The 288358-nt window shown below is 49.7% G+C and overlaps 3 protein-coding genes and 1 pseudogene across 6 annotated transcripts; all 4 read left to right on the top strand.

Moving 5' to 3' along the window:
- Positions 1-64338: 64338 nt before the first annotated feature.
- LOC119975658 (succinate receptor 1-like) lies at positions 64339-119206 on the top strand. Its single transcript, XM_038815440.1, has 5 exons — positions 64339-64419; positions 73083-73209; positions 90937-91070; positions 103168-103344; positions 118256-119206. Exons 4-5 carry the CDS (start codon positions 103342-103344, stop codon positions 119204-119206), a joined length of 954 nt encoding a protein of 317 aa, XP_038671368.1. The 5' UTR covers positions 64339-64419; positions 73083-73209; positions 90937-91070; positions 103168-103341.
- Positions 119207-143564: 24358 nt separating this feature from the next.
- On the top strand, positions 143565-185780 carry LOC119976406 (succinate receptor 1-like). Of its 3 annotated transcripts, none has more exons than XM_038816931.1 (3): positions 143565-143649; positions 178636-178805; positions 184736-185780. In XM_038816931.1, exons 2-3 carry the CDS (start codon positions 178803-178805, stop codon positions 185750-185752), a joined length of 1020 nt encoding a protein of 339 aa, XP_038672859.1. In that variant the 5' UTR covers positions 143565-143649; positions 178636-178802; the 3' UTR covers positions 185753-185780. The 3 variants fall into 3 exon arrangements, with proteins under 3 accessions (XP_038672859.1, XP_038672861.1, XP_038672860.1); XM_038816933.1 differs by lacking the exon at positions 143565-143649 and adding an exon at positions 154099-154256; XM_038816932.1 differs by lacking the exon at positions 143565-143649 and adding an exon at positions 164618-164631.
- A 26911-nt stretch (positions 185781-212691) lies between these two features.
- LOC119976725 lies at positions 212692-227972 on the top strand (annotated as a pseudogene).
- A 42536-nt stretch (positions 227973-270508) lies between these two features.
- Positions 270509-279359, top strand: LOC119976726 (succinate receptor 1-like). 2 transcript variants are annotated; one of them, XM_038817455.1, is made up of 2 exons: positions 270509-270579; positions 278367-279359. In XM_038817455.1, exons 1-2 carry the CDS (start codon positions 270577-270579, stop codon positions 279327-279329), a joined length of 966 nt encoding a protein of 321 aa, XP_038673383.1. In that variant the 5' UTR covers positions 270509-270576; the 3' UTR covers positions 279330-279359. The 2 variants fall into 2 exon arrangements, with proteins under 2 accessions (XP_038673383.1, XP_038673384.1); XM_038817456.1 differs by lacking the exon at positions 270509-270579 and adding an exon at positions 272895-272923.
- The last annotated feature ends 8999 nt before the right edge of the window (positions 279360-288358 follow it).

The raw sequence follows: 288358 nt of genomic DNA, 5'->3' as shown, positions 1-288358 counted from the left end.
GCCCAGTCTGATCGCCCAGGTAATCAGGGGGAGGATTTTTTCTCGACTCAACGCCAATATTTCTGACAACAAGTCTACATTCAAGATTGAAGTCGGCCTGTGGAACGCACGTTCCTCAGGGTTCTTGCCTGCCTTCAAAATGAAGGAGATATTCATTTCTCAAAGTGACTGAGGCACCAGGCCTTCATGGAATGAATGATTATGCAGACCAATCAGAGGATCTATCTGCAAGCTTTTAAATTCTACATTAAATTCACTTCCAAAACCATCAGGCCGCGGAGCCTGAGCAGACTGAAGATCCCTCAAGCAAAATACCACTTCCCCCTTAGAAGTGGGAGGGAGCTTTTAAGGCCAGAGTTTAAAGAAGGAGAAAAGACACTACCTGGGCAGGATTTACCCACCAACCCGCCTTGTGATTTTCGCCTCATCTGGACCAGCACATTCCCCAACTGACCTGTTTTGCATAAATCGGCATAGAAGCTTTTAAATGCCCTATTGATATCCTCCATCTTAATCATTCTATTACCCTTGGAATCGAGCACAAAATAACCCAAGTGACCACCTTCTTAGTAAGGAAAGCCAAATACGTACCGGGTTTATTTCCAAACGCATGTAGCTTTCGTTTGGCAAACTTTCTACTCCTCCCAGCACATAGAGTCAGTAAGGAGTCCATTCCCGTTCAGATTGCGATCATTTCCTTCAGTTGTGAACAGTTAGGATTCTTACCATACTCCTCCTCGATTCCGGCCTCGATTCAAGCTGGTTCTGTTATTCCAGACTTTTATGCTTTTCGCTGATCATACGCAGAAAGACAAGCCCCTTGCAAAGTCCTCAAAGGTTTTCCACAGGATTGAAGGGCTTAGTTCTGGGAGAGAGAATTTACGGAGTAGAGGAGCATTTGACCTTAAAGTACAAGATAAAGTCACGAACTTTAAGCTGAGATGCATTCAATCTCCAAGATTTAGACCGAGGATCAATCTCCCTGAATAAAAGTTCCAAGAAGACTGGGGCATGATCGGAGACGACAATGCTACCTGGGTGAGGGTAAGGCGTCCGAGATTTATGAGGAGTTAATGGACTGGGAAGGAGCCCGGTCGGAGAAGTCAAACAGAAATGGGAGGAGGAACTGAGGGGTGGGGGCGGGGGGGGGGGGGGGGGGGGGGGGGGGGGGTGGAAATGGAGACCGGGATGTAGGAGGAGGCCCTGAGAGCGTGAATGCGTCCTCCTCTTGTGAGAGGCTTAGCCTTATCCAGTTCAAGGTAATTCATAGGGTGCACATAGGGCAGAACAGTAGCACAGTGGTTAGCACTGTTGCCTCACAATACCAGGGTCCCAGGTTCGAATCCCGGCTGTGCGGAGTCTGCATGCTCTCTCCGTGCCATCGTGAGTTTACTCCGGGTTCTCCGGTTTCCTACCACAAGTCCCGAAAGTCGTGCAGGTTAGGTGAATTGGGCATTCTGAATTCTCCCTCTGTGTTCCTGAACAGGTGCCGAACTGTGGCGACTCGGGGCTTTTCACAGTAACTTAATTGCAGTGTTAATGTGAGCCTATTTGTGAACCAGTAAAGATTATTATTATTATTATTGCACTGGCGAGGATGAGTAAATTTTTTGAGGGGGCGGAGGAGAGGTGCGGGCTGGCCCGCGAACCATGTTCACATGTTCTCGGAATGTCCAAAACTGAAGGGGTTCTGGCAGGGCTTTGCAGACGGAATGTCCGAGATGTTGAGGGTGAGGGTGCTCCCGAGTCCAGAAGTGGCGATATTTGGAGTGTCGGAAGACCCAGGAGGACAGGGGGCGAGAGAGGCCGATGTCTTGACCTTTGCCCCCCTGATAGCCCGGAGATGGATTTTGCTTGTGTCACAGAGCCACCGAAGTGGGGGGTCAGGGTCTGTGACCTGCCAGAGTTCCTGAGGTTGGGAAAAAATCTAATTTGTCTCGAGAGGGTCAGTCGAGGGGATTGGCAGGAGTTGGAAGCCGTTCATCGACTTCTTCAAGGAGGATTGAGGTGTCGGGGGTGGCTGGGGGGGGGCGGGGGGCGGGGGGGGGGAAGGGGGGGCGGGGGGGTGGGGAGGGGAGCGGGGGGGCGGATGGTGGAAGGGGTTTATTAAGGGGTTAAAACAGGAAGGCAGGACGGGAGGAAGGGTAGGACAGAGAGGGGGGTTTGGGTGTTGATTAGCTCTTTATTTATTATGATGTTCCTGTTTGATTTTGCTTTTGTTTTTGTATTTACTGTTTATATAAATGCCTCAATAAAAATATATTTTTTAAAAAGAACAGAGGAGACCATAGAACATGTGCCTCCAATATAAAAGTACAGATGAAAAGAAAGAGGGGAGGATATTATTCACACAGCCCTAGTGTCATATAACCAGCACAGAATATTCCTTAACTAGAAGGAGCACGTTGAGGAGTAATTTTCATTAAAGACAGATGGAAGTCCCTACCATTCTTAATAATACAAACTCACTGTGGTGCTCAATTGCTAAATCATCCCCGTTAGAATGAAAAACACCATCACAGGATCAGGAAGATGTTATAATGATGAGGGATAAGGTCTGGATTGTACAGTGAACTGCAGTCTGTTACTCCAAATGGTTGCATTCCAGGGAGTTCACAAAAGCAAAGGCTTTAGTTGAATTGTTAAATGTCTTTAAGGTGTTGTTGGATATCGCCCGCAGTGCAGCAGGGTGCAGTCGGGCAAATTGCACTGCAATGGCCAACAAGCGTCTCCCAGCTTCACCAAACCCCATGCGTCTCTGATATTTTGCCGCTGAAAACTCTTTGAAAAAAGACCTTTGCTCCCCCGTAGAGTGAAGCCCCATTGCGGCGAGCTGCCTCCAATACTCTTTGGCGATCCATGAAGTTATGAAAAAAGATAATTACAGGCGGCCTCAGAGACAGGATACAATGTGCCCTTTCTAATTTAATGTGCCCACCTTTCACTTCTAATTTTTTTTTAAATTTCCAATTTAAGGGCAATTTAGCGTGGCCAATCCACCTACACTGGGCAGCACGGTAGCATAGTGGTTCGCACAGTTGCTTAACAGATCCAGGGTCCAGGTTCAATTCCCGGCTGGGTTACTGTCTGCGTGGAGTCTGCACATCCTCCCCGTGTGTGCGTGGGTTTCCTCCCGGTGCTCCGGTTTTCTCCCACAATCCAAAGATGTGCGGGTTAGGTGGATTGGCCATGATAAATTGCCCTTGGTGCCCAAAATATGTTAAGTGGAGTTTACTGGGTTACGGGGATAGGGTAGATACGTGGGCTTCAGTAGGGTGCTCTTTGTAAGGGCCGGTGTAGAATCGATGGGCTGAATGGCCTCCTTCTGCACTGTAAATTCTATGATATCTATGATTCTATGATATCTACTCTGCACATCTTTGATTTGTACGAGCGAGACCCATGCAGGCATGAGGAGAAAGTGCAAACTCCGCACGGACACCTTTTCTTTCTAAATTAAAAAGGCATGGTAGCCAGCTCTCAAAGAATTTAACTGGGAGCTTATCCTCAGCTCCTTCTGGCAAACCAACAATTTGGACAATCTTCCTCTGGCCTTGGTTTTCCAGATTGTCAAGGAATTCTGACCTACCACGCATCTGCTTGTCAAAGGATTGTATGCGAGCCTCCACAGAGGAAGTTCCAGTTTCAACAGTACTAATTCTCCCCTCCGCTCCATCAAGCCGTTTACCCGGATTCTGCAGGGCAAAAGCATGAGCACTGATATTTTGTGCTCACAGACCGAGTTTCTTGTCAATGACCTTAATAATATTCGCATTTATCAGATTCAATACCTTTGAGCGTGCCGGAACGAGAGCCTGTTCGTTCACTAAGTCGCTGTGTTGAGGAGCCACTTCCCCCCCAGTCACCTCTGACTGCTCTTTCTTGTCCAACTATTTCCTTAATATTTCTCGGCATTTTGTCACCAACGTTCAGTTAGAAATTGTCCAGGGACATAGAATGGAATGCTCACTCCCAGATTAGTTAAGCACACGTTGTGTGAATGCGATAAATTCAAGGATTATAAATTGAGTAGTGCCAGAGTTCACGGAAACACAGCTATTCCCACGGTCACATCACGTGGCCCCTCGCTATAATATCTTTAACGGTGGATTCTAACATTTCCCCTATGACAGGTGTTAGGCTAACTGGCCCCTAGTTTCCTGCTATCTTTCTACCTCACTTTTTGATTTGATTTATTGTCACGTGTACAGAAGTACGGTGTAAAATATTGTTGTGCATGCAGTCCAGACAGATCATTCCATACATGAAAAAAAACATAGATAAATACACAATGTAAGTAGATAGGCACAGGCATCAGGGGAAGGAATAACTGGAAGACAGAGTACTGGGCTAATGGCAAGATTCTTGGTAGTGTGGATGAGCAGAGGGATCTCGGTGTCCATGTCCATAGATCCCTGAAAGTTGCCACCCAGGTTGAGAGGGTTGTTAAGAAGGCGCACGGTGTGTTAGCTTTTATTGGTAGAGGGATTGAGTTTCAGAGCCATGAGGTCATGTTGCAGCTGTACAAAACTCTGGTGCGGCCGCATTTGGGGTATTGCATGCAGTTCTGGTCGCCGCATTGTAGGAAGGATGTGGAAGCATTGGAAAGGGTGCAGAGGAGATTTACCAGAATGTTGCCTGGTATGGAGGGAAGATCTTATGATGGAAGGCTGAGGGACTTGAGGCTGTTTTCGTTAGAGAGAAGAAGGTTAAGAGGTGACTTAATTGAGGCATACAAGATGATCAGAGGATTAGATAGGGTGGACAGTGAGAGCCTTTTTCCTTGGATGGTGATGTCTAGCACGAGGGGACATAGCTTTAAATTGAGGGGAGATAGATATAGGACAGATGTCAGAGGTAGGTTCTTTACTCAGAGAGTAGTAGGGGCATGGAATGCCCTGCCTGCAACAGTAGTGGACTCTCCAACACTAAGGGCATTCAAATGGTCATTGGATAGACATATGGACGATAAGGGAATAGTGTAGATGGGCTTTAGAGTGGTTTCACAGGTTGGTGCAACATCGAGTGCCGAAGGGCCTGTACTGCGCTGTAATGTTCTATGTCTATAAGCATACAGGAGGGTAGTTCTACTCAGTAGATAAGATGTGTGGAGAGATCAGTTCAGATATAAGAGGGTCATTTAGTTTTGAAGAAAGAAGTTACATTTTCTATTCCAATTTAACGGAACCGTCCCACAATCTAGGGAATTTTGGATAATTAAAACCAATGCAGCAACTATCTCACTAATCATTTCTTTCAAGATCTTCGGGTGAAATCCATCCAGATCAATGGATTTGTCATCCTGCAGACCCAACAATTTGCTCAAACCATTTCCCATGTGATTGTAATTCTCCTGTGTTCCTCCAACTCTTCCATTTCCCGATTTACCGCTATTTCTGGAATGTTACTTATAGTGAAGGTAGATGCAAAATACCTGTTTAATTAGTCCACCATTGCCCTACTTTCCATTATCAATTACCCAGACATAATTCTATTGGATGAATGCTCACTTTATTAACTCTTTTCTTATTTAAATATCAAACTCTTACTGTCCGCCTTTCTATTACTAGATAGCTTTCACTCGCACACTAGTTTTCACCTCCTTGTCAATCATTTTGTCATTGTTTGCAGTTCTTTAAATTCTTCCAACCTTCGCCTTTGCAACCTGTGAGTTACCTTATGGTCACCAAGGGAAGGTCAGGACCACTATGGAGCCCTTGGCCCAACAGGTCTTGCCAGATTTGCACTCGGCCCTGGGCACACACCCTGGTTGGCTCCATCAAGATTTGGGCGACATGAAGACAAAGCACCTTGGCATCGCTAGGTGCACCATCTCCTGCAGGAGTCAGCGCAAGGTCCTCAGGCACCCACTGGGAGGATGAGTGTCAGTCGGACACCCTGGGGACCTCCACTCCAAGGGTTTGCAGCACCATTTGCCTGTGACCGTGACCACTCCAGCTACTCAGGCTGCCGAGGGTCACTGGGGCCTCCGAGGCCTTGGGCCACCAGGGGGCGAACACCAAGGTCATTGCAGGCATCAGGATGTACCAGTCAACAGCCTGCATCCAACACTGCTGCAGAGGTCATAGCTGCACCCAAACATAGCGGTAGGGTTAGGAAAATATATCATTGTAAAGAAATTGCACGTTTGTGAATAAAAACGTTTTATGGTTTTGTCAGCTGAAAGTGTTGTGAATTTGTAGATAGGAATCCTCTTATGTCAAGGTTTAGCTCTCGTCGCACTGAGTGAGAACGTCCCACTCTAAGGTGATCATAAATGTCATGTCAGCCTCAGTTGAACTACTCTCCACACCCTTGTGCGACATCAGGGAGATGTGTTTAAATCTTTATTTTAGGGGTATTATCTCCCTTCTTCCTCACAAATTAACATTGAATGAGGATAACTCATCAGCATTGATACTGTAGCAGCATTTGTGTCCCCTAGGAGGCAGTGCCAGAACACACACGATGTATGGACGGAGGAGACCCCTAGAAAGGCCCTCATCCCTGTCGTGGCGGTGTTTGCATCATTAGATGGTGGCCAAGCGGCAAGTCTTCTCTTGCATTGCTCTTTTTCCTCAGGGACTCTCAGTTCCCAGAGTGAGCGCAGGGCATCGCAAACCAAAGCCATGGCCTTGCAGTTCATAAAGCCCGAAGACGCAAGTGTGAATGCTGGACTTGTTCTCGCATGGTTGGGCTTGTCCTGAGATAAAAGAAAGTGACACTGAGGGCTAGGAGAGATATGACGATATGTTCTTGCCCTTCCTGGAACCTGGCAGCAATTAAAGTATCACGGGCACGTCTCCCATGTCTTCCTTCGTCCGTAGCGTCATAGTGCCCATACTAACGCTGAGCAGCCTCCTGAGCCTTCCAATGAGCTCGCAACCTCCTTCACTTCCTTTCTCCACTGCCGTCCATAGTGCCCTCATGCCCTCCCCCCCCCCCCCCCCCCCCCCCCCACCACCACTGCCCTCGTACAGCCCATCTTTTCATAGCCCCCCCCCTCCCATGAGTTCTTCACCGACCCCCCCACCATCAAAATGCTTGTCTGTCAAAGTGCGATTCGGCATGGGTACTGCAGCATCGTGCTGTTCCTGCGGAAAAGGCTGGCCAGGAGCAGGAACAGTCCAACTCAACAGCTGCAGCAGTGTGGCGTTCAACATAACGAGAACAGCACAGTGCTTTGCCAGATAGCCTCTATATGTGTTATGGGCCAGGGTTTAGAGAACCCCAAAGTCTATCATGGAGTTCACCTAACCCACAACTTTTATTAGATTGTGGTATGGGGAGCACACGGCCCACTCTACAGGTGTGGTACAGCAAAAATGGAAAAGTATTTTTTTTAAAGCCAAACAATGTTTATTCTATGAACTCAAGTTAACCTTTTTAAAACATACAGTGAACATCTTAGCAACCATTAATGCAAATGCCACCCCCTTAAGAATACAACACTAAGTAATCCTTAATAAATTCCCAAACAACATCCAGAAGACAAAAGACCCTTTTAACACAAAGATCAGGTTTAAATTCATTATTGAGAACAGTTATAAATCTGAATTCACTAAATGATCAAGAGATAGTCTTTACATGGCAGAGAGATCAACATTACACCTTCTCTGGCTGGCTGCAGCTCCAACACTGAAACGAAACCAAAAAAACCCAGACATACCCAAGCTTTTCTCAAAGTGAAACTAAAAGCTGACAGACAGCCCAGCTCCACCCACACTCTGACATCATTGCAGTAATAAACACCCATTTTTTAAAGCTACACCTACTACAGTTATTCTATAAAAACACCCATTTCTTAAAGGTTACTCTCACATAACATATGTCACACTCCCCTCAAAGTGGCAAGAGAATTGAGGTCCAGCTTGTGCATGCCACTCATTTCCAAACGGGGTTTGACGCTGACGTAATTTCCCACTGGAGTGACACAAGATTGGAAGGCGTGAGGAAATTGCGGAGAGCAGCTGTTTTAATGAGCAGTCACGAGAGTTAAATGAATGCAAAGGGTGTTCACGCCAGTCAGCAGCGGGAGAATTGGGAGCATTGCAAACTGATTTTATGCCTGTAGGTGTTTTTTTGCCTGCGCTCCGTTCTCCCACTCCCACCTGCCATGAATCTCACCATGGATGGGATGGGAAATTTCTGTGCAAAGTATTTGAAACAGTCCGACTGGTCGATTCTGGTGGCCAAGCTCCATATGAGCATCCCCCCACCCTGTTTCATCTAAACGGCATCAACATATCCTTCCACTCCTTTGTTCCATGTGTGCAGATTTCCCCCAAATTCAACTTTGCTCTTCATCTCTGTCGTCAAAAGCTCGACATCCCCACCAATCTGAGTTCCTTTGGAATTCGCTAACGGATTTGTTGGCCACTATATTATAGTTGGGCGGCACGGTGGCACAGTGGTTAGCACTGCTGCCTCACAGCTCCAGGCCCCAGGTTCAATTCTGGCCTTGGGTGACTGTCTGTGTGGACTTTGCACTTTCCAAGAATCATAGATTCCCTACAGTGCAGAAGGAGGCCACTCAGCCCATCAAGTCTGTACCGATCCTTGCTCCGACAGAACACCCTACCTAAGCCCAATGCCTCACCCCTATCACCGTAACCCCACCTTAGCTTTCGACAATATTAGCATGGCCGGTACACCTAATCTGCACATCTTTAGACTATGGGAGGAAAGCTGAGCACCCGGAGGAAACCCACGCAGACACGGGAGAAAGTGCAAACTCCACAGAGTCACCTGATGTCGGAATTGAACCCGGGTACCTCCCACAGTCCAAAGATGTGCAGGTTAGGTGGATTAGCCATGCTAATTTGCCCCTTAGCATCCAAAAGGTTAGGTGAGGGTTACTGGATTACGGGCATAGGGTGGAAGCATGGGCTTAAATAGTGTGCTCTTTCCAAAGGTCATTTCAGACTAGATGGGCTGAATGGCCTCATTCTGCATTGTAGGGATTCTATTCTATTCTCTCTATGGACCATCGTCCTGGCCTCCGCCGCAAGTGAAACATTTTCTTTGGGTTTATCCTGTCAAGCTATTCATAATCGTAAAATCCTATCAGAGTCTTCCCTTTTCGAGAGAAAACGGCCCCAATTACAATTCGAGGCAACTTTGGCAAATGAGCTGCAAGAGGAATGTAAATTTAGAGCATGCCCTCAGCAAAATCAATTATTCACAGGACTGATATAGAAAAGTGCTGATTTGTATTCCTTGAAGACTTTGAGTCTGAATCTGGAATCGCATTTAGGAATTGCTAGGTTCAAATTGGATGGGACCCCACGAATGAACTTTTAGATTTAAATCAGCAGAGCATGTAGTCAAGGGATAAATAATTGAGACAGACTAAATGTTGCAAAATTAGATCTCCAGAACAAGCACTGGATAATGTGTAATTGTTTCTCCTTTTGCCTTCCCCTAACCCATAAAGAAATCTACTGGCGAGTGATGTCTTGGGTTTATGTTACAGGATGACTAATATCATTATTGTAAACTAACTTTATTAAGAGCCGTGATGTGGAGATGCTGGCGTTGGACTGGGGTGAGCACAGTAAGAAGTCTTACAACACCAGGTTAAAGTCCAACAGGTTTGTTTCAAACAGGAGCTTTCGGAGCACTGCTCCTTCCTCAGGTGAATGAAGAGGTGGGTTCCAGAAACATATATAGACAAAGTCAAAGATACAAGACGATACTTTGAATGCGAGCATTTGCAGGTAATTTGGATCTCGGGATCTGTAAAGACTTAATAACCTGCAAATGCTCGCATTCAAAGTATTGTCTTATATCTTTGACTTTGTCTATATATATGTTTCTGGAACGAAAGGGAAAATGCTGGAAAATCTCAGCAAGTCTGGCAGCATCTGTAGGGAGAGAAAAGAGCTAACGTTTCGAGTCTGATTACTCTTTGTCAAAGCCAATATGTTTCTATATGTTTCTGGAACCTACCTCTTCATTCAGCTGAGGAAGGAGCAGTGCTCAGAAAGCTAGTGATTTGAAACAAACCTGTTGGACTTTAACCTGGTGTTGTAAGACTTCTTATTTTATTAAGAGCAGAACATGGACACACATTTCAGGCCTACAGGCTGGTTTCAACTTACATTTTGATGTACTATTTGACCCTGAGGCCATGACCCTGCGAAACACTAAGTAACACTGGAATCCACTACTCAAGCCAATATATCAAAATTGAGTCCTGTGACCCTGTTAAGGTTATCTTTTTACACAGATCTGATTTCTTGCCTATCGCCGGTATAGCTCCGTACATGCCAATCAAGGGAATTTTCAAAAGCTCACCAGAGTGCTGGAGGAAAGGCAGCTGTGACGGAGTCATGGGGCCAGTCTGGAAATTCCAGGTGAGGTAGGGGGCAGGAAGGGGTTGGTTAAAGTGCAGTTGGGTCTTCATCCATGCGTGTCTCTTTTCCTCATTTTGTCTTATGAAGAGAGATTGAGCAGTTTACATCTATACTCATTGGAGTTTAAAAGAACAAAGAACAAAGAAAATTACAGCACAGGAACAGGCACTTCGACCCTCCCAGCCTGCGCCGATCAAGATCCTGCATCTAAACCTGTCAGCTATTTTCCAAGGATCTACTTCCCTCTGTTCCCCACCTGTTCATATATCTGTCCAGATGCATCTTAAATGCTGCTATCGTGCCCGACTCTACCATCTCCGCTGGCAAAGCGTTCCAGGCACCCACCACCCTCTGCGTAAAAAACTTTCCATGCACATCTCCCTTAAACTTTCCCTCTCTCACCTTGAAATTGTGACCCCATGTAATTGACACCCCCACTCTTGGAAAAAGCTTGTTGCTATCCACCCTGTCCATACATCTCATAATTTTGTAGACCTCAATCAGGTCCCCCCTCAACCTCCGTCTTTCCAACGAAAACAATCCTAATCTACTCAACCTTTCTTCATAGCTAGCAACCTCCATACCAGGCAACATCCTGGTGAACCTCCTCTGCACGCTCTCTAAAGCAACCACATCCTTCTGGTAATGTGGCGACCAGAACTGCATGCAGTATTCCAAATGTGGCCTAACCAAAGTCCTATACAACTGTAACATGACCTGCCGACTCTTGTACTCAATACCCCGTCCGATGAAGGCAAGCATGCTGTATGCCTTCTTGACCACTCTATCGACCTGCGTTGCCACCTTCAGGGTACAATGGTCCTGAACTCCCAGATCTCACTGTACATCAATTTTCCCCAGGACTCTTCTGAGGAAATGAATAAATGAATATGATAAAATTAGAATTATTAGTTAAGATAGGATAGATGGTAGGGCCGGTCCGATGTTAGTAGGGCCGGTCTGATGGTCGTGAACTCACAGACAAAGGACAAAGAGATTTAGCCAAAGCCTGTTTGAAACTATCGGGGGATGGGAACCTCATGGTGAGCAAGGTGAAAAGGATGCTGGGGTTACAATGCAAAGTGACCAATTAGGATATAGGGCCAGGTCAGGAGGTGTATAGAATGACCAATGGGAAGCTTATATGTGAATCTTACTGTGATTTTGAATATATCAGCAGAAGTTTCTTTGTATACTTTCTCTTTAGTCCTGGTGTCTACAGAAGACAGTATGTGTGTCCTGTAGCTCTATGGATTGATGCAGCCTTGCAAGTTAGTTATTATTAAATGATATGATACCTGCAAATCCATCTCAGATTTTATTGAATCTAGACTGACAGCAAATTAACCAGGAATCTACACTTCCATTGACCATATAGACCGCTCTTGAATTAGATCTTCCAAAATGCATCACCTAGCATTTGCCTGGATTGAACTCCATCTTCCATTTCTCTGCCCAACTCTCCAATCTATCTATATTTTGCTGTATTCTCTGACAGTCCTCCTCGTTATCTGCAACTCCACCAATCTTAGTATCATCTGCAAACTTGCTAATCAGACCACCTATACCTTCGTCCAGATCATTTATGTATATCACAAACAACAGTGGTCCGAGCACGGATCCCTGTGGAACACCACTAGTCACCTTTCTCCATTTTGAGACACTCCCTTCCACCACTGCTCTCTGTCTCCTGTTGCCCAGCCAGCTCTTTATCTATCTAGCTAGTACACCCTGAACCCCATACAACTTCACTTTTTCCATCAACCTGCCATGGGAAACTTTATCAAACGCAAGGCAAATGAGAGGAGATCAAATGGAAAGCTTGAATAGATTGGGCCTGTACTCATTGGAGTTTAGAAAATGAGAAATGATCTGATTGAAATATGAATGGCTTTGAGGAGGTTTTACAGGTTAAGTGTTGAGAGGATGTTTCGCCTTGCAGGAGGTGTCTAAGTATCCCCAAATACACAACCTCAATTCCCTTATCTGGAATGAGGCGAGCATGTCAGGAGATCTCAGAATCAAGTGACAAGTCTGACTGCAGTAACTACAGACGGGTTTCCCTGCTGCTGGCCGTCATGAGTCCTCCCTAATTACCCGTCTCCCTGTCGCTGACCCTGTAGGAGGCTGAGTATCCTTACCTTCCCAGAGTCCTCCCAGAGTCGGAATGTGGATTCACCCACTAAGGGGATCAATGGACATTATCTTCACCGCTTGGCAACTTGAATAGAAATGCAGGGATCAGCGCCAATCCTTGTACATGGCCTTCTTTGACCTCATAAAGGTCTTCAACTCTGTCAATCTCGAGAGAGTATGGCGCGTCCCCCCTTCATTTCGGCTGCCTCCACGGTGACAAGCAATCTATAATGCTGACCAACGGCCTCACCACAGACCCATTGGGGTCAAACAAGACTGTGTCTTCACACTGACGCTCTTCTCGATCTTCCTGACTGCAATGATCCATCTCACCCTCAGTAAGCTCCTTGCTGGAGTTGACTTAAATTACAGAACAAAGGCAATCTGTTCAACCTTCACCATCTGCAGGCCAGATCCAAAGTCACCCATCCTCTTCCGTTGAACTATAGCATGCAAACGCTGCTTCTGTCTGTGCACAGACTCAGAGCGCCAAGCCAACATCAACACCTTCACCGAGGCAATATGAGAGCATGGGCCTCACCCTAATAACCCATAAGACAAAGGTCCTCTACCAACCTGCTCACCACAAAGCACAGCTATCAAAATCCACGATGAGGCTTTGGACAACTTTTGAATCCTTGGGAGCCCACTGTCAATAAAGATTACATCGAGGACGAGTACTCTTCAGTGTGCCAACACAGCCTTTGGTCACCTGAGAATGAAAGTGTTTGAAGACCAGCACTTCAAACCCAGGATCAAGCTCATGATCTACAGAGCAATAGTGATGCTCACCCTCCGACAGGGTTCAGGGATGTAGACTATGTACAGCGGACACCTCAGTGCTGCCAGAGCAAGATCCTGCAAAGACATTGGCAAGGTAGGTAAACTGACATCAGTGTTCTAACTCAGGCCCATATCCCCAGCTTCAAATCATTGGCCATGCTCCATCAGATCCGCAGGGCGGGTCACATTGCACATGGCCTGACATGAGACTCCTGAAACAAGCACTCTACAAAGTTTTGACATAGCAATTAAACCCCAGGAGGGCAGAGGAGACGCCCGCAAAGTCTCCTTGAAAAAGTACAACATCCCCAGCAACACTTAGGAATCCCTGGCCCTCTAAGTGGAGGAAAAGCATTCAGGAAGGAGCTGAACACCTCAGGGTGAATTCTCCGCTGGTGGGATTCTCCAGTCCGCCAGCAGCGCAGCTCCGCCCGCGGGTTTCTGGCACCGTGGGCTGGCCGCAATGGGAAATCCCATTGGCTGGCTCCAGGAACAGAGAACCCATTGCCGACGATGGCACATCACCGAGGAACGCGCGGCTGGGGAGGCAGAGAATTCATCCCCTCAAGTTTCATCGCCGAGAGCAAGCCGATGCCAAGTATGACAACCAGGATACCCCACCCATCCACTCCTCCAACGACCTGTGACAGAAGCTGTACATCGCGCGTTGGACTCCTCTGTCACCTAAGAACTCAATTTTAATGGGAAGCAAGTCATCCTCCACCCGGAGGGACTGCCTGAGAAGGAGAGAAGGCCTCACACATTTAAGATGGAGATGAGAAGGAATTTCTTCTCTCAGAGGGTTGTTAGTCTTTGGAAATCTCCACTCAAGCGACTAGAAGAGGCTGGATCATTGAATATATTCAAGGTTGAATTAAACGATTTTTGATCGACAAAGAGAAAATGATTATGGGCAGTAGGAAGGAAAGTGCAGATGAGGGGATTGTCAACCATGATCTTATTGAATGGCAGAGCAGATGTGATGGGCCAAATGGCCTACTCCAGCTCTTTTTCCTTATTAAAATATCTTCTAAATCATGGGGCTTCCAAAGAAAGTAACCCCCTCAGTAGCACAATACAGTCAGCCTTGAATTCTGTGCTCAAAACTCAAGAGTATTATTTGAACCCAGAACGTTCTGAACCAAGATGAGTATGCTGCCAAGTGAGCCACAGCTGACACCTGCAGCCCAACAAGGATCAGGAACGAGAGGGCACAGATTTTAGGTGATTTGCAAAAGAAGCAACTGTGATGTGAGAAAAAAAAAACATTATCACCCAGCGTGTGGTTTGGGTCTGGAATGCACTGCCAGGAAGTGTGGTGAAGAATGGTTCAATCGAGGCATTTAAGAGGTCATGAGATGGTTAGTTAAATATAAACAATTTGTAAGGCGGGAGAATGACACTAGGACGTGATGCTCATTCGGAGAGCTGGTGCAGACACAATGGGCTGAATGGCCTCCTTCTGTGCCTTAACAATTCTGTGACCCTGTGACAATAACTACTTATATTCACGCGGGGCTGGTTTAGCACACTGGGCTAACTCGCTGGCTTTTAAAGCAGACCAAGGCAGATCAGCAGCACGGTTCAATTCCTGTACCAGCCTCCCCAAACAGGTGCCAGAATGCGGCGACTAGGGGCTTTTCACAGTAACTTCATTGAAGCCAATAAGCCATTGAAGACAATAAGCGATTTTCATTTCATTTCATTTTTTTCACAGCAGCTTTTGTACAATGTCCAAAGGAGCTACCGAGGAGTATTCCCAGAAAATATCTGACACAATGCCTGGTAAGAGATATTAGCGCAGATGCCCGAAAGCTTAGTCAAAGTACTTGGTTTTAAGGAATGTCGTAATGGAGGAGAGAGAAGAAGGGGAAACGTTTCGCGAGATCATTCCAGAGATTAAAGTTTAAGAAACTGAAGGCAGAGAAACCCGGGAATGCACAAGAGGCCAGAATTGGAGATTCCCGAGATCGGATGACTGGAGCGCTGGAGAACGTTACATCGGGTGGGTTGAGGTTCGAACACAAAATTGAGGGAGAGGATTCTCCGTCGGCCGAAGTGGAAATGGGGAAAGGCGATTGGGCCGTGAACCGGTTTGGACGCCGAAATCGTGGCGGACGGCAGGTTCACGCCAAACCGCGACTTTCTGTCGCCTCGACAGTGGCGTCAGTGTGTTCCACTCCACATGTCCAGTCAATCCCATTTTCATATCATTACCGGGCTTGACCCGCTATTCTCCGGGGCCTCCTCGATTCCTGACAGTGAGGTTCGCCTGTGCTTTTAAAATCGGGTGACAGTCGCCGTGGCTGCGGATGGGGAGAGAGGGGGTGTGAGATATGTCCAACATCGCCATAGTGTGCTGACAGCTGTGCTACTGACTGGGGGGTTTTGTGCCAGGGCCGGGGAGAGTAGCGAGGTGGGGGGGGGGGGCCAGGAGGTGGGTCGTGAGGTTGGGGTGGACAGAGATTGAATACCATTGCCGCAGGCGGCAAGGCAGCCATGCAGTTGCTCACGCTGCCGACTGCCCAGTGCGAACTTAGCGCCACGGGATGTATGGGCACCACCCAGGCCACCCCCCCAGGTGACTTCTGGCCCCAGCCGACCCATCAATGGGATGGGTGCGCACCTGCGCAACCAGTGCCATCTTGTTGGCTGGGATGATGTGTGTGGGGAGTGAAGTGTGTATACACGCTGCAGGCTGTGAGCCTCCCGAGCGTCAATCACGAACTCTGCGAATCCCGTACCATTTTCCATTGGAATCGCTTGTGTTTGACATGGCGTCTGTGCAAACCCCTCACTGGTTAGTGAATGGGTCCAGGTGTGACACAAGTTTTATGTCGGAGACGTCCACCAACCTGCCCTTGCCTCAACACTGAGGGCAAGATTTTCCGATTTTGAGGCTATATCTGGAGACTGTGTCCAGTCTTACGCTGAAAAAGTCAGCGCCGCCCCTGCAGCGATGCTCCGCCCCATGATAGTCCTCCATGGGGGACTAGCAGCCGCACCATGTAAAACCCCAGGCATTCCCGCCAGAAACGTACGGATAATTACCGGGTCCATAGCCGCGCATGTGCATGGCGACGCCCTGCAGCGGGTGCACCGTACAACATGGCGCCAGCCGCTGTGGACCAGGCCTACCAATCCCCCCAGCCCCCTCCGAACCCCCACCCGGACAGCGGAACGGCTCCCCCCGCCCCCGACTGTGGTGGCGCTGGACACAGTCCGCAGCCGCCACGCGAGGTTGACGAAAACTCAGAGCACAAGCGATCCACGCCGCCGGGTAGTCGGCCCATCGGGGGCGGAGCATCCGGGGAGGGCCTTCAGGCGCAGCCCCCGATTTCACCGTCGAAAGGGATTCTCCGCCCAATCGCCGAATGCGGTTTGGGCGTCGGCAAGGGGTGAATCCCGCCCAATGTCTCAGGAACGGAGGAGTATCCTGCCCGAGAACTTTAGAATGGAGAATTTCCCAGTCCTGAAACGAATATGAAAGTTGCCATAGTCATCATGGACCAAAGGCTGCTTTCCTCTTTTGAGAGAGAGCTGACTGGTGAGTGATTTAACTGGAGGGTCACCACACTTCAGTCAAGGGGAAAGGTTCAGGAGATAACCTCAGGGATATCCTCAGCCAGGACAGGAACTGAACCACCATTGTTAACAATTGTCTACATCACAAAGCAGCTATCCAGCCAAGTGAGCTAACAGTTTAGTGCGATGATGCCACCTACAGTAATAAAGTGCACTGGCACAATGCAGTATCTACGGCAGGAATGTGCTGTTAAAATATAACATTCAGACTTCCGGTTGCGGCTATGACCAGCTAAGTCGCACGTTTGGCTGCTCCTGCTACAAAGGTGTTTTCGGGCCGATTGGAGGGCCCCAACGGCGCTGTAAGGACAAATCCCGGTGGGGGAAGGCTCCCTGAAGAGAACCAGACCAACTTTATGGTCGGTACCCGGAGTGGGGTGGTAAAGAGAGCAACAGCAGCTCCCAAAAAAAAGCGGGGGAAGAAGACCAAAATGGCGGCCGGTGGTGCACCCGAGGAATGGAGGAAATGGGCGGAGGAGCAGCAGGCCGCTCTCCTGCGCTTCTTTACGGAGCTGAAAATGGAGCTCTTGGAGTCAATGAATGCGACGACCACCAGGCTGATGGGAGCCCAGGCGACCCAAGAGGCGTCGATTCGGGAGCTGCAACAGGAGATGACTGCGAGGGAGGAGGAGGCCACGGTCCTCGTGGGAAAGGTAGAGGTGCACGAGGCACTCCACCTGAAATGGCAGAGCCGTTTTGAGGAGCTGGATACCCGAATGAGGCGGAAGAACCTGAGGATCTTGGGCCTGGCAGAAGGCCTGGAGGGGTCAGACCTCCCGGGATATGTAGCAGAAATGCTGAGCTCCCTGATGGGGGCAGGGGCCGTCCCTTCGCCCCTGGAGCTGGAAGAGGCCTACAGGGTCATGGCTAGGAGGCCAAGAGCAAATGAGCCCCCGAGGGCGGTGCTGGTGCGGTTCCAGCGACTCAGCGACCGTGAGAGAGTGCTGGAGTGGGCCAAGAGGGAAAGGAGCAGCAAGTGGGAGAATTCGACGGTGAGGGTCTACCAGGACTGGAGTGCGGAGGTGGCAAAGCGGCGGGCCCGGTACAACCGGACGAAGGCGGTGCTACATGCAAAACGGGTCAGGTTCGGAATGCTGCAGCCAGCGCGCTTGTGGGTCACCTACAGGAACCAACACCACTATTTTGAGTCCCCAGAGGAGGCGTGGGCCTTTGTACAGGAAGAGAAACTGGACTCGAATTAGACCCAGGGGATACTTGGCGGCCGCAGCCGCTCGGGTACTTTCAGCTGAATTCTCTGTTTGGATTTTGAACTCTTGCTGTGGTTTTTCTTCTGATGTTTTTTCCCCCTTTGCCAACTTCCCTTAGTTATTGTTATTGTGGTTATTCATGGTTATTTATGGTTATTTATGCTGTTTGGTAGAGGGCGACTGTTATGTACATTGTTATTTGTTATTTATCTGTTATTTATAATGTTAAGTTGGGGAGGCGGGACGGGGGGGGAGAGCAGATCGGGGATATGGGCTCCTAGGGGGGGTTCTTACAGGCATGGACGGGGACGGGGGTGGAACTGAAGATGGCGGGGTGGGGTGTGGCAGGGCGAAAGCGCGGGCTTTCCTCTGTTTTCCCGCGCGCGGGGCAGAGGAGGGGGAGGGGAGGAGTGCGGGGCGTGGCTAGCAATGGCGACCTTTCCCGCGCTGGAGCGGGGCCAGGGAGGAGTGGCAAGGGGGGGGAGGCCCCCCCCCCCCCCCCCGAGCCGGGGGGAGTCGGAGTGTGGCAGGAGCAGCCGGGTCAGCGTGAACCAGCTGACTTACGGGAGTACAATGGAGGGTACATCGCGGCTAGGAGGGGTCCTAGCCTGGGGGGGAGGGGGGTTAGGGAGGGACACCGGGTTGCTGCTGAAAAGACCAGAAACGAGAAGTGGAGGACTGGAGAGGTGGGGGGAGGGGGACATCGCCATGGGGAGCGGGTCAGAAGGGGAGGGTCGACCCGGGGCGAGCAGGGAACAGGACATGGCTAATCGGCAGGGGAGGGGGGCGGGTCGTCCCGCGACCCGGCTGATCACTTGGAACGTGAGGGGGTTGAATGGGCCGGTCAAGAGTTCAAGGGTATTCTCACACCTGAAGGGACTGAAGGCTGATGTAGCAATGTTACAGGAGACCCATTTGAAGGTAGGGGACCAGGTTCGCCTGAGAAGGGGGTGGGTGGGACAGGTGTTCCACTCTGGATTGGACGCAAAGAACCGGGGGGTGGCGATTCTGGTGGGAAAGAGGGTGTCGTTCGTGGCGGAGGAGGTGGTGGCGGATAAGGAGGGTAGGTATGTGATGGTGAAGGGTAAGCTGCAGGGGGAGAAAGTGGTGATGGTCAACGTATATGCCCCGAACTGGGATGACGCGGGTTTTATGAGGCGCCTATTGGGCCTCATTCCGGGACTGGAGGCAGGGGGCTTGATCATGGGGGGGGACTTTAACACAGTGCTGGACCCCGGGCTAGACAGATCGAGCTCAAGGACCAATAGGAGGCCGGCAGCGGCAGAAGTGCTGAGGGGGTACATGGAGCAGATGGGAGGAGTAGACCCATGGAGGTTTGGTAGGCCGAGGGCGAGGGAGTATTCCTTTTTCTCCCACGTCCATAGAGTGTACTCCAGAATCGATTTCTTCGTGTTGAGCAGGGGGCTGATCCCGAGGGTACGGGAAGCTGAGTACTCGGCCATTGCGATCTCTGATCATGCACCACATTGGGTGGATGTGGAAATGGGGGAGGCGCGGGACCAGCGCCCGCTGTGGCGGCTGGATGTGGGGCTGTTAGCGGACGACGAGGTGTGTAAAAGGGTCCGGAAGAGCATTGAGAGCTATCTGGACTTGAATGACACGGGTGAGGTGCAGGTGGGGATGGTCTGGGAGGCCCTGAAGGCAGTGATCAGGGGAGAGCTGATCTCCATAAGGGCGCACAGAGAAAGAAAGGAGAGGCAGGAGAGGGAGAGGCTGGTGGGGGAGCTATTGGAAGTGGATAGGAGATATGCGGAGGCACCAGAGGAGGGGCTGCTGGGAGAACGGCGCAGCCTGCAGGTCAAGTTCGACCTGCTGACCACCAGGAAGGCAGAGACGCAGTGGAGAAGGGCATAGGGCGCGGTTTATGAGTATGGGGAAAAGGCGAGCAGGATGCTGGCACACCAGCTTCGCAAACGAGATGCGGCTAGGGAGATTGGGGGAGTGAAGGAGAGGGGCGGGAAGGTAGTGCAGAAGGGGCAAGAAGTGAACGGGGTCTTCAGGGATTTTTACAAGGAGTTGTATCGGTCTGAGCCGCCGACGAGGAGAGGGGGAATGGAGGACTTCCTAAACAAATTGAGGTTCCCAAGGTCCAGGAGGGGCTGGTAGAAGGGCTGGGGGCGCCAATAGGGCTAGAGGAGCTAGTCAAGGGAATAGGTCAGATGCAGGCGGGGAAGGCGCCGGGGCCAGATGGGTTCCCGGTGGAATTCTATAAGAAAAATGTGGACTTGGTGGGACCGGTACTGGTACGAGCCTTTAATGAGGCGCGAGAGGGGGGGGTTCTGCCCCCGACAATGTCGCAGGCTCTGATCTCCCTGATATTGAAGCGGGATAAAGACCCCGTGCAGTGCGGGTCCTACAGGCCTATCTCGCTTCTGAACGTGGATGCCAAGTTGCTGGCAAAGATCCTGGCAGCTAGAATAGAGGATTGTGTGCCAGGGGTAATCCATGAGGACCAGACGGGGTTCGTGAAGGGGCGGCAGCTCAACACGAACGTGCGGAGATTGCTGAATGTAATTATGATGCCGGCAGTGGAGGGGGAGGCTGAGATAGTGGTAGCGCTGGACGCGGAGAAGGCATTCGATAGGGTGGAGTGGGAGTACCTGTGGGAGACGTTGGAACGGTTTGGGTTTGGGGAAGGCTTTATTAAGTGGGTGAAGCTGCTCTACTCGGCCCCCGACGGCGAGTGTAGTGACAAACGGGAGGAGGTCGGAGTATTTCGGGCTCCACCGAGGGACCAGGCAGGGATGTCCCCTATCCCCCCTACTTTTCGCACTGGCGATTGAACCGTTGGCGATGGCACTGAGGGGTTCAGGGGGGTGGAGAGGACTGACTAGGGGAGGGGGAGGAACATCGAGTATCGCTGTATGCGGATGATCTACTGCTGTACGTGGCAGACCCAGAAGGGGGAATGCCGGAGATAATGGAACTATTAGCAGAGTTTGGGGACTTTTCGGGGTACAAACTAAATTTGGGCAAAAGCGAGGTTTTTGTGATACACCCGGGGGACCAGGGAGAGGGTATTGGGAGACTCCCCTTCAAGCGAGCAGGAAAGAGCTTTAGGTACTTAGGGGTGCAGGTGGCAAGGAACTGGGGGACCCTCCACAAGTTGAACTTTTCCAGGCTGGTGGAACAGATGGAGGAGGAATTTAAGAGGTGGGACATGGTACCGTTGTCGCTGGCGGGGAGGGTGCAGTCAATCAAAATGACGGTCCTCCCAAGGTTCTTGTTTTTATTTCAGTGCTTGCCCATCTTCCTCCCTAGGGCCTTCTTCAAAAGGTGACGAGTAGCATCATGAGCTACGTGTGGGCGCATGGCACCCCAAGGGTGAGGAGGGTCTTTTTGGAGCGGAGTAGGGACAGTGGAGGGCTGGCACTACCCAATCTTTCGGGGTACTACTGGGCGGCAAATGTGTCAATGGTGCGCAAGTGGATGATGGAAGGGGAGGGGGCAGCTTGGAAACGAATGGAGAGGGCGTCCTGTGGCAACACAAGCCTGGGGGCCCTAGTAACGGCACCATGGCCGCTCCCCCCCACGAGGTACACCACGAGCCCGGTGGTGGCGGCCACCCTCAAGATATGGGGGCAGTGGAGGCGACATAGGGGGGAAATGGGAGGTCTGTTGGCGGCGCCAATAAGAGGGAACCATAGATTCATCCCGGGGAACATCGACGGGGGATTTCAGAGCTGGTACAGGGTGGGCATACGGCAGCTGAAGGACCTGTTTATAGAGGGGAGGTTTGCGAGCCTGGGAGGGCTGGAGGAGAAGTTTGAGCTCCCCCCGGGAAACATGTTCAGATATTTACAAGTGAAGGCATTTGCTAGACGGCAGGTGGAGGGGTTCCCCCTGCTCCCCAGTAAGGGGGCGAGTGATAGGGTGCTCTCGGGGGTCTGGGTCGGAGGGGGGAAGATATCAGACATCTACAAGATAATGCAGGAGGCGGAAGAAGCATCAGGGGAGGAGCTGAAAGCCAAGTGGGAAGGGGAGCTGGGAGAGCAGATAGAAGACGGGACGTGGGCGGATGCACTGGAGAAGGTCAATTCTTCCTCCTCGTGTGCGAGGCTGAGCCTCATTCAATTTAAGGTGCTGCATAGAGCTCACATGACGGGGACAAGGATGAGCCGGTTCTTTGGGGGTGAGGACAGGTGTGTCAGATGTCTGGGAAGCCCAGCGAACCATGTGCATATGTTCTGGGCATGTCCGGTGCTGGAAGGGTTCTGGAAGGGGGTGGCAAGGACGGTGTCGAAGGTGGTGGGGTCCAGGGTCAAACCAGGATGGGGGCTTGCGATCTTTGGGGTCGGGGTAGAACCGGGGGTACAGGAGGCTAGGGAGGCCGGAATACTGGCCTTTGCATCCCTAGTGGCTCGACGAAGGATATTAATTCAATGGAAGGACGTGAGGCCTCCAAGCGTTGAAACTTGGATTAACGATATGGCTAGCTATATTCAGCTAGAAAGGATCAAATTTGCCCTGAGAGGGTCGGTACAGGGATTCTCCAGGCGGTGGCAACCTTTCCTTGACTTTTTAGATCAGAGATAGACGTTCGGGGTCGTGGCAGCAGCAACCCGGGGGGGGGGGGGAGGGGGGGGGAGGGGGGGAGGGAGGGAGGGGGGGGGGGGGAGGGAGGGGGGGGAGGGGGGGGCAGCAAGGGTCGTGGGGGGACATGTACGACTGTAACGCGGGCAAGTCTGCTCGCTGCTCAGGTCTGAAACTGTAGGCTGCCTTGTTTGTTAAGGTTGCCTGGGGGGGGGGGGGGGGAGGACTGGTGCGCGCGATGAGGGCGGGCGAGGGAGGGACATTTGCCTAGAGGGATTGTGTTGTAAATAATTTAAAAATTAGTAGGGGTAAATGTTTGTATGGAAAAACTCTTTCAATAAAAATTATTTTTAAAAAAAAAATATAACATTCATGTCACGGCTGTGTGGGGAATCATGCTGAATCATGCGCTCACTTAACAAGCTGCTGGATTCTCTAATCTGTTGAATGTAAACAATTCGAGAATTTCAAATATGACAAAGGCGAGGGCGGTGACCTTGGACAGCGTTTGTCGTGGGCGAAAGCAGCGACGCGGTGGAAAATCCCGCGGGACCGCAGGAACGGGAATCTCGGCGAAGTGATCCCACACTCATATTTTCCCCGGTGATGCAATGAGGCTCCGTCTCAGATAGGTCAGGAGCCTCGCTTAAATTAATTTAAATTAATCAAAATGTATTTGTAGCGCATCCCCGCCATATAGAACATAGAACATAGAACAGTGCAGCACAGAACAGGCCCTTCGGCCCTCGATGTTGTGCCGAGCAATGATCACCCTACTCAAACCCACGTATCCACCCTATACCCGTAACCCAACAATCCCCCCATTAACCTTACTTTTTTTTAGGACATGTGTAGTCTTCAGTGACATTGGTTCTCAGATATCCGCAGGTTTATCAAGTGCCGGTGTGGTCCATGGGTCGGGAGATGCACCTCTGAGTGACGACTCTCTGGGATTCACCCTCTGCGTCTGGAGCAGGCCCTGTCACCCCTTCCTCTTGATAGTTCTGCTCCTGCCTTTGGCGAGCCATGTGCCGTTATTGATGTCTTCTTCTGCTTTCCTGTCTATGAGCGAGAAGTATGATAGTGAGATCACCACGCTCCATGTTCCTGACAGTCTCCTCACTGCAATATCAAAAAGGGAGATGTGACAGTTCGCATCAGTCTGCTATAAGGAGCAGTATTGATCCAGTCATCATATGAAACGGCCTTTCAAAGCCCACTGACTCATGTCCAAACTACAACATTGATACCTGGTTCATAATTCACATGCTGGTTGAGCAAGACCCCATACCACTCCCGCCCCACACCATGGCCGGGATTCTCTCGTACCCGGCGGGGCGGGGGGTCCCGGCGTGTTGGAGTGGCGTGAACCACTCTGGCGTTGGGTCGCCACAAAGGTGCGGACGTCTCCGCACCTTTAGGGGCCAAGCCTTCACATTGAGGGGCTAGGCCCGCGCCGGAGTGGTTCCCTCTCCGCCGGCTGGCATGAACGGCCTTTGGCACCACGCCAGCCGGGGCCAAAAGGACTTCGCCGGCCGGCGTAAGTCCGCGCATGCGCCGGAGCGTCAGCAGCTGCTGACGTCATCCCGGCATATGCGCAGGGGAGGGGGTCTCTTCCGCCTCTGCCATGGTGAAGACCATGGCGAAGGCGGAAGAAAAAGAGTGCCCCCATGGCACAGGCCCGCCTGCCGATCGGTGGGCCCCGATCGCGGGCCAGGCCACCGTGGGGGCACCCCCTGGGGTCAGATCGCCCCATGCCCCCCCCCCAGGACCCCGGCGACCGCCCACGCCGCCAATCCCACCGGTCAGGTAGGTGTTTTGATTCCCACCGGTGGGAGAGGCTTGAGAGCGGCGGGACTTCAGCCCATCGCGGGCCGGAGAATCGTTGCTGGGGGCCCGCCAACCGACGCAGCGCGATTCCCGCCCCCGCTGAATCTCGGGGGCCGGAGAATCCGGGACACGGCAGGGGCGGGATTGACGCCTGCCCCGGGCGATTCTCCGACCCGGCCGGGGGGGGGGGGGGGTCGGAGAATCCCGCCCCATATGTCGCTGGGTCACTCTGTGTGGAGTGTGCACATTTGCCCCGTCTTTGTGTGGATTTCGCCCCCACAGCCTAAAGATGTGCAGGGTAGGTGGATTGGCCACGTTAAATTGCCCCTTAATTGGAAAAAATGAATTGGGTACACTAAATTTGTTTTAAAAAAGGATTGTATTCGCTGGAGATCAGAAGAATGAGGGGGGAATCGCATAGAAACTTATAATATTCTAACAGGACTTGACTGGATCGAAGCGGGATGGATGTTCCCGATGGTGGGAGTGTCCAGAACCAGGGGACACGGGGTAGCCTATTTAGGACAGAGATGAGGAGAATTTCTTCACCCAGAGATTTCTGAACCTGTGAATTAGTTACCACAGGAAATAGTTGAGTCCAAAACATTGAATGGGTTTCAATAAGCAGTTGGATATAGCACTTTGGGCAATGGGGATCAAAGGCTATGGAGGAAAGGGGGATGAGGCTATTGAGTTGGATGATCAGCCATGATCATAATAAATGGCGGAGAGGGCTTGAAAGGCCAAACGCTGCTCCTATTTTTTTCTATGTTTCAATGAAAGGCGCTAAGACAATCCTGGGGAATTAAAGTCAGTGTGTGTATTTTGTTAATGGCAGACGAAGGAACTTGACGTTGCTTTCATGTGTTTATAACTAACAACACACGATGCTATTTCACAAGGAACACTCTCAAGGAGACCAGCGCTGCTTAATTGTTCTTCAATATTCATTATTCACAATTTAAAGTCGGGAGTGCAGTGAAGCAAGATTAACAAGTATTGAACAGAGTGTGTGAAATTTCTACGGTTAAATATATAGTTAAATCTCGAAGGGGTTCTCGACGAAAAGGAACTTTCGGTTGTTCCATTTCAAGATGAAGAAAATTCTGATCTCATTAATTAGAAGAAGCAAGAACCTTGACAGAACATGGGGAATTAAATTATTTACGCTTGCTAAAATAATGGAAACAGCTTATTAAAAAACAAGAACAGAGATCTGTCTCCCGACCCCAGGATCCTTGAGTTTCATTCCCCCAATGATATTTTGTTTTTCTGGCTATTCCGAGATGAAAGAGAAACATTGAAACATAGAAAATAGGGGCAAGAGGAGGCCATTCAGCCCTTCGAGCCTGCTACAACATTTATTATGATCACAGCTGATGTTCCCACTTTCCCTCGCCCCCCCCCCCCCCCCCCCCCCCGCAATATCCTTTGATCCCTTCAGCCCCAAGAGCGACATCTAAATCCTTCTTGAAAACATACAGGGCGAGATTCTCCGCACTCCCGACGGTGCGGAGAATAGCGTGGCTCGTAAAATTTTACGGCCACCTGTTCCGACACCCTCCCGCTATTCTCCGCCCCTCCCCCCCCCCCACGTCCAACTCCCGACACGAATCGCTGCCGCCGTTTTTTTACGGCCGGCAGCGATTCACAGCTGATAGATGGGCCGAGTTCCCAGCCCTTTACGGCTGTTTTTACGAACGGCAAACACACCTGGTCTGGCCGTTCGTAAAAACGGCCGTAAACACTCGCATTTTATAACCATGGCACCGATTGGCACGGCAGTACCACGGCCGTGCCAAGGGTGCTATGGGCCCGCAATCGGTGGGCACCGATCGCGGGCAGCGGGCCCGATGCCCGCGCACTATTTCTCCTTCCGCCGCCCCGCAGTATCCATTCGCGGGGCGGCTGAGGGGCAACCCGGCCCGCGCATGCGCGGGTTTCGCGCAAATGCACGATGACATCTTCCGCGCATGCGCGGGTTGGAGTCTTCCAATCCGCGCATGCGCGGCTGACGTCATATGACGCATCAGCCGGCGCTAACTCGGGCAAGCGGGCTTAACGAAATTCGTTTTGCCCGTGATGCCGGAGCTTACGGCGTCGGGCTGCTAGCCCCGACCGGGGACCAGAATCGGTTCCCGGTCGGGAAGGGGGGGGCTGGCGTCAAACCCGCCCGGGTTTGACGTCAGCCTTACGATTTCTCCCCATATGGGAGAATCTCGCCCACAATGCTTTGGCCTCAACTTTTATTTTTGTGGGAGAGGATTCCACTGGCTCACCACTCTCTTAGACTACGGCACCTAGTTCTGGACTCGCTGCCATCAGGCAGATTCTTCCCTGTCTACTCCTTTTAGAATTTGATTGGTTTCTATGAGATTCCTCCAAACTGTAGCGAATATAATCGTAACTGGCTCAAACTATCCTCATACATCAGTCCTGCCATGCCAGGAACCAGTCTGGTAAGCCTTCACTGCACTCCCTCCATAGCAAGAACATCCTTCCTCAGGGGGCGTGGCGGAGTGTTATTGTTGCTGGACAGGTAATGATCTGGGGGCCCTGGTTCAATTCCTATCACTGCAGGTGGTGGAATTTACAACTCACAAAATATCTGGAATTAAAAATCGAATGACCATGGCCGGGATTCTCCCCTACCCGGCGGGGTGGGGGTGTCGGAGTGGCGTGGTGGAATTCTCTGCCCCACTCCGCCGGCTGGCGTGAACGGCCTTTGGCACCATGCCAGCCGGGGCTGAAAGGACTTCGCCGGCCGGCGTACGTCTGTGCATGTGCCCAAGTGCCAGCAGCTGCTGACAACATATCGCAGCATGCGCAAGGGAGGGGGTCTCTTCTGCCCCGCCACGGTGAAGGCCATGGGGGGGGGGTCGGAAGAAAAAGATTGCCCCCCGGGTACAGGTCCGCCCGCCGATCGGTGGGCCCCAATCGCACGCCAGGACACCGTGGGGGCACCCACCAGGGCCAGATTGCCCCGCACCCCCCTCCCCCCAGGACCCCGGAGCCCACCCGTGCTGCCAATCCCGCCGGTACCAGAGGTGGTTTAAACTATGCCGGCGGGAAAGGCCTGTCAGTGGTGGGACTTCGGCCCATCGCGGGGCGAAGAATTGCCGCGGGGGGCCCGCCGACCGGTGCGGTGCAATTCCTGCACCCGCCAAATCTGTGGGGGGGGGGGGGGAATTCGGGAAATGGCGGGGGGGGGGGGGGGGGGGGGGGGGGCGGGGGCGGGATTGACGCCGGAGAATTCCGCCTCCTGATGCCATTGTTGTAAAAATATCCATCCAGATCACCCTTTAGGGAAGGATATCTGCCATCCTTACCTGTGGGTCTGGCCTTCATGTCACCCCAGAGCCACAGCTAACTCTGAAATGCCCTCTGAAATGGCCAACCAGCTGCTCAGTTGCATTCAACCACAACAAAAACACAGAAGAGGAATGAAACTAGACGGACCACCTGGCATCGACCCAGGCACCAGGATCGACAAATGGCAAACCCAGCCTGTCGACCCTGAAAACTCCTCCTTACTAACATGTGCCAAAGATGGGAGAGCTGTCTCACAGGCTAGTGAAGCAACAGCCTGACGTAGTCATACTCACAGAAGCAAACCTTACAGACAAATGTCCCAGACACCACTATCACCATCCCTGGGTATGTCCTGTCTCACCGGCAGGACAGACCCAGCATGGGTGGCGGCACAGTGGTATACAGTCGGGAAGGAGTTGTCCTGGGAGTCCAACATCGACTCTGGACCCCATGAAGTCTCATGGCTTCAGGTTAAACATGGGCAAGGAAATCTCTTGCTGATTACCACATACCGGCCACCATCAGCTGATGAATCAGGACTCCTCCATGTTGAACACCACTTGGAGGGAGCACTGGGCGTGGCAAGGGTGCAAAATATATTCTGGGTTGGGATCTTCAATGTCCATCCCCAAGAGTGGCTCAGTAATACCACCACAGGCAAAGCTGGCCGGGTCCTAAAGGACATAGCTACTAGACTGGGACTGCAGCAGGTAGCGAAGGAACCAACAAGGGGGAAAAACATACTTGACCTCTTCCTCACCAAGCTACCTGCTGCAGATGCATCTGTCCATGACAGTATCGGTAGATGTGACCACTGCACAGTCCTTGTGGAGACAACGATATCCTCCATGTTGTGTGGCACTACCACCATGATAAATGGAATAGACTTTGAACAGGTCCAGCAACTCAAGACTGAGGATTCATGAGGCCATCAGCAGCAGCAGAATTGTATTCAACTACAATCTGCAACCTCAAGGCCCAGCATATCCACCACTCTACCATTACCACCAAGCCAGGGATTAACCCTGGTTCAAGTGCAGGAGAGTATGCCAGGAGCAACACCAGGCATACCTAATAATGAGGTGTCGGCCTGGTGCATCTACAAGACAGGACTACCTGTGTGCCAAACAGCATACGCAGCAAATAATTGACAGAGCTGTGATTCCACAACAAATGCACCAGTCCTACCACATCCGACCGTGAATGGTGGAGGACAATTAAACAACCCACTGGAGGAGGAGGTTCCTCAAATATCCTCACCCTCAATGTTGGAGGAGCCCAGAACATCTGTGAAAAAGACAAGACTGAAGAATTCACAACAATCCTTACCAGAAGTGCAAAGTGCATGATCCATCTTGGTCTCCTCCAGAGGTCCCGAGTTTCATAGATGTCAGCCTTCAACCAAAATGATTCACTCTACGTGGGCTGCACGGTAGCCCAGTGGTTAGCACAGTCACTTCACAGCTCCAGGGTCCCAAATTCGATTCCCGGCTTGGGTTAATGTCTGTGTGGAGTCTGCATGTTCTCCCCGTGTCTGCGTGGGTTTCCTCCGGGCGCTCCGGTTTCCTCCCACAGTTCAAAGATGTGCAGGTTAGGTGGATTGGCCATCATATATTGCCCTTAGTGACCAAAAAGGTTAGGTGGTGTTACTGGGTTGCAGCAATGGGGTGGGGGGTGGGCTTAAGTAGGGTGCTCTTTCCAAGGGCCAGTGCAGACTTGATGGGCCAAATGGCCTCCTTCTCCACTGTAAATTCTATGATTCTATGATATCAAGAAACAGCTGAAGATACTGGATACTGCAAAGGCTATGGGCCCTGACAATATTCCGGTAATAGTACTGAAGGCTTGTGTTCCATAACTTGCCAGATCCCTAGCCAAGCTTTTCCAATACAGCTCCAACACTGGCATCTACCCGGCAATATGGAAACAGGCCAAAGTATGTCTTATACGCAAGAAACAGGACCATTCCAACCCAGCCAATTACCGCCCTATCAGTCTACAATCCGTCATCTGCAAAGTGATGGAAGGAGTCATCAACAGTGCTATCAAGCGGCACTTACTCAGCAATAACTTGCTTGCAGATGCTCAGTTTGGGTTCCGCCAGCGTCCCTCAGCTCCTGACCTGTTGGAGTGCAGCTCCAATAACACTTAAGACGCTCGACACCATCCAGCACAAAGCAGCCCACTGATTACTCCCCCAACGAGAAACATTCAATCCCTCTACCCCGACGAACAGTGGCTGCCATGTGTACCATCTTCAAATCACTCACCATTCCAACTTGGGAATATATCGCTGATCCTTCAGTGTCGCTGGGTCAAAATTCTGGAACTCCCTCCCCAACAGCACAGTGGGTGTACTTACACCTCAGACTGCAACGGTTGAAGAAGGAAGCTCACCACCACCTTCTGATGGGCAACTAGGGATGGACAATAAATGCTGGCCTAACCAGCGACGCCCACATCCCGTAATTGAATAAATAAATCAATGAATTTAACAAAATGAGATACTTGCCTTTATAAGAGCAGGAAGGTTATGATGGAACTTTATAAATTGGTTGTTCGGCCACGGCTAGAGCACTGTGTGCAGCTGTCGTCACTACGCCACAGGAAGGATGTGATTGCATTGGAAAGGGTGCAGAGGAGAGTCACTGGGATATTGTCAGGGTTGGAGCGTTTCAGCTATGAAGAGAGGCTGGTTAGGCTGGGGCTGTTTCCCTTAAAGCAGGGAAGGCTGAGAGGGGACCAGACCAAGGTGTATAAATTCATGAGGGACGTAGATAGGAAGGAACTTTAACCCTTGGTTGAGGGGTCAGTAACCAAGGGACAGAGTTAAGGTAAGGGGCAAACGATTTAGAGGGGATTTGATAAAAATTATTTTCATCCTGAGTGTGGTGGGAATCTGGAACTCACTGCCTGAATGTATGGAAGAGGCAGGAGTCCTCAAGATTTAAGAAGCATTTAGATGAGTATTTGAAATGCTACAACAGACTTGGCTTGATGGCTGACACATGGTGGATCGAAGGGCCTCCTTTGTACTGTAAAACTCTTAGGTTCTATAACTACAATCTGCTTTATAAAATTCATCATGAGATGTGGGCATCACTGTTTGTCCAGCAGTTATCCATCCCCAAGGACAACCACATTGCTGTGGGTCTGGAGTCACATGTAGGCCAGACCAGGTAAGGACGGCAGATTTCCTTTCCGAAAGGACATTAGTGAGCCAGATGGGTTTTTACGACAATTGCTCCATGGTCATCATTAGACTTTTAATTCCAGTTTTTAAAAACTGAATTCAAATTTTCCTATCAAATCCCAAACGGCGGAGCAATTGAATCATAGAATCACTACAGTGCAGGAGGAAGCCATTTGGCCCATCGTGTATGCACCGACCCTTTGGAATGGTACCCTACCTAAGGTCAGGCCCTCAACCTATCAACCTATCACCTTAACCCAGCAACCCCACCTATTTGTTCACTTTTCCATTTCATGACAGTGGTGTCAATGTACCTCCCTGTAACTCTTCATTTGCAACATTTGCATTGGGCTCAGTTGCACAATCCAGGGATAAATAGACTGCAAAATACATATATCCGCTTGTTTAACCCAATGGTCCATTTTACTTCCCACACACCATTTAAAATGAAGTGTTGCTGTGTAATACAGATGTCTGCATGCCCCATCAACAGCACTCTCATCTCTCAAAATTAATACTTATCCCATTACCCCCATCACTAAAGCAGGTTACATGGTCATTATCAAGTTGCTGATGGTAAGAGCTGAACATGAACAAACTGGTTGCCATAGTTCTCACATTACAAATTGGCTACTCTTTAAAAAATACTATACTGGTTATAAGGGGCGCCTTCTACCAGTTGCATCCCTCCGGAACAGGGGCGTGAGCGGCTGGTGGATCATGGGAGACGAGTTTCCCTGGATTCCCAACGGTCGTTGTGCCTCGCCAGGTCTAACCACGATGGGTGGGACCCAGACTCGCATGGCTAAGTGAGTTTAAGACCCCACCACTACAAGCACTGGGAACGACACCGCTAATCCCACCCAGAACGGGCTCTATTTTGTTTTTTAGTTAGATCATGCCCAAGATGTCTTGTGATGCCCTGAAACCATGAAAGTCTTTATGTCAATTTTTATTCTAGCCAACATATAAGAACCTCTTAGGAACATCTTAAGAATAATTGAAGGAACTGAGTAGCATTATGCCTGTCAAACCAGAGAGAGTATAAATTTAATTTCACAATCAGTTCCACTGAAGTGCAATGGCAATAAATGCCTCCCCACCTTGCAGAATGAACATAAAAGCTGACATTTGCTGGGGGTGTAAAATCGATAGGCCCATAATTAAATAATGGCTACTTGGTCTGGTAATTGAAACATGCATCATTTGAAGCTTAGACAGAAAACATTCACATTATTTATGCAAAAGGAGTCATTTAAATCTGTTTGCTTTTTCCAAAAAGTACTTAATTTGTTTGCAGAGAATGAGTCATTAAGCACTTTGAACATTATTCACCATGCAAAATTAGATAATGTTCCTTATGTAACATGAGGAACTTGGACCCAAGATGTAGACAACAAATCTCTCAACCAATATTCCAGCCCGGAAATGAAAGATCCACCTTTACTGCTGTTTATTTAAATCAGTATTGATTAATAAATTACATTAAAAATCTAGACCGTTCCATGTCTGCGTGGGTTTCAATCCCAAAACCCAATGATGGTTAGATGGATTGGCCATGCTAAATTGCCCCGTTAATTTGAGAAAGAAAAATAATTGGCTCCTCTAAATTTTTTTTTTAAAATCTAGACCGTAGGAACAGCAGCAGGCCATTCAGCCCCTCAAGAAGAAATAATTCCTCTACTAGATCAATCCTTTTGATTATCTGAAACAAGCCAATTAAATCATCCCTTAATCTTCTTTTAGATTTAAATGTAGGAGGCACAATAAACATGTTAGCAGATGATTAAAGAGTTGGCATAGCATTGACAGAGAAAGAATCATGGAATCATAAAATTTACAGTGCAGAAGGAGGCCATTCGGCCCATCGGTTCTGCACCGGCCCTTGGAGAGTAGCCACCTGGGGTGGCCACTGCCCAACACAAAATGGAAGATTGCAAGGAATGCAGGGAAAATGGACATGTTGTAAAGCAAGCAGCTTGCAAAGCGCTTGTATATTGGGACGACTGCAGACCAGTTTTGACTGCTGCAGAAACCAGACAGCACTGTGAAAAGAAACCAGTTAACATACTAATGAGGCGATACCGGTCGATCCCCAGATACAATGGAAACAAGTTAAACACAGATCGATACATTGAATGGAAGGCCAGACTTTTCGGCGCCAGAGAAGCCCAAAACAATAAGTCCCAAGAACCGCCCCAGTGACCGAGGAACTGCCCCATGATTGGGGGGTTCAAACATATCGATTGGGAAGAGACCCAATCCATTCCAAGCAGGTAAGGGAGTCCGCCCAAAGGGGCGCGGATCCCCTGGGACCTATAAAAGACAGGTCCCACACATGGTTCAGTCTTCTGATCCAGCCCTCCAGCCCTTCTCTCTCTTTGACCAACACTCCTCCGTGGACCAGCTTTTGCCAAGAAGATCTTGAACGAGAGAGAGGAGAGGGTTCGAACAGCAGCCGCCAACAAGTAAGTGCCTCACAACGATCGCTACCAGGGATAGGCACTCCTGACCCCTTTTAACTGATACCAACCTGAAGTCTGCAGACCAGAGCAGAGCAAGAGGCCTTGTTCCCTGACCCAGCAGTTCCTTCGAGATAAGTATTAGTTTATTTAGTGGTAGGAATAAGTTTAATCCTTTTAGCGTGTGCATGGGTAGTTATTATAATTGTATTATAATAAACTCAGTTGTTTGGACTTACTAATTGGTGTACAGTTTTATTGCTTTGAACTTCACCTTTAAGCTTGTGGCGGTGTCTTAACGACACCTGGCGACTCCAGAGCTAAGTAAGAAACAGAGCCAAATTGAATGTTCAGCACACTCACACAGAATGACCAACAGGAAAGAGCATCCTACTTAAGACCACAGCTCCACCCTATCCCCGTAACCCAATAACCCCACCTAACATTTATTTGGGCACCAAGTGCAATTTAGCATGGCCAATTCACCTAACCTGCACATCTTTGGACTGTGGGAGGGAACCGGAGCACCCGGAGGAAACCCACAAATGCATGGGGAGAACATGCAGACTCCGCACAGGCAGTGACCCAAGCCGGGAATTGAACCTAAGACTCTGGAGCTGTGAAGTACCTGTGCTAACCACTGTGCTACCCAACAGGACACCATAAAGTACAAAAGGACTGGTCTGTTGGGCAGAAAGACTGTGAATGGAATTCAATCTGGAGATTGGCGAGATAATGCATTTGGGGAGGGTAAATGGGGCAAGGAAATTCAAACAGGTGTTCGGATTTGAGAAAGGCAAAGGAACAGGGGGATCTCGGAGTGCATGTCCATCTACAGGTCTCTCAAGATAACAGGATAGTTATAAACGGTGGGGTAACAATGTGTGCGGAATATTTTCCTTTATTAGCCCAGCAGGAGAATCAAGAAGTAAGGAAGTTCTGCTCAGACTGCATGAAGCACCAATTAAGTGATAACTAGATCGCTATGCACAGTTCCTGATCCCAGGCAAGGCCTACCACTGGGTAGTTACGTGACTGAGGAACACTTCCCGAATAGAGGTGTCTCGAGGCTCTCGCCAGCTCTCCAGTTGGCAGGCGAAATCTCGGAGGCTCTATCACATCCCTCCCTATGATTCTATTCTTAAGAAAATACAATCCTGTCTCTTCCACCTGGCCTCTTTCACCCTGCTTTCCCCGACAGCAGACTGCTGAACCTGGCTGAGCCGACCTCTGAGGTCGATATGTCCTAACGAGAGTTTAATATAACTGTAACCTAGCAACCACCCCTTTGTATCCCAGGCCCCTTAAGGTTCTATTTATTTTGTATATATCCATTGCCACCAGTGCTTTGTGTATTTGAAATCCTCCACAGTTCCTCGTCATTTAGAAAATACCCTGCCGCTGACGTCACTGCCAGCGCATACGCCGACCGGCGAAAGCCTTTCGGCCAGCCCCGCTGCCGGGGGCGCCGGTTGTTCGCGCCAGTCTTCTGGTGCCAACCGCTCCGGCGCGGGGCTGGCCCGATCCCCGAGTGGTCGGCGTCACTCCCCTACGCCGGGACCCTCCGTCACGCCGGGTAGGGGAGAATCCCGCCCATAGTCTCTCATAAAAGTCCCTGAAGACCCCATTAATGTCTACCCCCCTCTGCACCACATTTCCTCCCCGGTCCTTAACTCCACCAATCTCCCTAGCCGCATCCCGCTTATGGAGCTGGTGTGCCAGCATCCTACTCGCCTTCTCCCCATACTCGTACACCGCACCCTGAGCCTTTCTCCATTGAGCCTCCGCCTTTCTGGTGGTCAACAAATCGAACTCAGCATGAAAGCTGCGCCGCTCCCTCAGCAATCCCTCCTCCGGGGCCTCCGCGTGCCTCCTGTCCACCCTCACCATCTCCCCCACCAATCTCTCCCTTTCTCTCTGCTCCCCTCTCTCCCTGTGGGCCCGAATAGAGATCAACTCCCCCCGAACCGCCGCCTTCAGCGCCTCCCAGACCGTCCCCACTCAGACCGCCCCATTGTCGTTGGCCTCCAGGTACCTCTTGATACATCCTCGAACCCGCCCCCTCAGATCATCGTCCGCCATCAGCCCCGCCTCCAAGCGCCACAACGGCCGCTGGTCCCACTCCTCCCCCAGCTCGAGGTCCACCCAATGCGGGGCACGGTCAGAAATGGCTATCGCCGAGTACTCAGCGTCTACTACCCCCCGCAATCAGCGCCCTACTCAAAACAAAGAAGTCTCTCCGGGAGTAGGCGTTATGCACATGGGAGAAGTATGAAAATTCCCTGGCCCTCGGCCTCGCGAACCTCCAAGGATCCACCCCTCCCATCTGGTCCATAAACCCCCTCAGCACTTTAGCCGCCGCAGGCCTCCTACCCGTCCTGGAACTGGATCGATCCAGTGGCCGATCCAGCACCGTGTTGAAATCCCCCCCCCATTATCAGGACCCCACCTCCAGATCTGGAATCCGGCCCAACATGCACCGCATGAAACCCGCATCATCCCAATTCGGGGCGTATACATTGACCAGCACCACCCGCTCCCCTTGCAGCTTGCCGCTCACCATCACGTACCTCCCGCCGCTGTCTGCCACCACACTCGACGCCTCAAACAACACCCTCTTTCCCACCAGGATCGCCACCCCTCGGTTTTTTGCATCCAGCCCTGAATGAAACATTTGGCCCACCCACCCCTTCCTCAACCTACCCTGATCCGCCACCTTCAGGTGCGTCTCCTGAAGCATAGCCACGTCCGCCTTCAGCCCCCTCAGGTGCGCGAACACGCGGGACCGTTTGACCGGCCCATTCAGTCCCCTCACATTCCAGGTGATCAGCTGGATCGGAGGGCCACCTGCCCCCCTCCCCCGTCGACTAGCCATCACCCTTCCGGAGTCCGCCACATACCCGCGCCCCCCCGCTCAGCCCGTTCCCCACAGCGACAGACCGCCATCTTGATCCCGTCTGCACGCTGCAGCTCCTTCTTGGCCATTCCAGCAGCAACCCAGTATCCCCCCCCTCCCCCCTCTCTCCCCCCCCCCACCCCCAACCCTCCCCTCCCCCCCCCCCCAACCCTCCCCATCCATCCCCCCCCCCCCCCTAGCTGCGTAACTCCGGTCATTGTACTTCCTTAAGTCAGCCGACTCCTGCTGACCCCAGCTGCTCCCACCACCCCAATTACCCTCCCCAGTGTCCCCCAACCATTCCCCCAATGCCGACTCCGCCCCCTAGCTTCTCCAGCGCGGGAGAGAGGCCCGCGCCCCCCATCCCAAGCCCCGCCCCCCCGACCCAAAATGCGGGAAGACAGGCACATGACCCAACAGGGCCGCGAACCCCACCCAAACCCGCAACCAGTGAAATAATAAAAATCCCAACATGATATGATAAAACACCCAAGTAAACAGATAACAGTCCCGAAAAGCAGAAAAGAAAAGGCAAGACAGCAAAAAACAAAAAAAAACATCGTCCAATAGAACCAAAACGAGCGAAAGGATATCAAGGAGGACAAAGCCTCCGGGCTGCGTACAACATTCCCCAGCCCCCAGTCCTCAGTTCAAGTCCAGTTTCTCTGCCTGGACAAAAGTCCAGGCCTCCTCCAGGGAGTCTAAATAAAGTTGGCGATCTTTATAAGTGACCCACAGGTGTGCCGGCTGTAACAGGCCAAACGTGACCCCCTTCTTTTGGAGCACTGCCTTCGCCCGGTTAAACTTAGCCCTTCTCTTCGCCACCTCCGCACTCCAGTCCTGGTAAATCCTGATCTCCGTATTCTCCCACCCACTACTCCTCTCCTTCTTCGCCCAACGAAGCACACACTCACGGTCGACCAAGCGTTGAAAACGGACCAGCACCGCCCTGGGTGGCTCGTTCGGCCCGGGCTTCCGCAGCAGCACCCGATGGGCACCCTCCAGCTCCAGGGGTCCCCGGAACGACCCCGCGCCCATCAGCGAGTTCAGCATCAGAACCACGTAGGCCCCCAAATCCGAACCTTCCAGCCCTTCCGGGAGGCCCAAAATCCGCAGATTCTTCCGGCGGGAGCGGTTCTCCATCTCCTCCATCCTTGCCAGCCATTTCTTGTGAAGCACCTCGTGCGACTCCACCTTCACCGCCAGGCCAAGGAGTTCATCCTCGTTCTCCAAAGCCTTTTGCTGCAGCTTCCGAATCTCCGCCGCCTGAGCCATCTGAGTCACCCCGAGCCTGTCCAGCGATGCCCTCAATGGCTCCAGGATCTCAGCTTTTAGTTCCTGGAAGGAGCGCAGCAGCAGCTCCTGCTGCTCCCTCGCCCACTGCTGCCACGCTGCCGGTTCCCCGCCGGCCGCCATCTTGTCCTTTTTGCCTCGCACCTTCTTCTGCTGCAAAGTTGATTTTCTGGTCGCTCCACTTCTAGTCCAGCCCATCCACCGGCCGCCAAGCGCTTTGGCTGCGTTCCCACCTGGGGAAAAGTCAAATCAGCACCGTTGCGGGCCCTTAAAAGAGTCCTTGGTGAGATCTTTTCCAGTTGTTCCCTTTGCTGCTAGAATCCAGCTTTCACAAGGGCCCTCAGGTCAGCTTGAGGCCTCTAACACAGCCCTTCCCCCGCCTGCCTGCTGAATAGGCTTCTGTCTCTCTGCTGCAGCCCCAGCCAAATCCTACACTGTTTCTGCGGGACTGGAAACCAAGAAACATATCATTCCTGGGGGGAAAAACTCCTTCTACATTCACCTATACTTTTTCATAAAAATTCCACTCCATATTGCTTAAAAAAGAGCTCTTTTCTGTGATCTTTGCAGGAGCTGCTGTGTGTGTGTGTGACCACTGACTCCATGGTGCACACCAGAAGTCCAACAAAACCCTGGTTAGACCACATCTGGACTATTGTGAATAATTGTGGGCATCACATCTTGCAAAATACTTTGAATGGAGTGAACAAAGAACAAAGAACAAAGAAAAGTACAGCACTGGAACAGGCCCTTCGGCCCTCCAAGCCCATGCCGACCATGTTGCCCGACTAAACTCAATCTTCTACACTTCCTGGGTCCGTATCCCTCTATTCCCATCCTATTCATGTATTTGTCAAGTGCCCCTTAATCGCCACTATCGTCCCTGCTTACACCACCTCCTCCAGCAGCCAGTTCCAGGCACCCACTACCCTCTGTGTAAAAAACCTGCCTCGTACACCTACTCTAAACCTTGCCCCTCGCACCTGAAACCTATGCCCTCTAGTAATTGACCCCTCTACCCTGGGGAAAAGCCTCTGACTATCCACTCTGCCTATGCCCCTCATTATTTTGTAGACCTCTATCAGGTTGCTCCTCAACCTTCGTTGTTCCAGTGAGAACAAACCGAGTTTATTCAACCTCTCCTCATAGCTAATGCCCTCCATACCAGGCAACATTCTGGTAAATCTCTTCTGCACCCTCTCTAAAGCCTCCACATCCTTCTGGTAGTGTGGTGACCAGAATTGAACACTATACTCCAAGTGTGGCCTAACTAAGGTTCTATACAACTGCAACATGGGTGGGGCACAAATTTACCAGAATAATACCAGAGTGGCTCCCAAGATTTGATTATACGATGATAGTACATAAGCTGGTCCGGTACTCCATGAAATATAAAAGGTCAAGGCGAGTCTTGCCTGGGATTTTTAGGATTCTGAACAAAACTGATAAGGTAGATCGAGAGATTTATTTTCCACTGGTGGCGGGGGGTGAGGACAAAAAGACAAAACCAGATACTCAGAGGCAGGCCATTAAGGAGAGAAATTCAGTCACACTTCTTCATTCTTTTCGGATAGAAGCAGGGAGGTTGTTTCCACTGGCGGGTGAAACGAGAACTGGGGGAGTAGCCTCAAAATAAGGGGGAGCAGATTTAGGGCTGAGTTGAGGAGGATATTCTTCATCCAAAGGGTTGTGAATATGTGGAATTCCCTGCTCAGTGAGGCAGTTGAGGCTTCCTCGTTAAATGTTTTTAAGGCAACGAGATAGATTTTTGAACCGTAAAGGAATAAAAGGTTCCGATGAGCAGGTGGGTACGTGGAGCTGACTCCACAGATGAACGGCGGAGCAGGCTCGAGGGGCCAGATGACTGACTCCTGTTCTATGTTCTTGTGGTAGAATGTGGAACTCATTCCTACAAATTCCTTTCAATCACACGGGCTGACCAGGAATCTCTCCAGCTCTTACGACCTGCCAGGTTGACAGTCTTTTGCAGGCCAAGGATATGGACAACGTGAGGTGGATAGAGTTAGGAAACAGATTGACTATGATCTAATTGAATGGGAGAACAGGTTGAATGGCCAACGTCTGGACCTATGTCCATTTGTGTCACCGGGATTGATCACATCATCAGCATCATGAGGAAATCAATCAATAATCGGGGGGGGGGGGGGGGGGGGGGGGGGGGTAACAACAGACTTGGACCAGGGGTTAACTTGAGATTACTTGCATGATGATGATGACTTAGTCCAAAGTGTAACAGCCAGCCTACCCCCAGAAGGGGAAGAATCTGCCTGACTAACCTTCTTGAGGAAGTAACATGACCTGAGGAATACTGTGAGGCATGGGGTACTTTGAATACAAAAGAGTTTTGAGAACGATTCCCACAAAATCCCAATCCTTAAGGTGAGCAGTAAGAAAGAAAAGACTTGCATTTGTATAGCACCTTTCAGGATCTCAGGACTTCTCAGAGGGTTTTGCAGCCAAAAGGGTAATTTTGAACTATACTGTTGTAATGTGGCTCAAAGCAAACTTGGCACTATGGAGGAAGTAGACGGTGGAGCAGTAAGGAGTGTGTGCTGGGTTAATGAAGCAACATTGATGTGGGGGAAAGTACAATCTGAAGGGATAATCTGAAGGGTGGTGGGCCTGTGATGATATGAATCGAAAATGCAAGTATGGAGACCAGTGACAGTTGAAATTCACACAAATATATGAAGTATTGTACATGGGAAATAAAGCTACAGACTCTTGTGAGGTTGATTAACTTTTGACAGATGCTATCAACATTGACCTGAAATAATAACCCTCTTCCTCTCTGTACAGCTGCTACCAGGCGTGCTGAGTGTTTCCATCATTTTCTGATTCTATTTCAAATTTCCAGCATCCAAAGTATTTTGCTTACGTGTTACCGCCATTTGAACATTAACGACAACAAATTCATCAAGGAAGTCTCCTACATATTAACTTATAATTGGTAGCCGTTCCTGGTTTTGAAAGATTCTACTCCTCATACATCTCAAAACATCTTGCATCCGTTTGCTGGTGCAACTGCCCGACACTTGAGAGACTTGGGAGATTTAAAAACACTCCGTGAGCTGTGGCATTGCTTCAGGTCCTTGCGCACTCTGACCTTTTTTACAAAATATTCGCCCTTCAGAATGGTTAACGTGTGTGCAAGTCATGGTGCGTGTGCGATCCACCGGGCGTGATTTTCCACACCTTCCCCGCGGCGCGGTTTGCGATGGTTGGGGCGGCCCACCCATTGACCGCTGGCAGAATCTTCAGGGTAGATTGATTTGATTGATTGATTGTCGCATCTTCCGAAGTACAGTGAAAAGTATTTTTCTGCGGCCAAGGGAACGTGCATAGTACGTACATAGGAGACAAAAGAATAATCAATAGGGTACATTGACAAATGACATGTCAACAAATAGTGATTGGTTACAGTGTGGAACAAGGGCCAAACAAGCAATACATGAGCCAGAGCAGCATAGGGCGTCATGAATAGTGTTCTTGCAGGGAACAGATCAGTCCGAGGGGGAGTCGTTGAGGAGTCTAATAGCTGTGGGGATGAAGCTGTTCCTAAGTCTGGATGTGCGGGTCTATAGACTTCTGTATCTTCTGCCTGATGGAAGGGTCTGGAAGAGGGCAAAACCTGGGTGTGAGGTGTCTCTGACAATGCTGTCTGCCTTCCTGAGGCAGCGTGAGGTATAGACTGAATCAATGTGGGAGTGGCAAGCTTGTGTGATACGTTGGGCTGAGTTCACCACATTCTGAGGTTTCTTGCGATCTGGGCCGAGCAGTTGCCATACCAAGCTGTGATGCAGCCGGATAGGATGCTCTCTATGGCATATCTGTGGAAGTTTGTAAGAGTTGATGCAGACATGCCAACTTTCTTTAGCTTCCATAGGAAGTAGGGACGTTGTTGGGCTTTCTTGACTGTTGCATCAATGTGAGTGTACCAGGACAGACTTTTGGTGATGGTGACCCCCAGCTAGATATCTTATTTTTAGTCTTGACCGTAAAAGGAAGCTTCCCTTGGTTTCCCTATCAAGTCACCTCAAGATCGGTTTTATTTGAATAAGGTCACATCTCATTCGTCTAAACTCAATGGGTATAGGACAAACCTATTTAATCTTTCTTCAAAGGAGAAGCACTTCACCACAGAGTCAAGTGGATGTTCTCTGAACTGCTTTTAATGCAATTGCAGTTTGTTTTCAAATGGGAGTGTGGAAGGAACTTCTTTTAAATCCTTGTCTGATCCCTGTGTCCTTAAATAGAACATAGAACATACAGTGCTGAAGGAGGCCATTCGGCCCATCGAGTCTGCACCGACCCACTTAAGCCCTCACTTTCACCCTATCCCCGTAACCCAATAACCCCATCTAATCTTTTTGGACACTAAGGGCAATTTATCATGGCCAATCCACCTAACCTGCACATCTTTGGACTGTGGGGGGAAACCAGAGCACCCGGAGGAAACCCACGGACACACGGGGAGGATGTGCAGACTCCGCACAGACAGTAACCCAGTGGGGAATTGAACCTGGGACCCTGGCACTGTGAAGCCACAGTGCTATCCACTTGTGCTACTGTGGTGCCCTTACTAGCTGCATCAACTTTGCAGATTTTGGGTTTAAACTACAGACTTTTGAAATCCCTGCCGCAAGCTGCTATTTGAACCTGCCCAAGGAGATTCCCCTTCAGACAGTGAGCTCTGTGGTGGGGTCCTATGGTGTCACTTTGATGGACTTGGCCGGTAGCAAGTCGGCTCTTCTGAAATTCCAGGACATATCCTGTTTTCAATTGTGATTGGTAGAGCTCTTCAGAAGACAGATTCCATCTTGGCTCCCCGTTCTATGAAAGCCTAGGAAGCAGCACGTTCTACCAGCTAAGGCTGGTGATTAAAGCACTTTTCAGCCCGGTCTATGAAAGTTTCACTTCGTATTAAAAGTCCAAAGATGTGCGGGTTAGGTGGATTGGCCATGCTAAATTGCCCGTAGTGTCCTAAAAAGTAAGGTTAAGGGGGTGGTTGTTGAGTTACGGGTATAGGGTGGATACGTGGGTTTGAGTAGGATGATCAATGCTCGGCACAACATCGAGGGCCGAAGGGCCTGTTCTGTGCTGTACTGTTCTATGTTCTATATGCTAGGGAGCCGAATCAGATTTTTCTCAACTGATAGCCTGTGTTCAAAGAACTTTCTCTCTGCAGTCAGTTAAAACTGAGGGAGGATCCATTCCAGCACCATGTGCAAGAACAGGGGGCTCTTTGAAAACCCACTTAGAATCCTCAGGTGAAGAATTCTAATATCTCAGTGAGGCTAAGAGCCAGTCCGGTGGAGGTCATTCAAATGAGAGTGATTCCGCGGACAGAATTGTACAGCCTGTATGTTATATTTGGAGACAAAGATTAGAAGATCCAAACCAACTGATGATATCAACATTTCATGCCCTTAGTAGATCACCGACTGCAAAGACTATAACCTCAGCAGCAAAAATTCACCTTATGCCCTTTTAATCCCTGTTGCTTTTGATCCTTTCTGTACCCCCTCCATGTGTCTGGGTTGTGTGCATCTGGGTGGAGGGTGGGATGGGGTTAGGGGAATAATTAGATGAACAGATCATTGTTCTTTTATTATCAATACATGTTTATCTCTTGTTATAAATAAACAGTTTTTAAAAAGGTTTCAACAACCCAACAAGCACCAGGGTAAGCTCCCCCCCCCCCCCCCCCCCCCACCCCCGAGGACCTGTTCCTTGCAGTGCCTGGATGGCACTGCCAGGGTGGCATTGCCAAGGTGCGCTGCCAGGGTTCTGGGGGAATGTCCTTCTTCCCTTACCTGTGCTTCCCCCAGCTGATTCCCCTCTACCACTTCACATCTTTCAAAAGCAGTTGTCAACCTCGGCAACGTAATGTTACTTTAGTTACTGGAGAATTTCTAATGTGGAGGGAACATATGGCCAGGAACCCCGGTAATTACCGTATATACTCGTGTATCCTACGATCTCACGTATCATGCGACCCCTAAATTTTCGTCCCCAAAACATGATTTTATCATATATCTTATGTATCATGCGAGTCACTTTTTTGAGATACCAGATGACACTAGGCTAGCCTTTCAAACAAGTTTAATAAGTACCCAACACGTAACAAGTACCCTAACACATAACAACGATCGAATACAGACCTTAACAACAGAATCATGAAACGACTCTTCCGCCGTAAACAACCGAATGAGAAACAGCTGTTTTGCTGTTTCTAATTACGATAATAAACAGTTACCTAATACGTGACAAGTACCCTAACACATAACAATGATCGAATACATTCTACCCTTAGCCACTATGGAGAAAAGATCTGCGAAGAAATATACTGCCAAATTTAAGCTGCAAGTTGTTGCCGAAGCAGAACAAAACAACAACGTTAAAGCTGCAAAGCTGTTTGGTGTCGGAGAAAGCTGTGTCCGAAACTGGAGAAAACAAAAAGAAAAATTGAAGGAAACTCCTTCCTATAAATGCGCAAATCGCGGGTCGAAATGTCATTGGCCGCATTTAGAAGATAAAGTATCAAAGTGGGTGTCCGAAAATTGAGAAAATGGTTATATTATAACATGATCAGTATGACGACTGCCTCGATGAAGAAGAATTCCAAGCTTTATTTGATGATGACACTGATAACAATGAAAGCAAATTTGAAGGATTTTAGTTTACCTGTAATAGTTTGTTTTAATAGTGTTTTCATTTTATTAAATGTTAATTAACCTACATATGTATTCCTGTTTTATATTTCATTATGTCCAAAAATAAATATAATAGTTTCATTAAGAATCGTTTCTGTTTTCCTTTGGTAGTTAGCCTCTCAGCTGATTTGGAAAGCGTAAACATTACGTGTGTATCAGTTGCCAGATTGCATTTAGGATATATTATTTGACTTACCGTAAATGGATACGGTCTGCTTAACAGCCTAATCTTGGCCAGCACTTCACACCCGCAAATTTTGTATCTCGCATATCATGCTACCCCCCAAATTTAGGTTACAATTTAGGTTTTCAAAAGTCGCATGATACGCGAGTATATACGGTATATTAAAATTGATAAAAATCCATTTAAATAAGCCTCCCGCTGGAACCTTATGGCGAGGAGCTGGAAAAATCAGAAAATGAGATCTGACCGTCGAGAATCCAATTCTCTTGGTATCTTGCGACGGCGAGGGCAACATCACCAAGCCCTAGACAACCGCAGTAAAACCTCCCAACTTTATATTCCATTCCCCTTGCAATAAACAACAACATTCGATTTGCTTTCCTAATTGCTTGTTGTGCCTACAAACTAATTTTTTGTGATTCACGTACCAGGGCACCCAAATCCCTCTATACTGCAGAGTCACACAATCTCTCCCTATTTAAACAGTTTATACTGCCTTGCTATTCTTCCTGTCAAAGTGGGACAAGTTCACATTTTCCCACATTAAAATCCATCTGCCAATTTTTTTGCCTACTCACTCAACCTGTCTATATCCCTGAGCAGACTCTCTGCCTCCTCTTGACAACTTATCTTTCGACCTATCCTGATGTCATTGGCAAATTTAGCTATCATATATTTGGTCCCTCCAACCAAGATATTGATATAGATTGTAAATATATGAGAACCAGGAGCAATTTATCACACAGTATTTTTTTTATATGGCAGGTATGATTCATGGCACACAGTACAATTCATGTCACCATTTGAATTACAGCACAGTTATTAACCACAACTGAATATTATAAATAACAATGTATGGTTCACAATACAGCAGGATTCATCACACAGGTACAGTTCATGGCACTGTAGAGTCACCATAGTCCCAGATGTTTTCCCCCCTTTGAAGGGGAGGGCAGACTGATTTTAAGCTGGAGATCACCACACCTCAAGCAAGGGGCATGAATAACCTCAACCCCTATACGGGAATTGAACCTACATGGTTGGCCTTGCTCTGGTATCGCAAACCAGCTATTCAGCGAAATGAGCTAAACCAGCCCTATGGCTCAAACTCTTGCTATATTTTTCTCTCTCTGGCCACACTCTGCCCACGGCCACTCTTGATGAGATCTGTTAACTCAACTCGGAGCCGAGGCTGGATCCTGCAGATCTGAATGGTTCAGAGTCTCACTGAGAAATTTCCCTTTAATCACTTGGTCGCAAGGGGCACTCACGTCTTATTTTTAAAGAGCCCTGATTTTGTTAAGGAAAACTATTTTGAAAAATCAAGATTTAGTGACTTTTGTAACCTCAGGATATCCCGAACTGCTATACAGCCCACACAGCCTCGGTTTAATGGAGCAAACCTGGCAGTCAATATGCACAATGCAAGGTCCAACAAACTGTATTGTAACAAAGACTGGATAAACTATTTTTAATAACGCCGGTGTGATCATAATATGATCGAATTTCATGTTCAGTTCGAGAAGGAAAGATTTGGGTCTCGAGGAAGATGAAGAGCAGGCAGAGGAGGCCCTTCTGAACTTGACACGGAGGAGGATGAGGATAACCACTGTGGACCAGCTGATGGGAAGGCCCATTAGCCAAGGCTGCCTTTGTTGTTCTTTCAAGAGATATGGGCATCACTGCCTGGCAATTTATGTCAATCACTAATTGCCCTTGAGAAGGTGAGCCACTTTCCTGAACCATTGCAGTCCATGAGTGTAGGTATACCCATAGTGCTTTTAGGGAGGGGGTTCCCTAATTCTGACCCAATGACACCAGAGGGACAGCGGTATTTTACCAAGTCAGGATGGTGTGTGCCTTGGAGGGGAGCTTGGAGGTGATGGTGGTCCCATGTCACAGATTGGATGGTGCTGATAAAGGTGTCTTGGTGAGTTGCCGCAGTGAATCTTGTAGATGGCACACAAGGCTGCCACTTTGTGCCGGTGGTGGGTGGAATTAATGTTCAGGTGGTGGTTGGGGTCCAGAGTGGATGTTGAGGACTCCCAGTACAACTCTCTCCTGACTGTATACCACTGGGCTGTCACCTCTCAAACGTCTGTCCTGCTGGAGACACAGGAAATGTCCTGGGATGGCGATGGTGATATCTGGGATATTCTCTGTAAGGGATGATTCAATGAAAAGACAATATCAGGCTGTTGCTTGATGAGTCCTTGGGACAAATCTCTCAATTTTGACACAAGACCCCAGATGTTACTAAGGAGGACTGTTCAGAGTCAATAGGGCTGAGGCTGCTGTTGGCGTTAGCAGTGCTAAGGTTGATGTGGGGTGATCCACCCAGTTTCATTGCTTGGTGACTTTTCTGAAGCAGATTGATAAAATTGCAGGAGGTGGATTCCCATGAGCATGCTGCCCTTGTCCTTCGAGGTGGTGTTCCAGCAACTCATTTAACTACCTTCCAAAATTATCCATCAATCGTGGGCATCTAGTTCCAAGAGTGTGTGCAATATGGAATGCTGCCAAACACAATGGAGTGAGGAGACAACACACGCCAGCTTCCCTGGAGTATGCATGACATCTTGACATGCTGAAAATCGACTGAAGTGACCAGGTAATACTCCTGTGTGGATGACTGCCTTTCACACAGCATTCAGGAGCAGCTTGAATCACAAGCTTCCATGCTATAAGAGCGTTATGTGCCAGGTCTCTCTGACATGCATCAGTCAGATGCGAACCATCACGGGGCAGCACGGTAGCATAGTGGTTAGCACAGTTGCTTCACAGCTCCAGGGACCCAGGTCCAATTCCCGGCTTGGGTCACTGTCTGTGTGGAGTCTGCACATCCTCTGGGTGCTCCGGTTTCCTCCCACAGTCTAAAGATGTGCGGGTCAGGTGGATTGGTCATGCTAATTTGCCAAAAGTGTCCAAAAAGGTTAATTGGTGTTACTGGGTTCAGGGGATGGGGTGGAGGAGGTGTGTGCTTGAGTGGGGTGCTCTTTCCATGGGCCGGTGCAGACTCGATGGGCTGAATGGCCTCCTTCTGCATTGTAAATTCTATGACTCTATCACGTGGACCTCAGTGTGCTTATAGAACATAGAACATAGAACAGTACAGCACAGAACAGGCCCTTCGGCCCTCGATGTTGTGCCGAGCAATGATCACCCTACTCAAACCCACGTATCCACCCTATACCCGTAACCCAACAACCCCCCCCCCCCTTAACCTTACTTTTTAGGACACTACGGGCAATTTAGCATGGCCAATCCACCTAACCCGCACATCTTTGGACTGTGGGAGGAAACCGGAGCACCCGGAGGAAACCCACGCACACACGGGGAGGACATGCAGACTCCGCACAGACCCAGCCGGGAATCGAACCTGGGACCCTGGAACTGTGAAGCATTTATGCTAACCACCATGCTACCGTGCTGAAGAGTTCTGAAGAGTTCAACAACTCTTCATACCAGAGTACACAGGTCATATAACCTCTTCCTGTATTGAATCCAAGGTCTTCTTTGGTCCCCTGATAAACTCATGAGGGAACCTGGCATATAAGGCTTCCAGCTTCGAATGGTCTCATGTACACATGTCTGCTTGTGAACCATGCTCTCTATCTCCTCAGTGGTGTTGGGAGCAGGAGGACAGCACAGTGGCACAGTGAGTTAGCACTGCTGCCTCGCAGCGTCGAGGTCCCAGGTTTAATCCCGGCTCTGGGTCACTGTCCGTGTGGAGTTTGCACATTCTCCCCATGGTTGCGTGGGTTTCGCCCCCACAATCCAAAAGATGTGCAGGGTAGGTGGATTGGCCACGCTAAATTGCCCCTTAATTGGAAAAAAATGAATTGGGTACTCTAAATTTAGAAAACAAATGTTGGGAGCAGGAAGGGCAAAATGGGTTTGGAGAAATGCAGCTTGCCTGGAATTTGTTCCTGTCATCCCCAGATGGAATGTTGTGCTCCTGTTCGCGAACTACCCTGCTGACCTGATCTCCCTGAGTCACGCTGTTCTCCGTGACAGTGAGATCCTGGCCAAGGCTCAACTGTATGCCTGAGAAATGGGTGAAAAGAGGGTAGAGGATAGGACAAAAGGGCCGTGGCAAATGTGGTGTGTATCAGACATGCCCTGAGGTATTATGGTCAGGTCAATATAGAATACTGCGAACAGATGATGGTCCGTGTCGTGATATTCAGATATCAATATACATGATCAATCTCTGTAAATGTAGTACAGTAATTTCAACATTAGACAGTGTGGTGCTATGCCTCACTGTAAATACATAAGGGGTCAATGTAAATACACTACAACTAAGTAAACACTAGAGGGAGCACCGGAGATGTCATGACATGCAGACATACAGCTAATGAACATTTAGAATAGGACACAACCAATGAGCAGTCAAGACATCCAGAGGTGCCGCTACCACAAGGGGGCAATCCATATACAAGGACAGGGCACACATGCTCTTTCTCTTTCCACAGGCGACACTTAGAGGGTAGGACAGGGGCAGATCAGAAGCATCACACCCACCACGTGGCTTAGAGCAGACTGGTTAGTTAGACTGAGTTACGATAGCAAGATTAGCAGGAGAGCCAAACTCATAGAGAACTGTGCTAATGGTTCAATAAATAACATTAAACTTACCTCAAAGTCTGGAGTATCTTTTGGTCAAAGCTGCATCGAGTTGCAACCTGTATTATCCCAGAGTACATAACACATCAGACGGCTCACAGCCAGATACTATAAGAACTGGTTTCCCGCCTTTTCTAAGTCAGATGATGATGTGATTCAGAACAGTGAACAAGCAAGACATAGAATAGCTAGAGTGAGGGAAGTTAGAACTAGTTTGTTATAACAGTGTATAGTTATATAGTTATCTGTATTGTACTTTAATTCTTTATTGTTAGTTTAGTATTGAGTAAAATGACTCACAGTTTATTATTTTATTACTCATTAAATAGTTCATCTTTCAACAAGAAAACTATTGGTCATTTTATCATCTTGGTGGATTCAAGAGTAATAGATATATTTTAGATAAGTCATAATTTAAAACATAACAGTCCCATCTTCATTTGTGTTGTGTAGCTTTTCCAGGTTGTATGCTCCTCCGTTACAATGGGAAGTCAGCAGCAGGACAATTCTCCTCTGGAAAGCCCATGATGGGTCATCCCTTTCAGTGTCAGTAATCAGTTGGACAACTTTTACAGTTAGTATTTACCTGACTGGTGACTGACGTTTCCTCCGAGCAACAGTAACACTTGTATCTACTTTGCAGGAACTGCTTATCGGGCCTCCGTTTAAACTGCGACTGAGTCACTTGACCCACACTGGGTCTGCCTCCAAACCTCTCCTGCTTCCGACACCAGCACCCTCCCGCCAACAACCACTCCCCCCCTCCCCTCCGCCAAGAGCGAAAAACTGGCCATTTGGAGCAGTTTCTCCTCAGTCAGGTTTGGGAAGTGAGGAATTTTCACCTGACTTCAGGAGCCAAAGTTCAAGAAAAGAGTTTGCAAAAAGGATATGGATATTTCGGCTGAGAAGCCATGACTTCCTCAGCCAATCGGCTGAGAGGCACATGACTTCCTCAGCCAATCGGCTGAGAGGCACATGACTTACCCGGGCCAATGGGCAGTGAGTCCTCTGCACCAATAGCAGCTCACTTCCAAGGTACCGTAATACCCCTAGTCATACTACCACACCCCATCACCAATGGAAGTCAAAGGCAAGGATCTTGGTGCAGATCTTTTGCCACTGGACTTATAATAATCTTTTATTATTGTCACAAGTAGGCTTACATTAACACTGCAATGAAGTTACTGTGATAATCCCATAATCGCCACACTCTGGCGCCTGTTCAGGCACACAGAGGGAGAATTCAGAATGTCCAATTCACCAAACAAGCACATCTTTCGGGACTTGTGGAAGGAAACCGGAGCCACCACAGGAAGCCCACGCAGACTTAGGGAGAACGTGCAGACTCCTCACAAACAGTGATTCAAGCCGGGAATCGAACCTGGGATCCAGCCGCTGTGAAGCAACAGTGCTAACCACTGGGTTAATGTGCCACCCACTAGATCCCAGAGCTAGTGCATTGTGAAAGATCCTGGGCTGGATTCTCTGGTCGCCGATGGCGAAACGGGTTCGGCGACAGGCCGGAGAATCAAACTTCCCGTCAGAATCGGGGGCGGCCATTGCCTGAAGCCCGCCCCCCTGATGCTCCGCCCTCGACCGGCCGAGTTCCCGACGGTGCGGGACACGTGTGGTCTCATCCGTTGGGAACTCGATGTGGCGGCTGCGGACTCAGTCCAGTGTGGCCACAGTCGGGGAAGGGATGATCTGCGGGTCGGGGGGCCAGTATTCAGGGCTGGGGGCACTGTGGTGGGGTGGCGAACCGGCCGAAGGGGGGGAATATTTTGCGGGCCAAGTCTGCGAGCGGCATCCACCATGAAGCACGCCGCGGCCGCTGCAGGCCGCCGCCGTGCGCATGTGCGGCCACAGACCTGGCAATTCTCCATGCCGTATCGGCTGTTGGCCCGGATGTTCTACGCTGCCTTCCTGCTAACTCCCAACCAAATGGGGAATTGGTGGCCGCTTTGCGCTGGTTTTCCACCATTCCCACTCCCGGGGACATAGAATCCAAATCGGAGAATCCAGCCCTCTGTGTAAACACTGATTGCAAATAAACCATTATCATTTGTTATACATACTGACGGGTGGTCGCCAATCCTTCCTCAACTACACTCACAATTTCCTGAGCAGTGAAGAATTCAAAGAAAGTGTCGTTGAAAAATGCAAAGTGAATCAGAGGCCTGAGGAAGAGAGAACAAGAATACCTCTCTTCAGGAGGCTAGAAGCCTTGAACCCGACTGCTGAGAATTGGGTGCACGAGATCGAACGGTTGGGTTAATGCAATATAGGGTGAGGATAGACAGAAAGTCATTTTATTTACCGTCTGCGGGACCCAGAGTTGTAATCTAATTCAAAGTTTAACATCTCCAGAGGCTCCTTATACTAAGCAGTTTCTTCTTCGGCAATCACTCGTTAACGAATGTGATTATCCACCTAAGAAACGCCATTTTATCATGGGCTCCGTGGGTCCTTGTGTGGCTGATGAGCCTGATCCTAGAGCCGCATCTTCACCCGCACACTTGGCAGATGTTTCCGGGAGGTGGAATCAGTCCTTCGATTCTCCATCACTGGTATTCCTTTCTGTGGCTCCTTTTCCGGGCTTCCTCTTGCCGTTGAGTGTCCTTCAAGAATTGCGTCCCTTCAATCTGGAGGTTCCTCCAAGTCAGTCACCTCTGATCAAGGGTTTCCCAGGCATTGCCGTTGATGTTTTATTTCTTGAGGTGAGCCTTCAGGGTGTCTTTGAAGCGCCTCCTTTGTCCTGCTCTTGCTCGGAAACCTTCCTGAGCTTGGGCAAGGAAAATTTGCTTTGGAGGTCGGGACTCTGGCAACCTAAGCGCATGACTGGCCCGGCGGAGTTGGTTTCAGATGACAATGGCCTTGATGCTGGTGCCCTTGGCTCCTTCAAGGAAGCTGATGTTAGTCCGCCTGTCCTCCCAGCTGATGTGGGGAATCTATCTCAGGCAGCATTGATTGTACCTCGCCAGGGCTTTTAGGTTGTGCGTGCACGTAATCCAAGTTTCCGAGCCATACAGACGAGTTGGGAGGTCGACCGCATTGTCCATGAAGATCTTGGTGTCAGCATGGATGTCACAATCATCAAAGGGTCTCATCCTTAGGCGTCCAAAGGAGGTGTTCGTAGATTGGATACAATGTTGGATCTCCGCATCAATGTCAGCCTTCGAAGAGAGGTGGCTACCCTGGTGTGAGAAATGAAATGAAATGAAAATCGCTTATTGTCACGAGTAGGCTTCAAATGAAGTTACTGTGAAAAGCCCCTAGTCGCCACATTCCGGCGCCTGTCCGGGGAGGCTGTTACGGGAATCGAACCGTGCTGCTGGCTTGCCTTGGTCTACTTTCAAAGCCAGCGATTAGCCCAGTGAGCTAAACAGCCCCTATGATCCACATTTGGAAGGGTTTCTCCATTGATCTTGTTGGAGGGAGAGACTTGATCTTGCACAGATTCCAGAGTAGAGTCTGCGTGAGATAATTGCAGCATTATCTTCCTCGACAGTCAGGCCATAGCCAGTTGAGCTACGTCACTCCCAGAGGAAAAAGAGGTCCCCTGACAGATTGAGTTTTTAATGGACTGCGTACAAGAAGTGTTTCTCTGTACTGGTGTTTTGTTAATGGTATAACTATTTCATGTATTGTATAACAAGGACTTAAAGGGGGAGGGGTGCAGTAGCTGGCCGCTTTAAGAGGTGTACATCGGGAGGGTCATGTGACCCCCGTCACCCAATGGGTTCAAGCGCGGGGTTATTGATGCAGAGCGCGGTCTTTCGCAGCCAGAATTGATCCTCGACGTGGTTGTGATAGCATCGTGAATGACTCTGTGTGAATGCAACTTGTAAATAAACCGTTATAATTTATAATACATACTGACCGGTGATCGGCAATCCTTTATTACAGTGAACAAATAAATTGGCAGGGGGAGTCTTATGTGTTCAAATGTGAAGGATTGACTTTGGGAAGAAGTGTAAAAAAGGAAAATAATATTCAAATTGAGAGACGACAGGAGGCTGTGGTACAGGGGGACCTGGGTGTCCTCATATATGAAGCATGAAATGTCAGCATGGAGGTACAGCAAGTAATTGGAAAGGCAATTGGGATGTTGATCGTTATGGCAAGCAGTATAAAAATAGGGAAGTCTTGCTAGAATTACACAGGGCATTGGTGAGACCATATCTAGAGTACTCAACACAGTTTGGTATCCCTATTTAAAGAGGTATCTGCTTAATTTGGAGGTAGCTCCAAGAGAGTCACAGGGACGAAGGTGTTGTAGTGTGAGGAAAGATTGAGCTGATTGGGCCGATACTCATCGGAGGTTCGAAGATTAAAACATATGATGAGATTCTGAGGAGGCTGGAGAGCAGATTGGGGAAAGACGTGGGGGAGAGGTAATGTAAGAGTAACTGGCATAGCAAGGGTTATTGTGGGACCGATAACAATTAAACCCACACAGTGATGTAAAGAGACACATGGCATGAGGTTAGAATCATTTGTGGACTGGACAGAGACCTGCATTGAAGCAGGCATGGAGTTATCTTGGCTCTTGGGCTATATGTGTACATAGTTTATATGTAATCAATAGAACCTCTTTGCAAGACCGACTGAACGTAAACATTGGCTACCAGCAGGAAAATGAGCTTGAGGCCATGATCAAATCAGCTGTGATCTTGTTGAAGGGTGGAGCAGGATTGAGGTACTGCATGGTCTACTTCTAGTCCTACTATGTTCTCATGGATGACGAATAAATATCGGCTCAAGGAACATGAGAAATTCAGATTGAGGTGGTTAGGATCTGTAAAACTGAAGATGGATTCATGCCTCATCATATCTGGCTAGATCAGGCTGGAGAAGCTAAGGCTGGACTTTGCATGTGGAAAGGGGACATGTAATATGTCAGGTGGCAACATTAGAGGTCAATCCAACATCCCCCCCCCCCCCCATGACCGCCATCCCCCATACCAATTCCCCCTCCCTGGGCTCTCAGATCTCACCTCACTATAAAGGCCTGGGACTTACCATGTGCGGCAGCCGTCACTCTCCTTCGCCCTCCTACTGGCAGTCACTGCGGTGCCCTCTTCTGAACAGTGGCACTGCTGTGACTGCTCGGGCTGCTGCATGGGCAGGGCTCATGGGCAGGGCTCCCTCCTACTGCAGAATGATAGCCTCAATCTCAGCTCGGTTAGGCCAGCCAAAGCATGTCATGGCTTCGGGGCGTGCTTCTCTCCGACTTATCAGCTTTCGACCGACTCTCCTCCTGCATCCCACTTCTCTCCCCCCCCCCGCTTTAAAATCCAACCCTTCCTGTTGTAGGAGCCTACAAAGGGCCCAGGAGTTGAAGCAAGACATCACAGACAAAGTGTTTTATTAAATGTGTTCCAAAATGCTGGAATATCCTATGCACCACATCATTACTGCCTCATCAGTCCCTATATTCCTCTTTGAGGTATTCTGATACAGTCCAGTCCCTGCAAACCAATGAAACTTTAAAAACTGGGCAGCACTGTAGCACAGTGGTTAGCACAGTTGCTTTGCAGCTCCAGGGTTCCAGGTTTGATTCCTGGCTTGGGTCACTGTCTGTGCAGGGTCTGCACGTTCTCCCCGTGTTTGCGTGGGTTTCCTCCGGGCGCTCCGGTTTCCTCCCACGGTCCAAAGACGGGCACGTTAGGTGGATTGGCCATGATAAATTGCCCTTCGGTTACAGAAAAGGTTAGGTGGGGTTACCGGGATAGGGTGGAGGTGTGAGGATAGGGTGGAGGTTTAGGCTTAGGTAGGGTGCTCTTTCTGAGGGGTGGCGCAGACTCGATGGGCCGAGTGGCCTCCTTCTGCACTGTAAATTCTATGATTCTATGATTCTAGTACACAGCAAGTTCAGCCCAGACTCTGGGTGCTAATGGAAAATGAACGATAGTGAGGTTCCAGCATGTTTGACATCTCTTTCAATATCTTATTCCCATTAATTTTAATCAGCTTGCACGGAAGATGCAGAAGTCTCCTTGTACGGCTAGAATTTAAACAAGCTCACATTATTCCATAGCAACGTCTGATATAGATTAGTATGAAGTAAGTGATAAGGTGTGCGTGGAGATTACGCAACGAGAGGATAAAAGGTCATGCCATTTGGAAATATCAGGAGGATGTATAAATTCTAATCGGAGGGGATGCAGCTTAACAGTTGGAAAGCTTTGTAAACGTGGACGTGCTCACGGCAGAGAATGGGATTTGTGAATAAGACATCACACTGAGAACTGGACTTATGTTGCATTTGGAAGTTTAAGCAGGCCATAGAAGGCTGAGAACATCATTGGTAAAAGCAAAGGTATGAATTCAAAATGTGTTGCTTTGTTGATATTGTTTCCTTCCATCCTCCTCAATCAGAAACAAACTAAAAGTTGCTGTGAAATTTAGTGTGTTCGCTTTTTCATTCCTCTCACCCATCTCCTGACCTCTTTGAAGCTCAATGTTAGCTGTGGACATATTGAGAAAGAAAGTTAGGATGAGTGTAATGGGGTTGTGTTAACAGCTCTCACTGTGCTTGAAGGGCTTTGGTGAAAAGACATGTGAGTCCCTCAGATTAAGCCATTTTAAACGGAAAAGAATCACATAATCCTTCCCAATGGGCCATTCAGCAGCAACTCAGGTTGGATTGGCCGTAAATCAAGATCCCATTTTAAAGCAATCACACATAAATCACATGAATTGATGAAAAATACATAATCTTGTTGTCATAATATACATCCAGGTATATGATGGTGCACAGACAGGCAGAGATTGACTCACAGGATGACCAGTGAACACACAGAACCCAGCAGCCAATCACCAGACAGGACACGACCACTATAAAGCCAGAGGGCACCAGTTTTCCCGCTCTCTCGGGATCCAGCCTCTGAGACAGTCAGAGCTCGTGAGCAGCAGCTAGTGCAAACACCATGTGGTAGTCAGTAAGTCTGGTCAGGTTAGCCTCAGGTCTCCAGTCAACTCAGCAGAGTGTCAACCCACAGTTAAAGTATGTTTAATAGTTAAGAGTTCAATAAAATCGAGTCGCATTCTTTGCGTGTTGGATGCCTGTCTCTCTCACTGCTGCAGTAAACGCAGTCCTCGCAGACCCAGCTTACCCAACACATCACTTGTCAACAAGGAGATGTAGTTAGACCGGCATTTTTTTTGTCTTCATGTTTATCAGGGCAATCTCTTGAAACATTTTCCTTCCACTTCCTGTACATATTTTTAAAGATTATATCAGCAGAGTAAAAACAAGTTGGTTGAATTAAGTTTGAAAAAAAAATGATAGCACACCAGTAACCTAAAACTGGTCTTAAACATGCCCAGGGTGATAAAGAACAAAGAAAAGTTCAGCACAGGTACAGGCCCTTCTGCCCTCCAAGCCTGTGCCGAACATGAGACCCTAACTAAACAAAAATCCTCCTGCCCTTACTCGGTCTGTATCCCTCTATTTCCTCCCTATTCATCTGTCCATCCAAATGCCTCTTAAATGTTGCTGATGTGCCCACTTCCACCACATCCTCTGGCAGGGGGCTCCAGGCACCCACCACTCTCAGTGTGAAAAACTGACCCCGCACATCTCCCTTAAACTTTCTCCCTCTCATCTTGAATGTGTGCCAGCTTGTAATTGAAACTTCCACCCTTGGAAAAAGCCTGTGACTATCCACCCTGATGATGCCTCTCATAATTTTGGAGACCTGTATCAGGTCTCATCTCAGCCTCCATTTATCCAGTGAAAACAATCCTAGTTTATTCAACTCTCCTCATAACCAACACCCTCGAGACCAGGCGACATCTAGTGAACCTACTTTGCACTTTCTCCAAAGCTTCCACGTCCTTCTGATAATGTGGTGACCAGAAGCAATACTCCAAGTGCGGCCTAACCAAGGTTTTATATAGCTGCAACATGATTTCCCAACTCCTGTACTCAATGCCCCGGCTGATGAAGGCAAGCGCGCCATATGCCTTCTTAATCACCTTGGCCACCTGTGTTGCCACTTTTAGGGAACTGTGGACCTGTAGGCTCCCAGGTGATCTGCCTGGAAATTCTCCAGCGCCTCCCTTGGCAGACTCTTCACTGCTGTTGAGGCCCACCCATGACATCATCAGCCTGCGCTCAGGGTGGAAATCCAGCAGAAAGTTCACTGACCCAGCATGGGGGGGGGGGGGGGGGGGGGGGGGGGGGGCAGTGGCAGCGGCCATGAGCGCCAAATGCCTGCAGAAGAGGACATCTATCCATTGTCGCAGGAGGATGAATAATCTCTTTGAGCTGTCAGGGTGAATCACTCTTCTCGTCACTACGCAATCACAGGGATCTCACTCCGTGCCAATTCAAGGGATGCCACCACTCGCTCGCCCACACACTTCCTCATCTCCCCTGCAGGCCTTATCCTCATCACTTCTCTGGTCCCACTCACCATCCACACATGCCAGGCATCCGTATCATCAGCCCACGCACGCGTCCTGCTTACACTCTCTCCATCTGTTTTCATGCAGAACAAGCTGGCACACAGCAAGAGGGAGAGATACCAGATGAACAGAGGGATGCCAGAACCCAAGGCCTTCAACCGTTTCGAGGACAGAGCCAGCCTGCTGGCCGGCGAAGACATTGACCGTTCCTGTGCTGAAGGTGACGTCGACGGCAATAAACCAAGTGAGGATCCAGCACAATATCACCCATCGGACAACCATGCTGTGAGTCATGTGACCTGGTTCAAAAGGCCCCCGTCATACACTAATGACAACCTTTCTATCGCAGGCACATTTGTGAAGTAGTCCGGGATGTCCGCCAGACAGGTCCTCGACTCCAGCCCCAACAGCAGCACAGAGGAGGGATCCATGTACCTGATACAGCAGAACCGACTCTGCGCTTCCCCACACCCTCCACCAGTACAGGGCAACACATCTTGGCCTCCCTATCTGGTCCGGTCACCACACTCACAAAGCCACAGCAGCTCGAGCCAGGGACCTCCCAGGGTGCTGGACCTCGGCGGATGGCTGGAACCTGCTGTGTCTCAGCCAGATGATCACCCTCTATATTTTATCATGCCTCAGTTGCTGGAATTCCAAAGGCAAGGGAGGGATAATTGGGAAGAGATGTCTGGGAAACCCTTTGGATTGAAAGGCTGCATAGACGAGTCTGTCTGCCTTATGTCTGAGATGATTGTGCCGACACCGCAACGCAACAAGGGCGGCGGCTGCCTTCTTGACCTTGGTGCAAGGTTTTTACCCCACACTGCTGCAGCACACGCACTCCATGGTGCTAGAACTTGCTGGGATCCATGAGTGCCAACAACAGAGGAGTGTGGGGCTTCCATCCTCACTCCAGCTACGCCTCTATCCCACTGAGGAAGGCATGGGCCCTCGGGCACCCAGAAGGAGGAGGATCAGCTGCTGCACATCCCAGGACCATCCGCCCAGGTGATTCCAAGAGTATCCCTCTCATCTGAACCCTCTTCTCCTGTGGCTGCTTCAGACTCCAGCCCCACAGGCCAAGGAGGGTGGCACTGCCACACAGCCGGACCCCAAAGGCCCTTTAGGTCTCAGCCCCCCAGAGGGCAGCTTCCAAGATCATCATAGGCAACAGGGTGTGGCAGACAGCAGGCTGCCCCCACCTCGCTGTGCATGTTGGGGATGCACCAAGGTCTAGCGTCGGGGTTAAAAAGGTTAAGAAGCTCTCGTTGAACAGCGTGGGACGTTAAGTGAAGAATGTTAAGCACTTGTACATAACATTCATCTTTGTAAATGAACTCTCACTAATTGCGCACTTTCTACGGCTCCTTGTTTTGATAAGCTGTGATCCTGCTATATCCTGAAAACTGGATTCCTGCACCAGGAAAAGGCAGGGCACTCAGGCCAGGGCTTCCTCCGTGTGCTTTGTGCAACTTTCCAGCACATTGGTGGTGTCCTGTCACAGCGACGGAGGACATCAATCATGTCTGTTTCTCATCGGGAGTGAGGATGTTTCCCACAATGCACAGGGCTAGTGTCACTTATTCCCATCATTGTCAATGACTGATCTCTGCACCTTTGAGCTGCAGCTGCCCCCCCCCCCCACCTCTTCCCCCATCCCACCTACCTCTGCCTCCAATGATACTGAATATCGAGGGTGAATTCACGAAGGATAACGTAAGATCAGGAGAGGTGAAGCTTTGCCCGCTGCATCACCATGATACGACCTTAGTCATTGCCTCATGCCATTGGCTAGACACGAGTCAGACATTTACAGAGGCTCTGTGAGGATCTATGCACTGCGCCCACTGCAAGTCGTCACCATGCCCCTGGAATGTAGGGACCATCGGCAACCGTGGGTCCCCATCATAGGAGACTTATCACTGAGTGTGTGCACTGCCACCTATCAAATAGGAGAGCAATGTGCACAGAATCCATGTGAAGATAATGGGGTCTCCTCACTGGATCTCCTCATCACCCTCCAGCAGCAATGAGCGTGTCCTCAGCTTGTCTGCCTTGCCTAGACAGCGACATTGCCTCATGGCCAACATCTTCTCGCTCACATATTCCTCAGCCTTGTCCCATTCGACATCCTCCTCATCAGAGGACAGGTGTCGCTCCTCCACCTCCTCCTCAGGCAGTTATTCCCCCTGTTGCAGCAAACGAACCTCTCCAGATATGTGCAGGCACCGGAACCTCAACCTCAGCATCCCTATGGTCTGCTTGACCAAAGTGCTAGTTGCAACATGAGCCTCATTGTACCTTCTCTCAGCTGCCCTCTGTGCCCTCCGAACGGGCATCATCAGCCAGCTCCTCAGTGGGTATCCCTTCTCCCTGAGGAGCGAACGCTGTAGCCACTGTGAAGCATGGAAAGATGTCAGGAATCTAGAAGTGGTTCAGAATGTATGCATTGCACACACTCCCTGGGAATCGAGGACACATCTGGAGGATGGGTTTGGTGTGGTCGCAAAGTGGCAGACTCCGCACAGACAGTGACCCGCCGGGAATCGAACCTGGGACCCTGGAGCTGTGAAGCATTTATGCTAACCACCATGCTACCGTGCTGCCCCAAAGGTTGCCACTTTATATGCTTTTTCCTTCAATTTGATACTCTCCCTTATTTCCTTAGATACCCACGGTCGATTTTCCCTATTTCTTCCGTCCTTCCTTTTTGTTGGTATAAACCTTTGCTGAGCACTGTGAAAAATCGCTTGGAAGGTTCTCCACCCTTGTAGGTCACATAGTTCACTACCTTATGTCCTGGAAATCTGAATGCCAAGCGAGTGCAATCAATGGCACCCTGCATCTATGGAAAGCCAGAGATTTGCACAAAGCCCATTGCTCTTGCATCCTGGCTTGCCTGGATCCTGGTTGAAATGGATGAAGTTGTGTGCCCTCATAAAGGTCATGGCCTGGATTGTCTGATCCCGTGCCGGGTCGGAGAATCGCCGGGGGGGGCGCGAATTCAGCCACGCCGCTCCGACACCGGGCCGATGATTCTCCGGCGACTGGAGAATAGGCGCAAACCGCGTCCGTGGGGTCCCACATCCCCCAGCCATTCTCCGCGCCTCGATGGGCCGAGTGCCCGTTGAGTTCGGCCGAGTCCCGCCGACGTGGGTTAAGTATGGTCCTACCCAGCGGGACCTCAGAGTTCTAGCTGCGGTGGCCATCATGGTGGGGGGGGGGGGGGGGGGGGGGGTATCCGACTCCAGGGGAGGGCCTCCACGGTGGCCAGGCCTGCAATCAGGGCCTACTGATTGGCAGGCAGGCTAATTCCGGTGAGGGCCTATGTTCCTCCGTGCCGGGCCCCTCTAGGGCTCTGCCATATTGCCCGGGGGCTGGCGCGGAGACGGCAACCCACACGCATGCACAGAGCATGCGCGGACCCGTGCCGGCCGTGGCGTGCTGGCTTTCGAGCACCGGAGCAGCGGACATCACTCCAGCGCCATAGTAGCCCCCTTGGAAGAGGTGAATGCCTGGGCCTGGAGGCCCGTCGACGCCGGAGTCGCTCGCGCCGGTTTTGACTTCGGCCTCAACACTTGGCTGGGATTTCAGAGAATCCCGGCCCATATCTGTCACCTCCTGGGTGCACTTGTGTCCAGAGGCATGTGGAGCCCTGGAAGGGCCCACTGGCGTAAAAATTGAGTGCCCAAGTCACTTTCAGCAACACAGGCAGTGGATGCCCTCATGGGGACAAGTCCTGTAGAAGATGGCCGATGTGGCCAACCAGTTCCCTGGACATGTGTAGTCTTTGATGACACAGGTTCTCGCACATCTGCAGGTATATTCACTGCTGCCTCTAGACCCTGGGTTTATCGAGGTGCCTACAAGCGATGGCACACTAGGGTTCAACCTCTATGTATGGAGCAGGACCTGCCAATCTTTCCTCCTCCTTGTTCTGCTCCTGCCTTTGGCGATTCAGGTGCTTCTGTTAGCATTTTCGTCTCTCCTACCTATCAGCGAGTAGAATGGCGGTGAGTTCACCAGGCTTCATCTTTCATATGTTCTCCTCACTGCAATGATGAAGAAAGGGAATTGGCGGTAAGCTTCTGTCTCCCAAGGACCATCCTTTTCCCTTTCATCATCTGAATCTGCCTCTCAAAGCCCACTGACCCATGTCCCAGCTGCCACATTGATGACCAGTACTTAGTTTGCATTCTGCTTTGGCAAGGCCCCACACCTTTCCCCTTAGTACATGATCAAGTCATAGATTTGGCCACTCTGCCGCATCTTGAGCTCTCATCTCTTTTGCAGGCACTGTCCCAAGCTTCAAATACAAATGTATTATAATGATGTTCTGGTTGTTGACCCGTGGGAAATGCAGCCCTTCACAGACGGGCTGCAGGAGACAATCGCAGCAAACTTTCACGCCAACGTAAAATGTGACTTTACCAACTCATGCTAACGGGAGTGAAAATTTTCAGCCAATTAGATTTAATTATAATTAATTCCTTGCTATTGTTCCAGTTCCTGGCAGGGGGGTCAGCTCATCCATTAGTAATCTAATATCACGATTATAATGTGGCCGGACAATGGGGAGTGAGATTCTGCAATGATGAGACTGGGAACCCTTTGTTCTTGTAATCTCTGTTGGAAGCTTCCAGAATCTTGGGGATCATGTGACTTGTTGCAGCCATCTTGAGGTCCAACAGAAGTCGTTTTTCAAGCAGCAAGAAGAAATAAAGTTTTGACACATACAGTTTCGATTTCCTTTCACTTCTTATTGCCAAACAAATCCGCGTCTGTCTGATTGACTTTTAATTTTGCCCAAAATTATTTTAAAAATCTTTCCTGACCAGCATGGTTGAACTGACTGCTCTGTGGTCGCTGGTTTTTGAACAAAGGTATGAAATTTGCAATTCTCCAGTCTGCTGGCACCATCCCTCTACCTAAGGAGGTTTGGAAGATTATAGCCAGGGCTCCCAGAAGTTCCAACCTTACCTCCCTAAGTATCCTTGGATGCATCTCAACCAGTCTTGGTGACTGACCGACTTTAAGTAGAGCCAGCCTACCTGAAACCTCCTCTTGAACAATTCTCAGGCAATCCAGTGTCTCAAATATCTCCTCTTTCGCATATCCTGTTTTTATTCCTCGGCCATTGGAGTTCCTGCCCTCGGCTGCCTGGAAAGAACTAAATAATTCATAGAATTTATAGTTCAGAAGGAGCCCATTCAGCCCATCGAGTCTGAACCGGCCCTTACAAAGAGCACCCGACTGAAGCCCACGTATCTACCCTATCCCCGTAACCCAGTAATCCCCACTTAACATTTTTTGGGCACTAAGGGCAATTTAGCATGGCCAATCCACCTAACCCGCACATCTTTGGACTGTGGGAGAAAACTGGAGCATCCGCAGGAAACCCACGCAGACTGCGCACAGTGACCCAGCCGAGAATTGAACCTGGGACCCTGGAGCTATGAAGCAACTGTGCTAACCACTATGCTGTCGTGCTGCCCAAATATATCCAGCAACTTTTACAACCTCAGGATGTCCTCAGTCAATGAAATAATTTGTGAAGTGCTGTTGTAACATCGGGAAATCCCGCTGCTTATTAAACCTGTTGCTGGTAAAATGTAGGCCCATGAATGTGGGAAAGTATCTCAACTGTGCACTCAATGGTGTGCGTTCTCCCCCTATGCTCCACACTTAAACTGCAGCACTATTAATGTACTTCATAACAGAACGATACAAAATTAGGTACATTTGAGAAAAAAACTTTTGTCAGGGTTCGTACTTCCAACAAATGCCCTCCGCACCGGATTCCAGTTCTCACGCACGGGTAAAACAAACAGTTCCTTTCTCAGCCGCCTCCAAACCTGCAGCCCTCATTGCTTCTCCAAGGTGTGACTGTCAGTTCCATAAAAGGGTTGCCCTGTTTTGTGGGACATGTCCCATGCCTCTCCAAACCTACTTTTATTAATCGGTGATATCTTGTTGCAACTGATTGCAGCAGCCACACTCCTCTCTTTCCGAAAGAAGCGGGCAGCTTTAGAAATAGCCAGCACTTCTTTCCGAGCTGCTGGTGTCGTTGGATCATCTGCTCCCTGAATGGAAAATGTTCTACGGTCCTCGTACACCATGTGCTATGTGGTTTTGCAGATTGTGGTAAAGGGAAGCTCGCTGTGTAGTACAGTGGCAATTCTCTTCACTTCATGCTATACTTGGTGTCACTGCATAGGGACAGCTCCTAGACAATGATGTGTTGGGTAAGCTGGGTCTATGTGGACTGCGTTTGATGCAGTGTAGAGAGAGACAGGCTTCCAACACTTGATAAGATGCAACACGATTTTATTTAACATCTAACTATATTACATGCTTAACTGTGGGTTGACACTATGCTGACTTGACTGGAGACCTGACCAGACTAACTGACTACCACATGGTGTTTGCACTGGCTGCTGCTCACGAGCTCAGACTGTCTCAGAGGCTGGATCCCGAGAGAGAGCGGGAAAACTGGTGCCCTCTGGCTTTATAGTGGCCGTGTCCTGTCTGGTGATTGGCTGCTGTGCTCTGTGTGCTCACTGGTCATCCTGTGTGTGTCAATCACTGCCTGTCTGCACTCCATCATACACATGGATGTATATTCTGACAGACAACAGCACAGAATGGGTTACAGACAAAGCTGTCCCCAGACGCATCACATTCATTTCCTCTTGTCTCTACATTTGTATTCTTTTCGCTTCCTCTGTCGTTCAGACGCACTCTGAAGACTGAACTCAAACACAACGGGACTGAAACAGGAGCTGGTCAATAGTGATGCTGGAGTAACCTGCTTGATCCTTCTGGAATCTGTTCTGGTCCGGTGAGTAATCCTTTGCTGCAGTTTCTGCTTTGCTGATTTTATCTTTAAAGTACTAGAGGGGTGGAAAATAAACAAATGAACGATAATTCTGCTGGAAGCCAGCAGCACGATTTCTCCACATGAGTGCGCTTCACGTGGAGACCTTTGACACCTGCTTGACACAAAGATAGGGCTCGCATCTTCCATAACCTATAGATACCCCAAGTGTTCGGTGGCAAATTAAGTACTTTTGAAACCAAGTCACTGTTTAACACGTGGCAGCCAATCTGCACAAACCTGTGATGCAGAACAAGGCCAGCAGCGTGGGTTCAATTCCCGTACCAGCTGAGAATTCTGAATTCTCCCTCCGTGTACCTGAACAGGTGCTGGAATGTGGTGACTAGGGGCTTTTCACAGTAACTTCATTGTAATGTTAATGTAAGCCTATTTGTGACAATAATAAAGATTATTATTAGTATTATTACCAAAGTCTGTCAAACAGCAATGCAATAAAGACCAAATGCAATAAAATTTCTGTTTCCCCTCACTGTACTAATCAGAACTCTCTACGAACTGGAATTTGCACCATTAGTCTATTCTCTCCCCCGCAGGTCACGTTGGGATTGATATGGGGCCAATATCAAACACGACTGTCCAAAGCCACATCAAGATCCCCATAAGTCTCACTCTCCACGGAATTTGGTGCTGTAAGGGCCACTGCTGCCATCCCAGTGTTGCAGAGTCGGAACTCAATGTGGAGGGAATGCTGCAACCCAGAAATAGTGGTTGACGTAGCAGGATACATCTCCTGGTATAAGGTGCAGCAGACTAACTCATCTCACACGCTGATGTGATGAATATGAGAAATTTCCACATTTTAAGATTTGCATTTAGTATTTTTGCTGTGATTACAAAGGGAGAGAATCATTGAATATTTTTTCAGGGGCAATGTTACCTTTTGCAACAGGACACAGGAATGTGGCAGTGTTTCTGGATCGTGGGTGGCATAGTTAATAGGTTTTTAAGTTGCTTATGGTGCCCCAAGCTGGATAGACATGGTTCAGTTTGCTCTTAAAGGACTCTTTCGCTCTAAAAGTCTTTAAACCAGTATAAGCAAGAAAACCCCTGGTTGATTAACTTTATCCATGAGTGGGATTCAAGATATGTTGTTTTGCTTCATTGTAAGTAAGATGTTATAACTGTTGTTCCAACACCTTGGGCTGATGCATGGTCAACTCCAGCCCCACTTGACCCAGAGTCACAAAATAGTTGAATTAACAAGTAATTCTTGTAAAAAAGTCTTTGACCCTTAGCTGCTCAATATTTACAGTCACCAGGTGTAAAGTTTAAACACAATTACTTTTTATTTATCACAAAGACGATAATGAAATAGGCAGCAAATACTGCTCATTAATTATCTCCCACTTTAACTTGACCCCACCCTCTACACGCACAGACACATGAGAGAGAGAGACAGAGAGAGTGAGGCCAGGTCTCAACTCTCTGGACATCATCCCGCTCAGGCAGAATCCAATCATCACCGATTACTGGGCAGAATGCAGCCTTTTGGCCAGTTCATTGGTCGCCAGTCAACCAATCAAACTGAGTCCCAACCCATCTCTCATGTGCCACAGAGTCAGGGTTCTGGTGTCCAAAGTGAGCAGCACCATATACTATGTTGCAACGTCATGAATCCCTCATTCTCCTTGATGCTTGACATAAAGATACCTGTCTATTAAGCATCCATGGATCGAAAGTAATAACGGCAAAAATAAAGAAAGATTCCAATACCTTTCTCTCTTGGAGTCCTGAGCTCCACAGCATATAAACTCAGAGTGTATCCAGGTCTCTACTGACACATTCCAACCAACATCAGATACCATCATCCCTTCACTTCTGTTTGAGGTGATTCTTTGGAAGTGTCTACACCCGAGGGCTGTGGAAGCTTAGTCATTGAGTATATTAAAGATGGAGATCAAGAAATGACTATGCATTAAAAATATCAGGGCATATGGGAAAATGGCATCGAAATAGAGGATCAGTCATGATGTAGTTAAATGGCAGAGCAGGCTCAAGGAGCCAAAACATTTGCTATGTTCCTACATCATGGGAAATGACTGTGGCCTGCTATCCAACCAGGATGTTTATGTTTTTTATAAACAGCAGCTTGATTTGTCATTAGTCCAATGGAGATTAACATCTTAACAACCAGAGACTGAGATAATTGACCCTACAGGAAGGTAAGATCATTTTAATCCAGCTATATTGACTGGGGAGAAAATGATTATGACAGAGAAAGAAAGGAAGGACATCAAAGAGGAACATGATCTTGGTTAAGAAGCAGAGATACTGAACAATGGACATAGCAGCCATAACGTCACGCTGTGATCAAGCCAGGAAAAGACAAGGGGCAGGATTCTCTGACCCCGGGCCGGGTTGGAGAATCACCGGGCCGGGCGCGATTCACACGACGCAGCCCCGACGCCTGTCCGCCAATTCACCGGTGACCAGAGAATCGTCGCTATTGGCATCGGCGCAGCCGGCGTGGCGCTGGTCGGGGGCCGCTCTACACGGTCCCCCCCGGCGATTCTCCATGCGGGATAGGCCGAGTGGCCGCCGAGATAGGCCGAGTTCCGCCGGCGCCGTTCACATGTGGTCTTACCCGGCAGGACCTCGCCGTCCATCCTGCGGGGGGCGGCCTGGTGGGGGGGGGGGGGGGGGGGGATCCGACCCTGGGAGAGGGCCTCCACCATGGCCTGGCCCGCGATTTCAGCCAATGTGTATTTTGATGGAGGTTTTTAAACAAGGCACAATGTGGAAAAACACCCAAACAGCTGTCTTGACATTGGAAGCAGGGTAGGCGCGTGTCAGTGGCCTAGTTGCGCCCGATGTGGTGTTGGGATGTTTCAGGACACGTTTCAGGATGAACTGGGAAAAATCAAAGGTTTAAAGGCAAAAGTTCAGTAGCCACCCCAAAATGTTTCAGAGATAATGCCTGAGCAAGTTGAGTCTGAGCCAGAAAGTCTTGAAGAATTGGACATCATCCAGCCATGTCCAGCTCGCCAAATGAGCAGCCCCCATTGTGCCTGTTGTTAAACCAGTTAAGACAGTCGGAGTATGCGGTGACTATAAATTAACAGTAAACTAATCAACAAAGCTGGACAGATATCCTATCCTTATATGCAAGACTGGCTGGGGGGGCATTCAAATACAACATTTGAGGACAAAATAAGGGCAGGAAAAGAGGCCTGTCCTATATGTGTCAAGAACCCGTTCAGTAGCTGGGGAAGGTTATTCACAGACAGGAAAAGAGGGTCTATCTGTTGTGCATGCAATGAGGAAGTTCCACCAGTATGGAAGACATTTTAATGTTGTGACAGACCACAAGCCAATTCTGTGACTTTTGAAGGAGGACAAGGCTGTTCTGCCGATGCATCGGCCAGGATTCAGTGCTGGGCATTGATCTGATCAGATTATGAATATACATTTGACCAGGGACACAGACAGCCAATGCTGATGCCCTCAGTCGACTTTCACTGCCAGAGAGCACACCACCAACCCTCTCTACCACCCAGTGCCGCAAGAGATCATGATGGTAATGAATTTTCTCGACATGTTGCCAGTGTCAGCGCAGCAAATAAAATTGTGAGCCGCAAAGACCCGTTGTTGCGAAAGATAAAACCCGAGGTTGGCAGAATGAGAGGATTTCTGAAGGCCGCAAAGCCATACCATGGAGGGAAAGACCAGCTAAGCTGTGAGGACGGCATCATCCTATGGGGAACGAGGGTAATTGTCCCTGTGCAGCATTGCATAGTGCCAATCCGGGCGTGTCAAAAATGGAACCGCTTGCCAGGAGCTATGATGCCCATATTGAGAGATCAGTAAAACACTGTGTTCAGTGCTAGTTACAGCACCAGTTGCCTGCTCCAGCCCCTTTGCACCCTTGGGAATGGCCAGGTCGGCTATTGGTGCGGGCACGCATAGATTATGTAGGACCATTCTTTGGCAAGATTAATACTACTGGTAGATGCCCGCATTAAATGGCTAAAAGTTTTTGAAATGAGTTCCACAACTGCACATGCGAGAAGCTTCACTTATGCTTCACCATGGGTTACCTGAAGCACTTGTGCTTTTTAAATTCATTTAAGGGATGTGGGTGTCGCTGGTTAGGCCAGCATTTATTGCCCATCCCTAGTTGCCCTCCAGAACATAGAACATAGAACAGTACAGCACAGAACTCCACACTCCACACAGACAGTGACCCAGCCGGGAATCGAACCTGGGACCCTGGAGCTGTGAAGCATTTATGCTAACCATCATGCTACCCTGCTGCCCCTAAGTTCGTGGTAAGCTGCATTCTTGGACCACTGCAGTCCCTGATGTGTATGTACATCCACAGTGCTGTTAGTGAGTGAGTTCCAGGATTTTTACCCAGCGACTGTGAACGGGCGGTGATATATTTACAAGTCAGGCTGGTTGAGTGACTTTGGGGGGAACCTCTAGGTGGTGGGGTTCCCAGGTATCTGCTATCTGTGTCCTTCTAGATCAGGGGTGGGCAAACTTTTCCGTGCAAGGGCCACATTCAGAAATTCACAATTTTAAAGGGCCGCATAGTATATTAAGTAAAATAATTAGTTCACCCGGTTATGATTCTGGCCGCCTCATATAGAACATAGAACAGTGCAGCACAGAACAGGCCCTTCGGCCCTCGACGTTGTGCCAAGCAATGATCACACTACTCAAGTCAACATATCCACCCTATACCAGTAAGTAACCCAACAGCCCCCCCCCCCCCCCCCCCATTAACCTTAAAAAAATAATTTAAAAATTAAAAAAAAAAAAAGACTTTTAAGAAATTTTTTTATTTTTTTTTAATGACTTGGTGGGCCGCATAAAGACCTTTGGCGGGCCGCATGCGGCCCGCGGGCCGTAGTTTGCCCACCCCTGTTCTAGATGGTAGTCATGGTTTCAGTCCAAACTTTTAAGGCTGGCTTAAAGAAACGGCCAGCACCTTTGAAAACAAAAACAGCCCAGTCCCCTTAGCGTACAGGACTATCCCTTATTTGACGACAGGCATATCTCCAGAAGAGCTATTGATGGTTTGACATTTAAGGAGCAGGCTTAGCCTGGCATTGCCCAATTTAGTGGAGAAGACAGGGACGAGAGGAGCCATGATTCGACTAAAGATGCAAGCTGTGGGATTCTCCTTCGATGGGATCCTCCTCTTCGGGCCGGCAGCTCACCCATGCCCGTGGGTTTCCCGACTTCGTGGGGTGGCCACAATGGGAAACCCCATTGGCCGGCTGCTGGAACGGAGAATCCCGCTGCCGGCAGTGGTGCGCTACGCCAGAAAACGGGACTGTCGGGACGGAGAATCCCGCCCAAGATATTTCAAAACGGATGAACCAATGTACGTGAGAAATTTCGGGAGTGGCCCAAGTTGGCTACCAGGAATTGTTGTGGCCAAGACGGGATCATCTTCTTATGGAGTAAATGTACAGGGCAGGAGTTTGAGGAAACCTGTGGACCACCTGCGTAAACGGGACTCGGCCCAGGAGCCAGTATTACAGCCTGATTCGTTGTTGCCAGCTGGAGCTGGTGTTGGCTGCTCATTTCCAATCAACCTGTGACAGGCGAGAGTATTGTTCTGACTGAACGTTGAAACCTCAGTTCCAGAACAGAGACCCGTGACAGTTTCTACAGAAAGTGCACCAAAAGAAGCACCCCAGTCAGGGGAGTTATGCTGCTATCCGAGGAAGCAGAAGCCACCAAAGTGACTGAACTTTTGATGGACTGCTCAAACTGTCCACTGTTGTAAAGTATGGGGAACTGTAAAAGGGAACAATTATCCTATGTATTCGGGTGCAAAGAGGGAGAGGGATGCAGTAGCTGTCCCCTTTAAGGGGGCGATCTTCTGAAGGGTCATGTGACCCGTCTATCCAATTGGTAATTAGCTTGCGGAATCGCTGAGCAGATCTTGGATTTTTGCTCAATCTGATCCAGGGGGCAGACTGGCAGCCTTGCGGCTGCACTACTCATGTTGCATAAATAAATGGTTGCTGTTTGCGTCTAACTGGTGGAGTCACCTTGCTACATCAAGTTATGCTGCACTTCAACAGAAAACAAGCTACACTATCAGCTAAATTGCAACATTGCAACATAAAAGAAATTGGAACAGAAGTGGGCCGTGTCACCCAACAAGGCTACTCTATCATTCAGCTACAGCATCACTGATTACTAAACAACTCCACTTCCCACTATACCCACATATTTGGATTCCCAGTGTCTTTATCAATCTATGTGTACGCGAACGGTGTATTTTATTAGACACAAAGACTTCACGCAGGGTTTACTGAATAGAACTACTGCTACTTAGTCACAGTCAAGTCAGACATATATGGATTTTTACTCCATTCAGTATTCACAGTAAAATCATAAATATGTGTGCAGGGCAGCATGGTGGCACAGTGATTAGCATTGCTGCCTACGGCGCTGAGGACCTGGGTTCAATCCTGGCCCCGGGTCACTGTCCGTGTGGAGTTTGCACATTCTCCCCGTGTCTGCATGGGTTTCACCCCCAAAACCCAAAGATGTGCAGGATAGGTGGATTGGCCACGCTAAATTGCCCCGTAATTGGAAAAAATAATTGGGAACTCTAAATTTGTTAAAAAAAATATATGTGTGCAAAGAACACTATGATATAGTCATTATTGGCAATTCAAATTTATATCCGCCTGATGTGTATGGATCTGCACTACATCGTGCAATGTTGCTCATTAAACCACCAGTGGAAACATATCCATCATAAATAAATTAGGTGTCAATGCAATATAAATCATAAAAGTGCAAAAATCACTTGGTGGTCCAGAACGTGAGTATTGTTGAAAGGAGAAACATTTTGTCGAAGTTTTTCGTCTTGTACTCATCAGGGCAAATGCAAGAATTCCAAATTACAGACAATCACAAAACTTTATGCTACAGGAGAATAGGGCTCTGATTGACCGAGGCGTTGCCATGGAGAAAGCAACAGTGATTATAGGCTCTCCAAGCCCCTGGCAAATTAAAAAAACCTGCAAGACCTGAGCACATTATTTTTATTTGTGGAACATATTACTTTTGTTTGTAGAGAACAGCTCACTGCATATGAATGAATATCGCCTCTGGCATCAATCAATGAACCATGTTGCGGGCTCGACTGATTATCTTTAATTGGTTATTAGTGTAGTTATTAGAGCACTCAGGATTGTTCAGCAATTGGAATTGAATATAAAGTAGATAGTTTGTTTTGGGTTTTGCAAGCATGGGTCGGTTGAGTAGGAACCGTACTCTAAACAACCAAAGGCACTATCATAGAACATAGAACATAGAACAGTACAGCACAGAACAGGCCCTTCGGCCCTCGATGTTGTGCCGAGCCATGATCACCCTACTCAAACCCACGTATCCACCCTATACCCGTAACCCAACAACCCCCTCCTTAACCTTACTTTTTAGGACACTACGGGCAATTTATCATGGCCAATCCACCTAACCCGCACATCTTTGGACTGTGGGAGGAAACCGGAGCACCCGGAGGAAACCCACGCACACACGGGGAGGACGTGCAGACTCCGCACAGACAGTGACCCAGCCGGGAATCGAACCTGGGACCCTGGAGCTGTGAAGCATTTATGCTAACCACCATGCTACCGTGCTACTGTTAGTTTTGACCAAGTTTACCCAGCTGAGCCACACAGCGAACAACCATGGCTGGGTGGTAGCACTCTTGCCTCTGCAGCATGGTACTGAGGGAGTGTTACATGGACTGAGATATTGGGCGGGATTCTCTGTTTGAGAGACTAAGTGCTGATGCCGGGACTGAAAGGGGGGGTGTTCCACGGTCCAAATGCGTGTGCCAGTCCTGGAACAATTCAGGACATGTTAGTGGGCCAGCACTCGCGCCACGTGGAACTAGTGCAATTCCAACTCTTACCAGCGTCGGATTCGTTGAGGTCGGGATTAGCACTGGACAGCCTGACAGGCTGGAGCTGCTTATAAGCACTCAACACACACTCTCATTCCAGCCAAGAAGATGGCACCGTGACGAGCGCCCTCACCGTTCTCCAACGCAGAGCTAGAGATAATGTTGGGTGCATGGAGGAGAGGCACGACACCTTCTTCCCTGGGGTGGGAAGTAGGCTGCCATCTGTTGATGTCAACTGGGCCAGGATACAGGTGGCAGAAGCCGTGAGCATGTGCGCCCCATAATCCCATCACAAGCATCGGCCAACAGTGCCAAAAGAAGCTAGACGACCTCCTCAGGGCGACTGGGTGAGTCACCACCTCCGTTCCACTGGCACCACCCCCGTCCCACACACCCCTCACCCCTGCCCATGCGACCCCCACCAGGCGGGCCGATAGGCAGTGCTGGGCAAGGATCGACAATCTCCAAGGACAGTCAAGATTAGCTGCCACCACCATGCTCTTATCACCATTCCCACCCACACTCTCACAGCCCATTCTGTTCCCCCACAGAGGGCAACCGAACCCCAGGCACTGCAACCCCTGCACCTCGCCCCATACCACATGCCAACCCCCATACCGCCGGCCATGACCGAGTGCGCCACACACACAGGCTGCCAGCTGCAGACCTTCTACGCTGCTGTGTCCGAGTGTCTCACATTGTGCATTGTCTGTTCCACTAGGAGGAGACCTGAGGGAGCCGAATGAACCTGTGGTTTCTCATCGTAATGGAGCAGAGGGTGCTGGACCTGGTCTACGGCGTGGCAGAGCAGGCATTTGCCGAGGCGGAGTTCAGCATTGGACAATCAAGTAAGCCCCCAATGTGTTACGATGTCCCTATGGTATGTGACTCACACTTCCCCACCCCACACCATGCATACCTGAGATCTCACCATGCGTCTTGTCTTGTGATTTGCAGGGTCACCTCCTGATCATGCGGGACCGGCTGGTGTCCCTTGCCCTCCGTGACTCACCTGGGCGGTGTGGCGGGAGGGTCTAAGATCCCCCCCCCCCCTTGCTCGCTCCTCTTGTACTCGCATCTCTGTGGGACATGGTTGATCTGACAAATTCAGATGTTCTTCAATTCTATGTATTGTAAAGATCATTGTCCAAAATCACTCTCAGTGGAATAATTGTAATGTTGTGTGCCAGTGTACTGCTCTTCAGGGGCTGGTTTAGCTCACTGGGCTAAATCGCTGGCTTTTAAAGCAGACCAAGCAGGCCAGCAGCATGGTTGATTCCCGTACCAGCCTCCCCGGACAGGCGCCGGAATGTGGCGACAAGGGGCTTTTAACAGTAACTTCATTGAAGCCTACTCGTGACAATAAGCAATTTTCATTTTTTTTTCATGTGCGGTGCACCAACGATCGCTGACAGGAGAGGAAGTTGTTTTAACTGATGAAACTACACCAACTTTCTGTTAACTAATGAAGCTTTATTGCATAAAAGAAATAACAAAACTATCGCTATTAATTTAACAACATAGTTCCCAACTACACAGGTTGTTCACTCAAGTTTAATTTCTACTTACCCAAGAATTCTCTCATAAGACGTATCAATATTAACATCAACATCTTCAGCTCACAACTATCCATGCCCACCTGCTGTTTTGTGACCTTACCTTTTTCTATCTGTTCACCTCTTAAATCAACATGGCCCACACCCTTTTGAGTGTCATCGACTCCAAGCTTGATTTAATTGCATCTGTCCCATTTTCTGCAGTTAAACTTCAATTCGCAAACAAATCGAAACATAGAATCGCAGAAGGTGGTCATTTTAGCAAATTGTGTGTGCACCGGCTCTCCAAATGAGCATTATTATTTAGTCCCAATTCCCTGCCTTTTCCCCGCACTCCCTGCACATTGTTTCCATTCAAATAATCATCTAATGCCCTCTAGAATGCCTCGACTGAACCTGCCTCCACCACGTTTCCAGACTGCATTCCAGACCTGAACCTCTCGCTGTGTGAAAATGTTTTTCTCACATCACATTTTCTTCTTTTGCAAATCACATTAAATCTTGTTCTCAATCATTTTAGTAGCAGGAACAGTTTCTCCCCGTCTAGTCTGTCCAGCCTTCTCATGATCTTGAACATCACTGTCAAATCTCCTCTGAGCCTTCTCCTCTCCAAGGGGAACAGACCCAACCTCTCCAATCCATCCTCATAACTGAAGTTTAGAATTCCTGGAACCATTCTTGTAAACGTCTTTGGCACTCTCTCCAATGCATTCACTGCTATATTCACTGTACTGAGTAGTATTGTTTAAGAGGTAATTCTAAACTATTTTCTGGGGGGACGTTAAAGATATTAATACTGTGTTGGTAATAAAGTTTGGTTTAATATACCATATCCCTATTTCTTTGTGCAATCACTTCTGGAGCGAAGTATCCTTTCTTCAAAGTCTTCTGTCCAGTATCCTAGCAACTGTTGGTGTCTGGGATCGTAATAAATGTTCATGTTCATGTGCAGTCTTGTACTCGCATCTCTGTGGGACATGGTTGATCTGACAAATTCAGATGTTCTTCAATTCTATGTATTGTAAAGATCATTGTCCAAAATCACTCTCAGTGAATAATTGTAATCTTGCAGATGAACCTGAAGCTCCATATTGACTCTGCCAGCAAATACCTTGAGGTGCACCAATATGCAGGCAGTACTGACGCTACCCTTAAGCCCATAATTTTCCTATCTTGACCAATTGTTCCCACACCATGCACTATTTTTGTTGTACCGGCCCCTGATCCAATCCCCTCCATTCCTTTTCCACTCCTCCATTCCACCGATCCCACTCTTTGTCCTAACTCAATCCTTCTTCCACTCCTTCATGCTCCCAACCGCACTCCACCACCACTGAGTCAGCCTTGCCAGTCCTGAGCTTGCAACGAAGCTGCCATTCTCCTGCTCCCCTCCCTCGTGCAGGAGAGTTCAACAAGGGAAACCGCTGACTTTGCACACCACTGCACAAAGCCTATTGCTGCAGGCCACTTTTGAACTATCGTGAACGGGAGGACACCTCGAGATCCCAATGCAGAGCTGACTTTATCCCGAGGAGATTGGACTTTATTTCTAAACATTTTCTGCCAATGACTATTCATGTTTGCAAAAGTATCACCAGTACGAATCTACCACATCTGGTGTAATGTGCAACACACTACAAACATGTTCCTGACCGTGTTGCCTCTGTTTCTCTCCTCCATGGCTGCTGCCCTGACCTGTGGCGTATTTCCAAGAATTTCTGTTTTTATTTCAAGCATTCTGGTTTTGCTTCAATTTTATTTGTATCTTGTTTTCAACATTAATTACAGAAAATTGAACAGGGAAGTCTCTGAAATATGTAAACTGACCATTAGTTTCAGTTCTTGATTTTGATATGATCAAACGTCAAAGAAAACATTTACACAAGATTGCTTGTGGAACTGCCCGGCACTTGAACAACATGTGAGGTTTTAGAATATTCCACAAGCTGAGACGACGGTCGGAATTCTCCAACTGGGAGACTAGTATTCCCACCGGGACTGAATAGTGTACGATTAGCCATTGGGGGTGCTATTCAGTAAGCGAGTCAGGACATAAATATGGGCCAGCACGCTAGCAGCGCGAATTGAGAGCAATTCCTGGCCCAGCAGGCATTGTAACCACTGGGGCTTTAGTTAGTGCCGAAGAGCCTGGCAGCTGGAGCTACTTTTAAGCGCTCCACTTACCACGCACTCACTGCGGCCCTGAAAATGGCTCACAGAAGACCTGCCCCCACCACCCCCCCCCCCCCCCCCCCCCCCCCCCCCTCCCCGAGTTCAGGAGTCCAGGAGATTACGAGGAGAGGTTGAGTAGACTGGGACTGTACACGCTGGAATTTAGAAGGATGCGCGGGGGGATCTTATAGAAACAAAAAATTATGAAGGCAATAGATAGGATAGATGCGGGCAGGTTGTTTCCACTGGCGGGTGAAAACAGAACTAGGGGGCATAGCCTCAAAATAAGGGGAAGTAGATTTAGGACTGAGCTTAGGAGGAACTTTTTCACCCAAAGGGTTGTGAATCCATGGAATTCCTTGCCCAGTGAAGCAGTTGAGGCTCCTTCATTACATGTTTTTAAGATAAAGATAGATCGTTTTTTGAAGAATAAAGGCATTAAGGGTTCTGGTGTTCGGGCCGGAAAGTGGAGCTGAGTCCACAAAAGATCAGCCAGGATCTCATTGAATGGCGGAGTTGGCTCGAGTTGGCTAGATGGCCTACTCCCGCTCCTAGTTCTTATGTTCTTATGTCCAAAGTGGACCCACAGCTCCATGCCAATGAGGAGCAGAGTGACGCCCTCTTCCCCAGTGTGGGCCGCAGACTCAAGCCTGCCCTCCTGAACAGCGCCTGGGAGTGGGTGGCAGAGGAGGTGTGTGCCACCATTTTCACCAGGTGGGGGTCACTGGCGTACCATATCTGTCCCATGAGAGGGGCAGAGAACAAGAGAGAGTTCCAAAGGCCGCAGTGTAGGTGTCCTTTGGTTGGGGTGAGCTCTGCTGATTCCCTGTTTCCTCAGCAGCGGGATAGTGCTTCTGAAGAGTTCCAACACCTGTTGTGTCCCTGATTGAGCTTGGCCATGCCCATCTCCTTGATGAAACAGCTGGGCTGTGAGGGTGTCTAGAGGAGGGTGGGGGCTGGTGGGCTCCCAGATGACCATAGGCTCTCTAAGCATTCAAAGGATACAGGCAGAACTCAGCAGAGCGAGCAGCCAGGAGTCTGTAAGTAGCACCAAAGGGATGTGTTTAAACATATACTGCAGCAATGGGGCCCTCAGCCAGGCCACCCTGATCCCCAAGGGGGACACCCTGATTCCTTGGACTTCTCACCAAGTTATTCCCCGGTACTGCCTCTGGCCAGAGCAGCCCCCCCCCCCCCCCCACCCCCCCTCCCCCCACCCCCCACCCCAGCAGATTCTGAGGCTCATTTCAGAGTTTTTTTAGCCTCCCGCTCAGCCTCCGTTACTATGGCACCCAGGCTCAGCTTGTAAATACTTGCACTAATTTGTGTCCGCGAGACATCCGCCTAAGAGGGGTGGAGCATAGTGGAGGGTTGGAGCATCATGGAGGGGCGGAGCATTGTGGAGGGGCGGAGCATCATGGGGGGGTGGAGCATCGTGGAGGGGTGGAGCATCGTGGAGGGGTGGAGCATCGTGGCGGGGTGGAGCATCGTGGAGGGGTGGAGCATCGTGGAGGGGTGGAGCACCGTGGAGGGGTGGAGCATCGTGGAGGGATGGAGCATCGTGGAGGGGTGGAGCATCGTGGAGGGATGGAGCATCGTGGAGGGGTGGAGCATCGTGGAGGGGTGGAGCATCGTGGAGGGGTGGAGCATCGTGGAGGGGTGGAGCATCGTGGAGGGGTGGAGCATCATGGAGGGGTGGAGCACCGTGGAGGGGTGGAGCATCATGGAGGGGTGGAGCATCATGGAGGGGTGGAGCATCATGGAGGGGTGGAGCATCGTGGAGGGGTGGAGCATCGTGGGGGGGTGGAGCATGAAGTGTCCAAGCCGTTAATGAGATTTAAATCCGTGCAAATGGCGGTTTTGCATGGATCCGCCAGCGCGGGCCAGAAACGTCGATGTTGCCGCCAACAAAGGACCGGAGCGTGGCGTTGGAATCGGTGCCGAGCGCAAAACTGCAGGACCAATCAACATGCATAACACCGCAGCCAATCACAAGTTAGAGCACACTCACTATAAAGACAGAGGGCATCAGTTTTCCCGCTCATTCGGGATGCATAGAATTTTCACATAATTCTCTGCCCGATCGTGATTCTCGCTCCCGGGGTCGTGGAGCAGAGAGACCAGCCCATTGCTTCAACTCATTGCGAATTCTGAGCCTTTTCCCTCACTTTCAGCATGCTGTGTTGAGGTCACAGGGGAGTAGGGGATGATGTGTTGGGTGCTCTGGATCCGTGGAACACATACAGGCCACCAACACTTAAAATAGTACAACACTATTTTATTAAACTATAAACTGTTGAACATACACTTACTGTGGGTTGACACGATGTTAGATTAACTAAAGACCTGTGCCTATCCTAACCAGTCTAATCACTCAGCACATGGTGAGAATCTGTGCTGTAAGCTGTAAGCTCCGTCCTTCTGAAAGGCTGCATCCGGAATGAGCGGGAAAACTGATGCCCTCTGTCTTTATAGTGAGTGTGCTCTAACTGGTGATTGGCTGCGGTGTTATGCATGTTGATTGGTCCTACTGTGTGTCCATCAGTGTGTGTGTGTCTGCACCATGATATACTGCTGTATATTATGACAGGGGATATTCAATTTATTGTGCAAGAAACAACGTTGTGTTTTTCTGTTCACTCGAAATTCAATGTTCATGTTAGTTCATGCTCTGCGTATGATTCACAGCACTGGTACAATTCACAGCACAGTGTGATTCGCAGCACAGTTTGATTTACAACATGGGTATGATCCACAACAAAGGACAATTTGTAACAGTTTGATTTACAAGACAGGGTCAATTCGCAGCAATGTACAATTGCAATGCTCCAGTTCAATTTATAACATGGGCACTATCCACAATCGAATATTATTGACGACACAGTATGGTTCACAACACAGTCAGATTCACAGCATGGGTACAGTTAATAGCACAGTAAAAATGAAGACATAGTGTCATTTACAACAGGCTCAATCCATGACAGAGGGTGGTTTACAGCATGGGGGTGTTTCACAACACTACAGTTTTGGAGAGACAATGGTTTATTCGATGGATATGGTGCAGGCACAGTACAATTGACGACATAATTATGGTTTATGATACACTTAAAGTTTTGACAAAGTATGCTTCGAAAGTTGCACCCAGGTGACCATTTCTTGCACTTCAAGCTAGGTGATGAATAATGGTGGACATCTCAAAGGAGCCTGATCTTGCTCTCAAGATAAGTGACTAAACTCTCTTCTAAGGATTACTGGATAGTAATCAGTAGAGTGAAAACCAGGGTCATATTTTTCCCTCTCTATATCCAAACGCATTGAGAGCAACCACACTCCCGACGGCCATTTTGGATGACATCAGTTGACTCAATCTAGGAACTGAGTCTGGATTCTGCAGATCTGGATGCTTCAGTGTCTCACTGAGAGATTTCCCTTTAAGCATTTTGTCACAAGAGACACTGCCATCTTAATCTTTGTAAAGAGAAACTATTTGATAAAAAGCATGTAACTCCAGGACATCCCAACGTGCTTTGCAGCCCATCCAGCTGTGGTTGGAATGGAGGAAACCTGGCAGTCAATATGCCCAATGCAAGCTCCAACAAACTGCATTGTAACAATGACTGAGTTGCATTATAAAAATGACTGAGTAATCTGTTTTAGTAATGCTGGTGTGATCATAACATGATAGAATGTTATCTTTGGTTTGAGAGTGAGAAACCTGGGTCAGAAACAAATGCCCCAAACTTAAATAAAGATAATTACAAATGTATAAAAATAGAGTTGACTTTATTCGACTGATAGAATGGGTTCAAAGGTAAGAAAGTAGATAGGCAACGACAGACAATAGAGGAGACATTTCAAAATTCTCAACAAAGATGTAGTCCATTGAGAAATAAAGACATTGTAAGAAGGCTGAATCAGCTGCGGATAACTTAAGGGATGACATCAAATTGAAAAAAACGGAATCCTGATTAGTGGGAGGCCAGAAATAGGTTCAGAGAGTCATCCAAACTCAAAACGTTAGCTCCATTCTCTCTCCACAGATGCTGGAAGATCTGCTGAAATTGTCCAACATTTTCTGTTTTTGTTTCAGATTCCAGCATCCGCAGTCATTTCCTTTTGGTTTAGTAATCCAGGGGTCCTGGCTATTGCTCTGGGTGCATGGAATGAAATCCTCCAGGGCAGTTGGAGGAATTCAGATTCAATTAATAAATCTGGAATTGCAAGATTGCCCCAGTAACAGTGACCATGAAACTATCGCTGATTGTTGTAAAAATACATTTGTTTCACGACTGTCCTTTAGGAAAGGAAATTTAGTATGCATGCCTGATCTAGTGAATCTGGACCTGCAGCAATGTGATAATAAGGGGTGTGCAGACATGAGATACACATGAGTGATATGTAGAGAGAGTTGTGAATGTGGTTCATGTGGCAAGTTCTGGTAAGCTTTTCTTAAGATCCAGTTTTTTGGGAGGACAAACAGAAAGGAAAAGGTGGTGGAGTTGGTCATTCCCTTTCATCTCAGAGAATGTCCAACGACTCTCAAGCCAGAACACGTCCAGCATTCACACTTGCACATTCTGGCCTCACGAATCGCCAGACCATGATCTCTGCTTCGATCCAGTGCACCCTTGGACTCTGGGAACTGAGAGTCCCGAGGAACAAGTGCGATGGAAGTAGGAATTTAAGACGTATTGTGTTATAGGTATTTGGTGCTGGCCAGTGTGTGTGACTGCTGCAATCATATTTTAAAAGATATCCTAGTTTGAAAGGCAAGCATATTTTCAGAGCTGGGGCAATTAAAGCATCATAAAAAGCTTGGGCTAATGGAAAGCTGTTTGATTCAGGGGATTCCCTTAGTTTTCAGCTTGTTAAATGATGTTGTTGCTCAGTGGAACTAAGGCATCAGGCATTTTGCAGAAAGTAGTTCAGTGGTGAGCTGAATGTAGCTGTGACCAGAAGTGAAGCAGTTTGCTCTAACAGTAGTTCAGTTGGAAGAGATTAACAGTCTTTAAAGTAGTGCAGACTTGTCTGAGAACAAGGGGAGCTGAAATCAGCTCAAAAGCTTCTGAAGAAATACAACCAGAGTTTCTGCATGGTTCTGACGGGAGTCAGATCGTGTTTTAAAGCGGTGCTGGTAGATCTCTATTTTTCAAAGAGCACCTCTGTAAAGCAAATATTCCTGAGTGTCAATGGTTAAATAGTGGATTGAGAGCAGAGATGTTTTTTCTTGTTGTTTGAGTGGGAATAAGGATAGCAGTTTAAGGGTATTGTATTCACTGTATTGAGTAGCATTGTTTAAGGGGTAATTGTAAGTCATTCTCTGGTATGATGCTAAAGATATTTTAATACCGTGTTGGTAATAACATTTGTTTAATACATTATATCTTTTTTCTTTCTGGAAAGTGCAGTACCGTAGCACAGTGGGTAGCACTGTTGCTTCACAGATCCAAGGACCTGGGTTCGATTCCCAGCTTGGGTCACTGTCTGTGCGGAGTCTGCATATTCTCCCCGTGTCTGTGTGGGTTCCCTCTGGGTGCTCCGGTTTCCTCCCACCAGTCCCAAAAGACGTGCTGTTAGGTGAATTGGACATTCTGAAGTCTCCCTCTGTGTACCCGAACAGGCGCCGGAATGTGGCGACTAGGGGCTTTTCACAGTAACCTCATTGCAGTGTTAATGTAAGCCTACATGTGACAATAAAGATCATTATTATAATCACTCCTGGAGCGAGGTGTCCTTTTCTCACAGTCCTACAAATGTAAATAAAATATTGTGGTTTCTGTCCAGTCCTAGCCACTGTTGGGGTATGTTCTGGAATCGTAATACAAGAGCATAATGCAAGACGATACCTGAAGCTCTCAGCGCCATCTAATGATGCAAACACTGATGGAACTAAGGTGGGGATATGCCTAGAGATCTCATCCTAAAGTGTATATGCCACCAACATTGAGGAGACACAAATGCCACTGGACAGTCAATGCTGATGAGCTTCCCTCACTCAGTTGGTGTTCCTTGGGGAAGAAATGTTAGAAATGCATAAATCACACACTTCAAAGAAAGATTGAAACACATCTCTCTGACATCACAAAAGGATGCAGAGTGTTTGACGAGTGGGCGGCACGGTAGCACAGTGGCTAGCACTGTTGCTTCACAGCTCCAGGGCCCCAGGTTTGATCCCCGGCTTGGGTCACTGTCAGTGCGGAGTCTGCCGCTCTCCCCGTGTCTACGTGGGTTTTCCTCCGGGTGCTCCAGTTTCCTCCCACAAGTCCTGAAAGGCATTCTCCGCTGGCGGGGTGCTCCGTTTTGCCGGCAGCCCGGGGGATTCCCGACAGCATTGACCAGCCAGCAAAACGGAGCATCCCGCCAGCGTGCTGAACCAGAAATCTGGCACGGCGGGGTGGAGAATCGCGCCCATGCTGTTGGGTAAGTTGGACATTCTAAATTCTCCCTCTGTGAACCTGAACAGGCGCCGGAATGTGGCGACTCGGGGCTTTTCACAGTAACTTCATTGCAGTGTTATTGTAAGCCTACTTGTGTCAATAATAAAGATTATTATTATTATTAGCTGAATGTTAATCTCACAGTGAGACATTACCACTGAGTGGGAGGAAATTGGAGAATTCCAATGTACAAATTTGAAACACCTTCAATTCACCAAAGTCGCATAGCCAGCAAATGTATTCACAAAAGTGCAATCTCTTTTGATAGCACGTCCGTCACCCAATGATGACATCAAAATTCTTAACTTTCCTAAACCAGTCTCCTGGGTACAGCCCCAGCATCCAGAATAGGAGGCAGCATGTTGACGTCTACATCCTGATGTCTGGCATGACCTTGGCGGATGTCCCCTGGTGACATGAGGCCTGGAGGGACCCGGCCTGATAAGGGTGTCCTGCTCTGGGACAGACGTGCCCTCAGCAGCCTGAGCAACTGGAGTGCATGGGGTCACAAACAGAGGTGAGTGTGAGGGGCTGTAAACACTTTGAATGTGCTGAGATAGGCCCCAGAGCTATCTGGCTGATGCTTCCTGTGGGTGCCAGCGAGCAACCACCATAACTCCTGCCGGATTAGTGCACCTGGAAAGAGGGAAAGATACTTATTCCCCATGATGCCTACATCTTGCTGGTGCCCCCTAGAGTGTGTGGTAGTGAAGTGCAGGGCCGAGCTGAAATCCGGCAAGATCTGCTAGATAAAGGTCTCCATGGTGGTCACCGACCTCCCAATGGTGACCTTGAGGCATTCGCATGTCAGTGTTACAACATCTGACAGAACGTGAATGGATTCCTCCATCGTTCCCTCTCATCTGCTGAATGACTGCTGAATCTCTGGCTGATGCTCCGTCGCCTGTTGCATCTCCAGCATTGGGTTAGAGGGTGCCTCCAGAGGCTCATCATCTAACTTGGCCTGACCGACTGTCTGGACTCTAGCAGCACTCCGAGTGTCCGAGACCTGGGCTGTCCCTGCCACTGACTGCTGCGGGGATGTGCCGGTGTGGCGTTCTCCAGAAAGTGAACCCAGGTCTAATCTGGAGCTGTGTCCCAGTGAGGTTTGTGTCTGCACTGGTGGAGGGTGCAGGTGAACACTGACGGTTCTTCCTGAGCCACCTACCTGGGCGAGGATTGTCGGGCCCAATCAAATAGACATGTTGTGATGGACAGCACTTTCCAGAATTCTCGAGTCTATTTTGCAATCTATCTGATGAACATTTCAGCTGCCATACGGTTAGCTTGCCTTAAGTCCTTGCCATGATCAGAGATTGATATTGGAGGGAGCTGAAGTTACCCTGCCGGCTCGGATGAGATCATTCATCTTCTTCCTGCGCTGGATGGTATTTTGGGCACGGTTACCAGCCGCACTGAACTGCTCTGTGAGGTTGGTATGCTTCCTGGTTGGTACCATCCCTGGGATACAGGACTATGACTGTGCACCCACACCCCTCAAATCAAATCCTCGACGGCCTGGTGGGCGAACCCGGCACCTTCTCCCTGAGACGGAAAGCCATGTTCCCCTGGTTACCAGGCATCCGTGATTGTCTCCAGAAGACAGACTGGCTGGAAAGAGTGAGATGTCTGGTACTTAAATATGGCGCCTTGGCCCCATACGCATCTGCCCATAACGAATGAGCTCTGAAGCAGGGGGTCAGGTGCGTGTTCCTGCCATTCCAGCCAGCAGAGTTGGAGCTACCGTCACTGCACTTAGCCTCAGGGATGGCGAATTTCATCCAATGTTTCTGGTGAGGCCTGTCGTCAGGTCTGGCAAGATCAAGCTGCAGGAGCTCCTGTCACAGGATCCCACAGAGAGCCCAGGAGTTGAAGCAAGCTAACGACATGACAGATAAAATGTTTAGTAGACAGGTTCCAAAATAGATTCCAAAATTCTGGAATATCCTAAGTACCACAACGTAACTGTCTCATCAGGCCCTATATTCCTTGAGGTATTCTGAAGCAGACCTGTCCCAACTAATGAAACCTTAAAAAACAGTACACAGCGAGACTCTGGGTGCTAATGGAAAATGAACGATAGTGAGCTGCCAGCATGTTTGACATCTCTTTCAATATCTTATTCCCATTAACTTTAATCAGCTTGCACGGAATTGTGCAGAAGTCTCCTTGTATGGCGAGAAGTTAAACAAGCTTACATTATTCCATAGCAACGTCTGATATAGATTAGTATGAAGTAAGTGATAAGGTGTGCGTGGAGATTATGCAACGAGAGGATAAAAGGTCATGCCATTTGGAAATATCAGGAGGATGTATAAATTCTAATCGGAGGGGATGCAGCTTAACAGTTGGAAAGCTTTGTAAACGTGGACGTGCTCACGGCAGAGAATGGGATTTGTGAATTAGACATCACACTGAGAACTGGACTTATGTTGCATTTGGAAGTTTAAGCAGGCCATAGAAGGCTGAGAACATCATTGGTAAAAGCAAAGGTATGAATTCAAAATGTGTGGCTTTGTTGATATTGTTTCTTTCATCCTCCTCAATCAGAAACGAACTAAATGTTGCTGTGAAATTTAGTGTGTTCGCTTTTTCATTCCTCTCACCCGTCTCCTGACCTCTTTGAAGCTCAATGTAACCTGTGGACATATTGAGAAAGCAAGTTAGGATGAGTGTAACGGGGTTGTGTTAACAGCTCTCATTGTGCTTGAAGGGCTTTGGTGAAAAGACATGTGAGTCCCTCAGATTAAACTATTTTGAACAGAATAGAATCACATAATCCTTCCCAATGGGCCATTCAGCAGCAACTCAGGTTGATAAAGGTCGGCGGCTAATCAAGATCATATTTTAAAGCAGGCACCCATAAATCACATGAGTTGAGCAAAATACATATTCTTGTTAGCAAATGGATATTGTTGCACTGTCATTTTTTTATCTTTATATTCATCGGCTGAATCTCTTGAGATGTTCTTTTCGCTTTCTGTAATTTGTTTAAGATTATATCGCCTTATAGGGTAACGCCACCTACAATGGTCTGGCAAACCCCCAACCCGTGAAATAAAGCTGAAAAAATAAGTACCGTTGACTGAATTAAGTCTGAAAAAAAGGGTCATTTGAATATACGATAGCACAGCAGTGATATTGAATTAGCGGATAGGAATGCTGTGGCCATTTTGGAGACATGGCTAGAGCAGGGACAGGAATGGTTGTTGCAGGTACCGGGATTTAGATATTTCAGTGAGCTCAGGGAAGATGGTAAAAGAGGGGGAGGGGTGGCATTGTTAGTCAAGGACAGTATTACAGTAGTGGACAGGACGTTTGATGAGGACTCGTCTACTCAGCGCCGGCCCTACGGTTGCTGGCGCCCCGGGCAAGCTGAACTTCAGCGCCCTTCGGGGAGGGGGGGGGGGCGAGGGGGGGAGGCGGGGCCGATGGGGGGAGGTGATGGGGGCGGGGCCGATGGGGGGGGCGATGGGGACAGAGGGGGGGCCGAGGAGGGGGGGGCGTGGCCGAGGCGGGGGGCGGGGCCGAGGCGGGGGCGGGGCCGAGGCGGGGGGGCCGAAGCGGGGGGCGGGGCCAAGGGGGGGCGGGGCTGGGGGTACAGAGGGGGGGGCGGCCAGAGGGGGGGGGGGGGGGCCGGGGGGGGGGGGCGGGAGGGGGCCGCCCTGGGGGAGGGCGGCCACCGCGCATGCGCTGGTTGGCACCGGCCCAACTGCGCATGCGCGGGACCTGAGTCTCTGGCGCCCCCTAGCACATGGCGCCCCGGGCGACTGCCCGAGTTGCCGGTACCTTGGGCCGGCCCTGCGTCTACTGAGGTAGTATGGGCTGAGGTTAGAAACAGGAAAGGAGAGGTCACCCTGTTAGGAGTTTTCTATAAGCCGCCGAAAAGTTCCAGAGATGTAGAAGAAGGGATTGCAACGACGATTCTCGATAGGAGTGAAAGTAACAGGCTAGTTGTTATGGGGGACTTTAACTTTCCAAATATTGACCGGAAACGCTATAGTTCGAGTACTTTAGATGGGTCCATTTTTGTCCAATGTGGGCAGGAGGGTTCCCTGACACAGTATGTAGATAGGCCAACGAGAGGCGAGGCCGTATTGGATTTGGTACTGGGTAATGAGCCAGGACAGGTGTTAGATTTGGAGGTAGGTGAGCACTTTGGTGATAGTGACCACAATTCGATTACGTTTACTTTAGCGATGGAAAGGGATAGGTATACACCACAGGGCAAGAGTTATAGATAGGGGAAAGGCAATTATGATGCAATGAGGCAAGACTTAGGATGCATCAGATGGGGGCAGGGAACTGCAGGGGATGGGCACAATTGAAATGTGGAGCTTGTTCAAGGAACAGCTACTGCGTGTCCTTGATAAGTATGTACCTGTCAGGCAGGGAGGAAGTGGTCGAGCGAGGGAACCGAGGTTTACTAAAGTAGTTGAATCACTTGTCAAGAGGAAGAAGGAGGCTTATGTAAAGATGAGATGTTAGGGCGCTCGAGAGTTACAAGTTAGCAAGGAAGGACCTAAAGAGAGAGCTAAGAAGAGCCAAGAGGTGACATGAGAAGTCTTTGGCAGGTAGGATCAAGGATAACCCTAAAGCTTTCTATCAGTATGTCAGGAATAAAAGAATGACTAGAGTACGAGTAGGGCCAGTCAAGGACAGTAGTGGGAAGTTGTGCGTGGAGTCCGAGGAGATAGAAGAGGTGCTAAATGAATATTTTTCATCAGTAGTCGCACAGGAAAAAGACAATGTTGTCATTTTTATAAATGACCTAGAGGAGGGTGTAGAAGGATAGGTGAGTAAATTTGCAGATGACACTAAAGTTGGTGGAGTTGTGGACAGTGCGGAAGGATGTTACAAGTTACAGAGGGACATAGATAAGCTGCAGAGCTGGGCTGCGAGGTGGCAAATGGAGTTTAATGCAGAAAAGTGTGAGGTGATTCATTTTGGAAGGAATAACAGGAAGATAGAGTACTGGGCTAATGGTAAGTGTGGATGAGCAGAGAGATCTCGTTGTCCATGTACATAGATCGGAGACGTGAGGTCATGTTGCAGTAGTACAAAACTCTGGTGCGGCCGCATTTGGAGTATTGCGTGCAATTCTGGTTGCCGCATTATAGGAAGGATGTGGAAGCATTGGAAAGGGTGCAGAGGAGATTTACCAGGGTGGTGCCTAGTATGGAGGGAAGATCTTATGAGGGAAGGCTGAGGGACTTGAGGCTGTTTTCGTTATAGAAAAGAAGATTAAGAGGTGACACTTGAGGCATACAAGATGATCAGAGGATTAGATAAGGTGGACAGTGAGAGCCTTTTTCCTCGGATGGTAATGTCTAGCACGAGGGGACATAGCTTTAAATTGAGGGGAGATAGATATAGGACAGATGTCAGAGGTAGGTTCTTTACTCAGAGAGTAGTAAAGGCGTGGAATTTCCTGTCTGCAACAGTAGTGGACTCGCCAACATTAAGGGCATTTAAATGGTCATTGGATAGACATATGGATGATAAGGGAATAATGTAGATGGGCTTCAGAGTAGTTTCACAGGTCGGCGCAACATCGAGGGCCGAAGGGCCTGTACTGCGCTGTAATGTTCTATAAATTCTATAAATCTATAAACGCAGGAATGGGGCAGGCCATTCAGCCCTCGGAGTCTGTTCCACAATTCCTTTAGATCATCCGTATCTTAACTCCATCTACCCACCTTCCTTCTGAAACGCTTAGTGGTCTTGTCTCACAGAAATTTATCAATCCTAGTATTGTAGTCAATGAGGAGTCCCAAAAAGGAGATTCAAAAGTAGTTTATTTCCTCCTCACAGTTAGGAAATGCTGCAACTAAGCAACTGCCCAAGTCCCAGCCGGGACCATTCTGAGATTCCGGGAGGCCCTTCTTGGGCCGGCTTTTATATCACGGAATTAACGAGCCAGCTGTTGGGCATCCACCTCTCAGCAGGGGGAGCTCTTACTCCACAACACCAGGGGGAGATAAATCGGATTGCCCCCTTGAGTCTTGTGGAGGTTGTGATATCTAGGTTTGAAATTTACAATCAAATCCCAGATTTGGCAGCATTTTGGAGTAAGATTTTCACCATTTCCTGGTTGCACCTCTGAACAGCCTAACTTTAATTTTAAAATTAGGCCTCATTGTTCTGCATTACTCGCCCAGATAAGTGGAGCTCCCCAGTGCAGGGTGCCATCTCTCGACCATCTGACACAACCTCAGGACCCCCCTACACCCCAACTCACCTGCTGGGTGGACCTTGGCCCCCTCCATCCCACCGTTCCCCGGTAGGGCAAAATGCCACCTGGGGACCTTGATTAAAACAAGGCCCCATCTGACCACTTGAATGGATGGACAAGATCCCAGGGCATTGTTTTGAATAAGAGCAGGGGAGTTATTACTAGTGCCCTGGCCAATATTTATCCCCAAACAACATGACAAAAACTGGTTTACTAGTCATTGTCACGCTGCTGTTTGTGGAAGTTTATTGAATATAAATTAGCTGCTGTGTTTCCTGCATTTCAACAGTGACGTGCCCGTCAAACGGACTTAATTGGTTCAAGGGGATTGTGAAAGCACCATCAAAGCTAGCCTTTTTTTTAACTTCTTAATCCCATGATCTACATTTGAAGAAGTGCAAGCCTAGACCATGGAAACAGCCCTTAAAGTAGTTGAAAGCATCAGAATGAATTTGTAAAGAGGCTTCTTTAAAAATGTTATTGATTTATAGAATCAGACGGCAGAACTTTGCAGTTCCTTGCCAGTGGGTATGAATGTGTATGCATGGGGAGGGGGGAATGAATGAAAAAATGAATGAAAATCGCTTATTGTCACGAGTAGGCTTCAAATTAAGTTACTGTGAAAAGCCCCTAGTCGCCATATTCCGCCGCCTGTTCGGGGAGGCTGTTACGGGAATTGAACCGTGCTGCTGGCTTGCCTTGGTCTGCTTTCAAAGCCAGCGATTTAGCCTAGTGAGCTACCCCCAGGCAGGGGACCATGTAACGGGTGCAGCATGTGTCCTCACTGCCACTTACCTGCACACCACTCCCCCTCCCTGTCTCCAGTTTTATGGGATTGGTGGAGGTGTTGTGAGGTCCACTCGTCCTTGGCCCTGTTGAGGAACTTAAGTAGCAAGTACCTCATCCTGCCCCTGTCGCTATTTTACCGGTGCCAGGGGGAGGCCCAGACCAAATTTTAGGTTCTCATGCTGATGTTGGGCAAGGGTGGGAGTACTTCCTTTCGGGGTCCCCTCTTTCCATCAGAGGCACACCCCGTCACGGTCATAGCCCCCTTTAATCCTCATTCTCCAGCCTCTCAATACTTAGCCTCCCAAAGCCCTTACTCCTTGCTGCTGCCTGCCAGCCCTGATGCCCCCCTCCCCCACCCCCAATTACCTTAAATCCGGCTTCCAGTCACTCTTTACTGGCTGAAGTCCCAGTCCCAGCAGTGGGCACCACTCAAACCTGGTACAACTGGCACTACAAAGTGGTCATCAACCTGACTGGTGTGTTGGGTGTGGGTGGGTGCAGCTCTCTAAGGTGGGACACTGTCCAGGGATAAGAGCGAACATCACGCCGTTCGCCAATTACGGCCCTGCCACATGTTAAATGGCTACGGTGCAGCCAGATTGAGAAGAAGGGTGGAAAAATCCACCATCCAATTAATCCCACCCATAGAATCATAGAATTGTTCGAGCCTAGAATGAGACCAGTCGCCCATCAAGTTCCGGCTCAGTTCCCGACTTGCCCTCTCTTTTTCACTAACCCTGCAATACTTATTTTTCTGGTGTGGATTCCATAGTTATATAAGCTGCAAGAATCTGTCATCATTCAAGGCAATACGTTAAAGAATATAACCATTCAAAGCATGGAAACCTTTCTGTCACCTTTGGTGCTTTCGCCAAGTACTTTACATCCCTGCCCTCTGGTTCCCAACCTTTCTGCCAATGGGAACACTTCCTCCCTGTCTATTCTGTCCAACTCCCTCATGATTTTGAACACCTCTATCAATCTTCTCTGAACCTTCTCGTCGCAAAGGAGAAGAGCGTTAGCTTCTCCAATTTATCCACATAACTGAGGTCTCACATTCCGGGAAATCCGCTCCGCAGTCTCTCCAATTCCTTCATTTTCTCCCTGGATTCCCAGAATTGAACAGAATGCTCCAGTTGTCCAAACAATTGTGTTGATTTTTTTTATAAAACAGTGGTCTGATTACCATTCCTTCAGGCACCATGTACTGTTTCGCTCTGCAACTTGAGGCAAAGGAACTGATCTGCAGAATAGTACAGCAGCACCTCTCTCCACTTCAGGGCCCAGAGAGCACGGGGCCTTGGTGTCACTGCACAGGGACAGCTCCTAGACAACAGCACATAAGGGTTACAGACAGAGCTCTCATGCATTTAATCTTTTCTCTAGATTTCTCTTCGCTTACTGTATCGTTCAGACGCACTCTGAAGACTGAACTCAAACACAACGGGACTGAAACAGGAGCTGGTCAATAGTGATGCTGGAGTAACCTGCTTGATCCTTCTGGAATCTGTTCTGGTCCGGTGAGTAATCCTTTGCTGCAGTTTCTGATTTGCTGATTTTACGTTTAAAGTACTAGAGGGGTGGAAAATAAACAAATGAACGATAATTCTGTTGGAAGCCAGCAGCACGATTTCGCCACATGTTTACACTTCACGCCCGGTTGTCTGCGCTGACCAGGGCGGGCATCCTCTGGAGGGTTGAGACCTGGAGGGCCCTGGCCTGCCTTTGGGGTGATGCTGTGAGGCAGTACCACCCCCCTCGGCCTGTAGGGCTTGAGCTGCAATGGAGCCAGGAAGAGAAGGGATTTGAATGGGCTGGACACTCCTGGAGTCACCTGGGTGGTTGGCCCCCGGCTGTACTCCAGCTTCTTCTCGTCGCTGTGTGTGCCCAAGAGCCGTGGCTTCCTCCTGGGAATAAAGGGGCAGATGGAGTGAGGTCAAGAAGCCCTGCCATCCTCTGGCATTGGCACTTATAGATGCCCAGAAGTATGGAGTGCGTGTCCCGCACCATGGGGTCCGTGTCCTGCACCATGGAGTGTATGTCCTGTAGCATGGAGTGCATGTTCCGCACCATGGAGTGCATGTCCTACACCATGGAGTGCATGTCCTACACCATGGAGTGCATGTCCTGCAGCAGAGTGCATGTCCTGCACCATGGAGTGCATGTCCTACACCATGGAGTGCATGTCCTGCAGCAGAGTGCATGTCCTGCACCATGGAGTGCATGTCCTGCACCATGGAGTGCATGTCCTACACCATGGAGTGCATGTCCTGTAGCAGAGTGCATGTCCTGCACCATGGAGTGCATGTCCTGCACCATGGAGTGCATGTCCTGCACCATGGAGTGCATGACCTGTACCATGGAGTGCATGTCCTGCACCATGGAGTGCATGTCCTGCAGCAGAGTGCATGTCCTGCACCATGGAGTGCATGTCCTACACCATGGAGTGCATGTCCTACACCATGGAGTGCATGTCCTGCAGCAGAGTGCATGTCCTACACCATGGAGTGCATGTCCTGCAGCAGAGTGCATGTCCTGCACCATGGAGTGCATGTCCTACACCATGGAGTGCATGTCCTACACCATGGAGTGCATGTCCTGCACCATGGAGTGCATGTCCTACACCATGGAGTGCATGTCCTACACCATGGAGTGCATGTCCTACACCATGGAGTGCATGTCCTGCAGCAGAGTGCATGTCCTACACCATGGAGTGCATGTCCTGCAGCAGAGTGCATGTCCTGCACCATGGAGTGCATGTCCTACACCATGGAGTGCATGTCCTGCACGATGGAGTGCATGTCCTACACCATGGAGTGCATGTTCCGCACCATGGAGTGCATGTCGTGCACGATGGAGTGCATGTCCTGCACCATGGAGTGCATGTCCTGCACCATGGAGTGCATGTCCTGCACGATGGAGTGCATGTCCTACACCATGGAGTGCATGTTCCGCACCATGGAGTGCATGTCGTGCACCATGGAGTGCATGTCCTACACCATGGAGTGCATGTCCTGCACCATGGAGTGCATGTCCTGCAGCAGAGTGCATGTCCTGCACCATGGAGTGCATTTCCTGCACCATGGAGTGCATGTCCTGCAGCAGAGTGCATGTCCTACACCATGGAGTGCATGTCCTGCAGCAGAGTGCATGTCCTGCACCATGGAGTGCATGTTCCGCACCATGGAGTGCATGTCCTACACCATGGAGTGCATGTCCTGCACCATGGAGTGCATGTCCTGCACCATGGAGTGCATTTCCTGCAGCAGAGTGCATGTCCTACACCATGGAGTGCATGTTCCGCACCATGGAGTGCATGTCCTGCACCATGGAGTGCATGTCCTGCACCATGGAGTGCATGTTCTGCAGCAGAGTGCATGTCCTACACCATGGAGTGCATGTCCTGCAGCAGAATGCATGTCCTGCACCATGGAGTGCATGTCCTGCACCATGGAGTGCATGTTCCGCACCATGGAGTGCTTGTCCTGCACCATGGAGTGCATGTCCTACGCCATGGAGTGCATGTTCCGCACCATGGAGTGCATGTCCTACACCATGGAGTGCATGTCCTACGCCATGGAGTGCATGTCCTGCAGCAGAGTGCATGTCCTGCACCATGGAGTGCATGTCCTGCAGCAGAGTGCATGTCCTGCACCATGGAGTGCATGTCCTGCAGCAGAGTGCATGTCGTACACCATGGAGCACATGTCCTGCAGCAGAGTGCATGTCTTGCACCATGGAGTGCATGTCCTACACCATGGAGTGCATGTCCTGCAGCAGAGTGCATGTCCTGCACCATGGAGTGCATGTCCTGTACTATGGAGTGCATGTCCTGCAGCAGAGTGCATGTCCTACACCATGGAGTGCATGTCCTGCGCAGAGTGCATGTCCTGCACCATGGAGTGCATGTCCTACACCATGGAGTGCATGTCCTGCAGCAGAGTGCATGTCCTGCATCATGGTGTGCATGTCCTGCAGCAGAGTGCATGTCCTACACCATGGAGTGCATGTCCTGCAGCAGAGTGCATGTCCTGCACCATGGAGTGCATGTTCTGCGCAGAGTGCATGTCCTGCACCATGGAGTGCATGTCCTACACCATGGAGTGCATGTCCTGCAGCAGAGTGCATGTCCTGCATCATGGAGTGCATGTCCTGCAGCAGAGTGCATGTCCTACACCATGGAGTGCATGTCCTGCAGCAGAGTGCATGTCCTGCATCATGGAGTGTATGTCCTACATCATGGAGTGCATGTCCTACATCATGGAGTGCATGTCCTGCACCATGAAGTGCATGTCCTGCAGCAGAGTGCATGTCCTGTACCATGGAGTGCATGTCCTGCACCATGGAGTGCATGTCCTGCAGCAGAGTGCATGTCCTGCACCATGGAGTGCATGTCCTGCAGCAGAGTGCATGTCCTGCAGCAGAATGCATGTCCTACACCATGGAGTGCATGTCCTGCACCATGGAGTGCATGTCCTGCACCATGGAGTGCATGTCCTGCAGCAGAGTGCATGTCCTGCACCATGGAGTACATGTCCTGCAGCAGAGTGCATGTCCTGCACCATGGAGTGCATGTCCTGCAGCAGAGTGCATGTCCTGCACCATGGAGTGCATGTCCTGCAGCAGAGTGCATGTCCTGCACCATGGAGTAAATGTCCTGCAGCAGTGCGGGATAGAAGACTTGCACCAAGGTCTCCACTGTGACCACCGCCCTCACTTTATCGACCTGATTGCTTTGAAGTGTCGGCACTACCTTGTTAGACAGAAGGCAGTAGGAGATCTCCAATCCGAGGAATGTAGCTGACATCCAGATTTTTCCTTTATCGCTCCAGCAACTGAGGCACGACCAAGTCCAGAGGTACCTCATCTGACTGGGCCTCAGCAGGGGCCTGCCTTCTAGTAATCCCGTGAGCGCCGGCACACTTGCATATCCTTGCCTCTGTCTGCTGTAGATCAAAGAGTGAGGTGCTCACCAGCTTGTGACTCTCCAGGACTAGGTCGCACCGAGGTGAGTGGCTTTGCACTGACAGGAGGTGTGGGTGATAGCTGTGACGGCTCTTCTGTCCCCACGATAGAGAAATCTTCATCGATGATCTGTCAGCTGGAGTCTTGTGCTTGTCTAGTGGCGGTCATGGGCTTCTTCCCTGATGTGCCTGTAAGAGAAAGAAGATGTCATTAGTGCATAGTACGGACCTTCAGATCAGGAGACATGACTCCTGTCAGCTTGGTGTGCTGGACGATGCTGAACTGGATCCTCACCTGGCTGGTCACTGCCCACTTCACCTTGGCAGTCGAGTTCCTCCCCAGTGAGCTGGAGGGCTCTTTCTTCAAACTCCGTGAGGACCCTTAACTTGGACATCTCTCCGCCCATCTGGGATCTTTCCCTTTTATGATATGCCAACTTGTCCCGCATGAAAACAGATGGAGAGGGTGTAAATAGGACACATGCCAGGGCAGATGGTAAGGATGTCAGGCAAGTACGTATGGGGAGTGGGAGATGGGAGGTGATAAAGAAATGACCCGCAGGGGAGAGTAAGCTGTGTGTGTGGGAGAGTAAGTGATGCTGGCAGGAAGTGAGCACCCTGTAGGTGTGTAGTGGATTTGCGAATGTGTGAGCTGAGAGTTATGCGAAGAGTTACCCACCCTAGCAGGTCACAGATCATTCATCCTTTTGCAACACTGGATACCTGTCCTCCTGTGCAGGGCTTTGCTGCTGAGCAGCTCTCCCATGGTGTGTTAGGGTCCCTGCTAGCTGCTTCCTGTGCATGGGTACAGGATGTCATGACACACCCCTACTGCATTGAGCAGTCTTGTGAGGGCGGCTTCAAAGAATCTGGGTGCAGACGTCTTAGCAGCCATGCGTTGTTATTGATGAAGAAGTAGTGGCTGGGGAATGCTGTGTTGGCCGTTAACACAAAAATCCATATGAACATATTGAACCTAATGGGCTGATTCTGCGCTGTAATTACATTGCAATTTTATTCCACCACGCTCATTGTTTATCGACAGAGGATCTGTTCTGGGGCCGTTGCTGTTTGTCATTTTTATAAATGACCTAGAGGAGGGCGCAGAAGGATGGGTGAGTAAATTTGCAGACGACACTAAAGTCGGTGGAGTTGTAGACAGTGCGGAAGGATGTTGCAGGTTACAGAGGGACATAGATAAGCTGCAGAGCTGGGCTGAGAGGTGGCAAATGGAGTTTAATGTGGAGAAGTGTGAGGTGATTCACTTTGGAAAGAATAACAGGAATGCGGAATATTTGGCTAATGGTAAAATTCTTGGTAGTGTGGATGAGCAGAGGGATCTCGGTGTCCATGTACATAGATCCCTGAAAGTTGCCACCCAGGTTGATAGGGTTGTGAAGAAGGCCTATGGTGTGTTGGCCTTTATTGGTAGAGGGATTGAGTTCCGGAGCCATGAGGTCATGATGCAGCTGTACCAAACTCTAGTACGGCCGCATTTGGAGTATTGCGTACAGTTCTGGTCGCCTCATTATAGGAAGGACGTGGAAGCTTTGGAACGGGTGCAGAGGAGATTTACCAGGATGTTGCCTGGTATGGAGGGAAAATCTTATGAGGAAAGGCTGATGGACTTGAGGTTGTTTTCGTTAGAGAGAAGAAGGTTAAGAGGTGACTTAATAGAGGCATACAAAATGATCAGAGGGTTAGATAGGGTGGACAGCGAGAGCCTTCTCCCGCGGATGGAGGTGGCTAGCACGAGGGGACATAGCCTTAAATTGAGGGGTAATAGATATAGGACAGAGGTCAGAGGTGGGTTTTTTACGCAAAGAGTGGTGAGGCCGTGGAATGCCCTACCTGCAACAGTAGTGAACTCGCCAACATTGAGGGCATTTAAAAATTTATTGGATAAGCATATGGATGATAAGGGCATAGTGTAGGTTAGATGGCCTTTAGTTTTTTTTTTCCATGTCGGTGCAACATCGAGGGCCGAAGGGCCTGTACTGCACTGTATCGTTCTATGTTCTATGTTCTATGTTCTAAGGTGAATAAGCTAGAATATCTGCAACCTGACATCAATATTCAAATCCTCCTAAAGCCTGGTCATCCTATCCCCAATTTCAACCCCACCAGTTAATCGCTTACGTTGTATCTAATGATACACATGGGTTCTGGGTTTTACTTGAACTCACATTCAATTTTGTTCATTTGGGACCTCAACCAAAAAAGGCAACAGGAGACAGTCCAGCTACGTAACTCAGGGAACTTCATTCAAGTTATGACTTCATACTTAACAAAGCAGGGCAGCAAACTGATTGGCGTATTCCAGCTCTTGCTTTCCGGTTTGGCTTCGGGAGCGAAGCGACACTTGGCTTCCCTTATCTACCTGTAATCTCAATGGATCTTCTGCTTTCCTATGGATAGCAGGCTCTGCAAACTGCACTTGCAAACCTAGCGAGAGCCTTGTTCACCGATAACTGCTGTTTCCAAGCCACCCTTTCAAAGCCACAACCCCCAGCGAGATCAATCTGCGATTGGTCTAGGCGGGCATGATCAGATCCTAATTGGTTTCTCGAGGGCTATGTTTATTTATTGATGTCCTTTCCCATCGTCCTCTGGCTGGTCCTCTCAGGTGTCGATTATTTGTGGGAGCATCCCTCGCATTAAAGTTTGTTTCTGTTACCTCTTGGTGAGATCAAAGGATGTTTCATGGTATCTTCCTTGCCCATTCGTTTAGGATGGAGGATGTATTATCCTTATGAATGATGCCTTGAGTGCGCCATCTCGGGATTTGTTTAATTGATGAAAGCTCCACATTATTTTTTTTAAATAAATTTAGAGTTCCCAATTCCTTTTTTTCCAATTAAGGGGCAATTTAGCGTGGCCAATCCACCTACTCTGCACATCTTTGGGTAGTGGGGGCACAACCCACACAAACACAGGGGGGAATGTGCAAACTCCACACAGACAGTGACCCAGAGCCAGGATCGAACCTGGGACCTCGGCGCTGTGAAGCAGCAGTGCTAACCCACTGCACCACCGTGCTGCCCTGAAGCTCCTCATTAAATCAAATCTTTTCAGTGACTGTTTTACGGGCACTGTCCTTCACTCTGTGAATAAAGTGAAAATGTTGCTTACAATTTAATACAATGTATATCCTAATTCAGAATACTACAAAGTATGAATACAGAAAGTTACAATGCAGGTTGTTCTTGAATAGTGAGTATAAAATATTGAAGTAATAGTCACTTTAAAATGTGACATTCTAAACCAGTCTCCTTATACATTAAGTTAATACATTGTGTTGAATAATAACGATCTAAAGGATTGTAGTGTTACAGCTAATTACATGCTGTCACAAAGTTTAGATCGAATACAAAGTTAAAGGTAATTGTTTCTTCTTAAAACCTATGAGCTAAGCTAATGTCTTTTTTTAAATTTAGAGTACCTATTTAATTTTTTACAATTGAGGGGCAATTTAGCGTGGCCAATTCACCTACTCTAAACATCTTTGAATTGTGGGGATGAAACCCACGAAAACACGGGGAGATTGTGCAAACTTTTCCCAGAGCCTAGATTGAACCTGGGATCTTGGCACCGTGAGACAGCAGTGCTAACCACTGCGTCACTGTCCTGCCCAAACTAAACTAATGTAAGGAACATCTGCTGTTACACTTCCCTTCCTTGTACCCATAAATTCCTGCAAACCTCCCTTTTGCGGATAACAAATGTGAGCTGCCCATTCAACCTTGATAGCTACAAGGCCCTACAGTTATTTACAACAGGAGTTATCTGTGATTAACTCAACCATAGTTAGCTTTATTCTGTCTAAAATCCCGAGATTCAACATTCTATCAAGTGAAGCTAAAAACAGTCACATGATACTAAGACTAAAATTCCCTGAAGTTTAATCAGAATCGTATGTTGATAGGGCAGAACGGTGGCGCAGTGGTTAGCACTGCCGTCTCACGGCGCCGAGGTCCCAGGTTCGATCCTGGCTCTGGGTCACTGTCAGTGTGGATTTTGCACATTCTCCCCGTGATTGCGTGGGTTTCGCCCCCACAACCCAAAGATGTGCAGAGTAGGTGGATTGACCATGCTAAAAATTGCTAGAACACTCTCTCTCCGCAAATATATCTCTGTAAATAAATTTCTTTAAATCGAACCTCGAAGAATTTGTCTTTATTATGATTTCAACGGCATCATGATCGGCGCAGGCTTGGAGGGCCAATGGGCTTGTTCTGTGCTGTACGTTCCTTTGTTCTTTGGTTATCTCGAGATGGTATCATTTCACCTGTTATTCTGATGAATCCCAATCCAATGCCCCAGTCCTTATTTGTCTTTTATCCAACAGCTCCCCATATGATGTTGCACTGCCCAGCATCTCCTGTTAGTTCCTCTCTGCTGAGGACATCAAACACAACCACCTTGTCTTCTCCCGGCTGGAGCACAATGTGACAACATGACTATGATGTCCATTGTTTAGTATCTCTGCCATCTTATCATTGCTTCCTCTGCTTCTTAAGCAACCTTGTGATCCTCACAACAGTTCCTTCTTGTCTTTTTCTTTATTTTTCTTCATCAGTACAGCTAAATCAATAAGGTCCTGCCTTCATGTAGGATCAATTATCACATTTTTTTCTGCTTCTTAAGATGCTAATTTCCATTAAATTGATAGCAAATCAAGCTGCTATTTATCAGAAATAGCAACCTTTGTAGTTGATGGCTACCTTAGAACATAGAACATAGAACATTACAGCGCAGTACAGGTCCTTCGGCCCACGATGTTGCACCGTCCTGTGAAACCCTTCTAACCTTGGGTGGTAGCCACTGTCATTTACCATGACATAACTATCAAATCCTAGGGGTTAATAATAATAACCCTTATTGTCACAAGTAGGTTCACATTAACACTGCAATGAAGTTACTGTGACGAGCCCCAAGTCGCCACATTCTGGCACCTGTTCGGGTACACAGAGGGAGAATTCAGAACGTCCAATTCACCTAACAAGCATGTCTTTCGGGACTTATGGGCGGAAACCGGAGCGCCCGGAGGAAACCCACGCAGACACAGGGAGAACGTGCAGACTCCGCACAGACAGTGACCCAAGCTGGGAATCGAACCAGGGACCCTGGCGCTGTGAAGTAATACTGCTAATCACTGTGCTACTGTGCAGCTGCGGAACTGGTCAAACTTATAAGTACTGTCGTTGCAAGAGCAGGTCAGAGGCTGGAATTCTGCATCGCGTAACTCACCTGACTCCCGAAAACATGTCCACCATCTGCAAAGCACAAGGGGTGTGATGGAAAGCATGCCAAACACCTGATTAGTGCAGCTCCAACAACACTCAGAATGCTCAACTGTAGACTTGGTGTCATACAAATGACCACACCAGACTTTAATACAATTTAATTTCATTATATTTGGATGTTCTTATCAGACAGTTAAATTGATTCAGTATGTGTGCAAAGTCTCACTTTTGATCCTGCATTAAACACACAGCCGTACCAGCCTCCCCGGACAGGCGCCGGAATGTGGCGACTAGGGGCTTTTCACAGTAACTTCATTGAAGCCAACTCATGACAATAAGCCATTTTCATTTCATTTCATTTCATTTCAACTTGAGTATACTAAATACTAGCCTCTTGGCATAGTTGATGCAAGTCCCTGACTTGTCACAAACAATTCAAACTAAAAGCTCAAATGTTACCCGTTACTGGAAATGGCTAGCCTGATTTCCATTAGGCGATGTTCCTTCGATCCCTTTGCTCGAACCCTGTAGTTCTTGTGTGACGGTCAGTCTGTACAGTTGTCATTGACCGTATCCTCCACTTTTACATGTTCTGCTTTGGTATCTAAAATGAGAAGAGGGTGCAGAAGAGGTTTACCAGAATGTCGCCTGGTATGGAGCGCATTAACCATGAGGAGAGGTTGGATAAACTCAGTTTGTTCTCACTGGAACGACAGAGGTTGAGGGGCGACCTGATAGAAGTCTACAAAATCATGAGAGGCATAGACAGAGTGGATAGTCAGAAGATTTTTCCCAGGGTGGAAGAGTCAATTACTAGGGGACATAGGCTTAAGGTGCGAGGCGCAAAGTTCAGAGGAGATGTGCGAGGGAAAGTTTTTACACAGAGGGTAGTGAGTGCCTAGAACTTGCTGCTGGTAGAGGTGGTGGAAACAGATACGATATTGACGTTTAAGTGGCATTTTAGCAAATACATGAATAGGTTGGGAATAGAGGGACACGGACCCCGGAAGTGTAGAAGATTTTAGGTTAGGTGGGCAGCATAGTCGGTGCAGGCTTGGAGGGCCGAAGGGCCTGTTCCTGTGCTGTACTTTTCTTTGTTCTTTGTTCTTTGTTCAGATGTTTGCCCTCTAGTTATAAGGTCACCAATGGGGCTCATTCACTGTTCTTTGTCACTTAAGTCTTTCTTTGAGCAATTGAACGATGTGCTTTCACATGATATGAGTTCTGTGCAAGACAGGACAAACTGTTTAACACAATCATTCTCTTAGTACCTCTCGAGTGTCTTTGCTGAACTTGTCATACTTTGGCTGCAGATTTGATTTGAATCACCCATATCAGGTATCTGCAGGCATCAACTGACTGGTCCACACAGAGTTCTATTGTTCCCATCACAGAACTAGTTCAAACTCGTTTCAATAGTTTGGATTCGCTTCACTTGACCTTTCTCCTTCCCAGCATACTTCAGGGGCTTCCCTGACCAGCCATTTCAGGTTACATAACGCAATCCAGGATACACATCCCACTATCACCTTGAACACTCACTTCCACCTTTCACTGGCGCACAGTGGCTGCAGTGTGTACCATCGACAAGATGCATTGAAGCAACTCACCAAACAGCCTTTGACAGCTCCTTCCGAACCCGGGAGGACAAGGGCAGCGGATACATGGGAACACCACCAACTCCCAGCCACATACCACCCTGACTTGGAAAGATACCGCTGTTCCTTCACAAACGGCGGGCCATGGTTCTAGATTTCCCTCCCTAACATCACCTGATCTGCAGCAATTCACGAAGGCAGCTCACCACCTCCTTCTCAAGGGCAATTAGGAATGGGAAATATATGCTGGTCTATCCAGCAAAGCCCACATTTACAAGTGTAAACATCACCTTATGCTACATTTTTAAATCAGTAATTTCATGTGTGCTTATTTGGAAACCATCAATTGCCTACATTATTTTATTATTTCAGGATGTCTTCGCTGCCTATCTGGTGATATTGTGATCAACAAAGTTATCTCTGTGATATGGAATCATAGAATTTACAGTGCAGGAGGCCATTTGGCCCATCGCGTCTGCACCGGCCCTTGGAAACCCATGCCTCCACCCTACCCCTGTAACCCAATAACCCAATTTAACATTAAAGACACTGTGCCAATTTTAGCATGGCCAATCCACTTAACCTGCACATCTTTGGACTGTAGTAGGAAACCGGAGTACCTGGAGGAAACTCTTCCAGTCACAGGGAGAAAGTGCAAACTCCATACAGACAGTGAACCATACGGCCGATGGCACTCTGCAGAACCAGGGGCCAAGGTGGGTGGTCAGTGGGGTGCGCAGCACGATGGCTGCATTGTCGGCCACGGCAAAGGCAGTCTGTGCCTGGACACCGCCCCAGTCCCTTGTGGGGTCACCGGGATGCAAGGCCCATCACCTGTCACCCCCATCACCAACACCGCACCCCCCCCCAGTCAGCCTGGCCAGTGCCCGGCCCGGTACCCCACAGTCGTGCCTCTCCGTCTCCTACCTCCTCTCTCTCCCTCATACAGCACCTGCTTTCCTGATTTTTAAAAGTGCAGGTCAACCTCGCCATCGGGAATACCCCCCCCCCCCCCCCGGTGTGGCTGGAGCATCGCGGAGGCCCCAGAGAATACTGGGTCAGCATTTACTGTCACTGCGGAGTGGAACGCATTGACACCTCTGTCAAGGTGCCGGAGAATTGCGTTTTGATATGAACCCGGCACCCACCACGATTTTGGCGTAAAAACCAATTCTCCGCCCAATCGCCTTTCCTGATTTCGGATTCAGCCAATGAAGAATCACGCCCAGGATGTTTGCTCTTTTACTATTAACTAGACAGTCAATCATTGGCACATTATATAGTTTCCTATCTCAAGACTTTCTTGACTATCTTAATGTATTCGCCAAGCCATCAGATACAAACCATATATTGGACAGGATTGAACGGCGACGCTCCCACTGAAAAGCAGCGCGACATGGCCGATAGACGCCGGGAGACCCAGCTCCCGGGATCTACCCGGCTTGCAACGCATCACGAGATCTAACTCCCCTTCTCCGCGGAGACCTCGGGCATGTGCCGTTCAGTACTGATCTCCACAAGCGGGGAGCAGACGGAACGGCACTCATGAGGGTCTCCCTGGGGATCGGAGTTTTGACGGCAAAATCGCTGTGGGTGCCGGGTTCATATCAAAACGCAATTCTCCGGCACCTTGACAGAGGCGTCAATGCGTTAGTCCGTTGAAATAAACGTGCAAAAGGTAAACCTAAGCAGTAACTGGCAACAACAAGCGATTCAACTCTCAATCCCTTTGTACAACGTTTGCCACGTTATTGTCGATAAAAAGCTGTTATTTCACTTCACTGAATTTGCGTCCCTTCTTTTTTTCAGAAGGCGAAACCTATGCCACATGTGAATCCGCTTATGAATCCGGGAGATCGTGAATAGCGAAGACAAGAATCTCTTCCTAAGATCGGGCCGAGTAGGCAAGGTGCGGGCTTCCCACCGCACAATATATCTTCCACCTCACAGCCCCTGCCTTGGTGGGCAAAATTACATTCCAACATGGTAATATAACACATTTAGTCTGTTCCAACTTCAGCTCCGTGTTAATAATTGACAAACTTCTGTTACAATTATACGGTTCATAAGATTATTTTCTCACAGAATTGTTATGGCATGGAGGGACGTCATTTGGCCCAAATGTGTCAGCACCAACCCTCCAGATGAGCAACTCACCTCGTGTCATTTCCCTGCCTTCTCCCCATAACCTTGCATATTCTTCCTTTTCAGATAACACCCGAATTACCTCTTGATTACTTCCGATGAACCTGCTTCCACCACACTCTCAGACAGTGCCTTCCAAACTCTCCCCACTCGCTGCATAAAAAGGTTTTGCCTCACATCACTTCTGTTTCGTTCACCAATTACTTCAGATATGTGCGCTCCCGTTATGGAGTCTTTCACGAATGGGAACAATTACTCCCTGTCTACTCTGTCCGGAGTTTGGGACTCTATTTTTGGGTCTGCATTTTAGGGTAAATTACAGGGTTAGTTAACTTGTTCTGAAGGTTGTCGGCCGGCAAGCCTGGGTGGTTCGTTTATTCGAGATCAATGGAAGGCTTAGGTTATTTTACTGAGAAGAAGTTGCAAGGTATTTACGCTTGGAAACAATGGCCACAGCCTCTGAGTTTACAATAAATCTCCCAAAGTCTCAGAAGGTGTTGTTGGTATCAGGTTGTATGTAGACTGTTGTGCTGTAAAATGGATAGCCAATAAGCGTTTCTATCTGGCTACAAGGTTAATATGGTTCACCTTGCAATTAGTAAGAATAATTACAGGGCAGGGTCAGCCATTTTTGAGATCAGATTGCAGGTTTGCTACAAATCAATGACTATAACAGGAAGACAACCGGGGATGGATTCTCCGTTTTTGGGACTATGTCCCCACAGTGGAAACTGGTCTTTTATGCCAGGAAAACTGGTGTCACAAGGGCACCGATTAACCATCTTGCTGGGGGCTAGCAGGCAGCTGCCGTAGCTGCCGATACACCACCCCCCCCGGACCCTGGGCCGTTCGCCCACCCCAGAACGCCTACACACATAGCCCCCAGTCCCAAATGAAGCCCGCACTGCCCTCCGATCGGCCCTCCTCCGACTTTGGCAGCCCTCGACTGAGTCCGCAGCCGCGACATGAGGTTCCTGAGTGGCAGGATTCATGGTTAGTGGTTAGATCCATGCCTGAGACACTGGATAGCCGGCGTGGTGTACTCCACAAGTACGCCGATTTTCGGGAGGGGCCAGAGAATAGTGAAACCGCCGCCATTCCCGATTTTGTGCGTGAAAACGGATTTTCCGCCCTGTCGCTGATTTTGGCATGGGGTGCGGAGAATCCAGCCCCAGATCATCTCTGTGCTGAGCGAAGAGAATGGGCTACTTGGTGTTGCAAACTACCATAACTAGATTCAGAAAGAAGACGGTTTATTAGTCAAAGCGATTCACCTTGCGGCCATCCAAGGGTTGCGCGAGATGCTTCCTGGAATGGTGAGAGTGACAAATCATCATCTAGAACAGGCTTTACCGCTCATGATGGATTGAAGAAACTTTCTGAAAAATGAGGAAAGCACCTGGAGATGCTCATTGAAAGTTCCCACTCAGTGAAACAAGAAAATGAGTTCCCATTGGAAGCTGGGGGTAACGATGACCATTTGCAAAAGGGACTTTTGAGGAAAAAGGAAGTGTATGTAAGGATGAGAAAACAAGGTTCAGTTGGGTCGCTTGAGGGTTACAAGGTAGCAAGGAATGAGCTAAAAAAAAGGGCTTAGTAGAGCTAGGAGGGGGCATGAGAAGTCCTTGGCGGGTCGGATCAAGGAAAACCCCAAGGCTTTTTACTCTTATGTGAGAAATAAAAGAATGACCAGGGTGACGGTAGGGCCGATCAAGGACAGTAGTGGGAACTTGTACATGGAGTCAGAAGAAATAGGAGAGGAGTTGAATGAATACTTTCCTTTAATGTTCACCAAGGAAAGGGGCCATGTTTTTGAGGTTGAGAGTGTGATACAGGCGGGTAGGTTGGAGGAGGTAGATGTTCTGTGGAAGGATGTATTAGCAATTTTGAAAAACCTGAGGGTCGACAAGTCCCCTGGGCCAGATGGAATATATCCAAGGATTCTTAGGAGGCAAGGGATGAGATTGCTGAGCCTTTGGCTTTGATCTTTGGGTCCTCACTATCCACGGGGATAGTGCCAGAGGACTGGAGAGTGGCGAATGTTGTTCCTCTGTTCAAGAAAGGGAATAGGAATGACCCTGGTAATTATAGGCCGTTTAGTCTTACTTCGGTGGTCGGTAAGTTAATGGAAAAGGTCCTGAAGGATAGGATTTATGACCATTTGGAAAGAGACAGCTTAATCTGGGATAGTCAACACGGATTTGTGAATGGTAAGTCTTGCCTCACAAATTTGATTGAATTCTTTGAGGAGGTAGCTAAGTGTGTAGCTGAAGGTAGAGCAGCTGATGTCATATACATGGATTTTAGTAAGGCGTTTGATAAGGTTCCCCATGGTCGGCTCATGAAGAAAGTAAGGAGGTGTGGGATAGAGGGAAATTTGGCCAATTGGATAAGTAACTGGCTATCACATAGAAGACAGAGGGTAGTGGTGGATGGAAAATTTTCAGACTGGAGACCAGTTACCAGCGGTGTACCACAGGGATCAGTGCTGGGTCCTCTGCTATTTGTAATTTTTATCAATGACTTGGAGGAGGGGGCTGAAGGGTGGGTCAGTAAATTTGCTGATCACACCAAGATTGGTGGAGTAGTGGATGAGATGGAGGGCTGTTGTAGGCTGCAAATAAACATTGATAGGATGCAGAGCTGGGCCGAAAAATGGCAGATGGAGTTTAACACACGGCAGCACGGTAGCATGGTGGTTAGCACAATTGCTTCACAGCTCCAGAGTCCCAGGTTCGATTCCCGGCTTGGGTCACTGTCTGTGTGGAGTCTGCACATTCTCCCCGTGTGTGCGTGGGTTTCCTCCGGGTGCTCCGGTTTCCTCCCACAGTCCAAAGATATGCAGGTAAGGTGGATTGGTCATGCCAAATTGCCCTTAGTGTGCAAAATTGCCCTTAGTGTTGGGCTGTGTTACTGGGTTATGGGGATAGGGTGGAGGTGTGGTTTTGGGTAGGGTGCTCTTTCAAAGAGCCAGTGCAGACTCGATGGGCCGAATGGCCTCCTTCTGCACTGTAAATTCTATGAAAAAGTGGGAGGTGTTTCATTTTGGGAGAAAAAATGTGAATGCGGATTACTGGGCCAACAGCAGGGTTCTGAGGAATGTGGAGGGACAGAGAGATCTTGGGGTTCATGTCCACAGATCTCTGAAGGTTGCCCATCAAGTGGATAGAGCCGTGAAGAAGGCTTATAGTGTGTTAGAGTTTATTAACAGGGGGCTTGAGTTTAAGAGCCGCTGGGTTATGCTGCAACTATACATGACCCTGGTGAGACCACATTTGGAGTATTGTGTACAGTTCTGGGGCGAAATTCTCCGACCCCCAGCAGGGTCGGAGAATCGCCTGGGGGCGCCTAAAATCCCGCCCCCGCCGTGGCAGAGATTCTCCGCCACCCGGGAAGTGGCGGGGGCAGGAATCTCGCCCCGCCGATCAAAGTGGCCCCTGCGGCGATTCTCCGGCCCGGATGGGCCGAGGTCCCGCAGCTGGGGGGCCTCTCCCGCCGCCGAGGTTTAAACCACCTCTGGAACGGCGGGCTCAGTGGCGCGAGCAGGCCCCCGGGGTCCTGGGGGGGCGGGGGGGCGATCGGACCCCGGGGGGTGCCCCCACGGTGGCCCGGCCCGCGATCGGGGCCCCCCGATCAGGGGCCGGGCCAGTGCCCTGGCTGCACTAGTTTCCTCCGCGTCCGCCACGGCATCCGCCATTTTGGAGGCGGAAGGGAACACCACATCGCGCATGCGCCGACCGGCAAAAGCCTTTCGGCCAGCCCTGCTTGCGGGGGCGCCGGGTGTTCGCGCCAGTCTTCTGGTGCAAACCGCTCCGGCGCGGGGCTGGCCCCCAAAGGTGGGGAGAATTCCCTACCTTTGGGGAGGCACGACCCCTGAGTGGTTCGCGCCACTCCCCTACTCTGGCACCCTCCATCACGCCGGGTAGGGGAGAATGCCGCCCCTGGTCACCTCATTATAGGAAGGATGTGGAAGCATTGGAAAGGGTGCAAAGGAGATTTGCCAGGATGCTGCCTGGTTTGCAGGATAGATCTTATGAGGAAAGGTTGAGGGAGCTAGGGCTTTTCTCTTTGGAGCGGAGGAGGATGAGAAGTGACTTAATAGAGGAGTATAAGATGATGAGAGGGATAGATAGAGTGGGCGTTCAGAGACTATTTCCTCGGGTGGATGTAGCTGTTACAAGGGGGCATAACTATAAGATTCAGGGTGGGAGATATAGGAGGGATGTCCGAGGTAGGTTCTTTACTCAGAGAGTGGTTAGGGTGTGGAATGGATAGCCTGCTGTGATAGTGGAGTCGGACACTTTAGGAACTTTCAGGCGGTTATTGGATAGGCACATGGAGCACATCAGAATGACAGGGAGTGGGATAGCTTGATCTTGGTTTCGGACAATGCTCGGCTCAACATCGAGGCCGAAGGGTCTGTTCTGTGCTGTACTGTTCTATGTTCTATGTTCTATGGACTGTAATTTCACGGAGACTGCAATGAGTATCAAAGGGGAAGGTCACTTCTATACCTTAAAGTATAAGTTGACTTCAGTTTGGAGTGCTTTTTGCCATTTGTTGTAGGAAAGTATCTAAGATATGAAATCACGACATATCTTTTTTTCAGCTAGTAACTAAAAGTTCAAGTTTCTTTTTTCAAAACATCGCTCTCTGCAGAGATGAAAATCCTTCACCAAACAAAGGAATCAAATCTTTCAAAGGACATTTTTCCAATTTAATAAAGGTTTAAAGATGAACGGGGATACAGAAAGCCATTCAGCCTCACCTATCTCACCAATTTATCTTCACTGCAAAAGCATTAAAGTGTCCTCTACATCATTGAAATCGCGTCATTCTCTCCTCCTAATTTTTACCAATATTTTTCGATATCCCTTCTGCCCTCTCATGTGAATGTGAAAGGTCCTATGGAATTATTTTGAATTAAGAACATGTGTTTGCAGCAAGATAGATTGTCTGGTCAATTATCACTACTTATTGGACCTTGGTTGCCATGTTTCACTACATTGAAACTGATTTGTTATGAACTCAACATACCTCCACATTGAGAGCCAAGGTCGGGAACTCAGAATCCTGGCAGATCTCAGAGTTTCCTCGTGTTCACAGTGCACGAGTGGGCTGCACATGTGCAGTTCAGCATTTGCCGTTCTTCATGCCAAGGACAGCCCAGCACGCATGATCAGTAAGGAAAAAAAGCACGGAAACGCAGATCATATGACCAGGCATCGTTGAAGACAACTGTTCCAGTCAGGGAACAGAGAAAGAGGACAGGGAGAGGTCCAAAATAATAATCCCAGATAAGGAAAAGCAATAGGAAAAGGATCAAGTTAACTTAAAAGGCGAGGAACAGAGAAAGAGACCCCATACAGGAAAATAGCTGCTGTTGGGAGACTTTAAGTGAAGAGGGCTCAGGAGGATCCCTGGGAATTGAAGAGGCAGCAGAAGGTTGGTGACTCCATGCTGTGTGTCGCTGGTGGCCTTTGGTGCCGTAATATCCTGCTCGATAAGAGCTAAAGGTTTGCTTGTGAGTTGGTTCTTGAAAGCTGGTTCGGGAATCCAGGGAAATAGAATCTCACGACATGAGAAGGGCAATTGTTATTGTCACCAAGTTGGAACGACATATGGAGAGAATTCGAAGGCAAGATTCTTGAAGGTGAAGACTGGAATCACTTGTAAGAGAGACAGAGTTTAAGCTGGATTGGTTGACTCATGTGTTTACTGACGTCTGGGTAGGTTATTGAGAAATCCATGAAGTCCACCATGGTCACATCTGCCATTTAGTGTGAGGTGTCACGTGTCCACCCACAGTTTACTTGCTAATACACGTATACCTCTGTATAAAAGCAAATTTGGTCTTTATCCTTTATGAAGATTGGTGTCAGCTTCCTGGGGAATCAGGAGTCTTGATTCTTCTGAGACAATAGGCAGAAAAGGCTGTTGGGAAAGAATCAGGATCTTACTTCAGTTTTATGCTTAACGTTCAACTTTAAACTTTCACCTCAGGTGAAAGCCAAGCCAATATTCGGAGCCCAGGTTGACACACGATCAACAGCAACTACTTGAAGTCGAAGGCAACAACAAAGGGACTGCACTTAGTCACACCTTTCTTCAAAGAGAAACAGAGAGAACTGTGAAGATTGGGTGTGGAAGATATTTGGGGGTGGCGAAAATATGTAAAGCAACCATTGAAGTGACTTCAAGGAGAATGAAGCTAAAAGGGGGTGGCACGGTGGCACAGTGGTTACCATTGCTGCCTCACAGTGCCAAGGACCAGAGTTCAATTCCGGCTTTGGTTAACTGTCTGTGTGGACTTTGCACATTCTCCTTGTGTCTGCATGGATTTCCTCTGGGTGCTCTGGTTTCCTCCCACAGTCCAAAGATGTGCAGGTTAGATGGATTGGCCATGATAAACTGCCCCTTAGTGTCCAAAAGGTGAGGTGGGGTGACTGGGATAGAGTGGACAAGTGGGCCTGGGTAGGGTGTTCTTTCAGTGGGTCGGTGCAGACCTGATGGATCGAATGGCCTCCTTCTGTACTGTATGTATTCTATGATTCTATGAAAAACTGAATGAAGAGTCAGTTTCAGTTCAAAGTTACGAGGGGCATTGGAAATAACATGGGGATAGGAGGAGGCTGTTCAATATTTTGAGTTTGATGTGCCATCCAACAACATCCTGGCTGGTCTGTAACTTATCTCCAAAACTTTAACACGCTTACTTAGTAAAAACTAACAATCTCAGTTTTGGCAGTTCCAGTTGAACTCCAACCTCAACATTTTTAATTGGCGGAGAGAATTATAAATAATGACTGCCCTTAAGTGCTTTCTGATAGCATCTCCAATTGGTCCAGTTCTAAAATTAAGATTATGGCTGTATTACAGGCCAGGGTTTAGAGACCCCCCAAAGTGTATCATGGAGTTCACTTGACCCACAGCTTTAAATAGATTTTGGTTATGGGGAGCCCACTTTACAGGTGTGATGCAACAGAGATCTAAAGTATTTTTAAACCAAAACAGTGTTTATTCTATGAATCCAGTTAACATTTTAAACACACACAGTAAACATCTTAGCAACTATCAACTCAAATACGCCCCCAATGAATACAGTACTCTATAAGTAACCCTTAATCTTTCCTTGCAACATCCATAAGATAAATACTCCCTTCAACACAGACATCAGGTTTAAATTCTCTACTGAGAGCAGTTATCACTTTTAAATGAGCAAGTGATTTGAAGGCATTCCTTTCATGCAGAAAGAGACCAGAATTACACCTTGTTTCTCTGGATGCAGCTTCCAATCTGCAAAACAAAACTAAACACACCTTGTAGCTGCTAGCTCAAAGCGAAAGTAGAACAGACAGACAGCCCAGCTTCACCCACACTCTGACATCACTGCAACTATTTGATAAACACACCATTTCTTAAAGATACACCCACTACAGCTATTTGATAAACACTCATTTCTTAAAGGTACTCTCACATGACAGCTGGTCCTTTCCAGCCATTCACGCCGATGGGATTTTCTGGTCCCATTGACGGCTCATCCCTGCCATGGGTTTCCCGGTGGTGAAGGATGCATTCAACAGGAAACCCCGCCCACAACAGCAGGAACATAAAAGAGAATGCAAAGCCAGTCTGTGCAATCTGACCTCATAATTTAATCAATTTGTCAGGTACATCTGTCCAGCCAACCCCATACACCACCCCACCCCCCCACCCCCATCCCTCCTCCCCATCCCCACCCATCCCCACCCTCCACCAGAACTTTCAATGATTGAGTATCCAGTGGGGGACACAAGTACAAACATTCGCAATTTCTGGCGTCAAGAAACTTCTTCTCATTCAATCCAAAATGAAACGGAAGTGAATGGGCAAAAAGATGGAACATAATGTAGGAAAATGTGAAGTTATACACTTTTGTCAGCAGAATAAAGAAGCCGAATATAATTCAAATGGAGAAAGACTTCAGAAAGCCGCAGCATAGAGAGGTTTGCGGATCCTCAAATATAATTCACAAAAAGCTAACATGCAAGTTCAGCAAGTAATAGGAAAAGCAAATGGAAGAAAAGCAAATTACTGTGGATGCTGGAATCTGAAATGAAAGAGAAAATGCTGGAAAATCTCAGCAGGTCTGGCAGCATCTGTAGGGAGAGAAAAGAGCGAACGTTTCGAATCTGATGACTCGTTGTCAAAGGCAACAGACAGAGAGAGTGGGAAATATTTATACTGTGGAGTGAGAATGAAAGATGAGTCATAGCCACAGAAACCCAGAGAAACCGGGTTGCTAATGGCCACAGAAACCAAGTGAAGAGAGTGCTAATGGTAGTCCCCAGAGAGAAAAAAAGGTGTGAAAGGACAAACAGCATAGAAACTAAGATCAGAGCAACTATAATCTAACTATCAAACTATCATCAAAGCAATTGGAATGTTGGTCTTCATTTCAAAGAGAATAGAATATAAAGATAGGAAAGTCGTACTAAAATATACAAGACACTAGTTACTGTACCTGATATACTGTAAACAATTTTGCACCACTTATCTAAGGAAAGATATATTGGCATTGGAGGCAGTCCAGAGATGGTTGACAAGGTTTATCATGGGTATAGTGCAATGAGGAGAGGTTGAGTAGGTTGGGACTGTACTTATTGGAGTTTAGAAGAATGCGAGGCAAACTTATTGAGACATATCAGATTCTCAAGGACTTGGACAGGGGAGAAGCTGAAAGGATGTTTCCCCTTGTGGGAGAGTCTAGGACCAGAGGGTATAATCTCAGATCAAGGAGTCATCCGTTTAAGACGGAGATGAGGAGGAACATATTCTCTCAGAGGGTAGTGGATCTGGGGAATTCTCTAATGCAGAGGGTTGTAGAGATTGGGTTAAGTATGTTTAAGCCTGCAATAGATGGATTTCTAATCAGTAAGGGAATCAAGGGTTATGGAGATAAGGAGGGAAATTGGAGTTGGGGATTATCACAGCAGATCAGCCATGATCTCATTGAATGGCGGAGCAGAATCAATTGGCCGAAAGGCCTATTTCTACTCATACATCTAATACTCTTAAGGAACTAGTTCTGGAATCTACAACCAGGGAATCAACTTCTCAACAACTATTGTGTGAAATCTTCAAAAAACGTTTCAGTGAGCTCACCTCTCATTCTGCTAAACTTCAACGTTATGGGCCCATTCTTGCAAATCTCTCCTCATAGAGCAAACCATTCATCCCAGAAATCAATCTAGTGAATCTAGATGTGTCACCTCATTCCAAACCCACGACCACTACCATCCAGAAGGACCTGGGCAGCAGATTTCTGGGAACGCCACCACCTGGAGGTTCCCCTCCAAGCCACTCACAATCCTGACTTGGAAATATATCGCCGGCGCTGGGTCAAAACCCTGGAACTCCCTCCCTAACAGCACAGTAGGTGTTTCTGCAACACATGGACTGCAGCGGTTCAAGAAGGCAGCTCACCACCACCTTATCAAGGGCAATTAGGGATGGGCAATAAATGCTGGCCGAGTTAGCCATGCCCACATCTCATGAATCAATTTTAAAAGGACAAGGCAATCAAAAGAATACAGCATGTGTGGCCTCAGCAAGGTCAATATAATTGCAGCAAGATATCTTTGCCGAATTCTCCCCTACCCGGCGGGGCGGGGGGTCCCGGCGTAGTGGAGTGGCGACAACCACTCCGGCGTAGGGCCTCCCCAAAGGTGCGGAATTCTCCGGAATTCCTACCCAACGACCGGCGTCGGGGCTGGCCGAAGGCCTTCGCCGGTCGGCGTGAGTCCGCGCATGAGCCGGAGCGTCAGCGGCCGCTGACGTCACCACCGGCGCATGCGCGGTGGAGGGGGTCTCTTCCGCCTCCGCCATGGTAGAGGCCGTGGCGGCGGCGGAAGAAAAAGAGTGCCCCCACGGCACTGGCCCACCCGGCGATCGATGGGCCCCGATCGCAGGCCATGCCACCGTGGGGGCACCCCCCTGGGTCAGATCGCCCTGCGCCCACCCCCCCCAGGACCCCGGGGCCCGCTCGCGCCACATGCTCCCATCGGCACCAGAGGCGGGAGAGGACTGACAGCGGCGGGACTTCAGCCCATCGGGGGCCGGAGAATCACCGCGGGTGGCCCGCCGACTGGTGCGGGGGACCCGCCGACCAGCGGGACGCGATTCCCACCCCCGCCGATTCCCGGGTGGCAGAGAATTCCGGTCACGGCGGGGGCGGGATTTACGAAGACCCTGGGCGATTCCCCGACCCTGCGGGGGGTCAGAGAAGTCCGCCCCTTACTTTTAAATTTATATTTTGAATGTTTTAACAGAAAATCATAGAATTTACAGGGCAGAGGGAGGCCATTCGGCCCATCAAGTCTTCATCTGCCATTGGAAAGTGCACCCTACTTAAGCCCACGTCCATCCTATCCTGTAACCTAGTAACCCCACCTAACCGTTTGGACACCAAAGGGCAATTTAGCATGGCCAATCCACCTAACCTGCACATCTTTGGATTGTGGGAGGAAACCGGAGCACCCGGAGGAAACCCACACAGACACGGGGAGAACATGCAGACTCCGCACAGACTGTGACCCAAGGCCAGAATTGAACTCAGGACCCTGGAGCTGTGAGGCAGAAGTGCTAACCACTGTGCCACCCAAAAAGACCAACACATCTTATATTTTCTGATTGATCGCCTGTCCATCGAAGGTTTCCTGCATGCCTTGAAACACGAACGAGCTAAATAGTGGGATCATGTCACGTTTCTGACAAGCCAATTTTTCTTCCGTATTTAACCCTTTGACACACACTTCCCACCCTCCCATTAATCCCATTTCCCAGTCCACGCTCTGTAGATTAGAATTTTATCCCTAACTGTCTACATCCCTTTACCTTTCCACTTGGGTAATCGCACCATCGCAAATTTGAATACGCACCACTTGATTTCCTCAACACTGTCACTGAAGATATATTATAAATAGCTGAGGTCCGACGTCCGGTTGTGGCCATGGAGTAAACGGTCGCACATTCAGCAGCTCTCGCCTTAGTGTATTTTTTAATGGTGTTTCAGCCGGATTTTTCAGACAATTTCTCAACGTAAATTGATCGAAGGCAGAGGAAAAGGAGGTGACCCTCAATTTATGGAATCGTGTCCAAATAAAGGAGAAACCAAAAGTGAAAGCAAGAATCTGAGGTCATCGAGCTCAATGGTAACGATTCAAAGCGTGTCCACGCCAGCTCACTGGTCGATGGAGCAATGGGTCGAGTACCTGGATGAGAAGTTCACCCGGCATCGCAAGGAGTGTACAGAAGATCTAACCCAGGTGATAGCCTCGATTAAGGAGGTGGTTGACCGGGTGGAGGAGAAAATGACGACCCAGGGACAGGGGATTCTAAAGCTGCAGCAGCAGGCGACTGAACGGGAGGAGGAGTCCACTGCAATGGCTTTGGAAATTAGCTTACTGCAGGACAGCCAGAAACAATTGCTTGATAAAGTGGAGGACTTGGAGAACTGGTTTCGCAGGCAAAATATCCGAATCGTCGGGCTGCCAGAGGGGAAGGAGGGAGCGGCTGCGGGAGCACATGTGGGGAAGATGTTGCGGGTGTTGGTCGGGGCCGATGTGTTTGACAAGGCACTTGAGGTGGACCGGGCGCACAGGGTACTCGTATGTAAGCCCCATGGCTGTGAGCCCCCGAGGGCCATGGTGCTGAAGCTACATCGATTCCTCGACAAGGAGCGTATCATGAAGTAGGCTGGGCAGACAAAACGGTACATGTGGGAAGAATGTGGGAAGAATCAGAGATCTGTGTGTACCATGACTGGGGACCAGAACTCGCAAAGAGGAGAGCAAGTTTCAACAAAGTTAAGGGAGCTGTACTTCAATTCTCCGGAAGAGGTGGCTACTTTCATGAAAGGCAATAATCTGGCTTAAGGACTCTTAAATTGAGGACTCTTAAATTCTAACTGTGGTGGGCTGAGTTTGATGGATGGGATGGAGTGGCGGGGAGGAGAGAAACATGGTTCTGCTTTCTGCCTTGTCTTGTTTAAAATTTCAGTCTTTTAATTCTGTGAGTTAAATTGCGATGTTCGGGAAGAAAAGGTCTTGGGTGTTTTTTTTAAATGTTTTTCTCTGCACATCTAGATGGGGCTTGGGGAGGTGATAGATGGACTGGGGGCGATGCAATCGTGTAAAGCCCCGAGTCCTGATGGGTTCCCAGTGGAATTTTATAAGAAGTTCTCTGGGTTACTGGGGCCGCTCCTGGTTAATGCTTTCAACAAGTCCAAGGAGCTGGGAGAACTCCCCCCACCGTTATCGCAGGCATCAATTTCTCTCATCCTGAAGCGGGATAAGGATCCAGGGAGCTGTGGATCGTACAGGCCAATCTCCCTCTTGAATGTAGATGCCAAATTATTGGCAAAGATCCTGGCCACTCAAATAGAGGATTGTGTCCCGGAGATAATTGGGGAGGATCAGACGGGATTTGTAAAGGGCAAGCACCTGATATCCAACATTAGACGGCTTCTTAATGTAATTATTTTTTATTATTTTTTATAAATTTAGATTACCCAATTATTTTTTCCAATTAAGGGGCAATTTAGTGTGGCCAATCCACCTACTCTGCACATTTTTGGGTTGTGGGGGCGAAACCCACGCAGACACGGGGAGAATGTGCAAACTCCACATGGACAGTGACCCAGAGCCGGGATCGAACCTGGGACCTCAGCGCCGTGAGGCAGCTGTGCTAACCACTAGGCCACCGTGCTGCCCTCTTAATGTAATTATGATGCCAGCGGAGGGGCGCGAGACTGAGGTGGTAGTTGCCATGGACGCGGAGAAGGCTTTCGACTGAGTGGAGTGGAAGTATCTATGGGATATTTTAGGCAGGTTTGGGTTTGGGCAGGGATTTGTGGAGTGGGCCCGGCTACTGTACCTGGCCCCGGTGGCAAATGTAAGAACTAACCGTGTTCGGTCAGAATACTTTAGTCTTTGTCGGGGGACAAGGAAGGGATGCCCGCTCTCCCCATTGCTGTTTGCCTTGGCCATAGAACCCTTAGCAATGGCTCTGAGGGCAGCGAATACCTGGAGGGGATTAGCAAAGGGGGGGGGGGGGGGGGGCGGGAGGGGGGGGGGGGAGGGGGTGGAGCACAGGGTCTCTCTCTATGTGGACGATTTGCTGCTTTATATCACGGACCCGGTGGGGGGGATGGTCGAAATCATGGAGGTATTAGGAGAATTTGGGCGATTTTAAGGCTATAAGTTAAACATGGGAAAAAGCGAGATGTTCGTGATTCAGGCACGGGGGCAGGAAAGGAGGCTGAAGGAACTACCTTTTAAAGTGTTTGGGAAGAGTTTTAGATATCTGGGGATTCAAGTGGCCAAGGATTGGGGGCAGCTTCACAAGTTAAAATTGGGCAAAGCAGTGGATCAAATGAGAAGGGATTTTTGGAGATGGGATATGCTCCCACTGATGCTGGCGGGGAGGGTTCAGACGGTGAAGATACTGTCCTTCCGAGACGGCTTTTCTTTTTTCAGTGTCAGCCGATTTTTGTCCCAAAGGCTTTTTTCAGAAGTATTAATGTGGCGATATCGAGATTTATATGGGTGGGTAAAACCCTGTGAGTAAAGAGGGTACTCATGCAACGGGCCCGCGGGGAAGGGGGATTGGCTCCCCCGAGCTTTATTAACTATTACTGGGCTGCCACCATATCGATGGTCAGGAAGTGGGTAGTGGGAGAGGGATCAGTCTGGGAGCGAATGGAGGCAGCATCCTGCAAAGGTACGAGTCTGGAGACTTTACTGACGGCGCCCCTGCCATTCTCGCCGGCTCGGTACTACACAAGTCCTGTGGTGGTGGCTGCCCTGAGGGTGTGGGGGCAATGGAGGCAGCATATGAGACTGGAGCGTGGTCAGTGTGGTCACCGATCTGTGACAATCACCAGTTTGGGGGGGGGGGGGGGTTGCGGGAGGGGGCGGGGGCGGTCTGGATGGGGGCTTTAGGGTATGACAGCGGGCAGGGATTGAGAGGTTTTGGGGTCTATTCATCCAGGAGGACTTTCCAACCTTGGAGACATTGGAGGAGGAGTTTGATTTGCCAGGAGGGAACGGGTTTCGGTACCTTCAAGTGTGGGACTTTGCACGGAGACAGGTCCCAAGCTTTCCTCACCTCCCCCTGAGGGGACTACAGGATAAAGTGCTGTCAAAAACAGGGGTTGGAGGTGGGAAGGTTTTGTAATTGTCAATTATTGCCACAATCCTATTGCCGCAATACACACACAATTAGGTGTGTGGGGAGTGGAGTACCTACATGTAGTTCCAGCTTGTCAGGCTCTCCAGTACCAACCTCGACCCCAGCGAATCACACGTTGGCGTTCATTAGAATTGCACTAGTTCCAAATGTGCTAGCCCATTAGGAAGTCCTGAAAACTCCGGGACAAGCGCAGCTTTCAGGGCCGGAGAACTCCGTCGATTGAGTCCCTGCGTCCTCTCTTAGTCTCTGAAATGGCGATTCCGCCCCTTAAGTATTAAAAAGCAGGCGGATAGCCTTATACTCTAACATATGAATCTGTTAATTGATTAATGATAAACCAATTATCTCCTGGTACAAATTAAACTATTGTACCACTAAAAAATTGAAATGGAAAACACAGTTCAACATAATTCTGTCTATAATAATACAACTGTTACACAAAAATTGTAAGTTTTTTTGTAATTTATTAATTTTCCACACCCATATTGTGTTATGACTTATATTTATTTTTAATTTCTAGGAAATGAATAACACATGTTTGGACATCAATCCTCAGCTGGAGAAGTATTACCTTCCAACCATGTACGGAATAGAGTTCATCTTGGGACTCATAGGCAACCTCTCTGTGATTTGGGGCTATATATTCTGCCTGAAGGATTGGAGTTGCAGCAATATTTACCTTTTCAATCTTTCCCTCACTGACCTGACTTTCATTTTCACCCTCCCCATGCTGGTAGTCTATTATGGCAAAGGCAACGTGTGGATGTCTGGTCAGGTAATGTGCGTCGTCAATAGATACATCCTTCATGCCAACATGTATACCAGCATCCTCTTTCTTTGTTGCATCAGTTTTGACCGGTACCTGCTGGTGATGAGGCCACTGAAGTCTCACTTTTTTCAGAAAAAGTGGAACGCCATTGTCATCTGTCTTGGTATTTGGATGTTTGTGACACTGGAGTTGGTACCGATATTCGTGTTCATCAAGGACAATGATACCAATGGAACAGACATGGCGGACTGCTTAGATTATGCAAGCTCAGGGCATGCCTTCCGCAATCTGATGTACAGCCTGTTCCTCACGGCTTTTGGTTTTCTCATACCTCTCGGTATCATGCTTTTCTTCTGTATTCAAACTGCACACGGCCTTAAGAAAATACAGGAACAGCGCACCAAGATTCAGGTGGAAAAGCCCCTGACACTGGTCATTTTGGCCATTGTCATTTTCTTGATATTCTTCACCCCTTATCACCTAATGCGCAATGTCCGCATCGCTTCCAGAATGAAGAACAACGGTCTGTCCGAATGTAGCAAACTCGGTGTCAAGGCTGCTTACGCTATCACCAGGCCCATAGCTTTCCTCAACTCCATCACCAACCCCATTTTCTACTTCCTGTTGGGGGACAAGTTCAGGGAGCTTTTTTTCAACAAACTGAAAAGCATCTTCTTGAGAAAGGCGGCAGTGCAGGAGTGACAGGCGGAGAAACGTGAATTAGTGTGGTGCTCAATTGTCTGGTGTTTGATTCTGTGTGAATCTCTATTCTCTATTCCCTGTGTTGTTATTCCGTAAAGAGAAATTAATCTGTCGTCAAGCAGCTGAACACATGAGAGGGGACATTTTAATGCCCACACAAAACCTGGCGTGTCATCTCTGGAAATCTCCGAGGCATAAAAGCAACAACTGACAAGGAGGATAATATGCAGTAATTTAAACTTACCGGCTCGTTCAACTTTTCTTTCTTCACTGGGAGATCCAGCCACGCTGTGGGATCTAACGGTTTTGAGGTTCAAGCCTACTTGATGCTATGCGGAGAGTCCTGATGTAGTAGCGATCTATAAGAAGATGTTACTTGTACATTGTCTCAAAGCAGAAGGACCAATGGCTATTTGAGGATCTCACAGGTTTGAAACAGCAGTTCGTGCTCAATATATACTTTGGTCCAAAGGAAAGTGTAATGCTCAAACTATATGCATTCTGCCAGAGGTATCAAGGACATTCTGTACCCAACAAATATGTGGCAGTGTTGCAGCAATTGGCACCTATGTGTACAGTTAGCATGATAACTAATTAGCTCATTTGTGACAAATTAATTAAAATACTTCAATTCCATGAATTCAGGAACTCCTGCTCATGGAGGAAGATGATTTAACTTTGGAGAAATCCATGGCTTTGGCAGTCCAAATTGAATCTGCCATGTTCAACTGCAGAGCTTGCACGGAAATGTTCAAATGTGGGTCGCGGACACAACTTGCCCAACCAGCTCAAGTAGAAAGGTCAGGGACAAAGAGGCCTTAGCAGTCTCATCAATACATGTTCCATCGCGGACAGGTACCCTAAAAACTGTGCCCAACTTGCAGAAATGCTCAGCGATTCACAACACTATGTCCAGCTTGCCGGGGAAAGTTAAACTCATGCTTAAAGAGGAATCAATTTGCAAAGGGGTGCAGTCCGAAGAAGTGGACTTTATTGGCCTGGTGGAGTTTCTCGCTGAGAGTGATATATGACATAAATGTAACATCAAAAAGGTAAATCACTGGGTCATTTTAAGGGTTGCTCAAATGCTCAGGGTGGCACGGTGGTACAGTGGTTAGCACTGCTGCCTCACAGCGCCAGGGACCCGGGTTCAATTCCGCCCTTAGAGTGTGTGGAGTTTGCACGTTCTCTCCGTGTCGGCGTGGATTTCCCCAGGGTGCTCAGGTTTCCTCTCACAGTCCAAAGATGGATTTGCCATGTTAAATTGCACATTAGTGTCTAAAGGTGACGTGAGGTTACGGGGATAGGGTGGGGAGCATGAACCTCGGTACGGTGCTCTTTCGGCAGTTGGTGCAGACTCGATAGGCTGAATGGCCTCCTTTTGCACTGTAGGGATTCTATGAAAAAAAGATTGTGGGAGCTCTGTGTCACGTCTTATCAATGTTGACATGTAAGTGTCCATACTGAGCAACAAACTGGACCATTGGTATTTTTTGCAAAATTCTCTCACTCCTGCGACAGAGCCTCTTCAAAGGGTTATGTTGGTATTGAGAACATTTACAGCCCCAGTAAACTACAAAAGAATCACTCCAGACAGGTTTGTGTTCAAGGGAGCCGAAGGTGGAGGCTTTGTGGGGGTTAACCTATTTGATATTGTGAGTTTCAAAATTGCAGGTTCCACGTGAGCACATATTAACATGATCAATGACGCCGCTTACACATCTTATCCTTCCTGATTGACCAGATTTGGGGAGATTAATGGGCAGTGCATGCTCCTGACATCAATCATCAAGTCTGTCAGTTTCACAACTTGTGAGATGGTTGCCTTTTTTAATCCATGCCAAAGTAACACAGGATCTGAAATAACTTGAAGTTGATGGTAAACTTGAGCAAACTGTTAGCATGGTCATGCTCAATGCAAAAATGGCAAACTTAGTCTATGTGTCAACTTTAAGAAAGTTAACAAAAAGTATCATACCATATATGTATCTACTTCCTCCAATTCACAAACTGTGAAGCAGAATTTCATGACTCCAGTCTTCACAAAATTTGACATGTGGTGGAGCAATCTCCAGATACCACGAGTGGGGAAAAGCCAATACCTTACAGCGTTTATTACTCATGAAAGGATGGATCAATATCGCAGTTGCCCTACGGACTAAGCTCAACACCTAATGCATTCCGGAAGATAATTTATTCAGTCTTGCCAGATGATGAAGGCACACTCAGCCTAATTGATGACATTGCTGCCAATGGAAAGGACAAGGCAAAGCACATTCAGCAGTTATCAGCAGGACTCACTTGACTTACGCAGCACAGTTTGATGCTCAAGAAGGAAAAATGCACATTCTGGCATCCGAGATTGACTTCCTAGGGTGCAGGGTGGCAGCAACTGAAAGAAAACCTACACATGACAACACAAAAACATCAAAATCATTCATGTGCTTAATGGTTGGCTGACAACACAAAGTGGAACACATCGGGCGGGATTCTGAGTGTGCTGCCGGCGAAGCGGAGGATCCCGCTGACGGAGAATCCAGCCCATGATACTTGACAATGAGCAGACCAGGCTATCTCGAGGACACTGATTATGAGGTTATATTTCCTTTTCCAATGAGTGACTGTAGTCTTCATCATGTGACTCATCAAATTGATCACATTGTAAGGATCCTCCTGTACAAACCTTGTTTTCTCTATTAATTTCTGCTATTTTGCCTATTATAATTTTTGTACCTGGAGAAAAATTTGTCTTCACCCTTAAGGTTGGACTTCACCTTTAATTAAAAAAAAAAGAATCCAGCAGGATATGCCCTGTCATCGGCGATGTCGCTTCTTGATGGTCTTTACTTTGCCGGGATCTCAGCTGGTCACCTGTGCTGATTTGTAGTGACTGTTCTAGATTTTTATTTTCTTTGTGAGGCAATTTCCAAGTTAATTTTGGTTTGAGCTCAGAGTTTAAGAAAGCGCTTTTGAATGTCTCTCCCATAGGGGTGGCACGGTAGCACAGTGATTAGCACAGTTACTTCACAGCTCCAGGGTCTCAGGTTCGATTCCCGGCTTGGGTCACTGTCTGTGCAGAGTTTGCACATTCTCTCCCGTGCCTGCGTGGGTTTCTTCCGGGTGTCCCAGTTTTCTCCCACAAGTCCCGAAAGATGTGCAGGTTAGGTGAATTGGCTGTGCTAAACTGCCCTCCGTGTCCAAAAAAAGGTTTGGTGGGGTTACGGGAATAGGGTGGAGGTATGGGGAGGTGTGGAAATAGGGTGGAGGTGTGGGCTTAGGTAGGGTGCTCTTTCCAAGGGCTGTGCAGACCTGATGGGCTGAATGGCCTCCGTCTGCACTGTAAATTCTATGATTCAACGATAAAGGATGGAACACTCTTCAAGATATGGTTGGGACCCGCTCCAGGTAAATGGAGCAGCCAGATTTCCTCTCTACCCAACCTGTGAGTGTTTAAAGCCTGAATTAGAAGCTGTTCACCTAACAGTTTCGCACTGAGGTCCAGGGTAACGACCTTTCCCTCTCTACAGTCAGGTTGAACTGCAAGGAAGTTCAGTCCAGCAGCAGCTGCAGGCAGGGACAGTTTCTTGCAGAACCCTCTTTAAAATCTTATTCAGTCAAGCTAGGGGGCATTCTGGTGGAGTTGGAAACAAATAATAATTACACGAGCCTGAGGTGGATCTTCTGAGCGAAGGCCCAGGTTATTAAAAGTGAAAGTGACTCCCCAGAGGGAATCCCACAGTCTCGGGGATTCGGATTGAATGTTACAGTCAGACGATGCTCTTTAGTCATCCAACCAATGTTCTCAATCATTCTGCACCTTGGAAGGAAAGTAAGCTGAAAAACAACTTCAACATCTGAAACAAGGACATTCATCTTCCATCTCTTTTATTTTGCCCCTCCCTCTGTGTATGTGTTTTTAGGTCAATATAGGGATGGTAAAGGGTGGGGGGGGGGGAGTAGTAGATTATCTGGACTGTTATTCTATCATAATTGTTGCATGTCTTATGTATATTGTTGTTATAAATAAACAGCTGTTGTGTTTCACTTACAAATCTGGGAATCTGCAGGTGCCTGTAAGTCAAGGGCCAAAGATCTCGGAAACTTTGCAGGAATTATTGGTTGATTCACTTGTGTGGGGCCTGTGGGGATGGAATTGACCGCGCACTAGCCCAGGGTGTCAACACCAAGCCACATTCTCCAATTGGTAGATCTCTGCGACATCATCCGGGATCTTAATATCTCAAAGTTCCTTTCAGTAAAGGGAAGGAGCAGTGCTCTGAGAGCTAGTGATTCGAAACAAACCTGTTGGACTTTAACCTGGCGTTGTGAGACTTTTTACTGAATGCTTATTGTTTAGGATGGTTTAATTTGAAATAATTTCTATAGTCTGACACGGAGGTAACGATGTGAAGATGTGGTGTTCGATTATTTTATTGTTTATTATTTGATGATGTGTATCTGATGTCAGTCCTCTATTCTCTACGTGTGGTCAGTTAAGCCTGGGTGTGTTTTTATTGATTAAACAGAAAATAAACTGTAGGAAAGCAGCGGCAGCAGAGCGGACATTTTAAAGCTTTGAGTAAAACTATTGGACACACTTAAAAAAGACGTATCATCTTTGCATACCTCCAAGGTATAAACCACAACACGATTTGGTGGCAAACTTAGGCCTTGGGCCTCTTGCTTGCCCTGGAAGTGGGTGCCTATAGAATTGCCACTACTTTTCCCTCTCAATTGTTACTTGCCACAGGGGAATACATGCTTATTGTCAGCTCCCGATCATCTTCCTCTTGTCAGATGTCAGCTGGTCCACTGTGTCTTTCTAACATTTTCTCCACAACAAATCATCAATTACGGCTGAGATGAATCTTGCACCAAGATGAGGAGGCTTCACATACCTATTGCTCATCTCTAACAGGCCTAAGGTCGTAGGGGATGGCATCTCTGACCATTCGCTGTGAGAGTTGCATGAATCAAGCATTACAGCTGATGTTACTCTGTAATTAGTCCTGTGCTGGGACATCTGAATCACAGTCCAGTTGCTCACATGCTATTACAAAGAAAGGACTGTGGAATTTTCCCTTAGACCTATTTGATTTAACCCCCTATCAACCATGTCAGGTCTTTGTGGGGAATTATTAAAACCAGGTTTGTAGGTGAAATACAAGCTTTTATTGCTCTGAGTCAAGGTCAGATTATACATTAGCAATTTGCCTGTGATAAAAGTGAAATGTTACACCAGCCTTTCAGGGTCCGGACTGCAAATGTGCACAGCCAGTAAATTAGATACCAGAGTGAGTGCTGGTATGGAGCACCATTCAGGAGTCACAATTCCAAACTTGTAAGCCAATTAGGGTCAGAGGGCGGGGGCAATATCAAAACGTGCAGGTATAAAGCTCGTGGTGCCCTCTCTCTTTGTTCTCTTTCCATTGTCCTCTTTCTTTTGCCATGCCGGGCTTTTTGTTTATTTTGTTTGTCATTGAAAATGTACTCCACGTTTTGCAATAAACTCAATCTCAAACTACCACCGGACCCTGTCTCTTATTAGAAAGTAAGAGATCCTGCAGTCTTTCTATTGTTGCCATGTCCCTCCCTCACCTTGACCCTGTGTCAGCTTGCCCCTTTAAGGAGAGATGTCCCCAGAGTGTCATGTGACCCCCATCAGCCAATGGGGTCAGAGCATATGAACACTTGAGGAGGAGCTTGGTTTTCCCACTCAGTTAAGCAGTTATTGGTCTTGGAACATGACAGCCTTTCAACTCACTCTCTTCATATAGTCATTACTTTAATAAACTGTTATTAATTAATCAACTTGTTGGTCGACCATCTGTCATATTACAGGCAATCACCTCTAATTTCTTTGTGAGGCCTTTTAAGATGTAAGGTAGCATGGTGGTTAGCATAAATGCTTCACAGCTCCAGGGTCCCAGGTTCGATTCCTGGCTGGGTCACTGTCTGTGTGGAGTCTGCACGTCCTCCCCCTGTGTGCGTGGGTTTCCTCCGGGTGCTCCGGTTTCCTCCCACAGTCCAAAGATGTGCGGGTTAGGTAGATTGGCCATGCTAAATTGGCCGTAGTGTCCTTAAAAGTAAGGTTAAGGGGGGAGGGGTTGTTGGGTTACGGGTATAGGGTGGATACGTGGGTTTGAGTAGGGTGATCATGGCTCGGCACAACATTGAGGGCCGAAAGGCCTGTTCTGTGCTGTTCTATGTTCTATGTGTTGACTTTGCATCCGTGGGAGTGACAGGAGGCAAGATAAGCTCAATTGTTTAAAAAAATGACATAGGATCTTTCACTCGCTTCCTCAGGGGCTGATTTAGCTCACTGGCTGCACGGTTCGATTCCCGTACCAGCCTCCCCGGACAGGCGCTGGAATGTGGCGACTAGGGGCTTTTCACAGTAACTTCATTGAAGCCTACTCGTGACAATAAGCGATTTTCATTTTTCATTTTCATTTCATTGGCACATTTTGGCAGGAATGAATGCAAGAACTTGCCAAGGCGTCATTGTCAGCACCTCCCAGATTCACAGGCTCCACCAATTAGTAAAGGAAGGGCAGAAGGGCAGAGTTGGGATTGGCATTGCTAGGAAAGAGTTAATATTCCTTAGTACTTAACATAGAACAGTACAGCACAGAACAGGCCCTTCGGATCTCGATGTTGTGCCGAGCTTTGTCTGAAACCAAGATTAAGCTATCCCACTCCCTGTCATTCTGGTGTGCTCCATGTGCCTATCCAATAACCGCTTGAAAGTTCCTAAAGTTTCCGACTCCACCAACTCAAAATGTTGCAACCTGGGATTTAATTGTTACATAGATTGCACTTATTGTTTTGTAGACTGCACCAGTGTATAAAGGGGATACAGATGGCACTGTTTTGTTGTGGAGAAGTGATGACTGAACACAATAAACTTGGAGTCGAAGAAGTCAAGACTAACTTTCCAGTGCATTTATAGGATTACCATCGGAACTTTACAGTCATCTTCCCCAAGATCTTCTCAACATCACACAGCACCTTGACATATACCTTTCACTATTTCATTCTGAGTGGCTCAAAATCTTGGAACTACTGGAAACATCAAGAGTGCTTTACCACACAGACTACAGCAGTTCAGGAAATGACCCACCATCATCTTCTCAAGGGTAATCAGGAGTGGGTGAGTGGGTTTGGCGCTGCTCCATCTGAATCACCCTCTGTAGGCAGTGGAACAGGTGATCGTAGACATGTCAAATGTCAAAGTTTTCAACCTGGATTCAAAACATGGGTTCTGGCAGATCCCATTAGTGATGAATATTGTATTGTATGTATTTGGCATGGGAAGGGTTAAAGACCTGGGTTAGTGTGCAACTGCTGCAGTCATGGTGTCAAAAATCCTGGATTGCAATCCTAGGCTTTTTAAGAGCCAAAGTGCAATTAAAACATTGTAAAAGTTTGGACTGATGGATTTATGTTTCTATTAGGTGGGTCCTCTACAGAGTAGTCAATTGGAGAAATCGTGGTCAGTTTAGTGAGTTGATGCAGTTAACGGGAGGAGCCAGGTGTTAAAGCAATCAACCGGTACAGGCTTGGAGGGCTGAAGGGCCTGTTCCTGTGCTGTTTTGTTCTTTGTTCAGTCAGTTGTTGAGGATCAGGTTTAGTTTGTGTCTGGAAAGCAAGCTGAGAAGTTTCTGAAGAAATACAGCCAGAGATTCTGAATTTTTCTACCAGGGTACAGATCTATCTTTTCAAAGCAAATACAGCAAATAATCCTGAGTCTGCTGACTGTATTTAGAAGTGGATTGTAATCTAAGATAGTGTTTGAGTGGAAGTAAAGATAGCAGTTAAGGGTTATTGTGTCACTGTATAGATTAGCATTGTTTAAGGAGTAATTGTGAGCTATTTCTGGTGTGATGTTAAAGATATTTTAATACTGTGTTAGTAATAAAGTTTGTGTTAATATACCACATCCCTATTTTGCATGAAATCACTCCTGGAGTGAGGTATCATTTCCTCACAGTCTTACAAAATTAAAATAAAATATTGAGATGTCTGCCCAGTAACCTCACCACTGTTGCCTAGGGATGGGCAGGAAGATGGTGGGATGAGCACCCACCTTATTTTACATGTCCCTCACTGTGGGAAAATCACCCGCCGGTGGCACAACATTCAGGCCCCTGTGCCTTCACAATTCCCATATTTGTAAACATCTATTCATATCCATTAAAGATTTATTGACTTAAGGAGTGAGACCCCCATGTGTGTAAACATTGACCACATCAAAGAGAGGTAAGTGCAGTGAAATAACACATTTGAGTGATTGGAATGCACTTAGTGCTTGGAATGCACTTACCTCTCTGCGATGTGGTCAATGTTTACAAACATGGGGGCTTCATCCCTTAAGCCAATGAATCGTGAATGGATCAAAGCTGCTGATGGATTGTAGAAGCTGTCAATCACAGACCCCCTACTCAAAAGCTATGAATTTCTTGCAGCTAATGGATCTGTGGGAAACATACGTAGGCACAGCTGCTCTCCTTCGAGGAATGGACACATAGAGCTGCAAGGTAAGTGTTACAGGTATAATGTTTCCAACTGCCCCTGTCTGGCTGCTCTCTAACTTCCAGACAGGGCTCCCTTTTCTGGGGGTGGGGGTATGTGTGGGGAGCATGTGTGTGTGGATGGGTCTGTGGAGGGGGTTCCTTTAGGCTGTGGGTCCCAGTGGACTGTATTCCTAATACAGGGGTCCCTGAGGGGGTTCCCCATTACAAGGGTCCCTGTGGGGGTACCCCTATTCCAGGGATTCCCGTGAGGAGAGTGTGTGGGTGTGGCGGGGGAATCTGGTAGAGGATCCGTGGGCAGGCAGTGCATTGTTGTGGGGGGGGGGGGGAGGGGGGGCCTCGGATGGGCTCGGATAGGCTCAGATGGTCTCTAACAGCATTGCCCTGGCCCACCGCAAGGTCCACGATGCCAGGACCATGCTGGTGATTTGCCCCCAAGTGATTCTCAGCCACAGGAAGCAGAGAATCGTGGGAGGCCGGAGCATTGGCCACTGGGTTTGTTGAATAGATGCAGGTGGATCATTGAGACCTATTTGCATTCATCTCTATGCTCCCTTTGGTGCGCGGTGTGGTCCTTGATCCCGCCGCCAGAGGGGTGGGGAGGGGGTGGGGGGGCTCGGAGTATTGAATTCAGGTTGGCACCCAGCGCCAATCCCGATTTAGCCCTGATGCCCTATTCTCCGTCCCATTGGGGAACGCAATTCGGGAGTCCCGGGACGGTGAATCCTGCCCATCTTTCATGACCTCAGGACAATTAAGTAATTTTGAAATACACTGTTGCAGCGAGAATGGACAGGAAACAGGCTGAGGAGCAGGAAGCAGTGTGCATTGCAACATTGAGGTGGGGGAAAATACTAGGTGGTGCACACAATGGATTATGATTGGAATAAAAACACTTACCTCAAATCCCTCAGTAATCTTCCCTCCACAACCTCCAACCTCATAGTCCCTCCTCTTCAATATAAACATCCAACCGTTCCCTATTCCATCCCCCACCAGGAGGTGTTAGAGCTCTCTGCTTCTTTCCAGAGCAGAGGCCAAACAATTCCCACCTCGCACTACTCTAGCTCAACAATTTCTCCTTTCACTTGTCTTATTGCCTGGAAATTAAAGGTGTGGCTACGGGTACCTGTGCGGGTCCCAGTCTTTTTGTGGGGTATGTGGAACTCTCCTTGTTCCAGTCTTTCTGAGGTCCGTTTTTGCAACTTGTTCCGTGACATCGATGCCATTTAATGCTCTCGTCTGGACCTGGAAAAATATATCAATTTTGCTTCTAATTTCCACCCCTCTCTGACCTTCACATAGTTAATCACCGACCACTTCCCTTCCCTTCCTTGACCTCTCTGTCTCCATTTCCAGTAACAGACTAACCACCAATATTCATTACTAACCTGCCCACTTCCACAGCTCCCTCAGTGCAGACTCGATGGGCCAGGATGACTCGGGTCAGTGCAGACTCAAGGGCCGAATGGCCTCCTTTTTCACCGTAGGAATTATATGATTCTACATTGGCTACAGCTCCTCACATCCCTCTTCCTGTGAAGTCTCCATCCCATTCTCCCAGTTACTTCACCCTCACCACATCTATTCTGATGATGCTACTTTCAAACGGAGCTTCCGACATGTCTGCCTATTTTCTCAACCAAGGATTCCTCCCATGGTGGTTAACAGGGCACTCAACCACGTCTGACCCATCTCCCACACCTCTTTCCTCACCCCTGTCCCTCCCTCTGAGAACCATGACAAGGTACCTCTTGAACGCACTTTTCACCCCACCAGCCCCCCATTCAAAGGATTATCCTCCGCCATTCCCACCAACTCCAGCTATGATATCACCATAAAACACATCTCCCCCTCAACCCCCTGTCAGCATCCCACATGGACCACTCCTTCTGTGACACCCTTGGCCCACTCCTCCATTGCCCCCAACCTTCATTCCCTTCCCACGGCACCTTCCCTTGTAACCGCAGAAGGTGCAACATCTGCCCCTATATCTCCTCCCTCCTCACTGTCCAAGGGCTCAAACACATCTTTCAGGCTCAGCACCCCCTTCACTTGCACCTCCTTCAATTTGGTCTGCTGTATTCGCTGCTCCCAATGTGATTTCCTCCACATTGGGGAAATTAAAACCAGGCCAGGTGACCATTTTACGGAACACCTTCGCTCCGTCCACAAGCAGGACCACAACCTTGCTGCTGCTTGCCATTTTAACTGAGCCCCTTGTTCCCATCTCCACATGTCCATCCTTGGCCTGCTGCACTGTTCCAGTGAAGCCCAATGCATACTGGAAGAGCAGCATCTCACCTTCCGATTAGAAACATTACAGCCTTCCGGACTTAACATCGAGTTCAACAGTTTAAGAATATAAAGATTCCCCTCTGTTTTGACGACCCCCTTTTTGCCTTTTATTTCCTTGATTTGTCCCCTTGAGCTGATCTGGCATTTTCTCTTTATCGTTCAGATTTCCAGCATCCAGGGTATTTTGCTTTTATATAACTACGATTGGGACCCTGGCTGGTTTAGCACACAGCTAAATCGCTGGTTTTGAAAGCAGTCCCAGGCAGGCCAGCAGCACGGTTCAATTCCCGTACCAGCCTCCCCAAACAGGCGCCGGAATGTGGCGACTAGGAGCTTTTCACAGTAACTTCATTGAAGCCTACTTGTGGCAATAAGCGATTTTCATTTCATTTTCTATCCTTTCTTTATATTTACATTAATACACAGACTCGCTAGCTAGGGGCACACTGCCACCCACGTTAGCACAGGCCTCAATCTCGCTGATACCTAAGAAAGACAAAGACCCAACGGAATGTGGGTCATACAGACCCATATCTCTGCTGAACGCAGACGCCAAAATACTGGCCAAAATCCTAGCCAAAAGGCTAGAAGACTGTGTACCTGAGGTGGTCACAGAGGACCAGACGGGCTTCGTCTGTCTAAAGGTAGACAGCTTACCTCGAACATCAGGCGCCTGCTGAACGTGATAATGACCCTCTCCAGGCAGAGAACACAAGAGGTGATCATCTCCCTGGACGCAGAAAAGGCCTTCGACAGAGTCGAATGGAAATACCTCATAGAGGTACTGGTTCGGGCTTGGAACAGGGTTCACCGCTTGGGTAAAGCTCTGAAGTTTTTTTTCTAATAATTTGTAATTTGTTGGATATAAAATATGAAAACTCAATAAAAAACATTTCAAAAAAAAAATTTGCATTAATGGATTCAGAAACTTCGTACAAACCAGTCAGTTCAAACTTAATAGAGCATGGAGGGATTGATAATGTGAAGAAAATAGAAGCCATGTCAAAGTGAATAGAAAATACAAGTAGACAGACCATGACAGTTAAAATTGAATACAAATATGCGAAGTGTGGTGGTGGGGAAAGGTGATGATACAATGGTAATGGTCACTGGGCTAGCAATCCAGAACCCCTAAAAAGGCTAAATTCGCTGGGGACAAGAGTTCAAAACCAACCACGGCAGCTGGTGGAATTTAAATTTAGAAATAAATCAGGAATGAAAACTAGTCTCCGCAGTAGTGACCACAAAACCATCATCTGGTTCCCCAGTGCCCTTTAGAGATGGGAAACTGCCATCCTTACTGAGCTTGGTCTTCATGTGACTCCAAAGCCACAGCAACGTGGTTGACTCTTAACTGACCTCTGAAATGGCTGAGCAAACCATTCAGGTCAAGGGCAATAAGGGTTGGGTAACAAAAGTTGACCTTGCCATTGAGGGCAACATTACATGAAAGACTAAAGGGAGAAAGTAAGTATTGTACACGGGAAATAAAGCACAACTACTCTTGTGACCTTCTCCCTGGTCTTGATGACAAGAACGAAGATCAGAGCTGACATATTAAGCAAATCCTGTTCCGCTGTGGCACATTTCTCAAACTTAGAAAAGTCCGATCTTTAATACAATGCTGACTGGATGCATTGCCAACAAAAAAACCTATTCTTGTTCCCTCTTCTTGAAGTTGAGAATGTCCAATTTTGTCACACTCTTCGACCTTTTGAATTCCGTGAATCCGGGTGACTTTTCTGTGGGCATTATATTTGATTTCTTGTACTTTTCATTGCTGTTTTTGTTCCTTAGGTTGTTTTAACTTCCTTCTTTGGTCTTTTGATTTCTCCTTTTCATAGTGCATCCTGTTTTTTAAAATTTAGAGTACTCAAATTATTTTTTTCCAATTAAGGGGCAATTTAGCGTGGCCAATCCACCTACCCTGCACATCGTTGGATTGTGGGGGTGAAACGCTCGCAGGCACAGGAGAATGTGCAAACTCCACACAGACAGTGACCTAGGACTGGGATTTGAACCCAGGTCCTCAGCGCCATAGGCAGCAGTGCTAACCACTGCGCCACGTGCCGCCCTCATAGTGCATGCTTAAATTTGTTAAACGTATATTTTGCTTCCTACCTTTTGCCTTGTAATTCTTAATTTAATCTTTTCTCATGAAATCAATATTGATGCAATTAACATCAAATTGCTAAATTTGATTATAGCTTGATAGGTATGAATTTCCAAATATTGGAAATAAAACTGTCCTCAGCAGCAAACCATTCCACGCCCTGGCCATGGTGCCAGTCTGAGCTAAATATTCAAGGCCTTGTGCAACCAAGAAACAGGCCCGTCTTGTCTACGCCTCAGTGTGATTCTGAGCTCAGCTTTCATACCCTTAGCTTTACCGTTTCAAAACACACGAATGCCACCTCCGTGGCATTTGTCTATTTTTACTCCTGAAACTTTCTTCCATTCCTTAATCATCTCCAGGCTTTATTACCGATCCACCAACACAGAAACGCAGTATTGTTAGGGGTATGAATGAACAATTATCTGATGCCCCCTTGAATGCCTCAGTTGAACCCACCTCCACTACACTTCCAATCAGTGCATCCCACACCCGAACCATTCACTGTGCGAAAAGGTTTCTTCTCGCATCACACTTGTCTCTTTTTCGAATCACATTCATTCTGTGCCCTCTCGTTCCACCTCCTTTTATGAGCATGACTTTTCCTGTCTACTCTGCCTAGCCATCTCATGATTTTGAGCATCACTCTCGTCCTTTTTCTCTCCGAGCTGAACAGTCCTAACCGCTGCAATCTATCCTCGGAACTTAAGTTTCTTATCCCTGGAACCATTCTTCTAATCCTCTTCTGCACTCTCTCCAATGCGTTCACATTCGCCCTATCGCGTTGTACCCAAAACTGTAGACAATATTCCAGCTCAGGTCTAACGAGTGTCTTGTATAAGTTCAGCATAAACTCCTGGCTCTTGTACACTGTGCCCCTATTAATCAATCCCAGAATACCATATACTTGTTGCCACTGGTTTTGCTCGATTCACAGGTCTAATATCTTTGTGCTCATTTGCTGATTCTATTCACTACTCCAAATAATGTCTCTCCTCCACATTTAATAGTTCCCAGGAATAAGGCATATTGTGTTAAACATAGAAACCTGGAGGTGGATCCTTTCGCTCTACCTTCTTTGATTTTGAACCATTTTCTGCCTTGAGCTTACATTGGGAGTTCAGGGGGTGGTTACCCTTGCTCTCCTACATACATAGAAACATGGGGCGGGATTCTCCAACCCCCCGCCGGGTCGTAGAATCGCCGGGGGTCGGCGTGAATCCCGTCCCTGCCGTCCTCCAAATTCTCCGGCCCCCCAAAAATCGGCCACGGCGTGAACCGTGCCGCCCGCCTTGGAGTATGGCGGGGACCGGCGCGACTCAATGGGCCCCGGGGCTGCCCGAATTCTCCGGCATGCGGGCCCGAAGTCTCGCCCGTTTTCTGCCGGCGTAAATTGGAGTAGGTCCCTTACCAGTGGGACCTGGCGGCGCGGGCGGCCTCCGGGGTTCTTGGGGGTACGCAGGAGGTGCCCGCTCGGTGGCCTAGCCTGCGATCGGGGCCCACCAATCCGCCGGCGGCCCTGTGCCGTGGGGGCACTCTATTGTTCCGCACCGGCAGCTGTAGCAGTCCGACATTGCCGGTGCGAAACAAAGCCCTCTGCGCGTGCGCGGGGATGACGCCAGCACACACTGGGGCTCCCGCGTATGCGCCAACTCGCGCCATCCGGCGGAGGCCCTTCGGCGCCAGTTGGTGTGGCGCCAAGCCCCTTTCCCGCCGGCCGGCGGGGCGCAAACCACTCTGGGGTGGGCCTAGCCCCTGAAGATGCAGAGCGGCCCGACGCCGGAGTGGTTCACGCCACTCCGTCCCGCCGGAGTTGCCCACCCTGCCGATTACGGCATAATCCCGCCCATGCATATAAAATAGAAGCAGGAGGAGGCCATTTGGCACTTCGATCCTGCTCCGCCATTCATTATAATCATGGCTGACCATCAAGTACAGTATCCTGATCCCGCCTTCCCCATGGAAACATATATCGTCATCCATAGCCCAGGTAAGGGCCCCATTCTCAGGGTAACAATTCATGATCAATGGGAGCAGTGAATTTTTGGTGGTGATGGCAGAATAGCAAGATCAGAGAGGGGCCTTGGATTCTTACAGGTAGAGGAGGATCCTTTTGGTCTAAAGCTTGGATTTTCTTGAAGTATATATCAAGAAGACATTGGGAGAGCACTTTGTGTATTATTTTTCCTAGTAGTATTGCTCATTGAAAAGGCTCCAATAGTCAATGGGAGAGAAAAGTGCTCAACTGAAAGGCAGATGCTGTTTGGTAGATTATGACTGGAAGTTTAATATGTTGAAAAAATAAAAACCACTTATTGTCACAAGTAGGCTTCAAATGAAGTTACAATGAAATGCCCCTAGTCGCCACATTCCAGCGCCTGTTCGGGGAGGAATTGAACCCGCGCAGCTGGCCTTAATCTGCTTTACAAGTCAGTTGTTTATCCCACAGTGCTAAACCAGCCCCTGCATTCCAGTTGATGTTACTACTGGACATGAAGGTCCCAGGATGGAATTCTGGCTCAGAAGGTCGTAATGTTTTACTTTTTTTTAGAAAACATGGAGGAACAGAGTGACAAGAATGTCCACTAGTTTTTAATGTCAAGATAAAAAAGCATCTATTGAACATGAACATTTTGAATAAAGTACTATACTCCTTCACAAATATACACAGTCGATCACGTACTCAATCGATCTTCTGTGGATTTTTCCTCAAATTCTTCTCAGACCATTGTTAACACGAATGTTTCTAAAATCCACTCTCAAAAAGACACAGTTCAAATTCTTCTTTTAAACAATGCTTTCCATCAGCTATTTTGATCAAGAATCCAGATCCAGGTTTTACAACTATCCTTTCAAACACCGCTTCTTCACCAGTGTTTTAACAAGGATTCACCTTCAGATTTTAAAACTTGGCTTTCAGGATTCCTTTTAATTTGAATGCTTTGACAAAAAATCTGAGATCCAGCTCCACAATAATTTCAATGGATGCCTTAGAAGCTGTAGCAAGACATCACAAACCTTAGAACCACTTAAGATATCTTTCTGGCTTCTCATTCGCCAACTCTTTCTCAGCTCTGTCTGTCTTCACTGAACAGTGCACTGTTCTAGTTTCAGTTCACCTATGTTCCTTTAACTTCAGATGTCTCAGAAACTTCTCTTCATTTCTCTAGGTTCTTTAATTAGCTTTTCGTAAAGGTACTGGCGCTAGCCTCTTTTGCCCCTTACTCCATGGTACGGCTTTTCTTCTAGCAGAGATGAGAGAGATGTTCCCACTCCAGCTGCAAAACTTCCAGAATAAAGGTAAGCCGTGTGTCAAAGGACAACTGGGACCAGGGAACAGATGACCCAAGTCGGGTGGGGTGGGAAGACAATGGTGAGGGAAAGAACAGAATGATGGAAACAAAATAACCTTTGTCCTGCTGTTAAAACATTCTAATCTCTGTGTGCCACCATCAGCATCCTTCTCAGCCTTGATCACCCCAATTTACATCCCCTTTGTCTTTCTGTCCAAGACATCTTTATCAATCTCCATCCATCCAGCCCCACTTCTCCATGACACCCTCCCACCCCTCACCCCCCCTCCCCCGCCCAACAACAGTATAAATCTGACCCAATCTCTAGTTCTCTCCAGCTTTTATAAAGAGTCATCCAGGTTCAAAACTTTAGCTTCCTCCTCTCTCCACAGAGGCTGTCAGACCTGCTGAGTTTGTCCAGCATTTTCTGTTTTTGATCGCGGGATGTGTGTTGCTGGGGCACTGCTTATCCTTACCGTTTGGATCGTTGAAATTCTCGCATGTGCAGGACTCGCTCTCCTCCTGTTTGCCTGCTATTCACAGCTCTGATAGTAGCACATCCTCCCACCCTCCCACCCTCCCACTCCCGCCCCACTCATACAGACACCAATAGCAGGCTGCGCTCTTTAAGTTTCTCTCTGAGAGTTGATCACCCTGGGCCAAATGAGCTCCTTGTGCAGCAGTGATCCCAGGAGCTGTCGCAATCCCTTCCACCATGACGGCTCAAATAGTTATAGATTCTCACGGTAACACAGTGGTTAGCACTGTTGCTTCACAGCGGCAGGTTCCCAGGTTTGATTTCCAGCTTGGGTCACTGGCGGTGCGGAGTCTGCACGTCCTCCCCGTGTCTGCGAGGGTTTCCTCCGGGTGCTCCGGTTTCCTCCGGGTGCTCCGGTTTCCTCCGGGTGCTCCGGTTTCCTCCCACAGGTCTCGAAAGATGTGCTTGTTTGGTGAATTGGACATTCTGAATTCTCCCTCTGTGTACCCAAAGTGGTGCCGGAATGTGGCGACTAGGGGATCTTCACAGTCACTTTCTAGCTGTGTTAATGTGAGCCTTCTTGCGACAATAATAAAGATTATTATTATTAAAATGCTGGAATATCCTGTGCACCCCAACATATCTGTCTGTTCAGAATGTTCAGGACTGAAGGGGTTAACACTCAGGCCCGACATTCCTCTTTGAGGTACTGTGAAGCAGCCATTACCCAATTGCTCAAAACCAATTAACACCTCCTTAAAAAAACCACAACGGGGGTTCAACCCTGACTCTGGATGATAATGTTAAATGAAGGAGAGTGAGCTGTCGGCATGTCTGACTACTCTCCTGATCTTTGATTTCCATTGGCTTCAGTCAGCTTGCAATAAAGGATGCAGGAGTCTCCTTGCAGCTAAACATTTAAACAAGCCCCCATTTGCTGCTGACATAATTCCATCGAAACATCTGATACAGATTTGCAGAACCTAAATGAAGTGTGTGCGTGGAGATCACCCATCCAGGAGACAAGAGGAGGATGCAAAACTCCAGTAGGAGGGAATGCAGTTCAACTACTGGAAATATTGATATACTTTGGCGGCTTAGCGGCAAATACAGTTTTCATTCTTTCTTGGGATGTGGGCACCGCCCATCACCTAATAGCCACTGAGGTGGTGGTGGTGAGCCACCTTCTTGAAGCACTGGAGTCCGTGTGGTGTAGATACACCCATAGAGTTGTTAGGAAGGGTGTTCCTGGATTCTGATCCGTGGACAGGGAAAGAAGGATGATATATTTTGAATTCAGAATGATGTGCGGCTTGGAGGGGAACTTGCAGGTAATGGTGTTCCCAAGTGTTCGCTGCCCTTGCCGTTCTAACGTAGAGAGGGTATAGAACATAGAACATAGAACAGTACAGCACAGAACAGGCCCTTCGGCCCTCAATGTTGTGCCGAGCCATGATCACCCTACTCAAACCCACGTATCCACCCTATACCCGTAACCCAACAATCCCCCCCTTAACCTTACTTTTATTAGGACACTACGGGCAATTTAGCATGGCCAATCCACCTAACACGCACATCTTTGGACTGTGGGAGGAAACCAGAGCACCCGGAGGAAACCCACGCACACAGGGGGAGGACGTGCAGACTCCACACAGACAGTGACCCAGCCGGGAATCGAACCTGGGACCCTGGAGCTGTGAAGCATTTATGCTAACCACCATGCTACCCTGCTGCCCGGTTTGGGTGTGGTACTATCAAGGGAGCCTTCAGGAGTAATTGCATCCTATGTCCTTCTTCCTTCTTCTATGCAGTCCACCGGGATGGAAGATGACTTGCTTCCACTCCGGTTCAATGGGTTCTGAGTTAGCTGACAAGTCCAAATCATGGTCTCAAGATTCTGCTACATGTAGTGGGTGGATTTTGAAGTGCGAGGAATTAAGGTGTGTTTTTGGTGAGTTGTTACTTACTCTCCCTCAGCACATTCATAAGAACATAAGAACATAAGAACTAGGAGCAGGAGTAGGCCATCTGGCCCCTCGAGCCTGCTCCGCCATTCAATTAGATCATGGCTGATCTTTTGTGGACTCAGCTCCACTTTCCGGCCCGAACCCTTAATCCCTTTATTCTTCAAAAAACTATCTATCTTTACCTTAAAAACATGTAATGAAGGAGCCTCAACTGTAGACCTGCGTCAACAAGTGAAGTGTCTCGATGTGTCCATTCCCTTCCCAAATGAGCCCTCTTCATTTTGGTCAGTCACAAGTCAGGGTCTCTCAGGAGTCAGCAGGTATCTTGGGCGGGATTCTGTGATCCTGAGGCTAAGTGTTGACGCCGTCGGAAACACTCAGCGATTCTCTACGGCATCAACACGGCCCCAGGATCAGCAATTCTGGCCCCTACAGGGGGCCAGCATGGCACTGGAGTGGTTCACACCGCTCCAGCTTCTGATCCCGGTGTCTAATGGGCGCCGCAGGATCCGCGCATGCGCAGTGACCTCCTTCAACGCGCCGGTCCCGACGCAACATGACGCAGGTCTACAGAAGAAAGGAGGCCGCCAGCCAGTGAGGCCGGCCTGCCGATCGGTGGGCCCCGATCGCAGGCCACATCCGGGGTCGGAACCCCCCCTCCCCCCTCACAGGCCGCCCCCCGACCCTTCCACGCCGAGTTCCCGCTGGCTGGGAGCAGGTGTTGACAGCGGAGACGGGACTCTGCTCTTTTATGATGGCCGCTCGGCCCATCCCAGGCCGAGAATCGGCGGTCCGCCCATGTTGAGCGGCCCTTGACCGACGCTGCGCCAACCACGCCAGCGCCAATGGCACCGATTCTCTGCTCTGCGGAGAATCACGTGCCGGCGTCTGGGCTGCATGGCGCAATTTGTGCCGGTCGCGTGGATTCTCCGGCCCGGCCCCGGGCAGAGAGAATCCTACCTCTTATACCATAAGATCATAAGATGTAGGAGCAGAAATAGGCTATTCGGTCCATCGAATCTGCTTTGCCATTTGGCAAGATCATGACTGATCGAATATGATAATCTCCAACTCCACAACCCTTGATACCCTTGCTGATTAATCTGTCTGTCTCAGCCTTGAATATCCTCAAATATATAAGACCCAGACTCTACAGCCCTCTGCAGCTTTGGGCAGCTCGGGGAGCTGCTATTGGCTGGAGCTGATTTGGTCACAAGAAGAGGGGAGTCAGATGGGCTGGACACTCCAAAAGTCTCCTGGGTGGAAGACCCTATGCTATGCACTAGATTCTCCTCTTCCTTATGGGTGCTCAAGGGCCCCTGGCTTCCTCCCTGGGTTGAGGGGCAGCTGGCATGAGGACGAGAAGCCCTGCCATCCTCTAGCATTGGCACTCATGCATGCCCATGAACACCTGCATCACGGACTGCATACCTGAACCATAGTGCATGTCCTGTACCATGGAGGACGTGCCTTCCATTGGTGCAGGACAGGAGTCTCCATTAGACCATAAGACATAAGAGCAGAATTAGGCCACTCGGGTCATCGCATCTGCTCCGCCATTCAATCATGGCTGATTTTTTTCTCAACCCCATTCTCCTGCCTTCCCCCCATAATTCCTGATCCCCTTATTAATCAAGAACCTATCTATCTCTGTTTTAAAGACACTCAGTGATTTGACCTCCACAGCCTTTCTGCGGCAAAGAGTTCCACAGATTCACCACCATCTGGCTGAAGATACTCCCCCTCATCTCTGTTTTAAAGTATCGTCCCTTCAGTCTGAGATGGTGTCCTCTGCTTCTAGTTTTTTGTACAAGTGGAAACATCCTCTCCACGTCCACTCTGTCCAGGCCTCACAGTATCCTGTAAGTTTCAATAAGATCCCCCTCATCCTTCTGAACCCCAACGAGTACAGACCCAGAGTCCTCAACCATTCCTCACACGACAAGCTCTTCATTCTAAGTTTAAAATCCATTCTCACACCAATGTCTCCACTATGGCCTCCACCTTTGAACACTCCTGGTGCCTCGGTGTGTCTCCATAGAGAGAAGTCTTGGGACTCCTCCATTCGGCTCTCTCAATCCGAGGGATGCAGTTGACATCCGTTCTTGATATTTCTGACTTTGCCTTTGGAGTTCCAGTAACTGAGAACCAAGTCATGACAGCACGGTGACGCAGTGGGTTAGCCCTGCTGTCTTACGGCACCGAGGTCCCAGGTTCGATCCCGGCTCTGGGTCACTGTCCGTGCGGAGTTTGCACATTCTCCCTGGGTTTCGCTCCCACAACCCAAAGGGTAGGTGGATTGGCCTCGCTAAATTGCCCCTTAATTGGAAAAAATGAATTGGGTACTCTAAATTTATTAAAGAAAAACTGAGGGCCAAGTGCAGAGGCGGATCATTTTTATAATTAATTTACGGGATGTGGGCGTCGCTGGTTGGGCCAGAATTTATTGCCCTTCAGAAGGTGGTGGTGGGCTGTCTTTCTGAACCGCTGCAGTTCCTGAGGTGTAGGTACACCCAAAGTGCTGTTAGAGAGGGACTTCCGGGGTCTTGACCCAGCGACAGTGAAGGAATGGCGATATGTTTCCAAGACAGAATGGCGATTCACTGGGAGGGGAACCTCCATGTTGTGGTGTTCTGACTGGGCCTCAGCGGAGTTCAGGCCTCCAGCCACCCTCTGAGTCGGACTCCTGGGATGTCCTTGCTTCTGCCTGCTGTGGACCAGACAGAGTGCGGTGCTCCCCAGTTTGTGACCCTGAGGCCTCGCTAATAGTGAGCCCCACCGAGGTGTGTGTCTCTGCCCTGATGAAGGGTGCGGGTGAAAGCCATGGTACCTCTTCAATCTCCATATCTGAAAATTCATCAGAACTGGTGTCTGGGGTGGATTCCTGCGCCTGGCTGCTGGAGGCACTGGGCCTGTGATGCCTGCAAGAGAAGGGAGATGTTATCAGTGCATGACAGGAGCATCACTATAATAGAGGCAGGACTCATGTTAGCTTGACGTGATGGAGGATGGTGTTCTGGCTCCTCACTTGGATGCTGGTGCCCATCTCACTCTCAGCGCAGGAATGCTCCTCATACTCTCTGGCCAGCTAAAGCACACTCCACCCGAACTGAGAGAGGATTTTAAACTCAGGCATCCCTCCGCCTGTCTGGGGTCTCTCTTTCTAATTGTGTTCCAGCTTGCCCTGCATGAGAAGAGAGGGAGAGAATATAAGCAGGCCACGTGCCAGGGCAGATGGTGAGGATGGCTGGCGTATGTGGTTGGTGAGGAGGTGAGCCACAGGAAATATGAGGAAGTGAAGAGAGTGGGTGGAGGTGTCCCTTCAGGTGGCAGTGAATGAGCTCCTTGTGGATGTGCGATGTGTGAGTGAGTCGGTGAGTGGAGAATGATGGGAAGAGTGACATCCCCTGGCTGAATGGAGGAGATCATTCATCCTCTTCTGGCATTGGCTTTCTGTCCTCTGCAGGAAGCTGGCGCCTAGCAACGCCGCCACTCCCTCCTATGAGGCATTGGCGACTTTGCTCGAGGATCTCCTCGCCGCACTTGGGTACAGGATGTGCCAACGCTCCTTCATGGCAACCGGCATTCTGCCACAGGATGTGCCACAGAATCTTTGGGCAGACGTCTAAGCAGCCAGTCTCATGGTTGGTCTTTGAAGAAGCGTCTGGGTTGTGTTGGGGGTGGCCTTTAAATGGATCCACCCACCGATTGAAGCACTCTGCTGATTGGAGGGTGAACGAATCAGAGTCCGGCCACAAGGAGGTGCTGTGGAAAAAAAAGTTTCTAAAAGTACTTAAAAATACAGCAGGAGTACCCTCCGCCGACAGTTTAACCACTGCTTTTCCCGCCCAGAACCATGCTTTACCAAAATATGGGAAAATTCCGGCCATTGATTGAGGGACAAAGATTGGCTCGGACACCAGGGATAAATGCCACCCTCTCTGAAATAGTGCCTTGGGATATTCCATGTTCACCCGGGGAAGGCAGGACCTTAGTTTAACATCTTATCTGAGTGGGGCACTCCCTCATTACTGCATTATTCCGAGTGTAGGTTTTTGTGTTGAACTCTATGGAGTGCATGGTGATTGGGAATCCTACAACAGCAATAAACCCAGTCTGGAGTGACGTCTCCTGTTGTGGCTCCGTCAGCCGTATGGTGTTTCTGAGTCAGGGTATAATGGGTCCAAGTCCCTCTCCCATGGCCGAAGCACCGCTCACACTGGCTATTATCCGATGGAGTGCTGCGCTTCCTGAGCTGCTGTTTCTTTTGTGCCAGATGATAAATTGAGCTCAGCTCTCAGTTGAATGTCAAAGGTCGCATGGCATCAGTTCAAAGAAAGGCATGAAATTTGTCCGGATCAACATTTATCCCCGAACCAACAATGAAAATAGTTGTGTTGGTCATTATCACATTGCTGTGTGTGTAGGTTGTTGGGCATGAATGGAATTTGGTATTGGCTGCATCACAAGGAGCAAGTAATTGGCTGTCGAGGGCTTTGGGTGCTCTGAGACTGAAAAAGGTGCCATATAAATGCAAGTTTTGTGTTCAGCTCCATCTTTTTTTCTTGCAAGGAGCCAAGGGACATATATTAAGTGACCCTTCATCAACTGAATACGCAGCATGCAAGTGTCTTGCCTGGCTGTGTATTTGGCTGCTTGTTGTTTGACATATGCAATGGGCCATAGGGCAAAAGTCAATGCTAGACAGGGCCCTGGTAAAATTGTAGGTACACAAAGTTAGGAAAGAACATTAACAATGAGCACATTCTCCCACTGTGCGCCAACTTACACTGAAGCACTGGTAACGAGAACAATACAAAATAAATTAAAAATGAGAAAAACGTTTGCAAGTGTTCCAAGATCCAACGATTCTCTTCCCCAATTATACAAAAGAAAAGTACCGCAGATGGCGAAAATCCGACATAAATGTAGAAAATGCTGGAAAGGTCACAAAGCTAAGACGTTGGATGAAATTCCCTAGCCCTCCGTGGTGGGTTTTCGTCCGGTGGAGCTGGCCTGCCGTTGGGATCTTTCCATTCTGCCTAAGTCTACTGCGATTTCCATTTCTCGCTCGTGCGGCCGCTGGGAACTCGAATCCGGGGTTGACTGCGGTGGGACTGGAAGATTCCGCCGACAGGAAGAGCTGGGGAATTCTGTCCATTAACTCTGTTTCACTTGTCACAGATGCTGCCAGACCTACTGAGTGTTTCCAGAATTTTTTTCCAAATTCCCCCCTCGCCTGATTTCAACTTTGGTCCACGAGTAAAGCCACCTCCAAACCTGCTGCTCTCTTGCTCCTCCGAAGTTTGGCCATCTGTTCCAAAGAGGATCACCTGGCAGCTCTATAAATGGCCAGTTCCCCTTTAACAGCTGCTGGTGTCAGAGCATCTGCTCCTTAACTGGAAAATGTTCTTCGTTCCTCATACACCACACGCTGCGTGGTTCGGCAAAGTCAGGTAAAGGAAGCTCACAGAATAGTACAGCAGCAGGTCTCTGCACTTTAAGATCATTCTACACCCAGGGAGCACTGGGTCTTGGTGTCACTGCACAGGGACAACTACTACACAACAGCACATAAGGCTCTCCGCAGATGCATCACATTCATTTCCTCTTTTCTCTACATTTGTATTCTTTTCGCTTCCTCTGTCGTTCAGACGCACTCTGAAGACTGAACTCAAACACAACGGGACTGAAACAGGAGCTGGTCAATAGTGATGCTGGAGTAACCTGCTTGATCCTTCTGGAATCTGTTCTGGTCCGGTGAGTAATCCTTTGCTGCAGTTTCTGCTTTGCTGATTTTATCTTTAAAGTACTGGAGGGGTGGAAAATAAACAAATGAACGACGTGGGCAGCACTGTAGCACACGTGGCTAGCACTGTGGTTTCACAGCGCCAGGGTCCCAGGGTCGATTCCCCGCTGGGTCATTGTCTGTGCGGAGTCTGCACGTTCTCCCCGTGTCTGCGTGGGTTTCCTCCGGGTTCTCCGGTTTCCTCCCACAAGTCCAAAGACGTGCAGGTTAAGTGGATTGGCAATTCTAAATTGCCCTTCGTGTCCAAAAATGTCAGGAGGGTGTTATTGGGTTATGGGGATAGGGTAGAAGTGAGGGCTTAAGTGGATCGGTGCAGACAAGATGGGCTGAATGGCCTCCTTCTGCACTGTATGTTCTGTGTGTTCTGCTGGAAGCCAGCAGCACGATTTCTCCACACTTCACGTGGAGACCTTTGGCACGGCTTTGACACAAAAATAGGGCTTGCATCTTTCACAACCTGTAGTTACCCCAAGTGTTTTGTGGCAAATTAAGTACTTTTCAAAACTAGTCACTGTTTCACACGTAGCAGCCAATTTACTCAAAGCAAGGTCTGACAGACAGCAATGCAATAAAGACTGTCTTTAGTGAGATTCGTGAAGTGATTACATTTTGGCCACAACACCGGGGAGAACTTTGCTGTCCTTCTGCGACTTGGGAACTTTTATCATCCACCTGACTGTATCTGGAACCATCAGCCTCGACTTTACCCTTGAAATGCACAACCTTCTCAATCCGAGGGAAGGGTGCTACCACTGGGTCATAGCTTCACATACTAGTGGGTGAACTTTCATATTCATTAGTTGGGAAGGGGGGTGTAAATTGGTCAGATTTTAATACAAACCAGGTTCCATGATAGTGGGTGATGTGTTCCATTAGTGATCGGTGAAAATGACCTCCCCACGGTACCTGTAGAAAAGGTAACAATGCGTCATCAGGTGTTTATATCTCAGTATGCTCTCATCATTTTGGCCCCAGTGTTGCTGTTGTGTAGACCGCTGTGAGAGAGAGTAAGCCATTCATCCCAAGGGAGTTGGCCTGCTTGCCTCCATCCAGCCTGTCATCAAGTCACATGGGCAAGTAAACAAGACAGCAGTGAGACTGGTCAGAATTGCCCGGTGGCCGGGATTCACTTTTCCTGCTGGAAGCGCCATGGGTTTCCCAGCGGCGGGGATTGGCTTCAATGGAAATCCCATGGATGAGCAGTGGGAACAGAGAATCCCCGTGAACGGTGCGTCACTGAGAAACACACGGCTGGGGAAGCGGAGAAGCCAGCCCACTATCATCCCTTCTAGTTTGATAGAGATGGCATCAAGGAAATAAAATAAAATTAGACTTTTGAGTGATTATGTGCTGCTGTACTATATGAGGCAGAGCAAGAAACTGCACAGACGTAATAGCAAGTCATGCTCACAACTGTTGGGACAATAAGTCCGAGTTTTTTATGATTATAGAGCGAGGGTTTAAAAATTGACTGTTGTTAACACCATTATGACAGAATCACAGAACACGACAATGCAGAAGAGGCCCTTCGGCCCTTCCAGTCTGCGCCGCGCATGAAAGGCCCAGACCTGCCCACCTACTCTCACTTGCCAGCACTTGGCCTACAGCCTTGAATGTTATGGCGTGACAAGTACTCATCCAGGTATTTTTCAAAGGATGAGAGGCATCCCGCATCTACCACCTTCCCAGGCAGCGCATTTCAGACCGTCACCACTCTCTGGGTAAAAAAATGTTTCCTCAAATCCCTCCTGAACCTCCCACCCCTCCTCACTTTGAACTTGTGTCCCTTCGTAACTGATCCTTCAACTAAGGGGAACAGCCGCTCTCTATCCACCCTGTCAATGCCCCTCATAAACTTATACGCCTCAATCAGGTCGCCCCTATTAATGCCACCACTCACTGAAGAATAGCTACTTTGGGAAGATAGCTGACAGTCACTGATACTTCGACAGCAGAGGGACTTGGGTAAGAAAAGCAGAGTGGCAAAAAAGCAGAAGTTCTTATTAAAAGCAGAATGATTATATTAGAAAATGCCCCACTTTAACTTGTTGCATTACAAGCTTTTGCAATGCAGTTTCCTTCTTTATTTTCAGTCTTTGTTTTATATGTGTGATTCTGGCGGCAGGCATGACTACAGACGCAGCAATATTAATGTGCCACCCAACAGTTGTCAACCATTTCAACAGTGAAGCACCCTTAATTTTCACGCTCCAGATCTTTGACCACTCCAGGTGGAGGATAGTGGACAAGTTGGAGGACTAGCCCTGAGTCTCTTTAAGGAGACTATCCGTAGGTGCAGGCAACACGCAGTCAAGGGGGTCTTTCGGTCAGCCTGCCTGCCTCTCTTCCACACCTGGAGTTCAGTGGTGAAGCATGCAATGCCCACTGGTGTGCTTGAGACTGTGCATGACTTGTGGACACAGTGGCACCCCGACCAGATTTTAATATATTTTAAGCTGCGTTCAAAATTTGCATTATTCGTAGTTGATTTGTCGTGTCGCTTTAAAAGGGTAATAAGTGTTACCTCCTCATGATTTCTGGAAGCAGAATTTCTGGAAGCAGAAATTGCTCCAGGGATATATAACATATTAGCATTGACAGAAACATGGCTCAAGCCAGAATAGGACTGGATACTTAACATCCTGGGTTATAAGGTTTTTAGTAGTGCAGCCATTTAGGATGGCCACTTCCAATGAGGTACAGAGAAACTCGCAAAGCCTGGTAGGTAAAATGGACAAGTGAAGACTCAGGCAGGCTCAGAGCCTGAAATGTATATTCTTAGCAAGAATTCCATACGGTATCGAAACTCCGACCAATTAGCATTTTGATCGGGCCGATTACCATTTAATGGCCCATCTTCACCAAAACAAAGGATTGGTACTCGAGCAACCGGGACAGTCCCAGACATTTCGGTGCCACTCCCTGTTGAAAGGAAACGCAAACAACGGGGTCAGTGACCTCTTGGAACACGCCCAGCCATCCAGATCCCTGCCCACTTATTGGTTAAGGAATCGAACGGAGTGATCAGGGATCACCCAATTAGTAAGGCCCAAATCGAAGGACTGCCCAAAAGAGCGTGAAAAACCTCCGCGTATAAGAAGAAGAGTTTGCCATATGTTCGTCCTCTCTTGGACCTGGCGCCCCGGCAACGACCATCTCCAAGTGCAGCAACACCAGAAGCGAGTCCAAGTTCAACACCCGCTACCAGACGGATGAGCCTAGCTGAGCAGCAGTTACACCTACAGACCCGATAGATCCAGAATTGAACAGCGACCACTGTTTCTCTGACCTAAGCCTGGGGCCCGAAGTTAAGTACAGGCTGTCTTAGTTGATATGTGTAGTTAACTAGTAGTGTTTATGTTGCATGACTAATTGTGTGTAAATAAAGTACCCTTGACCTTGAACTAACTAACTGGTGTTTGGCTCTGATCGATAGCCGGTTGAAACTTGTGGTGGTATCATTTGATACCTAGCGACTCTAAGCATAGATAACATAGAAAGAAGAGCAAATTCACTGATTGCCATAATTGGGACAGAGCCACAGAAAGACAAAGTAAAAGAAAGCACAACAGTAGGAACGGGGTGGGTAAAAAGGGAGGGGGTGTAGTGGTCTTGGTGAAAGATAGTGTCATAGCTGTTGAACAAGACGCAGTTCCTGAATTGGAATCTATATGGTTGGAGATAAGAAACAGGAAGGGGCGGTAACCTTGTTTGGTATTTACTACAGACCTCCAAATAATGGGAAGGAAGTGCATTTGTGGGCACATTATGGAAACCTGGTGGGCAAGTAGGGTTGTGATTGGATTGGATTGGATTTGTTTCTTGTCACGTGTACCGAGGTACAGTGAAAAGTATTTTTCTGCGAGCAGCTCAACAGATCATTAAGTACATGGGAAGAAAAGGGAATTAAACAAAATTCAAGAAAATCCAAGAAAATACATAATAGGGCAACACAAGATATACAATGTAACTACATAAGCATTGGCATCAGATGAAGCATACCGGGTTCCAAGGGCCTCAGAGGATCTTCAAGCCTGCAAGAGAAGATAAAAGAGAGAGGTTAGTAATTATGTTAGCTTTAGAATTAATTTTTAAAAGATTAGAACGAGTATAAGTTAAGTAAAAAGTGGATCTGTTGGGGAGAGCTTGCAGAGAGTCGCCTCCCTCCGGCGCCATCTTGAAAGGTGATAGTTGGGGATTTCAATTATCCTAAGGTCGTCTGGAAAATGGTAGGCTGTAGGGCATAGAAGGGGAGAAATTCCTGCAGTGTGTGCAGGAGAACTTTCTGGAACAGTACACATCCATTCCATTGGGGAGCAAGCTAGATCTGGAAATGAGGCAGGAAAGGTGGAGAATGTCAGAGTGGGGGAGCCGTTGGGAAGTAGCGATCATAATATAATATGATTCAATACTAAATTGGGAAACGATATAAATCAGACATGGATTGAGATCCCAGGCTGGAAAAGAGCAAATTTTAGTCTAAATGTTGAACTAGAGCAGGTTGATTGGAAATGAATTTTGGAGGATATAACAGTGGATGAACAATGGGAGACTTTCAAAGTAGAGATTAATATGGTGCAAGCTCGGTACATACCCATGAGATATAAATACAGGATAGCCAAAGCTAGCATACCTTGGATGGCTCAGGATATTGATGATAAAAATAAGGAAGAAAATAGAGGCATATGATGCATGTTGGAATAATAATAGCAATAGAAATCAGGAAGAGTATCTCAAACGAAGAAGAGAGGCTAAGGTTGGAATAAGGAAGTCTAAGAGGAAGCATGAGGAAAGGATTGCAGGCTGTGCTGAAACAAAAAGCAAAATGTTCTTCAAACTTATTCATGGTAAAAGGTTAGTGAAGAATAGAGTGGGACCCATAAGGACAAGCAGGGTAAACGTCCCGCTGAAGTGGAGGCTATGGCTGTGGTACGAAATGAGTACTTTGCTTCTGTCTTTACAAATTCGAAGATGATGACAATGGCCCAGTTCAAAATGTGGGTGTTGATCAAGTGAGCAGTATAGTGATAGATAAAGAAAAGGTGCTTGTCTGCGTGGGTTTCGCCCCCACAACCCAAAAATGTGCAGAGTAGGTGGATTGGCCACGCTAAATTGCCCCTTAATTGGAAAAAATAATTGGGTAATCTAAATTTATTTAAAAAAAAAGAAAAGGTGCTAAGAAGGCTGGCAGCACTCCAGGTAGAGAAGTCGCCAGACCCAGATGTGATGCATCCTAGATGATCATGCTTTCACGGGCGGCACAGTGACACAGTGGGCAACTCTGCTGCCTCACAGCACCAGGGACCCGGGTTCAATTCCGACCTTGGGTGACTGTCTGTGGGGAGTTTCCACGGTCCTCCCATGGATTTCTCTGGGACTAGTCTATGCACAGACTAGCCTATGTGCAGCCAAACCAAGTCTAGACTAGACTATGCGCAGACTGGACTATGTGCAGTCCAACAAAGGTTCTGTGTAAGTTTAACCTAAGAATAATACAGAACTGAGAGATTGTAATTACTGAGAAAGGCTGAGGGCCCTTTCTCCAGCACAGAGGAGGATGTAGGGTGAGGTAATACAGATCTTAAAGATGATGAAACGGGTTGATAGCACAAGCGTACAGAACCGGTTTCCACTTGTGGGCAAGATCATATCTAGGGTCCATAAATATAAGATGGTCACTAATAAATCCAAGAGGGAATTCAGGAGAAAGCTCTGGATTCAGAGAGTGATGAGGACGTGGAATGCACGATCACAAAAAAATTGTTGAATTGAATAGAATAATATACTTTAAGGAACAGAAGAATATGTCAGGTGAAAAAGGATTGGAGGAGGCGTAATGCAGTAAAAACATGGACCTATTGGGTCCAATAACCTGATTCAGTGCGATTAATATGGTAAAACTTTGCACAATTTGTAAATAAGCTAGAACCTCTTTAACTCAATAACAATATTCGGATCCTCTTAAAGGATAATTATTCCCAATTTCTGGGGCCTGGAGTTGGTTTAGCACACTGGGCTAAATCGCTGGCTTTTAAAGCAGACCAAGGCAGGCCAGCAGCACGGTTCAATTCCCGGACCAGCCTCCCCGAGCAGGCACCGGAATGTGGCAACTAGGGGCTTTTCACAGTAACTTCATTGAAGCCTACTTGTGACAATAAGAGATTTTTTCATTTGTATCTAATGATGCACAAATTAGTTGCTCTGAATGATCCTGAGCTGAATATTCAGACCATATGCTGCCCTCCAGCCAAATGATTTACTTCCAAATCCGTAATGTGACCTATTCCAGGATTATCTCACCATCGCCACCGCTTGAAACCCTTATTCATACCATCTCATACCATCTTAGTGATGGACAATAAATGTGGGCGCTGTCAGCGATGCCCACATCCCATCAATTAGTTCAAAAAATCATAACCCCCAGGGTCTATTCCAATGCCCTTCCCACTTGGCATGCTGAACTCCACCATATATGAACTCAGAGTCCATCTACAATCCTGACCCATAGTGACATAATGGTAATGTTACTGCACCAGTAATCCCAGCAACTTGGTCTAATGCCCCTGGGTCGCAGGTTCGAATCCCACCATGGCTGCTGGCAGAATTTAAATTCAATCAATAAAGTCTAGAATTGAAAGCGAGTTGATCATGACAACCATCATTGGTTGGTGTAGCGCACAAATGCTCCTTAGGGAAGGAAATCTGCCGTCCTCAACTGGTCTGGCCTACATGTGATTCCAGACCTGAGGTAATGAGATTGATTCTTAACTGCTATATCTCAAAGGGTTGAGCAAGCCGCTCAGCTCGAGGGGGGCAATTAAAGATAGGCAAAAAAAAGCTGCCCTAAGCAAATGATGCAATCATCCCAGGAAATAATAAATTTTTTTAAAAATTCTCCACACTCCTGTCCTCATCAATGCCCCGGCTGAGTTTCTCTCAGTGCTTTATATTCAAACTCCTCCTTGCCATTTAGAATCTCTCCGCATCTCACCTCTTGTCTATAAATCCCGTCATGCCACGTGTCATATTCACTGCCCTTGTCCAGCTCTATTCTCTTTTGCATTCCCTCCAGGTATTTGACTGTTTTAGTCAAACATTCTGAAATGCTTTCCCTACCTGTGACCTCACAAACTCTTTAACCATACTTTCAGAGACTTTCCCCTCTCTTCGTTTTCTTCTCTGACTGTTTAACATCAGTTTTTTTGCTTCTCCAACCAGTCGGGGGATGTTCATTGCATGATAGACTTGTCAGCTCTGCTAACTGGTGGGAGTCATCACTGTATGTTACAGATTAATGGGTGTTCGGTGAGGGTGCTTGCTGACTTGAACATGACTGCCATGGGTGGGAGTGTACGTTGCTCGTTAGTAGTTGCTGGTGGAGGAGGTTTGATGTAAGAATGGTATTTGCTCCATTTCTGATGGTATTACCACACAAGACTGAAACATGTATGTTGGGGTCATGGATGGAACATATTAATTTGGCCCAGACCCACACAACATACTCCAATAGTTTCAAATTGCAACCTTGGTATCTCGCACAAAGAACATAGAACAGAACAGAACAGGCCCTTCGGCCCTCAATGTTGTGCCGAGCCATGATCACCCTACTCAAACCCACGTATCCACCCTATACCCGTAACCCAACAACCCCCCCTTAACCTTACTTTTATTAGGACACTACGGGCAATTTAGCAAGGCCAATCCACCTAACCCGCACATCTTTGGACTGTGGGAGGAAACCGGAGCACCCGGAGGAAACCCACGCACACAGGGGGAGGACGTGCAGACTCCACACAGACAGTGACCCAGCCGGGAATCGAACCCGGGACCCTGGAGCTGTGAAGCATTTATGCTAACCACCATGCTACCCTGCTGCCCCAAAGCTGGTGTGTTTTCAGATCTGAATAAAGCCATTCTGAAAGGAATTAAAGATGATCTGGGAATCAAATGGTAGATATTCTGACATTAATCTGCTCTCCATCCTATTGCTGTTGTATATTGTTTGAAGGACAGATATGCAGAGAATTCACACAGTGGGCTGGATTTTACACTCTCTCATCAGCAGATGAAGGCAGTGGTGGTGAGGGGAGAGGCTGGGTGGGGTGATGGAGGTGGAGGCTTCAGGCAATCCATCCGCCCTTGGGACAAATGAGGCCTTTAAATGGCCAATTAATGGACACTTAAGGACCTCATCCTGGCTCCATTGCTATTTTCCCATAGCAGGAGGAGATCCATGACATATGCCATGAGGCTACACTGCCCACTGCACTGCCCAGCATCTCCTGTCAGTTCTTCCCTGTTGTGGGCATAGAACCCAAATGTCTTGCCTTCTTCTGGCTAGACCATGACTTGAAACCATGGCAGTGACATCCAATTTTCAGTGTCTACGCCCACCTTGTGTCCGTTGCTTCTTAAGCAACTTTGTGATACTTATTTAAGGCCGTTCATTTCTTTTTCTGTTCCAATAGTTCATTTTTCTCAATCAATATAGCTAGATTAATAAGGTTGTGCCATCTTGTAGAGTCAATTATTTCACATTCTGCTTGTTAAGATGTTCACCTCCGTTGAAGTAGTTGGAAATCAAGCTGCTAGTTATAAGAAATAACAACCTTCTGAGTTGGATGGTAGCCAAGGTCATTTGCCACGGCATAACTGTTTAAAAAGCCTTGGGCTGGATTCCCCGCAATCCGAAGCTGAAATCGCGTTCGGCGACGGAGCGGAGAATCCGTTTTCCCGCACGAAATTGAGACCGTCGCCGGTTCCGCTATTCTCTGCCCCCGAAAAGTGAGTACGCAGAGTATCCGCCGCCTCATGCCATTGCCAGAGGCCCGCCCTGCTATTCTCCGACCCCGAACGGCCGAATTCCCGCAGGCGTAGTTCTAATCTGGTCCTGCCGGTCGGGAACCTCGCGGGGTGGCCGCGGACTCAGTCCGGGGCTGCCACAGTCGGGGGATGGCTGATCGGAGGGTGGGGGGGGGAGGGGGGGGGGGGGGGGGGGGCGCGGGGGGGGGGGGGGGGGGTCCTCATTCGGGACTGGAGCTATGTGCGGGCGGTCTGGGTCGGGCGATGAGGGGCACTATTTCAGCGGTCCAGGTCCACGGGCTGAGTTCGCCATGGAGTACGGCACGGCCGCTGGAGGCATGCACGGCCTCTGACCCGGAGGTACGGGGGCCTGTATCGTCATCTGGAGCTGCGAGTTCTATCACAGCTCCCTGCCAGCCCCCTGCCAGCCCCCTGCCAGCTCCCTGCCAGCTCCCTGCCAGCTCCCTGCCAGCCCCCTGCCAGCCCCCTGGCAGCTCCCTGCCAGCCCCCTGCCAGCCCCCTGCCAGCCCCCTGCCAGCTCCCTGCCAGCTCCCTGCCAGCTCCCTGCCAGCCCCCTGCCAGCCCCCTGGCAGCTCCCTGCCAGCCCCCTGCCAGCTCCCTGCCAGCCCCCTGCCAGCCCCCTGCAAGGCTGTGAATCTGTGGCTTTTTGACACCAGGTTTCCTGGTGTTAAAGGCCACAGTTTTCACGACGGCATGGGAACATAGTCCCAAAAACGGAGAATCCAGCCCCTTTTCTCCACAAATATCAACACCATCTTGAGCTAGTCTTTCAAATCAGTCATATCTGGCAGAAGTTTCTATTTTGGAGACTAGGTGCAATGGCAGTCTGACTTTGTGCCACATTTCCAATTTGGTTTTGGGGCAGGAACTCGCGCTCGGCAGCTCAATAATCATTCACAGGTGAGTATCTCTCCGAATCACCTGGCGGTGAGGGAACTATTTGTTCACCCTGCTGTTACTTAATGGGGTTGAAGATCTAACGCTATATTTAAAAGCCACTTGAACCCGCGCATCCACTCTCCACAGCACAGCTGTGTGAAAGAGACGTTTGATAAGCCGGTGTACAAGAAAAAAGGTGCACCAAGTGCCCTTCTGCATGTAGAGCACCAGCACCGGGATGTCCTCTACCAGACGGATGGTTCCACCTGCCTCACCTCGCTGGCTTAAGAGACAATTGCAAGGAACATTAGCTCGTGGGGTACCTGCCTGGGAAACGGCATCCACAGCAGGAAGAGGATGACTGACCTCATCTGATCCGCCAGGGTAAGTCAACCTTCAACCCCACTCCAATCCCACACTCTCTTAATGGCATCATGCACTTTCAGGGTTGCACAGCTCAAAGATCTCCCACAGGATTAGCGGGGTAGTCATCAGCATTGATTGTCTCATGAACATTTTAACATCATCAGAATCTCATCAATCATGGTGCACAAACCCCATCCTCAGCCCCCACTGGGAGGTACTCAGTACACACAGAAGGTATGCGTGTGTCCCCAACTCCGCTCCATCCCTTCTCATTGCATTCCACCCATTTGTTTCAATGCAGGACAAGCTTGCCCACGACATGAGGGAGGGATCCCAAACTGGAGGAAGGGCGGCCCTTCCGAATAGGTGGAGGATGACGCCGTGTTGGCGGGCAAGGACAGAGATCTCTCCTGTGGTGAAGGCAAGTTCAGCCCTTCCCAGCAAATCAGTGCAGATGAGCCGTCCATGAGTCGATCACCTGGCATTTTTGGTGAGTGGCTTGCAATGTTAGATTCAGTCTGCTCATGAACTAAGTCTATCTTCTCTCTCTCCCAGTTAGCAGGAGGCCCACTCAGACAAGCAGATTCAATACACGCACTTAGCCCACATCAGAGAAGGTTGATGAGGATTAATTTGAAGAGATTCATCAATGCATTCACCTGCACCGTGCACCAGTGCAGGGACTCACACCCGAGTGGGTCACAGTTCTAGATTAGGCTCAGAGTCACATTCTGGGAAAAGCCTCATAGACAGTTCTTCACAGCAGTTGGAGGCAGTGATAGCACAGGGGCTGGATTCTCTGATTTTGAGGCTATGTCCCCACGCTGGCGTGGGAACGGTGGTGTTTTACGGCAGATAAAATGGCATAAAATGGCCACCGATCTAACACCCGACTCCAGCTGCCAATACAGCCCGGAGAATTGCCGGCTCCGTGGCCGCGCATGCGCACAGCGGCGACTTGCAGCGGCCACGCTGTGCAACATAGCCCCGGCCGCCCGCGGACCCGGCCTGCAAAATAGTGCCCTCCCCTTGGCCGGCTCGCCTGCCCTGGACCACCCCCACCTCCCCGCAGTGCTCCCAGCCACTGGCAAAGTCCCCCCTGCCCGTGAATCGGCCGTCCCCCGACTGTAGCAGCGCTGGACTGAGTCCGCAGCTGCCACACCGAGTTCCCGACGGATGAGACCGTGAGAGACCCACGCCGTCGGGAAGTCGGCCGGTCGGGAGTGGGCCTCAGGCACCGTTCTGAGGCCATCGATACGTCATGCGGCGTACTCTCCGAGTTTTCCACTTTGGAGGAGACAGAGCATTGCGAAAGCGTCTCCGCCCCCGATTTGGTTGGAACGTTTGGTTCTCTGGTCGATTACCGAACGCGATTTCGCCGTCGGTGACCAGAGAATCCCGCCCCAGGTCTCTGGCAGTGGGAGGACTGCTGGAGATCAGGCACCAGCTAAGTGGGAGTCAGATAATGATATCTGCAAACTCCAGAAATCTAGCAGCCTGGCTAGCTTCGAGTGTGAACCTCACATAATGATGATACTTACTGTAGAGAACATCTGTCACCTCCTTGATACATTTCTGAACTGAGGTCTGTGAGATGCAGTAAAGGTGCCCTGGAACGAACTGCAGGCAAAATAATTTTGGGCCACGGGCAGGGGATGTCCTCCCGGTCCATGGGGCGTGAGAACAGTCTGCAGAATGTGGCAGGTATGATCCACCACATCAGCACGAGACACCTTCGTGGGATGGCTCTTACCTCTTCATCTACTGGGTGTTACTGTGGCACCCCTGGACCAGTGATCTCAGACCAGGACTGCTGTCGGAGGTGTGCTATACAATGCTGGGCCTTTGATCTCCTCCTCAATCGGACTGCTGCCACCAAGATGTCCGTCTATAAGGCATCTTTGAATTCCTGGACTCTCCAAGAGGACAACAACATTGCGGAGACCCATTATGTGGCCTCCGCTCTGAGAGTTATGGCATCCAATGCCATCATCCGATGCAGATCATTGGCTACTTTCTGCTTGATGGCTATTCAGGGTAAAGGAGCACCAATGATGGAATCAATTATTCCCATTCAGAAGAAGGGAATCCATAACGCTGCAGAGCTCCACAGAACAGGCAGTGCCGTGCCCAATGAATGCACCCTCAACTGTTGCAGCAGTGGTGGACTGGTGCTCCTTATCTCATCTCATGTGGTACACCACAGTAGCTTACCAGTGACATCGCGGTTGAAGAGGTATTTGCATGTTGTTATTTCTGGAGCCTGGTGTAGTATAGCATGCACCTCCAGACCAAATTGGATGAGCCCCATTGTAACGCTTTCCTGAAGACCTAACAATGGCTTATTGTTCTGGTTAACCATATGAGACTTGAAACTGCCCTATGTGCAGTGGAGAGTGGCCATAGGTTGCATGGCTTGTCCACCATAAGCCATGAAGTCCACCTGGTTACAGGGGTCCAGTGTTACATATGGGTCTAGTTCCTGTTGCATCCGGCTGGGCGTTAAGGTTACACTTTGCTCCAGGGTCAATATTTACCTTCAGTCTTATGGTTCCGCAAATCACGTTGAGGACATTGAAGGTCTCACATCAGTGCTTTTTCTGGGGTCACATGCCGTCTGCCCCCAAAATTATCCAGCCGATGGAGTGGGAGTGAGGTAAGAAAGATGTGGGCCTGAATTTTATGCTTGGCATGCTTGTGAAGTCAGCCAGACCAGGAGCTGTTGTTCAACCCATCCGTGGCTAAGATTGCGTTTTCACTGCAATTTCACACTGGGTTGCCAATTAAGGCCCGCCCAGCTTGAAATGTGAGTTCTGGTTGGACTGATAGTGCGGGAAAGGGTGGGAACAAGTCAGGCACAGGGTCCAAAGAGACCTACCAGCGAGGGTTAAACACTGTGTGGATGGAAGCCAGATGTCTGCCAGGGATCTTGGGCGAGGCCGAGGGTGTTTTCTGAAGACTTCAGTGAGAATTTGGAGTGGTATTGCCGCCAGCACCTGGTGGGCAAGGAAGGCGGGACGGCACATCCAGTGGACACAGAGCTCCCTGGTTTTTGGATGAGTGCCTGGGAGTTCTGATGGAGGAGGTCAAATGCCAGGCAGGGCAGACTGATTCCCAGGGATGGCAAGAGAAGGCCCCATTGAACCAATATGGTCAGAGCAGAGTTTGCATCCAAGTCTGTGGGCAGAATGTTGTGCGTCACCCATGGGTTCGGTGTCACAAAGGTTCAATGATCTTTTTCAGTTGGCAGGTGTAAGTGCAGAGGTGGCATGGACCTGTGTGGAGAAGTGTAGGGGCGAGCCCGTTCCATGGGAGACTTGGGGGGGGGGGGTCAACTGGCACTAAAGTCTGCGCTGCAAAGTCTGGGGTATCTGCACGATTAGCCTCAGTGCACTGGAGGGTAAGGTGCCCCACTATGGCACACCCTGCTAACTGGAGGAGCCATAATGGACCTTCAGGGTAAAGGAGCACCAATGATGGACTCAGTTGTTCCCCTTCAGAAGAAGGGAATCCATAACGCTGCGGAGCTCCACGGAACAGGCAGTGCCGTGCCCAATCTATGCATCCTCAGCTGTTGCAGCAGTGGTGGACTGGTGCTCCTTATCTCGTCTCATGTGGTACACCACAGTAGCTTACCAGTGACATCGCGGTTGAAGAGGTATTTGCATGTTGTTATTTCTGGAGCCTGGTGTTGTATAGCATGCACCTCCAGACCAAATTGGATTAGCCCCATTGTAACGCTTTCCCGAAGACCTAACAATGGCTTATTGTTCTGGTTAACCATATGAGACTTGAAACTGCCCTAAGTGCAGTGGAGAGTGGCCATAGGTTGCATGGCTTATCCACTATAAGCCATGAAGTCCACCTGGGTACAGGGGTCCAGTGTTACATATGGGTCTAGTTCCTGTTGCATCTGGCTGGGCGATAAGTTTACACTTTGCTCCCGGGTCAATATTTACCTTCAGTCTTATGGTTCCGCAAATCACGTGCCGTCTGCCCCCAAAATTATCCAGCCGATGGATTGGGAGTGAGGTAAGAAAGATGTGGGCCTGAATTTTATGCTTGGCATGCTTGTGAAGTCACCCAGGCCAGGAGCTGTTGTTCAACCCATCCGTGGCTAAGATTGCGTTTTCACTGCAATTTCACACTGGGTTGCCAATTAAGGCCCGCCCAGCCTGAAATGTGAGTTCTGGTTGGACTGATAGTGCGGGAAAGGGTGGGAACAAGTCGGGCACAGGGTCCAAAGAGACCTACCAGCGAGGGTTAAACACTGTGTGGATGGAAGCCAGATGTCTGCCAGGGGTCTTGGATGAGGCCGCGGGTGTTTTCTGAAGACTTCAGTGCGAATTTGGAGTGGTATTGCCGCCAGCACCTGGTGGGCAAGGAAGGCGGGACGGTACATCCAGTGGACACAGAGCTCCCTGTTTTTTGGATGAGTGCCTGGGAGTTCTGATGGAGGAGATCAAATGCCAGGCAGGACAGACTGATGCCCAGGGATGGCAAGAGAAGGCCCCATTGAACAAATATGGTCAGAGCAGAGTTTGCCATCCAGGTCTGTGGGCAGAATGTTGTGCGTCACCCATGGGTTCAGTGTCGCAAAGGTTCAATGATCTTTTTCAGTTGGCAGGTGTAAGTGCAGAGGTGGCATGGACCTGTGTGGAGAAGTGTAGGGGCGAGCCCTTTCCGTGGGAGACGGGGGGGGGGGGGGGGGGGGGGGGGGGGGGTGTCAACTGGCACTAAAGTCTGCGCTGCAAAGTCTGGGGTATCTGCACGATTAGCCTCAGTGCACTGGAGGGTAAGGCGCCCCACTATGGCACACCCTGCTAACCGGAGGAGCCATAATGGACCTTCAGGGTAAAGGAGCACCAATGATGGAATCAATTGATCCCCTTCAGAAGAAGGGAATCCATAACGCTGCAGAGCTCCACAGAACAGGCAGTGCCGTGCCCAATCTATGCATCCTCAGCTGTTGCAGCAGTGGTGGACTGGTGCTCCTTATCTCGTCTCATGTGGTACACCACAGTAGCTTACCAGTGACATCGCGGTTGAAGAGATATTTGCATGTTGTTATTTCTGGAGCCTGGTGTTGTATAGCATGCACCTCCAGACCAAATTGGATGAGCCCCATTGTAATGCTTTCCATAAGATCTAACAATGGCTTATTGTTCTGGTTAACCATATGAGACTTGAAACTGCCCTATGTGCAGTGGAGAGTGGCCATAGGTTGCATGGCTTGTCCGCCATAAGCCATGAAGTCCACCTGGGTACAGGGGTCCAGTGTTACATATGGGTCTAGTTCCTGTTGCATCCGGCTGGACGATAAGGTTACACTTTGCTCCAGGGTCAATATTTACCTTCAGTCTTATGGTTCCGCAAATCACGTGCCGTCTGCCCCCAAAATTATCCAGCCGATGGATTGGGAGTGAGGTAAGAAAGATGTGGGCCTGAATTTTATGCTTGGCATGCTTGTGAAGTCAGCCAGGCCAGGAGCTGTTGTTCAACCCATCCATGGCTAAGATTGCGTTTTCACTGCAATTTCACACTGGGTTGCCAATTAAGGCCCGCCCAGCTTGAAATGTGAGTTCTGGTTGGACTGATAGTGCGGGAAAGCTGTCTAGAGCTGTTGGGGAGGGTTTAAACTAATGTGGCAGGGGGATGGGAACCAATGCAGGAAGTTGGAAGGTAGTAAAACAGGGACAGAAACAAAAGGAAGTAAGGGGAAAAGTGCAAGGCAGAGAAGACATAGTCAGAAATCCATAAGGGCGACAGTACAAGGTACAGTGACTGAGGGGAGCACAGTGAATAGGCCCAGTAATAACAAAAGGAATAAAACTGGAGATGTTATGATTCAAACAGAGGTAAAAAAACCAACATAAGTGTACTTTACCTGAATGCTCGTAGTATTCGGAATAAAGTAAATGAGTTGGTGGCACAAATCATCGTAAATGACTATGATTTAGTGGCCATTACTGAAACATGGTTAAAGGATGGTCACGACTGGGAGTTAAATATCCGAGGGTATCAAACTATTTGGAAGGACAGAGTGGATGGTAAGGGAGGTGGTGTTGCTCTATTATTTAAGGATGAAATCCGGGCAATAGTAAGGGATGACATCGGTGCTATGGAGGATAAGGTTGAATCCATTTGGGTGGAAATCAGGAATAGTAAGGCGAAAAAGTCACTGATAGGAGGAGTCTATCGGCCACCAAATAGTAACGAGATGGTGTGGCAGGCAATAATCAAAGAAATAACTTATGCATGTAGAAATGGTACAGCAGTTATCATGGGGGATTTTAATCTACATGTCGATTGGTTTAACCAGGTCGGTCAAGGCAACCATGAGGAGGAGTTTATAGAATGTATCCGCGATAGTTTCCTAGAGCAGTATGTAATGGCACCTACGAGGGAACAAGCAGTCCTAGATCTTGTCCTGTGTAATGAGACAGGATTGATTCATGATCTCATAGTTAGGGATCCTCTCGGAAGGAGCAATCACAATATGGTGGAATTTAAAATACAGATGGAGGGTGAGAAAGTAAAATCAAATACTAGTGTTTTGTGTTTAAACAAAGGAGATTACAAGGGGATGAGAGAAGAACTAGCTAAGGTAGACTGGGAGCTAAGACTTTATGGTGGAACAGTTGAGGAATAGTGGAGAACCTTCCAAGCGATTTTTCACAGTGCTCAGCAAAGGTTTATACCAACAAAAAGGAAGGACGGAAGAAAGAGGGAAAATCGACCGTGGATATCTAAGGAAATAAGGGCGAGTATCAAATTGAAGGAAAAAGCATATAAAGTGGCAAAGATTGCTGGGAGATTAGAGGACTGGGAAATCTTTAGGGGGCAACAGAAAGCTACTAAAAAAGCTATAAAGAAGAGTAAGATAGAGTATGAGAGTAAACTTGCTCAGAATATAAAAACAGACAGTAAAAGTTTTTACAAATATATAAGACAAAAAAGAGTGGCTAAGGTAAATATTGGTCCTTTAGAGGATGAGAAGGGAGTTTTAATAGTGGGAAATGAGGAAATGGCTGAGGAACTGAACAGGTTTTTTGGGTCGGTCTTCACAGTGGAAGACACAAATAACATGCCAGCGACTGATAGAAATGAGGCTATGACAGGTGAGGACCTTGAGAGGATTGTTATCACTAAGGAGGGAGTGATGGGCAAGCTAATGGGGCTAAAGGTAGACAAGTCTCCTGGCCCTGATGGAATGCATCCCAGAGTGCTAAAAGAGATGGCTAGGGAAATTGCAGATGCACTAGTGATAATTTATCGAAATTCACTAGACTCTGGGGTGGTCCCGGTGGATTGGAAATTAGCAAACGTGACGCCACTGTTTAAAAAAGGAGGTAGGCAGAAAGCAGGAAATTATAGGCCAGTGAGCTTAACTTCGGTAATAGGGAAGATGCTGGAATCTATCATCAAGGAAGAAATTGCGAGGCATCTGGATAGAAATTGTCCCATTGGGCAGACGCAGCATGGGTTCGTAAAAGGCAGGTCATGCCTAACTAATTTAGTGGAATTTTTTGAGGACATTACCAGTGCAGTAGATAACGGGGAGCCGATGGATGTGGTATATCTGGATTTCCAGAAAGCCTTTAACAAGGTGCCACACAAAAGGTTGCTGCATAAGATAAAGATGCATGGCATTAAGGGTAAAGTAGTAGCATGGATAGAGGATTGGTTAATTAATAGAAAGCAAAGAGTTGGGATAAATGGGTGTTTCTCTGGTTGGCAATCAGTAGCTAGTGGTGTCCCTCAGGGATCCGTGTTGGGCCCACAATTGTTCACAATTTACATAGATGATTTGGAGTTGGGGACCAAGGGCAATGTGTCCAAGTTTGCAGATGACACTAAGATGAGTGGTAAAGCGAAAAGTGCAGAGGATACTGGAAGTCTGCAGAGGGATTTGGATAGGTTAAGTGAATGGGCTCGGGTCTGGCAGATGGAATACAATGTTGACAAATGTGAGGTTATCCATTTTGGTAGGAATAACAGCAAACGCGATTATTATTTAAACAATAAAATATTAAAGCATGCCGCTGTTCAGAGAGACTTGGGTGTGCTAGTGCATGAGTCACAGAAGGTTGGTTTACAAGTGCAACAGGTGATTAAGAAGGCAAATGGAATTTTGTCCTTCATTGCTAGAGGGATGGAGTTTAAGACTAGGGAGGTTATGTTGCAATTGTATAAGGTGTTAGTGCGGCCACACCTGGAGTATTGTGTTCAATTTTGGTCTCCTTACTTGAGAAAGGACGTACTGGCGCTGGAGGGTGTGCAGAGGAGATTCACTAGGTTAATCCCAGAGCTGAAGGGGTTGGATTATGAGGAGAGGTTGTGTCGACTGGGACTGTACTCGTTGGAATTTAGAAGGATGAGAGGGGATCTTATAGAAACATTTAAAATTATGAAGGGAATAGATAGGATAGATGCGGGCAGGTTGTTTCCACTGGCGGGTGACAGCAGAACTAGGGGACATAGCCTCAAAATAAGGGGAAGTAGATTTAGGACTGAGTTTAGGAGGAACCTCTTCACCCAAAGGGTTGTGAATCTATGGAATTCCTTGCCCAGTGAAGCAGTTGAGGCTCATTCATTACATGTTTTTAAGGTAAAGATAGATATTTTTTGACGAATAAAGGGATTAAGGGTTATGGTGTTCGGGCCGGAAAGTGGAGCTGAGTCCACAAAAGATCAGCCATGATCTAATTGAATGGTGGAGCAGGCTTGAGGGGCCAGATGGCCTACTCCTGCTCCTAGTTCTTATGTTCTTATGAAAGGGTGGGAACAAGTCAGGCACCGGGTCCAAAGAGACCTACCAGCGAGGGTTAAACACTGTGTGGATGGAAGCCAGATGTCTGCCAGGGGTCTTGGGCGAGGCCGAGGGTGTTTTCTGAAGACTTCAGTGAGAATTTGGAGTGGTATTGCCGCCAGCACCTGGTGGGCAAGGAAAGCGGGACGGTACATCCAGTGGACACAGAGCTCCCTGTTTTTTGGATGAGTACCTGGGAGTTCTGATGGAGGAGGTCAAATGCCAGGCAGGGCAGACTGATGCCCAGGGATGGCAAGAGAAGGCCCCATTGAACGAATATGGTCAGAGCAAAGTTTGCCATCCAGGTCTGTGGGCAGAATGTTGTGCGTCACCCATGGGTTCAGTGTCGCAAAGGTTCAATGATCTTTTTCAGTTGGCAGGTGTAAGTGCAGAGGTGGCATGGACCTGTGTGGAGAAGTGTAGGGGCGAGCCCTTTCCGTGGGAGACGGGGGGGGGGGGGGGGGGGGGGTGTCAACTGGCACTAAAGTCTGCGCTGCAAAGTCTGGGGTATCTGCACGATTAGCCTCAGTGCACTGGAGGGTAAGGCGCCCCACTATGGCACACGCCACTAACCGGAGGAGCCATAATGGACCTTCAGGGTAAAGGAGCACCAATGATGGAATCAATTGATCCCCTTCAGAAGAAGGGAATCCATAACGCTGCAGAGCTCCACAGAACAGGCAGTGCCGTGCCCAATCTATGCACCCTCAGCTGTTGCAGCAGTGGTGGACTGGAGCTGGAGTGCCCCCCCCCCCCCCCCACCCAACCCCCCGCCACCTCCCCCCAGCTCGTTCCATCAGTCATGGTGAGGCAGGGGTCTCAGGTGAAGGTTACAGTGCGCAGATGCTTGACCGACGGGGAATGCAAATATTATGGGATCGTCCCATCTGAAATGGAAATGTCACAGCCAGAATGGCCATTGAAGCTCCAATGCAGATGGCATCATGCTGCAGGTCTCCATTGTCCCGTCAGTCCATCGAGCACCTGCAATGACGATGTTGTGATTGAATCTAGTGACAGGTTGTCTTCGTCCCACACATGCGCATCTGCAAGTGCCACAGTTGACCCCAAGGACCCCCCCTCCCCCCATTAAACTCTGATTAAGAGACTTGGCCTCCCCCTCACCAGGGTCACACCTTCTCTGATCCAGACTCCAGTGGGAATATATTGGTGGGAATGAGGTCTTTGGCTCTGCGGGTACTGCACTGTACCTTCTCCACTGACAATGTGGTGACTCTCATGGAGAGGTAGCTTCAGGAACAGAGTCAGGGGTTCCAGGGTGACGCTCGCACCTGTAATCCAACACACCAGCTCGGACCTCAGGAGGTCACTGCTGGGATCATCAGCAATGCATGAGGCACATAAAGTCTCTGTCCGAGGCCCCATCCACGATGGTGAGTGGCGATGTCCAAGCGTACTGCATGCCATCTATATGTGACTCCGCACCCAGAGCAATGTGGCTGACTCTGAAATGGGCTCTCTCAGCTCAAGTTGGCAATAAAAGCTGGCCCAGCCAGTGATGCCGAAATCCATCGGGTTAGAAAAAAACAGTTCTTACCTCTCCTCTTCAACTGTGAAATAAATGAGAAGATAATCTATTTTTTTAATGATGTTAGTTGAAGGATAAATATTGATAGCACACACCTTCAAAGAGTGCAATTAGGGGGCAGGCAGCGCTTCCTGGAACCATAGAATTCCGACAGTGCAGAAGGAGGCCATCATGTTTGCCCAGACCCTCTGAAAGAGCACCCTACTTGGCCTACTCTCCTTCCATATCCCCGTGACCCCACATCTGTGGACACTAAGGGGCAATTTAGCATGGTTAATCCACCACATCTTTGGACTGTTTGAGGAAACCAGAGCACCCAGAGGAAACCCACGCAGACACGGGAGAAATGGGTGGCATGGTAGCACAGTGGTTAGCACTGTGGCTTCACAGTGCCAGGGTCCCTCTCTGAAGACTGAACTCAAACACAACGGGACTGAAACAGGAGCTGGTCAATAGCGATGCTGGAGTAACCTGCTTGATCCTTCTAGGATCTGTTCTGGTCCGGTGAGTAATCCTTTGCTGCAGTTTCTGCTTTGCTGATTTTATCTTTAAAGTACTGGAGGGGTGGAAAATAAACAAATGAATGATGTGGGCAGCACAGTGGCACAAGTGGATAGCACTGTGGCTTCACAGTGCCAGGGTCCCAGATTTGATTCCCGGTTGGGTCACTGTCTGTGCGGAGTCTGCACGTTCTCCCCGTGTCTGTGTGGGTTTCCTCCGGGTGCTCCGGTTTCCTCCCACAAGTCTCGAAAGACGTGCTGTTAGATGAATTGGACATTCTGAATTCTCTCTCCATGTACCCGAACAGATGCCAGAGTGTGGCAACTAGGGGATTGTCACTGTAACGTCATTGCATTGTTTTTTTTTCTTTTTTTTTAAATTTAGATTACCCAATTATTTTTTCCAATTAAGGGGCAATTTAGCGTGGCTAATCCACCTACTCCGCACATTTTTGGGTTGTGGGGGCGAAACCCACGCAGACACGGGGAGAATGTGCAAACTCCACACGGACAGTGACCCAGAGCCGGGATCGAACCTGGGACCTCAGCGCCGTGAGGTGGTTGTGCTAACCACTAGGCCACCGTGCTGCCCTGTCATTGCATTGTTAATGTAACATTGTTAATGTAACAATTCCTGCCTCCACACAATCAGCCGAGGCAGGAATTGCTCCCGGGTCCCTGGTATTGTGAGGCAGCAGTGCTAATCACTGTGCCACCGTGCCTCCCAGTTTGTCACACCTCCCCGCACTCCCTAACGCTGGAGTGTCAGCTTAAATAACACCTCTGGGTGAGGATCTGAACTTGCAATAATCAGCCTCTGAGACAAGAGAGCTGCCAACCTAAATAATGCTGGAGGAACTTAATGTCTCAGTGCAAAATTTTCAACATCCAAAAGCTGGGGCAGCACGGTGGCACAGTGGTTAGCATTGCTGCCTACGGTGCTGAGGACCCGGGTTTGAATCCCGGCCCTGGGTCACTGTCCGTGTGGAGTTTGCACATTCTCCCCGTGTCTGCGTGGGTTTCACCCCCACAACCTAAAGATGTGCAGGTTAGGTGAATTGGCCACGCTAAATTGCCCCTTAATTGGAAAAAATAATTGGGTACTCTAAATTTTTTTAAAAACATCCAAAAACTTTGAACAGTATAGGTGACACAACCTTGATAAGCAAGTTTTTTCGCTTTCTTGAAGATAAATGAATGGAGTGACGTCAAACCAATTCAGTTGAAATCAAAGGTGTCAGGTATGAAACTATTTCAGATGTTAGGGAGCGGCAGAGTGGGAGCGAATTGCTCCTTGTACTTACAAGCCTGCAGTTCAACAGTGAATCAGAGCATGATGCTCTTGTGTGATTCATAAAGGGTCAGCTCAGCCTCACAATTCTCTGGGATGCATAGCACTGTGATGAATTGGTGTTCAGAAGTGATCAGGCCTCAGCTTGCACAACCTTGGGCTAACTGCACTTTCCAGATTTTCTCTCAGAATGCAAGTTCACACGGCTTCAAATACCATTGCATTCCACCGGAGGGCAACGCAAATAACATTCACAGGGCCAAAAATAAATGTTACAAAATACCTTTCTCAACATTAATTATTTGCGTGCAACCTAGCGGGCGATCTTAGTGCTGAGGAGCGGAATGATCTCTCTGGTTCCCGGTGTCAGCAGCAAGTATTACCCGGTCTGGGATAGCTAGCTCCAGATTGAAGCATCTTCTATTTCGCACTGATGAAGACCTCCTGCCCGAATTCAGAAGATTACCTTCTACTGCCCCAAGTTAAAACCACCAGTTGCCCAGGGTGGGCCCTTCATTCCATTCAAGGGTTTAAAAAGTGTTGTTCAAAATGGAAGCCAACATGCAATATTTATTTGGCATTGATTAAGGAGGTCTTTCGTTGTCCATTGCCTTTGACTGTCTAGGCCGAGGCTCTGGATGTCTCCTCACCGAACATCCTTACCTCTCTAGCGCTCTTCCCTCCTTATGTGTAAAAACCTTTCTCTTTGACTCATTGTTTGATCACCTGTCTTAAAGTCGCCATATGAAAAAAAAATGAAAATTACTTATTGTCACGAATAGGCTTAAATGAAGTTACTGTGAAAAGCACCTAGTCGCCACATTCCGGCACCTGTTCGGGGAGGCTGGTACGGGAATTGAACCGTGCTTCTGGTCTGCTTGGTCTGCTTTAAAAGCCAGCGATTTAGCCCAGCGAGCTAAACCAGCCCCATATTTAACCCAGTGTCAATTTTTGTCCAATTTTTCTCCTGCGATGAACCTTGGGATATTTTACTCTGTTCAATGTGCGATATAAATTCAAAGTTTTGCTGTATTGTGATTGACCAATTCCTGTTTCTTGTTCAACTGTCTCATCAATAACTTGCAATGATTTGTTCCTCGCCACCTGCAAGGCAACATCTGAAATATCTAACGTTAAGGTAGAGAGAAAACGTAGATGCCAAGAAGGAAGGAGAAATAGTAAAATGGCCAAGATTAGCTGGCGAGCCAAAGGACTAACGGACAAATTAGATTTTGAGGGCAACTTTTCAAATATCATGGGCCGGATTCTCTGATTTTGAGGCTATTTCCCCACGCCGGCGTGGGAGCGGTGGTGGTTTACGACAGAAAAAATGGCGTCAAATGGCTACCGATCCTCCGCTTGGCTGAGGGCTAGCAGCAAGGCAGCGTACAGCACCTGCCGATATGGCCCGGTGAATTGCCGGACCTTGGCCGCTCACGGACTTGGCCTGCGAAATAGTGCCCCCCCTTTGGCCGACTCACGCGCCCCGGACCACCCCCCAATAGTGCCCCCAGCCCCTGGCCAAGTCCCCCCTCCCGGAGGATTGGCCCTCCCCCGACTGTGGCGGCCCTGGACTGAATCTGCAGCTGCCACGCGAGTTCCTGACGGAAGATACCACACAGGACCGACACCGTCGGGAACTCAGACGGTCGGGGGGAGGGGCAATGGGGGGGGGGGGGTGGGCCTCAGGCAATGTCCTTGTCACATGGGGACCTGACCATGATCTCACCGACCTCGGCGCACAGGTGCATCCGCTGGAGGCCCTGTATGCTCAGGCGGCTCAATACGTCCACTTCAATCGAGCCCACCAGGCTGCCCAGGCAGCGGGGTTCACTACCATCGCCAGGATGCCCCAGGTCCAGGGAGTGATGAATGTGATGCATGTCCCCCTATGAACACTTGCAGATGAGAGGTTGCTCTACACAAACCAAAAGGGTTTGATAAACGTGCAGCTGATATGTGACCATCAACTACGCATCTTTCACCTCCCCGCCTGGTACCCAGGCAGTGTGCACGATGCCTTCATCCTGGCACACTCGGCCATTGCTGACTTGTTCTTTATCCTTAGAAAATAGGTGACAGTTTTAGATAGAGGATCTGGATCAGGCCATCAGGAGTGGGCGATCCTCCCAGCGTCATAATGGAGATCCCCTCCAGAGCGATCCAGGCACCTGAATCGCATCTTCAGGAGGCTGGATCTTCAGGACGCAGGCTTGGAGGGCCGAAGGGCCTGTTCCTGTGCTGTAATTTTTCTTTGTTCTTTGTTCTATGCCTCCACCGCCCCCCCTACCCACCCCCCCCCCCCCCCCTTCCCCCCCCCCCCCCCCCCCCCCCCCCCACCCCCCGGCTGGTGGGTTAGCTCCTGGTTGACAAGGATTATCCACTGCGGTCATGGTTGATGACACCTATCCGGAGGCCACAGACCAACGCGGAGACCCACTACAACAAAGCCCATACAGCCATCAGGATCGAGCGGTGCTTCAGCCTCCTGAAGATGCGATTCAGGTGCCTGGATCGCTCTGGAGGGGATCTCCAGTATGACGCTGGGAGGATCGCCCAACTCCTGATGGCCTGCTGCATCCTCCACAGTATTGCGCAGCAAAGGGGCAACGTGCTGGAGGAGGAGGATGAACACCGAGGAGAGTATCTCTGGGATGGTGGAGGGTGTTGGAGACAGCTGTGATGGGAAATCAGAGTCATCCTCCGACTCGAGCTCCGGGTTCCCCTAGTGGAGGGCTGGTGTCCCTGCTGCTATCCTCATTGCTGCTCGGCTCATATAAATACATAGATACATAGAAGATAGGAGCAGGAGGAGGCCTTTTGGCCCTTCGAGCCTGCTCCGCCATTCATCACCATCATGGCTGATCATCCAACTCAATAGCCTAATCCTGCTTTCTCCCCATAGCCTTTGATCCCATTCGCCCCAAGTGCTATATCCAGCCGCCTCTTGATTATATACAGGGCGAAATTCTCCCCCCCCCACGACGGGTGGGAGAATAGCGGGAGGGCCTTCCCGACTTTTTTGACGCCCTCCCGCTATTCTCCCCCCCCCCCGCCGAAATCCCGACACGAATCGCTGCCGCCGTTTTTTTACGGCCGGCAGCGATTCACAGCTGTTAGAAGGGCCGAAGTCCCAGCCCTTTACGACCTTTTTACGAACGGCAAACACACCTGGTCCTGCCGTTCGTAAAAACGTCGTGACCACCTGGAAAAAAATAACCATGGCACCGATTGGCACGGCAGTACCACGGCCGTGCCAAGGGTGCCATGGGCCCGCGATCGGTGCCCACCGATCGCGGGCAGCGGGCCCGATGCCCGCGCACTATTTGTCCTTCCGCCGCCCCGCAGTATCAATACGCGGGGCGGCTGAGGGGCAACCCGGACCGCGCATGCGCGGGTTTCGCGCAAAAACGCGATGGCGTCACCCGCGCATGCGCGGGTGGAGTCTTCCCACCTGCGCATGCGCGGCTGACGTCATATGACGCGTCAGCCGGCGCTAAGTCCGACAAGCGGGCTTAACGATTTTCGTTAAGCCCGACTTGTCGGAGCCTCCGACGTCGGGCTGCTAGCCCCGACGGGGGACCAGAATCGGTCCCCCGTCGGGAAGGGGCGCGATGCCGTAAAACCCGCCCGGGTTTTACGGCAGTTTGACGATTTCTCCCGTTTTGGGAGAATTTCGCCCACAATGTTTTAGCATCAACTGCTTCCTGTGGTAATGAATTCCACAGGCTCACCACTCTTTGGGTGAAGAAATGTCTCCTTATCTCTGTCCGAAATGGTTTACCCTGAATCCTCAGACTGTGACCCCTGACTCTAGACACACCCATCATTGGTAACATCTTCCCTGCATCTACCCTGTCTAGTCCTGTTTGAATTCTATACGTCTCTATGATATCCCCCTTCATTCTTCTGAATTCCAGCTGCACTCCCTTGAGAGCAAGAACATGCTTCCTCAGAGAAGGAGACCAAAACTGCACACAATACTGCAGGTGTGGCCTCACCAAGGCCCTGTATAATTGCAGCAACAAATCCCTGCTCCTGTTCTCGAAACCTCTCGCAATGAAGGCCAACATACCATTAGCCTTCTTTACCGCCTGCTGCACCTGAATGCTTACCTTCAGTGAATGGTGCACAAGGACACCCAGGTCCTGCTGCACACTCCCCTCTCCCAATTTACAACCATTCAGGTAGTAATCGGCCTTCCTTTTTTTGCTTCCAAAGTGAATAACCTCACACTTATCCAAATTATTCTGCATCTGCCATTGATTTGCCCACTCGCCCAACCTGTCCAGATCGTACTGTCGGATCTCGGCATCATCGTCACAGTTCACCCTCCCGACCATCTTGGTATCATCCGCAAACTTTGAGATGTTACATTTTGTTCCCTCATCCAAATCATTGTCACCTGTACTAGTTACATCTTCAAAGAACCACAACTAAGTAGGGCTTCACTTCCTCGCCCACGGCTGAACTCCACCTCGGCGACCTCCCTTTCCTCCAGTCTACAGACAACGTCCGGGACCCTCTGCTCGGTCACGGTGAGGGTCTGCAAGTCCAGGCACTCCCCTCCTGTCTTCCCCCACTCACGGTTGTTGCGCGCTGCCTTCTCCTTGGTGGTGGTGGGTGGGGAGGTGGGGGGGGGGGGCAGACAACGACAGTGTCAGACAGTCCGGCACCTGCAGCCCAGGGGTGGGTAGCTAGTGGCTTCAGCGGCCAGGGCACCCGGCCATGGTGGCCGGCATGTGGTGCGGGATGGGGGTTCGGCCGGGTGAGGGGTGGGGGGGGTCGGGTTACGGGGGTTAGTGCCGGAGGCACAATGCTGCCTACTCATCCTGGCCTGAGGAGGCTGTACAATTTTTACGCCACTGCCGACTGGTCCGGTCCGGATGGTGTTGTTCACGCCGCTGACAGCCTCTGCCACCTGTGCCCAGGCACAGTGAACGGTGGCTGGCAGCCTCCTTCACGGGCCGGGTTACAGGGTCATCCAACCCTCCTCTACCGCATCCAAGAGGGTCTCCAGTTCGGCATGGGTAAATGTCGGGGCTGCTATCCTCCCTGCCATCTTATTGGCTGGAATGGTGTGTGTGTGGGGAGTGAAGGGTGTATATACGGCTGCAGCTTGTCGGCCTCCTGAGTGTCAATCCGGCATTTCTCATTAGACTCAATTGTGTTCCACGTGGCGCAGGTGCTAGCCCCTTAGCAGCAGCAGAATCGGTCCAGGTGTGGCGCCCATTTTGCTATTGTGAAAGTCCACAAATTCTGCATTGGGGTCAACACTACCCCTCAAGTCTTTCCCTGAAGGAGTGTAAGTTAATGAGTGGATAACTGATAGTCAGGCCAAGAGGGCAGTCAGGTCTAGATGCTTGGGGGTAGACCAATAGCTCCGGCTGCAGATGAGTCCTGATACAGAAGGTTCTGAGTCTGACCACTAGCTTCACCTTCACATTTCTCCAGTTCGCATAAACTGAACGGGATCTTTGCCACCTGAAGGAGGAAACCCTTCGCAGCACTCATGTTGTTTTACACAATTTAGAGAAGGGTTCAGGGAGACCACGATGGGATTATCCCCTCCTTCAGTGCAGGTGAGTAATCAGCATTTGGGAAAAACAACTTAGAAGTTGGATCACGTCAGGTGGGCAGCCCGGGTCAGGTGGGCAGCCCGGATTAGGTAGGCAGCCCGGATTAGGTAGGCAGCCCGGATTAGGTGGGCAACCAGGATTAGGAGGGCAGTCGGGTCAAGTGGGCAGCCCAGGTCAGGTGGGCAGCCCGGATTAGGTAGGCAGCCGGGTCAGTTAGGCAGCCTGGATCAGGTGGGCAGCCCGGGTTAGGTAGGCAGCCCGGGTCAGGTGGGCAGCCCGGGTTAGGTGGGCAGCCCGGGTCAGGTGGGCAGCCCGGGTCAGGTGGGCAGCCTGGGTCAGGTGGGCAGCCCAGGTCAGGTGGGCAGCCCGGGTTAGGTGGGCAGCCCGGGTCAGGTGGGCAGCCCGGGTCAGGTGGGCAGCCTGGGTTAGGTGGGCAGCCCGGGTCAGGTGGGCAGCCCGGGTTAGGTGGGCAGCCTGGGTCAGGTGGGCAGCCCGGATCAGGTAGGCAGCCTGGGTCAGGTGGGCAGCCCGGGTCAGGTGGGTAGCCTGGATTAGGTGGACAGCCAGATTAGGAGGGCAGCCGGGTCAGTTAGGCAGTCAGGTCAGGTGGGCAGCCCGGGTCAGGTGGGCAGCCTGGGTCAGGTGGGCAGCCCGGGTCAGGTGGGCAGCCCGGGTTAGGTGGGCAGCCCGGGTCAGGTGGGCAGCCCGGGTCAGGTGGGCAGCCCGGGTCAGGTGGGCAGCCAGATTAGGAGGGCAGCCGGGTCAGTTAGGCAGTCAGGTCAGGTGGGCAGCCCGGGTCAGGTGGGCAGCCTGGGTCAGGTGGGCAGCCCGGGTCAGGTGGGCAGCCCGGGTTAGGTGGGCAGCCCGGGTCAGGTGGGCAGCCCGGGTCAGGTGGGCAGCCCGGGTTAGGTGTTCATCCAACTTCCATTTTAAAAAAAATGCATTTATTTAACAAATAGTGGCCTTCTTCAGTTGAGCGCAGGAGAACAATTGGCACAATCAGCTGGAAAAGCTAGATCCAGATACAATGGGATTGCAATGGTTAAAAAGACTGAACAATTTGTCTGCCAAGTAGCGTTCAAACCCCGGCACAGTTCAGCTCAGTTTCAGTTCAGTTTTTGTAAACAATGAAAAGCCGGGCCACCAATGCTATAACAAAGGTGACAGATTAGCAAGAGGTCAATACGACAATACGTCCTTTCAGTTCAACGGCACAAAACCCATTATGTTCAGACAATGGGGAACTCAATGCGCGTGGAGGATCCATCCCACTTGAAATGAATTGGACTAACCTCAAAATCATTCTCAATAATAAGTGCCGGCAGCGCAAACTTTCCCAACAAATTTGGCATGGGCTAGTTATCAAGGAGTTTCTCTGGACAAGTTACTGCCTGTTGGGAGTAAGATTGGTGACGCTGTGTCACAATTCACCAATGCGATCCAAGGTGGCACCATGCACCTTAGCATGCCTGCTGTAGTCAGGAGACATGGATAGTGATGGAGGCTCTAGCCTTGGACTGGATTTTCTGATTGCCGATGCCAAAATCGCATTTGCCGATTGGCTGGAGAATCAGTTTTTACACCAATATCGGGGGTGACACCGTTTTTCGGATGCTCTGCCCCCTCAAAAATGGCATAATCGCTGAGTACCCGCCATTGGGACAGCCTCAGGACATCACCTGAGGCCCTCCCCCGATGCTTCGCCCGTGATGGGCCGACTTCCCAACGCGGGCAGTCGCATGTCCTCACAGTTTTCGGGGACCTTGTGTGGCGGCTGCGGACTGTGCCCAGCGCTGTCACAGTCGGGGTGGGGAGCAATTCTGATGTCTGGGTGGGCTTTGGCGATGGGGGTTACAGGGGGGCACTATCAAGCAGGCCGGGTCTGCACGAGGCCAATGCCATGTTGCACGGCGTAGCCGTTGCAAGTTGCCACCTCGTACATGCACGGCCACGGACCCGGCAATGCTCCATCCATATCTGCAGGTACGTGGCAAGGCTACTAGCCCCCCCCACTGGGCGGAGCATCGGTGCAGGAGTCGTGTCGACTTTTTTCATCGTAAAACTAGACACTTCCTCCGGACATAACCTCAAAATTGGAGAATCCAGCCCCTTCTTTCTATCACATGGCTGACTAAGAAATTGTAACAATATGCACATTGATAGGGGCTGGTTTAGCACAGTGGGCTACACAGCTGGCTTGTAATGCAGAACAAGGCCAGCAGCGCGGGTTCAATTCCCGTACCGGCCTCCCCGAACAGGTGCCGGAATGTGGCGACTAGGGGCTTTTCACAGTAACTTCATTGAAGCCTACTTGTGACAATAAGCAATTATAATAATTATTATTATAAAAGAGTTCAAAATTTCATGTAAATACGTCTTACCACCAGATGGTGATCAAGAGCAGTCACATATACATCATGTGACGACCCTTGATTCTTGGAGAAGCTGTTTAGGCATGAGATAGAATAGTTCTGTACTTGAGGGTTCTGTAGTTAAAGATAGCATAGTTTATTTTCACAACCTTATAATTAGGAATACGTTCAAATCTTATTTAAGTAGTGTTAACAAATCAGCTTTTTTAATTTACTTACCGTGATATTCTTTGTTCAACACGCATTCAAGACATCCAGTCAAAGATAACAGAGATCACAGGAATCTCTCCTAATCTTACCACCTACCTATGTCCCGCACACCAACTGGTGTGTGTGTGTGTGTCTGAAGGATCAATGCTCGAGCTTCTTGGCCGCATTATGAACACACATTTCTTGACCATCGAACCCTTGAGGCGAGACTTGACTGTAGAGTTACTGGCTTAGAGACAGGAATGCTAGCTACTGTGCCAAAAGTTGATTGAGATTTCACAGCTTCAGTCGCTTCTTCTGGGCCACCTGGGTGTGAAGTACTGCCAGAAAATAAATCAAAGTTTAATAATCCCCCTGTAACCTGAATTACTAACCTGAGCCGCTGCTGTGAGATCAATTCCTATTCACAGCGTAAATCCAGGAATGTGACACTCAATGGAGGGGGGGGGGGGGGGGGGGTTAATATTTTAATAAAGTGAATGACAGGGAAGCACAATTCACCCACTAATGTTGTGGATTAGAACTCACTTCTCCTTTCCTCGCCCCTATGTGCTTCCTGATTTAATTTGAATGGTTTATGTGCCATTCTTCTTCTGCATTTCAATACAAGAGGGAATAGTAACTCTGTGAGCAGGATTCTCCCGTATCCGGTGGGGCGGGGGGGGTCCCGGTGGGATGGAGTGGCGTGAACTACTCCGGCGTTGGCCAACCCTCCCCCAGGCCCTCCGGCGGCGGCCTAGCCGGCGGGAGAAGGCCCGGAGAGGGGGAGGTCGGCTTGTCCTAAAGGTGCGGACTCCTCCGCACCTTCAGGGGCTAGGCCAGCACCGGAGTGGTTTGCGCCCCGCCGGCTGGCGCGGAAGGCCTTTGGCGCCGTGCCAGCCGGGGCTGAAGGGAGTCCACCGGCCAGCAAGAGTCCGCGCCTGTGCGGGAGCATCAGCAGCTGCTGACGTCATCCCCACGCATGCGTGGTGGGGGGGTCACCTACACGTCGGCCATGGCGGAGGCTGACACGGCCGATGCGTAGGAAAAGAGTGCTCCCACGCCACAGGCCTGCCCTCGGATCGGTGGGCCCCGATCGTGGGCCAGGCCACCTGGGGGCAACCCCCCGGGGCCAGATCGCCCCCCCGCCCACCCCCAGGACCCCGGAGCCGGCCCGTGCCGCCAGGTCCCGCCGGTAAGGGACCGAGTCTGATCTATGCCGGCGGGAGTGGCAAAGAACCAGTGGGACTTCGGCCCATTGCGGGCTGGAGAATCGCGGGGGGGAGGGCACTGACGTCATCCCTGCGCATGCCGGGGATCCCGCCCCCGCCGAATCTTCACGCTGCCCCCCGGCAATTCTCCCACCCAGCAGGGGCATCGGAGAATCCCGCCCTGTATCTTCCCTATCAAATTCCTTTCTCATTTTAAACACCACAATAAAAGTATTCTTCAACCTTTCTGAGCTCAAACAATTTTAATTCATTGTCCTCTGTTTCCGGAGCTCCAAACTCTGCTCCTCGATGACTGCTCCCAACGCTGGCTAAGGTCAGAGGTTGAACAGGTCCTCGGTGTCATATTTGACCCCAACATGAACTCCTGAGCACTCATCCAGACCATCACCAAGGTCACATCACACACCCGACTTTGTCCTGCCTCAGCTCATCTGTCACTGAAAATGTTATTCAAGCCATTGTTATCTCTAGACTTGACTATTCCAACACACTATTGGTTGGCTTCTCACACTTGACCCCTTCACAAACTTGACATCATCCTGATCTCTGCTGCCCATGTCCTTGCTCACACAATGTTCCTTTCCACCATTACCCCTGTGCATTAACATGTTGGTTTCTGGGAAAGCAATGTTACCTAGCCGTTCCCACTCTCTATAGGGGAGGCGGTGGCATAATGGTATTGTCACTGGACTGGTAAACCAGAGGCTCAGAATAATGCTCTGGGGACACAAGTTCAAATCCCACCGCTGCCGTTAGTGAAATTTGAATTCAATAAAAAAAATTGTGGATTACAAGCCTAATGATGACCATGAAGCCATTGTTGTAATAACCCACCTGGGTCACTAATGTCCATTAGGCAAGGAAATCTGTCCTCCTTACCTGGTCAGGTGTACATGTGACTTCAGACTACCTCAAGAACAATTAGGGATGGGCAATAAATGCTGGCCCAGCCTGCAATGCCCACATGGCATGAATGAATTAAAATCTCCCCATCCCCTACACGTTTTGAGAAAATGGATGAATACAATGTGGGTGTCACTGACAAGGTTGGCATTCGCTGCCCATCTCGAATAGCCCATGAACTGGGTGGCCCACTACCAGTTGCTGTGGATTTGGAGTCACGCGTAGGCCAAACCAGATAAGGATGGCAGATTTTTTCCAAAAAGGGTATTAGTGAACGAAGTGGGTTTTTATGGCATTCAATTCATGGTCACCGTTCTTCAGGACAGCTTCCAATCACAGATTTTATTTACGGAATTTCAATTCCACCAGTTAAACCTATGCCCCCAGGTTGTTAGCCTTTCAGTGACCTTACCACAACACAACCGTCTGTGCTCCTCTCGTCCTGGCTTTATGATGTTCATTCCGTGATGTTGATTGTTCCCTCCGTGTTGGCCATGCTGTCTGCTGCCTAGGCCCTACCTCTGGAACTCACTCCCTAAATCCATCTAACTCCCCAGAAGGGGGAAAAAAAACAGTCAAACAGGCAAATAAGACAATTAAGGGGCAGCACGGTAGCACATAGGTTAGCACAGTTGCTTCACATCTCCAAGGTCACAGGTTCAATTCCCGGCTTGGGTCAGTCTGTGCGGAGTCTGCACGTTCTGCCCGTGCCTGCCTGGTGTGGTAGTCACCACTGTTGTATTGTGTATACTGCATACGAGGGTATTACGGTAAGGCCCCTGTACTACAGGTACGGGGGTAGATCCCTGCCTGCTGGCTCCACCCAGTAGGCGGAGTATAAATATGTGGGCTCTCCGAGCTGCAGCCATTTCGGCAGCAGCTGCGGGAGGCTCCACATCTCTGCGTAATAAAGCCTTGATTACTCTCTACTCTCGTCTCGTCGTAATTGATAGTGCATCACGTGGGTTTCCTCCGGGTGCTCTGGTTTCCTCCCACAGTCCAAAGATGTGCAGGTTAGGTGGATTAGCCATTCTAAATTGCCCTTAGTGTCCAAAAAAGGTGGGGTGGAGTTTCTGGGTTACGGGGATGGGGTGGAGGCGTGGGCTTGGGTAGGGTGTCCTTTCCAAGGGCTGGTGCAGACTTGATGGGCCGAATGTCCTCCTTCTGCATTGTGAATTCCATGATTCTATGAATTCTATAGTCAGAACTGTATTTTCCTATTGGGTCTCTAACTCTCTTTCCACCTTTAAGACACATCGTCCCAACTTTCTCTTTAAGAGAATTTTGGCCATCTGTCCTAATATGTGGTTTGGCATCAAATTTGGCTTTCACTCCTCCAAAGCACTTTGGGACACTATACTACTTTAAAGGTACTGTATAAATAGACATTAGCTGGGATTTTCGCTCCCCCGCCGCAGTGTGTTCTGCAGCAGAAGACGTTGCCCCCCCATTGACTGATGGCGAGATCTCCTGGTCCAGCTTCTGTCAATGGGTTTACCCATTGTTCGAACTTTTCGCTGCTGGGAGATTCACGAGACTGGAGGGGGCGGGGGGGGGAGGGGGGGGGGGGGGCGGTTACCATCAGAGGGGGTGGAAAATCCCACCGTCGAGTACGGACGGAAAATTTTGTCCACTGCTGTTGTCACGATCAATCATTGGTTGCCATGTACGTCCCCATAACCCTGTAACCCCTTCTAACCTTTTTGGTCACTAATCTAGTATCAGCATGGCCAATCCACCTAACCTGCACCTCGTTCGACTGTGGGAAGAAACCGGAGCACCCGGAGGAAACCCACATAGACACGGGGAGAATGTGCAGACTCCGCACAGGCAGTGCCCCAGCGGGGAATCGAACCTGGGACCCTGGCGCTGTGAAGCCACAGTGTAATTCACTTGTGCTACTGTGCTACCCTATCCTCAGGAGTATGGAGAAAGTTAAATAATGAAGGTTTGTTTTGGCAGACAAAAGGCCGCATCGCAATATATAGTTCATAAATACCAACTGGGGCTACCAATCATGACGGTCCCAATCCTGACCGGCCTTTAGATATCTGGCTCCAGCGTTCCAGCTGCTAGGCCCCCGCCCAGCAGAGAGGGAGTTCGTAGTTCACGAGACACACGGGGAGCTCAATTAATACAATAACTATGACTAGAATTAAATGTTGTGAAGCATTTCAGGACGTTCTGAATTTGTAATGGGCATTATCTCAGTGAAAGTTTGTTTCTTTCTTAGAAGCAATACCAGTGACAATAATGTTTGTGACTAAACTGTTGGTTAATTGTACCCTCTGCCCTTGTGTTAGTTCATCTGGAATAAATGCGAGAAAAGAGCGGTTGAGCAAACAATTCAATTCTCAATCGCTTCACACTTTTATTTGCACCTCCTTGTCAGAAGAAAGCTTTCATTTCACTTAATTGAATCTGGTTCCTTTCGTTTTTCAGAATACCAAATTTATGGCATATCCTCCCGGAGATTGGGAAAATCCAGGCCAAGAGCTTTATTTTGTAAATCGGGGGTGGTAGACGAGGTGCGGTCTATCCACTGCACGATACATTTTCAACCTCACAACTTCAAACCTGGTCGGGGGGGGGGAGACTGACATCCCAATATGGTAAGATAACATATATTGTACATTCCAACTTCAGCACTGAAGTAATGATTTACTATCTTCATTAGGTCGAATAATTAACTCTTTCAATATGCATGTTTCCCATTTAATAAATGTTTAAATGAAGAGATAGATATGGATGGGGAAAGGCATTCCGCCTGTTCAGTTACGTCCATCTATTTTCATTGGCATTGCACTTAATTCAGTGCTACGCCATTGACGCAAATAAGAGGAATAAGTCTTCTCTGAATCATAGGAAAGTTCTTCACAAAGATCTTATTGGACCATATACTGGGGCTCCCGGGATCACAGTGTGGTCTTAGGGCTAACCATGGGACAGGCGATATTGTTTTGAAAGTCAGACACAAAAATTGAGAGAACAGCGTCAGTATCTATACGTGCTATTCATAAACTTAACTCAAGCTTTTGACCATCGACCTGGTCTATGGTATTTGCTCCCCAAGCTACAATGTCCAAACAGGTTTATCAAAATCCTGTGCCTGATGCATGGTTGGACGTGTTGGTGCCTGTGCTGAGATGTCTGATGCCCTTGCAGTAAACTATGGCGTAAAGCAAGGATGCATCAAAACTCTGAACTGTTCAATCTCTTCTTTGATGCAATGCTCAAGGAATACTACCGGAGGAATGCCTGCAGACTTCAACATTTGCTGCAGCCTCTCCAGACCGTGTGTCTCCACCATAATCACAGAGGCAGTAATCAGAGAGCTTCACGTGTAAATTACTGTGTACTAGCTGTGCGCAACAAAGAAGGCCTCCAGTTCTCGACAAACAAATTCTCGACTGCTGCTGGAAACCTTTGGCCTCTGACCCCAGCGTCTCAAAGACGAAGGTCATGTTTCAGCCAGAACCAGGCACGTGGAATGAAAGACCAGAAATGCACCACTCTCAGATTCTCATACCATGACAGTTTGATGCCACTATTGATGAATATATTCCTGCACAGGGCCAGGAGATAGGTTCTGCCAAATGCCAACAGCATGATCATGTCTGGAAGCAGCATGACATTGAGCTGAAGACCAAAATCAAACATGACCAGGTCATTGCCGCCCTGCCATAGGTTCAGAATCCTGGGTCTGCTGTAGGTGTCACATCAAAGCTGTGGAATGTTGCCACCTAAGACACCCAAGGTCATGAAAATTTGACGACAGGGCAAAACTAATTAGCAATGAGGTCCTTCATTGTGTTGGGCTAAACAGCATGGAGACCGCCCTCCAGGAAATTCAGCTTCCAGTCAGGTCATGTATCTTGCATGGTTGACCACATAAACCCCAAGAGATCTGTGAGAGCTGCTTCTCGGACCATCAAGGTGGTCAGTATAGAAAGGACACATGAAAGGAGCCCTGAAAACTTCTGAACTGTAGACTGTTATGTATTCATGCTATTTCTAGTACTTTCTTACAAGCAGCCTTGCAGGAGTACAGGTGTAATTTAAGAGTCCGGTCAATTGACATCATTGGTCATTTGTGCAGGCAGGCAGTCAGTGTAACATAACAGCCTATAGTGGCAACATCTTCTAATAAAAATCTTCAATTATTTGCACTTTTGAAGTCTGCAGACTTAATTTTAAATTTTCACCACATAAGAACTGACGACATGATAGGCATACCGGAAAATAAATAATAAAAGTTGTTGCTGAGACAGCTGACAATGGGGGAGCCAAACAACTGTTACGGCCACTTGAGTAACTGAAAAGTCATCGAGGAATCCGGGGAAAACAACTTTGAAAAGAAGCCCGCCACGTGCTCTGCCCAAAATGAACTCGGCAGCCGTGAGGATTACAACACATTTAGAGCTGGGGGTGTAGTAAAACACGAAAGGAAAACAGGCTGAGCTCATGGCCGAAATTCTCCGACCCACCGCAGGGTCGGAGAATCGCCCGGGGCCGGCGTAAATCCCGCCCCCACCGTGGCCAGAATTCTCCGCCGCCCGGGAATCGGCGGGGGCGGGAATCACGCCGCGCTGGTCGGTGGGCCCCCCGCGGTGATTCTCCAGCCCGCGATGGGCCGAAGTCCCACCGCTGTCAGGCCAATCCTGCCGACGTGGTTTAAACCACCTCTGGTGCCGGCAGGAGCAGGCGGCGCAAGCGGGCCCTGGGGTCCTGGGGGGGCACGGGGCGATCTGACCCCGAGGGGTGCCCCCACGGTGGCCTGGCCTGCGATCGGGGCCCACCGATCGGCGGGCATGCCTGTGCCGTGAGGACACTCTTTTTCTTCCGCCGCCGCCACGGCCTCCACCATGTCGGAGGCGGAAGAGACCCCCTCCACCGCGCATGTGCCGGGGTGATGTCAGCGGCCGCTGATGCTCCGGCACATGCGCGACTCATGCCGACCGGCGAAGGCCTTTCAGCCAGCCCTGACGCCTGTCGGCGGGGCGCAAAAGGCCATTGCCGCCAATCGGCGGAGCGGGAGCCAGTCCGGCGCGGGCCTAGCCCCTAAAGGTGCGGAGAATTCCACACCTTTTGGGGAGGCCCGATGCCGGAGTGGTTCTCGCCGGGTAGGGGAGAATCCCGGCCCATGTTTGCCTTGTTTTGGGGAGAAAGGAAGAAAGGTAGTGCTGAACAATTGTAGCATATCTTGGACATACAATTCCTTCATTTGTGAAAACTGGTGAGAATATTTGGCTCTGTGGGGCGGTTTGCTGTATTACAGAGCAATTCAGCTTATATATAGAGAGATTCAACTATTTTGTTCGAGCGAACAAGATTGGTACGGTCAGGAAAGCAGGCACAAAAACCCACAATGCAATAATGGAAATATTGTAGGGCCACTATTCACCAAAACCTTCATTTATCACAAAAAGATTCAGGTTTCATGAGCACAACCAAGAAAAGGGTGAATTGATTGCACAGTTGGTAGCTACCCTGAAAAGACTGGCTGAACACTGGAAATTTGGAGATGTGTTAAATGATACCATCAGAGATAGATTAGTCTGTGGTTTAAAGAGCGAAGCTATTCAAAAGCGGTTAATCAAAAGTAACCTGACCTGAACGAAAGCTTTGGAAGTTGTTGTATCCATGGAATTAGCAGCCAAGGAAGCTCAATACTTGAGGTTGAGCACAAGAATTCTCAAGATGCCGCCGAAACACGAACACAGATACAGACTCGTACTCGCCGTAGGTGTGCTAGAACCGGGCACTCAGCAGCAGATGGTTGGAGCAAAGACATCATGTGCAGAAATTGTGGCAGAAAGGACCACATTGAGCGCGCTTGTTGGAAAGGGAAACAAGCTTCAGGTAAACTTTTCAAAAAGCAAGAGCTTGCCTCGCGGCACTGAGGACCCGGGGTTCAATCCCGGCCTTGGGTTAGTGTCCATGTGGAGTTTTTTCATTCGCCCCGTGCCTGCATGGGTCTCACCTCCACAACCCAAAAAAGATGTGCCGGGTCGGTGAATTGGCCGTGCTGAATTGCCCCTTAATTGGCAAAAGAAAAGAATTGGGCACTCTAAATTTATTTTTAAAAAAGCATGAGCTGAATAAATCAAATGGAAAACTGAATAATGGAAAAAGCGTTCACATGATACAAAAAAAGGATGTAAGAAGAAATTTGATTCGCAGTCCAAAGATGAACTGTCATTAGAGGTGCTGGCTATTGCTGGTGAAATAAACCATTAGTGGGTCACTCCTTTAGACGGTCAGTTGGTGAAGATGGAGGTGGACACTGTGGCAGCCGTCTTGTTGGTACCAGCAACTGGATATCAAGAAAAACTCTGACATATTACTTTGAAATCCTCAAAGGTAGGGTTAAAAGCTGGTTTAGCTCCGTGGTCTAGACAGCTGGTTTGTAATGCAAAACAAGGCCAGCACCGCGGGTTCAATTCCCGTACCGGCCTCCCTGAAAAGGTGCGGAATGTGGCGACTAGGGACGTTTCACAGTACCTTCATACTCGTGGCAATAAAAGATTATTATTATTAAAAGCCTGCACTGGTGAAGTGATTGCATTGAGGAAATCTGTTGTTGTAACAGTGCAATTAGATGGACTGACGGCAGATGTGTTCTTGCAGATAATCAATGGAAATTATCCAGCACTAATGGGATGAACGTGGCTAGATTGCGCCAAAGTAAATCTCATAGAATGACAGGTTCTGAATCAGGTCTACCCTAAAGCTTGAAGAAACGTGCAATTGTCTTCAACAGTGAGCTGGGAAGCATGAAGGATATCTCAGTAAAGCTGAAGATCAAGGAAGAAAGTGGCGTGAGATGCTTAAAGACTGGGTCAGTGCTGTATGCAATCAGACCCAAGGTAGAGGAAGAATAGAGGCTGGTCAGAACGGGAGTCCTTGAATTTGTTGTGCCAATTGAACTCGTTATGCATTGAACTTGCCATAACAATCAGACCCGAAATGAAAAAAGATGGATCTGTATGCGGTTGTGGAGATTTTAAAGTCACTATTAATCCTGTCCTGTGTGCAGATCCTTTACCCCTGATTGATGGCCTATTTGCTGGATTGACGAGAGGCCAACACTTCAGTAAAATAGATCTCAGTCAAACCTATCTCCAAATGAATGTAGATCAGGAATCACAACACCTCTTGATGATTGTGACGCACAAACGGTTGTTTCAATAAAAAAGATGGATCATTTGGCATCACTCCCTCACCAACCTTGTTCCAATCAGCTGTGGACTAAATTTTAAGAGGATTAGACGGAGTTACCTGGATGACATCTTTGTTACTGGAAAAATTAGGAAAAACATCTCTGCAAGATAGACGCCACACCCCAAAGATTAGAAGATTATGGATTAAGAGTCCATAAAGGCAAATGTGAATTTTTCCAGTCGTCAGTTGAATATCTAGATCATACCATTGACGCCGAGGTCCTTCGAAAACCAGAGCCGTTACTGGGGCACCCACACCTCAGAATGTGAACCAACTCCGCTCTTTCTTCAGTTTACTAAATTGTGATGGAAGGTTTATCATTTATCTCTAATCTGACTACCGTTCCAAAACCCTGAAACTATTTACTGTGTCAAAATAAAAGTGGACATGGGTTGATCAATGTGAGAAAGCATTCGTGCAAGCCAAAGAGGCACTATAGTCGGAAAGCCTGACACATTTTGATCCAAATTTACCGCTGCAACTGGCATGTGATGCATCACCCTATGGGGTTAGGTGGGGGCCGGTGGTTTACCACATAATGCCCAGAGGTGAAGAGAAGCCGATAGCCTTCGCATCCAGGACCTTGAATAAGGCCGAATGCAATTATGCGCAGATAGAGAAAGAAGCCGTAGGGATCATTTCTGGCTTGGAATGATTCTACTAATTCCTGTACTGGAGGAAATTCACTTAATTGACAGAGCATCGTCCACTAACACATATTCTAGGACCTCATACCAGGATTCCATCAATGGCACGAACAAGATGCAGAGGTGGGCTTCGGCCTGGTAAGCGCACACATAGACGATCAAGTATCGCCAGTCAAACCTTCATGGAAACACAGATGGGCTTTCCCAACTACACTTAGCAAATAGTCAGTAAGCAATTCATGTGGACACATTTCCTACTTCGATCAAGTAGATAGCACTCCTGTAACTGCAGGACAAGTTAAGCAGCATAGTTTGTAGATTGCTGCAAAGAGCCGGTGTAGAAATCATGGGTCAAATGGCCTCCTTCTGTTCTGTAAACATCTATTTTTCCATATGGCTCTATCTTGGTCAGGCCAATTGTTGAACATAACTGATCCTGATTGTCCTGCCTCACGTGATTCTGCCAATTGAGTAATAACGAACCGATTGTCCCCTGATTCGCTGAAGCTATTGTACCATGAAGACATTGAAATGGTAAATGTAGTTCAACATCATTCCATCTTTAATATCAAAAGGATTTCTCTAAAACTACATGATGTTTTTATCACGTTATTGAATCCTTTTTCCATGACCCTAACGTATTATGTCTGTTGTTTTTTCTTGACTTCCAGGAAACGAATGGCACGTGTTTTGACATCAATCCTCAGCTGGAGAAGTATTACCTTCCGACCATGTATGGAATAGAGTTTATCTTTGGGCTCATAGGCAACCTCTCTGTGATTTGGGGCTATATATTCTGCCTGAAGGATTGGAGTTGCAGCAATATTTACCTTTTCAATCTTTCCATCTCAGACTTGGCTTTCATTTGCACCCTCCCCATGCTGGTAGTCTATTATGGCAAAGGCAACGTGTGGACGTTTGGTCAGGTAATGTGCGTCGTCAATAGATACATCCTTCACACTAACATGTATACCAGCATCCTGTTTCTCTGTTGCATCAGTTTTGACCGGTACCTGCTGGTGATGAGGCCACTGAAGCTTCACTCCTTTCAGAAGAAGGGGAACGCCATTGTCATCTGTCTTGGTATTTGGATATTTGTGACAGTGGAGTTGGTGCCGATATTCGTTTTCGTCCATGCTGATGCTACCAACAGCACAGAAAGCGACTCCTTCCTCAAGTGTTTAGATTATGCGAGCTCAGGAGACGCCACCTGCAATCTGATTTACAGCCTGTTCCTCACGGTTTTTGCTTTTCTAATCCCACTCAGTGTCATGCTTCTCTTTTACATGGAAACTGCTCGCGGCCTTCAGAAAATACAGCAACAGCGTTGTAACGTTCAGGTGGAAAAGCCCCTTATGTTGGTCATTTTGGCCATTGTCATTTTCTTGTTATTCTTCACCCCTTATCACCTAATGCGCAATGTCCGCATCGCTTCCAGAATGAAGAACAACGGTCTGTCCGAATGTAGCAAACTCGGTGTCAAGGCTGCTTACGCTATCACCAGGCCCATAGCTTTCCTCAACTCCATCACCAACCCCATTTTCTACTTCCTGTTGGGGGACAAGTTCAGGGAGCTTTTTTTCAACAAACTGAAAAGCGTCTTCTTGAGAAACCCAGGCGGCTCCAATCAGAACGAAGAAAGTACCACCAGGCCCACTGGGTTAACTACAGGTTCAGAGACAATTTGATAAATAAAATCTATGGTTCATAAAGCTCTCCACGACTGGTGGTTTGCTCACCTGATTGTCGAGGTCCAACACTTGTTAGGATTTGTTTGCTTTGATTCATCATAAAACTCCATTATCATCGTGCTGGGGTAACAGGAGACACATTTAGAATCATAGAATTCCTACGGTGCAGAAGGAGGCCATTCGGCCCATCAAGTCTGCATCAAAGTTCTGAAAGAGCACCCTACCTAGGCCCACTCCCCTGTCCTATTTCCACAACCCTACCCCAAACTAGCATATCCCAAGGACACCAAGGCACATCTTCAGCATTGGCCAATCCACCTCACCTGCACATCTTTGACTGTGGGAGGAAACCAGAGCACCCGGAGAAAAGCCAGACAGACACGGGGAGAATGTGCAAACTCCGCACAAGCAGTCACTCAAGGCCAGAATTGAGCCTGGGTTCCTGGCACTGTGAGGCAGCAGTGCAAATTATTCTGGAACCGTGCTGCCTCGGATACTTCGATACGCAGATGTGTCTTGGTCTTTCTTCGTATAGTATTTTCAACGTTGTTATCCCCTGACACAATATATTCCCTCAGGAACATTTTGCAAAGCTCATACTTGGTCAAAATATAACCGGAAGAAAGTTATAGTAGGGGCATCCATTTTGTTGCTCTTCTGCTGTGGTATGTGCAATTAAAGTATTCCTGTGACACTTTGGATTTTCACCAGGTGTCTTGTGATAGTTCTCTTTCTCCTGGACAGACTACATTTTAAACAAAAGCAGCTTGGCCTGGGCAGGCATCATCTGTCCAGAGCATGTAGACAGTGCATAAACTTCCTCAAGACTGAACAATATTTTAGAAAAAGGAACAAAACTGAGGGCGGTGAGGAAACAGATTCTAGAATCCCAGTGTAAATTGCCATTGAAAGCCATTTGTGGTAAAGCAGTAGCAGCATTCAGGAATGGTTAATACAAGACATATAACCGTTCTAAAGGTAGTCACCCAGTGAGGTAATCATCCTGAAAATTGTCCTCCTCAACAGTCAAATTGTCTGTTCAGGGGATCATTAATGAGACAAGAGGCCCAATTTAGGACGAGGAATGGGGCCTCCTATTTGCCATAGGAATTGTCCCACCCCTTTACCTTTACAAGTGCCAGTCGATGATACATGCCTACCGCCAGCTGCTCTCTCTTTCTTACCAGTTGTCAAGTGGCTCACTGTACCATTCCACCATTTTCTCTTTGGTGCCAATCATTGCTTGGAACAGGCTTGTACCAAGTCAAGGCCTATTGCTGGGTTCTAATAAGCCTCATGTCACGGAGAGAGCATTTACGTGTCTGTATGAACGGCCATTTCTGAGCATGCACTGTGGTACTTGGATGAAACAAACATGACGGACAATGTTACTCTGCAATTAGTCCTTTTTGCTGGGACATCTGAATCACAGTCCAGTTGCTCACAAACCATTACAAAGAAAGGCCTGTGAAATTTCCCCCTCGAATTGTTTGACGTATTACCCCCATTGTTGTGCCTTTCTTACATGGTCATGTCCCTTCCTCGTTGAAAATCCCATCCCTAAAAACAAGTACCTTCATTGTGAGGTGTCAGATGCTTTTGGAAATGTTACAATGTGTTGACTTGCATCAGTGGGGGGGTGGGGGCAAGATCGGTTCATTTGTTAGGGGCAGCAGGGTAGCATGGTGGTTAGCATAAATGCTTCACAGCTCCAGGGTCCCAGGTTCGATTCCCGGCTGGGTCACTGTCTGTGTGGAGTCTGCACATCCTCCCCCTGTGTGCGTGGGTTTCCTCCGGGTGCTCCGGTTTCCTCCCACAGTCCAAAGATGTGCGGGTTAGGTGGATTGGCCATGCTAAATTGCCCGTAGTGTTCTAATAAAAGTAAGGTTAGGGGGGGGGGGGTTTGTTGGGTTACGGGTATAGGGTGGATACGTGGGTTTGAGTAGGGTGATCATGGCTCGGCACAACATTGAGGGCCGAAGGGCCTGTTCTGTGCTGTACTGTTCTATGTTCTATGTTCTAAAATCACATGAGATCACCCACTTCCTCCACCACTGACACACCTTGGGTGCAGTGTGAGCTCTCCACAGGACGTGCTTCAAAAACTCACCAAGGCTGCATCTCCAGCATCTCCCAGATTCATCGCCATCACACTTAGAGAAGCAAAAGCAGAAAGGGCTTGGGATCACCATCACCTCGAAGATCCCCCTCATCTTGACTTTGTGCATGTCCCTTTCATCACTTCATGGTGGACCAAAATCCTGGAACGACTTAACTAACAGCATCATGAGAGTGCTTTCACCACATGTGCTGCAGCTGTTCAAGAAAGTGGCCTACCATCAACTTCTCATAGGTAACTAGGGATGTCCAATAAATACCGACCTTGTCAACAATGTGTAGGAGAGTAGAATAAACTACCCCCGCTAGATACCTCCAGAGCAAAGGGTGTGACCACAGTAGGGTTACTCTATAAACCCTTGTATTCAAGCATAAAACACATAGTGCCAAATTGTCATGTCTCCGGATTGAAGTAGACTGGCGTGTTTGACCCTATGGAACTTCGGATGTGCTGGGATCCATGGGAATTTTCCCAGAAAGTTCCAACTTCCAATCAGCAATTCATTTACTCCCAAGGATCCCCCACAAATGTTTCCAATTCTCGCAGACCAGCAGGACTTCCCAAGATATTGATTCAGGAACTGTTATATAGATTAATCCTAGTGTGACCTCTAGCTAATTGCACAATTGACTCCCCCCCCCCAATCAGCACCTCCCCCAACCCCAGACCCCAACTACCCCCTCAATCGACAACTACCCCAGTGGCTCAATCCGACCATCTCCCGGACCTGATGCGAGTATCACCCCGACCACCCAATCACCTTCCCGACCCAACGTGGCTACACCCTGCGTCACCAGCCACCTCCTCCACCTGATCCAACTACCTGCCCGCGTCGACTACCCACTAATCCACCTCCACACCTGACCCACCCACCCCCACCTAGCCATTTTCCATCTCATCCCCCGCCTTACCTACTTCCCCACTTAACAACCTCACCCACATACCCCGGCCCACCTACCCACTTCACCTACCGGCCCATTCGCTCACTGGAAACTGGTCTCAGAAGACTCCGTGAGAAATGCGCTTCAGAGTCAAGCTGAGGGAATGTTCAAGTGTAGTAACGTTCCGGCAATGATTGTTGCTGAGGGAATGTTTAAGTGTCGCAGCATTCCGACAATGATTGCTGCTGGGATATAAGTTTATTTGCGACATAATGAAGGTTCCTATCAAGAAGGCACGAATGCAGATGAACATTTAATACAATTTAATGCTCTAAAATAAGTTCCCAGCAAGGTTTTTCTGAAGTGCTCAGATGCTTTGAATTCTCTCCTGAGATTGTCTGAAAGTAATGCCTAGAATTCTCCTTTTCGTAGACAGGAAATAAAGTGGATTTTCTAGTTTTGCTGGCCAGGTACAAAGTGGAGATCAATCACCCGTTAAAGAGCTGTCCAAGTTTACTTCAACAACATCCTGATGTAAAAATATCAAACATCCTTGTATTCAAATCCTTGGGCCTGCCCCTCTTTATCGATGTCGCCCTCCGAGATCTCTGCACTCCTCCAGTTCGACACTCGAACACATCCCTGATTTTCAGCGTGTTGCCACTGTGCCTTCAGTTGCTGATGATCTGGAATTCTCGCCTTAATGCTCCCTGTCCTGTTCCCTCTTTTTTTTGTGGCTCAGTGTTTTATGATGTTAAAGAGAAGCTGTTGTTAACAATTCCATTGATTTCAATGGAAATGAAAATGGGGTGTGTTGGAACCAACAATTCTACGGACACGTGCTTGTAGGATTAGAATAGCGGTTTTAATATACTCACAACAGAGCCATCCGGTTATCCATTGAACTTTCGGTGAACTGGCCGGCTGACCATGTGGCACTGATCTTTATACAGCAGCTCCAGGGGGAAGAGTCCTGGGCGGAACCAAGGGAGAAGCCCAGTACAATTCTCGAGCATTCCCAGAGCTACTGCCCCGGTGGTCAGGTAGTGCAACTGCACTTACAATATAGGCACATGTATATACAGATTATAATCCGGTGTAAATCACATTCACCACATTCACCCCCTGTGAGAAAAATCGAGTCCAGCGGGGGTGGTGGCTCACAGAGTTAGTCTGTCTGGTGGACGAATTGTTCGTTTCGATCTGCGGAGCACCGGGGTTGCAGCCTCTTGCGGTGGCTGGGTGGGTGTTGAGAGCTGGGGTACGATGGCAGACTCCGGGGCGGGTCTCATCTGAACTTTATACACCTCTGGCTCGACTGGAGACTGGGGGCGCTGGGGGCGGGCTGGTTCTGGCACGTGGAACCGGTGGGGTGAGCTTGCGGAATCAGGGGTGCGAGGGGGCGGCAGCTTAGGGAACGGGGTAAGGGGTTCCTCAGTGGGGGTGGGGGGGGCTGGATCGGCCAGGTCCCGAAGGGATACTGTGTCCTGGCGACCGTCCGGGAACTCCACGAATGCGTACTGGGGGTTGGAATGGAGGAGGCGCACCTTTTCAACAAGGGGGTCAGTTTTGTGCCCCCTGACATGCTTCCTCAGGAGGACCGGGCCTCGTGTCCTCAGTCACGCCGGAAGTGAGACTCCCGTGGTAGTGCCCCTAGAAAAATTGAAGAGTCGCTCGTGAGGGGTTTGATTTGTAGCTGTACAGAGGAGGGGTCTGATTGCGTGGAGCACATCTGGGAGGACTTCTTGCCATTGGGAGACTTGGAGTTTTCTAGACCGGAGGGTCAGTAGGACGGTCTTCCAGACCGTCGCGTTCTCCCTCTCCACCTGTCCGTTCCCCCTGGGGTTGTAGCTGGTAGTCCTGCACGAGGCGATGCCCTGGTCGAGCAGGTACTGACGCAGCTCATCGCTCATAAAGGATGAACCCCGGTCGCCGTGCACGTAGCTGGGGAAACCGAACAGGGTGAAGACACTATGCAGGGCCCTAATGACTGTGTGGGAGGTCATATCAGGGCATGGAATTGCAAAAGGGAATCGGGAGAATTCGTCGATGATGTTGAGGAAATAAATGTTCTTGTTAGTGGAGGGGAGTGGGCTTTTGAAATCGATCGCAAGGCGTTCAAAGGGCCTAGAAGCCTTGACCAGGTGGGCCCTGTCTGGTCTATAGAAGTGCGGTTTGCACTCCGCACAGATCGGGCAGTCCCTGGTGACTGCTTTTACCTCCTCGTTGGAGAAAGGCAGGTTTCGGGCTCTGATGTAGTGGGCGCGCCGGGTGACCCCTGGATGGCAGAGGTCCACGTGGATGGCTTTCAGACGGCTGATCTGCGCGCTGGCGCATGTCCCGCGGGATAGGGCATCCGAGGGCTCGTTGAGCTTCCCCGGTCGATATTTAATATCGTAACTATAGGTGGAGAGTTCGATCCTCCACCGAAGGATTTTATCATTTTTTATTTTGCCCCTTTGCAAGTTGTCAAACATAAAGGCAGCCGATCGTTGGCCGGTGATGAGGGTGATCCTCCTACCTGCGAGGTAGTGCCTCCAGTGACGAACAGCCTCCATGATGGCTTGTGCTTCCTTCTCGACTGAGGAGTGTCGGAGTTCTGAAGCGGATAGGGTACGGGAGAAAAATGCAACGGGCCTCCCTGCCTGATTTAAAGTGGCTGCTAGAGCTACCTCTGAGGCGTCGCTCTCAACCTGAAAGGGAGTGGATTTATCCACCGTCCGCATGGCTGCTTTGGCGATGTCCTCCTTGATGCCGTTGAAGGCCTGGCGTGCCTCGGCTGACAGGGGAAATCGTGTGGCCTTAAAGAGTGGGCGGGCTTTGTCCGCATATTGAGGGACCCACTGGGCGTAGTATGAGAAGAACCCCAAGCACCGTTTGAGGGCCTTGGGGCAATGAGGGAGGGGGAGTTCTAAGAGGGGGCGCATGCGGTCCGGGTCTGGGCCCAGGACTCCGTTCTCCACGACGTAGCCGAGGATGGCCAGTCTGTTTGTGCAGAAAACGCATTTCTACTTGTTATAAGTGAGATTTAATTTCTGTGCCGTTTGGAGAAAACGGTGGAGGTAGGCGTCGTGGTCCTGCTGGTCATAGCCGCAGATGGTAACATTGTCCAGATACGGAATTTTGGCCCACAGCCTGTACTGGTCTACCATTCGGTCCATTGCTCGTTGGAACACCGAAACCCCGTTAGTGACGCCGAAAGGGACCCGGAGGAAATGGAAGAGGCGGCCATCGGCCTCGAATGCCGTGTAGTGGCGGTCCTCCGGGCGGATTGGGAGCTGGTGGTATGCAGACTTCAGATCCACCGTGGAAAATAGCCGATATTGGGCGATCTGATTAACCATGTCTGCAATTCTGGGGAGGGGATACGCGTCTAGGAGCGTAAAGCGATTTATGGTCCGGCTATAGTCGACGACCATGCGAAATTTTTCCCCGGTCTTGACGACCACCACCTGAGCTCTCCAGGGACTATTGCTGGCCTCTATTATCCCCTCACTGAGCAGCCGTCGGACCTCCGATCGGATAAAGACCCTATCCTGTAGGCTGTATCGCCTGCTGCGAGTAGCTACTGGCTTGCAATCTGGAGTGAGATTGGCGAAGAGCGGAGGGGGGGAGATGCGCAGCGTGGTTAGGCTGCAGATAGTGAGTGGGGGCAGGTGCCCGCCGAAGCTGAGGGTGAGGCGCTTGAAGTTGCACTGGAAATCCAGGCCTAATAAGAGTGGCGCGCAGAGGTCGGGCAGGACATAAAGTTTAAATTTAGAATAACTAGCGCCTCGAATTGTGAGCGTAGCAACGGTGCGTCCTTGGATTTGGACTGAGTGGGAGCCCGAAGCGAGGGCGATAGTTTGGCTCACCGGAAAAATAGAAAGCGAACAGCGTCTTACCAGCTCTGGATGTATAAAGCTCTCGGTGCTCCCGGAGTCAAAGAGGCATGGCGTGCTGTACCCGTTGATCTGGACCTCCGCCATCGAACTTTGTAGGTGCTTGGGGCGGGATTGATCCAGGGTGACTGCGCTGAGTTGCGGGTAGTCGGCGGCTCAATCAGCTGTGCTGGTGGCCCCGTGATGACTGCCCTCTGAGTTCGTAGTCGTCGAGGTGAGTTTCAGAGTTTGAAGGGCTGGGTCCCAAGATGGCCGCCCCCATGAGTCGCACATGGCCGGCCGCATGGAGGAGGATTGCCAAGATGGCCGCCCCCATGAGTCGCACATGTCGGGTGGGGGCGGAGTCGGCATACAGGCTGCAGCATTTCGGGGCCTGCAGGCCTGTGAATTCAGGGAACGAGTGCTTTGAGCCGTTGGAGGGTTAGAGGCCGGGGCGGAACAAGTGCCTTGAGCCATGGGAGAGTTAGAGGCTGGGGCTTTCTTCACCTGACACACTCTGGCATAGTGTCCTTTTCACCCGCAGCTGCAGCAGGTCGCGTTACGGGCCGGGCAGTGCTGCCGCGGGTGCTGGCTTTGGCCACAGAAATGGCAGGCTGGGGCAGCTGAGTAGCTGGCTGAAGCAGCTGAGTAGCTGGCTGGGGCAGCTGAGTAGCTGGCTGGGGCAGCAGAGTAACTGGCTTTGGCAGCGCGGTAGCTGGGGGGCCGTGCGGCACAGGCTTGGGGGGGACTGTTGGTCGGGGGTCCACGATGAGGTCGTGGGGTCCGCGGGAGCGAGGTGAGGCTGCGGAAGGAAACTTCCATAGTGGTAGCAGCCTCCACAGTAGTGTCTAAGTCCTGGGCCCACTTTTCTAGCAGTCTTTGGCGAACATAGTTAGACCTAAGGCCCGCCACGAAAACGTCCCGCACAGCAAGCTCCCTATGTTCAGCCACGGTAACGGCTTGATAATTACAGTCATTGGAAGATTGTTCAATTCCCTTACAAACTCGGCTAGCGTTTCTGTAGGCCGCTAACGACGAGTCGTAAACACGTGGCGTGCATAAACCTCGTTAATGGGCCTAACGTACATTTTGTCCAATATTGCGGAGTAAGAACCGGCCGGGTTTAGCTGTGTGGAGATTCTGTGGCTTACCCTCGCGTGCAGTAGGCTGAGTTTTTGTTCCTCCGTTGTTCCGGCGGTGCTGGCTTCTGCCAGGTAGGCTTTAAAACATCTCAGACAGTGGGAAAACATTTCCTTAGCCTCTGCATCCTGTGGGTCGAGTTCTAGGTGTCCGGGCTTGAGGGCTGCTTCCATGATTTCTTCGACTGTTTCCTGAGTATATTAAATTGTTGGAACCAACAATTCTACGGACACGTGCTTGTAGGATTAGAATAGCGGTTTTAATATACTCACAACAGAGCCAGCCGGTTAGCCATTGAATTTTCGGTGAACTGGCCGGCTGACCATGTGGCACTGATCTTTATACAGCAGCTCCACGGGGAGGAGTCCTGGGCGGAACCAAGGGAGAAGCCCAGTGCAATTCCTGAGCATTCCCAGAGCTACTCCCCCTGGTGGTCAGGTAGTGCAACTGCACTTACAATATAGGCACATGTATATACAGATTATAATCCGGTGTGAATCACATTCACCACAGGGCGGTTTCTATAATGGTGAACCAATCCAATGTCAGTTTTAAGCCCTGGCAGTAAATTGTAGGCCTAAACGGAAACTCCTAACCACCCCTTGACCAAGTGTGGAATGGCATTAGCCCACAGAGGGACCTTCGCTATTTGCCCATATTAGCCTTTCTTCCAGGGCCATATCGTCCATCACGGGAGGCTTTCTAGAGCATCATTGTTTGCAGTGCTGAATCACGCCCAGGTTTCCACATGCGTGATTGCTAGGAAACCACGGACCACAAAATCATAGAGTCTTGCTGCGCAGAAGAAAGCCATTCGCTTTATGGTAACTGTGCTGGCTCTTTCACGGAGCTATCCAATTGAACAATGTGGTTGACACTCAAGGGCAATTAGGGATGGGCAACAAAGGCTGCCATAGTCTGCAACGCCCATGTCCCATGCCTCTTACTAATTCCCCAAAACCTTGCAACCTTCTCGACGAAACGTGATGGCTCCTGCAGATGAATAGTCTTCTTCTGACGCTGCTGGGATTACGGAGCTGCAGGCTAATCTGATTGACCGGAAGCCCTCTTTGGCAGGACTTTCTGTCCTGGAGAGGCGGAAGTCTCATCCTCACCCTATTAAGGCCACCACCAGGGTAATATCGCTGGGGCGGTGAGGGGGGGGGGGGGGGGGGGGGGGGCAGCCGGCTCTTGGATCAGCAACATGTTGCCAACGGACCCAGAGGGTGGGTGGGTGTTTTGAACTCGCTGCCTGAAAGGGTGGTGGAGGCAGAGACCCTCACAGCACTTAAGAAGTATTTAGATGTACACTTGCAATCCCAAGGTATACAAGGCTATGGGCCAAGTGCAGGAAAATGGGATTAGAACAGTGAGGTGGTTTTTTTTGACTGGCGCAGACGCGAGGGGCCGAAGGGCCTTTTCTGTGCTGTGTGACTCGTATGACTCTGACCTTTAGACCGAGAGTGTGTGCGTGTGTATGGGATCGGGGTGGGGGTGCGGGTAAGTGGGAGGAGACTGCAGTGACTGATGGAAGTTAATTCCTCCATCCATAAAATCCACTCCATGATAAAGATCGGAATGATATGGCAGCGACGTCAAGTCATTTTAGGTCACCTGATGGCAGATTTTATCATGGAGACCCAGGAAGCTTTGTGCCGGTGGAGATTGCCCTGCATTAATTCCAAATTTAGCTCCCCTCACCCTCCAAATCTATCTCTGCTTATAAAGGATAGACAACACCAAGCCCAGACCTCGCCCTATTCAATCAGCATCCACCTTTATTTCCTTCTCGTTCGCATGCGTATCTCCCCTCCTCTTCAATGTATTTCCTTATATTATGAGTTTCAGCTACACCCAGTGGAGGCAAAGGGAAAAGAGGTCTGACCTGTTTGTCCTCTCTTGATAGGTATATCCCTCCTTGTATTTTTCTTGACAGTCTTGTAAATCTATTTTGCACCCTCTCTGAGTGGTGTTGTAACCTCAGTGTAAGTGTAATTTAAAATTGGAATATTTTTGCATTTTGAAGATTTCGATTTGGAAATATTTTAGATGTACAGTACTTTTCTAACTCAGTTATCTGAATGTCAATGTGATCCGAGAAACTACCGTGAAATTGGATTCAAATAAATGATCATTTGCTCTTTGGAGGTGTGTGTTATTATTTGTAGCTATTTTTGTTATTCCTTGTGCTTCTTTTGGGGTTGTTATATTTAGGGACTAGAAAGCACCTTTTGATGAAGCCAACTCCTTTCCTTCCAAAGGCAGCATGGTTACACAGTGATTAACACTGTGACCTCACAGCGAAAGGGTCCCAGGTTCGATTCCCCGCTGGGTCACTGTCTGTGCGGAGTCTGCACGTTCTCACCGTGTGTGCGTAGGTTTCCTCCGGGTGCTCCGTTTTCCTCCCACAGTCCAAAGACGTGTGGGTTAGGTGGATTGACCATGTTAAATTGCCCTTAGTGACCAAAAAGGTTAGGAGGGGTTATTGGGTTACGGGGATAGGGTGGAAATGAGGGCTTAAGCGGGTCAGTGCCGACTCGATGGGCAAAATGGCCTCCTTCTGCACTGTATGTTCTATGTTCAAAGTTCCTGAGTCACCTAATTTGTGCTGAACTCAACCTGATCCATATCAATCTACCGGCAGGATTTTGCAGGCAGCCCACTGCACAATTCTGAGGCTGAGGGTGGCTCCCCATGAGCTGGCGGCGGAAGCTTCCGGGTCCACCATTTTCAGCAGGGTTTCCTGTTGAACACACTGCTCTCCGCCGCGGAATGCGGCGTCAGTGTGGTACCGGAAGATCCCGCCAGCCGTGAACGGCCGGTAAAATCGCTCCCACATCACCTCAAGCACGGATAAAGAATAGGAAAACACTGGCAAGTATTTCCAGGATAGTAGGGTTTCTCGACCAGCCATCAGAGGTGTCATATATACATAGATACATAGAAGATAGGAGCAGGAGGAGGCCTTTTGGCCCTTCGAGCCTGCTCCGCCATTTATCACCATAATAGCTGATCATTCTGGGAAAATACAGCCTCCGCTGACACTGTCTACGCCCTTCAGGCACTTCATGCTCCAATGAACATTCATTGGCTGCAGATGGGACTTCCGGCCCTCGCTTGGAGCCAATCTGACCGGCCGGCAGCTCTCTTGACCCTGCAGCGCCAGAAGCTGCAGTGGACAGAACTGGGACTGCAAGCAGTTCCTGGAGCCTAAATCCCCAGTTTGCAGGAAGAGGTATGTTTTGAGGGTCTCAGGGCAGGAAGGGTAAGGGAGACATGGGGGTGGGTGGACAGTTAGGGTTGGGGTGTCAAGGAGAGGGTTGGGGTGGTGGAAGGAGGTCTTGTGACTACCGGACCTTGGGGGGGGGGGGGGGGGGGGGGGAGTGGGGGTTGGAGTGTGCCCATCCTGTGGGGCTGGTTTAGCACAGGGCTAAAGAGCTGGATTTTAAAAGCAGACCAAAGCAGGCCAGCAGCACGGTTCAATACCCGTACCAGCCTCCTCGAACAGGCGCTGGAATGTGGTGACTAGGGACTTTTCACAGTAACTTCATTTGAAGCCCACTCGTGACAATAAGCGATTTTCATTTTTCAAAAGGGGCTTCTGATTGCAGTGTGCCCACTCCCCCCATTCTCCCTTGCGGCCTAAACCTGATTATTTTTGGGCTTCCCCCATACCCAGAAACGCCTCCTACCAGCCTAAAAATTGAGGTTGGGTGGGAACCGGCCCTCAAATGGTCAATAATTGCCAACTAGCGGGCCTCAGTTGGGGTGAAGGTGGGTTCTCCATCCAAGGCCTCGCCTGCCCCAGCATAAATTTGCTGAGATGTTGGGTTGGCAGGAACCCAAGGGAAAGTCCAACGTCATATTTCACACTCACGTACTGCCGACAAACACACCAGAGGGGGGGGGGGGGGGGGGGGGGGGTGAAATTCAGGTCGCTGTATCTCCAACGGATAGTGGGCACTTGGAAGAGATGGTTCAGGAAGATGGCTGTGGTGGCATGGCCCCTTTAAGGGATGCGCCATCGCGGTCGAAGGCTGATTCCCTGAGTCGGCTCCCACTTCCACAGAATCTGGCACCCCCGCCAATATATCAAGAAATCATCTTGGTATTGATCTTTGCGGACTTCCTGCCAGTTTCATCCAGCCACAACGGATTGGACACAACGGGACCCAGTGAAATGCACGATCTTGACCAGTGGTACCAAGATAAATCCGACCAATTGAGTCCGTACCTTACTCGTAAGGGCAAACTCGGTTGTGAGGATGGAGTCATACTCCAGCAATACCGAATGCGAGTTCCACCCCTAGCCCAAGTGCTGTTGTTACAAGAATTGCATAGTGCCATCTGGGCCAGGCAAAAATGAAAATGCTCGTTGGTAGCTACAGCTGGTGCCATGGTATAGACAAGGACATTGAACACATGGTGCGCCTTGCCAAACACAGCATATGATGTGGAGATGCCAGCACCCCAGACACAGCATACACTGTCCCCTACAGCCAATCTCCACTCTCAGGAATGGCCAGGATGCCAATGGACGAGTTTGGATAGACCTCAGGAACAATCTGCTAAGGATGTCATTGCCTCCGTGATGGAGGACCAGTTGGGAGATTAAAATGGTCCACAAGACCCAGGAGATCTCCCAATAGGTTAATGCTCTGATGGACTGTTTGGACTCTTTTCCCTATTGTTACTCAGCCTTGTCTTGTATATCGTTATTGTACATAGCTTGTTTGTGCATATGTTAGTCAGGAACTTAAGTCGGAGGGGGGGAGGGAAGTGGTAGCACAGGCCCTTTAAGGAGCGTGCCCTCGTTGTCCACATGACTGGTTCGGGGCCGAGCATACGGGAGCACGCGGATCCTGACCAATGAGGAAAAAGTACAAGGCCCGGGGAGTGGGGTTCTGGTCAGACTGAAACTGGCAGCCAAAGTGTTGACACCTCCATAGAGACTGTATTCAAGTTACTCTCGTCAGAAGCCAATTAACATTGTTCTTCATTATTACCTAGCATCGCCTCGTGCCTCCAGACTGGCTGAATTAGGATCAGTTTGCATCTTTTAAAAGAGCTGCTGGATCAATTTCCCCAAAGAAATTGAGGTTTAGCTCTCTTAAGGAAACTTTTTCAGAATGATTGAGGCACTTCATCCTGTGTGGATGGGGTTTGGGGAGGTTGCAGTGGGCTACAGGAAGAATTGGGGCAATTGTGAAGCTTGTAAAGTTGGGACAACACTCATGCTCCTCCCAGCTGTGGGAACATTTGGTTTAATTTAACGTAGAAGCAGGAAATAATGACGGGATTTGGCCATTCAATCTTCCAAGCCGGCTCCACGATTTATTATGATCATAGCTCACCGTCTATCTCAACGCCATACTCCAGTTCTCGCACGGTACCCCTTGATATCTTTAGAGTCCAGAAATCTATTTGCTTCTTCAATATATTGAGCGATTGAGCCGCAACAGCCTTCAGTGGTAGAGAATGTCAAAGGCAATGGGCACGATGTAAACACCTCGTCGCAACCGACTTGGTGTCTGGCCGAGGCTGTTAAGTTTTGCGAGACGCTCGCAACGTCTCTGAGATTCGATCAAACCTCACGAGACGTTGCAATCTGGATCTCATTCTCACTGGGCAATATTCAAAGAAGCCAGGTGCCATTGTGGACCAGGTGTAATGACACCTGGGGAGTCTCACAAGCTTTGGAGACCCCTGGGTGGTCGGCAACAGGGTGGCCAGTGGGAGGGATGGGTCATTCTGTACGGCATTAACAACTCTCATGCAACAGGTCATCTGGGACTGGCAGCCGGTGAATCCTCACCTCTGTGCCGTACGGCAACCTTTACGTCAGTGACCAATTTGTTCTTTAGGGTTTTGGCCAAGGTTGGTATCATGACCAGTACAGGCTTGGAGGGCTGAAGGACCTGTTCATGTGCTGTATTGTCCGTTGTTCTTTGATCTGTCCTTGGCCACCTCCATGATCTCCAATGCCCATTCCTCATAGGGGTGAGGACTTTGATGTCCGGCACTCCGCCACCCATCTGGGCCCTCTCCTGTCTGTTGTGGGCCAACTTCTCCTGCGGGTTCATAGAGGGGGCATCATGAGCCATATGCTTCGTTCATCGTTGGGGGGGGGGGGGGGGGGGAATGCAGAGGGAGGGATGAGGAGGGGATGGGGTATGGGGGTGGGTATGGAGGAGGGGGATGGATCGGCTTGAGCGTCGGGAAGCTGGCGGCAATTCCTGCTTGCTACCACACTTAGAAACCATTGAACCGCACCCTGAGTGTGGACGAACACCAGTGTGAATCTCACCCAAAAGGTGGGTGGGAAATCCCCCGCCAAACTTGCCCAACGTGACACAAGAAGCCTGTCGGACAGCGAGGAGATGGATGGCCGATGATTGAGATGGTTTATTGTGAGCTGAAGCTCAGAAAGGTTGGAGAACAGGTCAGAAGTGAATGGGAATACCTCTGTTCAGAGGTGACGAAGGGATGGATGAGAGTTTCAGCTACAGGTGGGTTGAGACAGAGGAAAGGGTTCAGAATTAGACGGCACGGTGTGAGAAATGGGAGCATTTTGGACGATTTTGATACAGTTAGCCTCACATTGATAGAGATTTCAGTTCCTCTCAACTCTTCAACCTGAACACCTGCAACAATTATCAGAAGAATTCATGTGTCCTCTTCCTGCTTCAATAGATTTGATGATGCAATCTGTGAGGTAAGATTTGCTGACATTTGAATCATATTTAAATATTACCTGTGGGACCGGTTGTTCAACCATCTGTCTCACATATTTAAATGTCTTCACTATCATGTTGTAATTACATATAAACGCACAGAATTGGAGCCCAATTAGGCCATTCAGCCCCTCGTGCCTGCTCGAAGACATCCGGAACAATCTGTTCCTGTTTCGAATTCCACATTCCTATCAACGCCTAATAACCTATGATTTTGCCTTGCCTAACAAGAATCTATCTACCTCCGCCTTAAAATGATCCAATGACTCCATTTCTATTGTCTTCTGAGACAGAGAGTTCCAAAGTCACATAAACGTCTGAGAGTACATCTGTCCAAAAAGGGCAACTCCTAATTTCAAAACACTGCTCCCTAGTTCTGGATTTACCCACAAATGGGGTGGCACGGTGGCACAGTGGTCAACACCGCTGCCTCACAGAGCCAGGGTCCCTGGGTTGAATTCCGGCCTTGGGTCACTGTCTGTGCGGAGATTGCACATTTTCCCCGTGTGTGCATGGGTTTCCTCCGGGTGCTCCGGATTGCTCCCACAGTCCAAAGATGAGCAGTGCGGGTGGATTGGCCATGCTAAATTGGCCCAAGCCGGAATCGAACCTGAGACCCTGGAGCTGTGAAGCAATTGTGCTATCCACAATGCTACCGTGCTGCTGAACGCCAGCCGAGCAGGATTCTCCGGCGTGCGATTGGGGAAGCAAGAGCCAGGGCGTTGGCCCTCTTCCCCATATGGGGATCTGGCTGGTCCAATACCCCGAAGACTGCCATTCTCGGGTACAGCTCCACCCTCATCCCCACAACCTTCGACATCACCTCGAAGAAAGCTGACCGGAGCCCTACAAGTCTGGGGCAGGCCCAGAACATGTGGGCGTGGTTGGCCGGTCCTGACCAGGCACCTGTCACATTTGTCCTCCACCTCCGGGAAGAACCTGCTCATTCCTGTTCTGGTCAGGTGGGCTCCGTGCACCACTTTAAACTGCATGAAGCTTAGCCGAGCGCATGAGGAGGAGGAGTTGGCCCTGCTCAGTGCTTCGCTCCAGAGTCCCCAACCCACTTGTTGTCATAATATGCATCCATGTATATGATGGAGTGCAGACAGGCAGTGATTGACACACAGGATGACCAGTGAGCACACAGAACACAGCAGTCAATCACCAGACAGGACACGGCCGCTATAAAGCCAGAGGGCACCAGTTTTCCCGCTCTCTCAGGATCCAGCCTCTGAGACAGTCAGAGCTCGTGAACATAGCTAGTGCGAACACCATGTGGTAGTCAGTTAGTCTGGTCAGGCTAGCCTCAGGTCTCCAGTCAAGTCAGCACAGTGTCAACCCACAGTTGAACATGTAAAATAGTTAGATGTTAAATAAAATCGTGTTGCATCTCATCAAATGTTGGAAGTCTGTCTCTCGCTACACCGCATCAAATGCAGTCCACATAGACCCAGCCTACCCAACACATCAACTTCTGCCCCCAATTCGTCCTCCCATTTCTGTCTAGCTTCATCCAGTGGTAGTCTTGCCCAATCCAACAACCATCCGTATATTTTTCCACAGTTTCCCCCTACCTTACTGTCTGTGTTGATTAGATCCTTTAGTAGAATGTCTCTTGGGGCCCTGGGTACATTGTTGTCTCATGTGGAGAAAGTGCTTATTTTAGAGGTGCCTCAGTTCCTGTCCCATTGGCAGGTTCAAGTCCTCTGTCAGCTCGTCCAAGGTCGCGACTGTGTCCTCTATGTACAGGTCCCTAATTGCTAGAGTCCCTCCGTCCAGTCTCCATTTTTTAAAGGTGGCATCAATCATGGCTGGCGGGAATTTAATAATAATAATAGTTTCTTGTCACAAATAGACTTCAATGAAGTTACTGTGAAAAACCCCTAGTCGGCAACTTCCGGCGCCTGTTCGGGGAGGCCGGTACGGAAATTGAACCTACGCTGGTGGCCTTGATCTGCATTACAAGCCAGCTATTTAGCCCACAGTGCTAATTTGAACGAGGGGGGGGGGGTGGGAGAACCTCATGTAAAAACCATTGTAAATAAGACACAAACTTGTTTGTAGTATACCAGATACACATGAGCAGTTACTCTGTAAAAACTGGAAAACACTAATAAAAATATATTTTTTTAAAGATCTTGTTTACCTCAATCAATTCACCTTATTCTTTTAAACTCCATTGGAAACAAGCTTGGTCACCTTTCCTCACAAAATAATCTTCTCATTCCAGGTTTCAATCTGGTAAAGTTAAATGCATTTTTACACTGGAACCAGGCCATAACGTAATACATCACCTGCACTACAGATGCAACTAAACCCTGTTTATTAGCATGGTGTTAGTTGGAGACCCTCGCCATTCATCTGAACAGCAATGGACTGCTGTATTGTTTGAATTAATTTGATTCAATAGAGTTTTATCGCCCTCCAGTAAGGAATACAGACATCCACTTTTAATGCAGGGTATGGAGGAGTTTTCTTATGAGAAGTGGTTGAATAGGTTAGGCCTGTTCTCATCGGAATTGAGAAGAATTAGAGGAGAGCTTATTGAAATAAGAGTGATGCTCGGTCAATGACTCCAGAAGCGAGATTGGATGACAATTGAAGGCTTTATTGGACTCGATGTTTCCCCCAGCAGCGTAGGTACAGAATGTGGCTGCTAGGGAGGCACAGACTCTGATACTCCGCCTTACTGGGCGGAACCAGCAGGCAGGCTTCACCAATGATATTGCTGTCTCAGGTACCTCCCACACCTTACAGCATCAATCTGGGTACCGTAATACCCCTAATACCGACAACCACAAAGGGTTCTTAGTGGGCTTTATAGGATACATGTTGAGAGGCTGTTTCCCCTTGTGAGAGTGTCTAGGACCAGAGGGCATAATCCCAGCGTCGCCCATTTAAGTCAGAGAAAAGGTGAATTTATTTTCTTAGAGGGTAATGAATCTGTGGAATTATTTACCGCAGAGGGCTGGAGAGGTGGGGTCATTAATTATGTTCAAGGCTGAGGTAGAGAGATTTTTAATCAGTGAGGGAATCTAGAGTTAGAACATAGAACATACAGTGCAGGAGGCCATTCGGCCCATCGAGTCTGCACCGACCCACTTAAGCCCTATCCTCCTAACCCAATAACCCCTCCTAACCTTTTTGGGTACGAAGGGCAATTTAGCGTGGCCAATCCACATAACCTGACTGGTGTCTCTCAGTCGCCTCTCTCTCTTGGGGAGCTATCTGTACACTGACTGGGGTCTCTCAGTCCCCCCTCTCTCAGGGAGACATCTGGACATGGATTGGTGTCTCTCAGGCTCTTCTTTCTCAGGGAGATATCTGGAAATGGATTGGTGTCTCTCAGGCCCTTCTCTCTCAGGGAGATATCTGGACATGGATTGGTGTCTCTCAGGCCCTTCTCTCTCAGGAAGATATCTGGACATGGATTGGTGTCTCTCAGGCCCTTCTCTCTCAGGGAGATATCTGGAAATGGATTGGTGTCTCTCAGGCCCTTCTCTCTCAGGGAGATATCTGGACATGGATTGGTGTCTCTCAGGCCCTTCTCTCTCAGGGAGATATCTGGACATGGATTGGTGTCTCTCAGGCCCTTCTCTCTCAGTGAGATATCTGGACATGGATTGGTAACCCTCAGTCGCCTCTCTCTCTTGGGGAGCTGTCTGTACACTGACTGGGGTCTCTCAGTCCCCCCTCTCTCAGGGAGATATCTGGACATAGATTGGTGTCTCTCAGGCCCTTCTCTCTCTCTCAGGGAGATATCTGGAAATGGATTGGTGTCTCTCCGGCCCTTCCCGCTCAGGGAGATATCTGGAAATGGATTGGTGTCTCTCAGGCCCTTCTCTCTCTCTCTCAGGGAGATATCTGGAGATGGATTGGTGTCTCTCAGGCCCTTCTCTCTCTCTCTCAGGGAGATATCTGGACATGGATTGGTGTCTCTCCGACTCTTCCCACTCAGGGAGATATCTGGAGATAGATTGGTGTCTCTCAGGCCCTTCTCTCTCTCTCTCTCAGGGAGATATCTGGACATGGATTGGTGCCTCTCCGGCCATTCCCGCTCAGGGAGATATTATGGCGATAAGGCTGGAAAATGGAATTGAGGATTATCACATCAGATCAGTCGTGATCTCAATGAATGGCAGAGCTGACGTGATGGGCTGAATGGCCTACTTCAGCTCCTACATCTTGTCTGATGGTCTTATTCCTCCAGTCTATCACATTTTAAAAATTCATTTGTGGGATGTGGGTGTGGCTGGTTAGGCCAGCATTTATTGACCATTTCTAGTTGCACCAGAAAGTAGTGGTGAGTTGCCTTCTTGAATCGCTACAGTCCTTGAGGTGTAGGTACACCTACTGTGCTGTTAGGGAGGGGTTCCAGGATGTTGCCCCAGCGACAGTGAAGGAACGGCGTTATATTTCCAAGTCAGGGTGGTGAGTGACTTGGAGGGCAACCTCCAGGTGGCAGGTATCTGCTGTTCTTGTCCTTCTAGATGGCAAAGGTAATGGGTTTGGAACCGTGGCAAGTTACTGCAGTGCATCTTGTAGATGGTACACACGGCTGCCACTATTCATCGGTGGTGGACAGTTTGAATGTTTGTGCAAGGGGGAGCAATCAAGCGGGCTGCTTTATCCTGGATGTTGTTGAGCTTCTTGAGTGTTGCTGGAGCTGCTCTCATCCAGGCAAGTGGAGAGTATTCTATGACGCTCCCGACTTGTGGCTTCCAGGTGGTGGACAGGCTTCGGGTGTCAGGAGGTGAGTTACTCGCCGTAGGATTCCGAGTCTTTGGCCTATTAATATGCCTAGTCCAGTTCAGTTTCTGATCAATGGTAACCCCCAGGATGTTGATTGTGGAGGATTCAGCGATGGTAATGCTATTGAATGTCAAGTGGCGGTGGTTAGATCCTCTATTGGAGGAAATGGTCATTGCGTGGCATTTCAGTGCCGCAAATGTAACTTGTCAGCCCAAGCCTGGATATTGTCTAGGTCTTGCTGCATTTGGACATGGACTGCTTCATTAAGCAAGAGCAAGAGATAATGGGCGGGGGTCTCCGTCCCGCCAGACCTGTTTTCTGGTGCAGTGCACCCCGACCAACAGCGGGATTATCCATCCTGGCAGTCGGCAAACCGAGTTTCCCATTGTGGCCACCCCCACGCCGTCGGGAAATCCGCGAGTGTGAGTGCCCTGCCAACGAAGCGGAGGATCCCGCTGACGGTGAATCCAGCACATTGGCACTTTTAGTCCCAATAGGAACCCGAATTCATAATGTAAGTCGCAATGATGAAGGCCATTCAACCCATCTCACACGTGTTCCTTCGATTGAAAACGAAGATTTCCCAAAACTACCATTACAATATTTAAGAACAAGAACAAAGAAGAACAAAGAAAAGTACAGCACAGGAACAGGCCCTTCGGCCCTCCAAGCCTGCACCGACTATGCTGAACTAAACCCCCTCCCCTTCTGGGGACCATATCCATCTATTCCCATCCTATTCATATATTTGTCAAGACACTCCTTAAAAGTCACTATCGTATCTGCTTCCACCACCTCCTCCGGCAGCGAACTACAGACTTCTACCACCCTCTGTGTAAAATCTCCTTTGAACCTTGCTCCTCGCACCTCAAACCTATGCCCCCTAGTAATTGACTCTTCCACCCTGGGAAAAAGCTTCTGGCTATCCACTCTGTCCATGCCCCTCATAATCTTGTAGAATTATATCAGGTCGTCCCTCAACATCCATCGTTCCAGTGAGAGCAAATTAAGTTTCTCCAATCTTTCCTCATAGCTAATGCACTCCATACCAAGCAACATCCTGGTAAATCTTTTCTGCACCCTCTCCAAAGCCTCCACATCCTTCTGGTAGTGTGGCGACCAGAATTGAACACTATACTCCAAGTGCGGCCTAACTAAGGTTCTATACAGCTGCAACATAACTTGCCAATTTTTATACTTAATGCCCTGGCCAATGTAGGCAAGCATGCCATATCCCTTTTTGACTACCTTCTCCACCTGAGTTGCCACTTTCAGTGACCTGTATACCTGTACACCCAGATCCCTCTGCCTATCAATACTCTTAAGGGTTCTGGCATTTGCTATATTTCCTACCTGGCATTAGGCCTTGCAAAATACATTACCTCACATTTGTCTGGGTGCATTCGCCATGCATGCTTATTATCATAGATCATAGAATCCTGCAGTTCAGAAGGAGGCCATTCGGCCCATCGAGTCTACACCAACCCTCTTAAAGAGCACCCTAGCTAGGCCCACTTCCCCACTCTATCCCTGTATGATCAGGTGGATTATCAGTGTGAAGAGTTGTTGATCCGACACATCACCTTGTGGGACCCAAACTGATCTTCCCCTGGAAGACCCAGCTCACTGTGCCCTACTGCCAAACTTGACATTTGATTCTGGCTAAATTAGCAATCCCACTTCAATGCCAATGCAAAGCTAAACAAAATTGCACCACCTCTGCAGTTGGAATGCAAATGAAACCTGCCTCAGGCTTTTCCTTTTGACATTGTATGCGGAAGCTTTGTGTCAGCCATGGCTCAGTTACCATCACACTTGGCTTTGAGCCACGAGGTTGTGGCTCAAAGCACGGAATAGTGAAAACTGATTCTTTGCTGTGCTACTTCTGCATTCAGATGACTAAGGCCCTATCTGCCATCAGAGGTGGACATTAAAGATCACACAGCACTGAAGGGGGGGGGGGGGGGGGGGTTCAGCAATAATACCTTTTAAAACTGAATAGCGAGGATGTCACTAGAGTAGTTTTGCATACGTTACTTTATTAAGGAATGATATGAATTATAGGACTGAGTAAACATTTTTAACCATTAAACATGGTTTTTTAGGACATAGCAGTAATAAGTAATCAAATGGGATTTTGGATAGCTAACTTGACCAAAAGGACGTCACTTCTGATATCTTGTCTTTGTGAAACAATCCAGGATGTGGGTTTTGCTGTCCTGCTTCTCACAGATAATGAATGCAGAGCAAATTACTAGTAAGCACAGCTGTCAGGATGAGGATCAAACAATGCGCTGCTTGCAATTTTATTGGGTGAAGTTAAAACATTGCTTGCAATTCAATTGGGTAAGTTTAAACATAGCAGCTTCAGGGATTGGATCGTGTCCAACTGGGGTGGGCTATTGATTTTTGAACGGTGCATAAGTACTGTGTTCTGGTCTTTGTTCAGGAGAACAGATCTTGGCAGATATCCAGGTCTGTTCCCCATGTATATGTAACATGCTTGATTAAATAGCCATCTTGTCCAGATTGTCGTTGAGTCTTTTCCTCTCCGTTCTGAGTTGAGTCACAGGGAATAACCCGACATGGAAGCTGACTTAATACACAGGTCATGAAACCGCTCCAACAAGCACTGCTTTTGAAGAGAAGGAGAATTATCTCCAATATCCTGGTCAATGCTTACCCGTTAACCAACATCATTCAAGACAAACAGAGGGCGGGATTCTCCGTCCCGCCGCACCCGTTTTCCAGCGCGGCACGCCCCCATCAGGCACCCCAGGCCGTCGGGAAATCAGCAAGCGTGAGTGCGCTGTCGGCGAAACGGAGGATCCAGCCCTCAATATCTTGAGCGCGATTCTCCCAACGGGAGTCTAAGTGCTGGAGTGTTTCACTCCGGCGTCGGAGCCCGCTCCCAGCCCCCTATTCTCCCGCCTCCGGGGGGCTAGGAGCGGCGTCACGTAATGTACGCGCGCCGGGACTTGGCGCCGCGTAAAAAGCAGCACCGCGTAAATGACGTCACCCGCGCATGTGCGGTTGCTGTCCTCCCCGAGGCTGCCCGCAAGAATATGGCGGGTGGATCTTGCGGGGCGGCGGAGGAAAGGAGGTCCTCCTTTAGAGAGGCCGGCCTGCCGATCGGTGGGCGCCGATCGCGGGCCGGACCCCATTGGAGGCCCCACCCCAGTGCAGGATCCCCCCTCCCCCCCACAGGCCGCCCCCCCCCCCAGCGTTCCCGCGCAGTTCCTGCTGGCAGCAACCAGGTGTGGACGGCGCCGGCGGGAACCTGTCGTGTTGGGCAGGCTGCTCGGCCCATCCGGGCCGGAGAATCACCGCTCGCCTTTGGCAAACGGCGAGCTTCGACTCTCCCAGCGGCCAGTCGTGATTCTAGCCGCGCTGGTTTGGGGGGGGGTGGGAGAATCACGTGTGGGTGTCGGGGTGGCATGGTGGGACATTCGTGGCGCCCCGGCGATTCTCCCCCCTGGCATGGGGGGGGGGGGGGGGGGGAGAATTCGGCCCCTTGTTACTGTCACATTGCTCATTGTGGGGGCTCGCAGTGCTAAAGTTAGCTGACAGAATTTGGAAAATTACAAGGGTGATCCATTCCAAAAATATTTGATTGACTGTAAAGTGCTTGGAGCAGTCGAGTGGTTGGAAATGGTGCCATATAAATGCATGTTGTTCACTTTTGTATGGAGACACGCTTTGTGTTATTAATCCTGAATTTACCATTATTTAGCTTTTGCCAACCCTCCCTTGCCCCAATACTAAAGTTCAACTGAAAACATCACTTGGAATCAACTATTCTGCACCTCGGAGTGTCTGCATGACCCTTTCCCTTACCACCCATTCAAGAATGAAGTTTGCACCTGAACCTTCCCTGGTGCAGTTCTTTCACATTGGGCACGGAGAAAGAGACAGATTCAGCCCAACAAGGTTTTAAGAAATAATCTGATGCTGAGGGATTGACTGAGTGCAATGGGGCAGAGGAAATACCAGCTGAGAGGAGTGGCAGGGAGAGCCAGTAGAAAAGTAGATCTGTTGAACATTGTCCAGAATTAAGATGAGTAAAATGGTGGCGGGAAGTTAAAAAAGTGCAGTTGCTTAATTTGCAGTGAGTAAATTGAAAGATAGGGGGCGGAATTCTCCGTTCCTGTGACTCAGGTGTTGACGCTAGACAGGATTGGTGGAGTTCTACGATAGCAAAACTGGAGCCGCACCTGCATTCAACGATCGTTAAGGGGCGATCACCTGCGCCACATGAAACATGACCAATTTCAATGAGAAATGGTGAGGGATTTGCTGGATTTGCAATTGACACTCAGGAGGCTGACAAGCTGCAGCCACATTTTTACACTTCTCTCCCCACACACATCATCACAGCCAACAAGATGGCAGCAAGATGGGCAGCAGGACGAGCAGCACCAAGGTTTACCGAATCGGAACTGGAAACCCCCCTGGAGGCTGTGGAGGAGGAGGACAATGCAGAGAGCATCGGTGTATTGCCCAGGCACTGGCTCATTTGGCACAGACCCAAAAGAAGGCGGTCCTCCCAGAGGAAGATGACGCAGTCACTGGCTGATCTGGTACAGTCCCAGAGGGAACTGGTCCACTCCTGTGTTCCATGGCCGTGAGCAGACAGACCCCGGTCGAGAGCAGACTGGTAGCACCAGACGGCGGGGGAGCCTCAGGATTTACCTCCGCCCACATCCCCGTCCCATGGAGTAGCCTGGGGGCCATCGGCTGCAGAATGGGTGGGCTTTGTGGGTGGGCTTGGCTTAGGAACTGCAGGTCAGCCAGTACTCGCTGCCCCGGTGTCCCACCCCCATCCCACTCCCCCTCCCATTCCACTCACCCCCCCCTCACCGTCCCCACCTCCGACATCCCAAGGATTCAATGGGACCGTGTGATGGAATGGCCAGCTCACAGACAGGGATCACCCAGGTGGACGGTTCAAAGTGCTACAGTGGGCAGGAGTCAGACATTGCCAGACGATCACAGAGTACCAGGGCTCATCCCACAGCGGATTGTCATCATCCTCCATTCCATGGGCCAGACACACTGTTACTGCCAACACAGGTCCCAGACCCCGCAGTGAGGTAGGTAGGAATCATGGAGGGGTTGCAAGTGGAGGGAGGCCGGGAGTGGTGGGGGGTGGAGGTGGAGCAGGGAGGATGTTCATGAGAGGGTATGGGGTGCGGGGAGGGTTGGGTTGCGATGTCCATGCCCCTGGCCAGTCCCCCCAGCCGGTGAACCTGGAGGCAATGAGAGCGTCCCGCGGGTGACTGCACTGGCGCAAACATTATCCAACCTCCTGTGCCTACACAGGCCCATGTCCTGCCCAAACTCGCCCTCCCCTGCATCCTCCTCAGCTGACAAAGACTAAAATTCATCCTCCTCCTCCTACAGCACGTCGCCCCTCTGCTGCGCGACGTTGTGGTGGACGCAGCAGGCCACCACGAATTGGGAGATCCTCCCAGCGCTGATCTGGAGGGCCCCTCCAGAGTGGTCCAAGCACCTGAACACCACATCTTCAGGATGCCGAAGCACCGCTCAATCATGCCCCTTGTTGCGGCATGGACGTTGTTGTAGCAGGTCTCCGTGTAGCTCTGTGGCCTCGGATAGACGTCACCAGCTATGACCACAGCGGATAACCCCTGTCGCCCAGGAGCCAATCCCCCAGCTGGGGGTGGGTGGCTCGAAGACATTAGGATCTACTGAATATGCAAGCTTGAAGGCGTTGTGCACACTGCCCAGGCAGCATGTGCGCGCACCGGCTGCATGCTCATAGAGTGGAACCCCTTTCAGCTGGTGAAGACCGGCCTGTCTTCACTTTTTGCTTCACCTTCAACTTCCTGGCGGCTCAGCAGTGACTATAAATTGAACTGGACTAGCCATATCAACACTGGCTACAAGAACAGGTCAGAAGAGGGAATTCTGCAGTGAATGACCCACCTCCTGACCCCTCAAAGTTTGTCCACCATCTTCAAGGTGGAAATCAAGAGTATGATGGAATCGTGCCCACTTGCCTGATGAGTGTAGCCCCAACAATTCTCAAGAAACTAGACATCGTCCATGTCATTACAGCCCATCTGATTGGCATCCCAATCACCCCTTTCAACCTCCACCACTGTGGATTCAGTGTCTACCATGTACAAGTCCACTGCAGCAGCTCAACGAAGCATCTTCCACAGCAAACCCGGCACCTCCAGCACCTGAAAAGACAACGGCAGCAGGCGCGTGGGAACGCCACCACCAAGTTCCCATCCGAGCCACACACCAGCCCGACTTAAAAATATGCCGGGCGTTCCTTCACTGTCGCTGGGTCAAAATCCTGGAACTCCCTCCCTAACTGCACTGTGGGTGTACCTACACCACATGGACTGTCGTGGGTCGGGGAGCAAGCTCTCCACCAGCCTTTCAAGGTAAATTGTGGATGGGCATCAAATGCTGGTCTGGCCAACGATGCCCACATCCCACGGGGGCAACAAATGCTTGGGATGTCTGAAGGTGTTGAGTTGCACGGGTCACCCATTTAGTGCAACGCAGCTCACCATCCCGGTGCTAGCTACTCATACCTGAAATTCCTGGCTGCATTTTGCCGCGGGTATATGCGATTAACTACTGATCTCCTCCAGTCACGACAAACTGTGGTGTTCTTTGTCTTTCTTATACTCAAAATGGATGTCGTAGTGTTCACAAGGACCACACAAGCTAAGTTCAATAACAAAGCTAACATTTGTTATACTACTTTTTTTTATAAATGTTTTTTATTGGTTGTTACACTACTTAACATACAGCTCGACCACTTACTCCTGTAGCAAGCAATAATCATTTAAATTATAGTCTACAGAATACTAATAATTGTCACACGCACCCTGCACTCCCCTACACTCTTTCCCACTCTCTCCTATACTCTCCAGAAGCCTGAGAGTCAGTCCTTTTTTACAGGTCCGATCCCAGCTCCACCTAGTGGTCAATTATGATATTACATTAACCCTTATACACTAGCCATTCAATGTCACATAAACAATCAAAAGCAAGCTGATGAGAAACGGGTCGCTTCTGTGGCAGGCAGCAGATGCAGGTCAGTAGCTTCACGCTCAAGTAGCAAATTGGAAATCTAGCCAGGATTCATGTTGAGAAGGTTAAACTGAGAGCCTTGTCCACCCTCTCAGGAGGACATTACAAATTCCATGTTGCTACTTTATCAAAGTGTTTAGGCGTTACCTATGCGGTGTGTCAGGGGCTGTGAAAATGTTTCCCCATTTTTTTGTTTGTATCACAGGTGGCATTTGTTTCCTTGTTCTTTGATTACTAACAATGGTTGTTACCCTGCATTTATTTTGTAAGACTTATTCACGGAACTTATGTTAATAATCCAGGAAACAGGTGAACAATGACTATAAGGTACGTGGCACACCTTTGGCACAGGTAAAGTCCTGGTCGACTTTAGAAGCATCAACAACAGGACAGTATGTTTCATTTTGAGCAGTATAACAGTGGTAACTGGCAGGTGTCTGAATCAGCATCACACGGAGCAGGAGGCAACAATTCATTTTAAACCTACACTGCGACAGGTGGAATCACAAACACAAAGGCCTCCATAATTTGGATACATTTCTTAAAGGGTAAGTGTGTGTCTCTCATTTTACGAAAATCGCTAATTGTAATTCAATCAACTGAAAACACCAATAGTTACTCATGCCAATATGTTTTAAATGCATATCAGGCACTGTGGCTGGCTTGTCAATATGTAAGACAGAGTGCACATGGGTACTTCTGTAATGCAAGGCTTTAGATGGTCACCATCGGCAGAAAGATAGGGCTCAAAAATGTTGTACCGCCATCTCAGTTAAGGTGGGAATGACACTGAGAGTGGTGTCTCCTAAAAATGACACGCCGTAACTCCAATACTGTGAGGCTGTGATCCACAGCAGCGACTCTCTCAGCACGAGTGTAGACTGCTCAAATGGGATCGGGGGTCAGAATGTCTTGCCCACGGCACTTTGGTTCTCTGTCTGGAAAGGATGGCTGAAAGCTCGTATTATATATCTATTTTTTTTTATGAATTCCGATTACCCAATTATTTTTTCCAATTAAGGGGCAATTTAGCGTGTCCAATCCACCTACTCTGCACATTTTTGGGTTGTGGGGGCGAAACCCACGCAGCCACGGGGAGAATGTGCAAACTCCACACGGACAGTGACCCAGAGCCGGGATCGAACCTGGGACCTCAGCGCCGTGAGGCGGTTGTGCTAACCACTAGCCCACCGTGCTGCCCTGTATTATATATCTATGGACCACCGGCTCGCACAAAGTCCTGCCTGCGTCTTTTACATACATAAATGCAGGGGCAGGAATTTATGAGAAGTACGTGTACTAAAGTTTCAGTCAAAAGGATTTGCTCAATAATATTTCACTGAACTAAATGTTGGAGGTCTTGTGGCACGGTTGTAGCATCACTACCTCTAACCTAGAAGCTCTGGGTTCGAGTTCAAAGAGCAAGACTTTGCTGGCCACCCGCAACGCATTCAAAATGCAGTTCAATGGTTTGACAATCAGCTTGGAAGTCCTTCCACTATTCCTCAAGGGGGGAATAAAAGTGTATGGGCCGTGATTTAACGGCAGCGTCGCGCTTGAGAATGGGCTGTGTGAATGTAAACGCTTGTCTAACCAGCTTGCAAGCAGAGAAAATTTATTTTTTTAGTTGTTCATGCGATGTGGTGGTGATAGCGGGAGTGAGGGCAATTGATGGTGGGGGGAGCGGGGGGGAGGGGTGCGAGGGTTGGCGGCTTTGGGAGGTGCTGGCTGGGCCAGCATTCATTGCCCTATCCTTAAATGCCCCCTAGAAAGTGGTAGTGAGCAGTCCGTGTGGTGTAGGGACACCCACCGTGCTGTGTGGAGGGTGCCCCATGCTTTTGATCCAGCACCATTGAAGGAACGGCGATATATTTCCCAGTAAGGGTAGCGTGTCGCTTGGAAGGGAACTTGCAGGCGGTAGCGTGCCGCCAGAGGAGCTGCTTGTTGCTTACAGAGCTCAACAAGGAACCTGCTAAGAGTCTCGGAATACGATTTGACACCAATTCTGGACAACGAGATTCCATTCGAAAACATCAAAAAAGCTGGCACAGGATTGCTACATAACTTTTATACTCGCTGCCAAGTGATCCCAACCTTACTGGGGGGGGATGCATTTTAGTAAGTGACAGTTAACCTGTTTACTGAAACACGTTATTTTAAAAACATTTTCAGTAGTCATGCGATTTACATTCCAGCTAAATAGAAATGCAAAGCAAATTCTCCACACACACCTTATAGGTACAATGCCTGTATCCATAGGGAAAGGCACCATCACAAATTTAAACCAAAAAGTTATTGATAAAACCCGTGAATCTGATACCACCTCCTGGCAACAATTCGCACCCATTGTTATCCTGCCAGATATTTCATTAATGAGTTCACCGCAATAAGGTTGTACAATGTCCCAGTACAGAGGTGAAAAGATGGCTTTGCTCTGCTATTTGCCTTGAGTTTGGCAAATCTGAGAATCCCAATAGAGCCTGACAGCACAGAAGGTGGCCATTTGGCCCATCACGACCGTGCTAGATCTTTGAGGGAGCTATCTAATTTTTCCAACTCCCATCCGTACCTTTCCCATTAACGCAGTGTTTCCTTTCCTTTTCAAACATTCTTCTCATTTCCTTTTGAAAGTCATTATTGTAGCTGCCTTCCTCAGTCTTTTCAGGCCGCGTGTTCCAGATCGTTGCGCCTTGCGGCGTGATGTTTTCTTTTTCCTCATGTCAGGTGTTTTCAATTCGCTGGTGCAGACCCGATGGGCCGAAGGGCCTCTTCTCCACTGTATTATTCTGCAATTCGGATTCTATGGTGCCTCTGCTCTCTCTGCGACTCACTTAAGTCCTCGAGTTAAGGGATAATCTGGCATTGAAAACCCATCCCTCCTTTGAAGATTTTGCATGTCTCCATCTAATCGTCTCCTTGAGGGCTCGTGTAGGTAATAATAATAATAATCGCTTATTGTCACAAGTAGGCTTCAATGAAGTTACTGTGAAAAGCCCCTAGTCGCCACATTCCGGCGCCTTTGTGTGGAGGCCGGTACGGAAATGAACCCGCGCTGCTGGCCTTGTTCTGCATTACAAGCCAGCGTTTAGCCCACTGTGCTAAACCAGCCCCTAAGCTGGTAGAGCACCTGGTCTCTCCATCCCTACACCCCTGTGAAAAATGTGGCATTTAGCTTGCATTGCCTCTCCTCATTCTTCCGACCAAAATGAAGCATTGCACACAACCCCTGTGTTAGATTTCATCTGCGTGAGTCTGCCCATTTCACCGTCAATTTATATCCGAGCCGAAGTTTGTTACCATCCTCCTTGTTGTTACTACATTTTGGAGTTTTGTAGCTTTGATATGATTCCCTCCAACCAAGCCAAGGTTGGCAGTAGACATCAGAACGAGGGGTGGTCCCAGCATCGTCCCTGTGGAACACAACTCCACATTTCAAATCCAGTCTTAGAAATAACCATTGATCCCGAAACTCTGCTTTCTGTCCCTTAGCCAACTTCAATTCCATACAGCCACTGCACCTTTAATTCCGGACTTCAATTTTGCTTATTCCAGACAGACAACATCGACTACACTACTCTCATCCACTTCCCATCGCTTTATCAAAGAACTTAGTCACGCCAGTCAAACAAAATCCGATTTAACAAATTCATGCTGGATTAAATCTGTGAACCAATATTTTCCAAGTGCCAGTTGATTGTGTCCAAAACGAATGCCTGAAAAGATTTCCCCACCATTGTCATCAGTGGATCTTTAACTGCAAGTTTATGCATCTCCTTTTATTTGAATGGGGACGTAACATTACCAAAATCGTCCAGTCCTTTGGCAACACCTAGATAGTTATGGATGATTGGAAGATTGTGACCCAAGCGTTTGTAATTTCCACTTGCCTCGTCAGTTCAGAGCAGATGGACCTTCTAACCTGAGTGTCAAACTTTTAAGTGCCTTCTCCTCATTTTTGTTGTAGAGTGGGAGAGGAAACTCAGCCAGAGAGCGCTCACTATTCGGATTTCCAATGGGAACATACAAGAGATAGAGCAAATCTAACGCTCTCGTCCCATCCAAAAGACTGTCGTGCTGGGTCAATGTGCATATTCAAGTCGGCATTGGAGCGACAGGTTTCGATGAGGTAACAATATCAAATAACATCAAGGTGGTTAAATGTTAAGCCATGATCTAACTGAATCGGGAAAGGTTTTCTATGGGTTGAATGGCCCTATGTACGTGAAGATGAGCACTCCATATTGATCATTGTCAAGGTGGCTGCAGGCGGTGCCTTTGATTGCTGGTACACAGCACTGTACTGGGCATGTGGACAGAGTGACCATGAAGGTATGGGTCTGGAGAGTGTGTGGCTGATTAAATTTCCTCTGTACCGGTAAAATTGCTGCGGATCGAATAAAGGTATCGGACCCTCCGTTCTGATATTGTGGCAGGAGTTTAAGCCATCAACGTGGGTTCCCTGTCATGCAGATGATCAATTTTCCGCCCTGTTGCTATAAAAAAATAGCCGATCCAGCTGGACCAGCCATTGTAGAAGCTTCCAAATTTTCATCAAGGCCAACACAAATAGAATGTGAAAAGTATGTAATACGTGACCAACCAATAACACTACTTCGGTTTCACACCCTGGAGCTTCAAGTTAAAAACCAGCCCTCAATCTTGTCAGCATCAAAGTTAAAGGGCTCATCTGGAGCCTCAACGCTAACAGTGTTTCTCTGGATTATCAGGCAATTTTCTAACACAGTATGTAGACTGTCCGACCAGAGGGGAGGCCATATTGGATTTAGTACTTGGTAATGAACCAGGGGCAGGTGATAGATTTGTTAGTGGGGGAGCATTTTGGAAGGAGTGACCACAATTCTGTGACTTTCACTTTAGATTATGGAGAGGGATAGGTGCGTGCAACAGGGCACGGTTTAGTAATTGGGGGAAGGGTAAATACAATGCTGTCAGACAAGAATTGAAGTGCAGAAGTTGGGAACATAGGCTGTCAGGGAAGGACACAAGTGAAATGGTGGAACTTGTTCAAGGAACAGGTACTGCGTGTCTTTGATATGTAATGTCCCTGTCAGGCAGGGAAGAGATTGTTGAGTGAGGGAACCATGGTGACAAGAGAGGTTGAATGTCTTGTTAAGAGGAAGAAGGAGACTTATGTAAGGCTGAAGAAACAAATTCAGACAGGGCGCTGGAGGGATACAAGATAGCTAGGAGGGAACTGAAGGAAAGGGATTAGGAGAGCTAAGAGAGGGCATGAAAAATCTTTGGCAGGTAGGATCAAGGAAACCCCAAGTCCTTTTACACATATGTGAGAAATATGAGAATGACTAGAGCGAGGTAGGTCCGATCAAGGACAGTAGCGGGAGATTGTGTATTGAGTCTGAAGAGATAGGAGAGTGTCCTGAACAAGTATTTTTTCTTCAGTATTTCCAAACGAGAGGGGCCATATTGTTGGAGAGGACAGTGTGAAACAGACTGATAAGCTCGAGGAGATACTTGTCAGGAAGGAAGATTGGTTGCGCGTTTTGAAAAACTTGAGGATAGAACAAGTCCCCCGGGGCCTGACAGGATATAAAACATAGAACATAGAACGATACAGCGCAGTACAGGCCCTTCCGCCCTTGATGTTGCACCGACATGGAAAAAAAACTAATGGCCATCTAACCTACACTATGCCCTTATCATCCATATGCTTATCCAATAAACTTTTAAATGCCCTCAATGTTGGCGAGTTCACTACTGTACAGGTAGGGCATTCCATGGCCTCACCACCTCTTGCGTAAAAAACCCACCTCGGACCTCTGTCCTATATCTATTACCCCTCAATTTAATATATCCAAGGATTCTATGGGAAGCAAGAAATGAAATTGCAGAGCCGTTGGCAATGATCTTTTCGTCCTCACTGTCAACAGAGGTGGTACCAGAGGATTGGAGAGTGGCGAATGTCGTGCCCCTGTTCAAAAAAGGGAATAGGGATACCCTGGGAATTATAGGCCAGTTAGTCGTTACTTCGGTGGTAGGCAAAGTAATGGAAAGGGTACTGAGGGATAGGATTTCTGAGCATCTGGAAAGGCACTGCTTGATTAGGGATAGTCAGCACGGATTTGTGAGGGGTAGGTCTTGCCTTACAAGTCTTATTGACTTCTTTGAGTAGGTGACCAAGCAGGTGATGAAGGTAAAGGCAGTGATGTAGTGTACATGGATTTAGTAAGGCATTGATAAGGTTTCCCATTGTAGGCTTGTGCGAAAGTAAGGAGGCATGGATAGTTGGGAAATTTGCCAGTTGGATAACAAACTGGCTAACCGATAGAAGACAGAGAGCGTGGTGGGATGGCAAATATTCAGCCTGGAGCCCAGTTACCAGTGGCGTACCGCAGGGATCATTTCTGGGTCCTCTGCTGTTTGTAATTTTCATTAACGACTTGGATGAGGGAGTTGAAGGGTGGGTCAGTAAATTTGCAGATGATACGAAGATTGGTGGAGTTGTGGATAGTGAGGAGGGCTGTTGTCAGCTTCAAAGACATAGATAGAATGCAGAGCTGGGCTGAGAAGTGGCAGATGGAGTTTAACCCTGACAAGTGTGAGGTTGTCCATTTTGGAAGGACAAATATGAATGTGGAATACAGGGTTAACGGTAGGGTTCTTGGCAATGTGGAGGAGCAGAGAGATCTTGGGGTCTATGTTCATAGATCTTTGAAAGTTGCCACTCAAGTGGATAGAGCTGTGAAGAAGGCCTATGGTGTGCTAGCGTTCATTAGCAGAGGGATTGAATTTAAGAGCCGTGAGGTGATGATGCAGCTGTACAAAACCTTGGTCAGGCCACATTTGGAGTACTGTGTGCAGTTCTGGTCGCCTCATTTTAGTAAGGATGTGGAAGCTTTGGAAAAGGTGCAAAGGAGATTTACCAGGATGTTGCCTGGAATGGAGAGTAGGTCATACGAGGAAAGGTTGAGGGCTAGGCCTTTTCTCATTAGAACGGAAGGATGGGGGCGACTTGATAGAGGTTTATAAGATGATTAGGGAATAGATAGAGTAGACAGTCAGAGACTTTTTCCCTGGGTGGAACACACCATTACAAGGGGACATAAATTTAAGATAAATGGTGGAAGATATAGAGGGGATGTCAGAGGTAGGTTCTTTACCCAGAGAGTAGTGGGGGCATGGAATGCACTGCCTGTGGAAGTAGTTGAGTCGGAAACGTTAGGGACTTCAAGTGGCTATTGGATAGGTACATGGATTAGGGTAGAATAATGGAGTGGTAGGTTAACTTCTTAAGGGCAGCACGGTAAGCATTGTGGATAGCACAATTGCTTCACAGCTCCAGGGTCCCAAGTTCGATTTCGACTTGGGTCACTGTCCTGTGTGGAGTCTGCACATCCTCCCCGTGACTGCATGGGTTTCCTCCGTGTACTCCGTGTTTCCTCCCACAGTCCAAAGATGTGCAGGTGTGGGTGGATTGGCCATGAAAAATTGTCCAAAATTCTATGATTAACCTAGGACAAAAGTTCGGCGCAACATCGTGGGCCGAAGGCCTGTTCTCGTGCTGTATTTCTCTATCTATCGATAAAATCTGGGGCCCTGTTGCGCATTACAGATCTTTATCATGTGCAAATTTGTCACTGGGTTGCTGGATATAGAAAAGCTATGTACACCGAACAAAAGAGTGATTCACGGAATCAATCCGGGACTAAGAGGGATGGTCATGATAATAGAGTCTGAGTAAACTGGGTCCGAGGGTGGACAAGTGAGGGCTTTATGTGGGTCCGGATAGCACTTGTTGCTTAGTCACATGCAGGGTCCCAAGTTCGAGTCCCGGCTTGTGCCATGGCTGGATATGTTGAGGGTGCTCACTTTGTGTCTATGTACCCTGCCACTTCATGCACGGTAGGGTCCTGCTCCTCACCAGCACGAACGAGAGCTCTCACCCTCGGACTGTGCTTTGGGTCTCGAGCTTCAGCATTACTCTGGCTGCTGTGCCTGCTCATCCTTTCAATGCTTAGGTTTGTCCTGCATTGGAGATACATCGGGTGAGTGTAGGCGGGGGTCCAGCCACGTCAGATGAAGAATGATATCTGGCATGCGTGGGAGTGGGCATGTCAGGGACACTGAAGCTACTGAGGGGAATTATGGGGGAGTGGCGGTGCATGGCCAGTGATGGGAGCCCACAGGTGGGTGGAAAGTTAGATCACCATGGCGGTTGTGAGCGGTCTGCATTGGTGTGCTGAGGGAGGCATGAGGAGGCAGCTGCTTGTCCCTCTGGTCTCTTAGGTGTTGGATAGGGTGGATAAGGTGGTAAACAAAGGTATATGTAATGCTTTCCTTTATGGTACAAGGTACACAATACAAAAGCAAGGATGTAATGATGGGAGTGTCTAAAATTTTGGTTAGCACAGCTGGAATTTTGCGGAACGTTCTGTCGCCACATTACAGGCGGGACATAATTGCTCTGTAATGAGTGCATAGAACATATGAACAGTACAGCACAGAACAGGCCCTTCGGCCCTCGATGATGTGCCGAGCCATGATCACCCTACTCAAACCCACGTATCCACCCTATACCCGTAACCCAATAACCCCCCTCTTAACCTTAGTGCCCCCCTTAGAGGGGTTTACAAGGATATTGCCTGGGCTTGAAAATTGCTGCCATGAGGAAAGATTGGATAGTCCAGGTCGTCTTTCCAGAACTGAGGAGGCTAAGGGGAGACTTGATTGAGGTGTACAATTTATCAGATAACCAGATGGAGTAGACAGGAAATACTTGTTTCCCTGAGCAGAGCGGTCAACTACCATCTGATTGGTCGAAGGAGCAGAGAGGACAGTGGGGAAAACTTTTTCACCCTTAACTCATTTACAAGGTCTGCACCTGAAATGCCGTAACCTGGAAGGCTACAAACCAGGTGCTGGGAGGTGGGATGAGAATGGGCGGCTCGATTAGTTCAGCCAGCGTCGACACGATGGGCTAAATGGCCTCCACCTGCGCCTTAATTTTTCTATGGTTTCTATGATTTTCTATGCGTTCTTCCTCCCAAAATGTATTACTTTACATCTGCATTGAACTTCATTTGCTAATTATTTACCCGTTCAGCAAGTTTATTAATGCCTTCCTGCAAATTGTTGCACTCCTCCTCAGTATGTGACTACCCCCCTTAACTTGTTATCCTCCGCAAATTTAGAGATTTGAAGGGCTAATTGTTGATATATATTGTGACAGCAGCAGCCCTTTCAAGACGCCACTTTTGACCCTTTGCTCCCAGTCTCTGTGTTCTGGCTTGAATCCAGTTGGCAATCCATTCTTAGAAGATTATTTGAATCGAACAATGTGCAGGGAAAAGGCATGGGAACGGCAGTAATTCATAATGCTCAGTTGGCGAGCCAGTGCAGACAGAATGGGCCCCCTTTGGCTCTGTAGGAATTCTGTGAGTCTGTGAATTCTGTCACCTGATTGTCTCAACATTCTCTAACCATATTCATCTGTCATGGAGAGCACCATGGAACTTTCTTGAATGTCCAGGTAAATTAGATTTGCTGCATTACCAGTGTCTACTCTCCCTGCGACCTCCTCAAAAAATGTCCACAAGGTTGGTCAGCAAGCTCTCCTCTTTCAAAGTGCACGCCGAATAGTCATTGTTACATTTATCACTTTTTCTATTCTCTCCTTTTGAAAGAATTCCATTATTTTTCCGACCTCTAGTGTTGAGCTGACTGATCTATAATTCCCTGGTCACATTCTGTCCCCCCCCCCCCCCCTTTTAAATGTAGGGATCACATTAGCTATCCATCAGTTCTCTGGCTCTACACCTTTTTGCAATGAATTATTAATATATGTTGTAATGACTCTGCTATCTCTCCGTGAGATCATTTTAAAATAGATGGATGCGAGCATGGGCGATATCCTCTTCCATTTTATTTAGTCTCTACAACACGCCCTTTTGTTTTTACTTTCAAATGCTCTTATCTCAGTGCTCATCTCTTCATTCAATGTCACGTCTGTCTGCTCCACCTCCCTGTTAAATACTAAAGTAGAATAATTATTTAATATTTCTGTCATCTCTTTATTGCTACCTGTGGTATTATCCTGTCCATTTGTTCATGGTTCTATTCCCATCACAGCCTTCATGTATTTATTAATGCGGCTGTTAAATATTTTATTATTTTGTTTTATGTTCCTGTTTAATCTCATCATTCCCCTCTCCCTTCTTGCTTGTTTTAGAGCCTTTCATATCCTCAGGATCTTCCGAAGTGATATGTACTAGTGCCAAGTATGAGCCCACAAACAAACCATGCGATGTTGGCCAGGTCAATTCTTTTTTAGTGATATCCATTGAGGAACAAATACTGGCTGGGGTTTCATCGAGGAAGGCCAGTTGTAAATGTTATCCAACGGGGCGCACGGTGGTGAAATGGTTAGCACTGCTGCCTCATGGCGCAGTGGACCCAGGTTCGATCCCAGCCCCGGGTAACTGTCTGTGTGGAGTTTGCACATTCTTCCCGTGTCTGCGTGGGTTTCACCCCCACAACCCAAAGATGTGCAGGTTAGGTGGATTGGCCACAATAAATTGCACCTTAATTGGAAAATAAAATTATTGGGTACTCTAAATTTATTTTAAAAAAGTAAATGTAATCCAATGACGTGAAAGAAAAAGCCCTGGCATCAGTATGTGTCTCCAGCAAACTACCCTGCCAGAGTAGGAGGATTATTTTGTGAGCACTCGAATATCTAACTGCTTCTCCGCGAGCAGAAATTGTGATTTGATGCTTTCCAGGGACATACAGGGGGAATTTAACTCATTGGGAATAAAGTCCTATAGTGAGCATGCTTAATCACACAATGCTACAAAACAACATTCGCATTAGATAAGAGGACTCAGCGAGGAATGCTCAGCCAGGCTGCACATAACCCCATTTTGTGCACTGGTGAACTCCGCTTGCCGGCTCTCTTCAGGGTAGCAAGAGGCCGTGACGCTATTTAAAAATCTCTGGAGCCCCCGAAGTGACCCCCAACCCCCCACCAAAGCCCCAATGCACCATAGGAGGGTTCCAGGTCTACCCACGGCCCCCAACATCCATGCAGGGCACCCCGGCTAGAACACCACCATGCAAAAATTGTCAGCTTGGCCAACCTGGTGCCCTGGCAGTGAAACCATGGCACATTAGCAGTGCCAGGCCAATACCCAGGTGGGTATGCATCTCTGGGCCTCCAATCCCCTGGGAGACCCCAATGAGTGCCATTCCCCCTGCTCCCTGTTTGTGGAGACCAGAACAGTGCTCATCCAGGTCTCCGTGGCAAAGGAGATTGATCCAACCTCTCAGGTTCCTCGGGAATCTGCACATTGAAGTGAGCCTAGCTGGCTCGCAGATTTGCTAAAAAGACATGGTGTCTAAAAAGGCAAGCTAGGTAGATCCCGCGAGTGGGGTCTCACTGCATCTATTAGCCCCGCTGCGCCGCAGCGAGCTGATTTTCGGGCGCAGTGTGGCTGTACAATTGCGCCCGTCAAGTCCAATCCTTTGAAAACATTCCATTGTATTTGTTCCGAGACGGAACACGGAAAATAACACGAGTGACTTTGTGCCAATGGTGCCACTAATCAGCTATTCTGGAAAGTATTTCAACATTTTTCCTGTATGAGAGCCAGTATTGTGGCAGGTCGCTAATCCCTCGATCAGCTATTCAACTGAATTGAAAGGAAGATATTTCCCTCTGCAAAACAAACAAGCGGAGGGATTGATTGGAGGAGCAAAATAGGCTGGTAAGCACTGAATCAGTTCCTTTAGAAAGGCATTTCTACTGACACTTTCCACCGTGCTCCATTCTTAAAAAGGGCCAGAAAGTCAACATGAAGAAAGAAAATAAATATCTTGATCAGAACTTTGCAAAGGCAACGGAGAGAGATCCCGACCAAAGAGTCGGACGGGCTGAAAATGAGTCTTGGAATTCCACACAAACCTCCAGTTTGTTGTGTGAACAGATGGTTGAATTATAACGTACCCAGATGTACGGCCGCATTTACCACGGTTGATGATAATGAAACCTTTGGCAGACTGGCAGTGGCTCCCAGTGAATATGTGGTGGATCTGGTACTGTATCCAACATGGGTCAGCCTTAGCTCAGTGAAGTACCATTCTCACCCCTGAGTCGAGGTTGCGGTTCAAGACCCGTCTCCAGGGCTCGAACCCAAAAATCGAAATCTAGCGCGCAGTCCAGTTCTGAAATGAAATGAAAATGAAAATCGCTTATTGTCACAAGTAGGCTTCAAGTGAAGTTACTGTGAAAAGCCCCTAGTCGCCACATTCCGGCACCTGTTCGGGGAGGCTGGTACGGGAATTGAACCGTGCTGCTGGCCTGCCTTGGTCTGCTTTAAAGCCAGCAATTTAGCCCAGTGTGCTAAACCAGCTCCAAGAGTGCTGAAGTGAGAAGGGATGTTAAAGCGAGACACTGACTGTTCTCAGGTGAATGTACAAGAACCCACTGCACTATTTCTCCAGATCATAGAATTTACAGTGCAGAAGGAGGCCACTTGGCCCATCGAGTCTGCACTGGCCATCTGAAAGAGGACCCCACCCAAGCCCACACCTCCATCTTATCCCCACAACCCAGAAACCCGACCCAACACTAAGGGCAATTTTGGACACTGAGGGCAATTTAGCATGACCAATCCACCTAACCTGCACATCTTTGGACTGTGGGAGGAAACCGGAGGGAGCACCCGGAGGAAACCCACGCAGACAAGGGGAGAACGTGCAGACTCCGCACAGACAGTGACCCAAGCCAGAAATCGAACCTGGGACCCTGGAGCTGTGAAGCAATTGTGCTAACCACCATGCTACCGTGCTGCCCACTGTTATGCAGTGTCCTAGCCAAATGGTGGTCTCTCAATTAACTCACTGAGGCAGTGTCAGAGTAGCTAGGTGCAGTGTCGTGGGGCAGTGCCAGGATGCCAGGGTGCCACCGGGTCAGTGCTAGGGTGGGACCAGGTGGCAATGCGGGCTTTTTTCAGCCCCGCCCCACAGGCTTGACAGCATGGGCCACACTTCCATAATTTCTTTGCGCCAGGTGCATTATTATCTGGCGAGAAATGCTGGCTGTGAAGCTGGCAAAATGCACGCCAGGTTTCCCGCCCGTGCCAGCAATTGGCGCAAAAATGATAAAATTGCTTCAATTCCCATTGCCTCAGCCGGTGCAGGGAAAATTAATTAACTAAATAAATCTGAAAAGACAAAAACTCATCCCAGCAATGGTGCCAGAAATCTGCCAGCCTTAACCAGTCTGGCCTACATGTAACTCCGCATCCCAACAATATAGTTGCCTCTCAACTGTCCCCTGAAATTGCCCAGCGAGCCACTCAGTTGTATTCAAGAAGACAGCTCACCACCAGCATCTCAAGTCAATTAATTATGGGCAATTAATGCTGACCTAGCCAGTGACAGCCACTTCAGATGAATGTTTTTGTTGTCGCTACTGGATTGCGAATTTTGCCCTCACATCCCAATATTCTTATTCTCATGACCTCCTGGGCTGGTGCCCAAGTCAATTCCAGCCTCACTTAACAGAATTGAAATTGCATGTTATTTTCAATACCTGAGGACCTTGGCTGACCTCAATAAACTGCAGCCACTAGATTTGTAACTTTAACACAAATAACCTTTTATCATATAACGTAAAATAATTAAACTGATAATAATATAAATGACTACCTACTGCCCCTACCAAAACCCCCTTTCCAAATTGCCCACTCTACATACACACACACACACATACTCTCTCTCACACAGACACACGCAGACAACATAGAGGGAAAGATGGTGGAGAGGGAAAAACATTTTTCAATAAGTAAAAAAGGGATAAAAGATGTCCGATGCACCATGATGGTTTCCAGGTAATGTCTTTCAGGAGTTCAAGCTTTTTCTTTGATGCCTCTTCCTCATAAGCTTGAGAGGGTTTTCTCTGACAAGACTTTCTTTGTAGAATCAAGATCATTTCAACTATATAAGTAAAGGCGTGCCAGGCACTCACTAGTTTAGAACAGTAAAGCAGTCCTTTACTTCAGCAGAGAGTGGGAGAGAGAGACAAAGCCCCTTGTTCGTTCAAGATCGAAACACTTCTCAGAAGCATCCCATAGGATGCTCTCCAGCTCTCTCTCTGAAGCATCCCACAGGAAACAATCACTGAGTGTTGTCAGCCAGAACACTGCCCCTGGCCATCCCACAGGTTGCCAGCCAGCCACTCGAACCGACTTCCTCCAGGGCTGGTTTTTAACATTCTGTCAGTGCTTACGAGTCTGTATTCTCCTCTGCAAAAAAACAAAAAACAATTCCTGATTGACAGGCCATCTCAGCTTAGAGCCACTGCTTAAAGGTGCATTCAGATTATGAGTCCGTGGACAAAAATAATTAAATAAAACAAAAGAAATGGGAAGAAAGAAAAATCAAAAGGAAGGACTCTAACATTATTCACTTGGTTTTGTTTGTAGGAAATGAATGAATCCTGCTCAAAGATTAATGAGATCTTGGACACGTAACTTCCTCACGACATTCTATTCCATTGAGTTCGTGTTGGGGTTGATCGGTAATATCATTGTGATAAGTGGCTACATATTCTGCCTGAAGGAATGGAAGTGCAGCAATATTTACCTCTTCAACCTCTCCATTTCGGACCTGATCTTCGTCTGTACCCTTCCAATGTTTGTGATCTATTATGCCAAAGGTAAAGTATGGATATTTGGTGAGCTTTTCTGCAAGCTGAACAGATACATTCTCTACACCAACATGTACTTAAGTATGCTGTTCTTGGCCTGCATCAGCATCGATCGATACTTGCTAGTGAGAAACCCAATGAGAACCCACATGTTTCAAAATAAAAAAGCTGCCATTATCATCTGTGTCGGCTTGTGGATCCTTGTCACCCTGGAGGTGGTCCCTATGTTAACATTCATAGGTGCCTCAGTTCATTACAACAACACCATTGTTAAGTGCGTCGATTATGCAAGTGCAGGGAATGCTATCCACAACTTGATATATAATATGTGTCTCACGCTTGTCGGTTTCGTGCTCCCAATGTGCATCATGGGGGTCTTCTGTGTGAAAACAGCAGCATGCTAAAGGAAGTTAAGTCAAGACCGAATCGAGTGTCACTCTTGAGAAGCCTCTCACCCTTGTTATCCTGGCAATTGTTATTTTCTCCATATTTTGCACTCCTTATCACGTCTTGCGCACTATCCCATGGTGTCCAGATTGGAAAATAATCAGCCTTTCGCAATGTGACATTGAGGGCATAAAGGCTGCTTACACTATCTCAAGGCCTGTTGCTTTTCTCAGCATTATTACAAACTCTGTTTTCTACTTCCTCGCGGGGGATAAATTCAGGGAAATCCTTACTAGCAAAATAAAGTCTCACATCTCAAGACGATTGCGGCAATCTGGAAAAGAAAGGCTGGGCCCATAACAGAGGCCCGTCACTTTGGGCAGACATAGGAATTTACAGTTTCAGTTTGGGTGGGGGCCTCAGAGACCAGGACGTTCAACGTCTCGTTACGTAGCCACAGAGACTTGCCATCAGCTGAGAATGTCTGACCTGATCGTACAGTTCACGGAGATAGGTTTCCAAACTCGTCACACCACGTCTAAGGTTCGCTGGTCTGTTGTCATGGAAACTGGCTGAGCCAGGAGGAAGAGAACTCTATTGTAAAGTCTAGTTTCTAGCTAACTGCAGTAAATTTAGTTGCAAGGAAAGAACGAGGAAACTAATGCCAGGAATCTCCTTGAGGCTAATCTTCCTCCACTGCTATAATTTATTGGCACAGGGGAAATCCTTTTTCGTGGCTACAAAGCCAATACACCAAGTTGACAGGGCCAAGCCCTTAATCCATCTCCTTGCTTGCTACAATATCCAGTTCAAATTCAAATTGAATCCAATTCAGGGTCCTCATGGAGAAAGAGCAGCCAAGATGTCAGCGTCTTCAAGATCCATCCGACACCAGCTGATAACACAACTCAGTCAGATATATTTGTGGTTAATGTGATGGATCCTGAGATTTATTTATCATGACATTGGAATTGTTTTATTTTGACATACATTGTGAATTCTTTTTCTGCAGTTCGATAAGGCATTGTTGAAGACTTTTTGTTTCCAGAGAAAATCTAACTGACTTTGTTAGTTCATAGCACAACACTTCAAAAGGCTTGCACAGAACAGGTGAGGGGCTGGTTTAGCTCACTCGGCTAAATCGCTGGCTTTTAAAGCAGGCCAGCAGCACGGTTTCGATTCCTGTACCAGCCTCCCCGGACAGGCGCCGAAATGTGGCGACTAGGGGCTTTTCACAGTAACTTCATTGAAGCCTACTCGTGTCAATAAGCGATTTTCATGTCAATCTCACAGCATTGGTTGCTGATCATTGTATTATTTAATGATTATTTTGTTAAACTTGTCACGAGAAAATGTTTCCCCCCTGAATTTCTGTCTGGAGGAATGTGTTGTTTTCAAATTTGCCGCCTTGTTTTGTCTACTTGCACCAAGTGGGTAGGTACGGGCTTTGTTCACAAGCTGCTGTCAATCCTACCCAACCCCATACAAACACTTCCCCATCACCACCTGGCGACAACAAGTACAAATGCCAAGGATTACTCAAGAGTGCTACCTCCTCATTCAGGAACATTTTTCTGGCCCCGGCTCTTGATGTCTGCCTCAAAGTCTGACGTGGCTCATCATGACCACGGCAGGGGCGGGGGGGGGGGGGGTTGAATTGACCCTGCACAGGATCAATTCACCAATCTCAAAGGGGCAAAGAATAGTGTCAATGCCCTCGACAAGTCTGTGGCGAACCCGAGCGGATCCAATGAAGTGGTTTGCGAGGCCATTTCAGAGACTAGTTAAGAGTCAGCCACATTGCTGTGGATCTGGAGTCACATTAGGCAAGACCAAATAAGGGTGGCAGATTTCTGTCCTTAAAAAGACAGTAGGGAACCAGATGGATTTTTATGGCAATCCAATAGTCACACTGCCACCATTGCAGATACCAAACTTTTGCCTCCAAAAAGGAAAATTGCAATGGATAATAAGATCAACACTAAACATTTATTTACACTTATGTGGGAAGAAATTGGGGAGTCAATATTAACATAAAAGATTATGTGCAGCAATCTGCAAAGGAAAATAAGAAAATGGCAGATTTGTTGAGCAAATACGTGCGCCAGTCTTCTCAGTCATGATGTGGAGATGACGGCGTTGGACTGGGGTGAGCACAGTAAGAAGTGTTACAACATCAGGTTAAAGTCCAACAGGTTTGTTTCAAACACTAGCTTTCGGAGCGTAGCTCCTTCATCAGGTGAATTCACCTGAGGAAGGAGCAGTGCTCTGAAAGCTAGTGATTCAAAACAAACCTGTTGGACTTTAACCTGGTACTGTAAGACTTCTTACAGTCTTCATAGTGAGGGTAAAGGTCAATATGTTAACGTGCCAGACACTCAAGGGAAACAAAGAAGAAATCAAGGACCACATAAGAATATAAGAACATGAGAAATTAGCAGGGCATTACAACCTCTCGAGCCCACCCTGCTATTGAATACCATCCTAGTTGATCTACTGTCTCAGCTCCACGTTCCCATCCATTTTCAAAATCCCTTGATTTCCTGAGAGATCAAAAATCTATCCTTCCTAGACTTGAATATACCCAATAATGGAGCACCCAAAACTCCCTGAAGGGAGCCATCCAAAGATTCACAAGATTCAGAGTGAAGAAATTGCTCCTTATCTCCCTCCGTATTTAGCACTGCTGCCTCATAGCGCCAGCGACCCGGGTTTGATTCCGATCTTCGGTGACTGTCGGTGTGGAGTTTGTACATTCTCCCCGTGCCTGCATGGGATTCCTCTGAGTGCTCTGGTTTCTTCCTACAGTCCAAATAGGTGCAGATTATGGGGCGAAATTCTCCAAACCCACGCAGGGTCGGAGAATCGGCCGGCAGCGGCGTTAATTCCCGCTCCCGCAGGGTTTTTAATTCTCTGACCGGGCCAAAAACCGGCGCTGTGCAAATCCCGCCGGCAGCCTCTGAAAACAGCTGGCGCCGGCGGGATTTCATTATATTTTTGTTTCCACAAATCTCCGTCCCGGATGGGCCAAAGTCCCGCCGACGTGGCCACGGGTCACGTCGGCGGAAATCACAGTAGCTTTAAAACGGCGTCAACCATTGATGATGGTTGACGCCGTTCAGTGTGGGGGGGGGGTTGCGGCATCGGGGGGGGGTTGCGGCATCGGGGGGGGTTGCGGCATCGGGGGGTTGCGGCATCGGGGGGGTTGCGGCATCGGGGGGGTTGCGGCATCGGGGGGGTTGCGGCATCGGGGGGGGGTTGCGGCATGGGGGGGGTTTGGGGGCAGCGGCGTGCAGAGAGGGGGGGCGACAGATGCCCGGGGCCAACGCACCATCGCCCCCCCCTCTGTACGCCGCTGCCCCCTACCCCAACCACCCCCCCTCACCACCCCTACCCCCTTCACCACCCCTACCCCCTCCAACGCTGCCCCCCCCTCCAACGCCGCCCCCCCTCTCTCAACTCAACACCGCAACCCCCCCCTCAACTCAACGCCGCAACCCCTCCCCCCCCCTCCTCTCAACACAACGACGCAATCCCCCCAACGCCGGGTCTGTCTCTCTCTCCTCTCCCCCCCCCCAAATGCCGGTCTGTCTCTCTCTCTCTCCCCCCCCCCCCCCCCAATGCCGGTCTGTCTCTCTCTCCTCTCCCCCCCCCCCCCCAAATGCCGGTCTGTCTCTCTCTCTCTCCTCCCCCCCCCCCCCCCAAAATGCCGGGTCTGTCTCTCTCCTCCTCCTCCCCCCCCCCAATGCCGGTCTGTCTCTCTCTCTCCCCCCCCCCCCCCCCCAATGCCGGTCTGTCTCTCTCCTCCCCCCCCCCCCCCCCAAATGCCGGGTCTGTCTCTCTCCTCCTCCCCCTCCCTCCCCCCCAAAATGCCGGTCTGTCTCTCTCCTCCTCCCCCCCCCCCCCCCCCCCCCCCCCCCCAATGCTGGGTCTGTCTCTCTCTCTCCCTCCCCTCCCCCCCCCCCAAAATGCCGGGTCTGTCCTCTCTCCTCCTCCTCCCCCCCCACCAATGCCGGTCTGTCTCTCTCTCTCTCCCACCCCCCCCCCCAAATGCCGGGTCTGTCTCTCTCCTCCTCCCCCCCCCCCCCCCCAAATGCCGGTCTGTCTCTCTCCTCCTCCCCCTCCCTCCCCCTCCAAAATGCCGGTCGGTCTCTCCTCCGCCCCCCCCCCCCCCCCCCAATGCTGGTCTGTCCTCTCTCTCTCCCTCCCCTCCCCCCCCCCCCCCCAAAATGCCGGTCTGTCTCTCTCCTCCTCCTCCCCCCCACCAATGCCGGTCCTGTCTCTCTCTCTCCCCCCCCCCCCCCAAATGCCGGTCTGTCTCTCTCTCTCCCCCCCCCCAAATGCCGGGTCTGTCTCTCTCCTCCTCCCGCCCCCCCCCAAATGCCGGTCTGTCTCTCTCCTCCTCCCCCCCCCCCCCCCCCCCAAAAACGCCGGGTCTCACCACTTCCGCAGCTGGTGAAACTGACGCGTATCGCGTCAGATCCGCTGCTGGCCCCTCCGGGAACTGAGAATAGCCCGCCTAAAAGAAGGCCCCACGCCAATTTTGCTCGCCGGAAATCGGCGTTACGACGGTCTGCAGAGAATTTCGCCCTAGATGTGACTGGCGATGATAAGTTGCCCTTAGTGTCCAAAGGTTTGGTGAGGATAGGGCTGGAGTGTCAGTCTATGTAGGGTACGCTTTTAGAGGGTTGATGCAGAGTTGAAGGGCCGAATGGCCTTCTTCTTCACCGTAAGGATTCTATATCCTATTATATGAAATGATCAACTCCTAATCCCGAGATTGGTCCCGTGTTGTTGATTCCCCAGCCAATGGAATCAACGTTTCAGTGACCCTAGTGACCCTTTGTTGCATTGTATCTAATGCAATACATCCTTCCTAAGATCCCTGAACACTAAGATTTCAAAGCCTTGTGCCTTTTTAGAAATGTTCTGCTGTTTTATTATTACTGTGCTGAACCCAGCACTTGGCAAGCAGCTTGTATTTATGAGCTATTCCCTAAGCCTAAATTTAGGGAAGGAAATTTGTAACTGGAATTCCCAGCTGTGGTACCACTTCTGAGAAGTGAACGTGATGGTTTGACGTTGCTATGGAGATAAGAGCTGTGGAACTCAAAAGAAAAGGCAAGTAGAAACTCGAATTTCAGCTGACGGTGGATCGCACAGAATTCCTGGTGGACAGGAGGAAAAGCAAATCTCTCAGAGGGAAAGGACAGTTTTCTGATTGTGGTAAGAAGAATACTCAGATCTTCTGCCGTACTTGGTGAAGCAACGTGCGAGCGCGCTGAAAGAGACTGACAGCTAAAAGCAGCAGGAATAACTCCGGCACGCTAAAGACTTGAGTATTTGCACCAGAAGTGATAGACCGTTTCCGTTTCCCATTATGTTATTGGTTAGTCATTGAAAAATAACCCTGAAAAGCTATGGCATCAGAACTGTGACCAATGTTGAGAGGGTTTATAGAAGTGCACCTTGTCGGGCATTAATCATATCCGGGGGAAGTCGGATAGAGTGGAGTTGCTTTTCGAAGTGACTCAAGGGCAAGTCCAGTGACTGGGAACAATGAGAGATCCCCAGAGGCTAAGCTTGAAAGATTGTGAGACTACATGTGGTGCCATACTTGTGCTGGGAGTGATGCTGGGACATTTGTGAGGGTTATCACTGTTGCATTGTATATTTACTATGAGCCTTATCAGTTCTATTTCTATTAAAATATCATTTCGCAATTAATAAATGCATGCTTGATTTGATGTTGATTTTGTGTTTGACTCTTAATGTAAAATTGTTAAAAGTGAAATCTTGTCCATCAGTTCCTCTCATCGGTGATGTTTGGGGATTCCTATCTTTTCAGGTTATTGATCTCTATTGGGATCATAACATTGCCCGTGTAAATAACCTTGGATTGATACTCTATCTGCCATTTTGCTGCCCACACATTTAACCTCTCTATCTCTTTGCAACCTTTTTGTATCCTCCTCACAGCTTACACTCCCACCAGCAATACAAAACTTGGAAAGCTTGGATGCATTGCTACTTGCTAGCTTGGATACGTTATTCTTGTTTTTTCCCTCATCTAATTCCTTAATATAGATTGTCAATAGCTAGGGACCCTGAACAAATCCTTGTGGCACTCCGTTGGCCTGCCAATTAAAAATGTCCCATTCATCCTTACTGTCTACTTCCTGTCCATTAACTAATCCGTTCCAATATATTATCTCAATATTATGAGTCCTTACCTTGTACATTACCTTTTCTATGTGCCACCTTAACATTACCCATAATACTGGGTAAAGTTATGATCCCCACAGAGAAACCCAAGTATACTGGGCGGGATTCTCTCAGCCCAGGCCGGGACGGAGAATCGCCGGGACGGACGCGAGTTGCGTGACGCTGCCTCGACGCCAGTCCACCAGTTCTCTGGAGAGCGAAGGATCGGTGCCATTGGCGTCGGCGCGGTTTGCGCGGCGCCGGTCGAGGACCGCTATGCTGGGTCCCCGCCGGCGATTTGCGGCCCAGGATGGCCGTTCAAAAAATCCCAAGTCCCGCCGGCGCCATTCACACCTGGTCTTACACGGCGGGGCCTCGGCGTTAATGGATCCGGAGGTGACCTGGTGGGAAGGGAGGGGGGGAATCAACCCCGGGGGGGGCCGGCCTCCTCTGTGGCCTGGCCCACGATCGGGGACTACCAATCAGCGGGCCAGCCTCTTGGGCTGGGTGCCTCTTTTGTTCCCCTGCCGGCCCCTGTGGCCCTACGCCATGTTGCGTTGTGGCCGGCGCAGAGAAGGGAGCCACAGAGCATGTCGGTCCCACTGTGCATGCGCGTATTGGCACTGGCCCCACTGCGCATGCGCAGACCCGTGGCGCCCATCTGAGGCTGGGATCGGCAGCTGGAGCGGCGTGGGTCACACCACTGCTGTGTTGACCCCCTGTAGGGTCAGAATGGCTGCTCCTGAGGCCATGTTGACGCAGTCGAGATTCCCGCCCACAACATCTCCCAGCTCCCCTTTATCTACCCTATCTGTTACTTCCTTAAAAAAACTCTAAGAAATTTGTCAAACATGATTTCTCTTTTGTCTAACCATGTTGACTTTGCCTGCTCATACTATGATTTACTAAGTGCTGGAACTCATGAAGTTCTCATAAGCAAGAGGACATATTAGAAAAACGAACATCAGTAAAAACTGACAACTACACTGCACCTGACGGCTCCCCCCCTCCCGCCACCCCCCTCCCCCCACCCCCCCCCATCCACCCCCCGTATTATAAAGGAAGGAGGGAAGGAACTTTCTCTCAAGTCAGGAATTGTCCCTTTACATTTGAAAACTGCAAGCTGCATAATTTAAGAGAGATTAGAAATAGAAACTCGGAAATTGTGGACCTCTTAGACCAATGCACCCCTGGAATATGGAAGTGGTTTGATTGAGGTTTTTAGGATTCCGAAAGGAATTGTTCATGTAAAAAGTGCGAAACCGTTGCCAGTAGTGGGCAGGAGGACATAGCTTTCCCATCGGAGCAGGGCCATTGAGGACAAAAGTCAAGGAAACCGCTCAACCACATTCCCAATAATCTGCTGACTACCCCAAAATCTATTCTCCGCTTCCGTCCCACCATATTAACACATTGGCTGGGAGTCTCTGTTGCGAGTCCGCCCCAATGCTAGCGAGGACGGACAATTTGATGCTCAGCTAAATCTCCCATTCGCTGCAGCGGAACCAGAGAATCCTGCTGATGTGACCGGATGGGGAATCCCGCTGCCGTGACCGGATGGGGAATCCCGCTGCCGTGACCGGATGGGGAATCCCGCTGCCGTGACCGGACGGGGAATCCCGCTGCCGTGACCGGACGGGGAATCCCACTGCCGTGACCGGACGGGGAATCCCGCTGCCGTGACCGGACGGGGAATCCCACTGCCGTGACTGGATGGGCAATCCTGCTGCCGTGACCGGACGGGGAATCCCGCTACCGTGACCGGACGGGGAATCCCACTGCCGTGACCGGATGGGGAATCCCGCTGCCGTGACCGGATGGGGAATCCCGCTGCCGTGACCGGACGGGGAATCCCACTGCCGTGACCGGACGGGGAATCCCGCTACCGTGACCGGACGGGGAAATCCCGCTGCCGTGACTGGATGGGGAATCCCGCTGCCGTGACCGGATGGGGAATCCCACTGCCGTGACCGGACGGGGAATCCCGCTGCCGTGACTGGATGGGGAATCCCGTTGCCGTGACCAGATGGGGAATCCCGCTGCCGTGACCGGACAGGGAATCCCGCTGCCGTGACCGGACGGGGAATCCCGCTGCCGTGACCGGATGGGGAATCCCACTGCCGAGACCGGACGGGGAATCCCGCTGCCGTGACCGGATGGGGAATCCCACTGCCGAGACCGGACGGGGAATCCCGCTGCCGTGACCGGACGGGGAATCCCGCTGCCGTGACCAGACGGGGAATCCCGCTGCCGTGACCGGATGGGGAATCCCGCTGCCGTGACTGGATGGGGAATCCCACTGCCGAGACCGGACGGGGAATCCCGCTGCCGAGACCGGACGGGGAATCCCGCTGCCGAGACCGGACGGGGAATCCCGCTACCGTGACCGGACGGGGAATCCCACTGCCGTGACCGGACGGGGAATCCCGCTACCGTGACCAGACGGGGAATCCCACTGCTGTGACCGGACGGGGAATCCCGCTGCTGTGACTGGACGGGGAATCCCACTGCCGTGACCAGACGGGGAATCCCGCTGCTGTGACCGGACGGGGAATCCCGCTGCCGTGACCGGACGGGGAATCCCACTGCTGTGACCGGACGGGGAATCCCGCTGCTGTGACTGGACGGGGAATCCCGCTGCTGTGACCGGAAGGGGAATCCCGCTGCCGTGACCGGACGGGGAATCCCACTGCTGTGACCGGACGGGGAATCCCGCTGCTGACTGGATGGGGAATCCCACTGCTGTGACCGGACGGGGAATCCCGCTGCTGTGACCGGAAGGGGAATCCCACTGCCGTGACCGGACGGGGAATCCCGCTACCGTGACCGGACGGGGAATCCCGCTGCCGTGACCGGACGGGGAATCCCACTGCCGTGACCGGACGGGGAATCCCACTGCCGAGACCGGACGGGGAATCCCACTGCCGTGACTGGAAGGGAATCCCGCTGCTGACTGGACGGGGAATCCTGCTGCCCTGACTGGATGGGAATCCCACTGCTGTGACCGGTCAGTGAATCCCACTGCCGTGACCGGATGGGGAATCCCACTGCCGTGACCGGAAGGGAATCCCGCTGCTGACTGGATGGGGAATCCCACTGCTGTGACCGGACGGGGAAACCCGCTGCTGACTGGATGGGGAATCCCACTGCCGTGACCGGACAGTGAATCCCGCTGCTGTGACCGGACGGGGAATCCCGCTGCCGAGACCGGACGGGGAATCCCACTGCCGTGACCGGACGGGGAATCCCGCTGCCGAGACCGGACGGGGAATCCCACTGCTGTGACCGGACGGGGAATCCCGCTGCCGAGACCGGACGGGGAATCCCGCTGCCGAGACCGGACGGGGAATCCCGCTGCCGAGACCGGACGGGGAATCCCGCTGCTGTGAAGCGATGTAGAATCCCGCTGCCGAGACCGGACGGGGAATCCCGCTGCCGAGACCGGACGGGGAATCCCGCTGCTGTGAAGCGATGTAGAATCCCGCTGCCGAGACCGGACGGGGAATCCCGCTGCCGAGACCGGACGGGGAATCCCGCTGCTGTGAATGGACGGAGAATCCCGCTGCCGTGACCGGATGGGGAATCCCGCTGCTGTGAAGGGACGGGGAATCCCGCTGCCGTGACCGGACGGGGAATCCCGCTGCCGTGACCGGACGGGGAATCCCGCTGCTGTGAAGGGATGGAGATTCCCGCTGCCGTGACCGGACAGGGAATCCCGCTGCCGTGACCGGATGGGGAATCCCGCTGCCGTGACCGGATGGGGAATCCCGCTGCCGAAACCGGACGGGGAATCTCGCTGCCGTGACCGGACGGGGAATCCCGCTGCCGAAACCGGACGGGGAATCCCGCTGCTGTGAATGGACGGAGAATCCCGCTGCTGTGATCTCACCGGCAATCTTATTGATGTTTGTGGGATCTGCTTGTGCAGAAGATTGTCTGCCGTGTTTCTATTAATACAATAGAGGCTACAGTTCCAAAGTGTTTCATTGGCTATAACGCACTTCGGGAGGTCCAGAGGGATCTCGCCGTAGCGTGACGAGAGACCAATTATCACCACTTGAGCCCTCCAACCAATTAACGGGAGCCACCCCTTATCCAATAGCCGTCCGTCACTCAGTGGCCTCCCCGGAAAGTGGTCACGCTGGTGCCGATTAGTACTCCTTTTTATAAACATGAACCTGGTGGATAGGTTGCTGCGGGGTCGGGGAGCTGAGGAGGTGAGTATCCATCTATGTTCACAGGCAAAGAGCCCGTGAGTGCTAGGCTTGCCGCCCCAATGCACGGTGCGGGGTGGGGGACCCTGTGCTGGAGGGGTGGGGTGGGTCCACAGGGGTGGGCCCTCATGGGAAAGTGGGGGGAAGGCGGTGAGGGGGGGGGTTCCGCGTGCGACACCACCATGTCAACCCCTGGATCGTGTGTACCCGTTCCGGGTGCAAACCTTGTCCCTGCCCGTCTGCATCACCGACCACCCATAACCCCCATCGACTGGCAGTAGGGAATTGGCAATCGCGGTAAAGTGAACACTTCACACAACCCAAGTGGATTCTCATGGGTAGGCGGGCCATGTAGCATGGAGAAGTTATTGCCTGGCATCCCTATCAGACTGCGGTGCCTGGACATTGTGCCTGAACACTGTGGGAGGCAACACCACATACACAGCAGCCAACATCCATACACCCAGGGGATGGGATACAGCTCTGGGGATATGTCTATGGCCGGAGGGTGTGTGAGTGTAATGGGGAGGGGACCAGCATCCAGTCTAGGTGAAGTTATGTGCAGGTGTCTCGGGTCTTGGGTCTGTTGAGGGGGGCCTGCCGTGGCCGGGAGTATTTGGGAAGGGTGTTCTGGGCATGGGGGAGGGGCAGAGGGGATCAATGAAGGAATGGAGGGTCCCAGGGTGGGTTGTCAGTCTAGCAACCTCTCCCAAAACCTTCCAGATATTGAATGCTATGGATGGCATATACGACACTGCAGAACCTGCCCGAGTGGTGCTGCCGAAAGGGCGGTTGGCCAAACGCCGGAGACAACGGCAGCAGCAGCGTCTGCAGATGCTCGAGATGGCGGCCCTTGTGGTGGACCCCGCCCTGAGAACCCAGCTGCCCATCAGGCCAGGGAGGGGCCCAGAGGGGGGAGGCCCGCGACGGCCAGGGTGTCCACACGTCGCTGGTCGTTTGATGGACAGCACGTGCCGCAGGAGGCTCTGCCTCAACAAGGAGACAGTGCGGCACCCGTGACATGTCCTCGCAGACTTGGCACCACATGGAGGACACCTGCTCCTGGTGGCCTTCAAGGATACTTCCAGGACTCGAGCGGGGACCTCTGTGGCATTGCGCAGGCCGCAGCCCACAGGTGCATCCGACAGGTCACGGATGCGCTATTTGCCAGGGCGGAAAGTTATTTCAACTTTGACATGGACTAAGCCCGACAGGATGCCCGGGCAGCAGGATTCTCCGCCATCACCAAGATGCCTAAGGTACAGGGGCTGATAGTCTGCACGCATGTGGTCTTTCGCTCGCCAAGCCATCTGGGACTGCATTAACAGGAAGGGGTTTCCACTCCCTCAACATCCAGCTTGTGTGTGACCACCACTTGAAGATCATGCACCAGTGTACACGCTTCCCAGGGAGTGTGCACGCCAGCTACATTCTATGGCAGTCATTCATCCCCGGACTCTTCGGGGACCACCCCAGGATGGCCGGTTGGCTCTTGGGGGATAAGGAGTACCCACTGAGGACCTGGCTAATGTCCCCAATACGGAGACCAGAGAAAGAAGCCGTGACCTGATACAGCAAGGCCCATGTGACCACCCGGGCTGTCATTGAGGGTTGCATCAGTCTGCTCAAAATGTAGTTCCAATGCTCCGATCGCTCTGGGGGTGCACTATAGTACACCCTCTGGAGGGTCGCTCCCTTTGTGGTGGTCTGCTGTATCCTCCACAACCTGGCACAGCAGCGGGTGACATGCTGGAGGCTATGGATGAGGAACATGTGGCCACCAAGGAGGAGGACGAGGATGATGAGGCGGTGATGGATTAACAGGGGCTGGAGGACGATCCCAGGGGTGAATCGGAGGTCCTGCCAGAGGCTCAGGACAGGCGGCAGTGGCGAGGGTCCGGCAAGTCCGGAGGGCCAGCGTGGACCTTACGCTCGCCCGCTTCACATAGCCCATGGCCTGGTCTGTCATCGCTACCTTACCCACCCCCATTTCCCACCTTCCCAAGGTCTGTGTGACATCACTCCAGGGCGCTGCGACTGTGTTGGCACCGTCAGCGGGTCATTGTCGAGGGCAGGGGATTGATATTAACCCGCAGAGAACTGGGCACCAGTGCTCCTAAATCTATGCCAGTCTGACCCCTGCCTGTCTGCTGAGTGCTCGCTCACACCCATCACCCGCACATAATGTGCCCAGGGAGGGGGTGCACGCCTGGAGAGATGGGCCCAGGGTTCGGAGGTCAGGCCGAATTGCAGGAGGAAGTGACAGCGGCGTCATACTGGTGGTACTTGTGTTTTTAATGTGTCACAGGTGTCATATAATTCCCCTCTCTCTGATGGTGCCGCCCACACACCCACCACCCCCACAGCCCCCCCCCCTCCACCCTCTCGGCCCTCCCCCCCCCCCCCCCCCATCCCACCACCCTCTCGGCCCTCCCCCGGTGTCCTCAGTGATCCTCGGTGTGCTTGGCGTCCCCAGGATACATATCTGAGGTGGAGGCAGCCAGCTGCTTCCCACGTCCCGGGGCCTTCAGAGCTGCTCTGTGGGCTCTGTGCCCGGAGGGCCCCAGCATACTTGCCGCCGGCACAAACACAGCTGTGCCGCCCTGTCCCTTGATGACCTCGAGACGTGGCCTCATTGGGGGGAGGTGGTAGCATCGTCGCCATCCATGGTGCCAGTCCGGGTTGGCACCTCCCACCCCCCTCCTCCCGATTTGCCCATGGGACCCTGGGACTCACCTTGGGACAGAGGGGCAGCTGGTTCGAGCCTTGGCTTCCCCTACATCATCAGGCTCTGCCAGCCCTGCCAGGTATCGGCACCAAGGTGTCGAAGCCCTCAGCGATGCTCCTCAGTATTTGGGCCATGCTCTGCAGTGTCTTGGCAATGCCCAGCTGCGACTGGGACAAGCTCCTCAGTGCCACGATCATTCCCATCCGAGAACGGGAAATGTCCCGCAGAACCTCATCAAGGTCAGCCTGGTACTGTATAAAATACCCCAGCGAATGTAATGTAAAATTGTTAAAAGTGAAATCTTGTCCATCAGTTCCTCTCATCGGTGATGTTTGGGGATTCCTATCTTTTCAGGTTATTGATCTCTATTGGGATCATAACATTGCCCGTGTAAATAACCTTGGATTGATAATCTATCTGCCATTTTGCTGCCCACACATTTAACCTCTCTATCTCTTTGCAACCTTTTTGTATCCTCCTCACAGCTTACACTCCCACCAGCAATACAAAACTTGGAAAGCTTGGATGCATTGCTACTTGCTAGCTTGGATACGTTATTCTTGTTTTTTCCCTCATCTAATTCCTTAATATAGATTGTCAATAGCTAGGGCCCCTGAACAAATCCTTGTGGCACTCCGTTGGCCTGCCAATTAAAAAATGTCCCATTCATCCTTACTGTCTACTTCCTGTCCATTAACTAATCCGTTCCAATATATTATCTCAATATTATGAGTCCTTACCTTGTACATTACCTTTCTATGTGCCACCTTAACATTACCCATAATATTGGGTAAAGTTATGATCCCCACAGAGAAACCCAAGTATACTGGGCGGGATTCTCTCAGCCCAGGCTGGGACGGAGAATCGCCGGGACGGACGCGCGTTGCGTGACGCTGCCTCGACGCCAGTCCACCAGTTCTCTGGAGAACGAAGGATCGGTGCCATTGGTGTCGGCGCGGTTTGCGCGGCGCTGGTCGAGGACCGCTATGCTGGGTCCCCGCCGGCGATTTGCGGCCCAGGATGGCCGTTCAAAAAATCCCAAGTCCCGCCGGCGCCATTCACACCTGGTCTTACACGGCGGGGCCTCGGCGTTAATGGATCTGGGGGTGACCTGGTGGGAAGGGAGGGGGGGATCAACCCCAGGGGGGGGCGGGCCTCCTCTGTGGCCTGGCCCACGATCGGGGACTAACTCTTTTTTTGGGCTGGGTGCCTCTTTTGTTCCCCGCCGGCCCCTGTAGCCCTACGCCATGTTGCGTCGTGGCCGGAACAGAGAAGGGAGCCACAGAGCATGTGCGGCAATCACGCCGGTCCCACTGTGCATGCGCGCATTGGCACTGGCCCCACTGCGCATGCGTGCATTGGCACTGGCCCCACTGTGCATGCGCGCATTGGCACTGGCCCCACTGCGCATGCGTGCATTGGCACTGGCCCCACTGTGCATGCGTGCATTGGCACTGGCCCCACTGCGCATGCGCAGACCCGTGGCGCCCAGCTGAGGCCGGGATCGGCAGCTGGAGCGGCGTGGGTCGCACCACTGCTGTGTTGACCCCCTGTAGGGGTCAGAATGGCTGCTCCTGAGGCCATGTTGACGCCGTCGAGATTCCCGCCCACAACATCTCCCAGCTCCCCTTTATCTACCCTATCTGTTACTTCCTTAAAAAACTCTAAGAAATTTGTCAAACATGATTTCTCTTTTGTCTAACCATGTTGACTTTGCCTGCTCATACTATGATTTACTAAGTGCTGGAACTCATGAAGTTCTCATAAGCAAGAGGACATATCAGAAAAGCGAACATCAGTAAAAACTGACAACTACACTGCACCTGACGGCTCCCCCCTCCCGCCACCCCCCCCCCCGCCATCCACCCCCCCCCCCCCCCCCCCCCCCCGTCCACCCCCGTCCACCCCCCGTATTATAAAGGAAGGAGGGAAGGAACTTTCTCTCAAATCAGGAATTGTCCCTTTACATTTGAAAACTGCAAGCTGCATAATTTAAGAAAGGTTAGAAATAGAAACTCGGAAATTGTGGACCTGTTAGACCAATGCACCCCTGGAATATGGAAGTGGTTTGATTGAGGTTTTTAGGATTCCGAAAGGAATTGTTCATGTAAAAAGTGCGAAACCGTTGCCAGTAGTGGGCAGGAGGACATAGCTTTCCCATCAGAGCAGGGCCATTGAGGACAAAAGTCAAGGAAACCGCTCAACCACATTCCCAATAATCTGCTGACTACCCCAAAATCTATTCTCCGCTTCCGTCCCACCATATTAACACATTGGCTGGGAGTCTCTGTTGCGAGTCCGCCCCAATGCTAGCGAGGACGGACAATTTGATGCTCAGCTAAATCTCCCATTCGCTGCAGCGGAACCAGAGAATCCCGCTGATGTGACCGGATGGGGAATCCCGCTGCCGTGACCGGACGGGGAATCCCGCTGCCGTGACCGGATGGGGAATCCCGCTGCCGTGACCGGATGGGGAATCCCGCTGCCGTGACCGGACAGGGAATCCCGCTGCCGTGACTGGACGGGGAATCCCATTGCCGTGACCGGACGGGGAATCCCGCTGCCGTGACCGGAAGGGGAATCCCGCTGCCGTGACCGGATGGGGAATTCCGCTGCCGAGACCGGACGGGGAATCCCACTGCCGTGACCGGAAGGGGAATCCCGCTGCCGAGACCGGACGGGGAATCCCGCTGCCGTGACCGGACGGGGAATCCCGCTGCCGTGACCGGATAGGGAATCCCGCTGCTGTGACCGGATGTGGAATCCCGCTGCTGTGAAGGGACGGAGAATCCTGCCCGTGATCTGACCGGCAATCTTATTGATGTTTGTGGGATCTGCTTGTGCAGAAGATTGTCTGCCGTGTTTCTATTATTACAATAGAGGCTACAGTTCCAAAGTGTTTCATTGGCTATAACGCACTTCGGGAGGTCCAGAGGGATCTCGCCGTAGCGTGACGAGAGACCAATTATCACCACTTGAGCCCTCCAGCCAATTAACGGGAGCCACCCCTTATCCAATAGCCGCCCGTCACTCAGTGGCCTCCCCGGAAAGTGGTCACGCTGGTGCCGATTAGTACTCCTTTTTATAAACATGAACCTGGTGGATAGGTTGCTGCGGGGTCGGGGAGCTGAGGAGGTGAGTATCCATCTATGTTCACAGGCAAAGAGCCCGTGAGTGCTAGGCTTGCCGCCCCAATGCACGGTGAGGGGTGGGGGACCCTGTGCTGGAGGGGTGGGGTGGGTCCACAGGGGTGGGCCCTCATGGGAAAGTGGGGGGAAGGCGGTGAGGGGGGGGGGGGTTCCGCGTGCGACACCACCATGTCAACCCCTGGATCATGTGTACCCGTTCCGGGTGCAAACCTTCTCCCTGCCCGTCTGCATCATCGACCACCCATAACCCCCATCGACTGGCAGTAGGGAATTGGCAATCGCGGTTAAGTGAGAACTTCACACAACCCTAGCGGATTCTCGTGGGTAGGCGGGCCATGTAGCATGGAGAAGTTATTGCCTGGCATCCCTATCAGACTGCGGTGCCTGGACACTGTGCCTGAACACTGTGGGAGGCAACACCACATACACAGCAGCCAACATCCATACACCCAGGGGATGGGATACAGCTCTGGGGATATGTCTGTGGCCGGAGGGTGTGTAAGTGTAATGGGGAGGGGACCAGCACCCGGTCTAGGTGAAGTTATGTGCAGGTGTCTGGGGTACATGGTCTTGGGTCTGTTGAGGGGGGCCTGCCGTGGCCGGGAGTATTTGGGAAGGGTGTTCTGGGCATGGGGGAGGGGCAGAGGGGATCAATGAAGGAATGGAGGGTCCCAGGGTGGGTTGTCAGTCTAGCAACCTCTCCCTAAACCTTCCAGATATTGAATGCTATGGATGGTATATACGACACTGCAGAACCTGCCCGAGTGGTGCTGCCGAAAGGGCGGTTGGCCAAACGCCGGAGACAACGGCAGCAGCAGCGTCTGCAGATGCTCGAGATGGCGGCCCTTGTGGTGGACCCCGCCCTGAGAACCCAGCTGCCCATCAGGCCAGGGAGGGGCCCAGAGGGGGGAGGCCCGCGACGGCCAGGGTGTCCACACGTCGCTGGTCGTTTGAACAGGTGATGGACAGCACGTGCCGCAGGAGGCTCTGCCTCAACAAGGAGACAGTGCGGCACCCGTGACATGTCCTCGCAGACTTGGCACCACATGGAGGACACCTGCTCCTGGTGGCCTTCAAGGATACTTCCAGGACTCGAGCGGGGACCTCTGTGGCATTGCGCAGGCCGCAGCCCACAGGTGCATCCGACAGGTCACGGATGCGCTGTTTGCCAGGGCGGAAAGTTATTTCAACTTTGACATGGACTAAGCCCGACAGGATGCCCGGGCAGCAGGATTCTCCGCCATCACCAAGATGCCTAAGGTACAGGGGCTGATAGTCTGCACGCATGTGGTCTTTCGCTCGCCAAGCCATCTGGGACTGCATTAACAGGAAGGGGTTCCACTCCCTCAACATCCAGCTTGTGTGTGACCACCACTTGAAGATCATGCACCAGTGTACACGCTTCCCAGGGAGTGTGCACGCCAGCTACATTCTATGGCAGTCATTCATCCCCGGACTCTTCGGGGACCACCCCAGGATGGCCGGTTGGCTCTTGGGGATAAGGAGTACCCACTGAGGACCTGGCTAATGTCCCCAATACGGAGACCAGAGAAAGAAGCCGTGACCTGATACAGCAAGGCCCATGTGACCACCCGGGCTGTCATTGAGGGTTGCATCAGTTTGCTCAAAATGTAGTTCCAATGCTCCGATCGCTCTGGGGGTGCACTATAGTACACCCTCTGGAGGGTCGCTCCCTTTGTGGTGGTCTGCTGTATCCTCCACAACCTGGCACAGCAGCGGGTGACATGCTGGAGGCTATGGATGAGGAACATGTGGCCACCAAGGAGGAGGACGAGGATGATGAGGCGGTGATGGATTAACAGGGGCTGGAGGACGATCCCAGGGGTGAATCGGAGGTCCTGCCAGAGGCTCAGGACAGGCAGCAGCGGCGAGGGTCCAGCAAGTCCGGAGGGCTAGCGTGGACCTTACGCTCGCCCGCTTCACATAGCCCATGGCCTGGTCTGTCATCGCTACCTTACCCACCCCCATTTCCCACCTTCCCAAGGTCTGTGTGACATCACTCCAGGGCGCTGCGACTGTGTTGGCACCGTCAGCGGGTCACTGTCGAGGGCAGAGGATTGATATTAACCCGCAGAGAACTGGGCACCAGTGCTCCTAAATCTATGCCAGTCTGACCCCTGCCTGTCTGCTGAGTGCTCGCTCACACCCATCACCTGCACATAATGTGCCCAGGGAGGGGGTGCACGCCTGGAGAGATGGGCCCAGGGTTCGGAGGTCAGGCCGCATTGCAGGAGGAAGTGACAGCGGCGTCATACTGGTGGTACTTGTGTTTTTAATGTGTCACAGGTGTCATATAATTCCCTTCTCTCTGATGGTTCCGCCCACACACCCACCCCCCCCCACACCCCCCCCCCCCCTCCACCCTCTCGGCCCTCCCCCCCCCCCCCCCCCCCCCACCCTCTCGGCCCTCCCCCGGTGTCCTCAGTGATCCTCGGTGTGCTTGGCCTCCCCAGGATACATACCTGAGGTGGAGGCAGCCAGCTGCTTCCCACGTCCCGGGGCCTTCAGAGCTGCTCTGTGGGCTCTGTGCCCGGAGGGCCCCAGCATACTTGCCGCCGGCACAAACACAGCTGTGCCGCCCTGTCCCTTGATGATCTCAAGACGTGGCCTCATTGGGGGGAGGTGGTAGCATCGTCGCCACTCCATGGTGCCAGTCCGGGTTGGCACCTCCCACCCCCTTCCTCCCGATTTGCCTATGGGACTCTGGGACTCACCTTGGGACAGAGGGGAAGCTGGTTCGAGCCTTGGCTTCCCCTTCATCATCAGGCTAGGCCAGCCCTGCCAGGTATCGGCACCAAGGTGTCGAAGCCCTCAGCGATGCTCCTCAGTATTTGGGCCATGCTCTGCAGTGTCTTGGCAATGCACAGCTGCGACTGGGACAAGCTCCTCAGTGCCACGATCATTCCCATCCGAGAACGGGAAATGTCCCGCAGAACCTCATCAAGGTCAGCCTGGTACTGTATAAAATACCCCAGCGAATTCGACATTCTGCTGCGACCCTCAGCCATGGCCGTCGATGACTGCGCAATGCCTTCACGAATGGTGCTGACGTCATGCACCAGGCCTTCCACTGCGGTCGCTACCCTAGCAGTGTTGGCTTCGGTGCTACGCATTGCTGCCGACATCTCCTGTGTCCGCAGCCTCTGGGACTCCTCCAATCGGCTGTGGACCCACTGGAGTGTTGCTGACATCTCCCTCTGAATATCTCAGCCACTTCCTAACGTCTCCATCAGCTCCGGATAACCCTGGTGGTGCTCACCAGATTATTCCCCAGAAATCTGACAAACGTTTCCCACCGAGTTGTATATCTCTGCGTTGGTGGGGATGACGGCTGTGACGCATCGATCGTGTCTTGTTCAGAGCTCTCCTCCGAGGTGTTCCCGGAGGCTGGAGAGGGGGCCCTCCGGATGGGCTGGTGCCATTGGCTGGAGGACCTGCGAGAGAATGGACACATGGTCAGTGGGAGAGATGGGTCAGTCAGTAAGACAATAACAACTCATCTTGTGAAGTTCTCCGGGTGGGGCCAGGGTGGGATCCGATGGATTTTCACCTCTGCAGCTTCTGCCAACCTCCGCGTGGGTGACCATTCTGTCTTTAGCCAACCCAGTCACCTCCAGGGCCAGTTTCTCGAAGGTAATGAGGATCCTAAGGTCCGGCACCATCTTGCCATCCTGGACTCTCACCCAACGGTTGTGCGGAGACACAGAGAGGGCATCATTAGCCACACCCATTTTTCAGAATGGTGGGGGGGGGGTGGGGGGGGGGGGGTGAAGAAAGGGTCGGGTGGGTTGAAGGGGGAGGGGGGTGAAGGGAGGGGTGTGGGCCACATGGAGAGTTGGCGGGGGATGCTCGCATGGTGACGGAAAGTTATTGGGGAAGGGTGGGAGCGTTGGTGCCGACTTGCCCTTGTTGCCCGGTCTATGTTGTTGAACGTTTTATGGCCAATCTCCTAGTAACGCTCCCAGAACCTCCAGCCGCCGCCACCTTCTGCCAGGTGGCAGTGGCTGCCCTGTGGCTCACCCTTCGGAACACTCGAGGGAACCAGGACACCTTTCCTGGTGTGCCTAGAATTCTGGGCAGGTCCACATCGCCGAACCTTGGGACAAGTCTCGACGCCGTGGTTGCGAGCTGGGGTTGGCAGCCCAAGAGCTGTTTAAGTTCTGCTCGACCTTGTCAGCAGGGGGCTGGCCAGCCTTCATTTGCAGCGAGAGGGCCGCGGGGCCTCGCTAAGTGGACCAATTAACATTGAATAGCATTGCCGGCCTGGCTGGGCCGAGCGCCGGGAAGCTCGCGGCAGTTTCCGCTCGCTGCAACACTTACAAATCCTTTTGGAGAATCGCGTCCTTTATTTCGTAGATGTTGATGGCATACTCAAGATGACCATGAGATGGCAGCCAAGCAAAACATTTTGCACAACTCTGCCTTTAAGCTTTAGGATAAAGAATGACTAGAGGGAGAATAGGGTCCCTCAAGGACCATGGTGGACACGTATGTGTGGAATCACAGGCAATGGGCGCGGTTTACAATGAATATTCCTCCTATGTGATTACCGTGGGGAAAGACACAAAGATGTGGGAACCTGGGAAGGTGATATATTGGGGACAGTTTGCATTACAGTAGAGGCAGCGATGGACATATTAAAATGTATGAATGTGGATAAATCTCCTGGCCCCGACTATCCTACAACATTGCGTGAGGCTATAGAAGACATTGTGGGAGCCCTGGCTGAGATAGTTTCATCATCGTTAGGTAACAGAAGGCGGGAGGGTAGCAAATGTTGTGTCTTATTTAAGAAGGGCTGCAAAGAAAAACCTGGGAATTATAGACCAGTAAGCCTAACATCTGTGGTGGGTACGCTACCAGGGAGGATTCTGGGGGATAAGATGTGCAGGCATTTGGAAAGACATTTGGATGATTAGGAATAGTCAGCACAACTTTGTGCGTCGGAGATCATGCCTTACAAATGTGTTAGATTTGTGAAGTGACCACGAAGGTTGATGAGGGCATGGTGGTAGATGTAGTCTACATTGACTTCAGTAAGGCCTTTGATAAAGTTCCACATGGTAGGCTGCTCTGGAAGGTTAGATCACATGGAATCCAGGGAGAGCTGGCAAATTGGATATACAATTGGCTTGATGGTCGGAAGCAGAGGGTAATGGTGGAAGGATGTTTGTCGGACTGGAGGCCTGTGACTAGCGGTGTGCCTCAGGGGTCAGTGCTGTGTCCAATGCTGTTTGTTATCTATATCAACGATTTGGATGAGAATGTACAAAGCATGATCAGTAAGTTTGCAGATGACACTAAAATAGATAGTCAGCTGGGGAAGAAGGTCGAGAAATGGCAAATGGAGGTCAACACAGATAAGTACGAGGCGCTGAATTTCAGAAAGTCAAATCAAGGCAGGATTTTCACGTGAATGGCAGGACCTTACGAAGTATCATGGAACAGACGGACCTTGGAGTTCAGGTGCATGGTTCGCTAAAGGTCACAGGTAGATAGGGCAGTGAAGAAGGCTTTTGGCATGCTGGCCTTCATCAGTCAGGGCATTGAGTATAGAGATTGGGAAGTTATGTTGCAGTTGTACAGGACGTTGGTGAGGCCGCACCTGGAGTATTGCGTTCAGTTTTGGTCGCCTTGCTTTAGGAAAGATATTATTAATCTGGAGAGAGTGCAGAAGAGATTTACAAGGATGTTGCCAAGACTCAAGGGACTGAGTTATAGGGAGAGATTGGACAGGCTGGGAATTTTTTGTTCGTAGTGCAGGAGGCTGACGGATGATCTTACAGAGTGTATAAGATCATGTGAGGCATGGATAGGGTGAATGCACTCAGTCTTTTTGCCAGGGTTGGAGAATCGAGGATTAGAGGGCATAGGTTTAAGTTAAGAGGGGAAAGAATTAATGGGAATCTGAGAAGCAACTTTTTTACACAGAGGGTGGTACGTAGGTGGAATGAGCTGCCGGAGGAAGTGGTTGAGGCAGGGACATTGATAACATTTGAAAGGCATTTGGACAGATACATGGATAGGAAAGGTTTAGAGGGATATGGGTCAAATGCAGGCAAATGGGGTTAGCTCAGTGGGGCTTTTGGTTGGCATGGACTAATTTGGGCCAAAGACAATGCCTCTGTGCTGTAGATTCTATGATTCTATGTTTTTAGGATCGAGGGTGGGATTCTCCGTTCCCCCAGCCGCGGATTTCTTGGCCACGCGTCATTCTTTGGCAGTGGGATTCCCTCATCCCACCGCAAGTAGATGGGATTTCCCTGGTCTGGATGACAACACATTCCCACCCCACACCCCCGGGAAACCCATGGGTGGGAATGCGTTGCCATCCGGACCAGAGAATTGCAACGGTCGGAGAATTCCTCCCCTAATTTACTGGATTAGGTCTTGAATTTGTTAATAATCACAGGCGCGTTTGAGGTACATCATTCCTCTTAAAGGGAGGGAAGTGAAGTAGGGAGCTGAAGAAGCAATAGGGAGGGAATTCCAGAGCTTAGGGCACGGCCAGATGAAGGTACAAAGACCACTGCTGGAATGACTTAAATTGGGGGTGAGTTAAGAGATGAGAGTTTGAAGAGCACTTGGAGGGTTGTGGGGCTGAAGGTGATCTCAGAGATAGGGAGGCAATGAGGAGATTTGAATATCATTTTCAAAATCAAATGGTCCAAAAGGATGTGGATGGTGTTGGAACTTTCAAAACATTTTTTGTGAGGGGCCTCACGGTAGCATCAATAGTGGTTAGCATCAATGCTTCACAGCTCCAGGGTCCCAGGTTCGATTCCCGGCTGGGTCACTGTCTGTGTGGAGTCTGCACGTCCTCCCCGTGTGTGCGTGGGTTTCCTCCGGGTGCTCCGGTTTCCTCCCACAGTCCAAAGATGTGCGGGTTAGGTGGATTGGCCATGCTAAAATTGCCTGTAGTGTAAGGTTAATGGGGGGATTGTTGGGTTACGGGTTACGTGGGTTTAAGTAGGGTGATCATTGCTCGGCACAACATCGAGGGCCGAAGGGCCTGTTCTGTGCTGTACTGTTCTATTCTATGATCTATTGATTAATAAATCGTCAGTGGGTAGCAATAGCGAGAGATGTGGAGCAAATGTGTGCAGGTTAGTCAGACTGGCCATGCTAAAATTGCCCCTTAGTGTCCAAAGATGTGCAGGTTAGGCAGGGTTACAGAGTTATGGGGATAGGGCGGAGGAATAGGTATGGTGCTCTTTCAGAGGGTCAGGAGAGATTTGATGGGCCAAATAGCCTCCTGCTGCACTCTAAGGATTCTATGGAAAGCACCTGGTCAACATGTCCGACCTCCCAAGGAAATTAGATTAATCCAGGGTCAGATGTGAGCCACGTATCAAAGGAGACATTAACTACTTCTATTCTTAACTATGTAATTACATTTATACCAATAGTTGCTGACTGATTGTGGTGTAGCCCTGCACAGGCGATTTGCCAGATAGTGGAAGAAGGTACATCGAGGTGGAAAGAAAACGCAGGCCACAGATATGCACAGAACTGTTAAGGTTTGGGCATAGAGAAGGCATGATGGTTAATTTAGCCAAGACAAAGTCTTGCTAGACTTAAAACGCTCTGAAAAGTGGGTTAAATCAGAGGGTTAGATAGGGTGGACAGCGAGAGCCTTCTCCCACAGATGGAGGTGGCTAGCACGAGGGGACATAGCCTTAAATTGAGGGGTAATAGATATAGGACAGAGGCCAGAGGTGGGTTTTTTACGCAAAGAGTGGTGAGGCCGTGGAATGCCCTACCTGCAACAGTAGTGAACTCGCCAACATTGAGGGCATTTAAAAATTTATTGGATAAACATATGGATGATAAGGGCATAGTGTAGGTTAGATGGCCTTTAGTTTTTTTTCCATGTCGGTGCAACATCGAGGGCCGAAGAGCCTGTACTGCGCTGTATCGTTCTATGTTCTATGTTCTAAATTGCACAAGTGCTGCCTCTATTTGTGCCCCCAGTTAATCCATCTTCTTACAATTTCTTCGTTCTTTACCTGAACCTTATAGAATCATAGAATCCCTACAGTGCAGAAGGAGGCCATTTGGCCCAATTTCCCTTCCTATCCCTGTAACCCACTGAGGGACAATTTAGCATATCCAATCTACCTAACTTGGATGTGCTAAATTGTCTCTTGTTTCATTTTAAAATTTTTATTTCCTGCAATATCATTGGTCAAGATTTTCCATTGCCTGATTGTGATATCGTAATTGGCGATTGGGCAGAGAATCCCTTCCGACACCCAAATTGGAGGCGGCGCCAGTTTGAAACCGGTTTCCAAGTCTCACCCCCTCCGAAATGGCGTCATCGCATCGCCCGCCGCACGGCGTTGGCGTGTCATCCGAAGGCCCTCCCCCAATGCACCGCCCCCGATGGGCTGAGTTCCCAACTGTGCGGTTGACATGTGGTCTGAGGGGATGGGGACCCGGCATGGCGGCCGCGGGTTCTGTCCAGCGCCGCCACAGTCGGCTGGGAGCCGGGCTGCTGGTCGGGGAGGGAGGGGGGGCTTCCACGAGGGCTGGGGGACTGGTGGGGGTGGGCATAGGTTGTCCTGTGGAGCTGTATATGGCAGGTCAGATCCATGCACAGCCGGGCGCCATGTTGTAAGGCGCAACCACGACATATCGGCATCGTGCGCTGGCGCGGCCACGGACCCGGTCATTCACCAGCCGTTTTTGCCGCGGGAGCCGGGAGTTTAACCCAGCGCTGCTGCTAGCCCCTCACCGGTCCCAGAATCGGTGAGGGACCGCCGCTGATTTTGGCGTCGTAAAACGCCACAGTTCCCACGCCGGCATTGGCACTTTGCCGCAGAATCAGAGAATCCAGCCCATTATTCTTTAATGTACAATATTTGTTAAGCCCCTGTCCCTTCCTGTCTCATTCTCCTTTTCTTCACCCGCATCGCTATACTGTTCTGATGCCTCAACCTTTCTCTTTGGATTTCGAAATCTCCCTTCACTAATTTGCCATTGAATCCACTTCCCCTCCCCTTTCAGATAATTTATTCAAGGTCATAACAACTCAATGTGTAAAAGCAATAACACAGTGGTTAGCACTATTGCTTCACAGCTCCATGGTCCCAGATTCGATTCCTGGCTTGGGTCACTGTCTGTGCGGAGTCTGCACGTTCTCCCCGTGTCTGCGTGGGTTTCGTCCGGGTGCTCCGGTTTCCTCCGACACTCCAAAGACGTGCAGGTTAGGTGATTGGCCATGCTAAATTGTCCTTAGTGACCAAAAAAAAGGTTAGGTGGGGTTGCTGGGTTAGGGTGAAGGTGTGGACATAAGTGGGGTGCTCTTTCCAAGGGCCGTAGCAGACTCGATGGGCCAAATGACCTCCTTCTGCACTGTAAATTCTATGATCACAGCTCACCTCTAATTCTTTTGCCAGTTACCGTTTTGTTTTTCAATGTCAATATATTTTTTAAATGATTCAATTAGTCCCCATAACCACGTAAATAAATACTGTTCAAACATGTCCAAACATTGAAAGTTCCTCCACCTGTTTGTGTTTACCAATAGTAACAGTGACGCATTAGTGCTGAGCTGTCACATGTGACTGGTGATGTAGAAACAGTGATGAGAAAATATTGAAATGCAAGTGTTAGTCGTGATGGCTAATGCAAGTGACATTATAGCCTGTGTGCTGACGTCTGGAGGAAACCACAGCAATCTGGTTCAATGTCGCACATGCAGAATGGGTGATGGTGTAAACATGGGTGATGCAGGTTGGGTACAGTGTTGGGGGTGGGGTGTTGGTTAGCTCAGTTGGCTGGGTAACCAGTTCATGCCACGAAGGGGCACCAATAGAGCAGGTTCAATTCCTGCACATGAAGGCCCTGTCGTGTTAGGTACACTGGTATAACACTGGCTGCAACTGGATGCAACTTAGATTATAAAGATACTCCAGACCTTGAAGTTAGTTCAATCAGGTTTATTGAACTATTGGCACAGTTAGCACGGTTCTCTGTGAGTTCGACTCTCTGCTAACTTAAGTGTGGTTACTCTGTCTGACTGAACCAGACTAGCTCTTAGCCACGTGGTGGAGGTGTGAGATTGTAACAACACCTTTGACCGACTCTCTAGATGTTCATCAGTGGGAAGAGGCGGAGTGTGAGCGCCTTGTGTCTTTTAGTCAGATCCCACCCCTAAATGTCCTGCCTGCTTATTGGTCATGCCCTGTTCTCTGTGTCCATTAGCTGCTACTCTGTGCCTGCCTGTATATCATTATGTGTGTGTCTGCATATCATGATGTATGAGCCCTGCCTGAGGTATGGTTGGTGACGCTCAGGTGAAATCACCACCAAGCAGCCCTCAAAGGGGAGAGAAGCCCCTGGGACTGCGGCAGCATTTACATTTCTACAGTGTTTTATTGTGGTGCATCAGTCCCAACAATTCACTGCTCTCTACTGCCAGCATTTAACAGGTGTCTAAAAAGGTGTGATGCAGCCAACAAGAGAATTTCTCTTATGATCTCGCCCTTGGCTAAAAACAACTTGAGTACACATTTTGTTATCTTTCGAAGGACAATGTGTTTTCATAATAAGGCCAAGACTAGAATATTAAGCAGTATTTCGTTTATGTTACCTGACCTACTTATTTTCACTAAAAAGCAATGTTGAACTACAATCTGTAAGAAGTCTTACAACACCAGGTTAAAGTCCAACATGTTTGTTTCAAAAACTAGCTTTCGGAGCACTGCTCCTTCCTCAGAATCCACCAGGATTCAACCTGGTGTTGTAAGACTTCTTACTGTGCTCCCCCCTGTCCAACGCCGGCGTCTCCACATCAGAACTATAGTCAAGCATTTCCCAGCATGCTTCTAAGTTGGCAAATCATTAATTTCCCTTCCACAGTAATGGTTATCATGGTGCTATCAAGGCTTGCTTTTAATTCCAACTTCTCCAGTTGCAGTGGTGAGATTTAAACACACCAACCAGCCTTGGTCGGTGGATTAGTGATCTACTGGCATTACCATGACATCACTAGCTCCTAGAACTTCACTCCTGTGTTGCACCATCAGAGCACACACTACATCACAACAACACACTCATTAAACACTACCCCCTCCGGTCCAATTGCCAATATCATTAAAGCTGTGTACTTTGGTTACTGTTCCTCTTGTAAGTGGAAACAGTGTCTCCTGTTTTTATTACAGCATCTACCACATTGCTCCATGTTACACCACTTCTTCCTCTGTCAGGATATTTCTTAAACAAAGGATGATTTTGCAGCTCTTACTGTTTAGTTCCTGATTGCGCTAACTGCATGTAGAACTACTCCAGACTCTGTGCTTGTGAGTTCCTGCTTATTTCACATCTCTCCAATGAAACTGGATGTTTGTGAAGCCTCAATTAACTCATAAGCCACACAGCAGCAGTGGGGTTGGGGTGAGGTGAGATCAGGTGAGGTGAGGTGGAGTGAAATTGGGTGAGGTGGGGGAGGGAGGCGGGGGAGGTGGGGTGAGGTGAGGTGGGGTTGTAGCCATCTAAAATGGACACCAGTATACAAAATGGAGAACTGCAAAGACTGCAGGGGAAAAAACGGACATAGTCCAGGACAAACAGCTTGCAGAAGCTTTCAACAGTGAGACACTCGTAAAAACCGGTTTCCCCACAGCTGCAGAGTCCAGGCAGCGATGTTAATGGGAAAACGATCTGCATACTAATGAGGTGATACCGGGACAGTCCCAGATACAATAGATACACTTAAGTATCGATTGATACTTTTCGATAGCAAAGCAGACATGATGGCGCCAACGAAACCAGGACAATAAGCCCTAAGAACCGCCCCAGCCATCAAGGAACGGCCCTAGGATAGGGGGGTTCGAATCATATCGATTGGGAAAGACCCAATCGATCCCCAGCAGGTGAGAGAGCCCGCCCCAAGGGGCACGGACCTCCTGGGACCTATAAAAAGAAGGTCCCGCACATAGTTCGGTCTGTTGCCTCCTGTCTCCGGCCTCCGACTCCAGCCTCCAAATCCTGTCTTTCATCACCGGCCGTCGAGCAGCAGCCATCGATCAGTAAGTGCCAACGACGATCGCTACGTGACCCAGGCATTGCTTATACTCTTGCCGACTATTAGCGAACAGAAGTTGCAGACCAGAAAGGAACAAAGGCCTTGTTCCCTGACCTTGCTTGTTCCTACTTAGATAAGTATTAGTCGTTTAATAGTAGAAGTAAGTTAGTCTTTTAGCGTGTGCATGAGTATTTATTATAATTGTTTTAATAAACTCTAATTGTTTTGGACTTACTAATCGGTGTATGACTTTATTGACTTGAACTTGACCTTAGCACTTGTGACGGTGTCTCTTACGGCACCTGGCGACTCCAGAGCATAGAAATAAGAAACAGAGCCAAACGAGTGTTAAGCACACTGCCTCTATTGAAGGAGTGTTAAACACACTAACTCAGAATGAACAACAGGGTGAGGTGAGATAAGGTGGTGTGGGGTGAGGTGGGTTGGGGTGGGGTGAGGTGGTGTGAAGTGAGATGAGGTGGGGTGAGGTTTTTGTGAGGGCCACGAAGAATCCAGCAGGAGTCTTCAGGATAAAGAAATAACATTCATTTACAATAACATATATATACAACAGCAGCAACTTCCCTTGCAGCTCACTCCTCTCTCTCTCTGCTGGTTCCAAACTGGCCAGCTTTATTTCTGCAGGGAGTCTGCTAATGATTATTCCGCCCCCCCTCATTGAGGAAGCTCATACTCCCGAAGGATTGTGGGATTGCCATTAGTCCCCAGCCAGTGGTAAGCAGGCAGGTTATAACATCCCTCCCCCCCCCCCCCAAGGAATCCACCAAAGGTCCCGTACCAGCCTCCCCGGACAGGCGCCGGAATGTGGCGAGTAGTAACTTCATTGAAGCCTACTTGTGACAATAAGCGATTTTCATTTCATTTCATTTTTCAAAGACCCTGGCGAATTAGGGCGTCGGACTCGTTTTGCCGAGAAAAACCATTTGCACGAGGCGCTGGATCGGGCGGCGTGTAACGAGATGGAGACAGGCGCTTCTGTGATGAATGGCACAACGGTTGTCCATCCATGACCCGTGGCCCCGAGGATTCCCCCTCGGAGGTGTCTTGTGTCTCCATCTCGGAGTCAGAGTCTGCTGCCTCCGTCATCTCGGAGTCTTTATCTCCACGCGGTTCTGTCACGACCTGCGCAGGCTTTGAGTGAGGCACCAGAGGAAGATTGTGAGGAATACTTTCCATTGTGTCTGGCCTCTGTGGCTGTAGAAATAAGCTCCGGGGACAGGGAATCTTTGGAAGTGATAGTCTTCTGGACCGAACATGGTCTACATGCTTGCGCTGGAGACAACCCTGGGCTTGCACCTGGTAAGAGATAGGGCCCGTTTGGTGAAAGATTACGCCAGGGACCCACTGGGCACCACCAGCAAAATTCCGAACGAACACTGGGTTACCGGGCGTAAACTGCCGAATCGGCCAATGCCGAGAAACACCATGTCCCTGCCGTTCTTGTGTGCGCCGTACTTTTGCGCCAATGTCCGGGAAAACCATGCTAAGGCGGGTGCGAAGTCTCCGGCCCATTAGGAGTTCTACGGGAGCTATCCCAGTCACCGCATGGGGGGTGGTCCTATATGAGAACAAAAAACGAGCCAGTCTCGTGTTCATCGACCCGGAAGACTGCTTCTTGAGGCCTCATTTTAATGTCTGCACTGCGCGCTCCGCCAACCCATTTGAAGCCGGGTGGTAAGGGGCAGTGCGGATATGGTGTATCCCGCTCATCTTCATGAACCTCGCAACCTCCTCACTTGTGAACGGAGTGCCGTTGTCCGTGACCAGCACCTCGGGGAGGCCATGCATACTGAAAGACAAATGCATCTTCTCGATTGTTGCGCAGGACGTTGTGCCTCCCATCTTATGCACCTCTAACCATTTAGACTGGGCATCGATTAATAGCAGGAACATGGATCCTTGAAAAGGGCCGGCGAAATCCGCATGCAAGCGCGCCCAAGGCCGCCCTGGCCATTCCCAGTGATGTAGGGGCACGGCCAGCGGAAGCTTCTGATGCTCCTGGCAAATGGAGCAGTTTTGGGCCACCTTCTCAATGTCGGTGTTGAGGTCTGGCCACCAGACATAACTCCGGGCCAACATTTTCAATTTGGTCACACCTGGATGCCCATTGTGTAAGTATCTCAGTATCAGCTCCTGTCCTTTTTCCGGGACAATCACATGCGTCCCCCACAAAAGGACGCCGTCTTCCACGCTAAATTCTGACAGCTTGGAGGAAAATGCCCGCAACTCGCCTGGGAGCTGTCTGTGCTGCCCACCATACAGGTCTATGTGCCGAACCTTTGACAGGACTGGCTCCGACTGGGTCCACTCACGGATCTGTGATGCCTTGACAGACAAGGTGTCCATAAATTTTAGGGTTGCAACCACCTCACCGGTCGTAGGGGTCGACATGGGGCCGGTCGATAAAGGCAATCGGTTCAGTGCATTGGCATTCGCTATCTGGGTTCCTGGTTTGTACTCCAGAGAATACTCGTATGCAGCGAGCAACAAAGCCCAGCGCTGGATCCGTACGGAAGCAATGGGTGGTATTGGCTTATCCTCTCTGAAAAGTCTCAGGAGAGGCTTATGATCAGTTAAGATAGTGAAGTGGCGGCCATATACGTACTGGTGGAAACATTTCACCGCAACGACCACTGCCAGACCCTCCTTCTCGATCTGCACGTACTTTTTTTCCGCTGCAGTCAGTGTGCGGGAGGCGAAAGCTATCGGCTGCTCGGCCCCGTTCTCCATCTTGTGGGACAGGACGGCCCCAATACCATACGGGGATGCATCACATGTGAAGAGCAAAGGCTTTCCAGGATCATAGTGGGTTAGTAACCCAGATCTATGTTCTATGACGACAATTGTTGTTTTACCCGCCAGAAAGCTTTTTCTTGCGGCTGACCCCAAACCCAGGTGTGATTCTTCTTTAGCAGAAGGTGCAACGGGGCCAGCGTAGTTGCCAGATTGGGGAAGAACTTTCCGTAATAGTTTACAAGGCCGAGAAACAAACGAAGATGCGAAGTGTCAGTCGGAGCGCGCGCACCTTCTCTGCGATGGTGTGCAAACCTTCGCTGTCCACCCGATAACCCAGATAAACTACTTCCTTCGGTTGAAAAACGCACTTTGTGCGACGTAAACGTACTCCAGCCTCCGAAAAGCGTTGAAGGACAGCCTCCAAATTTTCCAGATGTTCCTGCTCCGACGTTCCTGTGATCAAAACGTCATCCAAGTAGACAGCAACACGAGGTAAACCTCTCAAAATGCCCTCCATAATGCATTGAAAAATAGCGCAGGCAGAGGATACTCCAAAGGGCAAACGTGTATATTCACACAGGCCCCGGTGTGTATTAATCATTACATGTGGCCAGGAGGCAGGGTCCAGCTCCAACTGCAAGTAGGTGTGACTCATATCTAATTTTGTGAACGAGAGCCCACCTGCAAGTTTCGCGTAGCGGTCCGCTATGCGAGGCATTGGGTAGCGGTCGAGTCGGGAAGCCGTATTCACTGTAAGTTTACAGTCGCCACACAAGCGAACTGCGACATCTGGCTTCATTACAGGTACAATTGGTGCTGCCCAGTCAGCGAAACGGACGGGCCTGATGATACCCAAAATTTCCAACCGAGTGAACTCCCCTTCTACCTTCTCGAGCAAGGCGTAAGGCACCGGTCTCGCCCGGCAATAACGCGGAATGGCTCCTGGTTCGACTTGGATACGGGCTACAGCCCCTTTTATTTTCCCCAAACCGGGCTGGAATACATGTGGGTATCGTCCTAGCACCTCAGTCAACCCTCCAGAAACTGTTTGGAGGATGCGCTGCCACTGCAACTGTAAATGGTGCAACCAGTCCCGACCCAACAGGCTGGGCCCGTGGCCGCGCACCACGATAAGTGGGAAACTCCCCTCCTGGCATCCATAAACAACAGGGGTCATCGTAGTTCCTGCAATGTCCAATGGTTCCCCCGTGTAGGTGGCCAACCTGGCCTGTGTGTCGGTTAATGTAAGGGTCTGTATTCCCTGCTTGATGCGGTCGAATGTTCTCTGGGCAATCACGGAGACCGCTGTGCCAGTGTCCAACTCTATCTCAAGCGGGTGACCATTGACCCGTACTGTCACTTTAATGGGGGCCACACGGGGAGCAGCCACACAATGCAGCTGCAGGCAGTCGTCCTCCGTCTCCACGTTCTCAGGAGTATTCGCCGCAGGTTCATCCAAATGAAAGGTACGGCCCCTGGGCTGGCCCCAGTTTCGGTCGAAACGACGGCGCCTCTGGCGCCCCCAAGACCGGCGCCCGCGACGGAGTCGGCGCCTACAAGTCTGACACAGACATGGCTCCTCATCCATTGGCTCTGGAGAAGTCTCCCTTCAGGGAGGAATGTCCGACGGCCACTGGCATCGATCCGGACGTCGCCTCACCCAAGGTAACCCAGGGGTGCAGGGGGACGCTTTCGGACGGAAGGGGTTGCACCCCAAGGCATGCACCTCCATTCCCTGTAGCTTCTGCACTCCTCGTTCTGTGCTCTCTTGGGACAAGACTATTTGAATGGCCTGCTGAAAAGTCAATGTTGGCTCGGCTAACAACTTTCTCTGGGTGGCCGCATTGTTAATACCGCAAACCAAACGGTCGCGTAACATTTCTGATAAGGTCTCACCATAGTCACAGTCCTCCGCAATCCTGCGTAGCCTGGATAGAAAATCGGCAAGGGATTCTCCTGGGGTCCTCTCAGCGGTATTAAACCGGTAACGTTGGACTATCGTGGATGGGATTGGGTTAAAATGTTGCCCCACTACGTTCACAAGTTCATCAAATGTTTTGGTATCCGGCGTAGCTGGGTACGCAAGGCTCCTAATCACCCCAAACGTATGCGGGCCGCAGGCGGTGAGCAATATGACCACCTGGTGCTCGCTTTCGGTGATGTTGTTTGCCCGGAAATAGTAACGCATCTGTTGTGTGTACTGGTTCCAGCTTTCCAGCGCAGCATCAAAAACATCCAGACGTCCATACAGAGGCATGGTGTGATAAAAAAGAACTTCCAACTTGTATCCAACAAAAATCCAGGGAGGTGGCTTCAGCAGTGTAGACAGCTATTCACTTTAACCCTCATCGCCAGTTTTGTGAGGGCCACGAAGAATCCAGCATGAGTCTTCAGGATAAAGAAATAACATTTATTTACAATAACATATATATATACAACAGCAGCAACTTCCCTTGCAGCTAACTCCTCTCTCTCTCTCTGCTGGTTCCAAACTGGCCAGCTCTATTTATGCAGATAGTCTGCTAATGATTTCTCCCCTCATTGGGGAAGCTCATACTCCCACAGGATTGTGGGATTGTCATTAGTCCCCAGCCAATGGTAAGCAGGCAGGTTATAACAGAGGTGATATGAGATGAGATGAGGAGGGGTAGGGTGGGGTGAAATTGGGTGAGGGGATGGGGTGAGGTAGGAAGAGAGAAGCGGGAGAAGGTGGTGTGGTGTGGGGTGAGGTGAAGTGAGGTGAGATGAGATGAGGTGGGGGTGGGGTGGAGTGAGTTGAGGTGGTGTTAGGTGAGATGAGGTGGGGTAGGGTGGCGTGAGGTGGGGGGAGGGAGGCAGGAGGAGGTTGAGTGGGGTGAGGCGAAGTGAGGTGAGATGAGGCGGTGTGAGGTGGGGTGAGGTAATGTGGGATGAGGGGATGGGGTGTAGTGGGGGTGAGGTGATGTGGGGTGATCTGCAGTGAGTTGAGATGGGATGAGTTGAGATAGGGTGAGCTGGGTGAGGTGATGTGAGGTGAAATGGAGTGAGGCAATGTGAGGTGGAAGTGGGGTTGGGTGGGGTGTTGGAAGTTGAGGTGGGGTGAGGTGAGATGGGGTTGGGTGGGGTGAGGTGAGGTAGGATGGGTTGAGTTGAAATGGCATGAGGTGGGTTGGGGTGAGTTGAGGTGGGGTGGGGTAAGGTGGAGAGGTGGGGTGGAGTGAGGTGAGGTGGGGTGGGGTGAGGTGAAGTGTGGTGAGGTGGGGTTGGGTGGGGTGAGTTGAGGTGTGTTGGGTTGGGGTGAGGTGGTCACCAATCCTCCCAGACCAATAAATCCACTCCTGATGTGAGTTGACAACTTGATTAGGGGGTGTAAAAATGTATATCATAATCCACTCTCACTATACCCATTCCCAGCTTGGACAGGCTCAAATAGGTCCAGATTTCTCGATAATTAGCCAGGGAACCTTTGCTGGCACTTGACCTGTACACACATAAAATGAGGAAAAGATGAGGTTTGGCTGTGGTATCCCAGAGGATGTCCAGCCTGACGGCACACATGGACAATCTGGGGAGGGACTGAGGAATTTACAGTTTCAGGCCGACAGAAGGTCAGAAATAGCCAACAAACCATCAGCAGATAAGCACACAAATGACACTAGCCACATCAGTAATGATGGTGTAACACTAGTGATGAATTGATGGTCAGTAGTAATGGTCTAATATCAGTGATTGTAAAAACATTTGAATCTGACACCTTGCACACTGGCTACCATGAGACAATCCGCCTTATTGGGTGCCGACCAATCGGGGGGGGGGGGGGGGATAGCGCTGCACGTCGGTAGTGGCCGTCGCTGGTACTGCAGGCACCAAGGGAGCAATGTGGACATCCAGATCAGTCAGAGATCCCGCTGGGGCCAGGCTCTGAGGGAGCTGGGACATGTTGGACAGGGGGAGGGTGGACATTGAGAGGAAAGCTATGGGGGAAGGCCAGCTGATTGACGCAGGGAGCCCGGAAACAACACATTTTACTGACAAGCAGCCCAAAGGTTCAAACCAGCTCACCCCTTCATCACCACCAACCCCTCACCCCCCTCACCACCCCCCTCCACCACAACCCCCTCCACCACCACCACCTCCCCTCACCACCACCCCCCTCACCACCAACCCCCCTCACCATCACCCCCCTCACCACCAGTCAACCTCACCATCACCCCCCTCACCACCACCCCCTCACCACCACCCCCCTCCACCACCACCACCTCCCCTCACCACCCCCCCCACCACCACCAACCCTCCTCACCACCACCACCCTCACCACCACCACCCTCACCACCACCGCCCTCACCTCCACTACACCCCCTCACCTCCACCAACCCCCCTCACCACCACCCCCTCCACCAACCCCCCTCACCACCTCCCCCTCTCACCTCCACCCCCCTCCACCACCCCGCTCAGCACCACCCCCCTCCACCAACCCCCTCACCACCTCACCCTCTCACCTCCACTCCCCTCCACCATCCCCCTCACCACCAGTCCCCCTCACCACCAACCCCCCTCACCTCCACCACACCCCCTCACAACCACCACCACCCCTCACCACCAACCCCCCTCACCACCACCGCCCCCTCACCTCCACCACCCCCTACCGCCACCACCCCCCTCCCCACCACCCCCCTTCACCACCACACCCTCCACCAACCCCCCTCACCACCCCTCTCACCACCTCCCCTCACCACCAGTCCCCCTCACCACCACCACCCCCCTCCACCACCCCCCTCACCACCTCCCCTCACCACCAGTCCCCCTCACCACCACCGCCCTCATCAACACCCCCCTCACCACCACCCCCCTCCACCACCCCCTCACCACCTCCCCCTCTCACCTCCACTCCCCTCCACCATCCCCCTCACCACCAGTCCCCCTCACCACCACCCCCCTCACCTCCACTACACCCCCTCACCTCCACCACCCCCCTCACCGCCACCACACCCCTCACCGCCACCACACCCCTCACCACCACTGCCCCCTCACCTCCACCACCCCCTCACCGCCACCACACCCCTCACCGCCACCACACCCCTCACCGCCACCACACCCCTCACCACACCCCCTCACAACCACCACTACCCCTCACCACCACCACACCCCCCACAACCACCACCACCCATCACCACCACCACCCTCACCACCACCCCCTCCACCAACCCCCCTCACCACCACCCCCTCCACCAACCCCCCTCACCACCTCCCCCTCTCACCTCCACCCCCCTCCACCACCCCGCTCAGCACCACCCCCCTCCACCAACCCCCTCACCACCTCACCCTCTCACCTCCACTCCCCTCCACCATCCCCCTCACCACCAGTCCCCCTCACCACCAACCCCCCTCACCTCCACCACACCCCCTCACAACCACCACCACCCCTCACCACCAACCCCCCTCACCACCACCGCCCCCTCACCTCCACCACCCCCTACCGCCACCACCCCCCTCACCACCACCCCCCCTTCACCACCACACCCTCCACCAACCCCCCTCACCACCCCTCTCACCACCTCCCCTCACCACCAGTCCCCCTCACCACCACCACCCCCCTCCACCACCCCCCTCACCACCTCCCCTCACCACCAGTCCCCCTCACCACCACCGCCCTCATCAACACCCCCCTCACCACCACCCCCCTCCACCACCCCCTCACCACCTCCCCCTCTCACCTCCACTCCCCTCCACCATCCCCCTCACCACCAGTCCCCCTCACCACCAACCCCCCTCACCTCCACTACACCCCCTCACCTCCACCACCCCCCTCACCGCCACCACACCCCTCACCGCCACCACACCCCTCACCACCACCCCCCCTCACCTCCACCACCCCCTCACCGCCACCACACCCCTCACCGCCACCACACCCCTCACCCGCCACCACACCCCTCACCACACCCCCTCACAACCACCACTACCCCTCACCACCAACCCCCCTCACCATCACCACCTCCCCTCACCAACACCTCCCTCCACCACCCCCCTCACCACCACCCCCTCCACCAACCTCCCTCACCACCACTCCCCTCCACCACCACCCCTCACTGGCACCACCCCCCCTCACCACCACCCCCTCACCACCACCACCTCCCCTCACCACTACCCCCTCACCACCACCCCCTCACCACCAACCCCCCTCACCTCCACTACACCCCCTCACCTCCACCACCCCCCCTCACCGCCTCCACCCCCCTCACCACCACCACCTCACAACCACCACCTCCCCTCACCTCCACCCCCCTCCACCATCGCCCCTCACCACCACCCCCTTCAACACCACCCCCTCCACCGCCCCCCTCCCCACCAACCTCGCTCACCATCACCACCTCCCCTCACCAACACCCCCCCTCACCACCACCCCCCTCCACCACCGCCCTCTCCACCACCACCTCCCCTCACCACCACCACCTCCCCCTCTCACCACCACCCCTCCATCAACCCCTCCCGCCACCGCCCCCTCTCACCACGAGTCCCCCTCACCACCACCACCTGCCCTCACCACCACCCCCCTCCACCAACCCCCCTCACCACCACCCCCTCACCACCACCACCTCCCCTCACCACCACCCCCCTCCACCAACACCCCCCTCCACCTCCCCCTCTCACCACCACCCCTCCACCAACCCCCCTTCACCACCACCGCCCTCCACCAACCCCCCTCACCACCCATCCTCACCGCAACCACCCCCCTCACCACCACCCCCCTCACCACCACCACCTCACCCCCACCACTTCCCCTCACCACCTCCCCTCACCACCAACCCCCCTCACCACCACCCCCTCACCACCACCACCTCCCCTCACCACCACCCCCCTCCACCACTACCCCTCCACCAACCATTCTCACCACCACCCCCCTCACCACCACCCCCCTCACCACCACCTCCCTCACCACCACCCCCTCACCACCACCCCCCTCACCACCACCCCCCTCACCATCCCCCCTCACCACCATCCCAACCTACGTTCGAATGCACCATAATTGCACAATAAATGACAGATGCAACCAAGACAGATACAGATTTCTCAACAACCCACCCAAACGTAAATAAACACGGTGTGTCACCTTGTTAAAACTCTGTCTCTCTCGCAATGAATTCCAATCTTCATCTTCAAATATCTTGCCATGTAATTGTCTCCAAAAGTCGCTCCAACTCGAGCACCGACTAACAAGCACAACTTCAGCTCTTTGGCTGGGCCAAGCATAAAACAGCTGCTGCAAAGGCACACATTTACCCCAATAGCCCAGAACACAGAGCGCCCAACCATCTGCTGCCTTCTTGGATCTTCAGGACTTCTCCTGAGCTTTCTTCACTTAAAGTCTGCTAACTGCAGCTCCTTCCTGCTTGGAGCCTCTTTCTCTGCTCTTCTCTTTTTAACGGAACTGGGCCTCTTCCTGTCTCTGTCGTGGACTCTTCTTTGGGATCTGTCCCGCCCCTTCTCCCTTTGGAACCTCTTCCCGTCCCCTACCTCACGCCTGGGGCATTTCAATGGCACTCTGCTCCCGGTCACCTGACTTGGGGTTTCACGCTCTTTTCCTTTATCCCAGGTGCAGTGGGGCAGTCCTGGGCCCAAGACGATGCACGTGCAGTCTGCTCCCAGTCCGCACATGTGCTCTAAAGTATGTCGGGATTTGAAAGTTCTCACTCTCGGCTGAGGTAAATGTGGTGTTCAGACCAACAGAGACTCGATGGACAGCGGAATGAAGGATTATGGGGCAGACAGGAAAGTGGAATTGAGACCAAAACCAGTTCGGCCATGATCTAATTGAATAACAGAACTGGCTGGAGGGGCTGAATGGACTACTCCTGCTCCCAGATGTATATTCCCATTGTCCAAAACAAGTTGATTTGAGCAGGGTCAACCTGAAATTTGTCCCAAACAACTCTGGTAGCTCCAAAGTGGATCCATCACCATTCATCTGTCAATTTAGTTTCCTAAACTGTTGCAGAGCACGCTTAACTGAAAGGAGTATTCAGGGACTTTAACGTCTTAATTTTGTATGAAGGTTAATAATAGTCGGAGAATGACTCAGTTGAAATGCAGTAAACATGCGGGAGCCACCAACAGTTGAGACACGGCCAACCAAGCCACAGGCACAGTACAATTAGGTTATTGTCAAGAAACACCAGAAAGTCTCAGAGCTCGTAAACCACTTCCTTGTTTGGAGCTTGGTATTCTGACTATTTCGTTTTTAACTTCTTAAAATTCAGATTAGTTTCATACCAGCCTGACCCCAAATCCAGTAAAAATACATCTTCAAGGCACACACTTGGTAGACCTTGAAACTAATCCGACAGAAGAGCACGGTTTTGACCATTGGACCAGTCATTTTTCATTGTTTGTACCAGATCATCTCCTTAAAACGCAGGAAGGGGAAAGGTGACCCAGGTGCTTGCTCTCGTACTGATTACTGCAAGATGTGTGGAACTGGGTTCGGGTAAACCCGAAGAGAAGCTGCTCTCTTTGTAAACTCACACTTCCCGGGCGGGATTCTCCGGAGCCCTGCGCCAAACGTGGAGAATCGATGTTCACGCAGGAATCGTGGCCAACGTCACTCCCACGGAGCCCAGTCCCCGGAGAATCGCTCGCGCGTGGATTACGCGGCGCAGCTGGGGGGCCATTGACAGAGCCCCCCCCCCCCCCCAGCCATTCTCCGGGCAAAACTGGCTGAGTTCCCGATGTCGTGGTCGGGCCGGTCCGATGGCTGTGGACTCAGTCCGTGGCTGCCCTGCGGGGGGATCAAGTACCGGGGTGGGGGGGGGGGGCCCTTACGGGCTGCCAGGCCGACGATCGGGCGTGTTATATGTCACGGTGCGGGGCCGATCATTGGGACCTTCTTTCCTTGTCTCGGTCCGCCGGCTGAGTCCGCCATCACGTTTGCTGTGGCCGCTGCAGGCCGCCGCCGTGCGCATGCGCGGACTCGCAACTGGAAGCGCGGGGGCCCGTGTCCGCAGCTGAAGCTGCAAGACGGGGCTGCTTTAGCTCAGTGGGCTAGATGGCTGGTTTGTGATGCAGAACAAGGCCAGCAGCGCGGGTTCAATTCCCGTACCGGCTTACCCGAACAGGCGCCGGAATGTGGCGACTAGGGGCTTTTCACCGTAACTTCATACTTGTGACAATAAAAGATTATTATGATTATTATGTAATTCAGGCAATTCTGTGTCAGCAGCCATTCTATCTCTCTCCCAATGTTTACTTTCATTGAATTCAGTGGGGAGACTTAAGCCCTATTATACAATCAAAATCTATTCCACTGACATTTCTGGGTCCGATCTGATTTTCTGCCTCTCCGCTGCTCTGCCAGTGACTGTCCAGACGCTGGAGAAGGCTTGTAGGTATCCAATGGCCTCTTGTCATTCAGCGGCCTCCCCAGCAAGTGCTCACGCTGGTGCCGGTTAGTACTCCTTTTCAAAGATGTACATCTGGCAGAAGGGCTTCTGTGGGGAGCCGAGGAGGTGAGTAATCATCCTTGCTCGCAGGCAAAATCCTCTCCCACTTCCAATTGGGTGGTTTGGCGATGCCCAAATTGCATCCTAAATCAGTGCAAAAGCTCACCCTAATCTTCATGGGCCGGCCGGATTTCCCACCACACGGCATTGAGTCCCTCATTTTAATACATTCGCATCTCATTATTGGATCACATAGCAAGAATCATCCACCCCTGTCCAAAACTCCACCCATGGCTGCGTGGCAATATGACAACTCGAATCGGAGCTGCTTTCAGAAGGTGTGCAACTGATGAGATTACCTCCGAGGGGAGTTTGGAGGTAAGCTGAGAGCTTGCAAAGTGGCACCGCTTTGTCAGAGGGGCAAGGGGGCACCAGATTAGGCCTTGGTGGTAGCATAGAAAGATTCACGGGTACCAGGAAAGAACTCGGGTGGACCGGAAAAGTACCTTAGGGTGGGGGTCCATGCAAAAGACAAGTTTGAGGATTAAAGACCCCGGTTGAAGGACAAAGGTCCCAATGTTGAGTGGCACAGGGCCAGGCAACGGGCCAGAAGTGGGGAGATAGCCAAGTGTTAAAAGCCACGTGTTAAAAGACCGTTTCTGAGGCATCCTTCTGCTCCTAGGTCACAGACTTCTGATAGGGCCCTAACTCTGAGAAGGGGACGCCAGTGCAGTGGGTGACTAGTCGGTCATCACGGACTGACATCCACGAAAATGTTGTGGGTGTCTGCCAGCTCATTACTGACAAGGGCAAGTTTAATGGCGGGACCTTACAGCAATGAACAGTCAACTGTTGCTGGGACCGGTTGAGCTACAACTTAATTAACGTGCCTGGGGTCTAACTGCTCACCCAATTATGCCCACTAAATCACCTCTGATGTGTGTGAGTGCCACTGATTTCTGCTCAGCAGTTAACCCTTGGCAAACCAAAATCCCGATTCACTAACTGCCAAAGTTACCCTGCATCATTGTCTGACTGGGAAAGCACATACATCCTCTCTGACAGTCCACAAGGGCACACTTGCTGAGGAGTGTGCTCTGACCCATAAGATGTGTGGCTGACATGCACTTTGACAGGCGATCCCCCCCCCCCCCCCCCCCCGCCATTGACCAGATTGCGCGCAAGTCCTTGGAGTGAAGCTGAGGACAATGCCTACGCCTGGGATGAGAGCTCCAGATGCAGTAGCATGGCAAAGTTGTGGACTTACCCCAGAGAGTAGTTGCTCAAAGGCATTTTCTTCAATCCAGGGTCTACAGATACCTTTCTGCAGTTGTGCGAGTATCATCATCGCTGAAGACTTTGCCCATCAAGGGAACTGTTGGCTCAACTGTGCACCCTTCTGCGGGATTTGATGCCAGGAGTCCACCCACTGTTTGTGATGTTCAAAGTCACAGCAGACTTTTGTATTTCCTGTCCGATGGAAGAAGTTGGAAGAGTGAAGTAAGCCGGGTGGGAGGGGTCTTTGATTATTCTGCCCGCTTTCCCCAAGCAGCGGGAAGTGTAGATTGAGTCAATAGGTGGGAGGCAGGTTCGTGTGATGAAGTGGGCGGTGTTCACGGCTTTCTGAAGTTTCTTGCAGTCCTGGCCGAGCAGTTTCCATACCAGGCTGTGATGCAGCCAGATAAGATGCTTTCCGTGGTGATTCTGAAAAGTTGGGTAAGGGTTAATGCAGACATGCCGATTTCCTTAGTTTCCTGAGGAAGTGTAGGCGCTGTTGAGTTTTCTTGGTGGTAACGTCGATGTGGGTGGACCAGGACAGATTTTTGGAGATGTGCACTCCGAGGAATTTGAAACTGCTAATCATCTCCACCTCTGCCCCGTTGATGCTGTCAGGGGTGTGTACAATACTTTGCTTCCTGAAGTCAATGACCAGCTCTTTAGTTTTGCTGGCATTGAGGGAAAGACTGTTGTCGCTGCACCACTCCACTAGGTTCTAGTCTAGTGAGGCTTCTAGCCTTTTGCCTCTGGGTTCCGGGAATCCTGCACGGTCTTGTGAGTACAGGTGAGCAGGAGAGCGTGACACAAGTGTGCTGGACTGACATTTACATATGGCTCCCAGATCTTTGAAGTTGCCAGCTGAAAATGGGTGGCCGAATCAGCTTAGGACCTGCCAGATGCTGCAGGGAGGCACTCCAAATGCGGAAATCAGTCACATGTCACACCATTCTGGCCCACTCGCGCACTTGGAACAAATAATGGAAAATTCTGGCCCAACGTTTTCAAGAACATACCATGAGAGTATTATGATAGCATGGTGGGATAGGTGGGCTGAAACTTCTTTCCTAACCTGAAACCTCCACTGTGCTGCTGTTTACCTTTCACATATTTTAGTTTCTCTTTTCTTTAAAAGAAACCTTTAAAACCCTTCACTTCTTCCTCATAGCTCCCAACCTCATAGTGATGGAGGGGCAACGTGAACAAGGGTGTAGATTTTAACTGGCTAAATAGCAGCACCAAATCAGAAGCCCTGAATGCAAGCCTGATGCTGTTGATGTGAAGTGGGGTGTCTCAGCATTAGCCCAATAATTGCAGAACTGTGTCAATCAAAGGAAACATGTGTTAGTCGGGCAATCTGAACAGAGCCACCAACCTTCCAGTCACAGTTATGGTAAGTACATTCTTCTATTTCTTCTCTTTGGGGTTCGGCGCTTTGTCGAGGGCACCTGAGGAAAGGTAGATTTGAAATATCCTCGTGGGAGAGCTGGAAAATTATAGGACCAACTGCAGACTGGACAATCCAGCATAGCCGCTTCCGGCAATCACCGTCTGTTAAAAACCCAGCGATGAATTGGATTACCTTCAGCAAATGATTCAAGAGCTATCTCATTCTCAACGGAAAATGTACAAGTTTGAAGCAGAATTAAGCAATCTTGCTGACTAACGATGACAGTATCTTTCTCATTCTCATTTTACATCCCAGTCCCCTAGTATATTTCCCCTCTCATTTTCCTCTGCTGCTGGATCAATTTTAAGAGGAATTGTTTGTGAAACATATTGACACTTGGAATATGGACATTGCTGGCAAGGCCAGCATTTGTTGCCCGTCCCTCGATTCCCTGACCCAATGGTTTTATGATGTCTGTTTTGAATTTTTACATTTAAAACCTCAAACGTTATAAATCTAATTTACTATCTGGATTAGTAGTGCAGACCATGTCTCTATTACAACAATCTACAGTTCAAAGAGCAACTAATGCTCAGAAACAAAGCCTCATCCTTTTGTAGTTAGAAGCATATGTGATATTGTTGGTACAGAATTGTTACCACATCCAATTTTAACATGCTTGGACATTGAGCAGCTTCCATCTAATTTACATGTAAAAATGGAAAGGCAAGGGTGGCACGGTGGCACAGTGGTAGCACTGCTGCCTCAGGCCAGAGACCCGGGTTCGATCTGAACTCGGGTTGACTGTCTGAGAGGAGTTTGTAATTTCTCCCAGTATCTGCGTGGGTTTCCTCCGGGTGCTCTGGTTTCCTCCCAAAGTCCAAAGAGTGGGGGTTAGGTGGATTGACTCAGCTAAATTTCCCCTAGGTGGGGGGCGAGGTTAGGGTGGGGGATTGGGCCTCGGTTAGGGTGCTCTTTCAGAGGGGCGGTGTAGACCCGATGGGCCGAATGGCCTCCTTCTGCACTGTAGGATTCTATGAATAAAAGATTCGGGGAAATCATGCTCAAAAAACAAAAACTGCACAGGAAGTCCTTGAAGGAAGATGGGATATCGATTGAGTAACAACTTCTCAAGAGCCTGTGTTTGCGTTATTACACTAAAACCAGAGTAAAATAGTCCAGATGCTGGAAATCTGCAATAAAACAGAAAAGGCGGGGAAAAGCTCAGCAGGCCTGGCAGCATCTGTGGAGAGAGAAGACCAGAGTTAACGTTTCGAGGTCCACCTGACTACTTGCAAAGGGAAAGATTTATAAGGACTCCGAAATGTGAACTCTCTTTCTCTCTCTCCACCACTGCTCCCAGACCTGTTCATTCTGCTTTTATTGGATTATTGCAGATTTAGTCTTGCAGATGTCCAGCTTTCACAGACTTTGCAATTTTGAAAGTTCAGTAACTTAACTTTAAAATAAATCATTATCGATGCAGATTCAGTCCAGCAAACTCTTATCAAGCAGAACTATTTCCACCGTTTGCTTAAAGCAAAAGCATTTGTCTGCTCCGGTACTTCGAATAGATGGAATACCTAATGCTGAGAATTAACAGAGTCAATTAATAAGAGGAAATAAAATATTCCAATTAAAAAAACTTCAGAGCAAGTAAATGGGCGGCACGGTAGCATAGTCGTTTGCATTGTTGCTTCACAGCGCCAGGGTCCCAGGTTCGATTCCCGGCTTGGGTCACTGTGCTTCCGAGTCTGCACTTCTCTACGTGTCTGTGTGTGTTTCCTCCGGGTGCTCCGGTTTCCTCCCACAAGTCCCGAAAGACGTGCTGTTAGGTGAATTGTGTACCCGAACAGCTGCCGATGTGTGGCGACTAGGGGGCTTTTCAGAGTACTTCATGGCAGAGTTAATGTAAACCTACTTGTGACAATAAACGATTATTATATAATGGATTCATAAACATTGATAATTTAGTTGAAAATGTTTCTTAGGTTACCTGTCTCATTAATTGTTAAGAAAGGACTAATGCTTTACATTTCCATAACTCCCTTTCGGACCTTAGGATGTCCGAAGTCGCTTTCTGACCAGTGAAGTACTTTTGAAGTTTAATCGGCGATGCAATGTAGGGAGTGAGGCAACAAGTTGGGCACAGCAACATCCAACCAACAGCAGGTCTTCGCTGATAATCCCAAATGAGGCACCCACCCTAAAACTGCTTGGCATCGATGGCAAGTCCATCAGCAGCAGCAGGGAGAACAAATGAGGTCATGAGGCTAGTTCTGGGGCCAGAGGAAAGGAACTGGAAGATTTGGGAAAGGGGAAGAGGATCGGAAAGCATTGGGATGAGGTAAGGGGGATTTTTTTTTCGGGGAGTGTGGTGAGGTGGGAAAGTTCAATAGACTCCAGAAAACGCTCCAGCCATTTGTGATGCCTGGAAAAGGGAAGGGTGCAGTGTCCCAGGATCTGGAAATCGGTACGTTTTAGTTGGAGATTGTGAATTGTCCATTTGTACAACAGGACATTCCTCACCCGAGAAATGCAGAAGTCAATTGTTTCATTTTCTGCAGGACGATTTTAACAAGGATATCACTTCACACGAACATCTCAGGGGTTCTCTAGGTTCCCCCAGATTGCAGAGGTAGATTAAACCACAGACATAAAGGAATGGGTGCCTGTGCCTTGAACCTGTTCTGTGCCATTCAGTTACAACTGATCTAAAAGCTGTGAAATTTATAAGCCTTGGCGTTCAGAGAGACCTGGCTGTGCATACACAAGGAACGTGGAACGTTAGCGTGCAGGCGCAGCAAGCAATTAGGAAGGTCAATGGCATGTTTGCCTTTAATGTAAGGGGATTGGAGTACAGGAACAAAGATGTCTTGCTACAGTTGTACAGGACTTTGATGAGAACACATCTGGAATACTGTGTACAGTTTTGGTCTCCGCTTTTAAGAAAGCATTTACTTGCATTGAACGCAGTACAGCGAAGATTCACGAGCTTGCTTCCTGGGATGAATCGTATTTTATTCCCGGTCAGAGGAGTACATTTTGAGACGGCACAGTGGTTAGCATTGCTGCCTCAAAACTCCAGGGACCCAGGTCAATTCCAGCCTTGGGTGACCGACTGTGTGGAGTTTGCATGTCCTCCCCATGTCTGCGTGGGTTTCCTCTGGGTGATCCGGAATCGTCCCACTGTCCAAAGATGTGCTGGTTAGGTGGGTTGGACATGATAAATTGCCCCAGAGTACCCAAAACGTTTGGTGGGGTTACAGGGTTAGGGCGTGGGCTTAGGTAGGGTGCTCTTTCAGAGGGTTGGCGCAGACCCGATGAGCCGAATGGCCTCCTTCTGCACTGTAGGGAATTCCATGGTTCTATTCTATGATTTAATGGAGGGGTTTTCCCTTGAGGAAAATCAAGGAATTACCGGACGTTAAAGGTGCTTCTGATGTTGGCAGTTCACCCTCTTCTCATCGAAGGCCGAAACCTGATTATTTTCGGGCTTGCACCACATAGGGGAATTTCTCCCACCAACCTAAAAATTGAGGCTGAACAGGAAATATCTCCGAAGTGGCCAATAATTGGCCACCTAAGGGCCTCAAACTGGGGCAAGGCTGAATGGCCCTCCTTGTTGAGAGGCCTCAGTGGGCGGAAACCCAGTCGGAAGCCCACCCGTGATATTTCAGGCTCATCCCCATGATCATGATGTGGACCATCAGCAGCAGAATTCTGAAAGTCCAAATGTACGACAGCTACCAACTCCCCTTTGTCATTTCTGTTTGTAACATGCTGAATAAACTCCAACAGGTTTGTCAGACATGGGGCGAAATTCTCCCGAGGGAGACAAAGTGCCGATGCCGGAGTGAAAACCGGAGTGTTTCACTCCGGCGTCGGAGGCTGCTCCTCGCCCCCTATTCTCCACCCCCCGGGGGGCTAGGAGCGGCGGCGCGTCAATCTCGCGCGCCGGGCCTTAACGCTTGCGTCAAAGCGGCACCACCTGAATTACGCGGCCGGCGGTGCCTGAATTACATCACCCGCGCATGCGCACGTTGGCCAGCGCCAACCTGCGCATGCGCCGTTGCCGTCTTCCCCTCCGCTGCCCCCAAGACATGGAGGATTGATCTTGCGGGGCGGCGGAGGAAAAGAGTGCGTCTTTCAGAGACACCGGCCCGACGATCAGTGGGCACCGATCGCGGGCCAGACCCCTCCTGAGCAACCCCCTGGTGCTGGATTCTCCCTCCGCCCCCCACAGGCCGCACACAGCATTCGCACGCTGTTCACGCCGGCAGCAACCAGGTGTGGTTGGCGCCGGCGTGAACCAGTCGGATTCGGCAGACCGGAGCGGCGATTCTCCGAGCGGCCTGTCGCAAATTGGGACACGCCGCTTTGGGGGGGGTGGGGTGGGAGAATCGCGTGCGGGTGCCAGGGCGGCGTGGCGTGATTTGCCCGGCACTCCCGCGATTCTCCCACCCGGCGTGGGGTCGGAGAATCGCGCCCATGATTTCCCATTCATAATTCCGTGTTGACTATACCCAATCTGATTGTTATCTAAGTGCCCAATTATCTCATCCTTTAAGTTGGATTCTCGCCTTTTTCCTACTATTGATGTGATTCTAACAGGAATGTCGTTCCCTATTTTCTCTCCCTCCATTCTTAAATAGTGGCATGACATTTGCCACCTTCCAATCTGCAGGAACCATTCCAGGATCTATAGAATGTGAAGATGATCATCAATGCTTCCATTACCTCCATAGCTACCTCTTTCAACACACGGAAATGTAGATCATCAGGCCTTGGGGACTTATCAACCTTCAGTCCCATTAATTTCTCCCATGCAATCTTCATACTAATACAGATTTCTTTCAATTGGCTTTCTAAATCTGGGAGATTCCTTGCCTCATTCTCAGTGAAGACAGACACAAATGTAATCAATTAGCTTCTCAGCTATCTCTCTATTCCTCATTAGAGATTCTCCTGGCTCAGCCTGTAATGGACCTGTATTTGTCATGGCAAACATTTTCCTTTTACACGCCCATAAAAGCTTTCACATCCCATTTTTTACCGGTTTACATTCATATTCTATGCTCCCTTTCTTTTTCAGCTTCTTCACCTCTTTTGCTCGATTCTTACATCCTCCCAATCCTCAGGTTTACACCTATTTCTGGCAACTTTATCAGCCTTTTTGTTTACAGTCCTTAACTTCCTTTGTTAGCCATGATGTGGAGATGCCGGCGTTGGACTGGGGTGAGCACAGTAAGAAGTCTTAAAACACCAGATTAAAGTTTAACAGGTTTGTTTCGAATCATTAGCTTTCGGAGCACTGCTCCTTCCTCAGTTGAATCTGAGAAAGGAGCTGTGCTCCGAAAGCTAGTGATTCAAAACATGCCTGTTGGACTTTAACCTGGTGTTGTAAGACTTCTGACTTTGTTAGCTATGGTTGACTGACTTTATTGGATTTTTGTACCTTTAACACGTGTATGATTGCTGTAAACTGTGTAATAGTTTTTTTTTAATTGTCCAATGCTTATGTACAGAATTGTCTTTCAATGTATTTTCCCAATCCACCTCAGCCAATTTGACCCTCATTCCTTCATAATTTCCTTTGTTCAAATTTACCACCCTGCCTTTGGATTGAACTTCCTCACTTTCAACCTAATGTAAAATTCCATCATATTATGGTCACTCATCCCTAAACGTTCTTTTACAACAAGATGACTAATTCAACCTTGTTAATTATATGACACTGGAACTAAAATATCCTTTTTTCTAGTTGGTTCCTCAACGTACTGCTCCTTAAAATCATCCCAAACACAATCTAGAAACTCGTCCTCCGTAGGATTAATACTCATTTGATGCAGTGGAACACCAACGTCTGTAAGCTCCACTCCAAATCACACACCAACATGACTTGTAACCACATCTCCATTCTATCAGTGTCACTGTGTACAAAACCTGGAACTACCTTCCCAACATCATTATGGGTGTAACGTCATCACATAGACATCAGCAGTTCCAGAAGGCAGCACCTTCTCAAGAGCAGTAAGGGAAGGCAATAAATGTGGTGGTAGTGGTGAGGATGCCCCCACTTGTCAGCGGAGGAGGGGGACAGGATTTGCATTTTGGGGGGAGGGGGCCAGACACAGGACATTGGTATCAGGACGACCACTGAAAATGGTGGCCCAAAACCGGGATTCCGACAGAATCCCGCAAGCTCCCTTCCATGCATACATGGAAAAGCCCAGTAAGAAGTCTTACACCAGGTTAAAGTCCAACAGGTTTGTTTCAAACACGAGCTTTCGGAGCACTGCTCCTTCCACCATCACCACTACATGGAAAAGGGGAGTGAATCGTTCCTGGGCGTCGCTCCGAGGGCCAGCGCAGACCAGGAGCATTTCTAATCCAACGGGAGCACTTAGACTACGGGATGGAAAATGCAACCCAGCAGCTTTATGAATTGAAAGTTGTAAAGGAGTAGGTTTCAAGGTATGTCATCGAGAAGGAGGGGAGATAGAAATCTGGAGTGATTTAAGGAGGGAATTCCAGATTTGAGGAGGGAATAGCCTGGAAAACACATCCGCCAATGGTGAAGCCATGTTATCTGCAGGTCCCTCATCAATGTCTGGCCTTCACTACACATTCCGAGCAGAGTTATAGCTGAAGAGATACACAGTGTCAGCCACAGCATCTTCTGAAGGGCATCCCCTTCACAAGCAGGATGGAATAAACCATTAGAACGTGCAAGGAGAATGTCATCTCACTCTGCCAGTTTTGCTTATCTTCTTCTGCCGACAGTTGATAAAATTGAGTGTTAGGTGTGGAATGCTAACTGTAGGTCATGCTACTGACTGAGGATCAAATCAAAACCTGACGATCACATTGTCTAATATTATATTAACATTTGAATAGGTTTTAATTTGTATTTGCGGATGTGACATGAAGTGAAGGCTCCCCTCTGCCCTGTGGATGTAAAAGATTCCATGGATGTATCGCAAGGATTAGCAGAGGGTCCTCTCTAATAATTTATTAGTGTCACATGTCGGCTTACATTAACAACAATGAAGTTACTGTGAAAATCCCCCAGTCGCCACACTCTGGCGCCTGTTTGGGTACACTGAGGGAGAATTCAGAATGTCCAATTCACCTAACAGCACGTCTTTTGGGACTTTTGTGGGAGGAAACAGGAGCACCCGGAGGAAACCCACACAGACACGGGGAGAACGTTCAGAGAACATTCAGTCGCCGCCCAGACAGTGCTAACCACTCTGCTACCATGCCACCCAAAGCGTCCGAGCTAATATTTATTCTTCGGCCAACATCACTTAAAACATTTTCTGGTCATTACGCACTGCTAATTATCAGGCCTCGCAGGGCAGCACGGGTGCCGCAGTGGTTAGCACAGCTGCTTCACGGCGCCGAGGTCCCAGGTTCCATCCCGGCTCTCGGTCACTGTCCGTGTGAAGTTTGCACATTCTCCCTGTGTTTGCATGGGTTTCGCCCCCACAACCCAAAGATATGCAGGGTAGGTAGATTGGCCACGCTAAATTGCCCCTTAATTGGGAAAAAATGAATTGGGTACTCTAAATTTACACAAAAAAATTATCAGGCCTTGCTTTGTACAAAATGGCTGCCATGATTTGCCTCAGACAGTGCAGCATTCTCTCAGGCCTGCACCAGGAGTCTCAGAGCAGATTAGATGCTTGCTACCCATTAAGCCAAGGCATCAGTTCTTCAGTATATCCAGTTACGTGCCTTTATGTCTCTCTTTCAGCTAACTCTCACTTGTTTCTACTTTCTAGGAAAAGAAGAATTGCACAGATATCAATTCTGACATGGAAAAGTATTACCTCACAACAATGTACTCCATCGAGTTCATCCTGGGGATAGTGGGGAACGTCACTGTGATAAGTGGTTACATCTTCTGCCTGAAGAAATGGAAGTGCAGTAACATCTATCTCTTTTTCCTTTCCATCACAGATCTTTTTTTTATTTGCACACTCCCAATGTTTGTGATCCAGTATGCAAATGACAGTGAATGGTTCTACAGCGATCTGTGTTGTAAATTTAATCGGTATTTCCTCAACTGTAACCTTTACCTGAGTGTTCTCTATCTGACCTGTATCAGTATCGATCGATATTTGCTGGTGAGAAACCCAACCAAGCTCTACTGGTTCCAGAAGAAGAGGACAGCTACTATCATCTGCTTCCTGTTGTGGGTCTTTGTCACAGTGGAGCTGGTCCCCATGTTCACTTTCATTGGCCCCAAGAACATCACAGACAATGATGAGAACACAATAGTGTGTGTCGATTATGCCAGCTCGGGGAATGCCAAACACAGTTTGATTTACAGCATGTTCCTCACCATTTTTGATTTTATCCTCCCCCTCAGCATCATGGGGTTCTGCTCCATCAGAACGGCAAAGAGCTTAAGGAAGATAAGCGCCCAGCGTCACAGGAAAATTAACCTTGAAAAACCTCATCGGCTCGTGATATTGGCACTGGTCATTTTCTTGGTCCTCTTTACTCCTTACCATATTATGCGCAATGTCCGCATTGCTTCCAGAATGGACAACATGTATTTTACGTGCACTGTGCGCAAGAACATAAAGGCTGGCTACGCTTTCACAAGACCCATCGCCTACCTCAGCTCCGCCATAAATCCCATTTTCTATTTCATGCTGGGTGACCGATTCCGGGAGACCCTCCTCAGCAAGCTGCCGTTCATTGGCCCAAGGTTAATGTCACAATCTTCAAGCAACTGAATCGCTGGGGCTAAAGGACAGCTTGTTCAGAACGGCCGACGGCCATTTTATTTTCCGCCATTTTTTTGCAGCATGACTGGATTACAACTGAAGGTGTTCCGAATACCCTCGTTTTGTGGCTCACATATTCTTCAGTGATGCTGAACTGTCTCAAAATTCCTGTGTTCATGAAAGGTAGTTGTTTAGCCGCTTGGATCCGCTGCTGATGAAATTATGACTAGATTCCCATCCTTAAGGTCATCAGCACACAGGGTACGATTTTCAATTTCGGTAGTCCAGAATTAGCCAGGTCATAGAGTTTTACAGCATCTTCTGCCCATCCTGTCTGCGCCTGCCATCAAGCACCTATCTCGTCCAACCCGATTTTTCAGCACTTGGTCCATAGCCTTGTGCGCTCTGGAATTTCAAGTGCTCATCTAACTGCTTCTTAAGGTTTCAGGGTTACCACCAGTGCCACTATTTCAGGCAGTGAGTTCCTGATTCCGACAACCCTCTGGGTGAAGAAGTTTCTCAACTCCCCTCTCAGCTTTCTACTCTTACCTTAAATCTAAACCCACTGGTTATTGACCCCTCTACTAAGGGGAAAGGTTAGGGCAGTACGGTAGCACAAGTGGATAGCACTGTGGCTTCACAGCGCCAGGGTCCCAGGTTCGATTCCCCGCTGGGAATCTGTGCGGAGTCTGCATGTTCTCCCTGTGTCTGCGTGGCTTTCCTCCGGGTGCTCCGGTTTCCTCCCACAGTCCAAAGATGTGCAGGTTAGGCGGATTGGCCATGATAAATTGCCCTCAGCGACCAACAAAAGGTCAGGAGGAGTTATTGGGTTACGGGGAGAGGGTGGAAGTGAGGGCTTAAGTGGGTCGTGGAGACTCGATGGGCCAAATAGCCTTCTTCTGCACTGTATGTTCTATGTTTCCTCCTATCTACACTAATATTTGTGCCTCAAACGTTTGTACACCTCAATCAGGTTCCCCCCCCCCCGCCCTCCCCACCACTCAGCCTTCTCTGCTCTCGGGAAAACAACCCCCGCCTAACCAGACTCGATTCATAGCTGAACAAGTTGATAAGGTGGTTAGAAAGGCATGTGGGATGCTTGCCTTTATTATCTGAGGTACAGAATATAAGGGCAGGGAGGTTATGATGGAGCTGTATAAAACGTTCATCAGGCCACAGCTGGAGTACTGTGTGCAGTTCTGGTCATCACACTATAGGCACGATGTGATTGCACTGGAGAGGATGCAGAGGAGATTCATCAACGTCTAGCCAGCTATTATCCCTGGGTTAGTACTCCCTGGTTTGTGTACACTGACCAAGGCATGGTCCCACAGCCATAATGAAATGAAATGAAATCTGCTTATTGTCACAAGTAGGCTTCAAACGAAGTTACTGTAAAAAGCCCCTAGTCGCCACATTCCGGCGCCTGTTCGGGGAGGCTGGTACGGGAATTGAACCATGCTGCTGGCCTGCTCTGGTTTGTTTTCAAAGCCAGCGATTTAGCCGTGTGCTAAACCAGCCCCTAACGTAAGAGCATAAGAACTCGGAGCAGGAGTAGGCCATCTGGCTCTTCGAGACTGCTCTGCCATTCAATGAGATCATGGCTGATCTTAAGAGAGTTGGGCAGTCATGAAGAAACATTGCCAGTCAAATCATGGATGGAATAAAGCAGAATATTCTGGATAATCTCAGTAGGTCTGGCAGTATCTGTGGAGCGAGTAACAGAATTAAGGTGTGGTTTGTCTTCAGTGACGTCTCTGGGATGAAGTTGTTTCCCATGCTTTGGGGCTTATCCCAAACACCCAATTAAATCTGGTGGGGAAGGTAAATGTTTGCATTCAGTCCAAATGTTTGGCTGGATTTTTCTGGCTGTTCATACCAGCGGGGTCTCCCTGTCCTGTCGTGGCGTCCCCCCCGCCGTGGGCTTCCCGGCGGTGATGGGTGCATACAATGGGAAACCCCATTGACAATGGTGGGACCAGAAGATCCCGCCATCAGCCAATGGCGGGCAGCCTCTGCCACCGTGCAACACTCAGCGGATTGCGCGGAAAATCCCGCCCCATCTTTTCGTTGGTCCATGAGTGGGATTCTCCAGCCCCCGAGCCGAAGTGTTTCGCGGCAGGGTGCTGTTCGCTGCTGACGGGATTCCATCTTCCTGCCGCTTGTCAATAGAATTTCTCATTGAAGCCACCCCATGCCTGTGGGAAACCCACGGGTGGGGGGGGGGGGGGGGGGGGGGGGCGGTGGGGGTGGGGGGGGGGGGAGGGGGGATGTTGCCAACAGGGCTAGAGAATCCCAACGACTGGAGAATGCCGGCCGACACTCATTCCACACGAGGCAGTTCTGTAATTTATTGCATAAGGATTACAGAAAATCTCAGGGTATGGCAGACCAATGTGAAACTGTGAAATGACAGAATGAGGCCACATTTACTCTTTTTTTCTACTGTGAAATGAAAATGAAATGAAAATCGCTTATTGTCACGAGTAGGCTTCAATGAAGTTACTGTGAAAAGCCCCTAGTCGCCACATTCCGGCGCCTGTCCGGGGAGGCTGGTACGGGAATCAAACCGTGCTGCTGGCCTGCCTTGGTCTGCTTTAAAAGCCAGATTTAGCCCAGTGTGCTACACCAGCCCCTAAGCAGATAATCTGCCTTTACTCATCACTATTGGCAACAACAACCGCCTGCACGGTGGCGCAGTGGTTAGCACTGCTGCCTCACAGCGCCAGGGACCCGGTTTCAATTCCGACCTTGGGTGACTGTCTGTGCGGAGTCTGCACGTTCTCACCGTGGCTGCAAACCGGGTGCTCCGGTTTACTCCCACAGTCCAAAGATGTGCAGGGTCGGTGGATTGGCCGTGCTAAAATTGCCCCTTAGTGTCCACAAGGTTGGGTGGGGTTACGGGGACAATGCAGGGGGTTGGGCCTAGGTAGGGTGCTCTTTCGGAGGGTCGGTGCAGACTTGACTTCTGCATTGTGGGGATTCGATGATCCTATGATTGATATAGCACCTTTAATACAGTAGGTCACCAGGAGGCAAAGATCAGTGACCTCAGGCCTGAGGAGGAGTGAGTTTTGGCAAAGCTTTGACTGTGCTCTGCTTGAATAGCCAAGAGATGTCAGAAGAGCAGAACGCTGTTCACTCTCTAGCATTTCATTTTCTCTTCAAAATCTTCAACATAGGCCCACCTCCGCTCTGAAAAGTTGAAAGACAGAGCACAAAACCTAAAATGGATGGATCGCAGGCTGTCACTCAACCCGCTTGAACTCTTCCTGGCTCAGGATAGAGGCAAGAAAGATTAATCCCATCTAGATTCCCTAACTCAACCACGTGCCGCAGTGTGAAAAACAAAATTCATACAGCTTTGGTTGTCAATTGAGGAACAAAGTTGAATAGTCAATTCCTCTACCAACCGGCCAGCAGCAGATGTTAATGGACTGGGAAAAAAAGGAGAAGGGTCAGGAAAACAGTCACTGCACGATGCCAGACTTGGAAGAGGAACGAATGGTTGTGGGAAGTGAAGAATTGCACTCTTCCCCCACAGACCTGGGAAAGAATGAATTAGTACGGCACAACATAATGAGCCTGGATTTTGACAGGAACAAAAAAGGGGAGAAAGACCATGCTGAATGGTTTAAAGAAATTATATTGTCCAGCAGCAAGAAAAAGTCAGCAATCATTTATTGATGATTCACGAATTTGATTTAAAACTAAGGACGGGGTTTTCCGATTTTCAGGCTATGTCCTGACGCCGACATGGGAACGGTGGCCTTTTACGACCAAACATTTGGTGCAAAACGGCCACCGATCCTCCGTTAGGCTGGGGGCCAGCAGCATAGAGCATCTGGCTCTAGCTGCCAATACAGTGCGGAGAGGGCGGCACGGTGGCACAGTGATTAGCATTGCTGCCTATGGCGCTGAGGACCCGGGTTCGAATCCCGGCCCTGGGTCACTGTCTGTGAGGAGTTTGCACATTCTCCTGTGTCTGCGTGGGTTTCACCCCCACAACCCAAAGATGTGCAGGTTAGGTGGATTGACCACGTTAAATTGCCCCTTAATTGGAAAAAATGAATTGGATATTCTAAATTAAAAAAAAAAAATACAGTGCGGAGAATTGTCAGTCTGTGGCCGTGCAGGCACATGGTGGCGACCTACAGCTGCCGCGCCGTGCAACATGGCACCAGCTGTGCGCGGATCCGGCTTGCCAAATAGCACCCCCCTTTCGGCCGGCTCGCGACCCCCGGACCACCGCCCAACAGTGCCCCCAGCAACTGCCAAAGTCCCCCCTGCCCGCGGATCGGAACCTCCCCCAACTGTGGCGCGCTGGACTGAGTCCCCAGCCGCTACACCGAGTTCCTGACAAGCAACACCATGAGAGACCAACGCCGTCGGGAACTCGGCCGGTCGGGGGCGGAGCATCGGGGAGAGGGCCTCAGGCAACGTCGTGAGGCCGCCGATTCGGCCTGCGGCATACTCCTGGAGTACGGCGCTTTGGAGGGGAGCGGAACATCCCAAAAGCAACGCCGCCCGTGATTTTGACGTGAACTTTGATTCTCCGGCCGATCGGCGAACACCATTTTGGCAGCTGCGACCGGAGAATCCCACCCTGAGAACATGTTTGTTTCAACCAGACCAGCGAACTGTTATATAGGGCGCGATTCTCCGCAAATGCGGAGAATCGATAAGGCTGCCGTGGGACAGTCCGTGACTCACGGCCACTTCCGGGGCCGATTCTCCCCCCGGGCAGGGCTAGGAGCACGGCCCCGTGCGTCACGGCGGCGCGGCCTTGACGACGGTCATCAAGGCTGCACGTCAAGCGTCACGCGGCTGACGCGACCGATGATGTCAGCCGCGCATGCGCAGGTTGGACAACGCCAACCCGCGCATGCGCAGTTGCCGTCTTTCTCCTCAGCCGCCCGGCATGACGTGGCGGCTAGATCTTGCCGGGTGGCGGAGGGGAAAGAGTGCGTCCGTTTTGGACGCTGGCCCGACGATCGGTGGGCACCGATCGCGGGCCTGTCCCCTCCCGAGCACAGTCGTGGTGCTCCCGTGCCAGTCGGGCCTCTAGATGCCCCAAACGGGCATCTGGCGCCCGTTTCACGACGGCAGTGAGCAGATGTGGTTGCTGCCGTGGTGAAACGGGCGTGAAGGGCCGGCCGCTCGGCCCATCGGCCTGGGAGAATTGCCGCTCGCCGTAAAAAACGAAGCGGAGATTCGTGGCGTGGGTCGGGCGTGGGGTGGGTAGAATAGCGGGAGGGCGTGAAAAATGTCGGGAGGCCCTGCCGCTATTCTCCCACCCGGCGTGGGGGGCGGAGAATCGCGCCCCTAGTTTTTAATGGTGACCACTGGGATGAAATTAGGCAAGAAATTATCCTGTTTATACTTACCAATGTCCACATTTTACTCTTCGGATTTTGTCATTGGACAAGTCACAGATCTCCTTCAGCTTTAAGTCTCAGTAACGACATCAAACACGGATATTCACCACATAAGAACATTTTATCACTTCTGTTGCTTTTGTTTATGTTATCGTAGAGCTAATTTGATCGAAATAATCATGCTAATTTCCATGTTACCATGTGTAAGAATTTATATTTGTACAAACGTCAATGTAGCATGATAAACAACCTATATGAAAAATTACAAAAAATCTTTATTTCTCCATTACTTTTGTGTGCATTTTACTGAAAGCGATACTTTGTGAGTGGGAATTATTCTGTTCAGCAAATGAATAGTAACAGAATAAACACAGGGTTATGGAATTCAATTCAAGTCATTTGCTCACCATGTTTTTGGCTGAAAGACACGAACATTATAAAGAACAACACATAAAAAGATGATGAATATGTTTGAATGAGATCACCTCGAGGGAGGATAGGCGCAATCTTCTCAAACCTCGTTCACAGGAAAATCCTTTCATTCCATTAATCAGTCTTGCCGATCTTTGCTGCACGCTCTCCAATGCCTTAGATGTGGGCTGGGATTTTCACGTCCCCGTGCGTGTATACGACCCTTCGCGAGCAGGACGAGACAGGCTTTGGGCAGGAATTAGGCCAGAAAATCCTGACTGTGGTTTCTGTATAATGGTGGTGCTTTATTCCCCTTGTCCTGTCTGTAGCCATTGATAGAATTAAAAAAAAAAAAAATGTAGAGTACGCAATTTATTTTTTCCAACTCAAGAGGCAATTTAGCGTGGCCAATCCACCTAACCTGCACATCTTTGGGATGTGGGGGCGAAACCCACGCAAACACGGGGAAAATGGTGCAAATTTCACACGGACATGACCCAAAGCCGGGATCGAACCTGGGACCTCGGCGCCACGTGCGGCTGCAGGGCTAAACCCACTGCACCACCATTGATAGAATTGACCAGTTTCCTCTAACATATTGGGCGGCACAGCCACACAGTGGTTAGCACTGTTGCTTCACAGCGCCAGGGACCCGGGTTCGATTCCCGGCTTGGGTCACTGTCTGTGCGAGTCTGCACGTTCTCCCCACTGACTGCGTGGGTTTCCTCCGGGTACCCCGGTTTTCTCCACAAGTCCCGAAAAGACGTGCTTGTAAGGTGAATTGGACATTCTTAATTCTCCCTCTGTGTACCCTAACATGCGCCGGAATGTGAGACTAGGCGCTTTTTCACAGTAACCACATTGCAGTGTTAATGTAAACCTACTTGTGACACTAATAAATATTATTATTATTATTATTAATGGGAAAAGTGACAATGTTGTATTAAGAATATCTAAACAGGCTGGCGTGCACTTTAATAGCTTAAATTGCTATCCCTTTCAGAAATGGAAAATTTTATGGGATATAACTGTTTCCTTGGTGTGGGAACTCCCTTTGAGATACTCACATTCCATCATTGTTATTTTGCCAGAAGCACAATGTGAACAGAATGGCAAATAGAATATCTCCATGAAATATCCTGGCAATAATCTGTCTTTTAACCTCCAGTCCTAACAGACAGGAGGTCACGGGGAGCAGCTCTGGGGTGTCCTGATATACATCTTCACCTTACCATTCACCCTGAATCCCCCACCCCTCCTCCACTCTTCACTCCACACATGCCAATTCGCCAAACGCTTAAATAAGCACTCACGCCTAACTTGCTATCCTTTCTAATGTTGACATTTGTTCTTTGCATGGCAAGCCAGCAAGTTTCCTCAGTGAGGTTAATGTTGACATTTGTTTCTGCCTGGCAAGCCAGCAGGTTTCCTCAGTGAGGTTATGCAATGCAGAACAGATTGTAAAACCCACATCACCGGAACCTGCACATGGGCATCCTTTCAGTTGCCGCAATCCAGTGGTTAGCTTGAGCAACGGGTCGTTCAATATCCGAACCAGTGAGGGAAAGAAGGAACTAAATAAAAAAACAAAATTCTTCATTACTGCCCCTGAGGACTGTGGCGATTACCGACATCACCTGGACCTGTTGTTTAAGTGTGAGGCCAGAGGCAGAGCATTCAATCTTCTCCTCAGCTGAAATTCAAAAACCACACTTTCCATTGCTCGGTGCTCGGTAGGTTAGGAATGTTTCATAGAATTTACAGTGCAGAAGGAGGCCATTCAGCCCATCGAGTCTGCACCGGCTCTTGGAAAGAGCACCCTACCCAAGGTCAACAACTCCACCCTATCTCCATAACCCAGTAACCCCACCCAACACTAAGGGCAATTTTGGACTCTATGGGCAATTTATCATGGCCAATCCACCTAACCTGCACACCTTTGGACTGTGGGAGGAAACCGGAGCACCCGGAGGAAACCCACGCACACACGGGGAGGATGTGCAGACTCCGCACAGACAGTGACCCAAGCCGGAATCGAACCTGGGCCCCTGGAGCTGTGAAGCGAATTGTGCTATCCACAATGCTACCGTGCTGCCCTTGCACTTGTTTAACATTTATTTTGCAGCTTTTAAACCATTGCCATTCAATTGCTTCACCTACATTGCCGGCAATCTCCCCATTCCTACCCTCCAAATCTTCACTGTCATGCATTTCCCTTCTCTTCCCTTTTCCAAAGAATAAAGAACAATACAGCACAGGAACAGGCCCTTCGGCCCTCCAAGCCTGTAACAGTCGCGATACCACCCTTGGCCAAAACCCTCAGCACTTCCTTGTGCTGTATCCCTCTATACCCATCCTATCTATGTGTTTGTCAAGATGCCTTTCAATGCCGTTAATGTATTTTCTTCCACAACCTTATCTAGCACGTGTCCAGGTACTCACCACCCTCTGCGTTAAAAATGTGCCTCGCACATCTCCTCTAAACTTTGTCCCACGGACACTTAAACCAATGCCTCCTCGTGACTGACCCCTCCACCCTGGGAATGAATGCTGCCCATCATTCTACCATGCCTCTCATAATCTTGTACACCTCTATCAGGTCGCCCCTCAACCTCCGTCGTTCTAATGAAACAGTCTGAGGGCGAGATTCTCCGCAAATGCGGAGAATCGTAAAGGCTGCCGTGGGGCAGGCCGTGACCCACGGCAGCCTTCGTGCCCACTTCCGGGGCCGATTCTACCCCCGGCGCGGGGCTAGGAGCGCGGCCCCATGCGTCACGGCGGCGCGGCCTTGACGACGGCCGTCAAGGCCGCCCGTCAAGCGTCACGCTGGCTGACGCGGCCAATGACGTCAGCCGCCATGCAATGACGTCATGCAGGTTGGCGTCTTATCCCTCAGCCGCCCCGGAAGACGCGGCGGCTTGATCTTGTGGGGCGGCGGAGGGAAAAGAGTGTGTCCGTTACGGGCACTGATCGCGGGACTATGCCCCCTTGGCACAGTCGTGGTACTGCCGTGCCAATCGGGCCCCCAGATGCCCCAACGAGCATCTGGCGCCCGTTTCACGGCGGCAGCGAGCAGGTGTGTTTGCTGCTGTGTTTAAATGGGCGTGAAGGCCCGGCCGCTCGGCCCATCGGCCTCAGAGAATCGCCGCTCGCCGTAAAACACGGCGAGCGGCGATTCGTGGCGGGGGTCGGGCTGGGGTGGAGAATAGCGGGAGGGCGTGAAAAATGTCAGGAGGCCCTCCCGCTATT

Source organism: Scyliorhinus canicula, chromosome 13, assembly GCF_902713615.1.
Source record: "Scyliorhinus canicula chromosome 13, sScyCan1.1, whole genome shotgun sequence".
NCBI lineage: Eukaryota > Metazoa > Chordata > Chondrichthyes > Carcharhiniformes > Scyliorhinidae > Scyliorhinus > Scyliorhinus canicula.
Note: the sequence above shows the minus strand (reverse complement) of the source record. Positions and strands in the feature narration are given on the sequence as shown.